The 288,358-nt window shown below is 36.7% G+C and overlaps 8 protein-coding genes across 16 annotated transcripts; 1 reads left to right on the top strand and 7 right to left on the bottom strand.

The window, feature by feature from the left end:
- Positions 1 to 25,281: 25,281 nt before the first annotated feature.
- On the bottom strand, positions 25,282 to 28,997 carry LOC145791483 (receptor-like protein EIX1). Of its 4 annotated transcripts, none has more exons than XM_082871839.1 (3): positions 25,709 to 28,997; positions 25,558 to 25,603; positions 25,282 to 25,434 (listed from the first exon to the last, which is right to left on the bottom strand). In XM_082871839.1, the coding sequence occupies exon 1, from the start codon at positions 28,921 to 28,923 to the stop codon at positions 25,777 to 25,779; it is 3,147 nt and encodes a 1,048-aa protein (XP_082727965.1). In that variant the 5' UTR covers positions 28,924 to 28,997; the 3' UTR covers positions 25,282 to 25,434; positions 25,558 to 25,603; positions 25,709 to 25,776. The 4 variants fall into 4 exon arrangements, with proteins under 4 accessions (XP_082727965.1, XP_082727972.1, XP_082727963.1 ...); XM_082871846.1 differs by having other exon boundaries at positions 25,282 to 25,450; XM_082871837.1 differs by having other exon boundaries at positions 25,553 to 25,603.
- A 13,536-nt stretch (positions 28,998 to 42,533) lies between these two features.
- LOC145823217 (receptor-like protein EIX2) lies at positions 42,534 to 234,902 on the bottom strand. Of its 4 annotated transcripts, none has more exons than XR_014365487.1 (3): positions 231,992 to 234,902; positions 231,760 to 231,811; positions 42,534 to 42,720 (listed from the first exon to the last, which is right to left on the bottom strand). XR_014365487.1 is itself a non-coding variant. In XM_082922774.1 (2 exons), the coding sequence occupies exon 1, from the start codon at positions 234,872 to 234,874 to the stop codon at positions 231,995 to 231,997; it is 2,880 nt and encodes a 959-aa protein (XP_082778900.1). In that variant the 5' UTR covers positions 234,875 to 234,902; the 3' UTR covers positions 231,602 to 231,811; positions 231,992 to 231,994. The 4 variants fall into 4 exon arrangements, 1 of the variants encoding a protein (XP_082778900.1); XR_014365489.1 differs by lacking the exon at positions 42,534 to 42,720 and adding an exon at positions 231,147 to 231,339; XR_014365490.1 differs by lacking the exon at positions 42,534 to 42,720 and adding an exon at positions 231,346 to 231,588.
- Positions 54,654 to 57,274, bottom strand: LOC145801448 (receptor-like protein EIX2). The gene is made up of 4 exons (XM_082893105.1): positions 56,473 to 57,274; positions 56,316 to 56,388; positions 54,945 to 56,027; positions 54,654 to 54,750 (listed from the first exon to the last, which is right to left on the bottom strand). Exons 1-4 carry the CDS (start codon positions 57,272 to 57,274, stop codon positions 54,654 to 54,656), a joined length of 2,055 nt encoding a protein of 684 aa, XP_082749231.1.
- Positions 76,736 to 77,731, bottom strand: LOC145802450 (uncharacterized). The gene has a single exon (XM_082895292.1). The coding sequence runs from the start codon at positions 77,729 to 77,731 to the stop codon at positions 76,736 to 76,738; it is 996 nt and encodes a 331-aa protein (XP_082751418.1).
- LOC114271200 (uncharacterized) lies at positions 78,941 to 89,405 on the bottom strand. The gene is made up of 2 exons (XM_082895778.1): positions 89,117 to 89,405; positions 78,941 to 85,436 (listed from the first exon to the last, which is right to left on the bottom strand). The coding sequence occupies exon 2, from the start codon at positions 79,778 to 79,780 to the stop codon at positions 78,941 to 78,943; it is 840 nt and encodes a 279-aa protein (XP_082751904.1). The 5' UTR covers positions 79,781 to 85,436; positions 89,117 to 89,405.
- On the top strand, positions 202,131 to 206,809 carry LOC114300150 (uncharacterized). Its single transcript, XM_082896809.1, has 13 exons — positions 202,131 to 202,992; positions 203,086 to 203,814; positions 203,918 to 204,061; positions 204,153 to 205,031; positions 205,119 to 205,175; positions 205,287 to 205,369; positions 205,446 to 205,545; positions 205,645 to 205,740; positions 205,815 to 205,916; positions 206,034 to 206,171; positions 206,255 to 206,364; positions 206,465 to 206,531; positions 206,639 to 206,809. Exons 1-13 carry the CDS (start codon positions 202,804 to 202,806, stop codon positions 206,807 to 206,809), a joined length of 2,865 nt encoding a protein of 954 aa, XP_082752935.1. The 5' UTR covers positions 202,131 to 202,803.
- LOC145789531 (uncharacterized) lies at positions 215,963 to 225,233 on the bottom strand. The gene is made up of 7 exons (XM_082866286.1): positions 225,039 to 225,233; positions 220,805 to 220,883; positions 218,762 to 218,861; positions 218,093 to 218,171; positions 216,947 to 217,064; positions 216,548 to 216,846; positions 215,963 to 216,242 (listed from the first exon to the last, which is right to left on the bottom strand). The coding sequence occupies exons 5-7, from the start codon at positions 216,985 to 216,987 to the stop codon at positions 216,220 to 216,222; spliced, it is 363 nt and encodes a 120-aa protein (XP_082722412.1). The 5' UTR covers positions 216,988 to 217,064; positions 218,093 to 218,171; positions 218,762 to 218,861; positions 220,805 to 220,883; positions 225,039 to 225,233; the 3' UTR covers positions 215,963 to 216,219.
- A 6,480-nt stretch (positions 234,903 to 241,382) lies between the features above and the next one.
- On the bottom strand, positions 241,383 to 250,725 carry LOC114264540 (receptor-like protein EIX2). Of its 3 annotated transcripts, none has more exons than XR_014365493.1 (4): positions 250,297 to 250,725; positions 242,319 to 246,950; positions 242,063 to 242,114; positions 241,383 to 241,628 (listed from the first exon to the last, which is right to left on the bottom strand). XR_014365493.1 is itself a non-coding variant. In XM_082922799.1 (3 exons), the coding sequence occupies exon 2, from the start codon at positions 245,271 to 245,273 to the stop codon at positions 242,322 to 242,324; it is 2,952 nt and encodes a 983-aa protein (XP_082778925.1). In that variant the 5' UTR covers positions 245,274 to 246,950; positions 250,297 to 250,725; the 3' UTR covers positions 241,895 to 242,114; positions 242,319 to 242,321. The 3 variants fall into 3 exon arrangements, 1 of the variants encoding a protein (XP_082778925.1); XR_014365502.1 differs by lacking the exon at positions 241,383 to 241,628 and adding an exon at positions 241,635 to 241,874; XM_082922799.1 differs by lacking the exon at positions 241,383 to 241,628 and having other exon boundaries at positions 241,895 to 242,114.
- Between the last annotated feature and the right edge of the window lie 37,633 nt (positions 250,726 to 288,358).

The raw sequence follows: 288,358 nt of genomic DNA on the forward strand, positions 1-288,358 counted from the left end.
ACTGGGGTCGTAGGGGATGGCCAATGTATGGATTAGGTTTAGATTTTGAAGTGGGGGAACTTGATTGTGTACCGGGAGAGGGTTTGTAGTTACATTTGGTTTTTGGGGTGGTGCGACCACCTTGTTGTCAATGTGATCTTGAATCTCATGACGCAGTAAGAAGCATTGGTCGGTATCATGACCGTGCTGCTGGTGAAACGCACAGTATTTTGCTGGGTTGTGTTTGGGTAGAAGAGGATTAGGTAATGGGCAAGGCTCTAATTGCTTGAGATAGGGTCATGTAGAGTTGGGTAAAGGTCCTCTGGGATCGTGCAGAGTCTGCTGAAGTTTGTGGAGCTGTATTGGCAATGGGATTGGCAATCTTGGTTGTGGTGGTAACAACGCTCACATCTGACGGCCTCGCAGTTGTGCTACCACTGGTGGTAGTATTGGAATTGCGTACGAAAGGCCGTTTTACCTGCTCTTTTTCATCTATAATCAGCCCTTCTTTCATGGCATCTTCGATCTGAACCCCTATCTCATGGAGCTCAGTGAATGTGAATAGAGGTAGGACAATCATTTTCTGCAACAACTTCCCGTGCAGATTGCGGACTACCATCCTTATCTGATCTTTCTCGAAAGGCTTTATGGTCATCATTGAAGGTTTAGCCCTCTACCTTGTCACAAATTCTAAAAAGCCTTCTTTCGGCTCCTGGCGCATTGCCTCGTTATCACGAGTTGTGACCTTGATTTGTGTGTTATACGAGTACTGAGCACTAAAGGCCTCAACCATTTCCTCCCAATTCTGCTTAACAAAATCTTCCAACTTCGCATACCAAATGGTTACTATACCAGACATGGTATGGCTAAAGAGAGACAGCGTCTGTAATCTGGTCAGGCCCATCAGTCGCTGAATGTTTGAAAACAGCCGTCGATGAACCATGGGATCTCCAAAGCTGTTAAATTGATCAATGTGCGGCATTTTGAACTGATCTGGAAATGTCGCAGCAGAATCAGTATACTCGTCTTCTATGTTAGGGATGGAATTAACACCTTGTGCTCTCTTGAATAGCTTCTCCAACTTGTTGGCCTTAAGCATAGTTGGGTCAACCTCAAACTCAAATGGAGGTTCAGTTTGATACACAGGTGTTTTGGAGGCTTGTGCTACGATCAGCTCTGCCGGATTGCCCTAATTTTCTTGGACATTAGTAGTATGAGCAGTGACTCCAGGTGCTGGAATACTTGTAGGAGGTGCATCGGATGTAGAAGCCGTTGACGACTGTGGTTGTTGTTGTTGCAACCTATTTATTACCTCAACCTGACGGGTTGTGACCTCGGCCTGACAAGCAGCATCTTACTGTAGGGTTTCAACTATTTACTGAAGATGATGTATTAATTCCTTCATACTGACTGGGGGATACTGTGTCATCGAAATAGGTGAGTAATCTCATGCTACACTAGAAGTAGAAAACTGTCCCTGAGCCTGACTGGATACATGTGAATTAAGAGGTGACTGCTGTAAAAACTAGACCGGTGAACTCTACCTGACTCTTCTCCGCCTTGTAACCAGTGGGAGTGAAGTAAACATGGGCTATCCCCGAACAAGATCTCCAGCTTTGCAAAGCCTTCTAACTCGGGTCCAGAGCACTTGGCGGATATTCGAACATTCTGAAGCTATGGTGTTAAACTACCTAGCAAAAAGAAAGTAGTAATCGGAAACCGCATAGCACCTCAGCTAATGATGTTACCAACACAAATGCAATCAAAGTTGTAGGACTGCACTCAACAATGAATTCTACCTCCGACAACGGATACCAAACTTGCAACTGATACGCACATTCCTATATAGTTTCAATGTAAAGCACATACCAGTTAAGTAAGAGCCAAAACACCCCTATGAGGGGGTAAGGTTACTCTGTCCTAGTTTCATCAGGAACTAAGGTTCACTATTCAAACAAAGCAGTTTCATGTAATCCTGCATTTTAGGTGAGCATCTTATCCTAGCTTAGAACGGTCTCTATGGCTTTTCGATATGTAATTAGGCCGAATGATCAAAAAAGGGTACCTCGGCAAGACTACCTAATAGACCTCTCACACCTAACACCGAGAAATGAAAGGAGGATCAAACGGTACATCGGTAGTCCAGATCTAAGGGTTGTGTTCCCATCATGGCAAAGCTTGTGTCAAGTCATCCTTTTGGCAAGCTTTTCAGGCAAGCCTCTGACAAGCCGTTCAGGAATAGCAGATGGCAAACACAATGACTTAGGCGCACCAATGCAAATGCAATGCAAACAAATATATAAGTGTAGATAAACTTTCACATTATGAAGTTCAGGTCAAGTTCTCTATTTCCCCAGCAGAGTCGCCAAAAACTGTAGCTCGACTTTTCGTTCTCCCATTCGGAAGACGAATAAGCCCTACAGTTCATACTCTACCTGTGGTTCTGAATCTAATCTAACAAGTGCAATGTGAAATAGATAAACACCAAAGAGTCCAAATCCGGCAAATCTTTTAGAAAATCGATTTTGAATCAAAATGCCAAAAATGGACTATTTTGCCAAATATAGAGTCGCCACCTAAATATTTTTTGGGAAATTTAAGAAACCCATGACTCTGGCCAAAGGCCATGTGTCCGTCATCACCAAGATTGTCTCGGCTTTAGAACTTAGGTACGAGAGGGAAAGGTCATGAATTGAGCACCCCTACTGGCCTGATCAAAGATCGGCCTCTACTAATCATGATATGAATTTTATTTACATTATATGCTCTTGTTCCGATTTATTAGGCTAGCATTACTACGTGATGCACACACACACAAGTATAGACTAAATTACAAGAATTAGAACATTTAATTTCATGTTCGTGTTGAAAATTGTTTCAAATTTGTACCACTTGAAAGAGTGATCACATATAAACATCACTCAAATTATTTCAATTCAAGCAATTAGCCTTCATCCACAGGTATTCAAGCAGTTTATCAATTAAGCATTTAGCCTCATGGCAAGCATGCCAAACATGGCAATAATCACACTCATGCAATTATGCTAAAACAAATAAAAGCTCACCTAGTACTCAAAGCCAAAAGAGAAATGAGTTAGGAAAATGCATGATTCCAAACTATGCGGTATGACTAATGCAACACATGCGATATGCAATTACTAGGCTCGACTACTAATAATGGCATATGAATCAATTTGATAGCATGCGGTCTAAGCACGTATTCAAAGAAGTGTTTAACTAACAATGCCATTTGGAATGATGAACCGAGGCCCGATGTATGCAATACAAATGGATGCAAACATGAAGAATGATAAACAAAACATGATGCCCTAAACTAACCAGCGTAATTAGTTAAATAAAAGGGAGAAAGACGTGGGGTTGGAAGGTATACACATTATTACAACATTGTGCCCTCACGCAGGAGGGTCCGAATAAACTAACTAGCTAACTAATTACCTAGCTATTACAACAACAAATGAATAATTTAGCTAAGCTACTTAACTAATTATTACAAACTGCATGAACTAACTACTTAACTAATCTAGCTAATTAAAATAATTACAACACGGGACGAATTAGCTATTCTAACTAATTAATTACTCTAACTAATTAATTATAAAGCCACTATTTTGAGCACAACACTAATATATTCACAACACAAATCCCGAGGATCGATGGAGGGCTCATGCATGAATGCGGTTTCCACTCAAAAAAGCCATTGCTCCTGCTGTTGAATGCCTCTGTTACACAGTAGAACATTTGCACTAATTTCCACCTTTAGACCAACTCTATTCTGCTTCAAAAGTACACTGCTAGATTTTTCACTAGTGGCCAGTAGAGGGCCTGCCGATCACCGATGATTAGGCTTTCCTGCAGCAACAGAGAGCAAACAGAGCAGAGACAGTGTAATCTCAAAAGTTTGTTTGCACAATTTACCCCTCATCATTTGAACAGCTCAAAGGAGTAGTAAGTTTGATTCACAAACCACCAATGAATGCAATTTCATTGCATGATGGCTTATGAATCAAGTGTACAAATTCAATGAATGCAATAAAACAAGACTCTCAAAACCACCTCCCTATCATGAAAGATCAAGAGAAGTAGTTGACAATGAATCTTGAACCGTTTTCATCACTAATGAGTATGAAACGACTTAAGATTCAAGGGTTGAATTAACATCTGATTGAACCCAAACCAAATTATTATCTTTCTCTTTTTATTCACCAACTTTATTACTTCATTTTAATTACCTCTCAATTCTTTAATCAATAAAGTCCACAAGTGAGTTTAAGTCCTCTAATGGAAAGAGGGCTCAAACCAAGTGTTGTTTTGGGCATGAAAGAGACACCATACCGTTGATAATGAACCCCTAAAGAGATTAAACCATTAAGCATGACATCTGAATCTCATGCTTAAACAAACAAATAATTTGAAACCACTTTCAAAGTAAAGAAAAAGCCAAGAAAGGAGGGAGGTTGCAGAGGTGATTAAGGTGAGAACAAGAAAAACACTAAATAAATGCAATCAACTTAAATAAGGTGATGTCTAAGGCCTAAAACACCAAACTCATGAGGACAATTGCACTACAAGCATGCAATATAAGGCTCAAATGTAAAAAACACTTAAAAACAGTCCTAAAATATGCTAGAATTAAGACAAAAATAGCTAGAATAATAAGCTAAAACATGAATCATGCTAGGCTAGTAAGCAAAACACAAGGAGGGGAGGTTGACCCCTCCAATTTTGGACTTCAAACCATGATTTTAGCCACTGAAATAACTCTGAAAATCAGTGTTCAAAAGCTCAAAAAAAATATAGTATAAAGGTGGGAAACACAAACGTAAAGGCCTTGAAAGCAAAGTGTAAAGAAGGGTGAACCATCCTGCAACCTTTATTGGCCTTAAAACCCAAGTTTTAGCCAAAAAATATAGAGTTTTTACAGCCCAAAAACAGTTAGAAAATAGTAAGAAAAAGAGTAAACACAACAAGTAAAGAGGCAAAGCTTTATACCTCTTGAAGAGGAGATCACTCTCAAGCAATAAAACAAGGCAAACACACCCTCAAGAGCTCAAACAAAGCTCGAAGATACCTCAGCTCAAAGATGGAGAGGTTTGGTTAAGAGTGTATAGGCAAAGGTGAAGAAATTTACAAGAGAGAGAGAAAAAAAAAATTTGCTCTAAAATTTTTCTAACCTCTAAAGCAAGAGGGAGGTCCACTATATATAGAAAAACATGAACCTCCCTAAAAAACATCCAACCATACACATGGGAGCAGATGCAAGCATCTGTGCAAACAACTGGCACAACTGTCACAAAATATCTACAAAACACATTGGTGGCCGGCAGCCCATAGAAGTGGCCGACAGGCCACCAGAGGTTACAGGCTCTAAAATCCAAGGTTTTTGTCCAAAAACAAGGCAATAGGGGTGCAAGGTTTGGAGGGCTCAAAGCTGTAGCATTTCGTTGAGGACTGCGAGCACTTGGCAAGCATATAGACTCATCATCGAGTATGCAAGCGATGACATCCAAGTTGTAAGGGCGGTAAAAAATAGGCTGTCTACAGTGGTCTGGAAGATGACTTCAGGAAAAGAGTTGACTCTGAACGATGTCCTATTCATACCGAACATTCGTAAGAACGTTACCTTAGGGTCACTCTTAAGTAAGCATGGCTTCTGCATGATATTTGTGGTTGATGTGTTTAAGCTCAATGTTGGGAAATGGTATATGTCGGGCGGTATGTTTAAGCTCAATGTAATGACTCTTGTCCCGAAAATTAATGAGAAAGCTTATTCTTTTGCTTATATGCTTGAGTCTCTTAATTTATGGCATGGTAGACTGGGTCATGTAAATTTTGACTCTTTGCGTAGATTAATCAAATTAGATCATATACCATCTTTCAAGATTAATCCAAATCACAAGTGCGAAACTTATGTAGAAGCAAAATTGACAAGGACTTCGTTTCATTCTATTGAAAGAAGTCTTGAGCCTTTGGATTTAGTGCATAGTGATGTGCGTAACTTGAAATTCGTAAAATTACGTGGTGGCAACAAGTACTTCATCACTTTTGTAATGGTGATAATTAAATTTTCCTTATGCATTTTTTTTTTTTTTTTGCAAACAGTCAATGATAAATTTATCACTGAATGTGTCTCTGATTCTTGTGTTGGTTTGTAATGGTGATTGGTTGATTTTCCTTCTGTAATTTTTTTACAAACAAACAGTGATAAATTTATCATTGAATCTGATTTTTGATTCTTTGTCTTGATCTGTGAATGTGAAAAATAATGAGAACTATTTTCTGGTAATGGCTTCTCGTCTCTCTCCTTCATTCTCTTCATTATTTTTCTTCTCATTTTATTTTGTTGCCACTAGATCTGAGGAGGAGATGGTGGTAGTAGTGACATACTTGAGATGAAAAATGGATAAAAAAAAATATTGTCAGAGGTCGGAGGATAGTGGCAACAGTGGAGGTTGCCAAAGGTGATCATTAGATGTTGCCAAAGGTTATCGCCAGCGATCAAAGATGATTGACAATGGCTAAAAAGGGCGATGGTGGATCATCGCAGTGACATGTGCACAAAATAGAGAAGTCAAACATGTGGGTTATCAGGGATAAAATGAGAAGGTGAGCTCAATTATTTTGGAACATAATCTCATGGGTATTAAGTCTGGTCCAAAAGACCGGCCCGTAACTTCCCCAATTTCTTCTACCCCACGATGTGGGCTGTCCTTGCTATTAATAATTAGCTAGGCCTGAAAGTTTTTATTTTATTTTATTTACTGACATATGATATTATATAATTTTTAAAAAGATTTTGTTAACGTGTATTTTATGGGCACATGTTAAGAAAGTGTAACAAGAATGTACAATTTTTAAATACATGTAATAAAGAAAATACAATCTTTTTAAATTTCTTCATATGCATATGGAAACATGTTAACAAGACTTTTTTTTTATAAAAAAAAAAAAGTTTCAAAATTTAAAGTCACAGGCAGCAATGTGAAATCAGTGGCTCAACAATATGTTTGACATATCAACGTTTCAATATAGTAATTAATACGATTGTAATTTTACTTCCCAAATGTACTGGTTTATGGCAATATACAAATTAATAAGTTCTATTTAAAAAAAAAAAATTATTTACATGACTTATTTCTATTACATTATGTTTAGGTTTACAGATGAGGAAGGAAGTTGATAATCATTAATAGTTGAGAACTCTTGAAGTAACTTACCCAATTAATTTTAGTTACGAGGCATTGTGGCCTTTTGTTATCTTTACAGCAATACTAGGTATCATAAAAAACTTTTTATAAAAATAATCATGAAAGTTTTGTGATCTTTGAATTACACTTAGAATAAGCACTACACACTAATCAAGGTAATTCAAGGATCATAAATCTTTCATGATCCCTAACTTTTCTCTTATCTTTATTATCAATTAATTTGGTTTTGGTTATGAAATATTGGTGTCAACTAATTAATTAATTTATTTTCAGATCAAGGGTAATGAAAAAATTATTGAACAATCAAATAATAAATAAAAAACAGTATTTCAACTTGGAAACTCTACGCAGAGAAACTGAAAAGGCGAAATCATAGAAGATTAAATAATTGAAGAGACAATGTAAAACACATTTAAGAGTGATATTTAACCAATTGAAGTTTACTTTATTATATAATGCACGTATATTGACTTTACAGCAGCTCAATGCGAGCAATGCTACTTACACAAAATTTGTACACAAAAATATTTAGAATATTGATGTATGGTTCAAAATTTGTACATATATTTTTTTTGCACATATATATATATATATATATATATATATATATTTTCAATTTTTATCAATTTGAAAGTTGATGTTTTAAAATTTTAAAAATTAAAATAAATATCAAATCATTATTTAACCATGTGGGCTGTCCTTGCTATTAATAATAAGCTGGGCCAGAAAGGTTTTATTTTATTTTATTTACTAATATATGATATTATATAATTTAAAAAGATTTTGGTAACGTTTATTTTGAGGATACTTGTTAAAAAAGTGTAATAAGAATGTACATTTTTAAAAGGGACATTTACACACAAGTCATATTTTATAAACGTATACCCCATTAAATCCTAATTAAAATTTTTGGACTTTTAAGTCCCATTTCCGTTTAAACAATGATTGTTCATCATTTATGATTATCCATAAAGGAACATAATGATTTGATATATATTTTGATTTTCAAAACTTTAAAACATTAACTTTCAAATTGAAAAAAATTTAAATAAAAAAAAATTAGCTTTCATAATTTTTTTTAAAAAATTGAAAAAATTGAATTATTTTTTTGTGCAAAACTGAAAATTTTGTATCTATAAAAGAACATGATGATGGAACATTGATGTGCAAAATTGAAAAAAAAAATAAAATGAAAAAGTGATAATATTCTCAGTTTTAAAATTGAAAAAAACTGATAATGTTCTCAGTTTTATTAGATAGTTGAATGAAACCAATAAGTAGAAAAGCAAAAAACATTTAATCTCATACTCTGTTTTTTTCATCAATTAGTTAACCAATTATCTGAAACATTAATATGCAAAATTAATAATGTTCTTAATTTTAAAAATTGAAAAAAAAAATTGATAATATTCTCAGTTTTACTAAATAGGACTTATTGGTCCAAAAAATCTTAAATATGACCTGAGCTACCATAACATTTGTAAATAGGACTTTTAGATAATTAACTCTTTTTAAAATACATGTAATAAAGAAAGTACAATGTTTTTAAATTTCTCCATATGCCATATGGAAACAATGTTAACAAGACCCTTTTTCTTTTTCTTTTTCTTTTTTTTTTTTTTTTTTTTTTTTTTTTTTAAAGTTTCAAAATATAAAGTCATAGGTAGCAATGTGAAATCAGTGGCTCAACAATATGTTTGACATGGCAAAGTTTCAATATAGTAATTAATACGATTGTAATTTTACTTCCCAACTGTACTGGTTTGTGGCAATATATCCAAATTAATAAGTTCTATTTTAAAAAAAATAAAATTTATTTACATGACTTGTTTCTATTACATTATGTATAGGTTTACTGATGAAGGAGGAAGGTGATATTCATTAATGGCTGAGGGCTCTTGAAGTAACTTACCCAATTAATTTTAGTTACGAGGCATTGTGGCCTTTTGTTATCTTTTATTATGAATTAATTTGGTTTTGGTTATGAATTATTGGTGTTAGTGAAATATTGGTGTTAGTGAAATATTGGTGTCAACTAATTAATTTACTTATTTTCAGATCAAGGGTAATGAAAAAATTATTGAACAATCAAATAATAAATAAAAAAACAGTATTTCAACTTGGAAACTCTATGCAGAGCAACTGAAAAGGGGAAATCATAAAGATTGAAAATTGAAGCGACAACGTAAAACACATTTAAGAGTGATATTTAACCAATTGAAGTTTACTTTACGATATAATGTACATATATTGACTTTACAGCAGCTGTGGTAAGGTGGTCGTGGGTGGGTAATTGAAAGAGAGATGATGATAGCACAGTATTTTTGTAAGCAAATTTTCATTATTGTCTCCCAAGCCTGAGAAAACAAAATGGAAAAGATGGATTTGAAAAATACAAACATGAAGCTTCATTCCACAGTAAAGTGTTGGCAAATTATGAAACGAACAAAGCAATGGATAAAGTAACTAACCTGAAAGCCAAATGTCCTGCTTTTGCAAAATAACTTCCCTGCAAGGATCACAGGCCAACCACTTTGGAAATCCATTAATAGGAAAATCACAAGGAAATGGATGAAAACGGTGTTTTCCTGAGACTCAATCAGCTGCATTATGCTGTGTTTGGTTAGGGATTTGAGGAGAGATTTAGAAAGATAAATGAAAATGTAGAGAAAATGTGAATAAAATATATCTACATTCCATCTAATTTTACATATTTTTTCACTTTCCGTTTCCACTTCCAAATCTCATCCTAAATTTCCATCCAAACACAGCGTAAAAGATGGGGAAAAAAAATGTATATCAGGTTTAAGACCAGGTTTAAGCCTAGAAAAGGGACGTATGACACCACTGCCCAAGGAGAGTACTTATCTATGCTTCCAAATATGTCACTCACTCCTCTATCTGCCAAAAAAATCTTCTTCCAAACTGCCCTGCAGGAGGAGGTGTCTCACCAACCTCAGGAAATTTAAGAGCAGATGATTGCAAACTCAGATAGATTGATTTTAAAATACGTGTAAGCGTATCTCAACTTCTCAGGTAGTACAATAATATCAACGGAATTATTTGGAGAATTGAAAATTCATAAATAGCATGTGTAAAAAATGAAAAAATTAATTTTAAATTATCGAGCAATCCACACCCTCGATCCAGTTCGGCTTTCATCGGAATCGTTTGGATGTCGCTGTCTTCAATCATCTCCATCTCAAGAAGTGGGTGTCGTTTGGGGAAGGGTTTGAGAAGAAGAGGAGGGCTAATTCTGTAGAGTAGGGTCTATGTTAAAAATTAATTTTAATTTTCGATATATTTGAAATCTATCTATATATATTATTATTATTATTATTATTATTATTATATATACATAAGAAAAATGATCTTTCTATTGACAAGACTTGTGAAAGCTCTAAACCCTCAAACTAAATTTTATGATTTTTTTATTTTTAAATAATAAAAAACATTCTATTAATTATACTCTTATTTAATCACAACAATAAAACTCTAATTATTCTATAAATTATGATTTTTAAAAGGAAAGTATACTCAACTATTTCAAAATTTAAATTTGTGTGCTACTATATATAGAAGCAATTCATTAAAATCTAATTATTTTTTATTTTTAAAAAAGTCTATTGGTTAACTCTAATTTAACCATAACAATTAAACTATAATTATTCCATAACTTACGACTTCTAAAAAGAAAGTATGCTCGATTATTTTAAAATTTAAATTTGTGTGTCACTAATATGGAAGCAATTCACTAAAATCTAATTATAATCATAAAAAAAGAACTCTAATTATTCCATAATTTGTAATTTTTAAATATATATATTTTTCTATTTTAAGATTTAAAATTATGTGTCATTAAATATGATAAACAATTCAACATAATTTAAAATTTATAAAAAAATAAAAAAAAACCTTTCAAATGGTCACGTTATCTATGCTGTAACTAATATAGAAATCTTTCTTTTTCAAAATTTATAATAATGCTCATTTCAAAATTCAATATAATAAGCTTTTAAAATTACATGTTTTTATTTATTTCCAAACTCACCTACTAAGTTTCCTGATTAATTTTTATTTATTATTAAAAAATTAAAAACAAAATCTATTGGGTAACACTTTCTCAACAATAAAAATAAAACTATCTAATGATTTATGAAATTTAAAAGGAAAGTATCCTAACCCATTTCAAAATTCAAAAGTGTGCCATATAACTATTAAAAAAAAATCTAATTTTCTTATAATTTATGACTTTTAAAAAGGAAAAAAACTAAATCAATCATAAAAATTTTAAATTGTGTATCACAAATTATGAGAAGCAATTCGCATCTCTCATAAATCTTCTCTCTTGCACTTATTGGATTCAAGTCAAATTAGAGTTGATATTCATCAAGTGTTGTAACGGTTAGTGAGGGAGCAATTGTGAAAAATTCAATTGATAAATTTTTTCATTGTATGTTTATGCCTTTTTATAAAGATCAATTTCTAATCTTTAGCCTCCTACATCCTTGTTTCTATTATGCATCTAACAATTATGTTAATTTCTAAAATTTATTGCATGCTTATTTAATCTAAGTGTATTTTATAAAATAAATCTCCAAACCCATTGACTTACCTATCAGTAAAAGCTAGAGCTTTAGCTATTGAGTGAATCCTCGAATTGTCTTTGGGAGAAACAAATGACCCATATTCCTTGATCTTTTGTTGTGAGATCTTGAAGTACGCTATGTGGGCGTATTCGGCATGATGAGTGCTATCTTTTGTAAATGGTCAACTAAGTAGTTTAGACCTTAACCTTGCTCATTAGACTGTGGATAGGATGTTTTACTAGTAGTGTATATATTTGCTTTTTGTAAGATTCAATGCATTTATTGGGCACATCTTGAATGAACGCAAATTGGTCACCAAAATATATTTAGAGAGGTAATTGCGCAAGAGGTAGTGATCTTGAACCACTTCATGTGAAGTGCACATGGCGGATTTTGTTGTATATGCTTATCGTAAGAGGTGCTAATAGGGCTTATGTTTAGAATCTAGAATTGCGCAGACTGTGGTTGTATTTTTTTCAATTGATCACTTATTTCTTTATGAGATCATGGGATATTGACACTATTATGGTTTGTGTCATAATGATTAGATGATGATATCAGCAGGAAATATTGGCTCACTTACATGAGCAATCGCCCTTGGCGCTTAGGAGCGAGCAAGGATGAGACTAGTGGTTTATTTTATTTGGAGCCAAGAGAGGCTTAAATTATCCATTATGTGTGTCGCCTTGGTTGCAACCAAGACAAGGTCATGTTAAAGACCAAGCATGGATGTTAGTACCCACTTTCCATGTGCCTGTTATGATTAGCCAGATGCGAGATCTCATTTGGCGCCTGAAAAGCGAGAAAATAGAGAATTCGGATTAGGCAATAAAAAGCGACTAGACTAAGATCTGTACGGTGTATCGAAGTATGATGTCACTCTTTGGAAGAGTTACTCCATCGTAACATGTATTCATACTATATGTGCTTGGCGACCGAATAATGAGGTGAGAGAATGGATCTCTGTTTCCTCACTGTGTGAGCCTTATGTGTCATTATTTATATGACTTTTACTTATGTACCCTTTTGTGACCTTTGACTATGTCATAAGGTAAAGGGTTGATGTTCTACTACTTTGGTATGTTGCCTGCAGTCATGTATGATTCGGCCTTAAGGGACATCACTGGGAAAACGGTTAATCCCAAACTAAATGACATGATGGCAAAGGGAAGATCATCTAGTATTACACTATTGTTGTATATTCACTGCCGATAACTCACATCGCTCTGTATGAGAGACGGGTGTTATATATTGCAAGAATTGAGAGGGTCAAACTTGCACTTTTAAGGGATTAAAGATGTTTTTTAGATTGGTGTAATTAGATGGGTCTGGGGTTTATGAGACACTATTTTTATTTATGTTGGCTCTTTTTTTTTGAGTTTCTAGTGTAAAGCTCTCACATGCAGGTGTTCTCAGTGGTCGCATAGTCCATTAGTCAGTATGATTGCGTTTATTAGGTAGATTGAGATACAAAATGCGCGGTGTCATGCTAGCGCATGTTCGAGTGGGAGATGTTGGAAATTGGGTCACGTTGAGAACCCTGACCCAATTGGGTCGCCCAGGATGGCATGACCAAATTAAGAGAGATTCAAATATAATAATAGATTATATTTCAAGATATGAGATAATCTTGATATGGATAATTGTCAATATATTAGATAATAATTATTAATTAGATATTATTGATATGGGATAGATATTATCTGGGATAATACGTCTATTCTATGTATATAAACAAACCTTGAGTTTTGCATTTCATACAACAACAATGATACGTTCTCTTTTCCTATAAACCATTCTGTCTTTGTACTGTGAATAGTGTGAGTAGTTCTCTAGTAATTCTACTCCACTACTGGGAATTATTCGAAGACATCAATGGAGACACATAATTCACCCACATGATCCATGGATTCGGTTTGAGCGTGAAAGGTATGCCCGAATCCAAATAAATTTTTATAAAAAGATAAAAGGATAAATTATACCTATGGTTTTTGCAATTTGCTATTTGTGTGAATTTGGTCTATATAATTTTAATTATATCAATTTTATTTTTTAATTTTTTATATTGTGTTCAGTTAATTTAATTTATAATTTCGACTAAGAACCTAGACAAAAATACAAGAAAAACCAATTCATTCAAAAGGAATAAACCATTTTCAAATAAGATGTCTACCCCTCAATCAATATTTTGCACATTAATTTCAGTTTACAGGGGTAATTTGTCTTTAAAAAAAATTATTTACACTTACCACCCATACACTTTCATTATAATCTCACTTTAGTCCCTTCATTTTTAATTATGGACAGTTAACCATTTACACTTTAAGTCAAATTATAATATCACCTTTCTAGCCACCATTGTTAACAAGACTAACATAACTCCTCATGTAGGCAAAGCGCAACATTTTTTTCTTCATCTCGTTAACACCCCTATACTTTCATCAAAGTTTCACTTTAATCATCACACTTTTACTAAAATTTCGCTTTGGTCTTGTTACTTCTAATTTTCGCTAATCTCATTAATTGTAGATAGACGAAAGAGTGACATTATAACTTGAATTAAATTGTAGGAGTTGATTGTCAAAATTGAAAGTAAAGGGATCACAATGAGATTACAGTAAAAGTACTCAATCTAAGTGTAATTAACCCCTAAAAAAAATCATGCATTTTCTTTTCTTGAAAGTAAATCAGTTTCTTCACAATAGACAACTCCAAAAGAAGCCATCTTCCATATAGCAAACAAAGACATCATATATAACAAAAAGAAAATTCCGTTCACATATCGTAGGAAATCTCGGTATACATTATTTATATCATTTAGATATAAACTTGTGCATAAAAATCAAATATTTGAATATAAACTTATGAACAAAAATGAGTTGTTCAATAGACATTTCATTCAACTGTTTAGATCCGAGCAACTATTTTTTGTTCACAAGTGAAAAATCTAGAAATCCTCTAGATATTGATTTGTGATAATGTATCAATTTTAAGCAGTAAATAACAATCCCAATTAAACAATCAAGACAAATCAACACAACGATTTAACGTGGAAAAATCACAATTTGAGCGCCTCCAATTATGATAAAAAAACAACAAGCAAAACCCACAAAACAATCCACTAAGAAGATATAAAAGAATTATACAAGTATACTCTCAATTACCTAGCGAATCCACGGCCGAATCGAATCGACCCCTATGTGCCTCTTCCAGCCCCATCTTCACCTCGGAATTGTCTTGCTTAACGTTGAATCAACAACACCGATGTCGAATCACGACGATGAGCCATTCCAGAATCCAACAAAACTTCAGGCCCAAATTCTATAGAATCCACTAAAAAACAACACTCTCTTTTATATTGAACAAAACAAACAATCCTTTGATGTATACTTTTCAAACCAAATTTAAACTCAAACAAACATCAAAGAAACTAGCAAAGAAGCTCCAGCTATAAACCCTAATATCCAAGAAGAAGATTTGGAAGCCGTATCCTAAAATCTGACTGAAACACATATTTATAACAAACAAGGCCGCGATCTCCGCTTAAGAGCAGGAATGGCTGCTCGAGCACAGAAAAGTTCGCTCGAGCATAAAATCCCAACGCTCAGTACTTTGCAGGCAAGTGAAACTTTTGAAACCAAAGATTCTCTGCTTGAGCGCAGAAATGGCCGCTCGAGCAGACAAGCAACTTCGATCCCCGACATAGTCAGCGAAGTGGTAAACATGATAGAATTAACATCACAAACTTCTCTGCAAGGCACAATTCAGGTTGGATTCGCATCTAAAACTCATAGCCTCATTGAAATAAAAGATCGAATACAATTACAATTGAAAGGAGTTTTGTCAAATGGGATTGCCAAGAATAAAAACATAACAATAAGTTTATTTGAATATTTAACTTTTTTTCAAAAATATATATCCGAACAACATAAATGTGACAACTAGCCGCAGGATTGATAGATAGTTTACAAAAGAAGATTGCAATCATTGCAAACATAGAATCCATAATAATTACACATCAAATATTTATCAAGTTAATATTAAAATCCTTACAAAATACATAGATTGCCTAAGGAACAAGAAGTGCTAACAGCTCGTCTTCAATCTTCTGTCTGTGAACTCACAACTAGCGCCTCTGTTGTATCAACATCCTTGCAAAAATAAAGCTAAACAATGTGATTTTCACTTTCGGCAATAGTTTTGTACAACCATAAAAATTGATCATAGAACCGGACATTGAATAGACATGATTATACAATAGAAGTTACCATACAGCTGGTCTTCAGACCAAAGAGCCAAAGCTAGCTCCACAATATGACATGCACAAGTATTATAATCAGGAAAAAAAAAAAGACCTAGGAAAAACCAAGAACTTAAGCAAGAAATTAACAAAATTAAAAATAAAATAAAAAATCTTACTGATTATCTATAAAGCCTCCTTTGTAGTCTAGTAATATTCAATGCAGTAGTCGCACACAACCAGTTTTTTATGTGGTCCAAGAACTTGAAATAGGCATATCCTGATGGACTGTTTAAAAGTGTAGTGCCAAGAACTGTCCAAAATCCAAGGATGAAACCAAGTCCCATGCTAACATAAAACCCGAAGGTAATGAACCCATCCTCTTCTTGAATATTCTTTTTGTCTTTGTCGCGCGCAATATTCACATTTGTTTATTCTCCTGGGCACTTATTTTGAAATGGAAGCCCACAAAAGTTTAGGATTTCCCAAAAATACAGAGGCATTAAAGCTTTGTAATTGAGTGCTTGTTGGGATTTTGCCAACCACCGTCATATCCTATGTTCTGGCAGATGACCTACTCCACGGCCTCCATGAAGAAGTGAAGGTTACGTGGTAGAGGAAGGGGCGACGGTGGTTCCGTCGGAGATGTTTTGATCGGTGTGGTGAAGACGAGAGGGAGAGAGAGAGAGAGAATAGATAATTTGAAATTTTAACAGTTGATAAAAAATTTGAAATTTCAACAGATAAAAAAATTTAAACTGATAGAAATTTTGACAGATAAAAAATTTGAACAGATATAAAATTTTAACAAACAAAAATAATTTGAACAGATAGAAAATAATTTTAACATATAATCAAAAAAAAAGTCCAATACATAAAAAAAAGTTAAAGGATAAAATTGAAAATACAATATTCTTAAAAATTTCTCACTAAATTATTTCACAAATCATAGACCTTTCATCAATAAAAAATATCACTTGGACCTAATGTTTTATATCTTCCTGTTGGCACTAAAAAATTATATTCTCTGTCGATTGATCATCACAAATGCAGAAAAGTGATCCAATGGAAGCTGGAGGTGAAAACACGAGTTTGTTGAGAAGTATGATTCCTAGAATGCAGAACAAATGATGGCAGTGAAGCAGGCAAGTGGAAGAGGAAGTTTTTCTCTGTAGATTCATTTGATAATGCACTGAAGCGAAGCCAAACGTGGCCCAGGTGTCAAGGCATGAGGTAAAACATGCAGGTGAGGCAGAATACGTGACCCATTTGCAAAGAAAAGGACTGCTGCAGCAGAGGATCAGTTACCAGCAGTTGCAGAAGATTATGGGCAGTTATGCAAAGGAGTGGAGGTAATTGGCTTCGTGGTGAGACACATGGCATCAAAGAAATGGAAAAGCTAGCAGTATAAAGGCTGGAGATTGGAAGAAAGAAAAGGACCCTGACAACACAAAAAACAAAACTAGGAGTAATTTAACTTAGTTAGCAATAATTGTAACGCCCCGAAAATATTCCAACATGAACTACCCACATCAAATAATACTTACCAAAACATAGCAATAAACCTTCCATCTTTACATAGTCAATATGAGAGTTTATACAAAAGTTCACATGCGATTACACATTCAAATGATAAAAAAAATCACATGAATCCATAGCATGTGAAGCATCTAGTCTCAAAATAAATAAAGTGCCCTTAAGGGCATACTGTAGATGCGTCCTTGGGCTTTATGCTACAGTTCGAACTCAAATGTCACGGTTCTGAATCTAATCCCGCAAAGTGCAATGCGAGACCGATAAATCACCAAAGAGTCCAAATCCGGCAAATCGTTTTGGAAAACTGATTTTTGTAAAGAAGTGCCAAACATGAACTGCTTTGCCAGATACAGAGTCGCCACCTAAATATTTATTTTTGGGAGAATTTAGGAAACCCTGACTTGTTGCCTAAGGCCACGTGTCCGTCATCACCAAAGTTGCCTCTGCTTGGGAACTTGGGTACGATTGGGGAAGGTCATCTATGAGCGCCCCCGCTCGCCCGATCCAAAGATCGGCCTGTACTAAGCATGATATCTTATTTTTGAAAACACATGCGTTCTTATTCTGGTTAATTAGCTAATCTTTCTACGTGATGCGCACAGCACACAAGTATAGACTAGATCGCCTAATTTGGAACAAAGTATCGCATATCCGTTTGTTTGGAAATGGTTTGAGATTTGCTACTCGCAAGTAGGCTAAAATACGGATTTCAATGAATTGTTCCAATTCAAGCAATCCAACATTCACCCACAGGCATTCAGGCAGTTATATCACATAAGCAATTAGCCTCATGGCACTCATGCTGTCATGTTAAAACTCACACTCATGCAAGATGCTAAAGCATAAACACTCACAGTGTACGCCGAGCCAAAACAAGAAACTAGTCAGAAATCATGCATGATCCTAGTTCACGTTAAAATGGCTACTGCATCGCATACAAAGTGCAACTAGAATAGGCTCAGCTAATCTAAAATGGCATATGAGATGTGACAATTCGATACATGTATTCAACTTGGAATTGAAATATGATGCAGTTAGTATGATGCGCCGAACCCGGTGCATGCAATACAGATGAATGATGCAAACATGCATAGCATAAGGATGCTAAATAAAATATGCCTTAAAACTAACCATCTTAAACGGTTAAGTAAAAGGGAGAAAGAAATGAGGATTGGAAGACATGCATCACACACACGCATGCTTATTACATAATTGCGCCCTCTCGACGGAGAGACCAAAAGAATAATACAAATCAACTAATTAACTAACTCACAAGCTAATTAATTAATTACACAACCAAATCGAAATAAATAACTATTCTAAGTTATTAAAACACTGAAATGGCCTCGAGACGAGGGATGAATGCATGCTCGGACGGCTTCGCTCGGAAATCCATCGCCATGCTTCATGTTGCCTTTGTTTGCACTGCTTTGTACCTCTGAAAATTGTGCCAACTTCTGTGACACTTCTGAACCACCTTGTGGGCATGCTGTGAGGCCATTGGCCAAAATATGAGGCCATCAGCCAAAGTAAACTAGTCATCGACCACTAATAAGGCTCTCAACCAAATGTTTGTTGCCAATCGGCACTGAACATGGTTAATCGACCATCTCTTCTTGCAGAATACTGTGTTGCTGCAGCAGAGGACAAACAGAGCATGGCAATACATTTGCAAGACAATGTCTGCACAACCACACCCATTATCATGTTTAAAGACTCAAAGGTGTGTGGTTCTCGACTCTCGGACCACTAATCACGTATTTCAATGCATGATGCCCAAAGGAGCCAAGTGTGTAATTCAATATCAAATGAAATGCACAAAACACATAAGGGGCCCCAACCTCTATCATGCTTGATCAAGAGGCAAGGGATGCACATACAATGCTATGCAACCTAAGCATGCAAGAAACTCAAGCATGATGCAAATCCAATGCAACATGAGCATGTTAATGATAAGGCCATACAAGGCTAATGGTGACAAGCATGCCAAATGCAATGTAACCTAAACAAGTATGCAAGATGCAACATGAACATTCAAGCATGCAAGGCAGCAAAGGTGGACAAGTATGCAACAACATACAAAATGAGACAAGCATGTGACAACATGATAAAGGGATAAGCATGCAACAAGCATGCAACATACTAGCATGCAACAACATGCAAGGTACTAAATATGCAACAAGCATGCGACAACATGCAAGGCAAGCATGCAACAACATGCAAATGATAGACTTAAACCAAAATGGACAGCTCCCAAATAGACCCAAATCAGTGGCCAAAGTGCTAAAACAAAGGCATGAAATACACATACAAACATGTATGCTAATTGGCTTAAAGACTAAGGCATAAAAGGGCAACTCTTAAGCACACTTAAAAGAGACAAAGCATGCAAGTATGACAATACTACAAACTCTTAAATGATGCTAGGAATGATGCCAAATCACACAAACAAGCCAAGCAAGGCATACAAGAAAGCCTAAAACTTAAGGCTAGCCAAGGAGCTCAAACCAAGGCCATGCAAGGCAAGCCTCAAAGGGCCAAGGGCACTCAAAACAGTCCCAAGGCAGGTCAAAGTGAGTCTAAAACATGCAAGGAATGAGGCCAAAACATGCTAGAACACAACACCAAAAACATGAGGCATGCAAAGCTACAAAAGAGGTGTTACACTACACCTATCCAAACCAAACATGGCATGACTTAAGCAACTAAAATTAGAGTTATGGCATGTTAGAATGAGCCCAAAAACCCACTTAGATGGCATCCAAATGACCTAAGCATGGAAGCATACACAATGATCCAATCATGAGGCATAAAACACAAACTCTTTAAAGCATTAAAGGAGTGATAAGTGCAAGTATATGAGCATACTATATGGACTGAAATAACATAACAAGTGATGCCAAATCATTGAAGTGGTCCAAGTAAGGCATGCTAGTGACTTGGGCACTTAAAGCTAGCAAGCTAGAATGCATGGTGGCTATACAAAGCATGGCGTACATGGTTAAAACAACTCAAATCAGAGCTTTAGCATGTTAAAAAAAAGCTAAAAGTTTCATAGAGTTGAGCCAAAATCATGCTAGAATGACATGTTACAACATGATGTATATTAAGGCAAATGAGGGGATTGCAAGACAAGTATATGGAGCATCCAAGAAGCCATTAAACCAACTTTAGACAGAGGTAAAATATGGCAAAATAACACCAAATACTTGCTGAAATGGAGCTAAAACAAGCTAAGCATACAAGCTACCAACATAAGCCATTTATACAAGCATTCAAGACAACAAGGAGAGGGGATGGCTCTCTCCTATTTGAGACCTTAAAACACCATCCCCACCACTGAAATCCGGGGATTTCAGTGGTGAGAAGGCCAAAACAAGGTGATCTCAAAGCTTAAAAATAAAGCACAAGAACAAGGCCAAACAAGGCCTAAGAGGGGGTAAACAACCCCAAACACAAAAATGACCTTAAACAAAGGTCTTAAGCACTAAAAATCAAAACTTTTATCAGTTATAATCTAAGCTTAAAACAATAAGCAAGAAGAGCTAAAAGCTTAAGCAAGAATGGGGTATCTAAAGCAAGGAACTCACCATTGTAGAACCTCTTCAAGAACAAAGCTCCGGCAAGTTTTCTCTGATCAAAATCAGTCCAAGAACACCAAAACCAACTCCCTAGTACCTCAGCAACAAAGAGAAGGTGTATTGCTAGGTGTTGTGTGTTAAACTAAGACAATACTATACTTTTGAAGCACAAAAATGGAGAAACAAAGCAAGATAAATACAAGGCTATCTCTATCCTTTAAAGGTGTTTTTTCTGAACCCCTGAGGAGGGAGGGGGAGCTCCCTCTTTATAGAAGTTCAATTTCCAAAGCTTCTAAGAGAAGCTAAGCAAAGGGCAAATCCCTCCATACACGTGTATGGAGGGGGTCAATTGTGCATGCCAACTGTGCCAGCTGGCATAAAATATCTACATAAAGCAAATGAACAGGGTTCGGCCAAAAAATATGGCCGATCGACCAACACAAGGGCCGATCGACTAAAAAGAGTACCGATCGGCCAACACTTTTGGCCGATGGCAAGAAAACAAGGCCGATGGCTTCAAGCCTTGGCCGATGGGTTGAGGGGATAGCAAACGAGCCACCCTCTTCCCTCAAAAGCAAAAACACAAGTGCTTGGTCCACAACCAAGCACAAAACAGACAAGTTGAGAGATCTTGAGGCAAGGTGCGCGGCCGAGACCTCTGGGAACTCAAAACGAACACGAGCATGAATGATCATCGAGTGTTCAAACGATGACGTCCAAGTCTTGAGAACGGTCAAAAATGGGATGTCTACACTTACATCTTCCAAGGCATAAGCCTGGTTACACAAAATGGTTTCTGCAACCCATACACATTAGCCCTTGGCTCAAATGAATATCACAAAATAAAAGAGTTATGTACTCTTCTCAAAATATCCACGCCCTCAGTTCTGCGGGATCACCACATCTTTACCTGCACCAAATCCCATATGGGTAAGCACAAGCCCAGTAGAGAATTCTTACAAAGTATATACAGTTATGTATACTCTTTAAAACAATGCAATTGTTAATGCCATGCCATGCATCCTTATAAGAAAGTCCATTTCATACACATTTAAAAGTTTCTATTTTTCCAACAATCATCTACAATCTTCAACATTTTCCCCAAAATTTCCAATCATTAATCAATAGGGGTGGTAAATACGACACTGGTAATCCCTAGGCTGGTGTCTGCAAGTAGACTCTACGAGTACTACCAAACTGTCATTTTTACCGGTATTAACCGGAAGATTCGACACCTATCTGCGCGATTTCCTGGTCTTTCACCAAGGACACTCAGGCCAACATATCAAATTCAACTACACCCCCTATCCGGACTTACCACGTATTTACCCCATTCACATTTCCATAATTCTCATTATAATATGATCTTTCTCAAAATAAATGTCCTTCCAAAACATGTCAAGGTGCACAATAATAATAACTCAATTGAAATATGATGCAATAATTACTATTCTCAAAATATCTCTACAACAATATCAATCAATCCATTTCTCATTTCTTCCCTTCAAGTCATTTCACAAAATGCCCATGTGCCCACCATTTCTCACAACAACAATTTACCTTTCAAGGCAAACCATGTTCTCAACACAATTCTAAGATCTTACGAAGTTTCATATACATGATACAAAGTCATTCATCACTTCCAACAACATACATTTTCAACATTTTTAACAACTTTGCAATAATATCATCTCACCCATCATCATAATACAAAATAGTAAAGAGTTTCACAAATATTTCCATGTGTTTTCAAATCCCCCAATTTCTAGGGTTTTTCCTCAAGATAATCACTTCCCCTTTTTGTTTGTGGAAACCCTCATTAAAACATTTGTCATAGATCAACAAGATGAATCCCTCAAGATAAATTACATTTTTTAAGTTTAGAACAAAGCCTTCTTTTGAAGGAAATCTCTACATTTTGAAAACCACAAGATTGAATTTTTTTTTTAAATCTAATAGAAACTTTTAAAACATCATCAAATAGCAAAACTATATATATAACTCAAGAATAACCCTACCTCAATCTTGATGAAGAAGAAGAAGGGAAACCCTAATTTGAAGATGAGAGGAAGCTTGATTTCCACTATCCAAATGAAGCTCTTGCCCTAAATCTCCAAGATTAAGAGAGTTGATGATGTTCTAAACTCAAGGATGTCAAGAATCAAAGAGTCTTTAATGCTAGGGGATGATTTCTAGAGAGAAGGGGGAGTTAACATAACTTTTAGAGTGAGAGAGAGGTGTAGGAAATGAAATAAATTCGGCCCTAGGGTGTAAGAAAAACAGAGCCCCGAACTGTCTAGATTGCCGCACGTGCGGCACCCTTCCCCGCACGTGCGGAGCGCCCTTCCCGCACGTACAGCCCTCACCCCCGCACGTGCGGTGCCCCATCCGCACCTTAGCCCGCACCTGCCTTTTAGGCAGTGTTCAACTCACTCAAGTCCCCCACTCCCGCACGTGCGGCCCTGGCCCAGAAAATTCTGTTTTGCTCTCGGCACCCCGGACCCGACTCTGCACTTCCGGGAACAAGAAACTTCAACAACGACACACACACACAAGAACGAGAGTTTTAAATTTTGAAATAACTTCCAGACGTTTCAAACCCAACGGAAACATAAAAGGACGAAGCTAAAGGGAAAGGAAAAAGAGAAGAAAGGAAACCGGCCATTACAGTAATCTTTGTACTTAGGAGTATTTCTGTCAGTAGTTTAGCTTCTGTGGCTAAGTTTCCTTCTGTCGATTGTAGTGTACTTGGAATTTGTAATTTAATTCCTGCAATTAAGTGGCAAGTTTACTCATTTCTTCAATCAAATTTAGTTTATTTCCATTTGTTTCTTCGCATTACAACCTCCAAAGAAGTCCTTGAATCTATAAGGCATAGGACATTCAAACTGTAATTGCTTGATTTGTTGCTGTTTGTAAAATTCTGGGTTTTCTGTCGAATCCCCTCTGTCGATTTGGCCCTAAACCAGATTTTTGCTAACACTTCCTTATATTAGATTTATCATCAATTAACTCAAAATTAAACCTATGGTTTTTGTAATTAGCTATTTGTGTGAATTTGGTCTATATAATTTTAATTATATCAATTTTAATTTTTTATATTGTGTTCAGTTAATTCAATTGATAATATCGGCTAACAACTTAGAAAAAAATCCAAAAAAAACAATTCATTCAAAAGTAATAAACTATTTTCAATTAAGATGTCAATCCCTCCATCAATATTTTGCACATTAATTTCAGTCTAATTTTTAAAAGTGACACTAAAGATAAATTACAAGGATTCCAGGGGTAATTTGTCTTTTTATTTTTTATTTTTTTTATTTACACTTAGCACCCATACACTTTCACTATAATCTCACTTTATTCTTTTCATTTTTAATGGTGAATAGTCATCCATTTATACTTTTAAGTCCAATTATAATATTATCCTTCCAGCCACCACCATTAACAAGACTAACATAACTCGTCATGTGGGCAAAGCACAACATTTTTTTTTCATCTCGTCAGCACCCCTACACTTTCATCAAAAATTCACTTTAATTGTCACACTTTCACTAAAATTTCACTTTGGTCTTTTTTACTTCTAATTTTCGCTAATCTCATTAATTGTAAATGGATGAATAACTTGACTTAAATTGTAGGAGTTGATTGTCACAATTGAAAATAAAGGAATCACAATGAGATTACAGTGAAAGTATGTAAGTGCTAAGGGTAATTAACCCCTTCAAAAAAAATCATGCATTTTCTTTTCTTGAAAGTAAATCAGTTTCCTCACAATAGACAACTCCAAAAGAAGCCATCTTTCATATAGCAAACTAGGCCATCATATATAACAAAAAGAAAATTCTGTTCGCACATCGTAGAAAATCTCTGTACACATATTTGTATCATTCGGATATAAACTTGTCAATAAAAATCAAATATTTGGATATGAACTTATGAACAAAAATGAATTGTTCAATAGACATTTCATTCGACCGTTTAGATTCGAACAACTGTTTTTTGTTCACAAGTATATCCACATATTTAACTTTTATTCGAAAATATATATCCAAACGACATAAATGTGACAACTAGCCACAGGACTGATAGATAGTTTACGAAAGAAGATCGGAATCCTTGCAAACATAGAATCCATAATAATTACACATCAAATATTTATAAAGTTAATATTACAATCCTTACAAAATACATAGATTGCCTAAGGAACAACAAGTGCGTACAGCTCGTCTTCAATCTTCTGTCTGTGAACTCACAGATAGCGCCTCTGTTGTATCAACATCCTTGCAAAAAATAAAACTAAACAATGTGATTATCACTTTCGGCAATAGTTTTGTACAACCATAAAAATTGATCACAGAACCGAACATTGAATAGACATGATTATACAATAGAAGTTACCATACAGCTGGTCTTCAGACCAAAGAGCCAAAGCTAGCTCCACAACATGACCTGCACAAGTATTATAATTAGGGGGAAAAAAAAAGAAAAAAGAAAAAAAGGACGTAGGAAAAACCAAGAAATTAACAAAATTAAAAATAAAAGAAAATGTCTTACTGATTATCTATAAAGCCTCCTTTGTAGTCTAGCCATATTCAATGCAGTAGTCACACACAACCAATTTTTTATGTGGTCCAAGAACACCAATTTTTTATGTGGTCCAAGAACTTGAAATAGGCATGTCTTGAAGGACTGTTTAAAAGCATAGTGCCAAGAACTGTCCAAAATCCAAGGATGAAACCAAGTCCCATGCTAACATAAAACCCGAAGGTAATGAACCCATCCTCTTCTTGAATATTCTTTCCGTCTTTGCCGGGCGCAATATTCACATTTGTTTCTTCTCCTGGGCACTTATTTTGAAGCGGAAGCCCACAAAGTTTAGGATTTCCCAAAAACACAGAGGAATTAAAGCTTTGCAATTGAGTGCTTGTTGGAATTTTGCCAGCCAAGTCATTATTTGACAAGTTTAACAAGCTCAGATAATTTAAGAGCGCAAGGCTGGTAGGAATCTTGCCTGATAGCTTATTTGCAGACAAGTCGAGAGATTCCAACATTTTCATCCGACCAATCTCTGGGATGATTTTTCCTGTCAAATAATTTCTTGAAAGATTCAAGGAAATCAGCCCTGAAAGACTTGCAATTTGATCAGGAATTCTTCCGGTTAATTCATTGCTAGAAAGATCAATGATTTTGAGCAGTCCAAGAATGTTCCTGTACTCAAATAATTGTCCTTTCCATTGCACCAATGCATTATCAACAAAGTCGCCACCATCAGTAAACAAACCAGCATGTGCCGTATAGCTGAAATTAATGGTTGCACCGGAACTATTACTTTGAACCAAAGCAGTAAAATTGTTGAAGCAGTGAGGTATATTTCCTGACAGATCATTTTGAGAGAGGTCCAAGATTATAATATGGTTAAGATGACATATATGTTGAGGTATGCTTCCATTGAACTCATTGGATCTTAGACTAACAACAATTAAATTTGTTAGATGTGTCCCTATCCATGCTGGCAGTTTTCCTGTGAATCTATTTACACCCAGATCAATAATTCTCAACTCTGTGCAACTCTTTAATGACGAAGGCAACTCCCCAGAGAGATTATTGTTGCGTAAGTGCAGAGTCTGAATTTGACTCAGGGAGCCAATTGAGTTAGGAATTGCCCCGGACAAATTATTATATGCCAAACTCAAAATGGATAGTGCTTCAAATTTTCCCAAACAGTCCGGTAGCTCCCCTGCTAGTTGGTTGTTTGAGAGGTCAAGATAGTTGAGTTCCACACCAGATATTGAACATAAGAAAGAAAGTGAGCCCAAGAACTTATTTTTGGAGAGATTCAAATATGTTGCATTAGGAGGAACTAGTGATATTGGACCCGTAAAACCATTAGAACTTAAATCTATACCCGGATTGTCATGAAACTTCAAAGATAGATCAGGTAGCAAGCCAGAGATACTGTTGTGTGAGAGATTTAGAAAATTTAATCCTGGGGATACATCCCAAAACCAACTGGGAACAATGTCCGAAATTCCAACATTAGAGATGTCAAGTACAGATAATTTATTTTGAGTTCGAAGCCATTTTGGAAAATGAGGCCCCAGCGTGCAAGACGACAACTGTAAACCCTGAAGTTGAAAAGGAGGAACCCAATCGGAATTGAAGTAAAAAATTAACTCATTCAAAGAGAAATCCAAACGAAGCAGGCTGGAGAGATTAGAAAAGTGAGCTTCAGAGACTTTGCCCTTTAACGAATTGAAAGAGGCATCGACAAACCAAAGCTTGGAAAGTTGTCCAATACCTTCGTGTATGGTACCATTCAACCGATTGTTTCGAAGACGTAAAATTTCCAATGACGGAAACACGGAAAGGTCAGGCAGTGACCCAGTTATTTGGTTTCCAGACAAGTCTAGAGAAACAAGACTAGGAAGTTGTTGTCCAAAAGTTTGTGGTAAGGACCCATTCAATTGATTGTATTCAAGGTATAATTCCCTTAAAAGAGAAAATTTTGTGAAATCAGGCAAAGGTCCACAAAGTCGATTGTCAAATATTTCCAAAAACTGTAATGACTTTTCTGCCCCAGATAACTTTTGCAAAAACTCATGAATCTCTTCTGTTAAATTGTTCAAAGACAACTCTAAGAATCGTAAATGCCTTAAATCCGTAAAGGAATTGGGAAGGCCACCTTCAAGTTGATTTCTAAGAAGATTGAGATCCGTGAGGGAAGTCATGCCTCCAAAAGCATCAGGAATCAAACCTGTCAAATTGTTATTAGAAAGATCCAAGGATTGTAAGCCACTTAAATTTGCGAAGGATTTTGGAAGGCTGCCTACAAGTTGATTGTCAGTAATCTTGAGGTATTTGAGGGAAATCATGCTTCCAAAAGCATCGGGAATTGGACCTTTTAACTCGTTAGATTGAAGGTGAACTTCAACTAGGCTGCTACTAAAGTTGAACAACCAAGTGTAGATTGAAGTAGACAAAACATTCCCAGAGAGATCAATGATAGAAAGGGACAGAGAAGAATTGAAAGAAACTGATGGGTGAGTGATGTAGGAAAGTCTACAGTAAGCTAAGTTCAACACTTTAAGGAGAGGGAGATTATTGATAGATTGAAACCAGTCGACTGCTAGACTGAGGTCAATATCAGTAAGATCTAGGTGACTCAGTAAAGAAAGATGAGAAAGCCACTCAAGATTTTCTACATTCAAATTAGAATAGCTAAGATCAAGATACTGCAAGCTAGAAAGGTTCCTGAACTGATGAGGAATTGGACCAGAAAAGTATAGAGCTGCAAGACTGAGGTATCTTAATCCAATGAGGGAACCAATGAACTCTGGGATGTGGTCATCTACAAATTGATTTCCACTGAGGTCCAAATACTTCAAATGATGCAATTCAAGCAATGAAGGACTAATCTTACCGTTCAGTACCTGATAAGAAGTGTACGATACATGAAGATCAAGCTTGGTGACATGACCTGTGTCGTTGTTGCATCCCACTCCTCTCCATTTGCAACAATCTTTTTTATCTTCTTCACTCCCCCAAGATGAGAGAAGACCATAATCATCTATAAGAGCATTTTTAAACTTCAGTAGAGTTTGTCTCTCCCTCTCTATGCAATTGATTCTAGCATCTTCTTCAACTCTTGAAGAGAGTCCAAGAAGAGCAGGTTTCGAGTATGGCAAATGCACAAAAACAAGCACATGGAGAAGTTGAAATTTTTTTCCCATGACCATTTTCATGACCATGATGAAGAAAATTAGGATCATGATGAAGTAGCAAAAACAACAAAGCAATGAGGATTTGCTTGCAGTTATTTTTTTTTAGTTCTATTAGCCAATGGAATGACCACTATTTATATATCTCATTTGCAATATTGACCCATAAGTCAATGATTGCCGCAATTAGCACTAATTTTGTTCAAAATTTTTCTTTAATTTTCGTTGTCTTCCTAACAAGCTAAAATATTGAAACCTTCAAAGAAAACAAAAATAAAAACCAAATTAAAAGTTGAGACAGGTAGGTTCAAAGTAGTTGGTGATATTGGTGGCATTTTAAATTTCCTCTACCCCACCATGTGGGCTGTCCTTGCTTTTAATAATAAGCTGGGCTGGAAAGTTTTTATTTTATTTTATTTACTGATATATGATATTATATAATTTTTAAAAAGATTTTATTAACGTGTATTTTGTGGACACATGTTAAGAAAGTGTAATAAGAATGTACATTTTTAAAATACATGTAAAATCTTTTTAAATTTCTTCATATGTCATATGGAAAAAAATGTTAACAAGACCCTTTTTTTTTTTTTCTTTTTTTTTTTTTTTTTAAAAAAAGTTACAAAATATAAAGTCACAGGTAGCAATGTGATGTGAAATCAGTGGCTCAACAATATGTTTGACATATCAACGTTTCAATATAGTAATTAATACGATTGTAATTTTACTTTCCAACTGTACTGGTTTATGGCAATATACAAATTAATAAGTTCTATTTAATTTTTTTTTTATTTTCTTTTATTTACATGACTTATTTCTGTTACATTATGTATAGGTTTACAGATGCGGGTGGAAGTTGGTATTCATTAATAGTTGAGGACTCTTGAAGTAACTTACCCAATTAATTTTAGTTATGAGGCATTGTGGCCTTTTGTTATCTTTATTATGAATTAATTTGGTTTTTGAAAGAGAAATTGAGAGAGTTAAGAGAGTAATATTGAAAGAGAATTCTGTTATGTTAACTCTATATCAGAAACAAAATAGAGACTCCATAATATAGGAGCTCGGATACAAAACATCATGATGATGTCATTTAATAAAATAAGAAAAAGGACGCCGAAAGATGGTAGGCGACCGAAAGCAACCGAAAGCTATCTTTCTATATTATATACATGCTATAAGTGGTAACATATTATATTAACAACTATCTATACATACTATCATATATAGTATTTAACAATTATATTCATATACTATCATATATAGTATTATGTGCATATGTTAACAGCCCCCCCTCAAACTCAAGGAGGACAAACATCAACCAACTTGAGTTTGGAGACAAGTTCAACGAAGCGACCAGGAAAATGGGCTTTGGTGAAGATATCAGCAGGTTGATCAGCAGAGGAGATTGGATGGAGATGGACAGTACCATGAGTGACGTGTTTGACGAATAAAATGACAGTCAATCTCAATGTGTTTGGTGCGATCATGAAAAACATCATTGTGAGCAATTTGAAGAGCACTTTGATTGTCACAAAAGAGGGCAGTAGCACCAGAGGGGGAAACACCCATGTCAGTAAGAAGCCAACGAAGCCAGAGAAGTTCCTGAGTAGTATCAGCAAGAGCACGATATTCAGCCTCGGTACTGGAGCGAGCAGTAAGAGATTGTTTCTTGCTGCGCCAAGAAATAAGAGAATCACCCAAGAAAAAGCAGAACCCGGTAGTAGAGCGCCGATCAGTAGGATCCCCAGCCCAATCAGCATCGGAAAAGGCACGAAGCTGGAGAGAGGAGTTGGCGGAATAATGAAGTCCATGAAACAAGGTACCTTTGAGATAACGAAGGATACGAACTAATGCGGCATAATGAGGGGTACGAGGAGCTGACATAAACTGGCTGACAATATGAACGGCATAGGCAATATCAGGACGAGTAACAGTGAGATAGACAAGGCTGCCAACCAGCTGACGATATAGGGTAGCATCAGAGAGAAGAGTGCCATCAAGAGGTGTAAGACGACTCTGAGACTCCAGGGGAGTGGAGGCAGTCTTGCAATCCGTAAGACCAGCGCGGGTGAGAAGATCAGAGGTATACTTAGCCTGAGAGAGAAAAGACCCCGTGGAATCATGGAAGATTTCAAGACCCAAGAAATAGCTGAGAGGACCAAGATCTTTCATCTCGAAATGATGGCTAAGAAACTGTTTAAGGCATACAATACCATCAAGATCGTCACCGGTGATAATCATATCATCCACATAAAGGAGAAGCAAGGTGGTCCCTTAAGCAGTTTTGCGGATAAAAAGAGCAGTATCATAAGAACTGGGGGTGAAACCACAGTCATGAATAGTGGAGCTGAACTTGGCAAACCAAGCGAGCGGAGCTTGTTTGAGACCATATAGAGCACGCTGAAGTTTGCAAACTTTATGAGGGGGATAAGTAGACCCAGGGGGAGGTTGCATGTAGACCTCCGCAAGAAGAACACCATTAAGGAAAGCATTTTTCACGTCCATTTGATAAAGATCCCAGTGTCGGGAGGTAGCAACCGCAATCAGGCTACGAACAGAGGTGAGACGAGCAACAGGAGCAAACGTCTCTTCATAGTCAATACCATATTCTTGGTTGAAGCCTTTTGCAACAAGGCGGGCTTTGTAGCGCTCAATAGATCCATCAGAACAAGTTTTGATTTTGTAGACCCATTTGCAACCAATGGCAGTCTTGCTAGGAGGAAGATCAACAATGTCCCAAGTGTGAGTTTTGTCTAAAGCCTGCAATTCATCAGTCATAGCTTGCTGCCAAAGAGGATTAGAGCGAGCCTCACGATAGGAGGTCGGTTCATAAGTGGAAAAAGCAGTAGAACCAACAATAAAGTCACGAAGACGAGTAGAAGGTTGGGTTACCCGATGTGGTCGAGTAGAGGCAGGAGGAGCCAGAGGGAGAGACTTACCAGGAGGGGAGGATCCCGAGGAAGCAAGAGCAGGACCATCAGAGTGAGCAGGGGCATGGGACAGACCAGAAGGCAAGGCAGTCTCGAGAGAGGCCGGCAGGGGCGGTGGAGTAAGCCCATCAGAGAACTCGGGAGAGGCTGGCAAGGGCGAGGGAGTAAGGTCATCAGAGAACAGATCCGTGGAAGGGTCAGTAAAAAACAGAGAGGGTAAGGGAACGGACAAACGGAAGAGAGAGAGAGAGAGGAAAACATTTTGTGTTCCCAAAAGACTACATGACGAGAGATACGGAGGCGCTGGGAGAGAGGATCCCAACAACGATACCCCTTGTGTTCAATACCATACCCTAAGAAGCAACAAAGGTGAGAACATGGTTCAAGTTTGGTACGTTCATGAGGTTGGAGAAGAACAAAACAGGCAGATCCAAAGACCCTAAGGTTGGTGTAAGGGGGACGGGTGCCATGCAGACGCTCATAAGGAGTGTGATTATTAATGACAGGTGTAGGGATACAATTGATAGTGTAAGCAGCAGTGAGAGCTGCCTCGCCCCAAAAATGTTCCGGACAAGAGGAAGACAGAAGAAGAGCTCGAGTAGTGTCAAGAATATATCGATGTTTCCGTTCAGCACGTCCATTTTGTTGAGACGTACCGGGACAGGAACGATGAGGTTGAGTACCATGACTCTGAAGAAAGGAAAGAAAGTCAAAATCTTTATATTCCATGGCATTGTCGGAGCGAAAAAGCTTAATAGTTTTAGAAAATTGAGTTTTAACCATTGTAGCAAAATTGTAATAAAGTTGTTTGAGCTCAGAGCGATTTTTCATAAGAAATAACCAGGTAAAACGGGAAAAATCATCTATAAAAACAACAAAATAGCGTGCGCCTCCCATAGTAGGAGTAAGAGAAGGTCCCCAAATATCAGAATGAATGAGATCAAATGGTGCAAGAGAAACAGAGTCACTTTTATTAAACGACAAAGCAGGTTGTTTGGCAAGTTGACAGGACACACAATCTAAAACATCAGAACTTACATGACCTAAATGACCACTGGAAATTAGAGATTTTAAATGACCAACAGAAAGATGGCCTAAACGACAATGCCAAAGCTGAAAAAGAGATAAAGGAGGAGCAGTGGTAGTAGTGGTAGGAGCTGTGATCTGAGAGGAATCTGGAACATGAAGATAGATGAGTTCGTAGAGACGTCCATGCTTACGGCCTATCCCAAGAGTTTGCCCCGTCCAAGGGTCCTGCACCAAACAACCAGTACGGGAAAAGGTAACAGTTAGACCATGCTCACATAATTGACTAATGGAAATAAGATTTAAAGTAAGAGCAAGCATAAGATAGACATGGGATAAAGATAAGTGAGAGGTTGAAACAGAACCAACATGACTTACAGACAGAAGAGACCCATCAGCAGTATGGATAGAAGGAACATGAGGAGGAGAAGAGAGATGAGTAAAAATAGTAGGGTCAAAGGTCATGTGATTACAACAAGCGGAGTCAAAGTACCAAGAAGTGTTACCTGCGGTGACAGATAAAGCAGTAGATGGAGGAGTATCGGAATTCTGCCAAAAATGTTGAAACATGGCTGCGACATCAGTTTGAGAGAAGACTGGAGTGGAAGGGTCTATAGGGACAGAGGAAGGTAAATCCTCTGAGGCAGCAGCAGCAGTGCATTGAGCAGGTATTGGTTTAAACGGAGTCCCAGAACGGTGAGAGTGGCTGCGAGAAAAATTCCCGGTGGAAAGACCATTGCGAGAGGCACGGGCGGGATTGCGGAAGCAATCTTGCTGGAGATGACCAGGGCCAGTCTTGTTGCAAAACCGACAAAGACGAACTGGACAATTAACCAGAAGATGAGTCGATGGAAGATGGCGGTTGTGACAGTAATTGCAGGCATTGGACCTCTGTGGTGAAGGTGAGGAAGGAGAACTTCGAATCTGGGGAGTGGCAAGAACAGAGTCCACAAGGTGCGGATGGAGAGTACCAAATCTAGTTTCCTCGGACAATAGTTCTGAAATTGCTTGCTCAAGAGTGGGTAAAGGAGTTCGATGAAGGAGAGATGCGCGTACTGGCTCAAATCGAGGAGTGAGAGCCATGAGAAACTGAACCAAGCGCTGTTGGTCACGGTAAGTAGTAAACAAGGTAGCATCCTTAGTACAGTCCCATGGAGGTTCAGAAAGAGCGAGCTGATCCCAAGCATAATACATTTGGGAGAGAAAATCATTAATGGTTTGAGTGGTTTCTTGGCGCATACCGTGAAAATGACTCAGAAGCTGATATTGGTGAGCAAGGCCAGTAGTCTGATAGTGTTCTTGTAAAAAATCCCAGATGGCTTTGGCAGGAGAGGAAGCAGAGTCAAGTTGGAACCGACCAAACTGAAGGCTGATAGATGTAATAGAAGTATTGCGAAACCAAGTGATGATCTGATAGTTTTTACTATCCCAATCTTCCAGTCGGTCCATATATTTGGCAGCGGAGTCCGTGGCAGCGGAATCTGTGGTCCCTGGAACAGGTTTGCACACATCCCCAGTAATGATGCGCCAAAGTTTCTTTCCTTTGAGAAAGCCAGACATAGCTTGTGCCCATAGGACATAATTAGTCCCGTTAAGAATAGCGGAAATAGGGTGGGTAGTGGAGTCTAGGCGATCCATGAGAGAAAAATAGCACAAATGAGGTAGAATCTGAAAAAACTGAGGTTACCAGTGAATTCAGAAGGTCGAAATTAGTCAGAAAAGGAGTGAACTGACCAAAAATATGACCAGAAAGGCAGAAAATGGATTAGTCAACGAAGCTGGTCAAACAGGATGATGCAGGGCTGACGTCACAGGCGCGGCGCAGGTTAGCAGGCGAGAGACACACGGCGCACGGAAGCAGCTAGGGCTGACGTCGGCTGACGTCAAAAACATGCGGCTCACGTTAGCAGATGGTGCCGGGGCGCACAATAGCACCGGACAGTGTAGGAAGCGCGTAGAGCGCGTCTGAACCGAGTGAGCGCGTGGCCGAATGTTCTGGCGGCGCGTGGAGGCGCGTGCGGCCGTAGATGATGATGAATTTGGTGGCGTTGGCTTCGTCGTGAAGAAACGAAAGTGGTGGTATGGTCCAATCTGTGTATTAGGTAAGGACGAGGTACGCAGCAATCTGTCAGGAACAAAATATGTGATGCAGAGACTTAGGAAAAACACCTGTGCTCTGATACCATGAAAGAGAAATTGAGAGAGTTGAGAGAGTAATATTGAAAGAGAATTCTGTTATATTAACTCTATATCAGAAACAAAATAGAGACTCCATAATATAGGAGCTCGGATACAAAACATCATGATGATGTAATTTAATAAAATAAGAAAAAGGACGCCGAAAGATGGTGGGCGACCGAAAGCAACCGAAAGCTATCTTTCTATATTATATACATGCTATAAGTGGTAACATATTATATTAACAACTATCTATACATACTATCATATATAGTATTTAACAATTATATTCATATACTATCATATATAGTATTATGTGCATATGTTAACAGTTTTAGTGATGAAATATTGGTGTTAGTGAAATATTGGTGTCAAATAATTAATTAATTTATTTTCAGATCAAGGGTAATGAAAAAATTATTGAACAATCAAATAATAAATAAAAAACAGTATTTCAACTTGGAAACTCTACGCAGAGAAACTGAAAAGGGGAAATCATAGAAGATTAAATAATTGAAGAGACAATGCAAAACACATTTAAGAGTGATATTTAACCAATTGAAGTTTTCTTTACTATATAATGTACATATATTGACTTTACAGCAGCTCGATGCGAGCAATGCTTACTTACACAAAACTTGTACATATATTTTTTTTGCTCATAATTTTTTTTTCTTTTTTTTAATTTTTGTCAATTTGAAAGTTGATGTTTTAAAGTTTTGAAAATCAAAATAAATATCAAATCATTATTTAACCATGTGGGCTGTCCTTGCTATTAATAATAAGCTGGGCCGAAAAGTTTTTATTTTATTTACTGATATATGATATTATATAATTTAAAAAATTTTTGTTAACGTGTATTTTGAGGATACATGTTAAGAAAGTGTAATAAGAATGTGCATTTTTAAAAAGAACATTTCTACACAAGTCCTACTTTATGAACTTATACTTCATTAAATCCTAACTAAAATTTTTTGGACAGTCTCATTAAATTTTTAATAGTTGAAATTGCCTTTTAAAACAATGATTGGTCTTCATTTATGATTATCCATAAAGGAACATAATGATTTGATATTTTTTTTGATTTTCAAAACTTTAAAACATTAACTTTCAAATTGACAAAAAAATTTAAAAAAAATGTGCAAAAAAAAGAAAAGAAAAGAAAACTAAAATGAAAAAACTGAATTATTTTTTTGTGCAAAACTGAAAATTTTATATCTATAAAGGAGCATGATGATGGAACATTGATGTGCAAACTTTAAAAAAAAAATTTAATGAAAAACTGATAATATTCTCAGTTTTAAAATTGAAAAAAACTGATAATATTCTTGGTTTTATTAGATAGTTGAATCAAACCAATAAGTAGAAAGACAAAAAAATATTTAATTTCATACTCTGTTTTTTTCATCAATTAGTGAAACAATTATCTGAAACATTACTATGCAAAATTGATAATGTTCTTAATTTGAAAAATTGGAAAGAAAAAAAATTGTTAATATTCTCAGTTTTACTAAATAGAACTTATTGGTTCAAAAAATCTTAAATATGACCTGAGCAACCATAACATTTATAAATAAGATTTTTAGATAATTAACTCTTTTTAAAATACATGTAATAAAGAAAGTACAATCTTTTTAAATTTCTTCATATGCCATATGGAAACATGTTAACAAGACCCTTTTTTAAAAAAAAAAAACAAAACAAAACAAAAAGTTTCAAAATATAAAGTCATAGGTAGCAATGTGAAATCAGTGGCTCAATAATATGTTTGACATAGCAAAGTTTCAATACAGTAATTAATATGATTGTAATTTTACTTCCCAACTGTACTGGTTTATGGCAATATATCCAAATTAATAAGTACTATTTTAAAAAAAATAAAATTTATTTACATGACTTATTTCTATTACATTATGTATAGGTTTACTGATGAGGGAGGAAGGTGATATTCATTAATAGTTGAGGACCTTAAAGTAACTTAACCCAATTAATTTTAGTTACGAGGCATTGTGGCCTTTTGTTATGAAATATTGGTGTTAGTGAATTATTGGTGTCAACTAATCAATTAATTTATTTTCAGATCAAGGGTAATGAAAAAATTATTGAACAGTCAAATAATAAATAAATAAAAACAGTATTTCAACCTGGAAACTCTACGCAGAGCAACTGCAAAGGGGAAATCATAAAAGATTAAATAATTGAAAAGACAATGTAAAACACATTTAAGAGTGATATTTAACCAATTGAAGTTTACTTTACTATATAATGTACATATATTGACTTTACAGCAGCCGTGGTGAGGTGGTCGTGGGTGGGTAATTGAAAGAGCAACAATGATTCATCCCATTAAAAACATCACCACTAATAGCACTAATGCATTAAAAAAGTAAAAAAAAAAAAAAAAACACAACTCCAAGACCAAAACATCACATCATTAATGACGGGACCCACTGCCACCTAATTAGTGGGAGCACTAATTAGTGCTCCCAAGCATTTTTCTTGAAAGAGAGATGATGAGAGCACAGTATTTTTGTAAGCAAATTTTCATTATTGTCTCCCAAGCCTGAGAAAACAAAATGGAAAAGATGGGTTTGAAAAAAACAAACATGAAGCTTCATTCCTGAGTAAAGTGTTCGCAGCGTGTTTGGTAACGTTTACGTTTTTAGTTTATATTTATAAAAAATTTATAAACTGATTTTTGTTTATTTTTTATTTATTTTTAGAAAAACATAAACTATAAACGCGTTTGGTAATTGACAAAATGTTTAAAAAATTTTAAAAATATAAAAAAGAGTGAGAAATGGCAAGTGGTGGCAAGTTGCAGCAGAAAACGGTGGTGGAAAGTGATGACGGTGGGTGGTGGGTAGCTGGTGGTGGCGGGTGGGTGGTGGTAGTGGGTGGGTGACAGCGGCAGGTGGTGGGTGGTAGCGAGTGGGTGGTGGTGGCGGGTGGTGGTAGTGGTGGCAAGTAGGTAGCGGATGACGGGTGGTGGGTGGGTGACGGTGGCGGGTGGTGGGTGGTAGCGAGTGGGTGGTGGGTGGTGTTGGCAGGTGGGTAGTGGATGGCAGGTGGTGGTCGGTGGTGGCGGGTAGGTGGGTGACTGTGCCTGGTGGTAGGTGGTAGCGAGTGGGTGGTGGTGGGTGGTGGGTGCTGGTGGCAGGTGGGTGGCAGGTGCTGGTGACGGGTGGGTGGCAGATGGCTAGTGGTGGCGGGTGGTGGTGACGCGTGGGTGGCAGATGGCTAGTGGTGGCGGGTGGTGGTGACGGGTGGGTGGCAGATGGCTAGTGGTGGCAAGTGGGTGGTGAGTGGTGGTGGCAAGTAGGTGGCAGGTGGTGGTGGTGGGCGGTGGTGGGTGGTGGCGGGTGGATAGCAGGTAGGTGGTGGGTGGTGGTGGTGGTGGCAAGGGGTGGTAGGTGGGTGGTGGCCGGTGGTGGGTGGTGGTGGCAGGTGGGTGGTGAGTGGTGGTGGGGGGTAGGGGGTGGTGGCGAGTGGGTGGCAGGTAGGTGGTGGCCGGTGGGTGGGTGGCGGGTGGTGGTGGCAGGTGAGTGGTGAGTGGTGGTGGGAGGTGGGTGGTGGTGGCGGAAAATGGTGGTGGAAAATGGTGGCGGGTGGTGACTAGTGTTGGGTGGTAAAAAAAAAAAAAATTGAAAACTCAAAATGGAAACACATTTTTTGTGTTTTCATATTTTGGTCAAATTTATAAATTGAGATTACTGATTTATAAATAAAAATTTTTACCAAACAAGTTTTTATTTGAGTTTTTAAAATTTTTATAAATATAAACAAAAAACTGAAAACGTAAGTATTACCAAACGGCATGTACAAAGCAATGGATAAAGTAACTAACCTGGAAGCCACATGCCCTGCTTTTGCAGAATAACTTCCCTGCAAGGATCACAGGCCAACCACTTTGGAAATCCATTAATAGGAAAATCACAAGGAAATGGATGAAAACGGTGTTTTCCTGAGACTAAATCAGCTGCATTATGCTGTGTTTGGTTTTGGATATTTGAGGAGAAATTTAGAAAGAGAAATAAAAAATATAAGAAAAATGTGAATAAAATATACCTACATCTTATCTAATTTTACACATTTTTTCCTTTCCGTTTCCAAATCTGACCCTAAATTACCATCCAAACACAGCGTAAAAGATGGGAAAAAAAATGTATATCAGGTTTAAGACCAGGTTTAAGCCTAGAAAAAGGATATATGACAACACTGCCCAAGGAGAGTATTTATCTCTTATCTATGCTTCCAAATATGTCACTCACTCCTCTATCTGCCAAAAAAATCTTCTTCCAAACTTCCCTGCAGGAGGACGTATCTCATCAACCTCAGAAAATTTAAGAGCAGATGATTGCAAACTCAGATAGATTGATTTTAAAATACATGTAAGCGTATCTCAACTTCTCAGGTAGTACAATAATTCCAAGGAATTATTTCGAGAATTGAAAATTCATAAATAGCATGTGTAAAAGATGAAAAAATTAATTTTAAATTATCGAGCAATCCACACCCTCGATCTAGTTCGGCTTTCATCTGAATCGTTTGGATGTCGCTGTCTTCAATCATCTCCATCTTCAACTCGCTGGGGGAAGTGGGTGTCGTTTGGGGAAGGGTTTGAGAAGAAGAGGAGGGCTAATTCTGTCGAGTAGGGTCCATGGTAAAAATTAATTTTAATTTTGGATAAATTTGAAATAACAAATAAGAGAAAGACCCCTGTTGAAGAAAAAATTCTCCATTACACTCCCTATATGGAAATAAACGGATGGTTGAATTTGATGTAATATTGAAAATGTAAAGTTTAAGATGAAACAATTCAAAATTCAAAATTCAGTTTGTAATAAGTTAAATTTTACCCTTTATTAAAATATGAATTGGACTTTCTAAAAATACGTTATCAAATAATTATCCACCCACATAAAATACAAGGTAACAAAAAAAAAAATAATAATTAGTAAAACGTCTCTCCAACTTTGTGTAATAATAGAGATCCAAGAAAAAAAAATTTTTTGGACAAATTTCACTTTATTCCCTGTGATTTGGGCCGCGTGAGGTTGCTCATACTAAGCTAGATTGTTCATGCTAGTGCTTTTCCTGGACGACCCTTCCGTAAGAGCATCCACAATGGAGTAGCTAAAAAATGGTGTGTTATATGACGAAAAATGATTAAAGTGGGACCCAAAAATGTGTGTTAAGGTGTTAAGAATTTGTTAATTTTAGAAAGTAAATGGTGGTGTAATGAATTTGTTAAGGTGTGTATTAAGAATATATATATATATATATATAAACAATAAATAAAATAAATAATAATTGAAAAGTGCAGTGGGTGTCCACCCCACTGCATCAATGCCTCTCTCTCTTTCTCTTCTCTCTTTTCTCTCTCTCTTCTTGGCTGGCCAAACACTTGGCTAACTGTGGCTAGCCATTTAGTGGCTGGCACACTTAACAGCTCCATTGCAGCGCAAAACAATATTTTTAGTTTTTCAAAAATTACAATCAGACACTAACAAACCCACTAACAGTTCCATTGTGGATGCCCTAAGCCTCTCAACTCATATATGAAGGACAGAGAGAGAATGAAAGACAGAGATAAAGAAAATTATTTTGTGTTTTGAAAAATGAAGAAGAAAGTCTACTTTGTTTACAGTGTGTATATATATATATATATATATAAAAATTATTGCATCTATATAAATATAGATGTATGTATCTGTAAAATATAATTATATGAAAATAAGTTTAAAAGATTATGTATTTTCTTTTCTGTTTTTTATAGATCTAATAGTTTTTTCACTTTTTTTTTTTTTTAAGTTTTACATATCTGGATATTGATGATGAAGATGAGGGCATTTTAGTCATTTAATTATGAGAAAAAAATCATCTTTCTAGGTCCATTTGGATATTAAGCGTGTGTTATGCACGGACTATTATGTCAGATAGAAATGCTAACTGTGCACTTCAATCCGGTAACCACAGGGAGTTATGTGGTGATTTTCAAATGTCAGGGGTAAACTGCATGCGGCCCAAACCACAAGGAAGTAAAGTGAAGTTTGCCCTATTTTTTTAGTTAAGGTCCCTCAATGAAATTTTTTTGTGAAAATTGAAAATTTTCTATGTCAGGGCCAAAAATTTTCTAAGTGGAGCCGAAATTTCTCTGAATCGGACACAAATTTCTGAGTCAAATTTTCTCTGTGAAAATATTGAGAGACCCCGACTACTATGAAAAATATTATATGTCTTTTATCTTAAAAAATCTTAATATCAAGAACGTTAAAAAAAATTACCTGTTGTGTTTGGTTCAAGAATTTGAAAAGATCTTTGAAAAAAGAAAGGAAAAATGTTAGTGAAATGTGAATATAAGATACTTACATTTCACCTAATTTTACATCTATTTTCTTTTTACCTTTCCAAATCATTCTCCAAATCCATGAATCAAACACAGCCCCAATACATTTGAAAAACTAGTTCATATAGTAAAAAAGACACTGAAAAGTCATATAAAAATGTCAAATTTATTTTCATTCTTTCTCTACTTTTGTAAATTTGTTTTGTAAAAAACTAAAAAATATTCTTAAATACTTTATGTGGGTGTTGATTTTTGAAATCACAACCAAACAGGGAACTTAGATTAAGCTACTACTTGCCAACAAGAAAATGAGAAAACCATAGTGGCTCGTCCACCCAGGGGCATCCCGACAATCAAGTCAGTCAATGTTATCTTTCAAAAGTATCAAACAAGCACTTAACTCACAAAATAAAAGCATATTTTAGACCTACGGGGTGTCTTAGTTTTATAGTCAGTGGTGCCCTCGTCCCTTAGAAGTCTCATTTCATAGAACTCAAGTACAACACTTATCTCGGACTCTTACGCAGATATGGATAAACTCCTCAAGAACCTTATTCCTATCCGAACTAAGTGCTTCCTCTCATTTAAGACTCTTGTCCTCTATCTAAATATCTCAAATTCCGATATTAGCACACTACATCTCGACAATACCGTTATCACCTCGACAATCTAGCCTATTCACGTGGTACCTCGGCCAACACCTCGGTGACACCTCGACCACGTGGCACGGCCCTCAAAATACATCCCCACACTTCAATTTTTTTTCACCTTATATTTTAGTTAAAAAGTTAAAAATTTATTAAAAAATTCAATTCCCAAACCAAACTTAGACAGCTCCCACAGAAGCCATTTTTTTATATAGCAAACAAGTCACCCGCAAATAATCATGCTCGATAATTTATAAAATTAACTGGATAATTACAAACATTTTATTGCTATCCTTCCAAACACACAATGGATAGCAAAAACAAATACACAATCCTTCCAAACATACAATCCACAATATAATTACACGTGAAAAAAAAAATATTTATCAAGTTATTTCATCGTTTCAAGCAATACATAGAGGGCCTAGTAACAGTTGGTGTCACGCCCCAAGCTCCGTGACAACGCCGCACACTCATTTAAGTGAGCATGCAAGGCTAAGAGTCCAACACATAACCAACATTGTAAAATACTCAAATTAAATCCTTAAATATCATAATGCTAAAAACCATACAAATAGATAATTCTTATCATATGAAATTGTCCACCAAGTCCACTAATAAAAGAAATAATAATAATAATCCAAGTACTTAAATCATAGTCCTATTCTCGGCACTCCCACAAGTAAAAACCCCGCGCAGCTCTACTCCTCAGAATCTGAAAAATAAAATAAGGGTAAGCTAGACAGCCCAGTAAATAACCAACCATCACTGTTAGCTGGATCAAGTATACAAAAAAAATAGTAGATAACCAATAAATATATTTTTTTTCTACCATTCAATAAATGAACAATTATTTTGTAAGATGTTTCGTAGCTGAAAATAAACAGTGTAGCAATACATTTTAATTGAAAAGACAATGAAGTAATTCAATGAAATTTCGTTGTTCAAAATTGATGGTTCGATATTCAAATGGTTCAATGATGCAATTCACAAAACCCAAGTCTTGGTGACTACGGTCACTTAGCCCGTGACAAGGCCCAGAACCACACGTAGGCCGGTGGTAAAGCCCCAAAAGAAACTAGTTTCTGTGCCAATAAATAACCCCCATTGGCTAGGGTCCAAATCATAGTCAGACTAGAGTGATGCTCAGAATTCAAACAATACACAACTTTTAAATAAAAATATTCGATATTTTCAGAATAAACATTTGGTACAATTTTCAGAATAGTTTCACCAAATATTCGAATAATTTTCGTAATAATATTCGATGTTATTTTATACTTGACCCATATTTTATTTTAAGAGAACATAAAGGTTGTAAATAAATATTTATGATTTTAAACGATTTGATACGAATGAAAATGAACCAACAGTGATAGAGGGTTACTCACCTTCAAACAGCTAAAATAATATTTTCCAAGCTAATCTCAATTTACCAAGATCCACCTCAATCTCACAAACCTAATAAAATATTACACCGCATAAACAATTATTATGTGCATCCATTCATCTCTTCTTGTAACAACAATAAAATAAATTAACCCAATTGCCTATTGAGAACTCCCCCAATTTAGCATCAAAACAAAGCCATCACGGTTTCGGAAATTCTCAACCCATATTATTCTATTGTTGTTTATATACACGTAACAATTTGTAATTTGCTTGTAGTCAATCGTGTATCCCACAAATACACCACCATTAAACTTAACCCATCACATATCAATCTCAAAATATGAACCACCCAAATGGGATGCAAAATACACTCTAAAATTGAGCAAAATTGAGACCCCCAACATAGACTACATCAATATATCTATTTAATCATATATGCCCATAAAATCATCTATTGATATATTAACACTAAAATCATAGATAGGAATACAATAAAATAAATCTTACCTAAGTGATGAATAAAGCAAAACCACCACTCTTATGAATCCTCCCTCTTCCTTGGTTTGGGTTTCTTTTCTTTAACCTTCAACTCTTCCAAACCCTTTCTGCAGCACAAGTCTCTCTTCTCTTTTTCTTTTCTTTTATCTTTTACCTTCTCAAACCCTAGCTGCCTATGGCACAATTCATAGCCTCTGTTTTGTTTGTTTTCCAAGACTTAAAGCCACAATAGGTGGGCTTATTAACCTAATTTCTCAAAGTTACAAAATTACCCATCTAAGTAATAGGAAATATAATGCCATCTCATAACTAATTCTTTGATATTAATAAATGACTCATATAAGTTAATTTAATTACTAATCTATCCAATAAAATAATAATATTTAAAACTTGGGTTTTACAGTTGGTGCTGGTAACTCCGCTTCGTATGCTCCCAAATCCCGCATTTGTCTCTCTCAGGTGTAGCCCAACTTCCTTGGAAAACATAGGAAAAATAGGGGGGGGGGGGGGGGGAAACAATGTGATTATCAGTTAAATTAAAATCAACTAAATATTGGCCAGCCATCAATATAGTTTAAACACAGGGATCAATTCAATGTCTTTGCATAAATAGGGCACAACTTTAGTGCTTTTGTTAGGTTTGCAATGGCAGAGCACATCATCACTAAACAGAAAAAGATCAGAAGTTGAAGCTAATTTTTGGACCGTTTTATATATCAATGACAACTAAACATATAGTGGATGTCAAGCCATTGCTTGGTTAAAAATTAGGGTGGCAGTAGAAGGTACCGTATAGATAGATATTGAGACCAATAAGCTGAAGATTGCTTGCAACATAGACCAGCACATGCGTATTATAATTAGTAAATAGACCTAAGAAAAACCACAAGCTCAAGCAACTAGCAAGTGTGTGCTTAAATCAGCTTATGTAGGATTTGAAAAAAATAAATAAACAAATAAATAATGTCTAGCATGTTAGCAATGATCAAGTCCTTTGCAATCTAGCCATAGTCAGTGCAATTGTCACATAAAACCAATTCTTTATGCAGTCCAAGAACTCAAAATAAGCATGTCCAGATGGTTTGATAAATTAAAGGCACATAGTCGAAGTAAACCTTTACAAATGGAGCCCATTTCTCAACATATAATGCATGATCATAGCCTCCAAGGACTGCAAAGAGAATGGCCTAGAAAATTTTAGAGAAGCTAGTAGCATTTATCTAAGAAAACAGTTAATAAAGGTGAATTTGTTTTCCCACATTAATTGCAACATATTAGATTGAAGCTAAAGGGAAGCTCTGTGAAACAGCACAAAAGCATGTTGCGAATCTTGGGCACACCAGGGGACACTCACAAGCAAAAACACAAGACTTTTAACGTGGTTCGGCAAACCGGCCTACGTCCACGGGAGCGATGTTGTTATATATTAACAAATGGAGGAGATTACACACTCTCAACTCACTGTCTCTCTATATAACACACTCTCTCACACTCTTTGATACACAAACAGAATATAGCTCTCACTAGCTCTCTCTGTTTTGTGCCTCTCTCTCAGCAGTGTGTTTCTCTCTTGCTTGCTATGTTTGCCGTGTATTCAACTCACCATCACCATTCCATTTTATACACCAAAACAGAAGGTGGAGGAGGCCTCATGGGTGTGTTGGCTGCCAGCCCAATATTCTCCTTTGAGCTGCTGTCCAGTTGAAAGCTTTGTCCCACCATGTGAAGACTTCACATGGCCAACTCCATGCTTTCTCCTTTGTTGTTGGCGCATGGCAAGCCTCATGGCTGCCAACTCAAGCCTCATGGTTTGCCAACTCATGCCAACCTCTTTTGCCTTCCTTTTACCATGTGGGTTGGCCACCCTTCCATGTGGCTGCCAACTCAATTTGGGTTGATCTCCTACAAATCAACCATAATTTATGAAACATGATGGTGAAGCAACATATGCAATGGCAATTTTTTAACAAACACAAGTACTGACTAGGTAAGAAAACATTTTAAAGATTTGATGATGACCCCCGGTGCAGACTGTGATGGGTTTTGAAGACTAGCTTGTTATGAAGCATATGTTGATGGTCATCACTTAATATTTTCTATATGAACATAGTTGCATTGACTAAATCCCTTAAAATGTTTATGTATGAGCTAAAGAGGACTTCCCCAATACTAAAAAATATTAATGCTTAAAGATTTAGATGGTGTACTCATAAAAAGAAAAAAAATTCAGAAGGTGACAAATTTGATTAATGAAAGCAATTGCATGGTATACGGCTCATTGGAAAAAATATACTAATTATTATGATTCACTGGTTCAAGTAATTTATCGTAATGAACATCTTACCATTTACTGCAGAAGAGATATTCTCTTCACTCTTAGCAACAGCGTTTCCAAGCCCGTCATAAGCAAGCCTCCTGCTCTTTATCATTAGAGGATAGCCAAATAGTTCGCTAGCTCTCTTCGCACTTTCAAAATCATATATCTGTCTATGCCATATTTTTAATATTACTATACAAAAAAGAAAAAGAAAAAAAGGGGATATCCTAAAACTAACATTTTCAATGACAAAGAAAAGTGTGAATTGGTAACTAAATCCTTGTGCCAAATTCTTAGAAGTTGTGGCTAACCTGCATAAAATCAGGAAGTGGAATGCCATGACGCGAAAAATCAACTTTCTGGAGAAATTTATCCTGAAAAAGGTAAAATATAGTCCAAAAATACAAATTTCATCACAAAAACAGAGTTGATAATTGTTTGAATAAAAAAAAATCAAACTACCTCTCTGTCTGTTTCATTACAAGAAAATATGAAAATGAAATATCTTAATAAAGATAATTGTATTTAACTTAGATTAATTTATCACTACCAAAATTCTCAAAACAAAATATCTATGAATTACCAAATTAGTAGATCAAAAAGTCCACATAGTTAGCAAAAAGGGGTAAAAAACTTACAAACAAATAAGAGTAACTTCAAGAATAGATTCAAAAGATTAACCAAAAACTACTAAAAAAAAAAAAAAAAAAAGAGAGAAGGCAATTGTCCACAAAAGCAAAATTAAATTCCGCACAAAGGTATCCAAATTCGACGCAGACTGTATAATTCGGATAGTAGAGGCTTTGGGTTGACAATCCACCCCTTGTTGTTCTAACTTTCCTAATGTCGCCACATCAACATGCTCAATTTCAACAGTCAACACTCCACACCTACCCACCAAAAAAATTAGGGGGTGTTGATTGATTTTTGCCATGATTTGAGGGTGTTGTTGATTTTTGGTGATAGGTTTTTTGGGATTTTAAGTCGTGGGCTGTGAGGCTTGCGTTGGTGTTGGTGGTGGGATTAGGGGGTGAGGTTGTGTAACGGTGTTGGGGCTTGGGCAGTTATGGTGCTGATAGGGCTTGGGATTGGTTGGTGCTGTGGTTTGGGCTAGTAGTAATGGTGTTTTTGAGGATGCGGCGGTGCTGCTTTTGTAGCCAGGTGAAAGTAGAGAAAGTGAAGAAGATAAGCGTAATAGGGTACGATCAAATGTTTACAGCAAGATCTCGTCAATTTTTGGCGTTCTACACTAAAATTAAATAAATAGATGGCGGTAAAAATGTAAAAATACATTTTCAATTAACAAAGTCTGTCAAATGTGATTGACAAGGGAGGTCATTGTGATTTTAGAAACCTAGAGGGAGGTCTTTGTAATTGTCAAAGACCTTAGGGAAGGTTAGTGTAATTTACCCAAAGTTTTTTTAGCATTTGCCAAAAAAAAAAAATTTCGAAACAATTGTATCATAAAAAAAGTAAAAAAATCAAAAATCCTAATAAATGACTTCTAGATAGGACTAGAATTAGAAATTAGAATGGAAATACCAGACAAATAGATCTTTGGACCAATGAGCTGAAGGTAGCTTCCAACATAGACCCTACACATGAATTACGAAATCAAGAGATACATCTTATGTAAGATTTGATGAAAAAAAAAAAAAAAGAGAGAAGGAATGATCATGACACAAAAAAGTAACAAAATAAAAAAAATAAAAAACTTACCGATACCACTAATGCCTCCTTTGCAGTCTAGCCATATTCAATGCAATTGTCACTTAAAAAAAATGCAGTTGTCACATAAAATCAATTCTTTATGCAATCCAGGAACTTGAAATAAGCATGTCTGATGGATTGTTAAAAATCATAATGCCCCAAAACTGCCCAAAATCCAAAGGTAAAACCAAGCCCCATGCTAACATAAAATCCAAGGATAATAAACTTGTCCTCGTTGTCTTCTTCTTCAATCCTTTTGTCTTTGCCATGAGATTCCACAATTATTTCATCTCCCCGACACTTATTAGGAAGTGGAAGCTCACATAATTCAAGATTCCCAAAATACAGAGGCATCAAAACTTTGCAATTGAGTGCTTGATGGGATTTTTCTCGACAATTTGTTATTTGACAAATTCAACACACAGACAAATTTAAATCAACAAGACTGGTAGGAATCTTGCTTAGAAAACTCATTTGCAGACAAGTCAAGAGATTCTTGAAAGTAGAAAAAATTCCTCTAAACAGAAGTCTCACACAGAAGTTATATTTTCATACAACAGGCAGTTCATGAGTAAATAAGCATGCCCATTAATTTACAAAATTAACTGGACTTGTAATAAACCAAACATTTGATAGCAAAAATAGATTGCAATGCTTCCAAACACACAATCCACAATATAATTACACATGAAAATAAATATTTATGAAGTTATTTTATCATTTCAAGAAATACATGTTGTTCCAACCCACATGCATGAAAAACATGGGAAGGCAACTAACCAAGTCAAGCTTGGCAGCCACTAACCATAGCAAGGGTCAAGAATGGAGGCTACCCAAGTCAAGAATGAAGGCTCTCCCACCTACTCCTTTTGTGTATAAATAGAGACGGGAGGGAGAGGATGAGTGATATCAGAAATTGGAGAGTAAGAGCTGTGAGTTGAGTGAGTTTCATCTCCTCCTCTGTATTTTGTATTTTGCTCCATTTTAGTGAAAATTCTCATTTCTGTCCGTGGATGTAGGCATTGGGCCGAACCACGTAAATATTGTGTTCTCTGTGTGTGTGTGATATTTTTCTGGGTGTGTGTTTGATCCTAACAAAGTGGTATCAGAGCCAAGTTGTACGTTTTTCGGAAAAACAGAGTATTGTTTCGAAACTGCCCAGAAATCGTATTGCTCGAAATCCGATTTTGAGCATACCAGGAGCAAGGACTCGACGAGAGGAGTCCAGAAATATAAAACAGACACCAAACGGAGGCCGCACGCGCTCCCACGCGCCCCTGGAAGGTGGCGCGTGAATCCCACTCTCATCACGCGCCGTTCAGGCACCCGGCGCGTGATCCCACTCTCAGACACGCGCTCCACGCGCGGTTCAAGGAGGAAGACGACTGAGGAACCAGCGCGTGCCTTACACGCGCCATCAGCACGCGCGCCCCAAGCCGAGCCGGAGCCGAGTTGACCAAGCCGCTGATCAAGCCGCTGACTGAGCCGCTGACGTCAGCAGAACCGGAGGAATAATCTGGTGCTTCGCAGGCGCACCAGATTCTGCCGATCTGAACCATTCAATCTGTTTTGGCTTGATCTAAGCCATTTGAGATCCGATTTGGGTGATCCAATAGTGGTTTCCAACTATTTGGAGTATTCCGGACACATCCGTACGGTCAGATTTTGCAAATAAGTTTTGAAAAATTTGAAGTTTTTATTTTGGCAATCCGAAGTGCTTTTCCGGCTAATTTGACCAGTCCGGACTCCACAGCAAAACTTATTTTTCAGCCAACGATCATTATTGTATGATGGAGGAATCAACGTCGACTTCAGGTTCTATGATAAAGTTAAATGCTTCCAATTATGCCATTTGGAAGCCTAGAATGGAAGATGTCTTGTATTGCCGAGATTTGTTTGACCCCATTGAGCTTAATGGAGTTAAACCACCAACGGAAAAAGACGAAGACTGGAAGCGGAAGAACCGAAAGACCATTGGCCAGATCAGACAATGGATTGATCACAGTGTCTTCCACCATGTCGCCCAGGAGACTGATGCCTATGCTCTCTGGATAAAGTTAGAAGGCATGTACCAGTCGAAGACTGCTCGGAACAAAGCCCTCCTGATGAGGAGACTTGTGAATTTGAAGTTGAAAGGCGGTATCTCTGTTGCTGAACATACCAGTGAGTTTCAAAATTTGGTGAACCAACTAACAACTGTCAAAATGGAGTTAGATGATGAAATGCAGGCCCTATTGCTGCTCAGTTCTTTGCCAGACAGTTGGGAGACATTGGTGGTGTCTCTCAGCAACTCTGCCCCAGAAGGGAAACTGACCATGAGCATGGTTACAGATGCCTTATTTAGTGAAGAGGCAAGAAAGAAAGAAATGGGTGGAGATCAATCCCATGCCCTCGTCACAGAAAATAAAAGCAGAGGCAGGGGCAGGGGAAGAAGCAAAAGTAGAGGACGCAGCAGAGGAAGATCTCAAGACAGAGGGAAATTCAAAGAAGGAACGAGCCGGCCAAGGTTCAAATGTTACCATTGTGGCCAGGAGGGTCACATAAAGAAGTATTGCTATGCCTTGAAGGGAGAACAACAACAAGGCAATAGACAGCCAAAGACCGAAGATGGGACCACTGCAGTTTCTGTCTCAGAGGATATTGCATTATTCTCTGTTGAAGAAGAAGAATGCCTCCATATGTCAGACAACGACACCAAGTGGGTGGTAGATACAGCAGCTTCCTACCACGCTACATCCCAGAAGGAGTTCTTCAGTACGTACCAAGCTGGAGATTTTGGTACAGTGAAAATGGGTAACTCCAGTTTTTCAACAATTGTGGGAATTGGTGATGTTCATATCCAAACCAAAGTTGGGTGCACGATGGTGTTGAAAGATGTCAGGCATGTTCCCGATTTACGCCTGAATCTTATTTCAGGGATAGCCTTAGATCGACAAGGCTATGAGAACTACTTTGGCAAAGGCATATGGAAGTTGAAAAAGGGATCTCTCGTGGTAGCCAAAGGACAGGCAATTGGCACACTATACAAGACTCATGTGAAGGTGAATTCAAATAGTCTCAACGCAGCAGAAGATGAGACGTCACCAAATTTGTGGCACAAAAGGCTGGGTCACATGAGTGAGAAAGGGTTACAGATTTTGGCAAAGAAGTCACTTATTCCCTTTGCCAAAGATGCAAAATTAAATCCTTGTGACAACTGCTTGTTTGGGAAGCATCATAGAGTAGCTTTCCATTCATCATCCCGAAGACAATCAGAGTTGTTGAGCAGAGTATACTCTGATGTTTGCGGTCCCATTGAAGTGGAATCTTTGGGTGGTAGAAAATACTTTCTGACATTCATTGATGATGCATCACGGAAGGTATGGGTTTATGTCTTAAAGACCAAAGCTGAGGTGTTCCAGCATTTTCAGACATTCCATGCTATGGTGGAAAAGGAGACTGAAAAGAAGCTGAAATGTCTCCGAACAGACAATGGAGGCGAGTACACGTCAAAGGAATTTAAAGCCTACTGTGCTACTCACGGCATCCGGCATGAGAAGACTGTTCCTGGAACCCCACAACACAATGGTATAGCCGAGAGAATGAACCGAACCATTGTGGAGAAGGTCAGATGTATGCTCAAAATGGCAAAGCTACCAAAGCCATTTTGGGGAGAAGCTGTTCGTGTTGCTTGCTATTTGATCAACAGATCGCCATCAGTTCCACTGAATTTTCAGATTCCAGAAGAAGTATGGTCTGGAAGGGAGATCTTTTACTCTCACTTGAGAGTGTTTGGGTGCAAAGCATTTGCACATGTATCCAAGGAGCACAGACAGAAGCTGGATGACAAAGCCACTCCATGCATCTTTATTGGCTATGGAGATGAAGAATTTGGATACAGATTGTGGGATCCGAAACACAAAAAGGTCATTCGAAGCCGAGATGTGGTGTTTCAAGAAGGCCAGACCTTTGAAGACTTTGGGCAACCAGCCAAACCCAAAGTTGATGATGTTTCAGAAATTATTCCAAACCCTGCACCATCACAGCATGCCACTGATGAAGAAGAGTTACCGCAGCATGCAGTCAATAATGTAGAGTTGCAGGATGGATTTCTAGAAGAAGAAGATCCAGAAGTAGAGGGTGTTGAGCAGGGGGAGCCACAACCCCCTCTACCAGAGACTGTTGGTCCACAGTTACGAAGATCAACAAGAGAATTTAAGCCGTCAACCAAATACCCTGCTTCTGAGTATATTTTGCTTACCGATGAGGGGGAGCCAGAAAGTTTTCAAGAAGCTCAAAATCATAAGGAGAAGAATAGCTGGCAGCAAGCTATGCAAGAAGAGATGCAATCCTTGCAGAAGAATCAGACTTATGATTTGGTGAAACTTCCCCAGGGTCGAAAAGCATTGCAGAGCAAATGGGTGTTCAAGTTGAAGAAAGATGGCAGCGGAAAGCTAGTCAAGTATAAGGCTCGATTGGTTGTCAAAGGTTTTGGGCAGAAGAAAGGCATTGATTTTGATGAAATCTTCTCGCCAGTTGTGAAAATGACATCCATTCGAGTAGTTTTGGGACTAGCAGCTAGTTTGAATTTGGAACTTGAACAAATGGATGTGAAGACAGCATTTCTCCATGGTGATCTGAAGGAAGAAATTTACATGGAGCAGCCAGAAGGTTTTGAAGTCAAAGGGAAAGAAAACTTAGTCTGCAGATTGAAGAAGAGTCTCTACGGCCTCAAACAAGCGCCGAGACAGTGGTACAAGAAGTTTGACTCATTCATGGTAGGTCATGAGTACAAGAGAACTGTTGCAGACCAGTGTGTTTATGTCAGGACATTTCCCGGTGGAAACTTTATCATACTTCTGCTCTATGTTGATGATATGTTGATCGTTGGACAAGATGCCACAACAATCAGATCACTGAAGAAGGAGTTATTACAGTCCTTTGACATGAAGGACCTAGGCCCTGCACAGCAAATTTTGGGCATGAATATTGTGCGTGACAGGAAAGCCAAGAAGTTGTGGCTGTCACAGGAGAAGTACGTTGAACGAGTGATTGAGAAGTTCAACATGAAAGATGCCAAGCCAGTCAGTACTCCGCTGGCTAATCATTTTAAGCTGAGCAAGAATTCTTGTCCCTCATCTACGAAGGAAAGACAAGAGATGGAGGCGATTCCCTACTCATCCGCTGTAGGGAGTTTGATGTATGCAATGGTGTCCACCCGACCAGATATTGCTCATGCGGTTGGAGTTGTAAGCAGATTCCTTTCCAATCCAGGAAAAGAGCATTGGGAAGCAGTCAAGTGGATTCTGAGGTACCTCAAGGGTACAGCAAAAATGTGTTTGTGCTTTAGAGATGCTAAACCAGTCTTGGAAGGCTATACTGATTCAGATATGGCAGGCGATCTTGATGGTAGGAAATCTACATCAGGATTGCTGTTCACTTTCGCAGGGGGAGCTGTGTCTTGGCAGTCCAAGCTGCAAAAGTGTGTTGCTTTATCCACAACTGAGGCAGAGTATATTGCCGCAGCGGAAGCCGGGAAAGAAATGTTGTGGTTGAAACGGTTTCTCCAAGAATTGGGATTAAAGCAAGAAAAGTTCACGGTACATTGTGATAGTCAGAGTGCCATAGACCTGAGCAAGAATTCAATGTACCATTCTCGCACAAAGCACATTGATGTTCGGTATCATTGGATACGCGAAGTGATGGACAAGCAGTTATTGGAACTGACCAAGATCCACACAGATAAGAATCCAGCTGACATGCTTACAAAGGTGGTCTCGAGAGACAAACTCGAAATTTGCAGAGACATTGCCGGGATGGACTTCAAGTGAGAAGTCAGTCATGCATATGGGTATGGAGGGGGAGAATTGTTGTTCCAACCCACATGCATGAAAAACATGGGAAGGCAACTAACCAAGTCAAGCTTGGCAGCCACCAACCATAGCAAGGGTCAAGAATGGAGGCTACCCAAGTCAAGAATGAAGGCTCTCCCACCTACTCCTTTTGTGTATAAATAGAGACGGGAGGGAGAGGATGAGTGATATCAGAAATTGGAGAGTAAGAGCTGTGAGTTGAGTGAGTTTCATCTCCTCCTCTGTATTTTGTATTTTGCTCCATTTTAGTGAAAATTCTCATTTCTGTCCGTGGATGTAGGCATTGGGCCGAACCACGTAAATATTGTGTTCTCTGTGTGTGTGTGATATTTTTCTGGGTGTGTGTTTGATCCTAACAATACATAGAGGGCCTAGTAACAGTTGGTGCTGATAGCTCCGAACTCGATGCTCGTGTCTCTCTCAACTGTAGCCCAGCTTCCTTGGAAAACATAGCCAAAAAAAAAAAAAAAATGGAAAGAACAAAATAAAAACAACAACAATGTGATTATCAGTTCAATTAAAGTCAACTGACTTTCGCTAATTTAATAATAATAAAAAAAAAAAAAAAGAAAAAAACACTAAATATTGGGCAGCCATCAATATAGTTTGTAAATAGAGGATTAATTCAGTACATCGCATAAATATGGCACAACTTTAGTGTTTTTGTTTATGTTTGCAAGGGCAGAGCACATCATCATCACTGCTATTACAAGATTAGTTTTACAAAATTATAGTACAAGTGAATGACTTCTGTAAGAAAAGGAAAAAAAATGTACGGAGGAATAGAATTTGGATACAATTAAACAGAGACGGATCAGAAGGTAAAGCTAATTTTTGGATCATTTTATTTATCAATGACAAGTAAACAGATAGTGGATGTCAAGCAATTGCCTGGTTAAAAATTAGGGTGGCAATAGAAATTACCATATAGATAGATCTTGGCAGCAGTGAGCTGAAGATAGCTTTCAAACTAGACCTGCACATGTGGAGGACAATTAGAAAATAGACCTAAGTAAAACCACAAACTCAAGCAAATAGCAAGTGTACTGTGCTTAAATCAGCTTATATAGGATTTCAAATAAAATAAAATAAAAATGTTGAACTTGTTAGCAATGATCAAGACACAAAAAGAGAAGAGAAGTAACAAAACTAAAAAAAGATACCGTTTACCTTTGAAGCCTCCTTCCCAATCTAGCCATACTCAGTGCAATTGTCACATAAAACCAATTCTTTATGCAGTCCAAGAACTTGAAATAAGCATGTCTAGATTGTTTGTCAAAAATCATAGTGCCAAAAACTGTCCAAAATCCAAAGGTGAAACCCAGCCCCATACTAACATAAAATCCAGTGGTAATAAACTTGTCATCGTCTTCTTGAATCCTTTTGTCTTTGCCACGAACAAGAACTGGAGGTTCTACAACTATTTCTTCTCCTGGACACTTTGGAACTGGAAGCCCACAAAGTTCAGGGTTTCCTGAATATCCAGAGGGATCAAAGCTTTGCAATTGAGTGCTTATTGGAATTTTTCCTGACAACCTATTATTTGACAAATTTAACACACTGAGAAAATTCAGATCAGCAAGGCCGGTAGGAATCACGCCAGAAAGCTCATTTGCAGACAAGTCAAGAGATTCCAACATTTTCATCTGACCAACTTCTTGGATAATATTTCCTGTCAAATTGTTTCTTGATAGGTTCAACGAAACCAACCCTGCAAGACTCCCAACTTGTTTAGGAATTTTCCCAGCTAAGTTATTGCCGGAAAGATCAATGCTTTTTACTAGTCCCAAAGCATTTCTGTATTCCGACTCTTGTCCTTTCCACAACGCCAATGCATCCTCAATATAGTTGTTAATTACAATAACACGGCCAACAAATGTCGAATAATCAAAAGAAATGGTTGCACTAGAACTCTTACTTTCCACCAAGGCAGTAAAATTGTGAAAACAGTGTGGTATGTTTCCTGATAAACGATTATGGGAGAAGTCCAAAATTTGACTTTGTTTAAGGTGACATATATGTCGAGGTATGCTTCCCTTGAACTCATTGAATCGTAGACTAAGAACAATTAACCTTGTTATGTGTGCCCCTATCCATGCTGGTATTTTCCCTGTGAGTTTGTTTCTGCCCGGATCAATCATTATTAAATTTTTGCATCTCTTTAATGAAGAAGGAATTTCCCCAAAGAAATTGTTGTTGCGCAAGCGCAAAGTTTGAAGCTGGCCTAGGGAACCCATTGAGCTCGGAATTTTCCTGTACAAATTATTGTGTGCCAAATTAATGATGGATAGTGCTTTGAGGTGCACCCAACAGCTCGGAAGTTCTCCTGATAGTGAGTTATTTTAGAGGTCAAGATAGGCGAGCTCTGTACCCCTAATTGCACATTAGAAAGAAAGTGAACCCGATTATTTTTGGAGAGATTCAAATGTGTAACATTAGGAGCAACTAGTGGTATTGGACCCGAAAAATTATTTGAACTTAAATCTATATGAGGATAACCAGGATAACCATGATACTTCAATGATAGATCAGGCAACAAACCTTTGATCAGATTGTCGGAGAGAAGTAAAAATCTCACCTGGGGATAGATCCCAAAACCAACTAGGAACATTATCTGAAATTCCATTACTTGAGATATCAAGCGAAATAAAGTTCTTTCGCGCATGAAGCCATTTTGGAAAATGAGGCCCTAACTTACAAGATGATAAATCTATGAAATCAAGTTGGAAAGGAGGAACCCAGTCAGAACTGAAATTAAAAGTTAATAATGTGTTTGAAGAAAATGACAAATCCTTCAGACTGGACATATTAGAAAAGTGAGTTTCAGAGAGTATGACTTTTAATGAATTGAAAGAGACATCAAAAGACTCAAGCTTGGAAAGTTGTCCAATATTTCTGTGTATTGTACCATTCAATTGATTGTCTCTAAGATCTAATTCCGTCAATGATGGAAACATTGAAAGGTCAGGCAGTGACCCTGTAATTTGGTTTGCATACAACTGAAGAGAAACAAAACTAGGAAGTTGTCTAAAAGTTTCTGGAATGGACCCACTCAATTGATTAAGGTTAGCAGATAATTTTATTAAGGAAGAAAATCTCGTAAAATCAGGCAATGGACCACTGAGTTGATTGTAATCCACATCCAAAACCTGTAATGAGTCCTTTGCCCCATACAACTTTTGAAGGAACTGATAAAGTTCTTCAGTTAAATTGTTTCTAGCCTGATGTAAAGATTGCAAACGACTTAAATTTGCAAAGGATTTTGGAAGAGCACCTTCAAGAATATTGGAACTAAGACTGAGATTTGTTAGGGAAATCATGCCTCCAAAAGAATCAGGAATCGGACCTTTTAATTTGTTATAATGAAGGCCTATATCAGTAAGGCTACTGCTAAAGTTGAACAACCAACTGTATATTGAAGAAGATAGATAATTAACAGATAGATCAAGTATAGAAAGAGACACAGAAGAATTAAAAGGAAGTGAGGAATGAATAGTCATAGCAGGAAGTGTACAAGTAGATAACCTTAACTCTTTTAGGAGAGCGAGATTATTGATAGATTGGACTCAGCCGATTGCTTTACTGAGATCAACACCAAGATTATTGATAGATTGGACTCAGTCGATTGCTTGACTGAGATCAACACCACTAAGGTCCAAGTGACTTAATAAAGAAAGATGAGAAGCCACTCAAGATTTTCACACTTAAGACCACTATTGTAGCTAAGATCAAGATACCGCAAATTAGAAAGGTTCCTCAACTTTGTGATGTCGTCATGAAATTCATTTTCTGAGAGGCCCAAATACTTCAAATGTTGCAATTCAAGCAATGAAGGACTAATCTTACCTCTCAGTGTCTGATAAGGAGGATCAAGAGAATAATTGAGAAATACATGGAGATCGAGCATGGTGACATGACCAGTGTGGTTGTTGCACCCAACTCCTCTCCATTTGCAACAATCTTTTTTATCTTCTTCGCTCCCCCAAGAAGAGAGAAGACCATAATCATCAATAAGAGCATCTTTAAACTTGAGGAGAGCTTATCTCTCCCTCTCTATGCATTTGGTTTTAGCATCTTCTTCAACTCTTGAGGAGAGCAGGTTTCATGCATAGTAAAAGCACAACAACGACAAACACATGGAGAAATTGATGAAAATTTTCAACCATCACCATTTTCATGAACATGGTCATGATGATGCAGCAAAAATTAATATCAAGATGAAGTAGCAAATACACCAAGAAATAAGGATTTGCAATTTTTGGTTTTCTGAGTTTTATTAGCCATGGAATGGCCACCTTTTATATTGTAGTTGCACCACAAGTTTTCCAAAATGTTTGTAGTAAAATACTTGGCAGTCACGGCGGTTGCCAATAATTGTCAACTCATTAAAGGCTTTTTTATAGTTAAATCGATAGTAGAGTATTTATAAATATGAGAAGTATCATATTAAACAGATTACTAGCCTAACAATAGCTAAAAAGTCAATCATTACCAAACCCAACAACCAAAGTCAAACCCAACAACCATTATTATTTACGGAAAATTATTAGGTACTTCAGAATATCATGTGTCCAATGCTTCTTCACCAATTATCATTCACCATGTCTCTTCATGTTTCTTAATCACCTAATACAAAATCATAATATCCCACATTCTCGGAATACCCAATAAATCACCCATTATTTACATACAATCCCATAATGAAAAAGAAATAAACAATACAAATATCAAAATTTTCTCCATTAAAGTTGAACTCACAACACATCAAAAAATTATGCTACACAATCACTAGTCCAAAGGGGCTGATTAATTCAAGGCTTAGTTGCTTGACCAAGCTTGTCATATATTTAGGGGTGTGCGCGGTGTGGGTCAGTACGGTTTAGGAGAAAAATAGAGACCGTACGGCGAGTGGTGGATTGATAAAAGTGTCATTAGAAATTACCATTTTTCTTACAAAAAATCGGCGGTTCGGTTGACAAATAATGGCGGATTTGCCTTGGTGGTTTGGGCGGCGGTTTATAAAAAATATAATTCAAATTACATAACTTTAATCAAAAAGTAAAAAAAAAAAAATCTAATTTATAAATTAACTGAAATAGTCAAAATTAAAATATTCATCTAATATAACATTAAACATTAACAAACTAGTAAACTAAAAATCCAACAATCCAAACAAATTATACAATAACAATTTAACAAGGCAATAAATACTAAAAAAAATAATATCATCCAACATCCAACATAGTTCTAAAAAAAGTTCTCAAAAGTTAGTCTAATCATTAAAGTCCACAAACAATCCAAAAGTTTAAAAGTTAATCTACTCATCAAACTCCACAATAACTTCAATCCTTCACAATTGCTTTAACCAAACTTCAAAAACTTCATTAATCTGTGGACATCAGCAAAGAAAACATAAATAAATAACAAAAAAGCTGTCATCAAAATCATTTTTTTTTAAAAAAAAAAAAAACACCAATACAACAAAATAATATTTAAAAATAAGAATTAAGTCTAACCTCAAGAACTTTAAAACCAAACTAACTTGGAGATAAATTAGTCCTCAACAATAGTTGCTTCTTAGATGGTGCAAAAAATTCTGAAAAATAAAAAATATTTTTAATGTTATTCAAAATTACATAACAGCTAAAATAAGATAAAATTAGGAATATCTTTCAAAATAATTGTTATTTTCATAAAGGTGCAAGTTGATTGGTGTAAGTAAAAAATTATGGCATGGCATACAATTCTCACTTGCATTCACTTGGAAAAAAAAAAACTAATAATAAGATTAAATAATTTTCTTTAACTAAAAGTGGCAAATTAAAGGACAAGGTACAACTACCTTAATGACTGAATTTTTCAGCAAATGAATTTAGACTATTTATGAATAATCAAAAAGAGATTAAAGAGTAACTTCTAAAAAAATAAGAATGGTTTGTAATAATGTTTTCAAACATATTTCTTTTGCCATTTTGCAGATGTCCTTAAACCATGTGAACAATTCATTTTGATACTGCCAAACATTCCCCAACTATCTGCATAGAAGATACGTATGTATCTATATGCTATATGTGTTAGCTCCATCCACTACTCACATGGTAAGGAGCTCACCATCCACATGGTATGGGTGGCACCATGTGGTAAAGGAAGTTGGTGGGGTAATACCAACTCACCAAAGGTAGATGGTGAGGATAGCACAACCAAGCCCACTCATGGCTGTCACTTCACCTACTCTTCTTCTCTTGGTTATAAAATTGAGATGAGTGAGGAGGGGTTGTATAGACATATGGGAGTGACACACTGAGCTGAGAATACACAGAGGAGAGTATAATCTGTGAGTGAGAGAGTTCTATAGAGTTGTGAGGTGTGAGTTCTGTAATCTCCCTTCGGGATAATTCTATAGTGGATATCTCTCCGTGGATGTAGGCAATTGCCAAACCACGTAAATATTCTAGTGTTATTGTGTGGAATTGATTTCTGGTGTCCCATAGTCCTAAAAAGTGGTATCAGAGCCGAATCAGTTGAGTTTCGAAACAAAAACAAAGTGTTTTTCGAAACTGCCCAGAAATCAAATTGCTTGAAATCAGGTTTTGGGCACACCAGGAGCAAGAACTCCAAGAGAGGAGTCCAGAACTGCAAAGAAGAACCCCAGAAGAGCTTGCATGCGCTTTTACGTGCTCCCCAAAGCGTGCGCGTGAATCCCACTCTCTGCACACGTCCCACGCGCCGTGAAGAGGAGCCGACGTGTAATTTCACTCTCTCCCACGCGCCACATGCACTGCTCAAGGAAGAAGACGAGTGCGTGCGCGTGTTGTGATGTCACACGCCACGTCACTATCCACGTGGCTGCCACGTCAGTACCATATCACCGCCACATGGCTGTTACGTCACGACACGTCAGTCAGGGTTGACTGTTGACGGAGCCAAAGCCGAGCTGCTAGAGCTGTTGACTGAGCCTCCAAGCCAAGCCGAAGCCGAGCTTCCAAGCCCAGCGGAGCTGCTTTGACCACGCTGCTGACGCGTTGACTAAGCTGCTTGACCGAGCCGTTGACTGGAGGAAGTATTCGGTGCTTCCCAGGCGCACCTGATTGATTAGATCTGAACCGTCGAAACATTTTTGGCCTGATCTGAGCCATTCTGAGTCCGTTTTTGACAATTCAATAGTGGTTTTCAACTATTTGGAGTATTTCAAACATATCCGTACGGTCAATTTTTTCATTTAGAGTTTTCTGTAAAAGGAAAGAATACGATGGAGGATTCCACATCAACTTCAGAATCTATGTTCAAGTTGACTCCTTCCAATTATGCAACTTGGAAGTCACGGATGTAAGACATGCTGTTTTTAAAAGACTTGTTTGACCCTATTTTTATAAAGGGAGTAAAACCTGAAGGAGTGAAAGATGATGACTAGATAAAGAGGAACCGCAAGACTATTAGTTGTATCAGACAATGGATAGACCACGGTGTGTACCATCATGTCGCCGAGGAGACAGATGCCTATTCTCTATGGACAATGTTAGATGACATGTACCAGTCAAAGACCACTCAGAACAAAGCCTTGGTGATGAGAAGGCTTGTCAATTTGAAGTTAAAGAATGGAATGTCTGTCGCCGAGCACACCAGTGAATTCAAAAATTTGGTGAATCAACTTGCAACCGTCAAGATGTGCTTAGACGATGAAATGCAAGCCGTACTACTGCTTAGTTCTTTACCGAACAGCTGGGAGACGTTGGTGGTCTCTCTCAGCAACTCTGCACCAGAAGGGAAGCTGACCATGAGCATGGTTACAGACGCCATCTACAATGAAGAGACAAGAAGGAAAGACATGGGAAGTAATCAGTTCCATGCTCTTATCACAGAAGATAAAGGCAGAGAAAGAGGTAAAGGAAGAGATAGAGGAAGAAGCAAGAGTAGAGGCAGCTGGAACAACAGGAGTAAATCCAGAGACAACAAAGGTCGTGGTAACTCCAGCTTCACTTGCTTTCACTGTGGCCAAGAGGGTCACATAAAGAGAAACTGCCCAAGCCGGAAAGAGAAAGGCCAAAACAATAAGTCAAAAGGAGATAAGAACACAACAGCCACAACAACTGATGAAATACTTCTTGCAGTTGGTGAAGATAAGGATTGGCTTCACGTGGCTGACCACAGCTACACAGAATGGGTGATAGACACAGCTGCATCCTATCACACCACTTCCCACAGAGAACTCTTCAGCTCGTACAATGCTGGAGATTTTGGCACTGTTTGAATGGGAAATTCTAGCTATTCGAAGATTGTGGGTATTGGCGACATTAGCATTCAGACTAATGTCGAAAACAAGTTGGTTCTCAAAGATGTGAGGCATGTTCCAGATTTGCGCCTTAATCTTATTTCTGGAAGCGCCCTGGACCGATAGGGCTATACAAGTACATTCGGAAATGGCCGTTAAAAGCTGACAGGAGAAGCTTTGACAATCGCCAGATGAGAGATGTCTTCAACACTGTATAAGACTCAAACGAAGATCTGTTTGGAAAGTCTTAATGCAGCAGAAGACAAGGAGTCACCGGACTTATGACACAGAAGACTGGCTCACATGAGTGAGAAGGGATTGCATCTGTTGGCAAAACAATCCAGGATACCCTTATTCAAAAGAAGTGCCTTGAAGCCGTGTGATCATTGCCTTTATGGCAAGCAACATCGAGTATCATTCAGTTCAACGAGCAAGAGGAAAACAGAAGTGCTCAATATGGTATACTCGGATGCTTGTGGCCCAATTGACGTGGAGTCACATGGCGGCCGCAAGTATTTTCTGACTTTCATTGATGATGCATCAAGGAAGTTGTGGGTGTATTTCCTGAAGACAAAGGATGAGGTATTTCAGCACTTTCAGGAGTTCCATGCAATGGTGGAAAGAGAGACCGGGAAGAAGTTGAAGTGTCTTTGCACAGACAATAGAGGCGAGTACACTTCCAATGCTTTTGCAGCATACTGTGCCAGCAGAGGTATCCGGCATGAGACAACAGTTCCCGGCACCCCACAACACAATGGTGTGGCAGAAAGAATGAACCGCATTATTATGGAAAGAGTCAGATGTATGCTCAAAATGGCAAAGTTGCCAAAGTCATTCTGGGCTAAAGCTGCCCCGTCCAGCCTGTTATCTCATCAACAGGTCGCCTTCAGTCCCGTTGAATTTTGCGATACTTGAGGAAGTCTGGTCCAGAAGAAAGGTATCATATTCTCACTTGAGAGTCTTCGGGTGTAAGGCCTTTGCACACGTCTCCAAGGAAAACAGACAGAAGCTTGATAACAAATCCACTCCATGCATATTTGTGGGCTATTCAGATGCAGCATTTGGGTATAAGGTGTGGGACACAATGAACAATAAGATGTTCAGAAGCAGAGATGTTGTGTTCCAGCAAAACCAGACAGTAGCAGATTTGAGGAATCTAAAAAGTTTAGAGATGTCATCACTCCAGACTTGTTTCCATCTCCTGAGCCATCACAAAATGCTAGATGTGATGATGTACAACAAGAAGTGTCAGAGTTGCAGGATCCTATGCCAGAAATTGAGGATCAGGAGGAAAGAGATGAAAACCCTGATGAAGAGGGTGTTGAGCAGGGGAAGCAACCCCCTCAAACAGAGGCAGCTGGGCCTCAGTTGCGAAGATCTGGAAAAGTTGTCGTGCCATCAACCAAATATCCCGCTTCTCAGTATATTCTGATTACTGATGAGGAGGAGCCCTAGAGTTTTTCGAAAGCCAAGAGTCATACAGAGAAAGACTGTTGGATGCAAGCCATGAAGGAGGAGATGAGTTCTTTGTAGAAGAACCACATTTATGAGCTTGTTCCACTTCCAAGAGACAGGAGAGCCTTGAAGAACAAAAGGGTGTATAAGTTGAAGAAAGATGGAAATGGTAAACTATTTTAGCATAAAGCTCGTTTGGTGGTCAAAGGCTTTGGACAGAAGAAAGGAATTGATTTTGATGAGATCTTCTCCCCAGTTGTGAAGATGACTTCCATTCGAGTAGCTCTGGGATTAGCAGCTCGCTTGAATCTGGAAGTAGAACAAATTGATGTCAAGACTGCCTTTCTCCATGGTGATTTGGAGGAAGAGATCTACATAGAGCAACCAGAAGGATTTGAAGTTAAAGGAAAATAGAATCTAGTCTGCAAACTGAAAAAGAGTCTCTACAGCCTAAAACAGGCACCGAGACAATGGTACAAGAAGTTTGATTCATTTATGGTGGATCATGAGTACACAAGAACGGTGGCAGACCAGTGTGTATATTTTCGAAGGTTTTCGGATGGAAACTTCATTATCCTACTGTTGTATGTCGATGATATGCTGATCATCGGACAGGATACTACTATGATTAACAAGTTGAAAAATGACTTGTCGTAGTATTTTGACATGAAGAATTTAGGCCCAGCACAACAAATTTTGGGCATAAAGATTGTTCGTGATAGGAAAGCCAAGAAGATATGGCTGTCACAGGAGAAATATGTTGAACAGGTAATTGAAAGGTTCAACATGAAAAATGCCAAGCTAGTCAGCACACCACTGGCTAACCATTTCAATGTGTCAAAGCATTCGTGTCCCACTACCAGCTTTGCAAGGAAAGAAATGGAGACAATCCCTTATTCTTCCGCAGTAGGAAGTTTGATGTATGCAATGGTGTGTACCCGGACAGATATAGCTCACGCAGTTGGCATTGTGAGCAGATTCCTCGCCAATCTAGGAAAGGAGCATTGGGAGGTGGTCAAATGGATTCTTCGGTAGTTGAAGGGAACTTCAAAGATGTGTTTATGTTTCGGGGGAGCTAAACCAATTTTGGAGGGTTTTACAGATGTCGATATGGCAGGTGATCTTGATGATAGAAAGTCGACATTAGGATTTCTATTCACTTTTACAGGGGGAGCTGTTTCATGGCAGTCCAAACTACAAAAGTGTGTTGCTTTATCTACAGCAGGAAGAATACAAGATACATTATGATAGTCAAAGTGCAATTGATCTAAGCAAGAATTGCATGTACCACTCACGTACAGAACACATTGATGTCCGGTATCATTGGATACGAGAAGTGATGGAAAAGCAGCTGATAAAGCTAGTGAAGATTCACACAGAAAAGAATCCTTCTAACATGATAACCAAGGGTGTCACCAAAGACAAGCTCGAAGTTTGCAAGAATCTGACCGGGATGGACTTCAAGTGAGAAGTCAGTTGTCTATGTGGGCGTGGAGGGGGAGAATTGTTAGCTCCATCCACTACCCACATGGTAAAGAGCCCACCATCCACATGGTATGGGTGGCACCATGTGGTAAAGGAAGCTGGTGGGGCAATACCAACTCACCAAAGGTAGATGATGAGGGTGGCACAACCAAGCCCACTCATGGCTGTCACTTCACCTACTCCTCTTCTCTTGGTTATAAATTGATATGAGTGAGGAGGGGTTGTATAGACATATAGGAGTGACACACTGAGCTGAGAATACACAGAGGAGAGTATAATCTGTGAGTGAGAGTTCTATAGAGTTGTGAGGTGTGAGTTTTGTAATCTCCCTCCGGGATAATTCTATAGTGGATATCTCTCCGTAGACGTAGGCAATTGCCGAACCACGTAAATATTCTAGTGTTATTGTGTGGAATTGATTTCTGGTGTCCCATAGTCCTAACAATATTTCATTCGGTGTGAATTTTGTCACAATTTTTAACATGCTCCTAACAATTGATGACTTTGAAACTGTCTTGTGAAAAAATTAAACTAATTCAGATTATTAAATCTCTAGAAACAGGAGCATCACATGTACATCAGCCGCTAGTATGGGCTTATGCGTGCTTAATTTGTGTGATAGGATTAAACAAGAAAAGAAATAGTGAGATGTCAGAAAAAAAGGAGTCGCATAGGCTCCGGAGTCCCTAGCCCCGGACTAAGACATTGCACGCTGAGGGGCGATGGAGAATCGAATCCCAATAAAAGCATTTTTGGGCCGATCCCTAACCACTTAACCCACCCCTCAGGGGCAACAAGAAAACAAATTGATCCCCAAAAATTAAATCCTCAGAGACTGGGACAATGAATCCTAAGGAAGGTAATTTCACAATTTTGCCTCCAATAGATGATTCCCGACTATGTTATCCTAACCCCTACTCTCCAAGTAGGTGGGATATAAGCCCGGCTCTGGATTACTTATCCTAGTAACCATTTGTGTAAACAAACAAGGGATAAGACCTGTGTTTTCCTATCCCGACCCGTTATCCACAGTTCTTTCTTGTTGGGGTTTTGGCTAATCTGACTTCTTTATGTTGGATTTTTCTCGACTCTTTTGTAAAACTACTCTATGTTCTTGGTAAATAGCACTTTGGTTCACGCAAATTATTTTTTTTTCATGGTTCTATTTCATTATAAATTTTAAAATTGAAAATTCTCAAACTCAAGAAAGTTAACTTGAATGATAAGATCCCATGTAAACAACCACAAGGTCTTAAATTTGAGCCTTTTTCCCCTGATATGTGAAGCTAGCTGGCGATCGTACATATTTGAGATTTACCCCAGTCTCACTGAAGGTAGGGTCAGGGATTCCTCATTAACAATACAATAATGCTGCACTTATCATATTTTTAAACTATATTATACTTCTAATTTTATTTGTCAATATAATATTGGTGTCATGGATTCACCACTCATGTATATCTCCAATGCAATATTGACAACTAGACAAATATATCAGATGGAATGATAACATGATAGAAATAGTTAATTATTGTAACATTACTTTTCAACAACCACAAAAGAATGAAAGGTAGAAAATTCTGAAAACCCATGCCAATTTCCTATGCAACTATATGCCAATATGACTAACTTTCACCAAACCGAACTGGTCTATTGGAAAATTCTGTAATCAATGAAATGACTATGAGAGGGAATCTATGGCTATAATGCAAGTCAAGGTTATACTTGGCTATATAACGCAACCTTGTTTCATCATCAATCACATTCAGTCCAAATTTTACTCTGAAATGTATTCAATTGGTAATGGTAAGAAAATGACTTTTGGGAGTTTTGTGGAAATTCTATCAAAACGAGTGGCGTGAATGGAGTAGTATTTTATGTAATAGATATATTACGGTAGTGTACCCATTAAACAAGATAAAGAGTCGAGAATATGATGTTGATGTGCATAATGCATTGATGACATAACAACAATAGTCCTCTCAGCTAAGAAAAGTAAACATTCAATGTGATACGGTGATTACACGTTGTTATCAACACATGATATCATCTTAGGAATTTGGTAAAATCCATGGTTATGGTTAGGAATTTTGGTAAGTTGTGTTGTGCATTTGCTTAAGCTATAAAAAAATTAAATAAATAAATAAAAAGATAAATTATACCTATGTTTTTTGCAATTAGCTATTTGTGTGAATTTGGTCCATATAAATTTAATTTTATTGATTTTGTCTGTTAATTTTGGGGAAATTACATACCAGTGAGTGCAAGTCACATTTGCACCCCATAACCTTTCACTTGCACCCATCACAAAACCACTTGCACCTTGCACATTTTTGTAATTTTTTTGTCTGTTCCATTGTGTTGAAATTTCCCCTTTAATTTTTCATATTGGATCAAATTAATCTAATTAATCAAATCCGTTAAGAAATTAGAAAAAAAAATGATTCATTCAAAATGAATAAACCATTTTCAAGTAGGATGCCAACCCCTCAATCACTATTTTTCACATTAACTTCAATCTAATTTTTTGAGGGACATCATTAATTAGATTAAATCGACACAATATGAAAAATTTAAAAATAAAATTGATGCAATTAGAATTAAAGTGATAAAAGAGATAAATTACAAAGATTACGAGTGTAAATTGTCTTTAAAAAAGAGTGTTGCTATTAGCACCCTATGAATTAATTTGGACCCCTCAATTTTTAGCTTCTTTTTTTTTATTACAATAATAACCTCAAATAAAATTACTAAAAAGGAAATCATTAACTTTAGGACACTCCATCTCACAATTAAACCCATACACACTACATCATGAATTAGGGTTTATGAAAGCATCCACCTTCATCACCACCCCATCCATCTTTCCCAATTCTCACATTTAAAACTTACCCACCCTCAAAACTTTGAAAACTCTTTGATGGCAATATGGCGGCAATATTCCGGTGATAACGGTAGTAACAATTTGATTACCTATACTTCTCCGGCAATCATAATGAGAGAGTTTTTTTAGCAACCACAACTCCATAAGACAAGAAGAGTACAAAAGTTCAGAGGAAGTTCATAGCTTTGATGGTGTTTTTAGCTCAGAGGAAATTGGCCTTGTAAGAGTAAGTTTCTTAAAAAAAAAATGACAAAAATAATAAAATTTGTTCGTCATTTTTTCGGAATTGAACTCCTGAACATATGACTGAAATTTGGAAACACAGGCCGGAACATTTATTATTTGTTTGAGAACCAGTAACCGAACATTTATTATTTGTTTGGGAACCGGTAATCGAACATTAATCATCGAAGAAAAGGATAAGGAGAGAGAGAGAGAGAGGGAGAGAGAGAGAGTAAAGACAGTAATCACACTTTCTCTTCTTCTTCTTTGTGGGTTTTGTTAGGGTTTATGGAAGAGATATTTTTTTGGGGTGTGGCGGGTATGCATTCAATTGAATGGGTGGAATGTTTTCACAAGAATAATTTTGGTATTATTTGGAGGGGAGAAAAGAAATTTTAAGGGTTTCAAAATTTATAAGTGGAGGTCCAAAGAAATGGGAGGGTCCAAAATAATAAATGAGGTGCTAATAGCACCACTCTTAAAAATAGGTTAATTACACTTAACATCCTTGCACTTTAATTGTAATCTCGCTTTAGTCCCTTCCCTCTTAATTGTGGTAGTTAATCCTCACATTTTAAATCAAGTTGCAATACTACTCTTTTGTTCATCCACTGTTAGTAAGGCTAACAGAACTTGTCATGTGAGCAAAACGCAACATTTTTTTTTCGTCTTATTACCACCCCTATACTTTCATCAAAATTTTACTTTAGTGCTTACACTTTCTTTAAAATATCACTTTGGTTCTTTCACTTTTAATTTTTATTAACCTCATTAATGGTAGATAGACGAAAAAGTGACATTGCTATTTGATTTAAAATGTAACGAGTTAATTATCATAATTGAAAATGAATGGACCACAATGAAATTACAATGAAAGTTAAGTGTAATTAACTCAAATATTCTCATGCATTTTATTTCCTTGAATGTAAATCAATTTCCTCACAATCCAAAAGAAGCTATCTTCCAAATAGCAAACAAACACTTCATATATAACAAAAGAAAATTTCTATTTGCACATGATAGGAAATCACAATATACACTATTTGTTTCATTTGGATATAAGCTTTCAAACAGAAGTCAAACTTCATATATAAACTTATGAACAAAAATGAATTGTTCAATATACATTCCGTTCAATTGTTTATATCAGAACAACTGTTTTTTGTTCATAAGTTTGTCTGAATATTTCTTTTGTTCGGAAATTTATATCTGAACAACATAAATGCCACAACTAGCCACTGTACAGATAGATAGTTCCCTAAAGGAGACTGCAATCCTAACAAACATAGAATCCATAACAATTACACATCCAATATTTATCAAGTTAATATTATAATCCTTCAAAAATACAAAGATTGCCCAAGGAACAAGTGCTAAAAGCTTGACTTCAATCTTCAGTCTGTGAACTTCCTCACGTCTCTGTTGTATCAACTTCTTGCACAAGGGGGAAAAAAAAAAACAATGTGATGATCACTTTCAGCAGTAGTTTTGTACAACTACAAAAAATTGATTACAGAATCAGACATTGAATACACATGAATAGACAATAGAAGTTACTGTACAGATGGTCTTCAGACCAATGAGCAAAGGCTAGCTCCACAACATCACCTGCACAAGTATTATAATCAGAAAAAAAAAAAAAAAAAAAGCAAAAAAAAAACCTAGAAAAAACCGAGTACTAAAGCAAGAATGTAACAGAATTAGAAATTGGAAAAAAAAACTTACTGGTTATCTATAAAGCCACCTTTATAGTCTAGCCATAATATTCAATGTAGTTGTCACATAGAACAAATTTTTTATGTGGTCCAAGAACTTGAAATAGGCATACCTTGATGGACTGTTTAAAAGCATAGTGCCAAGAACGGTCCAAAATCCAAGGATGAAATCAAGTCCCATGCTAAGAGAAAACCTTAAGGTAAAACAAATTTCATGCATTTTCTTCAATTAATTTCTTGAAAGTAAAACAAATTCCTCTGGTGCGTTTGGTAACAGGCTAATATAACCAAACACTCAAAAATCCATGAAAATAAATATTTATGAAGTTCACTAGACTCATAATAAAACAAACATTTTATAGCAAAAACAGATTGCAATCCTTCCAAACACACAATCCACAATATATATAATTACACATAAATAAATATTTATGAAGTAATTTCATCGTTTCAAGAAAACAAATAGAGGGCCTAGTAACAGTTGGTGCTAATAGCTCCGCTCTGTATGCTCCGAACTCACTGCTCGTTTCTCTCTCAGGTCTAGCCCAGCTTCCTTGGAAAACATAGCAAAAAAATGGAAAAAAAAAAAAATGTGATTATCAGATAAATTAAAGCCAACTAAATATTGGCCAACCATCAATATAGTTTATAAACAGGGGATTAATTCAGTATCATTGCATAATATGACACAACTTTAGTGCTTTTGTTAGGTTTGCAATGGCAGAGAACATCATCATCACTGTTATTACAAGATTAGTTTTGCAAAATTATAGTGAAAAGGGGAAAAAAAAATTGTGCGATCATTTTATTTAACAGTGACAACTAAACAGTTGGTGGATGTCAAGCCATTACTTAGTAAAAATTAGGGTGGTTAGTTACCATATAGCTTGCAACATAGACCTGCAAAAGTGTTTTATAGTTAACTTAGAACAAATAAACCCAAGAAAAACCACAAAGCTCGAGCAAATAGTAAGTGTGTGCTCAAATCAGCTTATGTAGGATTTGAAAAAAAATTAATAACAATAAGAAAAGTCTAACTTGTTAGCAATGATCAAGACACAAAAGATACGAGAAGTAAGAAAATTGAAAAAAAGATACTTATCGCTTACCTCTGAAGCCTCCTTTGCAATCTAGCCATACTCAGTGCAGTTGTCACATAAAACCAATTATTTATGCTGTCCAAGAACTTGAAATAAGTGTGGTTTGTTAAATATCATTGTGCCCAAAACTGTCCAAAATCCATATGTCAAACCCAGGCCCATTGTTGTGCAAGTGCAAAGTTTCAAGTTCACATAGAGAACCAATTGAGCTTGGAATTTCCCCATACAAATTATTGTATGCCAAACTAATGATGTATAGTGAAATTAAAGTGTTCCCAACAATTGGGAAGCTCTCCTGAAACTAAGTTGTTTGAGAGGTCAAGATAGGTGAGCTCCATACCTGTACTTGCACATAAGAAATAAATTGAACCCGAGAACTTATTTTTGGAGAGATTCAAAAGTGTTACATTAGGATGAACTAGTGGTATGGACCCATAAAATGATTCGAACTTAAATCTATACTAGGTCAATCATGAAACTTCAATGATAGATCAGGCAGCAAGCCATTGATCAGATTGTTAGAAAGATTTAAATAAATTCAACCTGGGGATAGATCCCAAAACCAACTAGGAACATCTGAAATTCCATTACTTGAAAGTATCAAGCTTAGAAATCTTATTTTGTGTTTGAAGCCATTTTGGAAAATGAGACCCCAACTTACAAGAGGACAACATTATAACAAGAAGTTGGAAAGGAGGAACCCAATCAGAAAAGAAGTTACAAGTTAATGAGTTTGAAGAAAACAACAAATACTTCAGACTGGAGAGATTAGAAAAGTGAGTAGAGAGTATGCCTTTTAATGAATTGAAATAGATAACGAAATACTCAAGCATGGAAAGTTTTCCAATATTTCTGTGCATGGTCCCATTCAGTTAATTGTCTCCAAGGTCTAACTCCAACAATAATGGAAACATTGAAAGGTCAGGCAGTGACCCTGTAATTTGGTTTCCATACAACTGAAGAGAAACAAGACTTGGAAGTTGTCCAAAAGTCTCTGGGATGAACCCAGTCAATTGATTAAAGCCAACAGACAATCTCTCAGGGAAGAAAATCATGTAAAATCAAGAAATGGACCACTAAGTCGATTGTCATCCACATACAAAACCTGTAATGAGTCCTCTGCCCTAGACAACTTTTGAAAGAACTTACGAAGTTCTTCAGTTAAATTGTTTCTGGATAGATGTAAAGACCATAAATGACTTGCAAAGGATTTTGGAAGGCCACCTTCAAGATGATTGTAACTGAGATTCAGATTTGTGAGGGAAATCATATCTCCAAAAGAATCAGGAATCAGACCTCTTAAATGGTTATTAAAAAGGTTTACATCAATAAGGCTACTACGAAAGTTGAACAACTAACTGTATATTGAAGAAGATAGATCAAATATAGAAAGGGACGCAGAAGTATTAAAAGGAAGTGAGGGATGAGTAACCATATCAGAAAGTTAAACTAAACTTTACTCCTTAGGAGAGGGAGATCATTGATAGATTGAACCCTGCTTTACTGAAGTTAACAGAACTAAGGTCTATGAAGCACGGAAAGGCAGCGTACACGTGTCCGACATGGACACATGGTGGACACGTGTCGGACACTCTACAAGAGGTGTCCCCTTTTTTTTTGTTTTTTTATTTTTAATTTTGTCAGTCGGACACGTCTTGGACACGCAAGGACACGCAAGGAAAAATAAACTTGAGAAATAGAGAGTAGGTGATCGAAGAAGCCCTAACCAGTTGGAGAAAAGAGAGAGAAAGAGATCGAAGGAGAGGTGGATCGAAGGCAATGGAGCTGTTGACCGTGGTGAATCGGAGGTCGATTGAACAGATTGATCGAAGGCTCTTCTAAGGTATTCTTCTTCTTGTCTTCGTGTTTGCTCGTCTTCTCTTCGATTTTTCTTCTCTCTTCTTCTCTTCGATTCCGCTTCTCTCTTCTTCTCTTTTTGTTACTTCGTTTTCTTTTCTGATTTCGTTTCTCTCTACTCTTGGTTCTTTTCCCTTTTCTTTTCTTTTCTTCTCTCTCTCTCTCTCTCTCTCTCTCTCTCTCTCTCTCTCTCTCTCTCTCTTCTGAGTAGCCCTTTTTTTTGTTTTTTCTATATTTTGGGTATCCCTTGTTTGCTGAACTTAAAATGCATAGAACAAATTAGTTTTATTTTATTTGAAGAAAAAAATTCAAATTTTTTTAAAATATATTTTTTTTTTTGATAAATAACCGAACTTTATTAAAAAGCATTAAGATGATGCAAATAATACAAATAAGGAAGCCAAAGAGGCGACACAAACAAACGAACTAACAAATCAAATCTTCCACAAATTCAACAAAAGCCAAAACATCCGGATCAACCGATCTAGTCACCCAATCATACAAAATCGTAAGAAGGCGCCGTTCTAACCAAAGGACTGAATGAGACAACCCCTGAAAGATGCGCCTATTTCGCTCCAACCAAACCAACCAAAGAATACAATGCGAAGCAAGCATCCACGCCTTCCGACGTCTCCTACCAACACGACCCCCTACCCAACTATGCAGAACTGCTTGAACCGACGCTGGCTGCACCCAAGCCAAACCAAAAGTCGCAACAACTAACATCCAAAGGCGAGAAGACACGGGACAATGAATGAACAAATGGTCCACTGACTCCGCAGCACCACAACACAAACAACACCAATTAACCAATACGTGGCCACGACGAATTAAATTATCTAAGGTCAAAACACGGCCCAACATAGCTGTCCACACAAAAAAGGCCACCTTAGATGGCGTACCCGGGACCCAGACACACTTTCAAGGGAAAGCAACCTCCTCCACATGAGCAAGCACATGATCAAGGTTCTGAAAAGCGGTTGCGGTCGCCGTAACGGTGGCGGTGGCGCGATTGCGGTTGCAGGGTGTAAAGGCCGTAGCGTAACGGTTGCGGTAACCGGAACTGTGAATTTTTTTATTTTTTGCACAATTTAAAAAAAACTTACCGATACGCACATTTTTTTTTCCATGATCATATTTATTGGGTTTTAAAATAAATATTGAACAATTTTTATAAATTTTTAAGTTTGATCCAATATATTTCATATTTTTAAATCACTATAAACTGAGTTTTTTACATTTTATTTTAATAATTAATGACTTTACATTATACAAAAAATCAATCACTAACTATTATATATAAGATAAACAATGACAGAAGTAAGAGAATAAATAAAAGCCTAAATATATATATATATATATATATATGTATTAATCAAGCCAAATAGATAATGACCACACTTATTATTATTATTATTATTATTATTATTATTATTATTATTATTATTATTATCAAACAATATATAAATAGACACACACAAACAAAATGGTTGAGTGATAGCAGCTGAATAGAATAGCATAGGTTTTACAATTTCAACAAATCAATAACATATTCTTCATCTTCCCTATTCTCTTTCTCTATATCTTGTTCCTCCATCTTCCATGTTCTCTCTCTATCTCTCTTCTCCCATTTTACACCTTTTTTTGTTTTTTTGTGTTTTTTCAAAAGAAACAATTCGGAACCGTTACGTAACGGTGTGTAACAAGCCGTTACGGCCGTTACGGCACCATTACGACACCGTTACGACCGCTATAGCAGCCGTTACGGCCGATACACCTATGAATCTCAATCACATTGCAAAAGCGGCTATAACGGGTGGCGGTAACTAGCACAACCGTTACATAACGGCGTTACGTAACGGTTGCGGCCGCTTTTTAAAACCTTGCACATGATAAAAAGAAGAAACGGAAAAAATCGCCTTAGCCCCAGGACAGTCCCAAACCAAAGAGTCCTGTCCGTCCTCACCCACTCGCAACTCATATAAAAAAGCCAACAACTCCACCAGCTGACCTTGCTCCCAATCCTGAACATCACGACGCAGGCCGACATTCCAAAAAGTCGAACCCCGTTGGCCAGACCACACAGCACCCACCAACATCTCAGCATCCATGGCAATTCCAAAAATCAAAGGGAACCGCTCTTCTAAAGTAAGATCACCACACCACCGATCGCGCCAAAATCGAACCTTGAGCTTCACCCGCTTCCAAAACTCCTCCCACCCTAACTAGATCCCCTTTCATAGGCCAAAACCATGAGAATGCCCTACCCGCCCCGAACACCACCCGCCTTGCCCCACACCAAACTTTGCAACCACTACCCTTTGCCAGAAGCGGTCATGCTCTACCACAAACCGCCACAACCATTTACCCAACAAGGCTATATTGAATAAGACCAGCCTGCGAATCCCCAAACCCCCCTGAACCTTGGGACGACAAATCCGATCCCAGGCCACCAAAGGATAATGGGAACCCTCCCCCCCCGAACCCCACAAGAAATCCCTCTGCAATTTCTCTATCCGCTTGGCTACTGACACCGGGATCACATGGACAGACATAAAATATGTCGGGATGGAAGATAGAACACTCTTAATCAATGTAAGTCTCCCTCCTTTTGACAAATATTGCCGCTTCTAACCTGCCAACCGCCGCTGCACACGGTCCACCACCCTATCCCACACCCCTGTGGCCATAAAAGACGCCCCCAAAGGTAATCCCAAATACGTAACTGGCAAAGTGGCCACCTTACACCCGAGAATAGCTGCCAGTACCGAAATCGTAGCCACCTCCCCCACTGGGATCAGCTCGGACTTTGCTAAGTTCACCCGAAGCCCTGAAACGGCCTCAAAACACAATAACACACATCTTAAATACCCAATTTGATCCACATCCGCATCAAAAAAAATAAGAGCATCATCGGCATAGAACAAATGAGAAACCGACAAATTAGCAGGATCCTTTCCCACCGCAAATCCCCACAACCGACCTCCCTGCACCGCTCTAGATAACAGCCGCCCCAATGCTTCCATCACCAGAATAAACAATAAAGGAGATAAAGGGTCTCCTTGCCGGAGCCCCCTATAAGTAGGAAAGAATCCCGCTGGAGACCCATTCACAAGAACTGACATCCGCACAGTAGAAATACAGAATTGGATCCAATGCCTCCACCGAACCCCAAAACCGAGCCTGTCCAACATATATAGTAAAAACTTCCAATTAACATTATCATAAGCCTTCTCAATATCAAGTTTGCAAATAAGGCCCGCCTACCCTTGACGGATTCGAGAATCCACACATTCATTTGCCACTAAAATTGCATCCAGAATTTGCCGGCCGCCCACAATAGCATTCTGAGACTCCGAAACCACCCCTTCCAACACACCTCGTAACCTATTAGCCAATACTTTTGCCAAAAGCTTATACATACTACCCAACAGACTGATTGGACGAAAGTCTCGAATATCCTCCGCCCCACCCTTCTTTGGGATTAAAGCAATAAATGTGGCATTAAGACTACGCTCAAACTCACCAGTCTGATGAAACTGCTCAAACATTGCCATCACATCAGCTTTCACCACCCCCCAGCAATGCTGAAAAAATGCTAAGGTAAAACCATCGGGACCTGGCGCCTTATCCCCAGGCATACTACGCAAAGCCTCCAACACCTCCTCTTCTGAGAACGGGCTCTCCAACCGACAACTAACCGTGTCTGAAATTACATCGAAAGAAACACCATCCAGGCTTGGTCTCCATACCTCCCCCTCATCCCGAAACAGGTGCTCATAGAAGCCCACAATTCCGGCCCTAACCGCATCTGAAGAAGACAGCTCCATATCATCTACACGCATACGACTTATCTGATTCACCCTCCGATGGGCATTCGCCACTCGATGAAAAAACTTTGTATTACGATCCCCATCTTTTAACCACAAGCATCTAGATTTTTGCCGAAAACTAATCTCCTCCATACGGGCAATCTAGCCAAACTCCTTACGAACCTCAACACGACGACGAAGATCAGCCGCAGACAAAATCCCCTCAAATTCTTTGACGTCCAATTCCTGCAACACCGCGAACACAGCAGCCTTCTGAGCCTCCAAGCGACCAAACACTTCCCTATTCCACCTCTTCAAATCGGACTTAAGAAGTTTCAATTTCTGTGCCAGACGACAACTAGGCAAACCTGAGAGCACATAACTATCCCACCAGCCCTTAACCCGCTCTAGAAAACCCTCAGACAACAACCACATGTTCTCAAACCGAAACGGCGATGGCCCACTTCGGATACCCCCACTATCCAATAAAACTGGCCAATGATTTGAAACTGGATGCTGCAAACGTGTTTGGATCACGTTTGGAAAATGCTCCTCCCAATTCCTTGTGACCAAAAATCTATCAAGCCGAGACATCACCCCACCTCCAGACCATGTAAATGCACCACCCTGCGTAGGAAAATCCACTAACTCCGCCTCATCAATGAATGACGAGAACATCCACGTAGAAGCCGTTACCGAAGTTGGCCCCCTCTTCTCCTTCAAACTCCGGACCACATTGAAGTCACCACCGACACACCATGGAACCCCCCACCGAAAGGCAATGTAGTGAAGCTCCTCCCAAAAACCAATCCGCTCGCCTCCATGAACCGGTCCATAAACACCTGTGAATGCCCAACGGAAGTCATCCTCAATACAACGAAAAAGGCAAGAAATGGAATAAGCCCCCACCTCATCCTCCTCCTTTACTAGAACCCTCCTGTCCCAACAAAGAAGAACTCCCCCAGCCACCCCTTGGGCAGGTAAAAACGTCCAATCCACAAAACGACCTCCCCATAACTCTCGAACCATCTCGACCCCCAAACTCTCCATCTTGGTTTCTTGTAGACAAACCACATCCGCACGCGCAGTTTTTAACAAAGATTTGACCATCACCCGTTTTTCCCTATCATTTAAACCACGCACATTCCAAGATAACATTTTTAACCGCATTGTAACATCAATGGAGTACCACGACCCTTCCTAGCAACCCGGCCATCTCCACCTTCACTCCGATCATAATTGATAGAACACTCCAATCTTCTTAATTCCCTAACACTCCTCTCATTGTGTTTCAAAGGCGTCACCACCTTGCAATTTGGGGCACTCTCCCTCCAGGAGCCCTCAATAGCAGAAAATAAAGCAAAAGCCTCATGCTCATGACCCTCAAAAGACAACCCCAAGAAATGACTAACCTCATTAATGCGAGAAAGAACCCACCTTGATACCTCCGCCGAGCTCGGAATAACATCCTCGTGAAAATCCAATACTGGACTAGCAAAGCCCTCCTCAACCACAACATCCGCAACATCTACCGCAGCATCCACCACCTCGGGCTGGACCACCAACGCTAGCCTATCTACTTGCGTGGACCAACAACCTGCATCACCATTTCCGTCGGGCTCACAATCTGCCCCACAACTCAGTTCCTGCAAACATGGTTCAACCCCCACAAGTATAGAAAAATTATTCGGGGAAACTGCAACAGAAGACCCAATCGAGTGGGAAGAACCACCGAAATCCTCCGCGGCATTCTTCTCCTGAGGTAGCCCAGATTCCGACGACGCGGTCACGGCAGTAAGGGGTCCCCATCCTTCCATGCATCCATCTGTTTCAAGAATAATGGAGCATTGTGCTGGAGGAATTGATAGATCAGGCAACTTTTGGATCTTGGCCTTGATCTTATGGATCAGTTCCCAATCTTGGGCATTCAATCTCCTTTCTCCATTTGGGCTGACCTTTGAGTATAATGGGCTTAGCATGCGGCCCAAATCCTTAATGTATTGCCTTGCATAATTGAGGAGGCCCAACCAAGAACGTAGGCCTTTAGTTTCCTTAAGCGTCTCTTCTGGAAATTGGGCCACTTTGGTCACAATATGTGGCTGCAATTTTATCTTCCCTTCCCCAATTGTTGACCCAAGAAAATCCATTTGGGCTAGAAGTGTCATTAGAACATATAAATGGTTCTGATAATACTCTTGCTGATGCATTATCCAGGCTAGTCTATTCACTGTTTTCTATTACAGAATGGCCAACAGAGGTTGCCTACACCAGAAACTGATACTGATGCTGAATCATCCTATCCTCCTCAACCACAGTCAAGAAAGCAAAAGGACAAAAAGAAGATGCCACTCTGTAAAACCTGCTATCCTATGAGTGAATATGAAGGATTTGATGCTGTTCACTTCGACTGAGTTCTGGAATATTCGGAGAAACCACCACCGGAGATCCAGAGTCATTGAAAATCGCCACGGAAGCCGTCACCTGAGGTCGCCCAGACTCCGGCGAAGCGTCAAAGGCAGTATCGGCCCGGCAAAGCCCCAATCCGTCACGAAGGGAGGCACAAACCCGAGTAAGGGTTGGATTGTTTTGACCCGGGTTGGGTAGAACCAAATCTAACACCACTGGGCCTAAACCATTCCCAGAGGCCTTGAAAGTAACCTCTCCACCAGCTAGGCCCATATCTGGAGGGTGATTGACCTGAGCCCACCTCTGCTGGCCCAAAGAAACATCAACAGAATTATGGGCCTCAGAAAGACACAATTGTGGACCTGGTAAAACCCCTAAAGAGCCCACGACTGAGCTAGCTTGGGTAGTAAGACAAACCCACACCTCTTTACCCTGAAGATTAGTGGGTCGCCCAGATCGCCCAAATCGCTGCTTATACTCGTTGACCCCCACAATCTTGGCGTAGCCCCGATTTGTCCGCCGTAGATCTCGTCGTTCCAATCCAAAATCCAAACCACCCTCCTTGCCGCCGGGCGGCGCCACAGGCACAACCAACGGCCGGACCTCCACCCAAATTGGTAAGGAAAATGACCACGATCTCCACCGGAGCAAGACAGTCTGCGGCATCTTCTCCAAACCCCTCACACACAAACGAAGAGAACCAAAATCCGCCGATGACTCGTCCGCCTCCAAAAAGCCACCACACTGGTCACCAAGGACTCGATAAACCGCCTCCCCACGAAGATGCAACGGTAAGCCCATCACACGAATCCACTATCTTGGTCCTGGTAGTGAGTCCATCCCCGAAGCACAGAGGGCCAATGGTGTCCACCAGTCCAACAACAAGTCTCGGCCATCAAGAGTCCATCGCCGACGCAACACAATTTTTGCCTCGCGTCTGGAAGAGAAGACAAACAGAAAGGCCTGATCACCAAGGGGACGCACCTCCACCTGCCCCGACGCCGTCCACCAACGACTGACCCATTCTGGCATAGCTGCAAAACTCAAGCCTTTGCCCCGCACGCCTCTCAGATGGCCCACCAATGCCTTATCCAGAAGTTTAAACTATTCCCCTTCCAGTGCTGAATGTACAGCCTGACCCACTGCCGCCAGACCACGATGTGCCACTGCCATAGGTGTAGAAGTAGATAGCTCCATCCGCTGCGCACCAACAGGGCGCTTAGCCCAACCATCACCTAATCCGAACCCTTCAATCACCAAAGCCAAATCCCCCCACCCATCTCCAAAGGCAGACACCGGAAAGAACAGCTGAGTCCTCCGTTTCCCCTCTGTCACCACTATCTGGATAGATGACCCACCCTCCTCACCCCGAACCCAAACTGCAACACTACGGCTGCTGCCACTAAGGCGTCCCATAAATCGAAGGGCCCCAGGATCCAATGAAGCCTTCCGCAATTTTGCCACCAGCCAACATACTTCAAATCCAACAAGCAAGACCGCCCGTCAAAGCCCCTAACCCCGTTCCACAATCGACAAACTCCGGCGCCCAATCGCATCCACTACCGCCTCCCCCAGTTCAAAAGACCGACCGCCGAGAAAAAGGATTCGCCGGCGTGGCCCTACTTTTGATGTCACCGGTAACATTAAAATGTCCTATAAACTCGGAGCATTTTTTTCTATTGCTATTATTAAAATGTCCTATTAAAATCTTTTGGGTGCTGTGTTTATTAATTATCTTCTAATGATTTTTTTAAAATTTTAAACATATAATAAATAAATAAAATTATATATATTGAACATGTCTCCAACGTGTCGTGTCTTCCGTTTTTTGAAAATTTGCATGTCCACATGTCCGTGTCGTGTCCCATGCTCGTGCATCATAGACTAAGGTGCAAGTGACTTAATAAAGAAAGATGAGAAAGCCACTCAAGATTTTTCCACACTTTAAATCATAATTGTAGCCAAGATTAAGATACTGCAAGTTAGAAAGGTTGCTCAACTTCGTGATGTGGTCATGAAAATTATTTCCACTGAGGTCCAAATACTTAAAATGTTGCAATTCAAGCAATGAAGTGCTAATCTTACCACGCAGTGGATGATAAGGAGCACTAATAGATGAATGAAGATTGAGCATGGTGACATGACCAGTGTGATAGTTGCACCCAACTCCTTGTTACTCTAAATCAATCTTACAGAATAATGATATTGAATAGAATAGATTCTGAAAATAGGTTTTATACAGTTTCAAAATATATATATATATATATATATCAAAATTCTAAAGAAGAAGATGAAAAAAATAGCCTATGTGATTTGAAGATGCACGTCAAAGGCGCTGTCCTAAAGTCATTATGCGCTCCCTCCGTGCAGGTTCTAACGATCACAAACGACTCCAAGATACAACTCAAGAATTCACAGGAATCTGACACAATGCACAGTTGCACCAGATGGATTTGCCAAGTCTGTATCAGTTGCCCAGAAATATAGAAAATATATCAAAGAAAAAGATGAGAAAGCAATCAGAATACGTTGTTTATTTCCTGAGTATCCTTTTTAAACAGACTCTTTGTTGTCTATTGGGAACAGACACACCCATTCATTTTGAAATCAAATACTTGTTTAAAAATGCAAACACATATGACTGTTAAAAGAAAACATAAATAAATAAATACAAAATAATAATAATAAAATATAAATAAATAAATAAAAACAAACAATTAAAGTTTTGAAGCTTTTAGGAAATCTCTAACGATCCCCCACAAGGTTCAAAACTTTGTAAAATCGTTAAATAACTGCAAAACCAATAATGATAATATGGGCAACACTAAAACCATACAATGGGTGTAGGCGTTTTTCAAACTTGAACCTCACTTAGTGCTAACAGTTTCATTATGAAAGAATCTTAGTAAATCAGGTCTTGAACTAAATCTTTTTTACTAGAATTCAACATGTCACACATATGGTATGATACATAACTTTGGGGTGGGTTAGCACTATTAGTAGCCATGTGCTCAATCTTGATTCTCATTAGAGTTTTAGAGAATAGCCCTATTCCCACGGTCGCGGCTTCACGACGCTCTCACTTAGGTGAATCCTCCAAAGATAAAAGTGCCGGATGTCTATCTTGTGAGAGTGAGCCCGCCTCGGATTCATTTAGAGTAAATACTCTTCCTTAACCATCACATTTACATCAACACAGATATCTTAGGGATGAGCAGGAGAAGATAAATAATAAATTAATAAAAGTCTCCTTATTAAAGTGTTGGAACATGAGTCACACTATAAGGACTGTTCCTACCCATTGAACTTCCTTCATGGGATCTCCAATCACAAAAGTCGGGTTACTTCCTTCGTTGACTCCCTATGGGCTTAGACCCATCTCCCTCGATAAATCTAAGACTACACTCTTAGATAAACCTTTTGTTAACTGATCAGCAATATTCTTTTCAGATTTCACAAAATTCAAAGATACAACATTTTTATTCACCAAACTTTTAATAGATTTATACCTCACTTGCATATGCCTATTCATCTTTTTATTAGTATGTGCTTGTCGCACAAGTTTTGTTACAGCTCTATTGTCACAATGTATGGAAATAGCAGGTTTAGGATTTTTCACAAGTGAAATATCAAGGAGTAAATTTTTAATCCACTCAGCTTCAGTACACGTAGTATCTAAGGCTATAAGTTCTTATTCTGTTATACTTCTAGAGATAATGGTTTGTTTTTTAGAACCCCAAGATATTGCTGCTCCACCTAACATAAACATATACCCAGTAGTAGACTTAACATCTAAGTTATCTATTGTCCAATTAGCATCGCTATAACCTTCTACCACATTAGGATTTTTCACAAGTGAAATATCAAGGAGTAAATTTTTAATCCACTCAGCTTCAGTACACGTAGTATCTAAGGCTATAAGTTTTGATTCGGTTGTACTTCTAGAGATAATGGTTTGTTTTTTAGAACTCCAAGATATTGCTGCTCCACCTAACATAAATATATACCCAGTAGTAGACTTAACATCTAAGTTATGTATTGTCCAATTAGCATCGCTATAACCTCCTACCACATTAGGAAAACCACTAAAGCAAAGTGAATAATCTAGAGTTCCTCTTAGATATTTAAAAACTCTTTCCACAGCAATCCAATGATCTTTACTAGGATTATGAGTATGTCTACTTAATCTCCCAACAGCATAGGCAATATCAGGTCTAGTCTTATTAGCAATATAGAGAAGTGATCCAATAATTCGAGAATATCTAAGTTGAGATATAGGTACACCATTATTTTTCTTCAAATTCAAGCTAGGATCAAAAGGAGTTGAAACAGGTTTGAGATTATAATAATCAAACTTTTTAAACATCTTCTCTAGGATTCCAGATTGATTTAATGTAATACCTTTGGTTGTTTTCTCTAATTTCATACCCAAAATTATATAAGCTTCTCCTAAATCTTTCATATCAACTTTTGAAGATAAATAAAATTTCACATTTTTAATTATCTCTAAATTTGTTTGAAATAATAAGATATCATCAACATATAAACACAAAATAATACATTCTCCATTATCTTCTTTATAGTATACACATCTATCATGTTCATTGATCTTAAAACCAAATTTTAGAATTACCTTATCAAACTTTTCATGCCATTATTTAGGAGCTTGCTTAAGTCTATACAAAGATTTAACCAACTTGCAAACTTCATGTTCTTGTCCTTTAACCACAAAACCTTCAGGTTGCTCCATATAAATTTTTTCATCTAAATCTCCATTCAAAAAAGCAGTTTTAATAATGAATTTCTAAATTATAAATGGATGCTAGAGCAATTAAGATTCTAATGGTTACAATCCTAGAAACAGGTGAATAGGTATCGAAATAATCTGTTCCTTTCTTTTGGGTAAATCCCCTGGCTATTAATCTTGCCTTATATTTATCTATACTTCCATCAGGTTTTAATTTCTTTCAAAATACCCATTTGCAACCGATAGCTTTACTCCCAGGAGGTAGATTAGATAACTCCCACGTATTATTTTGAAGTATAGATTCAATCTCACTATTAATGGCTTCCTTCCAAAACGGTGCATCTAAAGACGACATAGCTTCTATAAAAGTATTTGGTTGTCCTTCAGTTAAAAACGTATAAAAATCATCTCAAAAGTTTTTCTCTATTCTAGTTCTCTTACTCCTAGGTTCTATGTCTAGATGTTCAGAATCATCTCTCAAAGGAATAACACTAGCACTATTACAACATGATTTGAGATCCTATTTTTATATGGAAAAATATCCTGAAAATATGTAGCTTCACGAGATTCAATTATTGTATTATTAGTAATTTCACTAATTTCATAATTTATTATTAGCACTACTATTTTGAGCACATCCTAAGAAAACGGTATCAACAGTTTTGGATCCTATTTTCTTATGTTTAAGTTCTGGAATTGCTACTTTTGCTAAACACCCCCACACTTTCAACATTTTAAGATTAGGTACTCATTTTTTCCAGATTTCATTAGGTGTTTTATCATTATCATTCACAATTACTCTATTTAATATAACACAAGCGGTGAGTATCGCTTCCCCCCACAAGTTCTCCGGTAAACCATAACTAATAAGTATTGCATTTATTATATCTATTAGAGTTCTATTTTTCTTTTCAGCTATCCCATTAGATTGTGGAGAGTAAGGTGGGGTTACTTCATGAATAATTCCATGTTCTACACAAAAAGTACTAAGGGTACCTACATTATATTCACTTCCTCTATCAGATCTAAGTTTCTTAATCTTTCTTTCTAATTGATTTTCTACTTCAGCTTTGTAAATTTTAAATTTACTAAACACTTCATCTTGGGTTTTAATTAAATATAAGTAACAAAACTTAAAACAATCATTTATAAAGATTACAAAATATTTATTTCCTGCTGTAGTTGGTGGTCTATTAAAATCACAAACATCACTATGTATAAGGTCTAAGAGTTGTGAATTTCTTTCTACAGATTTATAAGATTCCTTAGGTTGTTTTTCTTGCACACGTGTTTCACATTTGCATTTGACATCAATAAGTGATTCAGGAACTAATTCTAAATCCATCATTTTTCTAATTTTCTTTAAATTCACACGTCCAAGTCTTCTTTGCCATAAATCACAAACTTCAATATTCAAATATTATGAGAAATAGTATTAACTTCAAAAGATACATTTAATTTAAATAAACCACCACATACAAAACCTTTTCCAATAAAAACATATTACAATTTTATTTGATTCCATTACAATTTCGTAACTTAACTCTACTAAACACGATCCACTAATAAGATTTCTTCTAACTTCAGGAACATATCGCACATCTCTCAAAGTTAGATCTTTCCAGAAGTCATCTTCAAATTTATATCTCCAATGCCAAGTATCGGTGCAACTGATCGATTCCCCAAGGTTATACTTCCTCCACTTGATTTCTGAAAAGTTTTAAAATAACCACAATCAAAACACACATGTATATTAGCTCCAGAATCTAACCACCAATCTTGATATTTAAAAGTAGAAATAATTTCAAGATTATACCTAAAAGATGGTCCGGCAATTTCTTCTTTCTCCAAAATCATATTCACTTGAGCATTATGACCTCGATTTCTTTGCTTATTGTTGAACCTTGGTTTATACTCATCAGTCTTCTTAAAAAAACAATCCTTAGCATAGTGATTTGCTCTCCCACACACATAGCACAATCTTTTGCTACTCCCTTGTCCCTTAAAATTATTGGCATTGGCTTGGTAGTTGTTGTTATGGTGTTTGCCATTTTGAGCTCTAGATCTAAACTTAAGGTCATTCTTGAAAATTTTACCTTTAGGTCGAAAGTTATTCCTATTGTTGGAACTATTCTTATTCCCATTCTCCACCAAATTTACCTTAGGAGTTCTCTTTTCCAATTTCTAGATTTGATCTATGCTTCTCTTCCACCCTAAGTATATTGATTAGTTGAGTTAACGACAAATCTGCTTGTTTGTGCCTAAGATGCTTAGCAAAATCATTCCAAGATGGAGGTAATTTATCGATAAGGCAAGACACTTTAAACTCCTCACTAAAAGTTGTCCCTTTCTTTTCTACTTTTCTAAGTAGTTCTTGAAACGCATATATTTGGTCTCCTACAAGTATCTCATCTTTCATTTTATACCCATTAAAATTAGAGATAGTGAACCTATCAATACCAGCATCTACAATTCCATATTCAGCCTCTAAGGTTTTCCATAGTTCTTTTGCAGTTGAGGTGATTGACTAATACACATCATACAAATGGTTAAACAAAACACTAAGGATTTTGTTATAACAATGAAATTCAATTTGTTCGGGTGACAACCAAGATCCAACAAAATCCGGATCTTCTAATAATTTGTTTGTTTTTGCCATCTTTCAAAATTGTTACCATTAAAATTTTTCAGGTTTCACACTAACAGTTTCTTCTAAATTAGCCATAAAAATAAATTCGTTAAGGTATAAGAGAGCAAACAATTATAAAACCTATAAGAGAAAACAATCAAACAATCACAAATGTTATTAAATTTGTAATTGACAATTAATTGCCAACAATTTAAGGATAGATAAAATGTGGCAATTTTTATACAAATCAAATCTGAACACAATAATTTATAACATGAACAATGCTAATTAAATATCATGAATCTGAACAAAATAATTTATCATGTGAAAATTTTGATTTTACTCAACAACTTTCCTAAGAATAATTGATAATAAAAAAAAAAAACTACACAGAATCAACAAATTCTACAACTTCCCTAAATTAATATATATATATATATAAGTCAATGTATCAAACGCAGTTACACTATTTCCGAAAATAATTGAATAGAATTAATACTGCATGCAAATCAATGTAATCGACTTCTATACTAAAAAAATAAATAAATAAATAAAAATCAGTTCAGTGTTTATCGAATTACGTGAAACAAAAAAAAAGACAAAAAAATCCAGGTTTTGCTTCTTTTTAAGTGTTGTTCAAGACCAACAAATTAAATTGTAAAACATAAATAACGAAAAGATTAAATATTATACAGAACTAACGACTTTAGATTGTTGTAGGAATTGAATAATAATTACTCCAAATCAATCTTACAGAATAATGATATTAAATAGAATAGATTATGAAAATAGGTCTTATGCAGTTTCAAAAATTAATTATATATATATATCAAAATACTGAAGAAGAAGATGAAGAAAATAGCCTGTATGATTCGGAGAGGCACATCAAAGACGCAATCCTAAAGTCGTTATGCGCTCCCTCCGTGCAGGTTCTAACGATCACAAAAAAATCTTCTTCCAAACTGCCCTGCAGGAGGACGTATCTGACCAACCTTGGGAAAATTAAGAGCAGATGATTGCAAACACAGATAGATTAATTTTATTTTTCTTCAATTTCCAAATCAATAGCTGCAGGCCATAACCTACCACCAAACAAGTCCATCAACAACCCCAACAACTCTGCCTCCTTGGAGGGTTTATCTAAGCAGGAAACCCTTTAATCCTATTACTAAAATCAAATCTCAAGTAGAGATACTTGGTAGTGGGGAAGCTGGAAGTAGAGTTTCTGGACAGAACCAAAAGTTGTGTTTCACCATCCATTGTCAATTGACACAAGTTGGGAACACTTTTGAAGTAGGGTTCAGTCAAGAATGAATGATGACTTCCAAACAAGTGAAAGTAATATGAATTGAAAATAACCAGGACCTGCATGAAATTTGTCTTAATATCTCCTTCAAATGTGTGCCTTAGGTCACTTTTTTTCTCCCTCTCCCCTACCCCCCTTATTTACCTTCTCTTTCCTTCTCTTCTCTATTCTACCGCTGTTGTTATCCTCTCTCTAACCTCTTTTCTAGCGTCTCTCTATTCTCTGTTCTCTCTCTCTCTCTCTCTCTCTCTCTCTCTCTCTCTCTCTCTACTTTGGCTCATCTTGTCATATGCTCTCTTTTCAATAATCTTACAATAAGAATATTAATTTTCCTATTTGGGAACACAGATTGCAAAGGAGAAACCAAGTTCATTCTTAAATAGGAGAAACCTGAACTTTGATATCCACTTTGGTTTGCAAACATCTACTTCCAAATTAATTCCTAGGTTCAGCTTTGGTCATATCGTAAAGCATGGCTAATAAAGTTTAAATGAGGGAGCCTATAGACTAGTATAAAATTAATCTTAAGCATATCTCAACTTCTCAGGTAGTACAATAATTCAAAGGAATTACTTCAAGAATTGAAAGTTTATGACATCAGTGCCAAATGGTACAAAGTTAGGAAACTCTAAGAATCACCGTAATCTTGGTAGAATGGTACAAAAGTAAATAACAACTGTATGTATCTTGTTAGGAGTTCAATGGGATATGTCATTCAATGCTTCAGTTTAATAAATAGTAGACTATAATGACTAAGGAAACCCTGGATAATAGCTCCCATGTGTGTAATGTGGTGCATTTGGAGAGAGCAGAACTGTCAGAATTTCGAGGATGTTAAAACTGAAATCAATTTTGATGCACATGGTTCATTTATGGCTATTTGGGCAAGTTTGATGAATCCTCTTTTGCTCTCATTGATTTTGTTGGTGATATAAACAAGAAAAATAATTTTTCACAAAAACATAAAAATGGAGAGGTAACAGAAAGTGGTAGAGAAAAGAAGGGTAAGATTCAATTTCTCGTCTGAGTTGATCCCACTCAAAATCAAACACCCATTTTTTTCTTAAAAAAATCTACTCTTCTAGTATATAACTTAGATTCAAACACCCATAATCTATCTCTAGAACTTTATCATGGTGACGGTAGTGGCGGTACTAGTATGGTGATGGCGATACACCTTCATTTTAACATGTTTTTAAGAGGTGTGTGGAATTTTAAATGATAGGAATTATGTTAATCAAACAAACTTAATAATTTATTTCAAGTATTGGATTAAGTTATTAAACATCACATATCATATTATGAATTCATCTAAATATTTAAATTATTAAAGAGAGGAAAATCTTTACTATTATTTATATATTATCATGACACTATTTGCACATGATGAGGCTCAAGCTAAAATAGTGCAACAATTATAATAATTCAAAGAGGACATGAAAAAATTATCATTACCGAATTAGTGATGAGATTCCAAGCCACCACCGGCTCTTCCCGTTTCTCCGACTAAAAACACCACCAGCGCCGCCGCGGAGAGGGCATCGACGACGACGGCGGCAATCAATCAATCAATACAGCCTCCGGCGTCGCAAAACTCCGTGATTTGCCATCGTCAATCCGCACCCTCGATCTAGTTCGGCTTTTATCTGAATCGTTTGGATCTCGCCGTCTTCAATCATCTCCATCTTCAACTCGCTGGGGGGAGGGGTTGCCGTTTGGGAAAGAAGGGTTTGTGAAGAAGAGGGTGGTTAATTCTGTAGAGTAGGGTCCATGGTAACACATTTAAGGAAAATTTACCCATAAGTCCCAGTTTCTGAAAAGTTGAACCATTTAGTCCTAAAAATTTTCTTATGCTCCATTTAGTCCCATTTGCACATCAATTTAATGTTTGAAACATTAATATGATGTTCGAAATCTAATGTTCGAAACATTAATTTGATGTTTGAAACATTGTAATGGGACCTTTCAATGTATAAAAAAACTTTTAGGACTAAACAGTGTATAAGTTATTAATTTGGGATTTATTGGTGCATCCCCCAAAAATTAATTTAAAAACAAAAAAAAACTAAATTTATTCTCTCATATTTATTTAAAATATAAATTATTCATATATTTTTAAAAATTACATTTCGCCTCTTAAAATTTTTAATTTATAATAAATGGTATTTTTTATTAATAAATTATTAAATTAATTAATAATTTTTAATTATGTTAAAAATTTATTTTAATAAATAATTCAAGTAATTTTATTATTGTATAAGAGAATTGTTAAGAATTTTATTCTTTAATAATTTATATTTAAAAAAAATTTAAAAGGTGTATTTATAATTTACTTATGTTTTATTTTTATTTTTTCAAAGACTCTTGTTGAACAAAAAAATTTCCATTACACTAGATGAAAATAAAAGGATGGTTGAAATTGATTATCAAAATGTAAAGTTTAATATGAACAATTAAAAATTAAAAATTTAATTTGTAATGATAGTTAAACATTAAAAAAAAATTGTAAATTTTTTAATATATTTTATTTTAATTTTACCCTTTATTAAAGGAAAAATTGGTCTAGGGTCCCTCTCTTACTTTTCAAAATGGAAAAAATTCACAAAATTATTTTTTGATGTCTAAAGTCCCTCTCATCTATCACAGAGAAATTCAGCCCTCGTCCTTTTGTCTACTCTCACGCGCACACACAGACATGTACATACATACATACAGAGGTGGTGAGTAAGCTTGATTTGAGTAGAGAGAAAGTCGAAGGTGATCGATTGCGTCGGAATAGTCGCTCTTGTCACAGTCCGACACCGGAGGCTAGGGCTTGGAACGGGACGTGTCTACGGCCTCGCAACCAGATCAACCATGCTTGGTTCCGCCACGAACCGCCTTGTCCTCCGTCGTCTTCCTCAGCCTCTGTGGCCCGATGTCAAGGCAGACAATGTCAATGTCGTTCCCGTTAGAAACATCTTCACCAGAACCCAATCTCAGACCATTGGAGTCTGGCAGTGAGGTTGCTGATTTGTCACGGCCACATAAGCAACAACATAGTCATTATACTCCATCACCAGAACCTGGAACAAAACAATTACTTTTTTCATAGCTAGCCTCTCTCATCTCTTTTTTTTCCTTGTCTTTTGTTCATCAATATCAGTTCCAGATAAATTCAAAATTTCTCTGGAGATAAATTCAGAGCAGAATTTCTCTGTTGATTGGTGTGAAATGGCAAGAGTAAATGGAAATTTGAAACATTAGTACAGCCACTTACAATAGTAGCAACAATGGTGGAGGATCAAACCCACGGCAGAGAAATTTAAATTTCTCTGGAGTTCATGAATTTGTGATTGAATTGATTGAAGAACTATTAATTTGTTTGTGCGGGAAATTGTGATTGAATCAGCAGCAGTAGAACCAAAGATAAATTGATCAAATCAGAGTTCTATAGTTCCAAAGAAAATTCAGAATTTCTCTGAGTTCAACCCAGAAAAAATTCAAATTTCTCTGTTTAGTAGCTTTTCACCTTGCAAATTTGCAATGATTATGTGGGTGATAAAGTTCCTAATAGACAAAGCAGTTCCTCTGACTTGGGACTTGGTAGACATTCTCGTCATCTCCTAACTATGCAAAACTGTGTGCACACGTGTGTGCATGATACATAGAAGGAAGTCGGTACCGTGCCTATTTAGTACTTGTTGCCTTAGTACATCAGTTGGCCTTCGCTTCAAAAATGTTCTTGTGTGTGCTTTTATTCTGGGCTTATGCATGATCTGTTGGTGGTACAGAAGCAGCCAAATGTGTTTGTTTATCCATGCAGTTAATCAATGCCTGCAACAAAAAAAAAAAAAAAAATCATTTTTTTGGCCCAAAAAGAAGGGAAGTGATCATTTAAGTGTTGATTGAGTTGTGTATTGAACTTTCAACTTTCGCAAGTGTCCTATCCTTGGAAGGAACCAAGGAGTTTTTTCAAATATGATTAGACAAAGTGCTACTAATAATGAATTTTGTAGTGATTAATATTCTATGGAGCTTTGGATGGACCTGAAGCCCATTGCTTGTTGCAAAGGTGAAAACTTGGGGCTGTCAACATAAAAGCGTGGCTTCAGAATTTAGGGAACAATATCTGATATGGGCCTTTAAGAAACTTGCTACTTTGTAATTATGGAAGTGGTAACTAATGATTAGGAGATTTGATATGAATCTGCCAGTCATTTCTTTTTTATTATTATTTTTCTTTGTTAACCTGTAAACTGCATTGAATGATCTTATATATCGAATGAATATACCATTTGTTGTATATTGAAAACTGGTAGGTTATGAGTATTTTGTTTCAGTTAAGTAATTGGGATCAATTAAGTATTTTGTTTCGTTTGAAGTTGAAACCAGAGAAATTCTCTGGTTTTTTAACTGAATTTTCTCTGGGTTAAAACCAGAGAAATTCTCTGGTTTTTGAACTAAATTTTCTCTGGGTTGGTCTAGAATTTCTCTGGACCAATTTTCTCTGTGACGTGAATTTTCTCTGGACCAATTTTCTCTGGAACTGAAATTTCTCTGGATTGATGTTGAGGGACCTTAGACATCATGAAAATATTTGATGTCCTTTATACTATAAAATCATAACATCAGGGACCTTAAAAAAAATACCCCTTTATTAAAATATGAATTGAACTTTAAAAAAATACATTATCAAAGGATTATCCACCCACATAAAATACAAGTAAAAAAGTTAAATAAACAAATTTCAATCATTTTCTTTAGATTAATTTCGTGAAAGTAAAACAGATTCATCTAGTGCGTTTGGAAAACTGGTTAATATAGTCAAAAAGACACTAAAAAGTCACATAGTCTAGTCAAAAATTTATTTTCATTATTTCTCTACTTTTTGTAGATTTGTTTTGTAAAAAACTAAAAAATATTCTTAACCACTTTAATTTTTTTTCACTTCATATTTTAATTAAAAAGTCAAAAAGTTATTTAAAAATTCAATTTCCAAACTAAGACAGCTCCAACATAATCTATTTTTTCATATAGCAAACAGGTCACCATAAATAATCATGATCAACAATTTATAAAATTAAATAGATAATTACAAACACTTGATTGAAATCCTTCCAAACATACAATTGACAATATAATTACAAATGAAAACAAATATTTATGTAGTTATTTCAACATTTGAAGAATACATAGAGAACAGTTGGTGCTGATAGCTTCGCTTCGTATACTCTGAACTTGCTGCTTGTGTCTCTCTCAGGTGTAGCATAACTTCCTGGGAAAACATAGCAAAAAATGGAAACAACAAAAAAATAAAACAATTTGATTATCAGTTAAATTAAAGCCAACTAAATATTGGTCGGCAATCAATATAGTTTATAAACAGGGGATTAATTCAGTATCATTGCATAAATACGGCACAACTATAGTGTTTTTGTTAGGTTTGCAAGGGCAGAGAACATCATCATCACTGTTATTACAAGATTACTTTTGCAAAATTATAGGAGTAAATGACTTTTGGTGGAAAAGGAAAAAAAAATGTATATAGGAATAGAAGTTGAATAATTAAATAGAAACAGATCAGAAGTTAAAGCTAATTTTTGGACCATTTTATATATTAATGACAACTAAACATACAGTGGATGTCAAGCCATTGCTTGGCTAAAAATTAGGGTGGCATTAGAAGTTACCATATAGATAGATCTTGAGACCAATGAGCTGAAGATAGCAACATATACCTGCACATGTGTATTATAATTAGAAAATATACCTAAGAAAAACTGCAAGCTCAAGCAAATAGCAAGTGTGTGCTTAAATCAGCTCATGTAGGATTTGTAAAAAATAAAGAAACAAACAAATAATGTCTAACTTGTTAGCAATGATCAAGACACAAAAATATAAGAGAAGTAACAAAATTGAAAAAAAATACTTACCATTTACCTCTGAAGCCTCCTTTGCAATCTAGCTATACCCAATGCAGTTGTCACATAAAACCAACCCTTTATGCGGTCCAAGAACTCGAAATAAGCGTATCTAGATTGTTTGTTAAAAATTATAGTGCCAAAAACTGTCCAAAATCCAAAAGTGAAACCCAGCCCCATACTAACATAAAATCCAGTCGTAATAAACTTGTCATCATCTTCTTGAATCCTTTTGTCTTTGCCATGAACAAGAACAGGTTCCACAACTATTTCTTGTCCTGGACACTTATTTGGAAGTGGAATTCCACAAAGTTCAAGGTTTCCCGAGTATACAGAGGGATCAAAGCTTTGCAATTGAGTGCTTATTGGGATTTTTCCCGCCAGCCTGTTATGTGACAAATTCAACACATTGAGAAAATTTAGATCAGCGAGGCTGGTAGGAATCGCGCCAGAAAAGCTCATTTGCAGACAAGTCAAGAGATTCCAACATTTTCATCTGACCAACTTCTTGGATGATATTTCCTGTCAAATTGTTTCTTGATAGGTTCAAAGAAACCAACCTCGCAAGACTCCCAACTTGTTTAGAAATTTTCCCAACAAGTTCATTGGTAGAAAGGTCAATGGTTTTTAGTAGTCCCAAAGTACTTCCGTATTCCGACTCCTGCCCTTTCCACAGCACCAATGCATTCTCAATATAGGTGCCACCTTGATAGTGAGAATCATAAATTGTCAAATAAAAAGAAAAAATGGTTGCACTAGAACTCTTGCTTTCCACCAAGGTAGTAAAATTGTGAAAACAGTGTGGTATGTTTCCTGACAAACGATTATGGGAGAAGTCTAAAACTTGAATTTGGTTAAGGTGACATATATGTCGAGGTATGCTTCCTGAGCATGAGATGGATTTTCTTTAAAAGGTGCATGGCACGGTGTTAACATATGCATTGTTATTGAGAGTATGCATAACTGTATATACTTTGTTAGAAATTCTCTACTAGCCTTTATGCTCACCCCTATGGGATTTGGTACAAGTAAAGATGTGGTGATCCCGCCAAACTGAGGGCGTGGACATGTTTGACGAAGAGTAGATAGCTCTTTTATTTTGTTACAAGTTTTGTAAAGCCAAGGGCTAATGTGTATGGGTCCGAGAGACCATTTTGTGTAACCGGGCTATTGCCTTGGAAGATGTAAGCCTACAGGCACTTTATTTAGTTATGTACATGTTGCATTTAATTTGAGTTGCGAATGAGAGAACCATTATTCATTCTTGTACTCGATATACAGAGTTTCCGCATATTATCTCTGAAATTTAATAAACTTAATGGATTTGGTAATGGATTCTGGGAAATAAAAAGTGGGGCATGACAAACATAAAGGGGGCAAAGTGTAATTTACCCTTTAAAAAAAATTCCTTTTTATTTTTTAGCTTGATTTTGGATGAAAATCCTGAACTCTTAGGGGTGATTTGTTGCTATCAAAAGCATTTTGAGAGTGGAGAAGGGAAACACTGAAATTGTTTTTCAGTTTTATTTACAGTACTATACTTGGGTCTTGTTGAAATTATCAACAGTGTGATGAAAACTCAGGCTTTTTTTGACATGATGATGCTTCGATTTGAGCAAGACATAAAAGTAGGATTCAGGGAGTACATGTGGTCTGATGGAACTCGTTCCTACTTTTTTTGTTTGGATGCTGTAAGGGATCTCTTTGTGGATGCGAGATTCACTGAGGTACTAATGCTGCAACTTTTATTTGTTCTGTTAGTTCGTTCTTAAGATAGTTCAATTATCGAAATGGGACTCAAAGTGAGCCCCATAAGCCCAAACATAGTGGTTAAGTACATATTTGAATTTAAGAGAAACCCAACCCTTTTGGAAAAACCAAAAAAGTATGACAAAATTCAAACCAACACGACACTTTTATATAATAGTATAGATATTTACATATCGTTTACGATTATAGTTGGGGGATGTCTGGGAGTATCCAAATGAATTGTTCACATGGTCTAAGGACATTGGCTAAATGGCAAAAGAAATGTGTTTCAAAGCATTCTTATTCAGAGTCACTATGGTAGTTGTACCTTGTCCATTAATTTACCACTTTTACTTAAATAAAATTATTATTTAAAAAAAAATGCTATATGTATCACTTTTTTTTGTCACTGTTTCACCATCTACGCGGATACTCATAATTTGTTCTTTTTTTGAAGCAATAATTAAGGCAAATAATATAGTGCCATAGAAGGGTGAATAAAAAAGGGTGATATATAGCAATTGTCTTCTTTTTTCCTTTTTTTACAAGAAAATCTTTAATGAAAATAATTGTACTTTTATACAGTAAACTTTAACTTGCACTAAGCACACATATCTACTTGCACCTTTATAGAAGTTACAAATATTTTGAGTTATTCCTTTTTCTTTTTCTTTTTTAATTCCTTTTTTTTCCCACATAATCGCCACAATTCTACTAACGAAAGGAAAAATGAAGTACACAGACCGAAGGATTTCAATGTAGAAGTATATGACAGTTTGTTCAAGACACCCCAGCATTGAATTAGTGACACAATTATATTCGTTGACTCTCAATTATAAAAGGTGGTCATTCCATGCTTGAGAGAACTAAAAAAAAAACCCAATAATTTCAAATCCTCATTGGTGGTTGTATTTGCTACCTCATCTTGATATTAATTTTTGCTGCATCATCATGAACATGTTCATGAAAATGGTGCTCGGCAAAAAATTTCATCAACTTCTCCATGTGTTTGCTATTGTCGTCTTGCTTTTACTATACATGAAACCTACTCTTGGACTCTCCTCTAGATTTGAAGAAGACACTAATCTAAGAAAAGACAAGCTCTCCTCAAGTTTAAAGAAGCCCTTATCGATGATTATGGTCGTCTCTCATCTTGGGAGAGTGAAGAAGACAAAAGAGATTGTTGCAAATGGAGAGGAGTTTGGTGCAACAGCCACACTGGTCATGTCACCATGCTTGATCTTCATTTATTGAATGATGCTCCTTATCCACTAAGTGGTAAGATTAGTCCTTCATTGTTTGAATTGCAACATTTGAAGTATTTGGACCTCAATGGAAATAATTTTCATGACGACATCACAAAGTTGAGGAGCCTTTCTAAGTTGCAGTATCTTGATCTTGGCTACAATTATGATCTGAAGTGTGAAAATCTTGAGTGGCTTTCCCATCTTTCTTTATTAAGTCACTTGGACCTTAGTTGTGTTAACCTCAGTTAAGTAGTCGACTGAGTTCAATCTATCAATAATCTCCCTCTCCTACAAGAGGTAAGGTTATTTGCTTGTATACTTCCTGATATCACTACTCATCTCTCACTTTCTTTTAATTCTTCTATGTCTCTTTCTATGCTTGATCTGTCTTATAATGATATATCTTCTTCCATATATGGTTGGTTGTTCAACTTTAGTAGTAGCCTTGCTGATGTAGACATTTCTAGTAACCAGTTAAAAGGTCTGATTCCTGACTCTTTTGGAGGCATGATTTCCCTCACAAATCTTTGTCTCAATTTCAATCATCTTGAAGGTGACCTTCCCAAATCTTTTGCAAATGTCAGTCATATTTGTGTTCTTTTGATTTGTCTGAAAACATCTTAACTGAAGAACTTCATAAGTTCCTTCAAAAGTTGTCTGGGGTAGAGGACTCATTACAGGTTTTGCGTTTGGATTACAATTGACTTAGTGGTCCATTGCCTGATTTACAAGATTTTCTTCCTTAAGAGAATTGTCTGTTGTCGTTAATCAATTGAATGGGTCCATCCCAGAAACTTTTGCACGACTTCTTAGTCTTGTTTTTCTCGCGTTGTATAGAAACAAAATTACAGGGTCACTACCTGACCTTTCAATGTTTCCATCATTGACATATTTAGGATTTGAAGACAATTGAATGGGACTGTGCAAAAAAGTATTGGACAACTTTTTGAGCTTAAGTATTTGGATCTCTTTCAATTCATTAAAAGGCACAGTCTCTGAAACTCATTTCTCTAATCTTTACAGTCTTAAGTATTTGTCTTTTTTTTCAGTTCTGACTGGATTCCTCCTTTCCAACTTGATGTTATAATTTTGGCCCCGTTTGGTAGAGCTGTGGGAAAATGATTATAGGATACAGCTTAACAGATTATAACTTATAACTGTAAACATAAGCTGTTAACTTGTTTGGTGCAGCTGTGGGATTATGGATTTAAGTAGCAGAGTTGTGTTTGATTGTAAAATAGCTTTTTCTGTATAATTGACCTTTTTGCCCTTATATGATATAAAAATGATAATTTTGTCATTTTTTTCAATTTTAATTTAAAAAAATTATTTCATTAATAAAAGTTAATATAATTAGTATTAAATAGTATCAACCAATATAAAAATTGATAATAATAACTAGTATCAATTGATATTAAAATTAGTCTGAATTAATACTAAAATTATTAATTAGTATCAATTGAGATTAATAATTAATTTTTATTAGAATCAAATAATATTAATAATCAACAATTGTTATTAATTAGTATCAATTAATTGGTAAATCAATATCAATTAGGAATATTTACCAATAAATCCTACTTTACAAACTGTTATACCAAATAGTCCCACTTTTATTCTATTATACCAAATAGTCCTGCTGGTGTGTTGATTTGGTCCTTTTTGTTTTTTTATTTTTTATTTTTGTTTCACTCTGTGGACGAGAGTGCCCTTTCATTGATTTACAAACTGTCATTTTTGGTTCACTGATTTGGTCCCACTTTCATTCCGGTGTGGTACACCCTCAGAGATTCGCGCGTGTGTGTGTGTATTAGTGTGTGTGTGTGTGTGAGTGTGTGTTGAAGCCATCTGTGTGTCTGCGTGCATCAGTGTGCTTGAGAGGGCTTGACCATGTGTTTGTCTCAATGAATTCGAAGACGTTGAGAATCTCAGATTGATCCCCAAATGCGACCATGTGTTTCACCCCGAATGCATCGATGCTTGGCTCAATTCTCATGTGACTTGTCCGGTTTGCCGAGCCGATCTCGTTCCTCAACCCGGTGAGACTCTGCAAATTCCAGATTTCAATCTTCAGATCGATGTTCCGGAGGAAACCCAGAACCCCCAAAACCCAACCGATGAAGTTTCGATCCGGGTCGTTGAAGATCCGGAAGAAGACTATCTTCCTCCTCCTCCTAAGGCGCTGGACCGGACCTAGAACCAGAGCTTTACCAGAACCGTCCTCCGAGATCTGGGTCGGTCCGGTCCAGACTATTCGAGAGGTTCCCCAGGTCGCATTCGATGGTGTTCCATCTGTGTGTCTGCGTGTATCAGTGTCTTCCATCTGTGTGTGTGCGTGTATCAGTGTGTTCGATTTGTCCGATCTGGAATCACATGTGTGTTCGCTGGTGTTCGATGTGTTTTATCTGTGTGTCTGCGTGTATCAGTGTGTTCGATGTGTTGAAGCCATCGTCATCGCCATCGCCCTCGGATGATGATGTGTTCGATGATGTTCGATGTGTTCGATATGGAATCACATGTGTTCGATCTGCTGCTGTGTGTGTTAATGGCGTCTTGTGTCTGCTACAGAGAGGAGCTATGTGTGTGGCTGGGTCTCTATGTGAGAGAGAGAGAGAATGCTGAGAGTGAGAGAATGCCCAGCCCAAATAAAAACCCCTTATAGCGGTTTGCCATTGTGTGACGCCATGGCAGTGTATCACATGCAACACACCACACATCCATTTTACTAATTGCGCACGTGAGCCACACACGCGCATCACCCAATCTTGAAGCCCCCAGCCGCATCAAATATAGGATACATAAGGGTAATTACGTCCCTCACAATTAAATGGGACTAAACGGTTTAATAGAATAAAAATGGGACCAATTGGTTCATGTAACAAGCCCGCGGGGGACCTCGCTACAGCTTGGACTCGATTTGTAGTCACGGTTCTAAATCTGAACCAAAGAGTCCAAATCCGGCAAATCGTTTTGAGAAAACAGATTTTTGAAAGAAGTGCCAAACATGGACTACTTTGCCAGATACAGAGTCGCCACCTAAATATTTTATAATGGGAAATTTAGGAAACCCTGACTCGGTGCCAAAGGCCACGTGTCCGTCATCACCAAAGTTGCCTCGGCTCGGGAACTTGGGTACGATTGGGGAAGGTCACTTCGTGAGCACCCCTGCTCGCCCGATCAAAGATCGGCCTCTACTAACCGTGATATCTATTTTTGAAAACTTTGTGTGTTCTTATTCCGGTTATTAGCCTAGGTTACTATGTGATGCACACAGCATATAAGTATAGACTAGGTCGCCCGAATTGGAACAAAACATTTCATATTTGTTTATTTGAAAATGGTTTGATGGTGCTACCCGCAAGTAGGCTAAGACGTGGATGTGCCACCCTCGGGTGGGCTTAGGAAAACATGATTTTGCCACTATCTAGTGGGCTTAAAACACACATTTGATGAATTATTCCAATTCAAATAACCCAACCTTCACCCACAGGCACTTAGGCAGTTATATCACATAAGCAATTTAGCCTCATGGTAAGCATGCTATTCATGGCAGTCACTCACACGCATGCAAGGATGCTAAAGCATAAAACTCACCAAGTACTCCAAGCCAAAAAAGAGACTACATTAGAAATCATGCATGACCCTAAGTATACAGAAATGCCTAATGCAACACATGCAAAAATGCAAACTATAGTAGCCTCGGCTATTCTAAACATGGCATATGGAATGCTACAGCTAACACGTATTCAACTTTGAAATTGAAATACAATGCAGTTAGTATGATGCGCCGAGCCCGATGCATGCAAAACAGATGAATGAATGCAAACATGCTATCATACTGTATGCTAATTGAAACATGCCCTAGTCTAACCATCGTAAGCTGGTAAATAAAAGGGAAGAAAGACGTGGGGTTGGAAGACATACATCACACTCACGCACACTTATTACAATTATGCCCTCGCGCAGAGGGTTCAAATAAATATACAGTCCCAAATAAAAGAATATTACAGTCCAAATATTATACAATTTCCTAATTAATTAACAAATTAACTAAGAAAATAAATAAAAACTGGCATGCAAGCCAGGGACTGCCTTGCTTCTGATGGATGATGCATGTTAGGCTGCTTTGCGCAGAAATCCACCGGGATGCCCCAATTAGCCTCTGTTTAGCAGTTATTCTTGGAAAGCGTGCCAGACTCCGAAAAGTTGCTGATTCTTTATTTTGCTGCAACAGAGAGCAGGAAAGGGGCATGGCAATGTATTTTCACAGATATATGCATGCCTCGATCCTCGTGCCACCAATCACGCATATCGAGGCATGATGGCCGAGGAGTCGAAATGTGCAACTCAATATAGAATGAATGCACGTATAAACACAACAAGAACCTAACTCCATCATGGGTAATTCGGAGTGTCGGTGACTGGGGAATTGAGACACATTCCGTCACTCGGAGTACGAAATGCACCTCGTTTCCCGTGCCTGGGCTAACTCCTATTCCGAACACGATGCAATATGCATGACATGCATGAAATGCAACTAAGATACAATCCTAACATACACAATGCTATGAAAATGAGACGCCCCGAAATGCGTGCACACGAGCACGCAAACCGAGGAAATACATGAATGCGATCTAAGGTACAACCTAGTATGCACTATACTGTGAAAATGAGATGTCTCGAAATGCGTGCACACACGAGCACGCAAACCGAGGAAATGCATGAATGCGATCTAAGATACAACCTAGTATGCACTATACTGTGAAAATGAGATGCCTCGAAATGCGTGCACACGAGCACGCAAACCGAGGAAATGCATGAATACGATCTAAGATACAACCTAGTATGCACTATACTGTGAAAATGAGATGCCTCGAAATGCGTGTACACACGAGCACGCAAACCGAGGAAGTGCATGAATGCGCTCTAAGATACAACCTAGTATGCACTATACTGTGAAAATGAGATGCCTCGAAATGCATGCACACGAGCACGCAAACCGAGGAAATGCATGAATACGATCTAAGATACAACCTAGTATGCACTATACTGTGAAAATGAGATGCCTCGAAATGCGTGCATACGAGCACGCAAACCGAGGCAATGCATGAATACGATCTAAGATACAACCTAGTATGCACTATACTGTGAAAATGAGATGCCTCGAAATGCGTGCACACGAGCACGCAAACCGAGGCAATGGCATACGCAATGCAATATGGCTAAAATGGCATATAGAATGCAATATGGACTTATACTAACATGAGAGAGCCTTAGCCATACTCACATAAGAGGCCGATGGATGAAAATGAAGTGCCTCGAAATGCGTGCACACGGGCACACAAACCGAGGCAATGGTATATGCAATGCAATGGCATGGAAATGGCATGGAAAATGCAACATGGACTTATACTAACATGAGAGAGCCTCAGCCGCACTCACGTAAGAGGCCGATGGATGAAAATGAAGTGCCTTGAAATGCGTGCACACGGGCACGCAAACCGAGGCAATGGTATATGCAATGCAATGGCAAAAATGGCATATAGAATGCAAACATGCTAATGGAATTTCAGCACTGAAATGTGGGGGAAAACAGCCCCGAAATGAGGCGAAAACACACCCGATGCATGGAATCTCTCCCGAAATGCAAAATTAGGCACATAAAATGAACTACAGCTATACAAAGCATGCATAATTGGTACATGAGATGAAAAGACAGAAGCAAGTCAGCCTCAAAATAAGAATTTTTACAGTACAAATCATGGCCAAACAGCAAGCAAAGATAGGGCAACAATGGCATGCAAAAATGGCCCTAAACATGAGATTATGAAGCAACTCATAGCTGCTAACTCCAAATAGGTTAGGACTCTTCAACAACATTGAAGAGGGGCCAAAAATAAGCCACTTTACAGAACTGTAAAAACCCTAAAAACAATCATAGATATGGCTAAGCTCTTATGCAAGAAAATGGGCCAAAAGGTGGCCAAAGAGGCAAGTGGTATATGCACAGCCCAAACTGAAAAATTCCCTTCTACAACATTGAAGAGGGACCAAAAATATGCACATTTACAGAACTGTAAAAACCCCAAAACAGTATACAAACATGCTAAAAATGCAATGCAAAATGAGGCTCAAAAGTGGCTTATAACACAAAGTATACAAAATATTCATCAAACAGCTAAAGGATCTTAATAAAACATGTTAAGAAGGTCAAAATAAGAGTTTTTATAGCTCTTTAAAACGCCCAAAAATGGAAGCATAATGGGCTGCCAAGACATGCAAGAAAAGGGGACCAAGGAGGGATATTGAAGCAAGTGCAATATGGGGGGCTCAAACAGGGTTGAGCCCTTAATGAAATAAGAAAATGAGCTCAAAAAAATGACCTTTTCAGTTTTGGTCGGAGCTCAAATATACAAGAAAGAGAGGCTAAGAAATGTTGCAAAAATGAACTAGAAAAGAGGGAAAATGGACTCACCCTTGAAGATCAATGCTTTTGTTGCTTCTTGGACCAAATTTGTTGCCTCTTAGCTGCTGGAATTCTTCCCCTTGCTGTTGGAATGGAGTGGTGGTGGTAGAGCTTGGTGGTGATGAAGAAAATGAGGTGTAGCTTTGGAGTTTTCAAGGAAAATGAGAGAGATGGAGTGAGATAAGTGTATCAAGGCTTGAAGCAATTTTTTTCTAACCCCTAAATGTGGTATCACCTGCTGGTTATATGGACAAAAAAGGGGGAGTAAAGGAGGGGCAAAGGTGGGGGAAAATTAGGCAAGTTTTCCCCCACAAAATATCCCCCGGATTGAGATATTTTCTGGGGGAAACAGCTATACAGCTGTAAAGCATGAATTGAGAGGATCATAGCCGGCCCCTTTTTGGAGCTCCAGGTGGCCGGCCGGCCACCTCCCCTAGCTGGCCGGCTAGGGGTCAAAACGGTCAAGTTGAAATAGTGGCCGGCCACCACTTTTTAAGGTCCTCCCATGTGTGTACATCACAGATATGTGGTTCAAAGTTCAAGAAAAAGGGCCCAGGTTGTTCAACATTAGCCCGGAATGAGGGGTTCAAAAGGGTCAGGAAACATTACTGGCCGGCCACCAACTTTTAGGATCCTCCCAAGTGTGTACATCACAGATATGTGGTTCAAAGTTCAAGAAAGTGGCCCCAAGGTGTTCAACATTAGCCCGGAAATGTGAAAAACGGGTGTCGGAGGGTGTCGCAGGATATATAACTGGTTGCTGCAACAATTACTGGCCTCCCACCCTTCAGTGACCTTCCCGATGATAAAACAGAGGTACCTGCCAAAAATGAACGAAAACCGTTGCAAAACGAATGTTCGGGGGCCAAAACGCGCAGTTCGGGGTCCCGAAAATAGGTCGTTAAGCACCGAAAGTGGCATTCGGCCACGAAGTGGGTTTCTCAGACCTCAGTGTCCCTCAAAAGGGAGTAAAAAGGAAGTATGCCAGAAATCAGAACAAACGGAGATGGTTAGGTGGTCCCGAACCGAGACACACGGCCAACGGTCCCGAAAAATCGGAAACCAGACTCCGAAATGGGCAAAGTGGCCTACGACCACAAAATGTAGCCTACGGATATTGAGAGATGGTCTACGGGACCTATCCCTTCCCTCAGGAAAAGAAACCGAGAAAACCGAGTCTGGTTCGCAAACCGAGGCAAGGCACAGAAGAGGGTTCGGAAGTCCAGAGACAGGGCTCGCAGCCGCGACTCTGAGACTTCTGAACAAGCACAACATGCAATATCACCAAGTGCTCAACTGGCGACGTCTGAGTCTTAAGGTCGGTCAAAAATGGGGTGTCTACAGTTCATAAGTTCAAATTTTGGGATTTATTGGTAAATTTCCCTATCAATTAATACTAAAATTATTAATTAGTATCAATTAATATTAATAATTAATTTTTATTAGTATCAAATAGTATTAATAATCAACAATTGTTATTAATTAGTATCAATTAATAATTAATTCATTACAAAAATATACAATATTAATTTATGAATAATTAATACCAATTAATATTGATTTTTTAATTAATATTGATTTTTTTTCTTTTTCTTCAAAAATATACAATTTTTTATTTTTTAATTAATATTAATATTGATTTTTTGCCTTGTTTTTAATTTTTTTTTCTAGGGTTTCATCGCCGCTGGCGAACAACTGCCGGTGGCTAGGGTTTCAATGCAAATCACGATCGCGATTGCGACAACAACGGCCACAAACAACGTAGATCGACAGAGAGAGGGAGAGAGAGGGATGGCAGTGGGTTTCAGATCGCAATCGCGATCGCAAAGAGAGAGAGAGCGAGCGATGGAGCAGATCGTGATTAGGTTTCAGATCGCAATGGTGGTGGTGACCGGAGGTGACGATGGAGCTCTGGTTCGTTAATGCGATGGCGGTGGTTCTCCGATCGCGACGCTAGGGTTTCAGATCGCGACGTTAGGGTTTTAGGCCGCACGAACCACAGAGAGAGAGAGAGAGAGAGAGAGAGAGATCAAAGAGAGAGAGAGAGAGAGACAGAACCAGAACGTCGCTGGAAATCGCCTCTCTGGTTTTTTAGAGAGAGGAAAATGAGTGTGTTTTGGTTTATATACATGGCACACTTGTAATAACTTGAAATTGTGAGGGGCATTTAAGTCATTTTGCCCCCTCAAATGGGAGCTTCCCGCTTAAGCTGTTTTGAGAAGCACCTCCTCCCCCACTCAAGCAAAAAGCTCAATTTTCACTTATAAAAAGCTATAATCTACCCCCATAAGCTACACTAAACACTCCAAAATCACTTATTTTAAGTAATGAAAGATAGTGAGACCTTTGATGAATTTTATGCGAAGTTGAGTGACATTGTAAATTCCAGCTTCAATTTAGGTGAAAAAATACCAGAATCCAAGATTGTAGAAAAAAATTTGAGGTCCTTGCCCGATCGGTTCCAACCAAAAGTTACGGCTATTGAGGAGGCTCAAGATGTTGATAACCTCAAGCTAAATCATTTAGTTGGAAATCTCCAAACTTATGAGGCACATAGGAATTTCAAAAAGAAATAAAAAGATATTGCTTTTAGTAGTGCTCATAGAGCTGGAGAGGATTCTGATGAGGATTGTGAGATAGATTCCAAGATTACAGATGCTTTTGTAAAACAATTTAAAAATTCTTTTCTGAAAAAGAATCCTAATCTTTTAGAATCTACTCGTACTCATAAATCCAAAGGCAAAGATAAACTCAAAATTAATTCTATAGCCAAGAAGGAGAAAGGAAAGATACAAGGGAACTCTAAAAGAGTCCAATGCTATGAATGCCAAGGATTTGGCCACTTTGCTCAAGAATGCCCTACTCTTTTGAGGAAGAAGAAAGCCCTCGCTATTACTTGGGATGATGAATCAGAATCTGATAAAGATGAGAGTGACAACGAAGATCAAGGCAAAGAGGGACATAAACAATTCCTTGCTTTCATGGCGGCTTCCGAAACTGAAGGACAAATAGAGTATCTGAAGAGGCCAGCTGAGAATATCGTAGATGATGAATTTTCAGGGAGTGATGATGAATCCTCAGGTAGTGATGATGAAGAGTTTCAACAAGCTTATAAAAAATTGTATAAGGAATCTCTTAATTTATCCAAATTGAATGACAAACTCACTATGAAACTCAAAGCATGTGAAACTGAGAATGTCAAACTAAAGGAGGAGATTTCTGAGGCTAGGATTGATGCCATCAAAATATCTAATGATCGACAAGTCCGTTGTACAAAACTCTTGACTTGTGAGACAAAGAGGAATGAGCTACAACAAATCTATCCAATGTATGAAGAAAAGATTGAAACTCTTGAGATGTCTCAAGGTGCCTTAGAAGAGCTAATCATCAAGAAAGAGGAAGAGCTCAAGTGTGCCATGGCAACTGTCACACCCCAAATCCGGGCATGACTGGCCGTGGCCCACAGGGACTCAGCCCAAGGCACATGTAAGCCTAAACATGAAGCCAAAATCACGAAGAATAAATGTGATGATAGTCCATAAATAAATAAATCAAAACCCAATCCAATGACAAGTCGCAAGTATAAATGGTAAAACCAACCATAACCAACTTCCAAAAATATATACTAAATGGAACACAAATCGCCCACAAAATAAAATAATTCTAAATAAAAATCCAACCGCAATGTATGCACAAAACTCGACACAACAAGCTAAAAAAAAAAAAATGAATGTCCTAGAGGCCCATGCAATTGAGTTCCCACTACGCCATGAGTCCACTCTAAGTCCTTCTAACACCTGGAAATGATAAATAACTAAGTCAGCTGATAGCTCAGTGAGTAGTAACATGGATAGTAAATACAGTTTTGAAAACATGGCTTAATTCCAAAATAAGACATATATCACAGAAACTAGATTGGCATACAGTTTGGTAAAGACAATCTGTTTCAAAAAGAAGGTTCCACAGTTTAACAGTTAAAATACTCACGTCTATCAAGAACATGATAAATGACATTTTTCACTTAAAACAGATTACAACATGAACACCAATAATTTTCTGGGTACCAAGAAATAACGAGTAACATGCCACACAATTCTCAAGGCTATAAGCCCCGTTGGATCCAATACCGAACTAAGAGTCATCCTCAGGGTGGCAACCCAGGCCTTTTCTCTAAGGCGATTTGATTGAAGGTCACCTAGCTTAACCTAGGTCTTTTTCTTACAATCGTTAAGCACTAGAGTCATCACAGCCGAACCCGGATCTATACCTTAGTGGCCAAAGTCACCACACACAGTGGAATAATTTCTCTAGACTAAAATATACAAATGGTCCCAATAATCAATACACATCAGTTTCGCAAAACATGGTAGTTCACCATTATAAACATGAGACCAAAACAATAGTTTACAGTATGCCAAGTTCACACATGTTTCATAAATAATTTGATTCCATTGATAATATAATAATTTATCAAAACAGTTTAGTCCTGAAACAACAATTTAATTTTCCAATAGTTCAGGGTAGGGGAACATTTATAAAAATATGTAGCATGAAACTACTCACCTGAAAATGAAATAATATAATCCTCGAATAGAGTATGAAAGTCCAACTAGTGCCCAGAACCAAGTATGAAGACTACACGTCACTACTAATTTAAAAATACTAAAGAAAATAATAAACTAAATACCCCACACTAAAGCGCACTAACACAGCTCAACACCACTCACCGTTACTCTTAAATAATACCTAAATTCATGTTCTTTAAGGTCTAAATTTACCCAAGACATGGGTTCCGATCGAAACTTAACTAAAAGTAACTTTAAGATAAAACAGAATTTTAAATAAGTTTTCCCAATCTATTCGCTAACTTTGAAAATTACAAAACCTACTCCACACTGTTCGAAAAATTCTAAAACCCTCCAGATTTCAAATAATATATCCTAAGTTTCAAACCCAATTGGTTTTATTTGATTTTCTTATCAAAATAATTATCTACAATTAATTATATCTAAACAGGTTGTTTTCTGCAGCACTTTAAAGAAATTAATGGTTCTCTTAGTATACATGAGAAATCAATGCAAGGCCAAAAATTTAAGAAACTAGACTTGTAACCGGTTCTAATGACGCTGATTTGATAATTTTTGGATTTGTACCCAAAGAGAACGACACTTCCGAACTTACTGTTTTAAACCAGTTTTCTGGACAGATTTGAACGCAGCAGTTGATATAGATTTTGACTCCCAAACATTATGAGAAAATTCAGATATGCAATTAAATATGTAATTAATCTATTGTAAAAATTTTAGATTAAAATTCATCCGTTTGATATGATTTCTTGATTTTTAAAGTTCGTGATTATGTACAGAATTCTAAAGATGAAGCACGAGTTCTGCTCCTTAATTTGCTTTAACATTTCCTTAAAATGAAAATATATACACAGCATCAGAGTTCCATCCACAACATCCACTTGTACTTGCTTGTAAAAGAAATCAACTACAGCTGAAACCTCCCATCACCAACCACTAATTTTTCACACCACCATCCATCATCCTCACAAGACAATGATCTCAGAAATTAAATGAATACACCATAGCCTTACCTAAAAGAAACAATAGCATACGTGAATATATATAAAGCACTTACTTGCTCCTTCCTTCAATCTCCTTCAGAAGCAACCCTTCTCTCTCTCTCTCTCTCTCTCTCTCTTCCTCCTCATGGCTGCTGTTATATTGGTGGTGAACAAATAAGAGAGTAGGGTTTGTGTTTATTTTATTTTATACTAGTGGTGGGCACACATAGGTCAAATAAATAGGTAAATAGACAAACTATATATATAAGTTATATGCAACTCAAATGGTAAGAGTCTTATTTATAATCCTTGTGGTCAAGAGCTCAAGTCACACCTTATATTCTATTTTTTTTTTAATAATAAATCTTGCCTCTAAATTAAAGACTTTCACCATAATTTATTTTAGGTTTAAAATTAATTAAAAGATCATTCAATAATAATTATTTTGCACTTTAGGATTCACCATTAAAATATTTGAGATTGTAATATTATTATTATTTAATTATTTACTTAATTTTTTATATTCGTGTTCTCACAGCAACCATTGGTCTTTGGAACAAAGGATCAAAGACTTTGGACAATATCATTGGGTCTTAACAAATTTGTTCTGACAAGAGTGGCATTGGCTTTGGTGGTAACAAAGAGCAAAAACAGAGTGCATCCACATCTCATGATACAAGAACTCAAGGGCAAGGGGAGCTCAAGATTCAATGAGAGGAAAGAATTTTCAATCTTCTTAGAATTGGTAAGGTCAAAGAAAGGAAGGTACACCCTATGCACCCTGTTTTTATTTGTCATCATTGTGGTATGCATGGTCATATTCATCCTTATTGTTATGAGTTACATGGGAGAGTGTCTCATAGAGATGGAAGAAATTCCAACATTTCGTGGGATAAGAGACACTTCATTGGTCGTAATGAGGTTAAGGGTCATAATAGACCTTTCTATTTTGATGTGCTTGGGACCAAACATGGAGTGAGTTTGCATTTGCCTAGACCTAGGAATAGAAAGTTGGAAACCACGTCAAGACGGGTTTCCAGTGAAAGAGAAGGGAACCACAATGTTAAGATACCACCCAAGAACCGCAATTCTCACAACTTTGTTCATACTAAAGCGGTTTGGGTGAGAAAACTTGACTTGTGTTAATTTGTTTATTCGTTTTAGTTTTTGGGTTTCTGTGTGTTTTTTTTTTCTTTTTGAGTCATTTAATGAGTGCCTGTTTGTTTTCTATCTTGCTTTGTTTAAAAATAAAAAATAAAATAAAAATAAAAAATCCAAAAGATTTTCTTAGTATGGTTTTGCAAGCTTGAAATTTTTGAGTAGTCCTTGGTGCATATTGGAATTGATGAGAATTTCCATTACATGTTAATATGTGTGTGCTTTCTGTGGTCATTACTCATTCTGGAGTGTGTGTTCTTTGATTAGTATGTCTCATTCTGTGCACATTCTTGGATTAGCAAATATCGGAGTCTTCCGCCTTAGTGATCATTTTTCTCTATGGACTTCTAGCATTGCATCTTTTGCTTTTCTAGAGGAATTGACCTATACAAACATATCTTGGGTGATGTTGAGTCTCTTAACCATCTTCCGTTTTTTTTTTTGTGCATCTCCACGACTTTACCCTTAGTTCTTTGTAGTTAATGCATGAGGAAAAGGCTACCTTAGAGTCACCAACTAGGCTATCCTTTTTATATCCATGCTTCTCTGGTTCGGTTTCCATACTCTTGAGCGTGTCAACCGCCAATGAGTGCGCAAAAAAAAAAAAAAAAAAATTTGTGCAAAAGAAAGTAAAGAAAAAAATGTGCAAAAGAAAGAAAAGGAAAAAATGTGCAAAAGAAAAAAAAAGGATTCATTGATTGAGGGGAAGCCTCCGCTTTTACTCACCAAATATCCCTTGATTCTTAGTAGTTTGACTTTCTTTTGTTGTGCTTCGATTCTCTTGCCAGAGGTCCAGCTTTCAAATCACTACTAGGACTTGAATCTTGTGTTTGTCGAACTCCAAGAGTCACACACATACTTTTATCATGGGATCTATGCTTTTCACAAAATGCATCGCTTTTTTTCATGAGGAATTTTGAAGTAATTATGCTTCTTGGATAATCTAGTGTGTTTTAAGGTACAAATCTGAAATTCCTTGCTTGCTTTACCATATTTTGTTTTTGTCTTTTTTTTTTCTTGTTCACTGTTTTTAGTGTTTTGTGGTTGCTTTCAGTGAGGGGGAGTTTGGTTTATGATTGCTAGAGTTTGTTAGCATTAACACTTTAATTGGTTTGGTAAGGGCATTTGGCATTAGTTGGTTTACCTATTGTTATGCTTTGCTTCTTTATTGTTTCCTTCTTGCATGCTTCTGATATTTTCATCATCATCTCATTGCTTGTGTGTTTAATGTTCTTGCTTTCGTTGTTTGAGCTTTCTTTGTCAATTCATGAAAAAAAGGGAGAGAAATGTCGTGTCTTAGGATTTCATGTATTCATGCCATGGGTCGGTCGGGTGCATGTGTCTTAGTTTTTATGTTTTCATGCTACTTGCTCTTAAAATCTCCAAGTCACATCTATTCATGTTTTCCATCTCATGCTTCAAGCTAATCTTGTCATATGTCTATTGTTTTTTCATATACTCTTGTCGCACTAATAGTTGTTTTAGAGATTGTGGCATTAATAGTTGTTTTGCAGATCTTAACCTTCAGAAAGAAGTTTGCTTTTGTTGGCTGTAATGGGTTGGGGTGATTAGGATTTTATTTGTTAGGTATGTTTTGTCACGGCATTGCTAAAGGAGAGATTGTTAGGTTTTATTCTTGGCAATCCCGTTTGACAAAACTCCTTTTAGTTGTACTTGTATTCGCACTTTTATTTCAATGAGGCTATGAGTTTTTAGATGCGAATCCAACCCGAATTGTGCCTTGCAGAGAAGTTTGTGGTGCTAATTCTTTCATGATTGCCACTTCGCTGACTATGACGGGGATCAAGTTGCCTGGTCAACTTGCGGGGGTCCAAGGGGCCCCTTGGCAAGTCCAGGCAGCGCCACGACAGGGTTGCATTTTTCCGCTCAAGCGGAAATTCCTGCGCTCGAGCGTTGGTCCGCTCGAGCGGTCATTCTGGTGCTCGAGTGGAGATCACGGAATAGATTGCTATAAATATGTGATTCAATCAGATTTTAGGATTACGCTTCCAGATCTTTTTCTTGGATATTAAGGTTTGTATCCAGGGCTATTTTGTTAGTTTTCTTTGATGTTTAATTGAGTACTCAACTCATAGTTTAAGAAGTATACATCAAAGGATTGTTTATTTACTCTACACAAAAGAGAGAGTTGTTCTTCGGTGGATTCTAGAGAATTCGAGCTTGAAACTTTGGTGGATTCTGGAGTGGCTCATCGTCGTGATTCGACATTGGCGTTGTGGATTCAACGTTGTGCAAGACAATTCCAAGGTGAAGACGGGGCTGGAAGGGCACATAGGGATTGGTTCAATTTAGGCGTGGATTCGCTAGGTAATTGAGAGTATACCTATATAATTTCTTTATGTCTTTTTAGTGGATTGTTTTATGGCTTTGGCTCGTGGTTTTTTTATCACAATTGGAGGCGCTCCAATTGTGAGTTTTCCATGTTAAAATCGTTGTGTCGATTTGTCTTGATTGTTTGATTGGGATTGCTTTTACTGGTTTAAATTGATACATAATTACAAATCAATATCTAGGGGATTTCTAGATTTTTCAAACATGTAGGAAAGCAGAAAAAAAATTAGCTGAGTTCCTGGTAATAGCACACAAAATTATAATATGTACAATACAAAGAAATGGATAAAGTAACTAACTTGAAAGGCAAATGTCCTGCTTTTGCATAATAACTTCCCTGCAAGGATCATATGCTAACCATTTCAGAAATCCACTAATAGAACAATCACAAGGGAATGGATGAAAACTGTGTTTTTCTGAGACTAAATCAGCTGCATCTATCACTTCTAATGTATATCAGGTTCAAGGCCAGAAACCTAAGGATATTGGATTAATCTTTGCAAATTCACATGCTACTGAAGATTGCAAATATTTATTTTAATAAGAAAGTTTTTAAGGACCAAAAGAAAGAGATTCAAATGATCAACCCCACCGCCTAGAAAAGGGACACATGACAAAAAATCTTCTTCTAAACTGCCCAGCAAGAGGACGTATCTCACCAACCTCGGGAAATTTAAGAGCAGATGATTGCAAAAACAGATAGATTAATTTTCTTTTTCTTCAATTTCCAAATCAATAGCTGCAGGCCATAACCTACCACCAAACAAGAAAGCCTGATATGGGAACACCTCCCTTAACTTTATCAACAACCTCAACAACTCTTCCTCCTAGGATGGTTTATGTAAGCTGTAGACGTCCCCGAACGTCTCGGGAGGGAAATCCCCCCCGTTTTGTTCATTATGGGCTCACTACAGTTTAGGACTCAAATGTCACGGTCCTATATCTAATCTCGCAGAGTGCAATGCAAGACCGATGAATCATCAAAGAGTCCAAATTCGGCAAATCGTTTTTGAAAACAGATTTTTTTAAAAGACGTGCCAAACATGAACTGCTTTGCCAGATACAGAGTTGCCACCTAAATATTTTATTTTGAGGAATTTAGGAAAATATTTAGGAATTTAGGAAACCCCGACTCGTTTGCCTAAGGCCACGTGCCTGTTATCACCAAAGTTGCCTCAGCTCGGGAACTTGGGTACGATTGGGGAAGGTCACTTCGTGAGCACCCCCGCTCGCCCGATCAAAGATCGGCCTCTACTAATCATGATATCAAGTTTTGAAAATATTATGTGCTCTAATTCCGGTTATTAGCCTAGATTTACTAAGTGATGCGCACAACATACAAAAATAGACCGGATCGCCTAAATTGGAACAAAACATCTCATGTTTGTTTCGAAAATGGTTTGCTACTCGCAAGTAGGCTAAAATGCAGGTTTTGCCACCCTCGGGTGGGCTTTGAAAACATGGTTTTGCCATTATCTAGTGGGCTTAAAACTCACAGTCAATGCATTATTCTAATTCAGATAATCCAACCTTCACTCACAGGCACTCAGGCAGATATATCACATAAGTAATTAGCCTCATGGTAAGCATGCTATCATGACAGTCACTCACACACATGCAAAGATGCTGAAACATAAATACTTACCGAGTACTCCAAGCCAAAGAAAGAAGCTAATTAGAAAACATGCATGGATCCTAACTATGCTGAGATGCCTAATGCAACGCATGCAAAAAAAATGCAACTATAATAGGCTTGGCTATTCTAAGAATGGCATATGAGATGTTACAACTAACACGTATTCAACTTGGAATTGAAATACGATGCAGTTAGTATGATGCACCGAGCCCGGTGCATGCAAGATAGATGAATGGATGCAAACATGCGAGCATAAGTGTGCTAATTGAAACATGCCCTAATCTAACCATCATAAGTTGGTAAATAAAAGGGAGAAAGAAGTGGCGTTGGAAGACATACATCACACTCACGCACACTTATTACAACATTGCCCTCGCTTGGAGGGTCCGAATAGATAATACAGTCCGAATAAATAATTACAATCCGAATGAATGATTAAATATTACAAAACCCTAATTAATTAACAAATTAACTAGGAAAGCAAATAAACTAGCATGCAAATTCATGGACCGCCTCAGCTCTGTTCCAAATGATGAAAGATGCATGCTCGAGTTGCCTTGCGCAGAAATCCATTGCGATGCCCTGATTCGCCTCTGTTTGCAATTAATCCCGGAATGTTGCGCAAGGCTTTAGAAAGTTGCTGATTTCTGATTTGCTGCAACAGAGAGCAAGAAAGGGGCATGGCAAAGTATTTTCACATATGTATGCACACCTCGATCCTTGTGCCACCAATCACGCATCTCGATGCACAATGGTTGAGGAGTCGAATTGCACGACTCGATGTGAAATGAATGCACATATAAACACAACAAGGCCTAGACTCCATCATGGTTAATCCGGAGTGTCGGCGACCGGGAATTGAGACACGTTCCGTCACTTAGAGTACGAAACGTCCCTCGTTTCCTGTGTTCGGGCTAACTCCTATCCCAAACACAATGCAAATGAGAATGAGAGGGCATACACAATGCGACTAATATGTAACTTAGCATACGCAATGCTATGGACTAAAATGGCATACACGATGCACGTGATGTAACAGGGCATACATAATGCTCTAACATGCAACCTAACATACGCAATGCTATGGACTAAAATGGCATACACAATGTACGATGGACTTACACCAACATGAGTGGACCTCAGCCACACTCACATCAGTGGCCATATGATGGAAATGAGACAACCGAAACACATGCAAACATGCACGATGCAAGAGATTGATCCTAAGGCATCAAATACCATTCTACTAAAGCATGGAAAAGGATGCAATATGGCATACAAACACACAAATTCTAACTCTGAAGCATGATGTAAAATGGTCCCGAAACATGCAAACATGGCACACAATGCAAGCTAGGGGGCCCGGGTGCCGAAACTAGTGAAGTGCGTTACTCTAGAGGTACCCAAAACAATGCACTAATGGCAAAATCAACCCCAAACAGACCCTAGATAGGTCTGAAACAGTGGGGAAATGGCCTAAAATGATGGTTCGGAATGCAGTGAAATGAAGCTTATTCAATGGTTGGTAAATGAGGCATACAAGCCCGACTCTCAAACGCATTTAAAGGGTATAAAGCATGACAATATGGCATTCAAACAAGCTCTGAAATATGATGTATAATGGGTCCAAAACATGAACACACCTCAGTATATGCATGTAATGGACCCCGAAACTCAAAGCTAAGCAAGTGTATTGAACCACAAGCATGCAAAACAAACACCATTCGACCATGAGACCCAAAAAAAGAGCTAGGGCAGTCCAAAATATGCACAAAATCAGTTTAAGGCATGGCCAGAATGTGCTAGAATCAAGGGTCAACAAAGCATGCAAAGAAAGCTAGTGAACCATGATTTACATTATAGCTATATGAAGCACATGAGGGCACACCAAACCAGCTAAAAAAAGAAGTATGCCATGCCAAAATATGCCTAAATAACCACTGAAACTCAGTCAATGCATGTTAGAATGAGGTGCTCCTTTGAGAGGCCAATAAGAGGGTTGTTCAACACATGTATGATGGACACGCAAGATGGAAAAATGGCCTCTGGACAGAGGTTATGAGGGTCCTAAAACCCACCAAAAAGACCCTGAAATTAGTCTAGGAAGCATGCAAATGAAAGCCCCTTTGAAAGGCCTTGGATGGGATTGCTCTACACATGCAAAATAGACACTTCATATGGCAAAATGGGCTCCAGACAGAGCCAAGGCAGACCTTAAAACTCACCAAATGGGGCCTGAAATGTGACTTCACAACATGCAAGTAGGAGCCCCTTTGGAAGGCCAAAAGGGCCAACAAACAAGACAAGGAGAGATGGGGTCACCCCCCTCTGATTTTGGCTCTCAAAAAAATGTGCTAGCCACTGAAAATCCACAAACAAGATTTCAGTGGCTAGAAGGCCAAACAAAGCATGAAACAAAGGCCTAGATGCAAGGCTCAAAACAAGATGCAAACAAGCATACAAGGGGGTAGATGAACCCTAACAGAAAGATGCCCTTAATTAAACTTTAAGAGGGGATCAAAATAAGACTCTTTTCAGTTTATGACAAATCTCGAAAATGCTTGCAAGCAAGGCTAAGATAGGAAGCAAAATAAGCCTACAAAGAGGGATGGAGCATACAAGGAGGTAGATGACCTCAAACAGAAAAGTGTCCTTAATAAAACTTCAAGAGGAGCTCAAAATAAGACACTTTTCAGTTTAATATGAAACCCAAAAATGCTTTCAAATAAGGCTAAAGAATGAAGCAAAACAATGCCAAAATGGGGGAAATAGAGACTTACCCTTGTAGAGAAGACCTCCAGCAACTTCTGGACCAAGATGGTGAGCCTTCAACCTCTACAAATCAATTCCAAGATGCTTGGATGGATGGTGGAGGTGTTATGCTAAGGGTTGGTGTGCAAATGGCCAAGAATGATGGAGTTTAGAGCTTGGGATGGAGAGATATGGAGAATTGTATGCAAAGTGTCTTAACCAAATTCTTCAATCCTTGCAAATGGAGAGGAAAGCCTCTTGTTAGGTTTTTATTCTTGGCAACCCTGTTTGACAAAACTCCTTTCAGATGTATTTATTTTCGCACTTTTTATTTCAGTGAGGCTATGAGTTTATTAGATGCGAATCCAAACCCGAATCGAACCATGCAGAGAAGTTTGTGATGTTAATGCTTTCAAGATTGCCACTTCGCTGATTATTACAGGGGTCGAGCTGCCCGGTCAGCTCGCTGCCGAAGAAAAATGCAAAATTGCATTCAAAATTGCATGTCCGTCGTTGCTCGCTCGAGCCAAGGAATTCTCGCTCGAGCTAGGGCTTGCTCGCTCGAGCCAAGGAATGCACGCTCGAGCCAAGGATTGTGTCCATACAAAAACCTGAAAGTGTGTATTCCTCGCTCGAGCCAAGGATCCGTCGCTCGAGCCAAGGCACTAGTAGAAATCATGAAAAATACACTGCTCGCTCGAGCCAGAAAAGCTTCGCTCGAGCGAACCTCAGAATCCGGATTTCTCAAGAAGTTTGTTTTCTTCCCAATCTTGGATTACTTTTGGTTCTCTATAAATACTTGGTTTTCTCCCAAAACTAAGTGATTGATTGAAGTCCTCCAGATCTTCTTTTTGGTTCTTAAAGTTTATATCTGGGGATATTTTGTTTGTTTTCTTTGATGTTTTTATTGAGTCTTCAACTCATGATTTAAAGAGAGTACATCAAAGGTTTGTTTGTTATACACAAAAGAGAGAGTTATTCTTCAGTTGTAGATTCTGAAGAATTCGAGCCTGAAGCTTTGGTGGAATCCGGAGTGGCTCATCAGAAAGACAATTCCGTGGTGAAGATGGGGTTGGAAGAGGCACATAGAGGTTGGTTCAATTAGGCGTTGTGGATTCGCTAGGTAATTGAGAGTATACCTGTGTAATTCCTTTAATTCTTCTTAGTGGATTGTCTTGTGGCTGTTGCCCGTGGTTTTTTTGATCACAGTTGGAGGTGTCCAATTGTGGTTTTTTCCACGTTAAATCGTTGTGTCTCTTTGTCTTGATTGTTTGATTGGGATTGTTATATTCTGCTTAAAATTGATACATAATCACAAATCAACATCTAGGGGATTTCTAGATTTTTCACCTCTCTTATAGAGGACAAAGGGCCAAGGCTTCTTGGAGAAGTCTCAAGTAAAGGGTGCAAGCTTCTAAAAGAAGCTAACCAAAAGGGTCAAGCTTCTCCTAGAAGCTAAGAAAAAAAGGCCAAAGCTTCCTTAAGAAGACAAGTAAGAGGGTCAAAATCTCGGAGGATGGGTCAAATGCTACACAGCTGGCACAGCTGTGTTGCACTCATAAAGGCCAAAAAGTAGAAGGTAGGCTGACCAGTTCAAGTGGTCGGCCGACCACTTACCCTGGTCGGCCGACTAGGGTTCAAAAGGGTCAATGTGAAATGCTGGTCGGCCATACCAGAAACGTGGCCTCCCAGATGAGTACAACACAGCTGTATGGTGGGAGACCAAAAATTGTGGCTCAGGAGAGAGAAAAACCAGCTTTCTAGCAAGGTTCAAAAGGGTCAAGAAGAAAAGCTGGTCGGCCTACCCATATTGGTGGCCTCCCAGATGAATACAACACAATGGTGGTATGGGAGACCAGAAATTATGGCCCAAAAGTGAGGAAAACTAGCTTTCTGTCAAGAAAATCGGCTGGAGGAGAGAGAAAATAGTCTCCAAAAGAATTGCTGGTCTCCCACTATAGTAGCACCTTCCAAACAATGAAAATAGGGTCCATACCAAAAATTAACCCTAACCGATGCAAAACGAGGGTTCGGGGGCCAAAACACGCGGGCCGGGGCCCCGAAAACAAGTTGTTAGGCACTGGAGGTGGCGCGCGACCACGAAGGTGACCTTTCAGGCCACAGTGTCCCTCAAAAGAGAGGAAACAAGGTGTGTGCCAAAAATCGGAGTAAACGGAGGTAGTTAAGCGGTCCCGAACCGATGCACACAGCTGATGGCTCTAAAAAACGAAAACTGGTCTCCAAGCGGGAAAAATGGCCTACGACCACGAAACGTAGCCTACGGCCACTGAGAGATGGTCTACGAGACCTCTCCCTCCCTTTGGGAAGAGAAAACAGAGAAAACAAGACCTGGTTCACAAACCGAGGCAAAGCACAAAAGAGTCCCGAAGTCTGGAGGCAAGGCTCGCAGCCGAGACTCTGAAACCTCAGAACGAGCACAATATGCATCATCACCGAGCGCTCAATCGATGACGTTTGAGTCTTGAGGTCGGTCAAAAATGGGGTGTCTACATAAGCCGAAAACCGTTTACTGTAATCCTATTACTCAAATCAAATCTCAAGTAGAGATACTTGGTAGTGGGGAAGCCGGAAGTAGACTTTGTGGACAGAACCAAAAGTTGTGTTTCACCATCCTTTGTCAATCGACACAAGTTGGGAACACTTCTGAAGTAGAGTTTAGTCAAGAATGAATGATGACTTCCAAACAAGTGAAAGTAATATGAATTGAAAATAACCAATACCTGCATGAAATTTGTCTTAATATCTTATTCAAATGTGTGCCTCTTTGGTCATTTTTTCTCTCTTTCCCGCCACCTCTTATTTACCTTTTTTTCCCTTATCTTCTCTATTATAACGCTGTTGTTCTCCTCTCTCCCTCTAACCCCTTTTCTAGCCTTTCTCTGTTCTCTCTTTTCTAGAATGTTTCCTAACCTATCTACTGGCTCTCTCTCTCTCTCTCATGGTACTGATCTCCTCTCATTTCTTTACTTTGGCTCATCTTGCCATATGCTCTCTTTTCAATAATCTTACAATATTAATTTTCTTATTTGGGAAACTTAGAACAGATTGGAAAGGACAAACTGAGTTTATTCCAATAGGAGAAACCTGAACTTTGATATCCTCTTTGGTTTGCAAACATCTAATTCCAAATTAATTCCTAGGTTCAGCTTTGGCCATATCATAAACCATGGCTAATAAAGTTGAAATGAGGGAGCCTGTGGACTAGTACAACACTGATATTACTTCAATAATTGAAAATTCATAACATCAGTGTCAAATGGTACTGTTAGGTTTTTATTCTTGGCAATCCCGTTTGAACAAAACTCCTTTCAGTTGTACTTATTTTCGTACTTTTTTATTTCAGTGAGGCTATGAGTGTTTAGATGCGAATCCAACCCGAATTGTGCCTTGCAGAGAAGTTTGTGATGTTAATGTGTAGACGTCCCCGAACGTCCCGGGAGGAAAACAGATTTTTGTAAAGAAATGCCAAACATGGACTGCTTTGCCAGATACAAAGTTGCCACCTAAATATTTTATTTTGGGGAAATTTAGGAAACCCTGACTCGTTTGCCTAAGGCCACGTGTCCGTCATCACCAAAGTTGCCTCGGCTTGGGAACTTGGGTACGATTAGGGAAGGTCAGCTATGAGCACCCCCTCTCGCCTGATTCGAAGATCGGCCTTTACTAACCATGATATCTATTTTTGAAAACATTATGCATTCTTAATCCGATTAATTAACTAATCTTACTATGTGATGCGCACAACACAAAAGTATAGACTAGATCGCCTAATTTGGAACAAAGCATCGCATATCCGTTTGTTTGGAAATCGGTTTGAAATTTGCTACTCGCAAGTAGGCTAAAACATGGATTTCGACGAGTTGTTCCAACTCAAACAATCCAACCTTCACCCATAGGCAATCAGGCAGTTATAACACATAAACACATAGCCTCATGGTAAGTATGCTATCATGGCAGTCACTCACACACTTGGCAAGGATGCTAAAGCGTAAATGCTTACCTAGTACTCCAAGCCAAAATAGAATGCATAATCCTAGTTCATGTTAAGATGGCTAATGCAACACATGCAAAATGCAACTAGAAATAGGCTCGGCTATTCTAAGATGTCGTGTGAATTACAACTTGATACATGTATTGAAATTGGAATTGAAATACAATGCAGTTAGCATGATGCGCCGAGCCCGGTGCATGCAAGACAAATGAATGGATGCAAATATGCGAGCATAAGTATGCTAATTGAAACATGCCCTAATCTAACCATCGTAAACTAGTAAATAAAAGGGAGAAAGACGTGGGGTTGGAAGACATGCACATAGGCATGCACACTTATTACACAATTGCCCTCACTCGGAGGGTCCGAATAATAATACAAACTGAATAAATAATTAACTACCCTAGCTAATTAAATATTACAAAACCCTTAACTAATTAACAAATTAATTAAGCTACTAAAGCAGTAAAACAGCCTCAGGAAGAGGGACGAATGCATGCTCGGATTGGGTTCGCTCGGAAACCCAATGCCATGCCACTGTTGCCTCTGTTTACACTGTTATGCGCCTCTGAGACTTGCACAAATCCCAAGGTTGCTTCTAAACCACCCCTTGATCAGAATGGGATGCCACCGGTCAAGATAAAAAGCCACCGGCCATAGAAACATGGTCATCGACCAAAAGTGGAGCCATCGGCTGGATTTTGGTAGCCGGCCGGCACTAAAGATGGCCAACCGGCCATATGTTCCTGCAGGACGGCGATAGAGGACAGACAGAGCATGGCAATGCATTTTCAAAGCAAATGTGTGCACAACCACTCTCCCTATCATGTCATGAATTCAAGGGAGTATGGTTCTCGACCCTCAGGCCACCAATCACGCATTTCAATGCGTGATGGCCAAAGAGGCCAAGTGTGCAATTTCAATGTCAAATGAAATGCACATAAACACATAAGGCACCCAATCTCTATCATGGTTGATCAAGAGGGATAGGATGCAAGCATGCAAGAAAAACTAATGCAACATGATCATGTTAAGGTAACAAGCATACCAAATGCAATGCAACCTAGACAAGCATGCAACATGGACATTCGAGCATGCAAGGCAAACATGTGACAACATATAAAGGGACAAGATATGCAATCATTCAAGCATGCCAAATGCAATTAAACATGCAACATGTTAATGAGCCAAGTATGTAACAACATGTAAGGCAAACATGTAACAACATGCAAGGAATGGTCTTACACCAAGATGGATAGCTCTCAAATAGGCCCAAATCAGCGGCCAAAATGATGCGACAAAGGCATGAAAACACACACACAAGCATGCATACACAAGGGCCTAAACATGGAGCATAAGACATCAACTTTTCAAAGCATTGAAAGGATGGAAAATGCAAGCATACAAGAATGAAACATGGACTGAAATATGATCTCCAATGATGCCAAATCACGAGAATAAGCCAAGTAAAGCATGCTAGTGACCCATACACCCAAAGCTAGCAAGCTAAAATGCATGATGGCTATACAAATCATGGCAAACATGATCAAAGCAACCAAAACCAGACCTCAAGCATGGCAAAACAAAGCTAAAATCTTCATGAGGTTAAGCCAAAACATGTAAGCATGGTGGTCTAAACACGAGGTGAATGTTAAGGCAAATGAGAGGATTTGCAAAGCAAGTACATGAAGGATGTAAGAGCCAACTAAACCAGTAAAAGTCAGAGCTATAACATGCCAAATAAAGCCCCAAAACCCACTGAAACATGGTCAACACATGTTAGAATGAGGTGCTCCTTTGGAAGGCCATGCAAGGGGTTGTTCTACACATGCAAGAAGGAGATCTAACATGGAAAAACCAACTCTGGAAAGGGGTTATGCAGGCCCTAAAACTCACTGAAAAAGGCCTGAAACATGCTCAAGAAGTGTGCAAATATAGGCCCCTTTGGAAGGCCAAATATGCTAGTAAACAAGACAACAAAGAAGAGGATCACCCCTCTCCTTCTTAGGACCTCAAAACACCATCCCCACCACTGGGTGAGAGGGCCAACACAAGGTGGTCCCGAAACTCACAAAAAAGGCACAAAAATGAGGCCAAACAAGGCCTAAGAGGGGGTAAACAACCCCAAACACAAAAGTGATCCTAAACAAACTTCAAAAGCATGCAAAAATAGAACTTTTATCAGTTATAAGTTAAACTCAAAACAGCATGCAAGATAGGCTAAAAGTCTATGTAAAAATGGGGAATAAAGAGGGTGTTTCTCACCCTTGATGCACAGTTGCGAAACTAGCAGGTTCTTGGACCAAAAACTAGTCCCTTAGCCTCTGAAAATGGCCTCCAAGATGCTTAGGTTGATGATGGAGGTGTTAGGCTAAGAGTTGGTGTGCAAAGGGGCCAAGAACTAAGCAATTTGGAGTTCAAAATAGAGAGATATAGAGAGATGTATATTGTTTGCCTTAGCAAAAATTTTTGGAACCCTTGCAATGGAAGAGGAGCTCTTCTTTTATAGAGGAAGAAAGGTCCAAGCTTCTCTTAGAAGCTAAAGCAAAAGGGCCAAGCTTCTTGAGGAAGCTAGAGCAAAGGGGTCAAGCTTCCTCAAGAAGCTAAGCAAAGGGGCCAAGCTTCCTTAAGAAGCTAAGCAAAGGGTTCAAGCTTCTCTAAGAAGCCAAAACAAAATGGTCAAGCTTCTTGGAGAAGCTAGAGCAAAAGGGTCAATGCTTCTTGGAGAAGCTAAAACAAAGGTTCCAAAGGTTCAAACTTCCTCAAGAAGCTAAAACCAAGGGTTCAAAAGGTTCAAGCTTCCTCAATAAGCTAAAACTAAGGGTTCAAAAGGTTCAAACTTCCCCAAGAAGCTAAAACAAGGGTTCAAAAGGTTCAAACCTCCTCAAGAAAAGGTCTCGGCCAGAAAAAGTGGCCGATTGATCAAAACAATGGCCGGCCGACCAAAAACATTACCGACCGGCCAACACCTTTGGCCGGTAGCAAGAAAACAGGGCCGGTGGCCTCAAGCCATGGCCGGTGATGTGTGGGGATGGCCAACAAGCCATTCCCTGCCCTCAGAGGCAAAAACCCAAGTGCTTGGTCCACAACCAAGCACAAAACAGATAAGTTAAGAGATCTTGAGGCAAGGCGCGTAACCGAGACCCCCGAGAACTCAAAACGAACACGAGTATGGATGATCATCGAGTGTTCAAACAATGACGTCCAAGTTTTGAGGACGGTCCAAAATGGGGTGTCTATATAATGCTTTCAAGATTGCCACTTCGCTGATTATGACGGGGATCAAGCTGCCTGGTCAGCTCGCGGGGGTCGAGGGGACAGTGCCCCTTGGCGGGTTCGGGGCAGTACCCAGGCGGGGTCGAGGGGCAGCGCCCCTAAAGGAAAAAACAAAATTGCTTTCGAAGTTGCCTGTCCGCCCTTGCTCGCTCTAGCGAAGGAGTTCTCGCTCGAGCGAAGGCTGCGTCTGGCAAAAAACCTAAGAAGGATAAATGTACGCTGGAGCAAAGGTTGTATGGCTCGAGCGAAGCCACTTATGGAAAAACACGCGAGATTAGTTCCTCACTCGAGCGCGAGAGTCTTCGCTCGAGTGAGCTTCGCAGTCCCAAATTTCTATAAGTACGTGTTTCTGTCAGATTTTAGGATTACTGCTCCAGATCTTCTTTTTGGATATTAAGGTTTATATCTGGGGATATTTTGCTAGTTTTCTTTGATGTTTAATTGAGTATTCAACTCATGGGTTAAGAAGCATACATCAAAGGTTCGTTTGTTCATTCTATACAAAAGAGAGAGTTGTTCTTCGGTGGATTCTGAAGAATTTGAGCCAGAAGCTTTGGTGGATTCTGGAGTGGCTCATCGTCAAGACAATTTCGAGGTGAAGATGCGGTTGGAAGAGACACATAGGGGTTGGTTCAATTTGGGCGTGAATTCGTTAGGTAATTGAGAGTATACCTGTGTAATTCCTTTATGTTTTTTTAGTAGATTGTTTTGTGGCTTTTGCCCGTGATTTTTTTTATCACAATTGGAGGTGTCCAATTGTGGTTTTTTCATGTAAAATCGTTGTGTCGATTTGTCTTGATTGTTTGATTGGGATTGTTGTTTACTACTTAAATTGATACATAATCACAAATCAACATCTAGGGGATTTCTAGATTTTTCAATGTGTATCAGAGCGGGTCACTCTTTTGTTTTTTAAAACTTTTGAGCGAGATATTGTTTGATTTGTGATAATGGATTCAATTCGTGAGGGAAATTCTATGGTTCGACCACCCCTACTTGACGAATCCAATTATTCGTTTTGGAAAGCTCGGATGAGATCGTTTTTAAAATCTATTGATGAAAAAGTTTGGCAATTTGTCATGTATGGGTGGACTGAACCAACGATTACCGTTGATGGAGTAACTTTTCCCAAACCAATCGATAAATGGGACACAATTGATTACCAAAATAGTAGCTGAAATAGTAAAGCTATCAATTCTCTCTTTTGCGCTGTCACACCTGAAGAATTTAGTCGAATTCGCAATTGTGAAGTCGCAAAAGAGGCTTGGGATATTTTACAAACTATTCATGAGGGCACTCCTTCGGTTAAACGCTCAAAACTTCGAAGGCTCACGTCTAGTTTTGAAAACCTTTCAATGAAAGATAGTGAGACCTTTGATGAATTTTATGCGAAGTTGAGTGACATTGTAAATTCCAGCTTCAATTTAGGTGAAAAAATACCAGAATCCAAGATTGTAGAAAAAAATTTGTGGTCCTTGCCCGATCGGTTCCAACCAAAAGTTACGGCTATTGAGGAGGCTCAAGATGTTGACAACCTCAAGCTAGATCATTTGGTTGGAAATCTCCAAACTTATGAGGCACATAGGAATTTCAAAAGGAAATAAAAAGATATTGCTTTTAGTAGTGCTCATAGAGCTGGAGAGGATTCTGATGAGGATTGTGAGATAGATTCCAAGATTACAGATGCTTTTGTAAAACAATTTAAAAAATCTTTTCTGAAAAAGAATCCTAATCTTTTGGAATCTACTCGTACTCATAAATCCAAAGGCAAAGATAAACTCAAAATTAATTCTATAGCCAAGAAGGAGAAAGGAAAGATACAAGGGAACTCTGAAAGAGTCTAATGTTATGAATGCGAAGGATTTGGTCACTTTGCTCAAGAATGCCCCACTCGTTTGAGGAAGAAGAAAGCCCTCGCTATCACTTGGGATGATGAATCAGAATCTGATAAAGATGAAATTGACAATAAAGATCAAGGTGAAGAGGGACATAAACAATTCCTTGCTTTCATGGCGGCTTCTGAAACTGATGGACGAACAGAGTATCCGAAAAGGCCGGTTGAGAATGCCACTGATGATGAATCCTCGGGAAATGATGATCAAGAGCTTAAGCAAACTTATGAAAAGTTGTAAAAGGAATCTCTTAACTTATCCAAATTTAATGACAAACTCACTATGAAACTCAAAGCATGTGAAAGTGTGAATGTCAAACTAAAGGAGAAGATTTCCAAGGCTAGGATTGATGCCATCAAGATAACTAATGATCGACAAGCTCTTTATGCAAAACTCTTGACTTGTGAGACAGAAAGGAATGAGCTACAGCAAATCTATGCAATGTATGAAGAAAAGATTAAATCTCTCGAGATGTCTCAAGTTGCCTTGGAAGAACTAATGATCAAGAAAGAGGAAGAGCTCAAGTGTGCTATGGCTACCATTGGTCTTTGGAACAAAGGATCAAAGACTTTGGAGGATATCATTGGGTCTCAACAAATGTGTTGTGACAAGAGTGGCATTGGCTTTGGTCATAACAAAGAGCAAAAACAGAGTGCATCTACATCTCATGATACAAGAACTTAAGGAAAAGGAGAACAAAAAATTCAACATAAGGATGGACTTCTCAAACTTCCTAAAGTTGGTAAGGTAAAAGAAAAGAAGGTACACCCTGTTTTTATTTGTCATCACTGTGGTATGCATGGTCATATTCGCCCTTATTGTTATAAGTTGCATGGGAGAGTGTCTCATAGAGATGGAAGAAATTCTAACATCTCGTGGGGTAGGAGACACTTCATTGGTAGTAATGAGGTTAAAGGTCATATTAGACCTCGTTATTTTGATCAGCTTGAGACCAAACTTGGAGCGAGTTTGTATTTGCCTAGACCTAGAAATAGGAAGTTGGAAACCAAGTCGAGACGGGTTCCCATTGAAAGCGAAGGGAACCACAACGTCAAGACACCATTTAAGAATAGCAATTCTCACAACTTTGTTAATACTAAAGCGGTTTGCGTGCGAAAACTGGACTTGTGTTAATTTGTATATTCTTTTTAGTTTTTAGGTTTCTGTGTGTTTTTTTTTTCTTTTTGAGTCATTTAATGTGTGCATGTTCGTTTTCTGTCATGCTTTGTTTAGAAAAAGAAAAAAAAATTAATAAAAAAAAAAACAAAAAGATTTTTTTAGTATGGTTTTGCAAGTTTAAAACTTTTGAGTGGTCCTTGGTGCATATTGGAATTGATAAGAATATCCATTACATGTTAATATGTGTGTGTTTTCTGTGATCAGTACTCATTTTGGAGTGTGTGTTTTTTTGATTAGTATGTCTCATTCTGTACACACTCTTGGATTAGCAAATATCGGAGTCTTCCGCCTTAGTGATTATTTTTTTTTTATGGACTTCTGGAATTGTATCTTTTGCTTTTCTAGAGGAATTGACCTATACTAGCATATCATGGGTGATGTTGAGTCTCTTAAACCACTTTCCATCCTTTTGCATCTCCACGGCTTTCCCCTCTATTCTTTGTAGTCCAGGCATGAGGAAAAGGCTACCTCAGAGTCACCAACCAGGCCATCTTTATTATATCCATACTTCTCTAGTTCGGTTTCCATACTCTTGAGCGTGTCAGCTGCCAATGAGTGTGCAAAAGAAAGAAAAAAATGTGCAAAAGAAAGGAAAAAAAAAAAAGATGTGCAAAAGAAAGAAAAGAAAAAAATGTGAAAAAAAAGGAACAAATAGAGGATTCATTGATTGAGGGGGAGTCTCTGCTATTACTCAACAAATACCCCTTGATTCTTAGTGGTTTGACTTTCCTTAGTTGTGCTTAGATTCTCTTGTCGGAGGTCCAGCTTTCATATCACTACTAGGATTTGAATCTAGTGTTTGTCGAACTCCAAGAGTCACACACACACTTTTATCATGGGATCTATGCTTTTCACATAATGCATCACTTTTTTTTTTATGAGAAATCTTCTAGAGGCTGTGCACATTGTGTTTTCAAGTAATTATGGTTCTTGGATAATCTTGTGTGTTCTAAGGTACAAATCTGACATTTCTTGCTTGCTCCACCATATTATTTTTGTCGGTTTCTTCTTGTTCATTGTTTTCTGTACAGTGTTTGTGGTTGCTTTGAGTGAAAGGGAGATTGGCTTTAGTTGGTTTGCATGATTCTATGCACTGCTTCTTTATTATTTCCTTCTTGCATGCTCCTGATATTTACATAATCTTATCATTGCTTGTGTGGTTTCTGATCTTGCTTTAGTTGATTGAGCTTCCTTTGTCAATTCGTGACAAAAAGGGGGAGTAATGTTGTCTGGTACATGTGTATTAGGATTTTATTACCATGTGTCGGGTGCATGTGTCTTAGTTTTTAGGTTTTCATGCTACATGTTCTTAAAATCTCCAAGTCGCATCTATTCATGTTTTCCATCTCATGCTTCAAATGCTTCAAGATAATCTAGCCATATGTTTATTTCTTTTTCATATACTCTTGTGGGACTAATAGTTGTTTTGGAGATTGTGGCACTAATAGCTGTTTTGCAGATCTTAACGTTGAGAAAGAAGTTTGTGTGAAGTTCGTGTTTGTTGGCTGTAATGGGTTGGGGTAATTAGGATTTTATTTGTTAGGTGTGTTTTGTCACGGCATTGCCAAAGGGAGAGATTGTTAGGTTTTTATTCTTGGCAATCCCGTTTGAACAAAACTCCTTTCAGTTGTACTTATTTTTGCACTTTTTATTTCAGTGAGGCTATGAGTGTTTAGATGCGAATCCAACCCGAATTATGCCTTGTAGAGAAGTTTGTGATGTTAATACTTTCAAGATTACCACTTCGCTAATTATGATGGGGATCGAGCTACTCGGTCAGCTCGCGGGGGTCGAGGGGGCAGCACCCATTGGCGGATTCGGGGTAGCGCCCAAGCGGGGTCGAGGGGTAGCGCCCCCGAAGCAAAATGCAAAATTGCTTTCGAAGTTGCCTGTCCGCCCTTGCTCACTCTAGCGAAGGAGTTCTCGCTCGAGCGAAGGCTGCGTCTGGAAAAAAACCTGAGAATGATGAATGTACGCTCAAGCAAAGGTTGTATGGCTCCAGCGAAGCCACTTATGGAAAAACACGCGAGATTAGTTCCTCGCTCGAGCGAGAGAGTCTTCGCTCGAGCGAGCTTCGCAGACCCAGATTTCTATAAGTACGTGTTTCTGTCAGATTTTAGGATTACTGCTCCAGATCTTCTTTTTGGATATTAAGGTTTATATCTGGGGATATTTTGCTAGTTTTCTTTGATGTTTAATTGAGTATTCAACTCTTGGGTTAAGAAGCATATAGCAAAGGTTTGTTTGTTCATTCTATACAAAAGAGAAAGTTGTTTTTCGGTGGATTCTGAAGAATTTGAGCTTAAAGCTTTGGTGGATTCTGGAGTGGCTCATCGTCAAGACAATTCCGAGGTGAAGACGTGGTTGGAAGAGACACATAGGGGTTGGTTCAATTTGGGCGTGGATTCGCTAGGTAACTGAGAGTATACCTGTGTAATTCCTTTATGTTTTTTTAGTGGATTGTTTTATGACTTTTGCCTGTGGTTTTTTTTTATCACAATTGGAGGTGTCCAATTGTCGTTTTTTCACGTAAAATCGTTGCGTCGATTTGTCTTGATTGTTTGATTGGGATTGTTGTTTATTGCTTAAAATTAATGCATAGTCACAAATCAACATCTAAGGGATTTCTAGATTTTTCAGGTACAAATTTGTAACATCAGTGCCAGATGGTACAAAGTTAGGAAACTCTAAGAAATCATGGTAATATTGGTAGAATATGGAACAGCCATTACCACATCCCACCTACAAAACCTTAGAATATTCATCACAAGAATAGTTCGGGAAATTCCCTCAACAAACATCACCTCTCGTGCATCCGATAATCAAATTCCAGTATTAGACATGCAAAATCTTCAAACAAAGTTACAAAAGTAAATGAAACTGGAAGACATGTTTCATTATAATTCAAAAATACCATTAACAACTGTATGTATCTTGTTTGGAGTTCAATGGGTTATGTCAATCAGATTGAATGCTTCAGTTTAATAAGTAGTGGACTATAGTGACTAAGGAAACCCTGGATAATAGCTCTCATATGTGTAATGTGGTGCATTTGGAGGGAGCAGAACTGTCAGAATTTCGAGGATGTCGAAACTGAAATCAATTTTGATGCACAAGTTTGATGAATCCTCTTTGCTCTCATTGATGACGTAAAAAAGATCAACCCCAAAGCCTAGAAAAGGGTAACTGAGGAAATTCTATCAAAACAATTATACAAGATACAAAGTCAAGAATATGATTTCTATCTGGGCAATGCATTGGTGACGTGATAATATTTTGATATTTTCCTCACAGCTAATAGATGTGTATTTTTTATTTTTGCTTGACAAAAAACTAGTATTTTATTATTAATAATAAAACATTACAAAATATGGAGGAAAGAACATTATAAGGGAGTGTTAATCCCCAAAATAAGAGAGAGGCTCCATTCTTCTCATACAATTTCTGATTGATGAAATTTATAAAATACTAGTTTAAAATACTTCTGCAACCAACTCATCTTTAAATTTTCGCTAAAAGTGACCTTCTGCAACCAACTCATCTTTAAAGATGATTCCATTCATTTTTTTTTTTTTCCAAAGAGTCCATAAATTTGCCCAACAAAAAAAAAAAACAAATCTGTTTAGTTGAGATTTCAAATTTTGTTTTCTAAATATAAAAATTTTGAAACTAGTTTAATAAAAATAAACACACAAAAAAGATTAAGCTGAGAGAACTAATTTTGCGTTTGAAGCCATTTTGGAAAATGTGGCCTCAACTTACAAGATGACAAATTTACAACAAGTTGGAAAGGAGAAATCTAATCAGAATTGAAGTTAAAAGTTAATTCGGTTGAAAAAAAGCCCAACTATTTCAGATCAGAGAGATTAGAGAAGTGGCTTTCAAAGATTGTGGCTTTCAAAGATTATGTCTTTTAATGAATTGAAAGAGGCATCAAGATACTTAAGTTCTATTATGTCCACGGTTCCATTCAATTGATTGCCTATAAGTTCTAAATGGGCCAACGATGGAAACATCAGTAGGTTAGGTAGTGACCTTGTAATTTGATTTCCATATAATAGCAGATAAACATGACTAGGAAGTTGTCCAAAAGTTTATTGGGAAGGATCCACTCAATTGATTCATGTTTATAAAATCAGGCAATGGACCAATAAGTCGATTGTTAATGAGTGCTTTGCCCCAGACAACTTTTGAAGAAACTCGTGACATTTAAATTGTTCAAGGATAGTTCTAAAGTTTGTAAATGACTTAAATTAGCAAAGGATTTTGGAAGGCCACCATCAACTTGATTGTCACTGAGACAGATTCCCAAGGGAAAGCATATTTTCAAAAGAATCAGGAATTGAACCTATTAACTAGTTTTTGGAAAGGTTTAGGTCAATAAGGCTACTACTAAAGTTAAACAACCAACCAACTGTATATTGAAAAAGATAGATCGTTATAAGAGTAAAAAAAATCCATAAAGAGAGAGAAAAAAAAAATTATAAGGAAGTGAGGGATGAGTGATATTTGGCAGTCAACAGCCACGCAAACTTGACTCTTTTAGGACAGGGAGATTATTGATAGATTGAACCCAGTTGACTGTGGACTACATTGAAATACAAGTTAAAGTTGAGGGATTATTTATTGTAATTAGAAGATGAACAACCAAAGTAAAATTCATGTGATTGAAGGTTTAAAAGTGGCAAGACACAACATCTAGCATGAATATGACATAAATGAAAACGAAATTTTTAATGAAGTCCGAGTTAATGAATACTCGGGAAGAAAGGCCTATACACATAGTTTCTATCAAGTCATCCAACTCCTGACTAAGCATAAAATTAAATGAAACGGATCCTAAACACACGGCTTGTTTTTTTAGCCACTCAGAATATGGAAGTCAAAGTCAATGCTTCAGATTTTTATATAAATTAACTACAAAATACCATAAAATATATAAGGGATAATTTTGCGTATGCATAAAAAATAAAGTAATGTAAAGAGATGGCATACATGATGTGAATAGAAGACATTTATGAGAAGGAAGAAGAGATCCAAGTCAAATGCCTCTTGTTTTATCTACTCATATCAAGCATGACTAATATATGATAGTACTTTAACAACCAATATAATGTCCAAGTTGTTGACTAAACCAATATAATGATTTCAATCAAGAAAATTTAGGCCTCGTTTGGAAACAGGCTTTTTAGTACTTTTTTGACTTTTTGACTAAAATATGATATATAAAAAAACTAGTATGTTTAGGATAACTTTTTAATTTTTATGAAAAGATATGCAAAAAGTAGAGAGAAAATGAAATCTTTGACTTTTTGGTATATGTTGTTGGTTTTTTGGTTTTTTAGTGACTTTTTGACTTTTAGGTTAAAAATGATGTTGCCAAACGAGGCCTTAGAATCAAATAAACCAATATGTAACACCTGTATATTCATATGATGTTCACCACATGTATATTCAAAGACTTAAATTTTGAAAAATACCTTGCTTATATGTGACACAGCTCAGACAAGGATAAACCATCACAAGGCTATGAAGCATCATACTAGCATTTTTCCTCTTCTCCTGTTCCTTATCTCTGATCTGAAAAGCATTATTGGTTGCCATGACAATGAAAGAGCTGCTCTCTTAAGTTTCAAGTCCTGCCTTGGAGACATTTTCTCTTAAATTGTTGTTAAAATTTATAATTAGTGACATTTTTGCTAAAAATTAATAATTAGTGACTTTTTGATGAAAAACGGCATTAATTATCATAGAACCTATTAGACAATAAGACCATCTATTAGGACATATACGTAAATCTCATTTTTATTTTAACAAAAATCTGTCACGTGGCATAAGGAGAAGATTTGAAGGTTTTGGACTTGCTAAAAATCTGCCATGTGGCATGAGGAGAAGATTTAGAGGTTTGGACACTAAGTCCAGTGTTCACACATATAATAGTATAGAATATAGAATAGAATAGATAAATAGATAAGGACACCAAACAAAACTTCATAGCTTAAGATTTGGAGGTTTGGATACCAAGTCTAGTGTTCACATATATAATAGTACTAAGTAAATGTGCACATGTGATGCATATGAGTAAATAATTATAAAATCCTTTTATATGAACATATCTGGTGACAATTTTTTTGTCAACTTTTGATCATGTCTTCAAATTCAATTGCTTTACAATATTGTCATATCTGCCATATTAATTGTTTGTCACACTTTATTAGAGAGAGACCATTTTAGCAACAAAAATTGAAATAATTATCAATAAAATTTATTTTGTATTGACAATTATCATTGAGTCCTATCAAAGTAGGGGTGAGCATGCTTCGGTTTGGTTCAGATTGGGATAAAATTAGGATCAATCTGTTGTCAACGGTTCTACAAAAATTAGAACCAAACCAATCCATTTAAATTATAGAACGAAACCGAACCAATTCATTTAAACATGGTTCGAATAGATTTGGAACCACATTTTTATATAATATGTTCACAAAATTACATAACATTTAAAAAAAATCCCATCAAACAATATCGTTCCACCATTAACTCAAACATGCCCATCGGTGTGCCATTAATTTAAACAAACATAATATCTAGTAAGAAACATATTGTTTAATATGTAGCAAGCATAAGAGGGTGCGTATGCTAGGTATATGATTTAAGTTACATATATGGTCCGGTTTGGTTCCAATCTGGAACCGTAGAGTTAAATTCGGAGCCAATCTGCGAAAATTGGTTTCCAAAATTTCCAAACCAAGACCGAGCCATGGATTAAAAAAAACCAAATCAAACCTACCAGATTAGACTGGACTAGTTCAGTTTGAGGATTTTTCGATTTCCTTACTGAGCCCTATATTAAATTATATGGATAACTAAATCATATTTTCTATAAATCGTTCATAAAGTAATTCAATTTTCCATAATAATTCCTTCTTTTTTTTTTTAATTTAAATTTTACTCTTCTCTTTAAAAAATACATTGAGAAAATATATGAATATTCATCACAATATTATTTTTCATTACTCTATTGATGGAATTTTACTAAAATTTTTGGATTGTTATGAATTGTTACCAAAAAATTTAAAAAAAAAACAATTTTTTTTTTAAAAACTTAATTTTAAATAAAATAAAATGATGAATTTTATGCTATAGTTTTTTTGATCCAATTGTGATATATGATTTTGGTTAATATAATATTCATAATAAGTACAATTAAAAATATAATTATATGAAAATTAAGATTATTTATGAAATTGTTATTCATATTTGTTACCCAAAAGGCAATCCAAGAGGGGGTTGAATTGGATTTCTATAAATAAAAATTAATAATACCCCAATAAAATTAACAACTAGTATAGCAAATGATTAATTGATAATAGGTAGATTTAGTAAATGAAAAATAGTTAATTTGATTAAGCACGGTAATGAAATTAATCAGTGAAGTAGCTAATCACAAATAGTATAACAGATAAATTGAAGCTTAAGACAAAGTAACTAACAGATTATGATTTTGATAGATTAGCAATGAATTTAGCTATCACAGTAAATAAAGAGATTTGATGATTTAGCACAAAATAGCAAATACTATGACAGGTATAGCAATGACAGAAATCAACACATTGAGTATATCAGATAGCTATAGCAGTAGAGAAAATTAAAAAGATTAGGGAAGAGGAAGCAAATAAATTTATATTATAATGGTTTAGTTTCAACCAAGCCTACATCCACTCCTCAAGCTTCACTTGAGATTTTCCACTAGCTTCTAACTTCACAGGGGTGCTAGCAACCTCTTCACAAATAGAGCAATCATCCACAGACTTTCCAAGTCCAAAACTTTGCAAACCTTAGGTGATTCACAATCACTCTCATGGAATCAAGAACCTGAATGTACTACACTCTTACAAATTTGAAATGAATTGATTTTGCTTTCATAGAAAGCTTAAAGTAACACTCACTCACAAAATGACACAAGAATGAATAGCTCAGAGTGTTTATCAGAAAAACCTCACACGGGTAAATAGGCTTAAAGCTATAAGGCTCAGTGTATGATTTCTGAGAGAAAAATGAAAACTAGATGAAGAACTCTTCAAAAAATCAGAGAGATGAGATTGATGAAATATGGGAAAATATTTTCTAGCTTGTGTTGTTGTTGTGTATCTCTTTATGTCAGTGTCTATCGTTTCTTTATTTCCCAGGCCTCTATATATAATAGAGGTGAGTGCTCTGTTTATGCTCTGACAGTTCCCATTCTCTTTTTCCCGTTGAAGAGATGGGTTGAGATGATATATAATTGCTTGCTAAGATATTCCCTAACATCCATGTGTGTTTTGCCCATTGAACGATGGGTGAAATATATCTAATTCAACTTATAGCAACTGTCTGATATTTTGAACATTTTCACATAGAGGATGTCCACTCGGATGCCCCAAGTGAAATTTTGTTCTTGAGGCACAATAATAGTAAGGACAACTTAGGTAAATTTGATTCAAAATCTGATAAAATAATTTTTCTTGGTTATTCTTTGACTAGTAAAGCGTATCGTGTTTTTAATAAAAGAACTCTTATTATTGAAGAATCTATACATGTGGCATTTGATGAAAACAACATTTCTTCTCCAAAGCAAGTTGTTAGTGATGATTTTGTAGAATTGGAAACAAATGTGGAAGATTCAAGCATCTATAAAGAAAAGGACCAATCATGTGAAGCGAAAAAGAAAATGAACAACCTATTCTCTATCCTCAAGTAGAAGGTGGAAACAATGATGTTTGCCACGGGAATGGAAGTTTGTTCATAATCACCCTAAAGGTTTAATCCTAGGTGATCCCACCAAAGGTGCTGCCACTCGCTCTTCATTTACAAATATTTGTGGTAACTTGGTTTTTTTCTCATAGATTGAGCCTACGAATTTTCAAGAAGCCGAATTCGATGAATATTGGATGATGGCTATGCATGAAGAGCTCAACCATTTTGAGAGAAACAAAATTTGGAACCTTGTGCCAAGACCTAAAGATCACTCCATTATTGGCACACAATGGATCTTTAGAAACAAGCTTGATGAATCCGGCACCATTGTTAGAAATGAAGCTAGACTTGTAGCCTAGGAAGCACGGGTGTGGGTACGAGTACGGTACAGGTATGAGTGCGGGTACACCGATACGGCAAAATCCCAAAAAAGTATGATACGGGTACGACTGCGGTACGCCGATATTTTTTTAATTTTTTTTATAATTATGGTTAAAGGATCCAACCTACAAATTAAAATTAATATCAAAATTTTGTATTACCACTTCCTAATTCCACCTTTTTGACTAATTTTGTAACATAGCCCCAAAGAGGAGCATTTTCATCTCCAGATTGATCAATGGAAGGAGTAGAAGAAGCACTTGCAGATGAACCTAAACTGCTTGATGAACTCATTTTCCTATAATTTAAAAGCATTAAGCATTAAAAATAATATTTGTGAAATCTCACTTTGACATGTTATGCACTGTGAATCTGTGATCATAATTTATTTTAAAAATCGTTCTTTTTGCTCATCAAATATTTAAATAACAATTTGGACAGATCTAATATATTGCATATATTGAATAAAATATATATTTCAGTGACAAGTATGACAAGAACAAGGACACTACAACACCTTTCAATCTGATTCCCATATTGACCTACAAAGTATCTCTCAATTTTAGTTCATGAAAGACAATGAAACAATAACCAATCATATCCACCCACAACATCAAGCATTGCAAGGAAATTAACCAATGTGGAAACAGACAGATAACTTAACTCAAAACCAATGGTTATGCATCACAAATTAATGCTCTATTTTTCAGTTACAAAACCCCCATCCCTCCCCCTCAAAATAAACTGCTACGAAAGAGAATTTAAGGTGTCAAGGGATTTTAATTTGTCATCAAGCTTTACAACCAATATCATATTGCATATATATATATGACATATATCAAAAAAAAAAAAAAAAAGGACAGATCTTAGTTCAAAAATTTGGACAGATTTTAGTTAAAGAATCTGGACATAGATCAGAAAAAAAAGAAAAAGAAAGAGAGTTCAAGAAAAATGAAGAAGAAGATGAAAGATCAAAGAAAGAGAAAACCGAAGAGAAGAGAATAATCGATCGTTTGCAGCGAAGAAACAACACAAAAATCTAGAAAAAAAATGAAAGAAAGAGGATAAAGAATCGAAGAAGAAAAGGGGAAAGAATTGAAGATGAACTTACCTTTTCAATCGCACCTTCAAAGGAGAGAATCAATCAGCAGCACCTTCGATTAAACCTTTCAATCGCACCTTCGAAGTGTTCTTCAGACTCTCTTGGGAGTATTTCTGGAAGGAGATGATCGAATAGACATGGAACCCTAGCACCTTCAAAGTTCTTCAGTCTTGGAGTATTTCGGAATGAGATATGGAAAGAACTGAGATGATCGAAAGATAGAGAGAATAAAGAACCCTAATTTTATTTGCAATTCTGATACGGAGCCCGAAATTGCCTAGGTCGAATTTGCCACGAATCCAAAACAACGTCGTTTTGGAATTTTTTTTTTCCCCTCCTTTCTTTCTCGCTGTTGAAGATGAAGATGAAGATCAAGAAAAAGCAACTGCAGAAAGAAGAAGAAGAAGAAGAAGAAGAAAAGAGAAGGGAGCAGTTCATCAACATCATCATCATCATCACAATTTTTATTTTTTTTCCCCTCATCTTCAGATTTAGATCCAGTAGAAAAAAAAAAAAAAAAAATCAACATCTTCATCAACACATCATCATCAACATCTTCATCAACACAGCCCCAAAATTTTTTCCCCCCCTTCATTGTCAGCTCCAGATCAAAAAAAAAAAAGGAAGTAGAGTGGTGAGTGGCAATCGGTGATACCCACCGGCGATCACCGCCATCACCATCGAAGCCATCACCGTCTCCATCTTTTCCCCTTCTTCTCTCTTCCTCTTCTCTTCTCTTCTCTTCTCTCTCCTCTCTCTCTCTCTCTCTCCTCTCTTCCTTTGTATTCAAATGCAACAAAAGAAAGAAAGAAAAAGAAGGAAAGAAAGAAAAGAAAAGGAAAAAAAAAAAGGAATCCCAAAATGACGTCGTTTTGGATTTCGAGCCAAATTCGAGCCGGTCAATTTCGGGCTTCTAAGCATTATTCTTTTATTTGGTTTCATGTTTTATTTATGAATAATCCTTGTAGCTCAAAATTTGGTGGCTTGAAATTGGGTCGAAACCCAAAACGACGTGGTTTTGGGTTTTGGGTTTTTTTTTTTTTTTTTTTTTTTCTCTTCTTCCCTATTTTTCTCTCTAAAACATACAGCAGAAGAAGGAGAGAAGGAATGCAAAATTGTTTTGGTGGGAAGGAACGTGAAATTGTTTTCGTATTTGTTTTCTCTCTTGATTGTTTGAATTGTTAGTTTTTGATTGAATAAACTTGTAATTTCAACTTCTGTGTTTGTTCTTTCTCACAAATTCACCACTCATTCCAATAAACAACACAACTTCATCACTCATTCTAGTAAACAACAAAAAAAATATCAACAACAATGTTCATCAATGCACACCCAAATAGTGGAAATTCAACGGAAACTCCAAAACCCCTAAACTATCAAACCCCAACACATCAAAAACCCTATCAAACTCAACCCAAATAACTCAGATCTAAACTCTCCTCTTTACTTTCTAAATAACTCTGTCGTCCAGAGACTTACTTTCACCGGTGTCGTTGTTGTCTTTGTCGATTTCGAAGGTCTCACCATGGATTCGAAGCTTAAGGGTTTCGTATACACACATAGATCTATGTATACACAGATCTTCCCTTCATATTCTCTCTTCCCCCTCCCTCTTCTCTCTTTCTTATCTCCCCCTCCCTCTTCTCCTTCTTCTTCTTCTTCTTCTTCTGACTATTTCAAAGAGGAAAACAAGGGGAAGAGAAGGGAAAAAAAAAAAACCAACTACCCAAAACGATGATGCGTGTAGATCTCTCTCTCTCTCTCTCTCTCTGTTCTGTTTGTTGTTGTTGTTGATGATGATGATATGTTGTTGATGATGATGTCCTATTCTCTCCTCCTCCTCCTCCTTCTTCTTCTTCTTCTTCTTTTTCTGTTGTAGAGAGAAAAGGAAAAAAAAAAAACCCTGCCCAAAACGACTTCTTTTTCCTCATCTTCTTTTTCTGTTGCAGAGAGAAAAGGAAGGAAAAAAAAAACCTATCCAAAATGACGTCGTTTTGGGCAGTCGGGCCACTCGAGCCAAATGGAATTCGAGCTACAAAACGGGACTGTTTATTTATTACAAAAGAACTCCAAATTTTTATAATTCTTTAAAATAGACACAAAAAATTGTTCTCCGGTACCTTTTAATTTATAAAAAATCTCATTTTTTACCCCGGAGTACCCAAAACCATACCCATGGCGTACCCATTAGTATACTGACCGTATAAAACGTACCCGATGCATTTTTGGTGTACTCGATATACGTGCAGCCGTACGGATACGCGTGCCTGCACCCGGGAATTTCTCGGTATTTGCACAGAAACATTTTTGGAGTACCCGTGCTTCATAGCTTATAGCACAAGGGTATAATCAAGAAGGTATTGATTTCGATGAAACGTTTGCTCCAGTTTCTAGATAAGAAGCCATTCGCATATTACTTGCATTTGTATGTTTTAGAGATTTCAAACTTTATCAAATGGATGTAAAAAGTGCATTTTTAAAAAGCTCTTGGTTTTGAAAATCATGCTTTTCCAAATCATGTGTTTAAACTTTCAAAAGCTTTATATGGTTTGAAACATGCACCTCGTGCATGGTATGAATACTCGAGCAAATTTTTGATTGAAAATGGTTTTATTAGAGGAAAGATTGACATAATGCTTTTTGTTAAAACCAAAAATGATGATATACTTGTTGTGCAAATATAAGTGGATGATATTAATTTGGTGCTACTAATGAAACTTTGTGTAAGGATTTTGCTAAGTGTATGCAAGGTGAGTTTGAGATGAGCATGATAGGGAGCTAAATTATTTCCTTGGGTTTCAAATCAAACAAAGTAAGGAAGGAATTCATATCAACCAAGCTAAATTCATAAAGGAGCTACTCAAAAAGTTTGATATGGATGATTCAAAAGTAGCCGGAACACCTATAAGCACATCAATTAGGTTAGACAATGATGAAAAGGGTAAGTCCATTGATCAAACAAAATATCGAGGTATGATCAGCCCACTTCTCTACTCAACCGCAAGTAGACCCGATATTATGTTTAGTGTTTGCATGTGTACTAGATATCAATCAAATCATAAAGAATCACACCTTAGTGCTGTTAAAAGAATTTTTTGATATCTTGTTTGCACTCAGAATTTGGGATTATTTTATTCTAAAGGTGTAGCATTTGATTTGATTAGTTACTCAGATGTCAACTTTGCCGGGTGCAAACTTGATATAAAAAGTACTAGCGGTACTTGTCACTTTCTTGGTAACTCGTTAGTATCTTGGTTTAACAAAAAACAAAATTCTATTGCTTTATCAACGGCCAAAGCTGAATATATAGCTTCCGGAAGTTGTTGTGCTCAAGCACTATGGATGAAACAACAATTGGAGGACTTTGATTTGCATTATGATCATATCTCTATTAAATGTGATAATACTAGTGTCATTAACTTAAGCAAAAATCCGGTTTAACACTCACGAACAAAACATATTGAAATTCGGTACCACTTTTTAAGAGATCATGTTCAAAAAGGAGATATTGTTCTTGAGTTTGTAAACATCTACAATCAATTGACAGATATTTTCACAAAACCTCTAAGCGAGGATCGCTTTAATTTTATTCGTAGCGAACCTGGAATGTCGAATTCAACTTAAAGATTTTGTTGTGAATGTGAAACTTGAATTTTTACTTAAAATGAGGTATGTGTACTATGGAAACATTCATATGGAAACATTCATATTAATTGAATGCCATCAAAAACTCTCAAAGATTTCCTTAATCATTTTTGCTATACATACATTCTAATGCTTTGACTAAGGCTTAAATGTGCACCTTCAATTCTTTCACTCATCTAACCTTTTTATTGCACATGGATCTTAAAACTTAATTTCCAAGGCTTATTGCATTACTTGAATGATACTTATATTGACACATTCATACATATCTCCTTGAGCCATAATGATGTTGTTTCTCAAATGCTTAAGCTTACCAAAATGGATTTATGCTCTTGATTGACAACCTTGTTGGACTTTGCACTGTTATGTTTTTATCATCTCTTATAGCCTTGAGTTTGGTAATTTGGGTTCTCATGCTTAAAAGTACCTCATATATATATATTTCATGACATTTTCTATTGAGGCATACAAATATATTGCATAAATTTCATATCTTTATGCTCTTGCTAGAAATTGATTGTTGAATCATGCTCAAAATGCTTCACATATCCTTGCTAACAATCTGTTATATCTATCTTTGTTGCTTGGAAATAGATTGTTTCCTTAAGATAGCATAATTATTATTATTATTATTATTATTTTTTTACAATGGATGAACTTATTGATTCAAAACTCTTGCCCTATATTTTTACAACAGAATGTGTGATCCATTCTTAATCAATTGAGTTCATTTATTTCATTCTCACACTTACTGTTATATCCCTTTGGCTAACCTTCGAAATTCTTCCAAAACTTGTTCTGTAACTTCCTCATCTATATTATACTAAGCTTGCAAATGTTTGGTATCTTCTTGGGATCCTCTTATACAAATAGCTAATGGCATTCATAAGCACTTCAACCTACATTGTGAAAGCCCTCATTTATGTGTTTTTGATTGTGTCACAAGGGGAGAAATTGTGATGTTTTGTTTTGGAAAGATGTTTTGGAATGATGTTATGTTTTGCATTGGTGATGATTTGCCTAAATGTTTTGCCTAAGTATTTATGTCTGCCTTAGGAAAGTCATAACATCAGATGAACTTTTCATTCTAAAAAGCTACTATGTTTTGGTATCTTAGCATGTTTTCCTCTTTTATCATCATGTCTTGCTTATATTGATACATACTGCGACTGTCCTAACATGCTTATATATCTAGAATAAGCAATCATGCAGAGAGAGCATGACTTATGGGGGAGCTTTTCTTTCTCCCAAACAAATCAAAACATCATGGTGTGCCATCATCAAAAAGGGGATTGTTAGACATATTGTATTTTGATGATGTTTTAACTTACTGTTTTGATTTATCTTAAAATGATTAATTATGTAAAATCATTTTAAAAGCATGACTAATTGATTTATTCATCTCAATTCCTCTTTTTATTCAAGTTGTTTGAAGATCAAAATGAAATTCAATCTTTACTGATAAAAGTTCCTTGAATCATCTTAGATAAATTGATTATTTGATTTCATGTTAATTGTTGTTTGAATCAAAATTAATCTATGTCAATGCTCTAATTTTGTTGTCAAAACTAAGCTTAAACAGATGTTGAATTAAGCTCAAAACAGCAGAAGAGCAACAGTAGCCCAGCCCACAAGGGGTTGGACATCCCAGCAGATGACCAGCCATGGCATTTTGGCCTAGTTTCATTTCAGTTTAGTTTTGCTTCACTCTGACTGTCAAACCAGTAGTATGCTCAACAACCGCGGTAGTTAACCTTCACAATTGGGACTTCACGGGACATCCGGGCAGACGTCCCTCAAGAACAAAATTTCACTTGGGACATTCAGGTGGACGTCCTCTCTGTGAAAATGTTCAAAATATCAGACAATTGCTGTAAGCTAAATTAGATAAATTTCACCAATCATTCAACGGGCAAAACACACATGGATGTCAGGAATATCTAAGCAATCAATTATATATCATCTCAACCCATCATCATCCAATCTCTTCAATGGGAAGAAGAGAATGGACACTGCCAGTGCATAAACAGAGCACTCATCTCTATTTTATATAAAGACCTGGGAAATAAAGAAACGACAGACACTGATAGAAAGATACACAGCAACAACACAAGTTAGAAAATATTTTTCCATCTTTCATCAATCTCATCTCTCTGATTTTTTGAAGAGTTTTTCATCTAGTTTTCATTTTTCTCTCAGAAATCATATATTGAGCCTTATAGCTTTAAACCTATTTACTTGTGTAAGGTTTTTCTGATAAACACTTTGAGCTATTCATTCTTGTATCATTCTATGAGTAAGTGTTACTTCAAGCTTTTTGTGAAAGCAAAATCAAAATCAATTTATCCAAGATGATTTAAGGAACTTTTATCAAGAAAGATTGAAGCCTTATTTGTCATAATCTAAAAAAACTAAAAAGTCAAAAAATCACTATCCTATTTAAGTCACATCATCTTATTTAAGTTACATCACCTCTTTATCACATTACTTCAAATCCAACACATACTCAACTCATATTTCATAAAAAGTCAAAAAGTGCACTTATTTAGATCATCCCAAACCACCCCTGAATTTTATTTTGATCTTCAAACAACTTGAATAAAGAGAGGAATTGAGATGAATAAATCAATTAGTCATGTTTTCAAAACGATTTTACATAATTAATCATTTTAAGATAAATCAAAACAATAAGTTAAAACATCATCAAAATATGTCTAACAATATTAAATGAGAAATGTAAGATCGGATTAAATTCGGGAAAATTAGTGAAACATTCCTCTTCAACTTTGTGTAGTAGGAGATATCTAAGATTTCTTTTTTATTAGCTAAGATCCCTCAATAAAATTTTGCTGTGATCATATCAGAAAAATTTTGAAATTTCTCTATGATCTATGAAATCGAAGAAATTTCTCTGTGAAAATTGAAATTTCTCTATGTCGGGGCCAAAATTTCTCTGAGTCAGACAAAATTTCTCTGAGTTGGGCGAAATTTCTCTGAGTTGAATTTTTTTTTTGTGAAAATGTCGAAAGACCTCAACTACTATAAAAAATGTTGTATGTCTTTTATCCTATAAAATCTTATTATTAGGGACCTTAAAAAAATTCCCCTTAAAATTCACCATTATGGATAATTAATTTTAGGAACATTTTATAAAAATTGGACCTAGTTGTTTTTTTATTTTTTTTGGGTGAATAATTGGACTTAGTTGTTCAAAATGAAACTTGTTAATGTTGAGAGCAAATGGGTGTTATTGCTAATTTTTCCAAAAAAGGTCATCATCGTTAGTTAGATACATTGTGGTTAGTTTGCTGCATCAGAAGTTTGGTGTAAATTTCTTGATTCAGTTTTCAAAAATTGTATTAGACTTCTTACTTTTTTGGGGGGAGGGTGGTGTTAAGTTAATGTTTTCCTTCATATTTTAGTCAATTTTAATTTTAATTTTTTTAAATAAATACATCTAATATAAATATAAATATATAGATACACTTAGAAATGTAAATATATGTGAACAAATCTGGATAAAAAATTAAGGCAAAAAAATTAAAAAATAATAAAAATTATGCACATTTTTTTGGGGGTCATTTGTTTGTTTGTTTGTTTGTTTTTTTTTTTCATGCTTTCACATATACTTTACATTTGAGGTTCATCTAAAAAAAAAAAAACTCAAATATAAAAAAAAAATGATTAAAATAATTTTTTTTAATACATCACAAAAAAAGTTAACAAAGAACGTCTTTTAAAAGCTACACAAAAAAAAAGTTAGAAAACATCTTTTAAAACTAAACCAAACTTCAACTTAATTTTTTACATGTTTGTGAGACTTATCTGATCAAAACATTTCAAAGTTCAACACAAATTAACATTTTTTCAGTGGTTCATTTTATGGCAGCACAAACCATCAGCAACTTGCATCTTTGCCATTGATGAGAGCAAAATCTCTTTGAATTCTCTTTACCTATTATATTTTTTGCCTTAGACTTTATGGTATTAGATTGAAAATTGGGAGTTCGATATTTTTCACATTTCATCGATTGCGATACAAAGATTTCTATTGTGAAATCAAAGCATATATAGAAAGAAAAAAAAAAGAGAGGGAAAAAATATTCTAAACTTGAATTGTGAGAGAAATAAACAAAAAAAAAAAAAAAATTCATAAACATAGATAGTAGGGCATGAGAAAGAAGAGTTTCGAAAAATTGTTTAGTCTGTTTCAAATGGCTAGGAGAAGAAATTAACAAAGAACTAATATTATAGCTATTCTATTTCATTGAGAGATGATCATTTATTGTCTTTTTTTTTTTTTTAAGCAATGTAAAACATTGTATCTTCAGTATCTTTGTGGTAATTTATTTATAGATTCTAAGGCATCCTTTGGCCAATCAGTGACTGTACGAGAAAGAAATAAACCTTCTCGTATAATCCTATTGATCAAGTCTGCGCTCCTCCAAACGTCGTCGCTTTATTCCTTGAAAACACAGACGTGAGCTAGCCGGCGGGTGTGTGTCGGAAACCCCTCCGATGCCTAAGTCAGAAAAATAGACAAAGACAAGAAGCTCTGTGTATCAAAGTTGTGTGTTACCTCTCCAAAGGTGATATTTGTGAGCTTTTATAGGTTTCATGTGGCATAATCCAAGTAGGACTTTTACTTCTCCATGCAGAGTCCTCCTAGGATTCATACTCCTGAAGGATAATGCTTATCCTTCAACACCCCCCTCACTGCTTAAACCAAGTTAGATGGTTTACCATGGCCGGACTACCATACAACCGAAATAACATTGCCATGCTAGACTAACTGGAGTGACCGATCTAACTGTTAGTTCGGCTCTTTACTTCCTCACTTCTACCTCGGCTTTGTAGGCCAAGACCGAGCTATCCGTAGAAGAGTTGGACCGAGCTAACCAAGAACAAAAGTCCCGAAGAGGATCCGTATACCTCGGTTAAAAATTACGACCGGGCCAACCAATTTGGCCGTGGCGACCGAGATAACAACAAGGCCTTCTTGGACCGAGCTAATGAAAAAAGCCATTTCACTCCGCCTTTCTTACTACGGCCCAAAGCGGCCCATTACCCAATCTGAGCCCAATTTATTCATATAAATTACCCTCTCAATTGCCCCTTAATTCCATCTGCGCAGCATGACGGGATTACCTTGTCTTCCAGCTGAGCTAAAAAATAAAATTTTAATCTTACTACCGAGCTAAGCCTTTAAGCTTTTCCAGCCGAGCTAAAACTCTTTTATCCTTTTTAGCCGAGCTAGGCTCACACCGGTCTGTACCTGTCCGGTTCAAACGTCTCTTCAATCACAGCAACTGAATCACTTCTAATCCCAAGGACACATGGCATACTCTTATTGGCTGAAGGTAGCTGTCACGCCGTCATCGTACCTCGTGTTTTTTGAACAGTCCTGCCCAAATTTTGGGCCTCGCATCAAAACAAACTCTTTTTGTTTCTCTTTTTGAATCATTACATCTTCCTATTCACCTCTTCTCTCTCTCTTTCTCGCATTCCTTCTTGTAACTAAGGAGCTCATGTTCTTCACTGCCATTGCTTCATCATCAGTGCTTCTACCCCTTCATCTGGTAAGTCACTCAAATCCATCTTTCTTGCTTTTGTTGTTTTCGTATTTGCTTTATACAATCCACTGTATTCTGTTTTGTGTGTTTTTGTAAAACACACTCTTTCTTCCTACTTGATTTGTATGTTTCTGAAAAAACTTAGCAATAGAACATTCGATTACATGCAATACCCTGTAGAACACTGGTTTTTGATCCAAAATCATAATGCAACCGGACTAGGATACTGTTTATGCCATGTGTAAGTCTAGCCAGACCATTCAACCGAACCAACACTTCTACCAGTAGTTTTAACAAGCCAAAAAACCATCTTTTGATTTATCTTAGCCGAGATAACAAACCGAACTAAGTCTGCAATTAGTGTGTTTGAAGGCCTTAATTCCAACCGAACTATCTTGGGGCTAAACCAACACTCTTAGTTCAGACCGAACTAAGAAAGCTGCCCCTAGAATTTCAACCGATCTAACAAATCACTCGCCCCAATCGAGCTACCAAGCACCTTGCTGAAACCGAGATAGGATCTGCAACATTTCACAAAGCCGAAGTTGGACTTAACTTGTTTTTACTTTGTAGCACGGTCTACAGATCTGTGCTTAACACTTCTGTTTTTTCACTTTGCAGACTTAGGTTGCCCAGGCACTCCTTTTGATCGCTCAACCGAGCTACACAGCAACATTTTTCGACCGAGCTAGCACCAAGCATTATTTATACATAACTTAGGAGTAAATGGGTAAATATAGGTTTTTAGTAGAAACACCAGGTGGCATGGCCGAATTCCGAAGGGATTATAACATCCCTGACGATGTCCACCTAACCTTAGCCAAAAAAGATGTTATACCTTGGGGAAACCAGGGCTTTGTACCCTTTACTCTTTTATCAATAATAGAAACTGGACTAAGATTTCCAGTCTAACCCTTAATTTGTGAATTCCTTAGGCAAACGAGAATATGCCCAACCCAGCTTTCCATCAACTCATACCGCATAATAATGGGCATAGCCGAGCTAAACCGCTGTGCTGGCATTAACCTCGGCTTAGCCGAACTGTTCCATCAATACTCCATAGGGTCAAAAGAAGATGGCTGGGTTTACTATCTTAGAATACGCCGCCGCCGAGAAAAAATAATAAAAGACACACCGGACAAAGACTTGAATGATGATGACTTTTTCTGAGTGTCTGGCAATTTTGAAGACCAGCAAGCCCAGATCCCTGGCTGAAGTATAAACTGGAATAAAGGAGAACCTGGTATAATTACTTCGGTTTGTTGGCATGCTTTGTTTTATTTCGGTTACCTGCTCCTGAACCGAACTAACAGTTTGTCTTCTTTATGCAGATTCAGCCCATCTTCAATCCTTGTACAGTTACCCTAACCTGAACACTATCCGCGCCGCACTTCATTTTCCAGAAAGAAGTTGGGCCAAACTTCTAAATTTTGAACCGACATACAGATACAGCGGCCGCCGAAAAGCCAGAGTAACTGACTTTTTGTTGAAGGACGCCCCCGAACCGGACCCAACCTTGCCACAAATTATACTAATCCCACTGACTGCTGAAGAAGAGATGTCCAAAAGGAACAGAGTCAGGGCTCTCTTGACCGAGACAAACAGGGTCGAGGTACCACCTCCAAACCAAACACAAGAAACAGTAGTGGCCCTTCCATCTCAACAACCTTCTTCATCACGCCGAACTAAGTGCCCCCGTACTACCCAGACCGAACAACGCTTAATTGATGAAGACGAAACCACTCTGCCACCAAGCCCACCACCGAGCTCGCAACCGGAACATGCCGACCGAGCCAGCTCTTCCAAGTGGGCACCCAAACTGACTTTCTAGAACCGTGATATTCAGGACACTGATTCAGTTGTCGCTGAAAAAGACCATCTGATGGCTTTCAACCTTCCCAAGAGTGTGTGCCTCCCAGCTGACATGGAGCACCACAAGAACTTGACCAAGCTAAAGGCCATCCGCTTGGCCACGAAATCCATGATCCTGGTAAGTTATTCTTCTTGTCTCTCTAAATATCACCAACTTTCTGTTCGGTTTTGACATTAGTTTCTTTTTCAGGCCTTGCAAAAGGGCCAAATTGCGCATAAAAAGGTGTTGGAGCTCAGGAGCACAGCAAGGCAAGCCATGGCAGAGGTTGAAGCAAAAATAACTGAACTGAAGGAGTCCTACCAGAAATCGGGCGAGCTAGAGACCGAGGTAGCTCGTCTGACTGGACTAGTTACCTCGACCGATGCAGACAAACAGAAGGCCCTAGCTGTGATGAAGGACAAGTACCTTCGTGAGCTAGTCAAGCTCGAAGGTAAGAAGGACGCCGAGATAATGGAGCTGAAGAAGAAGGCAGAAGACGCCGAGCTCCGGGGTTTCAAGGAGGGCGAAGCCCTTTATATCAAACAATGTGAAGCAGCAAAGGATTTGTTCTTCAAGTGCGGCTGGAGAGGTGCAGTGGAGCAGCTCGGTTACGGGCCTGAAACCGAAATCTACAATGCTCCTCAGTATTTCATTCCGGCCTCACTGGCGGAGTATGCTGCCGACCTTCAGAAGCAATTTCTTGAAGAAGGTGGAGATGAAGGCTCTTCTTCTGAAGACGACTCCCAGCCCGGTCGTCAGCCTGCTCCTCCAATTCTAGCGATCTCCAATCCCCCAGCGCCTGATGCTATAGTCGTGTCTCTAGCTGAGTCGAACCCAGAGGAGCTTGTTTCAACCGAGCCCAACCGAGTTTTGGCTACGACCGAACTTCCTGCTGAGACCGGACTCAGAGTTGAGCTGGATGCTGATCTAGACGATCTTTTTAATTGATTTTGTATCTTTTTTTTTTTTTTGCTCTTGTAACCAGGCTGTGGCCCCTCCTTTGTACTTGTTTTGAATTTGATCAATGAAAATCATCTTTTCTTCTCAACACTTATTCTGATTTGATCTGTATGCTTGTACCTGTAATGACTTTTCAATGACTTCTATTGCTCCAACTGTTATCTTGGTTTACTTTCCTGTTTGAGCATGCTTTCTAATTGCAACTTGAAACATACTATTTTTCGGCCGAGATATTTTATTTCGGTCTTAGCTGTGCAGTCTGACTGACCTTACTAGCCAACCAATCTTTTGCCGATATACTTACTTCGGCTGAAGAGTACCAAGAGTGGTTTAATTCAGTCATCCTCTAAGTTGGTTTTGTCCAGCCAACCACTCTTTAGCCGATGTCCTTACTTCGGCTAAAGAGTACTAGGAGTTGGTTTAATCCAACCAACCACTCTTTAGCCGATGTCCTTTTCTTCGGCTAAAGAGTACAAGAGTTGGTTTTGTCCAGCCAACTACTCTTTAGCCGATGTCCTTTCTTCGGCTAAAGAGTACTAGGAGTTGGTTTAATCCAGCCAACCACTCTTTAGCCGATGTCCTTTTCTTCGGCTAAAGAGTACAAGAGTTGGTTTAGTCCAGCTAACCACTCTTTAGCCGATGTCCTTACTTTGGCTAAAGAGTATTAAGAGTTGGTTTAATCCAGCCAACCACTCTTTAGCCGATGTCTTTACTTCAGCTAAAGAGTACTAAGAGTTGGTTTAATCCAGCCAACCATTCTTTAGCCGATGTCCTTACTTCGGCTAAAGAGTACTAAGAGTTGGTTTAATCCAGCCAACCACTCTTTAGCCGATGTCTTTACTTCGGCTAAAGAGTACTAAGAGTTGGTTTAATCCAGCCAACCATTCTTTAGCCGATGTCCTTACTTCGGCTAAAGAGTACTAAGAGTTGGTTTAATCCAGCCAACCACTCTTTAGCCGATGTCCTTACTTTGGCTAAAAGAGTACTAAGAGTTGGTTTAATCTAGCCAACCTCTAAATTGGTTATTCCTGCCAAGTTAGAATAAAATGTTTGGTTATTCCGACCAAACGTCCTGCAGCCTGGATCCTTATCCTAGGCTTAGGAGGGGTGTTGGTTTTTCCAGCCAATCCTATAGATTGGTTTTTCCAGCCAACCTAGAGTAAAATGTTTGGTTATTCCGACCAAACATCCTACATCCTGCAGCCTGGATCCTTATCCTGAGCTTAGGAGGGGTGTTGGTTTTTCCAGCCAACCTAGAGTAAAATGTTTGGTTATTCCGACCAAACGTCCTGTAGCCTGGATCCTTATCCTGGGCTTAAGAGGGGTGTTGGTTTTTCCAGCCAACCTGTAGATTGGTTTTTCCAGCCAACCTAGGGTATAGTGTTTGGTTATTCCGACCAAACGTCCTGCAGCCTGGATCCTTATCCTGGGCTTAGGAGGGGTGTTGGTTTTTCTAGCCAACCTATAGATTGGTTTTTCCAGCCAACCTTGCTTTTGATGTCCCTAACTTACTAATACAATCTCTTACAAAAAACAACTATGCTGAAAAGAATTGACTTTGTTTTATTGAGAGAAAGGAAAATTACACATACTCGTAAAAAAAGCTAAAAATAAAATAGTTTGAGGTTGGCAGTGTTCCATGGCCTTGGAATGGCTTTGCCGTCCTCATCTTCCAGGTGGTATGCCCCTTTGCCAACTAATCCGACCACTTTGTAAGGTCCTTTCCAATTAAGCCCTAACTTGCCATCTCCTGGTACTAAGGTGTTTCCCATCACTTTGCGCAGCACCCAATCTTCGATCTTGAATTGCCTTGGATGCACTATTTTGTTGTATTTCCTGGATAACTCTTGTTGATATGAGGCAATGTGGACTAGTGCTCTTTCTCTTCTTTCTTCGGCGAGGTCGAACTCCAATGCTATGGCTTCTCCATTTAAGTCTGGATCAAAATTTTTGCTTCTAATTGTGAGGAGGCCAACTTCCAGTGGGATTACTGCTTCCATGCCGTAGGCTAAGGAGAATGGTGTTTCTCCTGTTGATCGTCGAGGTGTGGTATGGTAAGCCCATAAAACATGAGGAAGTTCCTCCGCCCACTTGCATTTTGCTTTCTCTAACCTTTTCTTCAGTCCATCCAAGACAACGTTGTTTGATGCTTCTGCTTGGTCATTTGCTTGAGGATATGCTGGTGTAGAATTGTAGAATTCTATCTTGTATTCTTCACAAAAGCCTCTAAAGATTTTGCCATCAAACTGGGTGCCGTTGTCTGATATTAGGGCTTTAGGTATGCCGAATCGAGTAATGATATTCTGCCAGATGAACTTCTTCACATCTTTTTCTTTAATTGATGCCAATGCTTCTGCTTCCACCCACTTTGTGAAGTAGTTTGTTGCTGCGAGAAAGAACTTTCTGTTTCCGGGTGCTGTTGGAAGTGGTCCTACTATGTCCAAGCCCCACATTGCAAAGGGCCATGGGCTGGTCAATGGTAGGAGTTCTCTGGCCGGCTGATGTATTTGATGTATGAACTTCTGACATTTCTCACACTTCTTCACATACTTCTCTGAGTCAGCTTGCATGTATGGCCACCAGTATCCTTGCGAAATGGCTCTGTAAGCTAACGATCTTCCCCCTTGGTGGCTTCCGCACACCCTTTCGTGTATTTCGAACAAAAATGCTTCTACTTTGCTGGGGTGGACACACTTCAGATAAGGTCCTGAGAATGACTTTGTGTATAACGCCATGGATGGGGAGAGCCAAAATCGCTGTGACTTTGCTCGAATTTTGTTGGCTTCTTTCTTGTCTTCTGGTAAGATGCCGTCTTTTAAGAACAGTATAATGGGATCCATCCATGAGGGGCCTAATTCGGCGCAACATACCTCTTCTACTTTGGGGTCTTCAATGCTTGGTCTCGGTAGGTAGTCAATTAGTAGTGGGTAAGGGATGGATGTATTTGCCATTGACGCAAAGCCTGCTAGTTTGTCTGCTCTGCTGTTTTCCTCCCTGCCAATCTGTTCTATCCTTACTACTTCAAATTTCTTGATCTCTGTTCTGACCAATTCTTGGCACTTGGCCATCCTGTTATCCTTTGCTTCATAGGCCCCAGAATTTTGGTTTACCACCAGCTGTGAGTCGCTGTAGACCATTAATTCGGTGGCCTTCACGTAGAATGCTGATTTGAGTCCTGCAAGAAGTGCTTCATACTCCGCTTCGTTGTTTGATGCTGGGAAGCCAAGGTTGATTGCTTGCTCCACAACCAGGCCGTCTGGTGAGATGAGGACTATGCCAAGTCTTGCACCATGCTGGTTGGATGCTCCGTCCACAAAGAGCTTCCACATCTCACCAATGAACAACTTCCAGCAAGTGGAGGGGTCAGATAATGTCGTGGGGTCAAGAATGTTGCTAGTGTTCTCTTCAAGGTCCATGCTTGTTGTTTGCCCCTCGCTATCTGATTGTACCAAGTCTTTATTTGTTGGTGAGTCTTGGCTCGGGGTAGCTTGGTTTGCTTCCTTCTTGCTGTCTTTATTCTGGTCTGCCTTGGGGTCTGACTGAATATCCTGCACCAGGGGTTGCGCTATTCCGGAGTCAACTTCTATTCCTGGTTTGGTTGTATCAGTCAGGCCGACTGGGCAGATATGATGACTTCCTGGGGTGAATTCTGCGACAAAGTCTGCCAAAGCTTGGGCCTTTATCGCGGTTCTACGTTGGAACTTGATGTCGAATTGTCCCAACTCAATTGCCCATTTCAAGATTCGCCCAGAAAAGTTTGCCCTCTCAAACAAAGCTTTTAATGGGAAAGCTGTGAGGACGACTATAGTGTGGGCGTGAAAGTAGTGTGATAACTTTCTTGAGGCCATCATCAAGGCCAATGCCAGTCTTGCTGACATAATAGATGGGCAGATGTTGAATTCCTTCCGCACGGACCAACACTGCGCTAATTGCGTGCTGAGAGACTGCCAGGTACAGGAAGAGTTCTTCTCCAGGTATTGGGGTGACCAGTAATGGTGGAGAGGACATGTATTCTTTCAAGCTTTCCAGAGCGCGGTCGCATTCTTCGTCCCATTCGAACTTGGCTTTTAATGCTTGAAAGAATGGTCGTAGTCTGTCTGACGACCGGCTAATGAATCGGTTGAGTGCAGCTGCCATGCCAGTGAGATGCTGCACTTCTTTTACTGAGTTAGGCCTTTCTAGATTCTGAATAGCTTTGATCTGGAAGGGGTCTGCCTCAGTACCCCGGTTGGTCACTAGGAAGCCTAGGAATTTGCCAGATCCTACACCGAATGCGCACTTGGATGCATTAAGGCACAACTTGTGCTTCTTTAGAATCTGGAACATCTCACCTAGGTCTCTTAGATGGTCATTCTCATCCTTGCTCTTGACCACCATGTCATCGATGTAAGCCTCCATTGTTCTGCCTAGCAACGGCTCAAACATCTTCGTGACCATTCTCTGGAATGTTGCCCCTGCATTTTTTAGGCTAAAGGGCATGACCTTATAGTAATACAGTCCTCTTGGAGTGGTAAAGGACGTGACCTCTTGGTCTGGTTCGTACATGGCAATCTGATGGTAGCCTCTGTACGAATCCAGAAAGCTAAGTCAGTTGTGCCCTGCCGTCAGGTCTACCAATTGATCTATCCGTGGTAAGGGGAAGCTGTCCTTTGGGCATGCTTTGTTGACTGTCTTATAGTCGACGCAGACACGCCATTTGCCATTCTTCTTTGGTACCACGACTGTGTTGGAAATCCATCTGGGGTAGTGCACCTCTCTGATAGCTCCTGCCTCTAGTAGATTTCCCACCTCTTCTGCCACTATCTCGGCGTGGTGGAGTGCCGATCTGCGAGTGCACTGAATGATTGGTCTGGCAGATGGGTGGACATTGAGTTGGTGACAGATGAAGTTTGGATCAATGCCTGGAATGTCGTAGGGTGTCCAGGCGAACACTTCGATGTTAGAGGTCAAGAATTCCAAGACCTCCAATCTCTCAGTGCTGGACAACGACGAACAGAGCAAAAAGAACTTATCCGGGTTCTTTTCATCTATTCTTACCTCTACCAAATCTTCCACCGCTTTTTGATCAGCTGCTTTGCCGACATCTGTGAACAGTTCATTACTCTCAGGTTCTTCCATCGAATGAGCATATCCCTTGGCAGCGCGGCTGCCATTAGCCGTGACAAAACATTGCTTGGACATAATCTGGTCTCCAAAGACCTCTTCAATTGCTCCAGTTCCGTTGGGGAACCGCATTACTTGATGGTAGGATGATGCTACTGATTTCATGGCATGGAGCCATGTTCTTCCCAAAATTATGTTGTAAGTGGAAGGGACTTTCAATACCCAAAATTCCACTTGTTTTGTCACGCTTCCTGCCCTGACTGGCAGGATAATTTTGCCGACTGGCCATTCTGGCATTGAGTTGAATCCGATCAAGGGGGATACAGCCGGTGCCAAGTCTTTGTCCTCCAATTTCAGTTGTTTGAAGGTGTCGTAATACATTATCTCACACGAGCTACCTTGGTCTATCAGAATTTGTTTGACGTCATAATCCTTGATGCGGAGGGTGATAACCAGTGCATCGTTGTGAGGGCAATATATTCTTTCCAAGTTCTTGTCTGAAAAAGACATGACGTTCGTGGCCTCTGTTCTCCCCTTTTTGATGGCAGGTTGGGCACTTAGTACCTCTCTTAAGTGCTCAGCCTTCTTGATCGATCCTCTGAACTCGCATACACGCTCAGGTTCGAATACCCCACGCATCACATTGATCACACCTTGAGGTGGGGCGTCAATTGGCATTCCATTGAGGTTATTGTGGTCCTGGGGGGCTAGTTGCGTCCCTCCTTCAATGTATTTATCCAGGTGACTGGCTGCCACTAACTCCTTCAGATGCTGCCTCAATGGCATGCAATTTTCAGTGCGGTGCCCCTTTTCTTTGTGAAAGGTGCATCGCGATCTTTCGTCATAGTCTTTCTGTGCTTCCCCTAGCTTAGTTGGCCATCTGACGAAAGGCTCATCGTGTATTTCACTCAGAATCCGATAGATCAGCTTTTTGAATACCGTGGTTATGGCAGTACGGATTCTCAACCATCTTTTATCCTGGTCTTCTTCGTTGTCCCGCCTGCCTCGTCCGTTTTTGTTTGGACGTTCTACCGCGTTGATCTTTGCTGTGGTCTTTTTATCTGGTATTGTGGTCGTGCCAGATTTTGTTTTGGCACGGCGCCATCCTCTTCCACCCTAATGTGCTGATGCACTCTTTCCATCAAGGCCTCCATGGTGAGGGGCGGTGTCATGGTGATTGAGTCCCTTAGTTTGTTTTTGACTGGAAGACCTCTTTTGTACTGTGCAATGACGAGATTGGTGGGGCAGTTCCCAATCTGGTTGAATGTCTCCCAGTAGCGACTATTGTAGGATCTTAGTGTCTCATTTTCACCCATGTCGATGGAGAGTAACTGGTCAATCTCCACTGGGGTTTTGGTGTTCGTTTTGAACCTCGTGACGAACGCCTTCGCCAATTGTGCCCAGGAGGCTATGCTGCCTTCTGGAAGTTTTTCGAACCAAGTTAAACCTAGATCTCCAAGGCTTGATAGGAAAAGGATGCACATCAAAGCCTCGTTTTGTCGATATACCGCCATAACTTGGCGGAAGTGGCTTAGGTGTATGTAAGGGTCCGTCTTTCCCTCGTACGTGGTGAATTTGGGTTGAAGGAAACCTGAAGGAAGGGGCGCGTTTTCAATTGCCGGAACGAACGGCGAAGTCTGCAGCCTTGCTAATGCTTTGTCCGTTGGTTCGTAGGTAGGGCGTGGTAACAGTATTCCGACCTCGACGCTTCCTTGCGTCCGAGGAGCCAACCTCTGAAGGGCAGATACCCTGCAAGGGTCGCGCGCCCTAGTATCCTCCTTCCTTCATGCCTTTTCTTCCAACATGCTCCGCAAATCAGACGATCTTGGCAACTCCGTCTGCCTGAATGATGTCTGGTGCGAGCGCGAGGGTCGATAGGTACTTCCCTCTGTGCAAGACCTCAATGATCTCATTCTCTTAGACCTGGAGAAACGAGTTCTGGAGGTTCTGGATTGAGTATTGCCTGTCCTGAGGCTTCTACTCTCTGCTTGTGATGGTGTGGAATGCCTTCCACAGTCTTCTGAGCGGCGAGGGGGCGTCTTGCTTTTGCGCCCCTCTCCTGTCGCCACTCCTTTTCCCTTCATCTGGCGCTTCAAGGCCTCCATATCCGCTGCCATCTTCCTTATTAATTCATCTTGCTCCTTCACGCGGTCCTCCAGAACTTGAGGATCAATCCTCCTCCTTTGTCTGTTAGGACTTCGTGAACGAGAGTGACGGGGGCTGTTAGTCCGCCTCCTCCCCCTTGTATCCCTCTTGGGATTTTGTCTCTGTGGTTCGAAGTCCGCCATGGGAGGGATAGAAGGTAGGCCTTCGCGTCTTGCACCCCTCTCTGGTGTTTGTCCGTCGATGGCAGACTGCGGCAAATCTTCGTTGTGCGTTATTGCTTCTAAAGAGGAAAAGCTTGATCAAGAGGTTTTATTCTGTGTCTTTTTCCCACAGACGACGCCAATTGTACGGGAAAGAAATAAACCTTCTCGTATGATCCTGTTGATCAAGTCTGCGCTCCTCCAAACGTCGTCGCTTTATTCCCTGAAAACACAAACGTGAGCTAGCCGGCGGGTGTGTGCCGGAAACCCCTCCGATGCCTAAGTCAGAAAAATAGACAAAGACAAGAAGCTCTGTGTATCAAAGTTGTGTGTTACCTCTCCAAAGGTGATATTTGTGAGCTTTTATAGGTTTCATGTGGCATAATCCAAGTAGGACTTTTACTTCTCCATGCAGAGTCCTCCTAGGATTCATACTCCTGAAGGATAATGCTTATCCTTCAACACCCCCCTCACTGCTTAAACCAAGTGAGATGGTTTTACCATGGCCGGACTACCATACAATCGAAATAACATTGCCATGCTAGACTAACTGGAGTGACCGATCTAACTGTTAGTTCGGCTCTTTACTTCCTCACTTCTACCTCGGCTTTGCACGCCAAGACCAAGCTATCCGTAGAAGAGTTGGACCGAGCTAACCAAGAACAAAAGTCCCGAAGAGAATCCGTATACCTCAGTTAAAGATTACGACCGGGCCAACCAATTTGGCCGTGGCGACCAAGATAACAACAAGGCCTTTTTGGACCGAGCTAATGAAAAAAGCCATTTCACTCCGCCTTTCTTACTACGGCCCAAAGCGGCCCATTACCCAATCTCGGCCCAATTTATTCATATAAATTACCCTCTCAGTGACAACTCTTTGTATGTTTAGAAAAGATACAACTCTTGTAAGAATTGTGACAGTTGGTGTTTAAATTTGAATCAAATTCTAAAATCACAAAATACCTTCCTGTGTGAGAAGTCCTACGTGAGAAGTGTTTCTCACCATACCAATGAGGAATGATATAATTTATAAGGTAAAATGGTGCAAGTGGCGTGTCTCTTCAAACTGCAGTGGTATAATGCACTTTGAGTTGCAATTCATGTGTAAATATGCCATCAAATGAGGGCTAGTTTTGGAATAAAAAGTGTTAAAAATACTTTAAGCCTTCGCCCTTTTTATATAGTAGTAGACCAATAGTAGATAGATAAGGACACCAAACAAAACTTCATAGCTTAAGTCCCTGATGTAGTATGTTCTTTTTTTAAGACAAGAGTACCCTTACCTAAAAACATGCCCATTACTTAGATTTCAAAACTAAAAAATTCAAAAACTTCTGATTTAGATTTCCGTATTTTATAAAATTTATATATTTTGTAATCCTCTTGACCAGATCTATCAAACAACATTCATGATCAATATTAAATTCAAGAAAAAAAAAAACGAAATTTTCACCGAGTAAAGCCACTAAAATTTCTCTAACTATAGTTAGTGAAATTTCACTATTTTCAATTTAGATTTAGAAATTGTAAAATGATGGCTAATTATATATATTATTTTTTTTAAAATGTACCTCTTATCAAATCTAACAATATTCAATTCAAAGTAGTTAAATTGAAAATTTTACTGAGTTTGCTATCATCAGATAGTGAAATTTCACTATCATTTTTGTGTCAGTAAAATTTCACTGTATTTTTATTGTTTGAACACACAGTTTAACCTAAAATTTTTAAAATTGAAGGATAAATTTCATAAGTGAAGCTTAATTTTTTCAAAATTGAAAACAATTTCAAGTCAATTATTGAAATTTTCTTAAGAGAATAAATTTCTTTGAGTCAATGCAGAGAAATTTCTTTGAGTTAACATATAGAAATTAATCTGTCTTAATTCAGAGAAATTATATACTTCAATAGAAACCACATTATAAATTACAATATTGCATATTAAAAATAATTAATGTATTAATGCTTAAGCAGTGTTTAGCTAACTGCAGTGAATGTAAATAATCGTTTTTTAACCTTCTTATAAAATAAGCATTCTTTCATAATAATGAATAATGATTTCACTTTTATTACATTTATTTATTTATTTTTTAGTAAACCAAACGTGAGAATGGATCATTTGATTGAAATGATCATTTAATTTCACTTCATTCTAATGAACCAAACATAGCATTATAGACATTATCAAGAAATACTGATTTCTTTAAACTATTCAGCAAATTAGAGCTCCATTTAATTCCTATTTGTTCAGTTTTTTATTATTCATAAACCTAATAAACTTTTAAAAAAATGGATAAACTCTTCTCAACTAAACCAAATACCAAATAAATGTGGATTCACACCCTGATTTTCTTTTATTTTTACAGTAATTCTCCGCAATGAAAATAAAGACTCACAATAATAAAGGCACTGATAGATTCATTCGTCCACTGGATCTATTGAACAAATGTATGGAAAGTATCAATGGCTTGCATTATTGCATATGCTACATTCTATAAGATGATCCACGTCTTCCATATTGATTTATTGAACTCAGAATTCATCTTTGACAAGGAACATCAAAACTATTGGAAAATGGCTTTTGTATAGCCTTATTTTTTGCTAACTCTGAGCATTAATTAAGGTGGGACCCAAGTTTGTGAAAAGGGTGAGGTTATGGGTGAAGAGGGCTAGACCCATTGGACCCAAAATTAAAACCACACATAGCTGTCGTCCTTCCATCCAAGCAGGCTAGACCTAGGTGCGAGGTTGCACTTGTCCAGCCTAATACTTATCTTTTTAGGCCAAAAACTTTTGAACTTTATTTATTTATTTTGATTTTTGGTTTCAAAATCAAAATAAATTGCTCCATAATTTTTTTTCACCCAAACAAGTCCCTTACAGGTCCATACCATCCGAACTGGTTCAAAAGGTTCAAATAGGTTTCTACCTGTTGCATTCCAACCGAATCTGTCCGAACAGTTGCCTATCTGTTGGCACCTGTTCGGAACAGCCACCTTTCTATCTATATAAAGCATGCTTCCAACAATTCATTTAATTCAATTTTTCCCTCAGATTTTCGTCATTCTTTTCCTATTCTTCCTGTGCTCTTGCATTAGTTTCTGTATTTATTTTTAGGAAGAAAAAGAGAGAGTTTACAACAGAGTTTTGGTTCGCCAGACTTAAATTTGTAGTGCTACAAATTTAAGTGTTAGTCGTTGCATCCTGGAAAGTAGACGCCGGTAAAACTCGAAGCACCGGAGCGAGGGCGAAATCTACTTTAAGGAGATTGTGTCCAACACAAGCCTCAACATTATTTCCTGTAAGCATTTAATTCGGAAAATAATTTATATAATTATTTTTTGAATTATTTTATTTTATTGTTTATTTATTTTATACTTTTAATTTACACACATACACCTTTGTGGGTGCTAACAATCTTAAAGTAGACTTCTATTTTTCTTTATTTCTGTGATAGATAGACAAATGTTTTGTTTCGGGAAATTAAATAGTAGTAATATACTGTTTATCATTGGAATTTTGTTACAAAATATTTTTTCTGTATATTTTGTGTGTATTTTCTTGTGTATCAATTTGTGATTGGTACAATTTTTATTTTGTCAAAAGTATGACAACTAAAATTAACAGTACTGAGATTGTTATTACTCAAACCCCCACACCCATTGTGCCAGTGATGACTCCGGCAATACCGGTAAATCATGGGGAGAAGCCAAAAAAATTCAATGGTAATGATTTTAAAAGATGGAAACAAAAGATGATGTTTTATCTTACCACATTGAATGTGGCTCGCTTCACTCATGAAAAGGCATTGGCACTGAACGAGGGAGAAATTGATCGACAAGTGGTTGCCGCAGTCGATACATGGAAAACATGGTGATTTTCTATGTCGAAATTATATCCTTAATGGGTTGGACAATACACTGTACAATGTGTATAGTGTGAAAAGCACAACTAAAGAACTGTGGGAATCTCTGGATCATAAGTATAAGACAGAGGACGCCGGAACAAAGAAATTTGTTGTCGGCCGTTTTTTGGATTTTAAAATGATGGATTCCAAAACGGTTATTAGCCAAGTTTAAGATCTCCAATTAATTCTCCATGACATACATGCGGAAGGGATGGTTCTCAGTAAATCTTTCCAAGTAGCGGCAATCATTGAAAAATTGCCACCATCTTGGAAAGAATTCAAGAATTATCTGAAGTATAAGCGCAAGGAGATGTAATTGGAGGAATTGATAGTGCGGCTCCGAATTGAGAAGGACAACCGAGGTTCCGACAAGAAGTCAGGAAACCATGTCATGCAGGCTAAAGCAAATGTTGTGGAACATGAACATGGGTCATAGTTCAACAACAAGAAGCGGAAGCATGATGGCAATGATCCCAAACAAGGATCCACTAGTAAGATCAACAAATGGATCAACAACGGGTTCAACAAGAGGTTCAAAGGCAAGTGTTTTGTGTGCGGCAAAGATGGGCATCGCGCTAAGGATTGTCACGTTCGCAAGGGCGGAGGGAGTTCAAGCAAAAAGCCAGCACAAGCCAACATAGTCGAGGATTTTTATCTTTCCGATGGAGTGGCAAACATCAATCTTGCTGCAGTAGTCTCTGAAGCAAATTTGGTGGGCAATCCCAAGGAATGGTGGGTGGATACTGGAACAATCCGCTATATCTGTGTAGATAAGAAGTTGTTCACAACCTATAAAGTGGTGGAAAGTGGAGAACAACTTTTTATGGGAAACTCCTCCACTTCAACTGTAGAAGGACAAGGAAAGATTGTACTGAAAATGACCTCGGGAAAAGAACTCACGCTTAATAATGTACTCCATGTGCCAGAGATTCGTAAGAATTCGATTTCTAGGTCATTGTTGATCAAGAATGGGTTTAAATTAGTCTTTGAATTTGATAAAGTTGTACTCTCCAAGAGTGGAATGTATGTGGAGCGAGGTTACATGAGTGATGGGCTTTTTAAGCTCAATGTAAATATTGTTGTACCTAATTTGGCTTTTAATAATAAGAACACATCTTCTGTTTATATTGCTGAGTCTTTCTTATGGCATGGTAGGACATGTTAATTTTAATTCTTTGCGTAGACTTGTTGCTTTAGAATGATTACCTAACTTAGAATTTGATCCTAATCATAAATGTGAGATTTGTATTGAGGCAAAACTCACTAAGGCATCATTTAATAAAGTTGAAAGAAGTACTAAACCTCTAAGTTTAATTCACACATATATTTGTGATTTAAAATTTATTCAAACTAGAGGAGGTAAGAAGTACTTTATTACTTTTATTGATGATTGCACTCGATATTGCTATGTTTACTTATTGAGAAGTAAAGATGAAGCCGTAGAAGCTTTTAGGCAATATAAACTTGAAGTTGAAAATCAACTTGGCAAAACTATTAAGATAGTGAGGAGTGACAGAGGTGGTGAGTATGATGCATCATTTGAAAATTTTTGTTCTGAATATGGTATTATTCGCCAAACCACTGCACCCTATTCTTCTTAGTCAAATGGTGTTGCTGAGAGAAAGAATCAAACTCTTAAAGAGATGTTGAATGCCATGTTGATTAGTTCAGGGTTACCTCAGAACTAGTGAGGGGAGGCGATTTTTTCTGCTAACTTTATCCTTAACAGGGTACCCCACAATAAACTCAATCAAACACCTTATGAATTATGGAAAGGTCGTCGACCTATCTATAATTACCTCAAAGTGTAGGGGTGTTTGGCCAAAGTGGCAGTCCCTAGTCCCAAAACAACTAAGATAGGACCAAAGATCGTTGATTGTGTGTTTATTGGATATGCTAATAATAGTAGTGCATATAGATTTTTAGTTCATAGATCTAAAAATCCAAATATGCATGTAAACACTTTTATTGAGTTAAGAAATGCATCGTTTTTTGAGCACATTTTTCCTAGCAAGGAAATTAAAGAGTAAAGTTCAAATAAAAGAACTTTCGATACTGCTAAGGGTAGTAGTGAATACCAAAATGATAATGAAGTAGATGAACCTAGACGTAGCAAGAGGGCTAGGATCTCTAAATCATTTAGTCCAGATTTTTTGACATTCCTGTTAGAAAATGAGCCTCAAAACTTCAAAGAAGCAATGTCAAGTCCTGAAACTCCATTCTGGAGAGAGGCTGTGAATAGTGAAATTGAGTCAATTCTACAAAATCATACTTGGGAACTGGTAGATCTTCCACCAGGATGTAAACCTCTTGGATATAAGTGGATATTCAAGAGAAAAATGAAAGCAAATGGTTCAATAGATAAATACAAGGGTAGGCTTGTTGTTAAGGGATACAAACAGAAGGAAGGCCTTGATTATTTTGACACTTGTTCACCAGTGACAAGCATAACATCTATTCATATGTTGATTGCGATTGCGGTTTTGTATAATCTAGAAATACATCAAATGGATGTTAAAACAACTTTTTTGAATGGCGAGTTAAATGAGGAAATTTATATGGAACAACCGGAAGGGTTTCAAGTTCTTGGTCAAGAGAAAAAGGTTTGTAAACTTGTCAAATCCCTTTATGATTTAAAATAATTTCCGAAACAATGGGATGAAAAATTTGATCATGCTATGCTTTCGGATGGTTTTAAGATAAACGAATGTGACGAATGCGTCTATGTTAAAAGCACAGACAAAGGCTATGTCATAGTTTGTTTTTATGTGGATGACATGCTCATTATTGGAAGCGATAATGACATGATCAAATCCACAAAGAAAATGTTGAACAAAAAGTTTGACATGAAAGATCTAGGAGTAGCAGATGTAATTCTAGGAATAAAAATTACTAGAACATCTGAAGGATATGCTTTATCTCAGTCTCATTATGTTGAGAAGATTCTGGAGAAATTTGGAAAGCATGACAACCGTCTTGCTAAAACACCTGTTGACATTAGTCTTCACTTGTCAAAAAATACAGGTGTAGGCATATCACAATTAGAGTACTCTCGAATAATCGAAAGCTTGATGTACTTAATGAATTGCTCTAGGCCAGATTTCGCCTATGCTGTAAGCAAATCTAGGGTCCGATTATTGGAAAGCGATAATTAGGGTACTTAGGTATCTAAGACATACCTAGAATTATGGCTTACATTATATCAAATATCCAGCAGTACTCGAGGGGTACAACGATGCAAATTGGATGTCGGATACTAAAGACTCAAAATCCAATAGTGGATATGTCTTTACCCTTGGAGGTGCTGCAGTCTCTTGGAAATCTTCCAAGCAGACATGCATAGCTAGGTCGATAATGGAATATGAGTTTATCGCATTAGATAAAACAGGAGAAGAAGCAGAATGACTTCGTAATTTCTTAGAAGACATTCCAATGTGGCCTAAACCTATGCCAGCTATATGCATTTATTGTGATAGTGAAACAGCAATAGGACGGGCACAAAATCATATGTATAACGGTAAGTCGCGACACATCCGTCGAAGACATAATACCGTTAGGCATTTGCTCTCACATGGAATAATTTCCATAGAATATGCAAAGTCAAAGGAGAATATTGCAGATCCATTGACTAAAGGGCTAGCCAAAGAGCAAGTGTACTATTTATCAAGGAGAATGGGATTAAAACCTATTATTTAAAAGTCGCCATAATGGCAACCCAGCCTAGTTGACTGGAGATCCCAAGATCTAGGTTCAAAGGGACAACCAAATTATGGATGACTTCACGTATCACTAAGGAAGTTTACTCCTACTCATTTCTATGATAAAAAGAGTGATACCTGCAGAGTTAGTAGGATAAGCTTTGCTTTTAATGATTCTTATAGCTTGGACATCCAAGTGGGGTATAGCAAGATACTCTTAATAAGAAATCACCTATATGAGTGTAAACTGGGCCGGTTTTGTGAGAATTGAGAAGGCTAAATTCTCTAGAGCACTCATGAATTACCAAGCGTTGTTCAGGGCCAAAATGAACACAACCGTAAGAACCAAACTGTGTCTGTGGATACACTATGTGTAGTCTATTGTCTTGGCTTACACAAACAGCTGAACAGTTCAAGGCATCACGTCCACTGGTTAGCTAGTAAGTCTGATAGGCTTTTACTAGAGGAGGTTCAAAGCCAAAAGCTACCTATCTCGATGTGGTATATCTTCTAAATGTACTCTTTCTATGCCTGCATCTTGCTGCATGTCCGTTATCATGAATTCCATTCATGTGGGGGATTGTTGGAAAATGGCTTTTGTATAGCCTTATTTTTTGCTAACTTTGAGCATTAATTAAGGTGGGACCCAAGCATTATTTTTAACGTTTCTAATGGGGTTCATGTTTAATGTTGCGTAGTGAATAAATTCATGTATTTGGTGGCTCAAAACTATTTTCAGATGAATGAGAATTCAACTCGCATTTTTGGGTTCGTGGAAATGTATTTTGGTGGGTTTACTGCACATTTGTGAAATGTGCTTGTCCTACATTGGAAAGGCTTGAGAAATTGTTTGGGTTTATAAACCTTAGCATTGGATACTTGGGATGGGCCCCAAGGGATATCCAAGTTTGTGGAAGGGTAAGGTTATGAGTGAAGTGGGTTAGATCCATTGGACCCAAAATTAAAACCACACGCGCGCGCCACTGCCGTCCGTCCGTCCGGTTGGTCGGGCGGGCTTGGGCGCGGGTGTGAGGTTGGGTTGGGCTTGTTCGGCCCAATTCTTATATTTTTGGGCTAAAAACTTTTGAACTTTATTTATTTATTTTGATTTTTGGTTTCAAAAATCAAAATAAATTGGTCTAGAATTTTTTTTCACCCAAACAAGTCCCTTACAGGTTCATACCACCCGAACTGGTTCAAAAGGTTCAAACAGGTTTCTACCTATTGCGTTCCAACCGAATCTGTCCAAACAGATTATCTATATGTCTGAACAGTTGCCTATCTGTTGGCACCTGTTCGGAACAGCCACCTTTCTATCTATATAAAGCATGCTTCTAGCAATTCATTTCATTCAATTTTCCCTCAAATTTTTGTCTTTCTTTTACTATTCTTCCTGTGCTCTTGCATCAGTTTCTGCATTTATTTTTAGGAAGAAAAAGAGAGAGTTTACAACAGAGTTTTGGTTCGCCAGACTTAAATTTATAGTGCTGTAAATTTAAGTGTTAGTCGTTGCATCCTGAGAAGTAGATGCCGCTAAAACTTGAAGCACCGAAGCGAGGGCGAAATCTACTTTAAGGAGATTATGTCCAACACAAGCCTCGACGTTATTTTCTGTAAGCATTTACTTCGGAAAATAATTTATATAATTATTTTCTGAATTATTTTATTTTATTGTTTATTTATTTTATACTTTTAATTTACACACATACACCTTTGTGGGTACTAGCAAAAACTAATCGCATAAGGGTAATTGGGCATAAAAACTAAAATAGCATGAAAAGAGGAGTTAGACTTTCAAGATTTAAAAACCTACGGACCTTAACTATCATGCAAACTTTCGGTGTCCTAAACCTCTAATAGAAACATATAGAGGGATGTATACTTAATTTTCTTTTAAAAGATTTGCTTAAAATAGTAAAAAAATTTAATAAAAAAAATATAAAGAATAAAAAACTCAATTTTTAAAGAAGATAAATAAACCACACAAAGTGAATCTGTTTCCACATTGGTCTTGCCTTTGCTGCTCCCCTATTTGTCCCACCCTTGATATGATATAGTGCAGGAGTGAGGCTATACAAACCTATCTCGTTGTTATCCCTAGCATGAATATAAACAATATAAATATTTTAAATATAATAAAATATTTTATTTTCATCAATCATTATATATATTATTAAAATTAGTATTTTTTTCATACTTGGGTGTCACATCAGTATATATTTCTTAATTAAATATAGAGTTCTACACAAACTTAAACATAATTTAAATTATATTAACTTTACGTATTTTATATGAACTCTATTTGACAAATATTTTTTTTCTATATATTTTTTATTGTAAATTGGGATAATCCACAAACCCAATATCAATTTTGCGTTTCACGTTTTTTTTTCTTATTTCTTTCAAGGGTATTAGAATTTTTTTTTAATGCTAAATTGTCTCTTTTTTTTCCATGCATTATTTAATACCCAATACCAATTCTATATTATGAATTTATTTTTTAAATTTTATAGTGATTCAGTATATGAAATTATACTTCATTTCATACATTATTTTATATAATCATAACTCACAGGAGAAAAAACCTGTACAATAATGATACTCTCAAGAAACCTCTAAAGTTTAGATTTATTGTTTGAGTTACTTTTTCAATTGTTGAATAGTAAGTTCTTATATGTTGTGATATTATATTACAGATGATTAATCACTTCACACATTAAGATGTATCTATGGTTTGGATGTTCTCATTATTTTTTCCTTTTGGGTTTAGATGTTGTTATGTGATTCTTTCTTAATTAGTCGTTGTTGAATTTATTTTATATAGTTGAAATTTTAATTTAATTAAGATTGTTTATTTTATAATCTTATAATTTAATATATATATATATATATATATCATATAAAATCATTATATGATAATCTAGTTATAACATATTTATATTTAATTTTTTAAATAAATTTTATATAATTTCTATTTCTACATATTTTTATTTTCCAAATGAATATAAAAGAAAAGAAAATAGTTAGAATTACTTTTCATTTTACGTTACTATTTTTTTTTCTAATTTAATTATTATTTTTAATATCAAAATGAGTATTTATTTTACTATTTTATAATTTAATATATATCATACAAAATTATTATATGATAATTACACTTTTATAATACACAAATAATTATTATATGATAATTACACTTTTATCAAAATACACAAATAATTTAACTAAAATTAATATAAGTATTCAAGTAACAATTTTATAGAATGATGGCGCTAGTATGATCAAAATAAATAATTAAAATCATACTTTAATTTTAATTTTAAATTAAAATTAAAATTAATCTTTTATAACACACATTGTACCATCAAATATTTTTAGAAAAAAAATAGTACGTGCATTGCACGGTTCAACTACTAGTATATATATATAAGTAGTGTTTTTCCCTTACTTAAGTGACACATTCTAAAGGTTTACTTTTTTCTAAAAATCCACATCATCGTGCCTTTTCTATTTACACATAAAGCTTTACACAAATTCAATTTCAATTATAATAACAAATTTTATACGGATTTTATTTGAGAAATACTTTTTTTTTATCGCGAATTTTTTTTTCCTTATCAGATTTCTTTTATATAGTTGATATTTTAATTTAATTATTATGATATTTTTTAAAAAATTATCTCGATATACAAATAAATAAATAAATAAGACAAAAATGTGCTTAATTATGTGTATCTCACAGATCAAATTAATTTTCTTTTATTTTTTTTATTTTTTGTCCATCTTATTGATGTCTTAATATTAATTTATATTTATTTTTTTATTTAACATAAAATTATTTATCACAAAACATTTATATTTAATTTAAATTTTATATACCTGTATACAATATGTATGAATAATTCAAAAGAAAAAAAAATCAATATTCTACATATTAATTTAGGGTGAAACGCCAATAAATTCCAAAATCTGAACGGATGCACCACTTAGTCCTGCTTGTTTTCTATTGAACCGAAAAATCCTGAAGTGTATAAAATGGCACAATTTTTTCCTTCCCCATGCGCATGTTTATTTTGTAATTGGAGGGAGTGTGGGGTTTGGGCAGTGTTAAAATTACTTTTCTAGACATAGAGCGCACTATAGGGTTTTATAGTTTTCGCACGTTTTTGATCGAATCTTTGAACATGTGTAAGGAAACATTGGTTATCAACATTTCCACATTAGAATATTGTTATGTTGGTGGATTGAAACCCTAAATGTGGGGTTTGGATTTTCGAAGAGAGTTAGAAAGAATTCCACATTTCTGTTTTGGGAGGAACTCTAATCTGATCAACATCGACACGACCCACATCAATTAGGAACACATTAGACTGTGACCGGCGAGGCTTATTTCCTCTTTTCTGGTGAAACGATTAACATTGACGGATGTCAATGTTGATTGTATCATACACCGATGATTCTTGCATTTCCGGATTTGACCAGAATGACAATGAAACTCGTAGGTGTATAGTTTATGTGACTAGAATTGTTGGCGTATTTTGGAAATTTTAATTGTGTATTTTGTGTTTTGGATGTTGGGTTTGTGTGTTGATGTTGTAATCACTCATTTGTGTAATGTATTTAGCAATGTGAGTTTAGGGCAGTTGTCCTATTTTTACACTCCAATAGATAGTGTAAATGTAGTTGGTATGGTGAAATTGGTGAGTAGTATTGTCAATTTCCGTCAAGGTGGTCATGTTGATTGAATGCTAATAGGTTGGGTTGCGATGAATATGTTAATGTATTGGGGTGTAATCATAGAGAATGCAATATTTGGGTGATTTATGTTCTGTGGGTTCGCTATATAGTTTGGCGGGATGCCTATTCATAATGTTGCTATGATGTAAATGTGATAAATTAGACCCTTCACATTTGTTTGTACGTCATTTGTAGCATTTTATGGAAAAATGGTAGATGTTTTGAGGAAGTGCGAAGGTGTGTAGTGTTTGTTACTGTAATTGTTAGGTTTTATTCTTGGCAACCCCATTTGACAAAACTCCTTTCAGTTGTATTTGTTTTCGTACCTTTTATTTCAGTGAGGCTATGAGTTGATTAGATGCGAATTCCAACCCGAATCGTGCCTTTGTCAATTTCCATGGATCAAAACCGAGGTTGTAACAGGGTCTAGTTTTCTAGATTTTCCAATTTTGGTCGTCCCGCTCGAGCGGGGAAAGTGACGCTCGAGCGGAGATTGCAAGCTCACAGCATCTCTGTTTCGCCTAAAAAAGTACTAGATGGTGTGATTCGACGCTCGAGCGTGGAAACTGCTGCTCGAGCGTGAAGCCTGTATGAATCACTAAATTTTGAAGCCTCTGCTCGAGCGGGAAGTCCCACGCTCGAGCGGACCGCGCGAACACAGATTCTTGGATTTCTATAAGGAATTGGTTTTCTTCCAAAACTAGGATTACTTTGGATTTCTATAAGTAGTTGGTTTTTCTCCCAAAACTTGGACAAGTCCTCCAGATCTTTCTTTTGGATTCTAAGGTTTATATCTAGGGATATTTTTGCTAGTTTTCTTTGATGTTTTAATTGAGTATTCAACTTATGGTTTAAAGAGTATACATCAAAGGATTATTTGTTTGTTCTACACAAAAAAGAGAGTTGTTCTTCGGTGGATTCTGAAGAATTCGAGCCTGAAGCTTTGGTGGATTCCGGAGTGGCTCATCGTCAAGACAATTCTAAGGTGAAGACGGGGTTGGAAGAGACACATAAAGGTTGGTTCAATTCAGGCGTGGATTTGCTAGGTAATTGAGAGTATACCTGTGTAATTCCTTTATATCTTCTTAGTGGATTGTTTTGTGGCTGTTGCCCGTGGTTTTTTTATCACAATTAGAGGTGTCCAATTGTGGTTTTTTCACGTAAAATCGTTGTGTCGATTTGTCTTGATTGTTTGATTGGGATTGTTATATATTGCTTAAAACTGATACATAATCACAAATCAACATCTAGGGGATTTCTAGATTTTTCAACCTTGAAAGGCTTGTCCCACATTGAAACTTGAAAAGAACTTATGTATGTACATAAGTTCTATGTAGCAACACTTGGGTTGGGCCCTAAGTTTGTAGAAGGGAGGAGTTATGGAAAAAGTAAACCTTAGCTCAAACCACCACACGCGCGCGCTGCCGCCGTCCGTCCATCCAGCCGAGTCGAGCCGGGTGCTGGTTATGGGTTGGGTCGGTTCTAATATTAATTTTTTAGACAAAATTTATTTGAATTTTTTCCAAAATTTCTTGTGGGAAAAATTTTGTAATTTGAATTTGAATTCAAAAATTTTGTCCATAAATTGTGCCTCTTTCAAATCAATTCCACAACAATTTAAAACAGTCCAAACAAGCCTTGAATCTGTTGCACCCGGACAGATTCAATTTTGAAGACTGCCCAGACAGTTTCAGCAGTTTCTGTAACTATAGTAGTTAATCTGTTCAACACTGGTTGCATCTGTTCATTTCAAAAATTAAATCTGTGCAGGTGTGTTTCATACCTATTCGGACCTATTCAATCTGTCACCAATTGCTTATAAATTCATATTCATTTCCAGTATTTGGGAGACCTAAAATAGTCTGAAAATCATCCAGAAAAAATCTATTCTCTTCTATTTCTTGCTCTGTTTGCATAAAATTCTTCATATCAATTTTTAGGAAAATTAAAGAGAGTATAGAACACAAGGTTTTGTTCGCTGTACAGGTTGTTTGGAATTCTACTACAATTTGTGAAGATCATTGTATCATGGGAGATAGATGTCACTTAACTGTAAGCACCGCAGTGGGACAAATCTCTCTTAAGGGCAGAGTGTCACACACTCGACTTGATCTTTTTATTTTTCATTCGGTTCGATAAAATAAATTCGGTAAATTATTTATTTTATTTGTTTGATTTAGTTTCAATTTATTTATTGTACACACAAGTTTCTATGTACAATACAATGTTGTGCGCAATTACGATGTTTAGAATATGTTGTCTCTTGCTAAGTCTTTCAAACTCGATCAAATTGATGTTTTGGTTTAGAAACAAAATGTAAGCGATGGTGTCAATCGCAACGGCGGTGTTTGAGAAACCCACAGTCACGCCTAATGATTTCCTCATAGCACCACCTGCTGTCAAGCGCCTGCCAAGGAGACTGAAATGGAAGAGGGTTCCATCAAGGGGTGAGGTTGTGCAAGGAACCGATTAAGCCATAGCGTGTTCTAAGCATTGACGTTATTTTTTTTATATTTTTTTTTCCTGGGTCGTGTTTTCGGGGTGTCCGCTAAAGTTACATGTCCTTTTTTAAGTTTCAGATTTTGTTGAACGTGTTGACGTTGCAATAGCGCAAGTCAAATTATCTTGCATGTCCATTTGGTTTGTTTTATAGACTACGATAATGATATCGAGTCATTTCGGGTGTTTATTGTTGTTACTTTTAATTTTGCACATGTGTCTATTACAATAATATCGTACGATGGTCAATGTTAATGTTTTTTTTTTTTTTTTTTTAAAAAAATGCGTGCTTTTACAGCCCTCATTTTTCGAAACATCTTGTCATTGTTATGTTGGGATAACAGGATATGGGTCTGACTCTCATTATTTACGATGGACGTAAGTTGTGATTTGTGTTTGTGACTACTGTGCAATATATCATTTTATTATGTCTTCCTTGTACTCAATGTATGGATATGTCTTCCTCGTACTCAATGTATGGGTGTTTATGGTGTTTTCTCCCATTGTTCCCTTTAGTTTTTGTGTTTCCACCCTCTTTGTTCGGATTATATATTGTGTGTACTGTAATCAAACTTGCCAAACGCTTGTCAATTACCATGAGTGGGAAAAAAACTCACATTCAGTGCATAACATAATTCACACAAACATTGCCAAACATGATGCATAACATTTTGTATGCTATTTCCATGATGTGTTATTTGGCGTCGCACATTGGCATAGTGTTTGGGTATCTGTTCAATATTTCATATGCAATATGCTTGTTTGTTATGGTGTACAATTAATATGAACACACGACAAACATTCCATCGTTAATTACAACGCAATCAGTAACAACAACCTATGCAGCCAAACGTAATAGACAACATAAAATTGTGGAATTTTGTACTGTGCTAATTGTGCACCATACAGTATATGATTGTCATCTTCACTTTGGACGGATGTCATTGGTTTAAAGGATGTTTTGAAAAGTCAAGAATTTCATTCAAACATACACACGAATTATGCACTCAAATTGGGTGTTCATCAAGATGTGGGTAACAATTTGGACACAAATACTGTCATTCGTATGCCAACAATACTAAATCCTATGATAGGTTCAACGATAAATAATCAAAAATGTTTCATGGTGATGCTGGCCATGTTTGAATGGTACATAAGCCTCAATGTGTCGATGTGGGGCATTTTTTTCATGGGTGATGTTGTTTTTTTGCACTAGAACGACAACTTTGCTTACTTCTTAACAGCCAACCAGGTCGATGTCCATTCTTTCATACTTGAACCTTGCGTTCGTGCCATGGGAACTTTTTAGAGAGTCTGATGTCAAGCATTACCTGCCATGTAAAAAAACTATGTCCATTAGATTTTTCCGCATACCGTGTTGCAAAATCATGATCAGCAATTACGAGACAAGAATGATAATTGTCATAACAGGTTAAAAGCAAATATATGGATATCGCATGATCAACAAGTGGTGTCCCAATGTATGAAACAACAACAATGAGTCAAACATTGCTACGGTTGATAATATGGCGAATCCCGACGGTGGGGGGGGGAATGACAGCCAACGTTTTTAAATAGCCAATTCAAAAAAACATAAATGGGGGTGACAAATACGTGATCAGTGCATTGGGTTGAAATAAGACACACCACACATTGACGCCATTTTTTGTATTGACTGGTGATGAATCAAAAACCAACATCAGGCCCCGATGTTTCCCTGCGAACTTCAAACCTCAATCACGCAACTCTCTTATTTTGGGAATTAATGTTCCCGCTAACATTCGCACTAATTGCCTTAATGCCTTCAACACTTTGTGGACACAATATGCATAACACCAGCAGTTAACAATGACATGACAGTCCCACACTAGCTTGACAACCCAATACACAATACCTAAATGACAATAAAACCGAACGCTGTCACCAATTTCACAAACACACTTAAAGGCAAACGACTTCAACTTCGACCAACATATGGACAGCCGTCACTTTTATGTAACACCATTGTGCAAGCCATGTGAAGCATAACAAAATCAATTGACCTATCATTAAACTTGCGACTGAATAGCTATTATGTTCCTACACAACCGATTGTATTGATGTGCCGTTAATGTTTTACTTCAGACCAATGATCATGAAACATTACAAAGTCTGTTGGATTGCTATCCCCGTTACACTACCCCACCAATGCAACCCATCATATATAATACGAACATGGGACATTATGCCCAAAATTCAAAGTGCGAATGAATGAGGTACAACAGTGACCATAATAATGACACAATAACCCAAACTCCCAAACCTCAAAAATCATATACAAAACTTTTAAAAACCATCAACGATTACCGAAAAATCTAGAAATCCCCTAGATTTTGATTTGTGATTATGTATCAATTTTAAGCAATATATAACAATCCCAATCAAACAATCAAGACAAATCGACACAACGATTTTACGTGGAAAAACCACAATTGGACACCTCCAATTGTGATAAAAAACCACGGGCAACAGCCACAAAACAATCCACTAAGAAGATAAAAAGGAATTACACAGGTATACTCTCAATTACCTAGCAAATCCACGCCTGAATTGAACCAACCTTTATGTGTCTCTTCCAACCCCGTCTTCACCTTAGAATTGTCTTGACGATGAGCCACTCCGGAATCCACCAAAGCTTCAGGCTCGAATTCTTCAGAATCCACCGAAGAACAACTCTCTTTTTTGTGTAGAACAAACAAATAATCCTTTGATGTATACTCTTTAAACCATAAGTTGAATACTCAATTAAAACATCAAAGAAAACTAGCAAAAATATCCCTAGATATAAACCTTAGAATCCAAAAGAAAGATCTGGAGGACTTGTCCAAGTTTTGGGAGAAAAACCAACTACTTATAGAAATCCAAAGTAATCCTAGTTTTGGAAGAAAACCAATTCCTTATAGAAATCCAAGAATCTGTGTTCGTGCGGTCCGCTCGAGCGTGGGACTTCCCGCTCGAGCGAAGGCTTCAAAATTGTGTGATTCATATAGGCTTCACGCTCGAGCGGCAGTTTCCACGCTCGAGCGTCGAATCACACCATCCAGTACTTTTTCAGGCGAAGCAAAGATGCTGTGAGCTTGCAATCCCCGCTCGAGCGTCACTTTCCCCACTCGAGCGGGACGACCAAAATTGGAAAATCTGGAAAGCTAGATCTTGTTAGAACCTCGGTTTTGATCCATGGAAATTGACAAAGGCACGATTCGGGTTGGATTCGCATCTAATAAACTCATAGCCTCACTAAAATAAAAGGTGCGAAAACAAATACAACTGAAAGGAGTTTTGTCAAACGGGGTTGCCAAGAATAAAACCCAACAATCTCCCTCTTTGGCAATGCCGTGACAAAACACACCTAACAAATAAAATCCTAAACACCCTAACCCATTACAGCCAACAAAACCCAACTTCTTTCTCAAGGTTTTGATCTGCAAAACAGTTATTAGTGGCACAATCTCCAAAACAACTATTAGTCCCACAAGAGTATATGAAAAAGCAATAGACATATGACACGATTATCTTGAAACATGAGATGGAAAACATGAATAGAGGAAAACTAAGACTCATGAAAAACAACTCTCAATCAACAAAAACAAGATCATAAACCAACCCAAGTCAACATGAACCAAACTCCCCCTCACTAAAAGCAACCACAAACACTGAAAAACAGTGAACAAGAAGAAAACAACAAAAATAATATGGTGGAGCAAGCAAGAAATTTCAGATTAGTACCTTAAAACACACAAGACTATCCAAGAAGCACAATTACTAGTAAACACAATGTGCACAGTCTGTAGAAGACTCCTCATGAAAGAAAGTGATGCATTATGTGAAAAGCATAGATCCCATGATAAAAGTGTGTGTGCGACTCTAGGAGTTCGACAAACACTAGATTCAATCCTAGTAGTGATCTGAAAGTTGGACCTCTGGCAAGAGAATTTAAGCACAACTAAGGAAAGTCAAACCACTAGGAATCAAGGGGTATTTGGTGAGTAAAGGCGGAGGCTCCCCCTCAATCAATGAATCTTTTTTTTTTTTTTTTTTTCTTTCTTTTGCACATTTTTTCTTACTTTTGCATATTTTTTCTTCTTCTCTTTCTTTTTCTTTTTCTTTTTCTTTTTGCACACTCATTGGCGGCTGACACCCTCAAGAGTATGGAAACCGAACCAGAGAAGCATGGATATAATAAGGATGGCCTGGTCGGTGACTCTGAGGTAGCCTTTTCCTCATGGCTGGACTACAAAGAATAGAGGGGAAAGCCATGGAGATGCAAAAAGATGGTAGGTGGTTAAGAGACTCAACATCACCCATGATATGCTAATATAGGTCAATTCCTCTATAAACGCAAAAGATCAATGACAGAAGTCCATTGAGAAAAAAAATCACTAAGGCGGAAGACTCCAAAATTTGCTAATCCAAGAATGTGTACAGAATGAGACATACTAATCAAAAAACACGCACTCCAAAATGAGTAATGACCACAGAAAGCACACATATATTAACATGTAATGGATATTCTCATCAATTTCAATATGCATCAAGGACCACTCAAAAATTTCAAGCTTGCAAAACCATACTAAGAAAATCTTTTTGGGTTTTTTTTATTTTTATTTTTTTCTTAACCAAAGCAAGACAAAAAATGAACAAGCACACATTTTTTTTTTTCATTAAAAACAACACACAAAAACCCAAAAACTAAAACAAATAAACAAATTAACACAAGTCACGTTTTCTCACCCAAACCGTTTTAGTATAAACAAAGTTGTGAGCATTGCGGTTCTTGGATGGTGTCTTGACGTTGTGGTTCCCCTTGCTTTCAATGGGATCCCGTCTCGACTTGGTTTCCAACATCCTATTTTTAAGTCTAGGCAAATACACTCTATGCAGCTTACAACAATAAGGGCGAATATGACCATACGTACCACAATGTTGACAAATAAAAACAGGGTGTACCTTCTTTTCTTTTACCTTACCAACTCTAGGAAGTTTAAGAAGTCCATCCTTATGTTGAATTTTTTGTTCTCCCTTTCCTCGAGTTCTTGTATCATTAGATGTTGATGCACTTTGTTTTTGCTCTTTCTTACCACCAAAGCCAATGCCACTCTTGTCTGAACAAATTTGTTGAGACCCAATAATATTGTCCAAAGCCTTTGATCCTCTGTTCCAAAGACCAATGGTAGCCATAGCACACTTGAGTTCTTCCTCTTTCTTGATCATAAGTTTTTCCAAAGCAACTTGAGACATCTCGAGAGTTTCAATTTTTTCTTCATATGTTGCAAAGATTTGTTGTAGCTCGTTCCTCTCTGTCTCACAAGTCAAGAGTTTTGTACAAAGAGCTTGTCGATCATTAGCTATCTTGATGGCATCAATCCTAGCCTCGGAAATCTCCTCCTTTAGTTTGATATTCTCACTTTCACATGTTTTGAGTTTCATAGTGAGTTTGTCCTTCTGTAACGCCCTCAAAATAATAACATAAAACCCATTAATATAGACATGCATTGATTTACAAAAGTTCCACATTCTTTTATTCATCAGAGTTCCATAATCAAAAGTATTACATGTTAACAATAAAAGCAAATGCCTTAGAGGCTTACAGCTTTCCAAGTTAACACTTGGTTACAACAAAAGAGTACTAACTCGTTTACACATTAAGCCCTTGGCTTGAATTTACATGTAATACATCAAAAAGAAATAAGACAACAAAAGTCCGCCTGCCTCTAGCCTCCCAAGCTACGTCCTTGGAGGTGGCATGCTACCTGTACTTGAAAATGATATTCCCATATAGGGTGAGCCACAGCCCAGCAGAAATATACTAAACCAAATATGATATAGCGATCTCAGGTTTACCCTTGTTGTACAGTGATCCGGACATGTGTCCGTGGATGTTGGTTGTTGTTTATTATCATGTTTGCATCCTTTGTACCTTGTATAGTGAGTTATGGGATGTGTTGGGCAGGTTTGTTACAGGTTGGTTGTGTTTGGGAGCCTAGTGTTGCTGCCCAGATTTTTGGTCCTTCGCTCGAGCGAGGAGTTTGTCGCTCGAGCGAGAGTAGTGTTGCCCCGGTTCTGGACCTGAGAGTTGTAGTTTCTGGCTCGAGCGAGATTTTCGTGGCTCGAGCGGTCTGGGTTTTTCTTCGCTCGATCGAGAACTTCTTGGCTCGAGCGAGAGTTTTCTGTGTCTGGTCGCTCGAGCGACCAATCCTTCGCTCGAGCGAGAGTGTTTTATATCAGCGGACAGCAGCGTCTAAAACATCACTTTTTCAGTCCTTTTCTTTGATTAAACCCTAAATCCGACACCCTCTCTCTCTAAACTTACACTCTCTCTAAGATTTGATCTCCCTAGGGTGTGAATCTAGCCTAGGGCCTTTGTTAAAAAGATAGAGGGAGTTGAGAGCTTCGACTTAATCTGAAAAAGTTTGGATTTGGAGCAAGTTGATCTTGGAGTCTTCATCTCCTTTTGGGCTAAAACTTCAAGGTAGGGATATCCTACTCCTCTCTATGGGTTTTGTCTTTAAATTTTGGTATTTTGAGATGTTGGGCTTGGTTTGGTAATTTTGTGAAAGTTTGGGGCTTTTGTGTAATTTTACAAAAGTTGGGGTTTTATTCATAATAAACCTAGATGCATGTTTGGCATAGAAAAATAGAATGATTGTTGAATCATTGATGAAAATGGGACCTAAGGGTTGAAATGGTAATTATGGAAAATGGCCTAATTACATTGTTTAATTAATTGGGATAATTAATTGGTGAGAAATGAGGAAATGAAATGTTGATTGAATATCCATTTGTGCATTTATTTTCTGTTTTAGAAATAACTGCTTTGGGCTATCGGTGGAGGATAGTCGAGATTGTTGTAGACAATGCATGATGATTAGGTAAACGGAAACTAATCAATGGAATGTGTCATGGAACTTGACGGTTGATAGAATACATTAATTGTGTGTATTGTGTGATTGTATATAGAACCAATGTGTTTATATACGTTATGTGTAGAGGAGGAGATAGGGGATGTACTCCGCGGTTTAGGGGAAGATAGGGGATGTACCTCTAAACCGGATAGGTATTGGGAGGAGATAGGGGATGAACTCCGTAGACAGAGCTCATATGCTTGTCTAGAGAAGTGAAGATAGAGCTCATATGCTTATCTTTGTGAAGTGAAGTGTGGATACAGCTTGTATGCTTATCTGTGGATATTGTTGATATACATATCTGTTGAGAATGTGGATATAGCTTTTATGCTTATCTGAATGTGAGATATAGTTTTTATACATATCTGTGGAAATGATGATAGAGCTAGCATGCTTATCTGTTGAAAAAGGGAAAATGAAAAGTAATTGGGACTTGTAAGTCATTGACATAAATATGTAATTTATGTGATTGTATCAGTGTTGACCAACTATCAATTGCTAATGTTTTAGTCATTGTCCATGGTTGGTTTAGTGTATTTCTACTGGGCTGTGGCTCACCCTATATGGGAATATCATTTTCAGGTACAGGAAGCATGCCACCTCCAAGGACATAGCTGGGAGGCTAGTGGCGGGCATAGTTTTGTCGTTTTACTTTTGATGTATTACATGTAATTTCAAGCCAAGGGCTTAATGTGTAAACGAGTTAGAACTCTTTGTTGTAACCAAGTGTTAACTTGGAAAGCTGTAAGCCCGTAGGGCATTTTGTTATGAGGTTAACATGTAATACTTATGTCTTGGAATTCTAATGAATGAAAGGAATGCGGTTAGTTTATATGTAAATGCATGTCTTATCTGATGGGTTTAATGTTATTATTTTGAGGGCGTTACAACTTGGTATCAGAGCGTACCGGGTTCGAATACTTTGGGTACGTGGGAAGTGATTAGGATCACAATGGGTTTGTCTCGCTTGATAGAGACTTAGATGTGGTATCATATGCTATGTGCTTAAGTGATAACATGCTTATGTGACTATGTGGGTATGGGATTTAATTTCTAGGATGTTGATTGGATCCTTGAGTTTCTGGGAGTCTTGTTGGAAAGGCACTTGATCAATGCTATTTCTAACCGGAACTCTAGTAACGCCTTGGGACTATCTTTATCCGGAAATGAAATTCGTAAGTGCTTATGTGTTTATGTGCTTATGTGGAGTGAATTACACTTGTCCATGCATTAGGACGTGAGTGTTTACTTTCGGCACACCTATGAATGTGCTAACGTTCTGTGTTACCTTTATTAGGATGTCAGGACGAGGAAGAGGTGCTAGGCGTGGTAGACCTGCGAGGCAGGAAGTACCGTTACAGGGTGAGATTCCGGCAATGCAGGAGGGAGTTGGTCAGGCCAATGTGGCCGAGCCAGTGGGTCAGCAGGCTATGGGTGCCTTGGCCAGAGAGATAGCAGGAGCTTTAGGTATTCTTAGAGTTGGGAATCAGGCAGCTGAGACAGGGCCTTCCTTCTTGAAGAGGGAGTTCTTCCGGTGTAATCCGGACGAGTTTATCGGGGATCCTAAAGAACCGCTTAAGGCAGATGAATGGCTCGAACAGACAATGAAGACGTTTGAGATGCTTGGCATCGAGGACGGAGCACTGAAAGTGACCTTGGCATCCTTTCAACTGAAGGGAGATGCGGGTCAATGGTGGAAGTACGAGAAAGCTCGTGTTGGTGGTACTTGGGAGGCGTTTATAAATGCTTTTCAGGAGAGGTTTTTGTCTGCAGTAGCAAGGGAGAAGCTGAGAGATCAGTTTAGTTGGCTTAATCAGCAGGGCTTGTCAGTGGCCGAGTTTGAGGCTACTTTTACCAGTCTGTCTAGGTTTGCACCTGAACTGGTGGCGTCTGAGGAACGCCGTTGCTATGAGTTTGAGCGGAAGTTGAGGCGGGGCCTCAAGTTGAGAGTTGGTGGGTCTTATATTCGAGACTATAGACACCTAGTGGATGCTGCAGCTCATATGGAGCTTATGATGCAGGAGGAGGATGAGGGTCAGAGAGGCTCCAAGAGGAGCCAAGATAGTCAGAGTGATGGCAGGAGACAGAAGGGTAATAACCCTCAGCAGTCTCAGGGTGCAGTCTCTAGATCGACCTTTCCAGTGCCGAGTGTAGGCTCGGGGAGAGGCAGTCAGGGGGAATTCACTTGTTACAAGTGTGGCCAGATGGGTCACAAGGTTTCAGTTTGCCCGCAGAAGGGTGGGGGTCAGAAAGCTGCTTCTTCTTCAGCTAGACCGCAGAGTCAGAGTTTGGGCAGGGGGCAGCTCTTGACTTGTTATCAGTGTGGACAATCTGGGCACATGAAGAGGTTTTGCCCACAGTTGAGTGCCACTTCGGGAGCGTCTGGTTCTAGGCAGACGCAGGGTTTTCAGCCAGCTCAGTCTGTGCAGGCCTCGAGGGCCAATCCGGGAGCTTCGTCATCCCAGTCTGTGCAACAGTCTTTTGCTCCGAGAGGTGAGCAGGTAGACCAGGGGCCTACGGGGCGCGTGTATGCTGTTACCGCGCAGGATTTAGTACCAGCTCCATCAGTAGTGAGAGGTACTTTTCTGTTTTGCAACTCAGTTGCTAGTGTGTTGATAGACACGGGTGCATCTCATTCTTTTGTATCTGCTGCATTTGCATCTGTTTTGGAATTGGAGTTAGCACAGTTAGCATCTCCTATTTGTGTGGTATCGCCTTTGGGTGGTGAGTTGATCCTGAAACAGGGTGTTAGAGGATGTGATATAGAGGTCGCCGATTATAGGCTTCCTTTTCCGTTTGTTGTCATGCCCATGAAGGGTTTTGATGTTATTTTGGGTATGGACTGGTTATCGTCATACCGGGCTGTTATTGATTGCTACCGCCAGAGGGTTACATTGTGTACCTTGAGCGGGGAGTGGTTCCATTTCTTGGGAGACCGGGTTGGTAGTGTTTTGCCACCGGGGTATGATTCGCGAGGGCGAAGTGAGCTTAGTAGTCTACTTGCTAGCTTTGAGAGTGGTGAGAGTGGTGAGACCCAGCATGTATTGCCGAGGGTGGTTTGTGAGTATCCGGATGTTTTTCCCGAAGATCTTGTTAGTTTGCCACCTCACCGAGAGATAGAGTTCTCTATTGATTTAGTGCCTGGTACGGCGCCGATTTCTATGGCACCTTACCGTTTTGCTCCAGCAGAGTTGGTTGAGTTGAAAGTTCAGCTTCAGGAATTGCTCGATAAGGGCTTTGTTCGCCCTAGTGTTTCACCGTGGGGAGCACCGGCCCTCTTTGTTAAAAAGAAAGATGGTGCCTTGAGATTGTGTATAGACTACCGGAAGTTGAATCGGGCTACGGTTAAGAATAAGTATCCTATGCCCCGTATAGATGATTTGTTTGACCAGTTGAAGGGTTCCCGTTGTTTCTCTAAGATAGACTTGAGATCGGGTTACCATCAGTTGAGGGTCAGGGAGGAAGATATTCCTAAGACGGCATTCCGTACGCGGTATGGCCATTACGAGTTTCTGGTGATGCCATTCGGGCTTACCAATGCACCGGCAGTCTTTATGGACTTGATGAACCGGATTTTCCGGGAATTCTTAGACCGATTTGTGGTCGTCTTCGTGGACGACATTCTTATCTATTCGCCTTCTGAGGAGGAGCACGAGGCACACTTGAGAGTGGTGCTTGAGTTACTTAGAGCCCATAGACTGTATGCCAAGTTTGGGAAGTGTGAGTTCTGGCTGGGGGAAGTCAAATTCTTAGGCCATGTGGTATCCGGGGAAGGGGTGTCTGTTGATACATCCAAGGTTGAGGCAGTGCAAGATTGGGCACAGCCTAAGAGTGTATTTGAGATCCGCAGTTTTCTGGGATTAGCTGGGTATTACCGTCGGTTTGTGAAAGATTTCTCCAGGTTAGCGTCACCGTTGACTAGACTGACTCGGAAAGGAGTCAAGTTTGTGTGGAGTGAGACTTGTGAAAAGTCGTTTCAAGAACTGAAAGTTAGATTGACCACCGCTCCGGTGTTGATTATTCCGGAGAGAGGGTTGGGTTATGCGGTTTATTGTGATGCCTCACGAGAGGGTTTGGGTTGTGTGTTGATGCAAGAGGGGAAAGTGGTAGCTTATGGCTCACGTCAGTTGAAAATACACGAGAAGAATTACCCCACACACGACCTAGAGTTAGCAGCTGTGATCTTTGCCTTGAAAATCTGGAGGCACTACCTTTATGGTGAGAGGTTCGAGGTATTCACGGATCATAAGAGTTTGAAGTATCTGTTTACACAGAGAGACTTGAATTTGAGGCAGAGGAGATGGATGGAGTTCATCGAGGATTATGATTTTGAGTTGCATTATCATCCGGGAAAGGCCAATGTTGTGGCCGATGCCCTTAGTAGGAAAACCATTAGTGATGTAGCTTGTATAGCCATCCGGGAATGGGAGATGTTGGGAGCACTTGGCGAGTTTGATTTGCTACTGGGCGAATCTGTTGAGGCTGCGGCCTTGTTTTCTGTTGTTGCGCAGCCTACACTTGTGATTAGAGTGTTAGAGGCACAGAGAGGTGACCTTGAGGTAGAATCCCTCCGAGAGAAGATCTCCAGTGGGAAAGTTGAGAAGGGTTTGACGGTGTATCCCGACCTGAGTGTGAGATACCGAGACCGTTTGTTTGTACCGGAGGCATGCCGAGAGGAAGTACTCCGAGAGTTTCACCATTCGCGCCTTGCGGTGCATCCGGGAGGTACTAAGATGTATCAAGATTTGGGTCGCCAGTTTTGGTGGCGGGGTATGAAGAGAGATGTGGCTGTTTTCGTATCGAAATGCCTTACTTGCCAGCAAGTGAAGGCCGAGCATCAGAGGCCAGCGGGTTTGTTGCAACCCTTGCCTATTGCCGAGTGGAAGTGGGAGCATGTCACTATGGACTTCGTTGTAGGTCTTCCGAGGACTCAACGGGGTAGTGATGCTATTTGGGTGGTTGTAGACCGGTTGACTAAGTCAGCGCACTTTATTCCTATGCGCGTGAGAGATTCGGTAGATCATCTTGCCGACTTGTATATTCGGGACGTAGTGAGATTGCACGGGGTCCCAGTGACGATTGTCTCAGATAGAGATCCTCGTTTTACTGCTAGGTTGTGGCAGAGTTTGCAGAGTGCACTGGGCACTAAGTTGACCTTTAGTACGGCTTATCATCCTCAGACTGACGGGCAGTCCGAGCGTACTATTCAGATCCTCGAGGATATGCTTCGGGGTTGTGTCCTGGACTTCAGTGGGACGTGGGAGAGGCACTTGCCATTGGTAGAGTTTGCCTACAACAACAGTTTTCAGTCTAGCATCGGTATGGCACCGTTTGAGGCCTTGTATGGCCGACCGTGTAGGTCTCCAGTTTGTTGGGCCGAGGTGGGTGATGCACCTTTGTTGGGTCCGGAGTTGGTTAGGGAGACGACGGAGAAAGTTGAGCTTATCCGTAGGAGGCTTGTTACAGCCCAGAGTCGACAAAAGAGTTATGCCGACCGTAGCCTTTGGCGTTTGAGGTAGGTGATCATGTCTTTCTGAAGATATCACCTAGGCGAGGCCTGATGAGGTTTGGGAAGAGTGGGAAGTTATCCCCTCGGTTTATTGGTCCTTTTGAGATCCTTGAGAGGATTGGTGAGGTTGCTTATCGGTTAGCCTTACCGCCGCAGTTGTCCGGAGTGCATGACGTGTTTCATATGAGTATGCTTCGGAAGTATGAGCCAGATCCATCACATGTGCTGGATTGGAGCGATTTAGAGGTAGATGAGGATGCCTCGTATGAGGAGAGACCGGTTCGGGTCTTGGATAGGCGGGATCAGGTCCTGCGTGGCAAGACCATTCCTTTGGTGAAAGTCTTGTGGAAACATCACGGAGTGGAGGAAGCCACTTGGGAACGTGAGTTGGAAGTCCGAGAGAAATATCCGGACTTGTTTATTGATATGTAATCCTATATTTAAATTTTACATTTTGTTGAACTTAAGAACTTGGATATATGTCTTAAGTTGTGAAACATTGAAAATGTTTTGGTTATTGGAAGTATGTTTTGGAACTTGCCTCTTATGGAAGTTGAAAGTGACATTATATGCGTTAAATATATTGTTGAAATTGGAAGGATAGTGCATAATGTTGATGCATGTTGATAATACATATGTTGTTTACATATTGTGATATGTCTCTTGTTAAAGGGATGGGATGACCGGTAATGGGTCGAATTGTTGAATGTTAAATTGTAACATTGTCTAAAATGGAGGAAAACCTGTTTTTGAAAACTTGTGCTTAATTTCGGGGGCGAAATTCTTTAAGGGGGGGAGGTTATAGCGATCTCAGGTTTACCCTTGTTGTACAGTGATCCGGACATGTGTCCGTGGATGTTGGTTGTTGTTTATTATCATGTTTGCATCCTTTGTACCTTGTATAGTGAGTTATGGGATGTGTTGGGCAGGTTTGTTACAGGTTGGTTGTGTTTGGGAGCCTAGTGTTGCTGCCCAGATTTTTGGTCCTTCGCTCGAGCGAGGAGTTTGTCGCTCGAGCGAGAGTAGTGTTGCCCCGGTTCTGGACCTGAGAGTTGTAGTTTCTGGCTCGAGCGAGATTTTCGTGGCTCGAGCGGTCTGGGTTTTTCTTCGCTCGATCGAGAACTTCTTGGCTCGAGCGAGAGTTTTCTGTGTCTGGTCGCTCGAGCGACCAATCCTTCGCTCGAGCGAGAGTGTTTTATATCAGCGGACAGCAGCGTCTAAAACATCACTTTTTCAGTCCTTTTCTTTGATTAAACCCTAAATCCGACACCCTCTCTCTCTAAACTTACACTCTCTCTAAGATTTGATCTCCCTAGGGTGTGAATCTAGCCTAGGGCCTTTGTTAAAAAGATAGAGGGAGTTGAGAGCTTCGACTTAATCTGAAAAAGTTTGGATTTGGAGCAAGTTGATCTTGGAGTCTTCATCTCCTTTTGGGCTAAAACTTCAAGGTAGGGATATCCTACTCCTCTCTATGGGTTTTGTCTTTAAATTTTGGTATTTTGAGATGTTGGGCTTGGTTTGGTAATTTTGTGAAAGTTTGGGGCTTTTGTGTAATTTTACAAAAGTTGGGGTTTTATTCATAATAAACCTAGATGCATGTTTGGCATAGAAAAATAGAATGATTGTTGAATCATTGATGAAAATGGGACCTAAGGGTTGAAATGGTAATTATGGAAAATGGCCTAATTACATTGTTTAATTAATTGGGATAATTAATTGGTGAGAAATGAGGAAATGAAATGTTGATTGAATATCCATTTGTGCATTTATTTTCTGTTTTAGAAATAACTGCTTTGGGCTATCGGTGGAGGATAGTCGAGATTGTTGTAGACAATGCATGATGATTAGGTAAACGGAAACTAATCAATGGAATGTGTCATGGAACTTGACGGTTGATAGAATACATTAATTGTGTGTATTGTGTGATTGTATATAGAACCAATGTGTTTATATACGTTATGTGTAGAGGAGGAGATAGGGGATGTACTCCGCGGTTTAGGGGAAGATAGGGGATGTACCTCTAAACCGGATAGGTATTGGGAGGAGATAGGGGATGAACTCCGTAGACAGAGCTCATATGCTTGTCTAGAGAAGTGAAGATAGAGCTCATATGCTTATCTTTGTGAAGTGAAGTGTGGATACAGCTTGTATGCTTATCTGTGGATATTGTTGATATACATATCTGTTGAGAATGTGGATATAGCTTTTATGCTTATCTGAATGTGAGATATAGTTTTTATACATATCTGTGGAAATGATGATAGAGCTAGCATGCTTATCTATTGAAAAAGGGAAAATGAAAAGTAATTGGGACTTGTAAGTCATTGACATAAATATGTAATTTATGTGATTGTATCAGTGTTGACCAACTATCAATTGCTAATGTTTTAGTCATTGTCCATGGTTGGTTTAGTGTATTTCTACTGGGCTGTGGCTCACCCTATATGGGAATATCATTTTCAGGTACAGGAAGCATGCCACCTCCAAGGACATAGCTGGGAGGCTAGTGGCGGGCATAGTTTTGTCGTTTTACTTTTGATGTATTACATGTAATTTCAAGCCAAGGGCTTAATGTGTAAACGAGTTAGAACTCTTTGTTGTAACCAAGTGTTAACTTGGAAAGCTGTAAGCCCGTAGGGCATTTTGTTATGAGGTTAACATGTAATACTTATGTCTTGGAATTCTAATGAATGAAAGGAATGCGGTTAGTTTATATGTAAATGCATGTCTTATCTGATGGGTTTAATGTTATTATTTTGAGGGCGTTACATATGAACAATGACTAAAAGATTAGCAGTTGATAGATGGCTAACACAGATACTTTCCCTTATCACACTTTACGGTTTCATGACATACAAGTCCATATTACAGTCCATTTTCCAATTCCTTTCAATTCTCAATTTACAACCATGGCTCAGAACCTGGCCAAACAACTCATATGAGACAGTAACTCATATCAAACACTTCCCATTTCATAACAGATAAGCATACTAGCTATATCACACAACAACAGATAAGCATACAAGCTATATCATCACTTCCACAGATATGCATATGAGCACTATCACACTTCCAATGACAAGCATATGAGCTCTGTCAACACATTAATAGATAAGCATATGAGCTCTATCTATGGAGTCCATCCCCTATCTCCTCCCAACACATCCGGTTTAGAGGTCCATCCCCTATCTTCCCCTAAACCGTGGAGTACATCCCCTATCTCCTCCAACACAACAGAATGCATATAAACAACAATTATACACATCATCACACAATACATAAATTTAATGTATTCTTTCAATCGTTATCTCAATGACACATTCCAGTGATTAGTTTCAGTTTGCCTAATCATCATGCATTGTCTACAACAATCACGACTATCCTCCACCGATAGCCCAAAGCAGTTATTTCTATACAGAAAATAAATGCAACAATGGATATATAATCAACATTCTAACTAGGTGAGTGATAATTAATCCAACTACACCCTTTTTATCCCATGACTTCCCAAATCAATTCCTCATTTCTCATAATTAATTATGCAAATTAATTAACCAATGTAATTAGGGCATTCTCCATAATTTACATTACAACCCTTAGGTTCCATTTTCATTAATGTCTTAACATTAATTTCACATTTTCCATGCCAAACATGCATCTAGGTTTTATATAGCTAAAACCCCAACTCTTATAAATTTACACAAAAGCCCCCAAACTTTCACAAAATTACCAAACCAACCCCAACATCTCAAAATACTAAAATTTAAAGATAAAGCTCATAAAGAGGAGTAGGATGTCCCTACCTCGAAGTTAGAGCTCGGATGGAGAAGAGACCCAAAACCAACGTGCTCCAAAGACCGAGATTTTCAGATCAAAACGACGCCCTCGACGATCAACACAACTTTTACAAAGGCCGAAGAGAAGGAGGACACTCTAACTAGATCAAACCCTAGAGAGAAGGGAGTATCTAGAGAGAGAGGCTCTCAAAAATGGTTTTTAGAAAAAGTAGGAGAGAGAAAGAAAAGCAAAAAGTGATTTGAAATCACCCAGCGGATAACTCATATACGTATGACCCGCTTGAGCAGGGAACACAACGCTCGAGCGCCAAGAACAAAAATCTGGACACGCTCGAGCGCAATAAGGCTCGCTCGAGCGCAGTAAGGCTCGCTCGAGCGCCAAGACACAGGAATAAAGTACATCCGCTCGAGTGAGAAAACCAGTCCGCTCGAGCGCAAATCTCCCTCTCCCAGAACTCTCACCAAGACAGTACTACCCGCTCGAGCGCCAACAATCCCGCTCGAGCGCAACCCGCTCGAGCGCAGAAAAACCCGCTCGAGTGTAGAAAACACCTCTGCAGAAGTTTTGCAGAGACACGAAATACTGGGAGTGTGCAATCTCCGCTCGAGCGCCAGAACACCCGTTCGAGCGCTAAACTAGAAACCAAACTCCGCAAAAGCGCAGAATGACCCGCTCGAGCGTAACACCAAAAACCTGGGCAACAAGGATAGAGACCAAGGCTTAACCCACCTGTCCAACACAGGCCCAAAACATCCTAAAACTCAATCAAGTGGAATTAAAGGACACAACAAGATAGACACCACTACCAACTTCACGGAACCGAGTCCGGAATACAATAGAACAGTAAAGGGATAACCGGGATCGCTATACCTTCAATTTGGATAACTTAAGAGATTCCTTATACAACTTTTCATAAGCTTGCTCAAGCTCTTCATCATCACTTCCTGAGGATTCATCATCAGTGGCATTCTCAACCGGGCTCTTCAGATACTCTGTTCGTCCTTCATTTCAGAAGCCACCATGAAAGCAATGAATTATTTATGTCCCTCTTCACCTTGATCTTCATTGTCACTTTCATCTTTATCAGATTCTGATTCATCATCCCAAGTGATAGCGAAGGCTTTCTTCTTCCTCAACCGAGTGGGGCATTCTTAAGCAAAGTGGCCAAATCCTTGGCATTCATAGCATTAGAGTCTTTCAGAGTTCCTTTGTATCTTTCCTTTCTCCTTCTTGGCTATAGGATTAATTTTGAGTTTATCTTTGCCTTTAAATTTATGAGTATGAGTAGATTCCAAAAGTTTAGGATTTTTTTTCAGAAAAGATTTTTTAAATTGTTTAACAAAAGCAGCCGTAATCTTGGAATCTATCTCACAATCCTCATCAGAATCCTCTCCAACTCTATGAGCATTACTAAACGCAATATCTTTTTGTTTCATTTTGAAATTCCTATGTGCCTCATAAGTTTGGAGATTTCCAACCAACTGATCTAGCTTGAGGTTGTCAATATCTTGAGCCTCCTTAATAGCCGTAACTTTTGGTTGGAACCGATCGGGCAAGGATCTCAAAATTTTCCCCACAACTTTGGATTCTGGTATTTTTTCACCTAAATTGAAGCTGGAATTTACAATGTCACTCAACTTTGCATAAAATTTATCAAAGGTCGCACTATCTTTTTTGAAAGGTTTTCGAAACTAGACGTGAGCCTTTGAAGTTTTGACCGTTTAACAGAAGAAGTGCCCTCATGAATAGTTTGTAAGATATCCCAAGCCTCTTTTGCGACTTCACAATTACAAATTCGACTAAACTCTTTAGGTGTGACAGCGCAAAAGAGATAATTGATAGCTTTACTATTCCAACTACTATTTTGGTAATCAATTATGTCCCACTTTTCAATTGGTTTGGGGAAAGTTACTCCATCAACGGTAATTGTTGGTTCGGTCCACCCATTCATGACAGATTGCCAAACTTTTTCATCTATTGATTTTAAAAACAATCTCATCTGAGCTTTCGAAAAACAATAATTGGATCCGTCAAGTAGGGGTGGTCGAACCATAGAATTTCCCTCACGAATTGAGTCCATTATCAAAAATCAAACAAGATCTCGCTCTAATAGATTTGTAAAACAAAAAAAATAGAGCGACCTGCTTTGATACCAATTGAAAAATCTAGAAATCCCCTAGATGTTGATTTGTGATTATGTATCAATTTTAAGCAATATATAACAATCCCAATCAAACAATCAAGACAAATCGACACAACGATTTTACGTGGAAAAACCACAATTGGACACCTCCAATTGTGATAAAAAACCACGGGCAACAGCCATAAAACAATCCACTAAGAAGATAAAAAGGAATTACACAGGTATACTCTCAATTACCTAGCGAATCCACGCCTGAATTGAACCAACCTCTATGTGTCTCTTCCAACCCCGTCTTCACCTCGGAATTGTCTTGACGATGAGCCATTCCGGAATCCACCAAAGCTTCAGGCTCGAATTCTTCAGAATCCACCGAAGAACAACTCTCTCTTTTGTGTAGAACAAAACAAATAATCCTTTGATGTATACTCTTTAAACCATGAGTTGAATACTCAATTAAAACATCAAAGAAAACTAGCAAAAATATCCCTAGATATAAACCTTAGAATCCAAAAAGAAGATCTGGAGGATTTGTCCAAGTTTTGGGAGAAAAACCAACAACTTGTAGAAATCCAAAGTAATCTTAGTTTTGGAAGAAAACCAATTCCTTATAGAAATCCAAGAATCTGTGTTCGCGCTGTCCACTCGAGCGTGGGACTTCCCGCTCGAGTGGAGGCTTCAAAATTGTGTGATTCATATAGGCTTCACGCTCGAGCGGCAGTTTCCATGCTCGAGCGTCGAATCACACCATCCAGTACTTTTTCAGGCGAAGCAAAGATGCTGTGAGCTTGTAATCCCCGCTCGAGCGGGACGACCAAAATTGGAAAATCTGGAAAACTAGATCCTGTTACAACCTCGGTTTTGATCCATGGAAATTGACAAAGGCACGATTCGGGTTGGATTCGCATCTAATAAACTCATAGCCTCATTGAAATAAAAGGTGCGAAAAAAATACAACTGAAAGGAGTTTTGTTAAACGGGGTTGCCAAGAATAAAACCTAACAAAGGTGTAGCACTCTGTGCTTCCTATTATATTGGAACTATATTTGACACTTTGATTACCTTGATTGAGAACCTTCTTAGTTGTTATTTGAACCTTAGTTAAGGTGTTACCATAGTGGTTGGGTGAGATTGAATCAGAAACTTCAAATTTGAATAAATGTTATTGAGTAGTTTTTACTCTTTCATCATTTTCTCTCTCCATACTTTGAATCTTGATGTGAGGCTAGAACCATTGGAAATCTTACTTCCGGGGCTTCAATTTGGGCACAAGAAAGACCTAAAACGGAGTCCGAACGAGAGAGTTATACTTGTTTGAATTTTGAGTTTCTATGCTGGAAGCATGCTCGCTCGAGCGAGCTTTTCTTCGCTCGAGGCTCGAGCGAAGAGTGCATTTTTCAGAGAATCTGTGAGCTTCTTTTGTATGCTCGAGCCAAGCTTCCTTCGCTTGAGCGACCAAGTCACTAACAGACATTATAAAGTGGCTTTTTGGCCCAAAAATTGTATTTTTCTCCCTCTCTTCTCCTTCTATCTTCCAAACCTGAAAACCTAACCTTCCAAACTCTTGATTTCTCTTCTATTTACCCAAGATTCACCCCAAATCCTTCAAGATGGTTGAAGAGCAAGCATAGATCAAGACTTTTACCGATTGTTTTGCGATTTCATTGGAGTTTCAAGGTGGGTCTTCATCTTTAGCTTCAAATCTCGAGCTTCGAATCTTGAGGTAGGGATTTCTTTGCTCCTTTATAATACCTCATCTATAGATAGATATGTGGTAGATTTTATTGCATAAAAATCATATCCATTATGGATTTATTTGAAAATCATGAAAGGGGATCTAGGGTTTGTCATTTGGGGATGAGATTGTTAAATTGATTGTTGTTTGGGTTAATTGGGGAGTAATCTAGCATGTTTATGTTGAAAGAAGAAAAAATCCTAATTTAATGTTTTGACTTGGTGAATTAAAAAGGGGTAAAGTTGAATAATGTATGTAAATTGTTATTATGGTTTGTGTAAATGGGTTAATAGTTAAAAGGGAGAATTAACTATAACTTTGGAATTATTTTGGATTGATTATATTAAGTTGAGTTAGGTTGTGACTTTGATAGCCATGGATTTAATTTTGTGAAATAAAAAGAATGGATTGGGATAAAGGGTGGAGCATGTTAACTTGGAAAATGAGATAATTGAATTTTAAAAAGGAAGAAGGAAATCATATGTGAATTTCAGAAATTAGCATGAGGTTGGATTATGAATATTTATTTTACTATTGTTGATGTTGGATTTAAAATCTCATGAGAGTCGAATCATTATAATACGTGTGTTGAAATACATACATTTAGAGGTTTTGTCATTGGTCATCGGTGGATGATGACATTATTGCGTTGAATAGTTTATGTGTATGCATTACACTTGTTGGTTGTACTTTGTCATGTTGTGATGATTGGTATATTGCGCTTAGAATGAGAGGTACCATTACCTTCCAGCTAGCGCTTGGAGAATTGGCTGCGCTTAGAATGAGAGGTACCAGAACCTTCCAGCTAGCGCTTCGAAAACTTGACAGAGGTACCATTACCTTCCAGCCGGTGTCTGGTAAATTAGCATTTCATTGTGGAAAGGTGTATCCTTGGCTTACCGTGCTTAAGACAGATAGAGCAGAATTTATTTATCATTATTGTCTCAGTGTATCAGGGTATATCATGGGTTATGATGGTTATCATTCTGGAAGGTCGTATTGCCTCAATTGTTGAAGTAGATAGTTATTGATTGCTTGTTGTTTTCCTTTTGTATTAAAGACATACTTATATAGTTATGAATGTGTTGGAAACAGACGTAAGTATTGTGTTGAGATTGTAAAAAATGTGAAAGACTTTGAATACTTGTGAAAATGTTTTAAAAAGGCAAATCAGGTATAAGTCTGGAAAGTGAGAGAAAATGTAATGGACTTGGTGAAATTATTTTTCTTCAGAAATTTGTTATAGTCATATGAATATTGGAAAAAGGTAACAAGAAGAAAGAAAAGTGAATTACTTATGTTATTGAATGAAATGAATGATTTTGAGAAAAGTTCTTATATACGTATATTTATGTATAAACCATCACATTATTTATACAATATGAGACTAAGCATTCATGATCATAGCTATCTGTAAGTTGTTATTGTTTAGGATCATGTTGAGATCCCTACTAGACTTTATGTTCATCCCATGTTGCTAATCATTTTTCAGGTGAACATCGAGAAGTGTTCCAAGGTCAGGGATCTTCTTTACCTGTTTGCCACGGGGCCTTTTGTTTGTGGGCAATTTATTTAATTATAACTCTTGTTGCATTAATATTGTATTCGGATGAGAGAATCTTTATTTATGTGTTCTTATAAATATAAAGAGTTTCCATATGTTATCTCTGAAATTGAATCTATAATATTGGTTTGATAATGGAATCCGAGTAATAAAAAGGCGGGGCGTTACACAAGGAAACCGACATTTAACTTCTTAAATGTTCAATTCCATGAACCCGAAAACGACGTCAAGTTCTTATTCACTCATAAATGGTTTTGACGAACCATCTTCACCGTGTGACTTGCCACGCGGCAAGGAACACGTCACCTCTTTAGACCAACCCCAAAAGACGAGTGGACCTCACTCAATTTTGTGCTCAAAGTTGGCCCAAAATAAGCCTATAAAAACCAATTTTCCAACACCTTGAACTTATTATGTCCGAGTATAGCGAACAATAACACCACTATATCGGAGGCCAACCCATCAAACTTCCCACATATCCCATTAATCAACTCTGTGAATGTCAGCACTTGATGAAGACGAACGATAGCGTTCATTAGGCCGTATGTACACAACAACAAAATACCGACCTCCATGCTTGCAATTAAAAAAACACTAAAAAACCCAAATTGGCACGTTGCCAGAAACCTCTCTGTCCTCCGACCGAAATAAACACACACACACACACACACACACAAGTTACCCATGACACCAAACACATATACACAAAACAAATCAGAATAACAAACACACACACACACACACCTACCTTGAGGGGGGAAAAAATCAGAATACCGTCGGCACCGAAACCCACAACACCGCGATAGAATTCTCAGACTAGCAAAATCAAATTCACAGCCCAATAAATCCACATCAACAATCTAACCAATCCCTCCGTAAATCACTAAATCAAATATATTACCAACGGAAATGTAAAAATATGTTACCACAAATGAACAAAAACCACATCAGCCTAGAATCTACTCAATCTCATAAAAAGGATAAATATGTAAACTCTAACAATATCAAATCAAATAAAAAGATCCCTACCCAACTAAATAGGACCAAACAATTCATAAGAAAAAATACAGGACCAAATGGAACAACATTCCCTAATTTGGGATTTATTGGTAATTTTCCCTTTAAGGTATGTATTTTCTTCTTAATCCAATCACAAAATATTTATATTTAATCTTTTAAATTTTTTTTTGTGTAGTTTATTTATACATAATTTTATTTTCATAATAAAAATAAAAATAAAAATAAATAATTAGAATCACTTTTAATTTTGTATTACTAATTCTCTTTTTAATTTAACTATTATTTTTAATATCAAAATGAGTGTTTATTTTATTATCTTATAATTTAATATATATCATATAAAATCATTATATGATAATTATTATATATAAGTATTCAAGTAATGCTTTTATAGAACGATAAGACTAAAATTATTAAAATAAATAATAAAAATAAAAATTTTATTTTTAAATTAAAATTAAAATTATTCTTTTATAACACATATCATAGTATAAAATATCATTACATTAATTAAAATTAAGTCTTGTGATTTTTTTTTTTGTCAAACATCACATTTCTAGAAGTGTTTTATATACACGTGTAGCGTCCAATTTGATATTGATTGATTAAACGAATGGAACTTAATTTTTTTTTTTTTTGTTAAGTTTTAGAAGATAAATAGACAAGTGTCAAATGATAAATAGTGTGGAGTATTATTAAAGATTAATGATTCATCGAAAATGATTGTGTATATTTAAGACACTCATTGATATTTCTTAAATAATTCTTAAATAAAAAATTTGACTTGATAGTATTACTAATAATGCACCTTCATGAGCTCTCTCACAAAAGATACGCAAAAATAATTGGGCTAGAATAAAAATTTTGTAGTTATTATGATGTGTTATATAATTATTCAGAATCCTTTTGAGAATTGAAATTATTAAGATTAGATTTTGTGTCTGATTCCTTTTGAGGACACTGTTTATGATTTGAATTTATAATTTTTTCTACATTAATGTCAATAACTCTTTCAATTTTACTGATATAAGCATAAATCTTACCTTTGAGTGAACTAATCTTAAGCACTTTTTTTGTGTAATAAAATACTTAAATATTGTCATATAAAAATATTATAATAGATCATAATCAAACACCTTTTGAAATATAATTAAAGACCCTATACATCACTTTAGACATAACCAAAAACATAAGAAATTAGTAAAGGTATTTTCGATTAACAACTAAAATAATACACCATTAGTTATATACCAAGTCATAATTTGTATATTATAGAATTTTCATTGTTTTTATTTTTTTTTTTCAGAAAAAAATATTTTGATACAAGTGAATTTCATGATTTTTGATAAATTTGATTAACACAAATGAGAATTTGATTTCAGGTTGAGAATATACCATTTTTTTAAACTTTAAAAGAAACTGTTCTTATGAGCCTATTTTACATAGGATTGCACATAGTGACAATAATTTTCATCAATCATTAGCACATCTGTTTGTATTTGACTTTCAATTATTAAATTTTTTTACACATAAAGTATTAAAACTCAAAATTAATTTTTTATTTTAAAAATAAATTCTCGTGCATCGCACGGGGTTATCTACTATAGTTCAATATAATTTAGGAGAAATATATATATATATATATATAAAGGTGAGAGGTAAAAAAAAATAATTGTAAACCAACTTGAAAGTACAAAATAACTTGTTAACATTAACAATGTGTTAAATTGAATAAAAAGATACTTACCATTCTATCTCTGAAGCCTCCTTTGCACCGTCTCGTCCTCAATGCAGTTGTCACATAAAATTATTATTTTTATTTATTAAGAAATAAAAAAATTGGAGCTTAAATTAATAAAATTAAAAATTTAGAGTTTGTTTTGTTACAAGATTGAAATCCTAAATAACAAATAAGATAATGACACCTTTGAAGAATTTTTTTGGGGGGAAATTGCACTTCAGTGCAAGTTTCCAAATTTTTTTTTACAAATAGATGAATAAGTTTATCAATTTTAATAATTAAACTTTCAAGTTTTTCCATGAATTTGTAAATATTTTGTAGAAATATCACTTATTTGCAATTTTTCCAAAAAAGTTCTCCATTGCACCCTCTAGACGGAAGTAAATGGGCAAATCATTAAAAATCCATGTTCCCAACCAAAAATAAAAATGCATGGATTAAGATGAAACAATTAAAATTTTAAGATTTAATTTTTGACAAGACAGTGAAATTTTTCCCTAATATATTTTATTTCAATTTTAGCATTTATTAAAATATGAATTGGGGGTGATGCTATGGTACATTTTGGTGTACCATACATTTAGTTATGAACTTATATGATTTTATATCATAACCTATACCATATTAGTCATAACTATCACCATATTAACTCATAACTTAGTTATATTTAATTATTTATTTGTACCATATTACTTCATAACCAGGTCATAACTAAGTTATTAAATAATTTTTCTCTTAAGTTAGGCAACCGGTGTAACAGGTTACCAAACCCAACAGATCAAAGTCAGAAGCCCAACAGTCCCAAAGCCAGTTCTCTGGCTCTTGCTCTTGCTCTTCTCTTCTCCTCCCTCCTCTCTTCCACCATAGCTGGAGCTTCAGCCATTGCTGAAGACCACCAGCCCCGTTGGCGTCGGGACCACCACTCTCTCAGTCGTGTACCAGGTTACCAAACCCAACAGAGCAAAGTCAGAAGTCCAACAGTCCCGAAGCCAGTTGGCCTCCCTCTCTGGGTCGTGCTCTTGCTCTTGCTCTTCTCTTCTCCTCCCTCCTCTCTTCCACCATAGCTGGAGCTTCAGCCATTGCCGAAGACCACCAGCCCCGTTGGCGTCGGGACCACCACTCTCTCAGTCGTGTACCAGGTTACCAAACCCAACAGAGCAAAGTCAGAAGTCCAACAGTCCCGAAGCCAGTTGGCCTCCCTCTCTGGGTCGTGCTCTTGCTCTTGCTCTTCTCTTCTCCTCCCTCCTCTCTTCCACCATAGCTGGAGCTTCAGCCATTGCCGAAGACCACCAGCCCCGTTGGCGTCGGGACCACCACTCTCTCAGTGTAACATCTGTCTTCCTTGCTCTGTTTTTGTGTTATTGAGTTATATGGTTTGAGTTATGCAGATTTTATTATGGTGTGCAGATTTTATTTTTGAGTTATTATGGTGTGTGCAGATTTGAGTTATGATGGATACATTTTTAGAAGTGTTTAAGAAGTGTTAGTCCCCATTACATGTCTGATATGAACATGGCTTCCCTCCATGTCCATGCTACTTAGTTTGATTGAATTAAATTTACAACCCTCATACCCCTATGGTCCTGGTAATGACCTTAAACTGCCCATCATAGTTTGTCTAGTAAAGATCTTCAAAGGTACAGAAAGATTATGCTATTGCACTAACTTTTTCATAACATGTTTTAATGCAAAGAGAAAATCTTTTCAGTAATTTGACAGGTTCTAGCGAAAATCGAACCAAAACCAATTGTGTGATTGGATTGATGTGAGGATGGAGAAGAAATTGAAAATAAAATGAGAATCTAACAATGTGATCTATTATATTGGTTTTGGTGAGGACTCCCAAAGGCTAAAAGTACATGCACATAGTGATTAGTGGCAGTATGTGGGCATGCATATGTGGTTAGATTTCCATTTTGCTCTATTGGCACGTGCCATCACCAACTAATGATACAATTACATATGGATAGTAAACCCCACTTTTAAGATATTACATCTTTCATACTAATTTAGTAACCGCAACATATACACGGTGCTCTAGACGGTAACATGTCATCGGATGGTGATACTAAGTGTTTATCACCGTTGCATTGAATATGTTTCCTCTCTCTCACAATATCCACACAATAGCCATTAAAGTAACACTAAAAATGATGCATCATTATCACAGTTCAGCAATGTACTGTTTCAAAATGTACCCATCTGGTTACACTCTAATTCGAATTGTGACTTGTCTCTATGTTTGACAGAAATTGTGAAGAGTATAGAAATCTAGGTAAAAGTAGTTATCTCTAAACAATCAAAAATCACCAACGATTATGTTTCACAAATAGTTCGCTGCAAATAATTAACCATGTTTGAGTCTTAAAATGAAAGTAATCACTACACACGTTGGCGTCGGGACCACCACTCTCTCAGTGTAACATCTGTCTTCCTTGCTCTGTTTTTGTGTTTTTGAGTTATATGGTTTGAGTTATGCAGATTTTATTATGGTGTGCAGATTTTAGTGTGTGCAGATTTTATTTTTGAGTTATTATGGTGTGTGCAGATTTGAGTTATGATGGTTTGTGCAGATTTTATTGGATCTTGAATGCTTATTGAGTTATACGGTTTGCAAATTTTATGGTGTTTTATGGGTTGGGGTTTTCAATTTTCCTTTCTTTTGTATTTTCCTCTGCTTTCTCGTTAGCCACACACACACACAGAAGATGTGCGTGAGTGTGTTGAAATCAAAGGTATGATGGAAGAGTCTGACAATAAATAAATTAATTAATTAAAAAATATTATTGTCAATTTTAAAATTTCGACAATATTGAAGTTTTTTTGGCAGTCATGGCAAATCTTTTGTGCATGCTTTAGTTATCTCTTTGGGGTCTTTGTGCATTTTGGACTATTTTTGGATTTTGAATTTGTGAAGCAATTTGTTGAGAGAAAATAATAAGGAAGAGATTTTTGTGAAAAAATTCATTCTCTATTTCATTCACAAATCCCTTTTTTTTTCTTTTTTTTTTGTGAAGATTTTTTTTTTTCTTTTCATTTACAAATCTTTGCACAAATCCTTTTATTTCTTGCAAATTCATGGTATGTTTATGTATGCCTCATATATACTTACATTTACATCACTGTTGCTTTCTTGTTGGTGCAACCCAATTGAATTTGTTGTAGAATCTGCAATGGTTTGTAATTAATGTCCATGAAAAACAAATCATAACATTTTAATATATAATAATAACATACATTTTCGTTCTAATTTTAAAAACGTTACTAATGCATGATGGATAGACACTCGCATGTTTGTGGCTCCCATTTTGTGTGAGATCCATAAACATGTGAGTATTTGTATATCATTATGTGATTTATTTTATATCAGTAGTATTTTTTAGTCCTTAATCTTTTGAATAATTTCGTAAAAATCTCAAAACACAAGAATCTTGAAAATTGTTGTGTAGTGAAAAAATAAAAAAGTGAAATGCCAATTAAATATAAGTTTTAAATTTCTTTTCTCTTTTCTATTCTCTTCTCAAATCTTTTCAAAATTTAAAATTCAAACACAACTTAAAAAAAATTAAATTCGCAACAAATGATAGAGAAGGCAGAGAAACAAGGACCTATTTGGGTTGTGGTTGGGAGAGAGCAATTAATGCTTCCTTTCTAATCAGTGGGACAGTCACAGACATCATTCTCAACCAAACATGCACCTCCATGGAAACAGAAAATGTCACCACATGGTGCCCCTGCAAGCTCACAGTGCTCTCCACTATGCCCTGTTTGGCACTGGCATTTATAACTCTCACCCTGAACTATCTCCTCGCAAGTCCCTCCATTTCCACACCAAAATGAGTTAGTCCCATCACACATTGTCATTTCCTCATCACAAAACCTCCCCCTGTTAATCAAAACAATAGAACACAAGAAGTTCCATGATGTTTCAATTCCATGAATCTAATCAACTAAAAAACAATGAGCATCAAGTATAGAGACAAAATTCTTTCTTTAAAAAAAAAACTAATAAAATACAGTACTGACAACACTACATTTATTTTGGATAGAGTCACATTCTATCAAAATAAATGCAATATTAATACTGATAGTATGACATTTATTTTGAAAGGAGTCACACTCTATTAGAATGAATGTGATATAGGCCGCATTTTTTCAATATACTTTTGTATGACAAATTTATGTTTATAACATTATTAATTATATATCATACCAAAAAAGTGCTTGTTGAAGAATTTCAAGATTTTCTTATATTGGTGTTTGGTACATTAATGATTCAAGTTGGTATGAAAACTTCCATTGAAAATCATATGGTTATAAATTGAGAAATAGTTTCAAAAATTGCACAAAATATAGTGTTGGCAGCACTGCATTCATTCTAGATGAAATTATACTAGAATAAACGTAATGTCGGCAATACTACATGTTGTACATTTTTCTATGAAAAAATTGTGTTCGTAGCATTACTTGTTTCTTTTTCTTCTTCTTCCATTTATTTATTTATTTTTTTAAATCTTGCTAAAGAATTTCAATATTTTCTTATAATGGTGTCTAGCACAAGAATGATTTAAGTGTTGTATGAAAACTTCCATTGAAAACCATATATATATATATCTATATATGAGTTTGAATGAATCAGGCAAGTTAGATTTACCCTTGGAAAGGTCGATCACCATCTAAAATGGTGGAAGGGTCTGGAAGATTGCAAATACAGTAGCCAGTGCTGTTGCATGATCCAGTTTTGCATCTGTCGTCATCACACGGTAGAGCAGCAGCAGCTTTCACAATATTGGTTGATCCAAGAAACAGAGATAGTATAATTAGATACACAACTCCCATGCCAATTGACATTTCAAGAATATGAGAGAGAGAGAGAGAGAGAGAGAGAGAGAGAGAGAGAGAGAGAGAGAGAGATTGTGATTGCTTCATCTCATTTTTTGAGATTTGTGTGTAATGAATGTGATAGTCTTTGGATTTAAGCAAGGTGTCAAGAGATAGAGGAAATGGGATTTTTATTTTTTTATTTTTTGGAACCTTACCAAGTAGTAAATCTTATATACCGGTAATTACCTACAAATTACACGTATCAATTAAGACGGATAGAACGCCAAAAGAAGTCAAACTTTAAATGTTTCAATTTTCCAGTTCGTCCTAAGATAAGCCTTTTATTATTTAGTAATACTACATGTTTATTATATTTATAAATATCAAAATGTTGTCTATATTCATTCTATGCAAGGACTCACAATACGGCAATTCAATCTCAACCCTTCCTTTATAATCCGAGCAACTCTCTTACAACAATTTCTGAGATAGGAAAATCACCTATGTTTCAATGCAGAAACTGAGGCTGAGCTTCTAAGTACATGCACTTTGTTTCTTTTCTTTTCTTTTCTTTTACTTGAATTCAAACATAAAATAAGCTAAACTTCTTCTTGAATTTTTTAACTTCTGCACAGACCAATCTATAGATATATGGAAAAGTATTATTAACTTCTTCTTGAATTTTTTTTTTCCTCTCTCAGCTTTTGCCTTCATCAGAGCTCCCGTGGATCACTCTGACCACTCTTACCGTTGTTCACTCCGGCTGCGACATCACTTCGGCTGCTCGACATCCTGCTCGGTTAGTTTAGAAAATATTCAACACACTACTATACTTCTATAATTAGTTCTCTATACTGGTATAAGACAGTATATAATCCTTGAAGCTAAGCTTCTATATAATTCTTGAAGCATATTGATATTAACTACCCCTGTTTGGCTCCCATTTTTTTCTTCGGTTTTTAATTTTAGTAAATTTTATATGCAAACATATATATAGGTTGCTAATATAACAGGTATGGATCCAAATTCATTAAATCTACATTTCAAGCTCCTACTGTATCATCCCAAATAGATAGATAAAAGATGTATATCTGGAGGGATTGTAAGCACTTTGTACAAACTTCATTTCCTTCCACCATCAATCTACTTAGTGACAAGTAACAAAGGGTGTAATAGAGATTACATTTTCCCCTCCCCTTATCAGACTACATTTTCATGTCGTAAATACACTAGGAAATTGGCATTTCAAAAAAATCAAAATCAGTTCTCAATTCAATTTCCAATAAAACTGCAGAAAATTGGGTATCTTATATGATTTCACAATTCTTATTTTTCTTTTCAATCATCTTCTTAACAACAAACAAATCATTTTTTGTATTGTAAAACAAAATGGTAAATGAAGGACCAACCTCAAAATGAACCAACCAATTGTTAATTCCTGCTCCAAACCCCTTATCAAGATGGTAAGCCGGGGGAGACCCATCCAAACAAACTGCACAATATCAGAATCCCAACAAATTGCTTTCCTAAACATTTATAATTTTCAAGTGCTTTATGTGGTTCAAGCCATCCCCAAACCCATGCAGAGAATAAAAAAAAAAATTAGCAAGATAAAATATGGGAAAGTGAACCACAACATAGCTAAAACCAAAGCAAGTAAAACCAGTTAATAAAGATATTCAACCTTCTGACTGTATACCTAAAGTGAGACTTGAAGGAGCAAAGGAGCTATACATAACCATGACATCGTTTTTTATTTTTTTTCTACAATAGTCCCAAAAATAAAATAAAAAACAATGTCGTTTTTATTATCAATTCGTATGGTGCCAAAATATTTGGCTCCTTTTTGCGACAAAAAAATTTCCTTACCAAATTACAAATTTTGTCCAAAAAAATTAACTTCTTTAATCTATTTTTTATGCTAATGTGACCTAAGCTACTGGGGTATCATTTTTTGTTTATGATTAGAATTTTTTTTAGTGTCTTTCCTTTTTACATTGGAAACATAGTCTTTGTTAACTACATTATTATAAAACAAATCCATTCATGTGTGCATGTCGTGCATTTGATGAATGTACTATAACCTTTAAGATTTTTGTTTGTTTGTTTTTTTTCCTAATCAAAGATATTATGAGTTTATTTTTCTTGTCTTTCTTTACAAGGAATTCTGATTGAAGCCTAATGGATAAGCCGACTGATCCTCCAAAGCGCCCGATCACTCCATTCATTTTCTTTTGGTATTTCGTTAATATCTATTTGTATGTAGTTATATATTTTCCATTATACGAATTCTTATATTCATTTTCATATGTTTATAGCCAAGAACAATCAATGGAGTTAAAAAAAACCCAAATGAAAGTAGACGTGAAGGTAAGTGCAACGTATTCTTGTTGTTTGTAGTATTCCTTTTGTACTTGTAAGCTTGTATGTAATTGTTCATATGATTTTATGCATGTAATGTAGGATATTGGGGACAAATGGAATCAACTTCCTGAAGAAGAAAAAAATAAGTATATACAAATGGGAAAGCTGCAATCTGAACAATATGCCCAATTAAAAACTGTGGTCCAACAAAAGCCTCCAAAAGTAAAAATTCAAACCCGAATTGAGCTTACATCAATTTGTAAGATTATTAGAAGGTTGGACAAAGCACAACAACAAGCAGTGAGTGATATGGGGTTTCATGGCATCCTAAGCCTTAGGTGCACGCACATAGATCATGACTTGTGTCATTGGTTAGTTCAGAACTTTGATCCTTCAACTCATTCATTGAATGTCCACGGTCTTCGAATGCTTCTCACCGTAGAAGATGTTCATGAGTTGATGGGATTACCTTCCAATGGTCTACCTGTGAAGTTAACAGAGTCCGTAGATGAAATTACAAACCTATGTGATGAAATTGCGATGAAGAATAAATTTGTTCCGCTCACATCTTTGAAATCTTATCTGCTTGAAACAAAAGATGCTGGAACTGAATTTAAAAGGAAATTTGTCTTATACATCATTGGAGCCCTCTTGTGCCCCACCACAAAGGCAGGCGTACACCAATCATTCATTAAAATGGTTAAAAATGTTGAGTCCATCAGTCAATTCAATTGGGCAAAGCACACCCTTGATTTTCTTGTCGACCGCATTGCCATTGCCAAGGTCAAAGAGCGGTCTGCTATGTGCGGCTGTTTGCTTCTTCTAATGGTACTTCCCCTTGATGTGTAATTATTTCATCTATTATTTTTTATTGTATATTGTCTAACACACATTAAAATGACTTCTTTTTTTGATTTTTTTTCCCATGTAGTTATTTTACTTGGAACAATTTGCTCGCAAAAGGGAGTTGGTGGCTACTTCCAACTCCATTCCTCGCTTATCCTATTGGGGCAATTCAGAAATTAAGCAGGGTTTGAATCAAATTAAAGCTTTGGGAGGATATTTAAATGTTGAGGTAAATATTTACAACACATGACTTTTTATAATTATAGCTCAATTTACATTACACCTGTGACATTAACAAGTTATTGTATATCTGTGAATAGGTGGCTTTGCCTAACATTGGTGAAAAGTCCAATGCAGTAACTCTTAGCCAGGGAAGAATTGACAAGAATGATGACTCCCGATTGGCTAAAGTTGAGAAACAAGTCATTGAAATTCATGCCCTTTTGGTCCAAGGCCACAAGGACACAAGGCAAGATGAGGATGACAAACGTCTAACCAAAGTGGAGAATCAAGTTGAAAAAATTCTTGAGTTGTTAGAAAAACACATGCCAGTTGATGGAGAACAAGTTAAAACACCACCAACCAAACTACTTGCGGAGCAGCGACTGGTCAAAATGGAGAACCAAGTTGGTCAAATTCTTGAGTTGTTAGAACGATGCATTCCAGTTGATGGTGGAAATGTTAAAACACCACCAAGCAAACTACATGAGGAGCATCGAATTGACATTGAAATGGTTGGTCTCGATGATAGTGGTATCGAAAAGGTTGCAGCCAATTCCCCGAAGTTTGTAGATGAGGATGAGATAAGGAATATGAATGACAAAAAACCAATGGAAACTTTGCATTTGAGAAAAACAAAACCAATCCTCACACCACCAAATGCAAAGGCAGTTGCAAAGAAACGAGCCAAATTAGTTGGTGGGAAAGCATTAAATAATGAACAACTTTCTATTCCACAAAAGGGGAGATTGCGCGCAAAAAAGAGCGATACAAAGGCAGTCGAAATGAATGCTGTAACAATGTCATCATCATGTAGTGTTGTTCGTGGTCCTCAGACTCGAGGGACCCAGAATTGCAAAGCCAGTCAGTGGTTGCGTACACCTTTTGTGAAATTTGATGTAAAGAAGAAAAGACCACAGTTGAAGCCATCGTCAACTGACAACAACATTGACAATAATATTCATGACAATCTCGATGAAGTAAACTAAATGATTGTGTCTCAAAACATATTTGATATATGTGTAACAAATAGTGCTTGTTTCTTACTTTTCTTTTACTTGTATCAGCTATTTGATAATTTACTTGATCAACTTGGGGGTAATGTTGTTCCTGAAATCCCAAAGGTTTGGAACTAACTATTATAGTATTTTTTGTATATGTGGTTATTTTGCGCTAACATACACTAACCAAGCTTGATTTGTTTTATGCACTATTCTTCTCAATACCTTTACAAGTCATCCGTGCCTTTGCCAGACCCATTAAATGACTATGACAGTCTCGTTCTACGATATGCATTTGATGAATCTCTTTCAGAAGGGTACAATTTGACTACCTTTAACTTGTTATGTATGAAGTACTATACCTTTTAACTCACATAGTTATCCATGTGCTAGGGAATATCTTGTACGAATGAAACTGCACTACGTGGAAGTACAATCTGCCACACGGAAGGAATTGTGGTCCTTGAAACCATATCAGTGGATATCCTCGTGTGTAAGACTTTTCTCCTTCTCCTATTTTATTTGCTACCATTCCATCATCCAAGTCACTTTACTTTGCCTATTCATAAATTTCATATATTTTGCACTGCAGATTATAAATCTCATTGTTGTGAAATTGACAAATAAACAAAGGAAAAAGTTTCCAAATAAGGATCACAAGGTTTGGTACTTTCCGACCCATGTATCGGTAAGTATTAGCCATACCTAAAGACTTTTTTTATTTAGGCACAAGTTATTTATATGTTAAAATTGAATATGCAGCAAAAGATTTTGTGTCAACCTTCTGATGACACAATGAAAGATATAGTAGAAGATTATTTTGGAATTTACAGATATACTGGCCCCCTTCATGCTTGTGAGGAGGTAACATGATAAAATACTACTATTACCCAATTTCCAAATTTACCATGCACAATAACATTTGATCCATGTTATGTATTTATTTATTTTTTGCATGTACATTCGACGTTATATTTTTAGATTTACATGCCCTTCAACCATAGAGAAAACCACTGGTTGTGCTTGAATGTAAACATGGAAAAACGGGTTGCCTATCTATTCGACTCCAGCAGATGTATTGGCACCGATGAGGATCGAAAAAATCAAGCTACATTATTGGTAATAGAATAACCATTATGATACCCCACTTGTATCCACTTTTTTGTTTCTTGATCATGTACCTTACTACCTACCACCAACAGGTACAATCATTGCATAAGCTGCTTCAATATGCGCATGGAGAAGATTACGTTCAAGATGTTAGTTCGTTTGCATTTCAATGGTTGGAAGACATGCCACGCCAAGACAACAAGTAATACACTACATTATCGTTCTTGATTTTTAAATAAGCATTAATGTTATAATCTCTAAGTTCGTTGACTCTATTGTTACAACTACACTCATTCCTATAGCTATGATTGTGGTCTTTTCGTCATCAAATATATGCAAGGGAAACCTTTGCCTTCAGGTGTAATCAAGGTACTTACATTTATACCCAACTGTCCACTTATCAGTATCTTATGTTTTATGAAGACTAATTTTATAATGTGTGATGTTTTTACGTACTCACTACTTTTGGCATGTAGTTTGACTATTTGCATAGGGCTCGCTTGTTACTTGATCTTGTGATATACAAGCATAATTCAGCTCCTATTGTTGGTGATATCGCACAATATAAAGCTGGTGATGCTCTATTCTTTTTTATTTTTCATAAGTTCGTACAATCAATGACGTTATCGCATTTCTTAAACTCGTGAACTTTGAGTTTATAACTCAACCTTTGTTATAAAATTATATTCTCAAGTGTGCTACCTTGTGCAGAACTCAGAGGTAGGGGTGAATTGAAATGGAAGTAGAGGCTATACGACTTTTGTGATCCTGAAAGAAGGAAAGATAGTGGATAAGGTTGTGGGAGCGAACAAAGACGACTTTGATTTTAATTGATGTATTTAAAATTTGAACATGAATTGTTTCTATTCTTGGGTATGCAATGCATTTTTTTTTTTAATTTTTAATTTGAACATGAATTTTTCAAGCTTTAGTTTATTTATTAATTTAATATACATCAATTATTAGTTCTTAATAATCGTTTATGACAGGTATAAATATCTATCGCTATATTTAAATGTCAAGCTTAGCACAATTAAAAAGAAAAGAAAAGGCTATGGCAGCGTTTTTTAAACGTCCCTATATCCCAGCCCCAACGGTTGGATTTTTAAAATGTATAAATATCTATGACGGCGTTTCAAAAGCGTCGCTAAATATCATAGTGACGTCATAGTACCGTTAGGGTAAGACATTGGGCGGCGTTTATTTTTCATGATTTCAAAAATAAAACTAATCATTTTTACTATTATGCAAAAACAGTTTTGAAAATTTCAAATAACAACATTAAAGTTTCTTATAAAAAGTATACTTCAAAAAAAAAAAAAAATGTTGTTCGTTTTCGTTTTTTCTATTTTCAAGAATACAAAACATTAAAATAAAACAATACCAAAGTGTTTTAGCTTGTGTCTATTCATTTTTCTCTAGGAACCATGCAAGAAAAATAATGTTTTGAAAAATTCCTATGCATTCTGTCACGACCCCAAACCGCCCCTAGTAGTTTGGTGCCGTGATGGCCAGTAATCCGTAATTACCGAAGGCCAACTTACAAAATTCACACACAATCAGAGTATTTATATAGGGGGCTCACAAATGCGGAAGCAATAATTCAAGATACAAGTGGTCCATAAGAGCAGTGCATAAGTCAAATGAAATGGCATACATCTTTACATAGCTTTACAACTTGAATACATGAAGAAATGAAGTACAAAATACATATCACATCTTAACGAAAGGGCTTCTCAGCCGACATGTTCAAATACAAAAGCTTCAAGATTGCCGACGTCCTCACTGCCGACATAACATGCATACAAAACACACATCTCGGCGTAGCCGACTTCTAACTTGTTACCTACATATATACATAGGGAGGGTGAGCTTGGATACTCAGTGAATGATATAAGTAATAAAGGGGTAAATGAATGATTTCCAAGGTCCTTGTCAAAACAATACATATATCATAGCTTGTTCAAAACATGGGATGAATCAAGTTCATCAATCAAATCTTGGTCTTTCAAATCTTGCTTGGGATGTTAATAACATCTACATAATACATGGGGTGATGACATTTCGGACAAGACAAGGGAATAATCGACCCGGAATCGATTAGACAAATCCACCCGTTCATAGACCGTCGGTGGGGCCATCCGTTCATAGACCGTCGATGACAGAGATCTCTCAAACATGGTGCTACATGGGCTTAGAGTCCCCTAGCATGGGAGGACTTTCCAAGAATGTCATCAAAACAAAGCTTATACTTGATACACAAAATAGAGATAATCATTCATGCTTGATCAAATACTTTTCTAAAACGAAGCAAAGCTTTGTCAAAACTTTATAACATAACTTTATTAAAAATACCACTCACCTAGTTCTTGGGACGTCGGGATCAAGGCAAAGGTCCAAGTCCTACAAACACATGGCAAAGTCTATTGAACGCACTCTTAAAAACAAGCTTCACATGAATGCAAATGATCTAGGGGAAACATGCTGAAAACACCTAGGGAAAACATGCTGGAAACATCTAGGGAAAACATGCTGAAAATACCTAGGGAAAACATGCTGGAAACACCTAGGGAAAACATGCTGGAAACACCTAGGGAAAACATGCTGGAAACACCTAGGGAAAACATGCTGGAAACATCTAGGGAAAACATGCTGAAAATACCTAGGGAAAACATGCTGAAAACACCTAGGGAAAAACATGCTGGAAACACCTAGGGAAAACATGCTGAAAATACCTAGGGAAAACATGCTGGAAACACCTAGGGAAAACATGCTGGGTACCAACCAGGTCCTGGAATGGATGCACAGAGATGATCTAGGCTAAAACGACCTAGCTGGGTGAACTCAAGAGGTCTTGGCCGAGGTCCCACACCTCTTGGCCGAGGTGTGGTTACCTAGGCTTCAGTATGCAGCTGTCTGCCGAGGTGTTACAAGGTGCCGGCATGGGTGTACCATGGTCGGCCTAGGTGTGCAGTGGTTAGCCTAGGTGTGCATGCAAGATAAACTAATGTGCAAGTGATCATGCAAGGTAGGCCAAGGTGAGATACGATGCTTGGCCTAGGTGTGTGATCTAGGCAAGAGTGGTGTCGGTGATCACACCTAGGGAAATGAAGCCTGGAAATCTGGGTTTCCTCCTTGAAGAACATGAAGAACATGAGCATGAAGAACATGAATGCTAAAATCATAACTTGTTATTACAAGATCTGGGATTTCATGACATGAGTTCGAAAACATGGACCTGGGTACCCATACTTTGAAAATCATGCAAGAACAAACACAAAAACATGGATCTAGGCATGAGCTTTCGGATCAAAACATGACTTTTCTTGAAGAACACATGAAAACCATTTTCTCTTTCTAAAACCAAACTTCAAAGCAATGCATGGCTTACAAATCATATTCAATCATGCAATGCAATATCATAAACATATAGAACAACAAGAGCGGATCAAGAATCTAACCTTAGAACACGGATCTAACGGTTCGATCTCAAAGAATCAAGCTTGGAAATCCACTCTCTCTCAAGAACTCTTCTCCCTCTTCTAGAGCTTCTCTCTCTACTCTTCAAAACAAGATACAACAAATGAGGGGTTTCTCTCTCTGCCGGCTAACTTAACTCTCAGCTCGGACACGTGGCAACGGTTGGTTGGTTCTCTTCAAAAAGGTGATAGATTGACAAGACAAGGCCCTGACAAGGTGTATCTAGCAAGCTACTCGGAATGGCACTCCGGCAAGTATTGACATCGGCTAACCACAAGACTTCGGCAACTAGGGTGACAATGACCTTAGCTAGGAAGGACAACACTTGACTAAGCTGTGCCACACCTCGGCCTAGATGTGCCACACCTCGGTCTAGGTCATTCCAGTCCCAGAACAAGGTCACTAGGTGCAAGGATTAAGGATCTCGGACGCCTAGGTGATAACATCTCGGCCAATATGCCTAGGTGACGGTGGAGGTCAACCAAAGGGGTTCCAAGATGGTCCAAGGTGTAAGAGGTTCAAAGGTGTGACCTAGGCTTAACATGACCTCGGCTTGGCATGACCTAGGCTTAACATGACCTAGGCTTGGCATGACCTAGGCTTAGCATGACCTAGGCTTAACATGACCTAGGCTTGGCATGACCTAGGCTTGGCATGACCTAGGCTTGACATGACCTAGGCTTGGCATGACCTAGGCTTGGCATGACCTAGGCTTGACATAACCTAGGCTTGACATGACCTAGGCTTGACATGACCTAGGCTTGGCATGACCTAGGCTTAACATGACCTAGGCTTGACATGACCTAGGCTTGACATGACCTAGGCTTAACATGACCTAGGCTTAACATAGCAAGGAAGGAACAAAGCATGCATACAACACTTAGGGAAAACATGATAGCATCAAGACAAGACAAGAACCTTTACCTAGGCAAAACAAGTCCAAGTCTACAAATGCAAGCTTAACAAGACAAAATCATGCAAATGTACATGAACATGACTAAGACATGAATGTGGGTTATTACAGTCTACCCTCCTTAAAGAAGTTTGGTCCCCAAACTTAACTTACCTTGTCCCCAAAATAATTCCGAAAGTCGGATTCTCATCTCTTCTTATCATCTCTAGCCTTTACCTTGGGACAATCCTTAATATGATGACCCATCTCACCGCATTCAAAACATGCTCCAGATGTCCGATGACAAACTCCAAAATGTCGCCTCCCGCAACTTGTACATATCGGCCTGGTGCCACCTTCCTGGTTCGTATTGTTGGAACTGTCCACATTTGTCTTCTTCTTGGCATCATGCTGGTCTTGGCGATTGTCATAGGTCTGCCTCTTTTTCTGATTCTCCCCTAAACTCTGACTTCTGTTCAAGTTGGCTTCTGCAAGGATGGCTTTATCTAACACTCCAGCATACGTCGGCATGTTAAGCAAATTAACCCGGTCTTGAATTGGCCCTCGAAGTCCACTCTCAAACTTGCGAGCTTTCCTGTATTCGTTGTCGACCATATGAGGTGCATACCTTGCCAACTCGGTGAAAGCACGATCATACTCCGCCACTGTTTTGCTACCCTGGGTCAACATCTGAAATTCTGTGGTTTTGCGATCTCGGACACTGAGCGGGAAATGCTTGTCATAGAACAGCTCCAAAAATCTGGCCCAAGTCAAGTCTGGGTTACCTTCTCGGATCATCATCCACCATCTTCGAGCGTCCTCTTCCAAAGTGAATGCTGCTAATGACACTTTCTGAGTGTCGGTGCTAGGAAAAACCTCGAACAACTTCTCCATCTCAAGAATCCATGCTTCTGCCTTCATCGGCTCTATACCTCCATGGAACTTTGGCGGTTTCATCTTCTTAAATTCTCTGATCAGGGTCAATGTGTCATCTCCATACAAAGCTGGCTGCGGAGGCACTTGTGGTACTGGCGGTGGTGGAACTACATGTCGGCCATCTGTCTGCTCGGCCTGGGTGGAGGTAGTACCGGTGTTCTGCTGCCTTGCCTGCCTTAATTCATCGGCCAAACTTTCAACCAATCTTTCCAATCTGTTTATTCTGTCCTCGGATTGATCTCGGCTAACTGGGGGTCTCCCTCTTCTCATGATGCTGGGGGTATGTAGGATGTGACTCTTAGAATAAAATGAACAGATGAACGTGTGTGCAAGTGAACATGATCATGCCGATGTAACAAAATGCTCATGCCGAGATAATGCACACCTTGTCAAGTAGCAAGCAACATGATGCAATCTTAACATTCTTCTAAGGGACATCCTATGCTCTTTAGGACTCAAAGTGTGTGAATAACGTACTATAAGGAACGCGTGCTCTGATACCATTCTGTCACGACCCCAAACCGCCCCTAGTAGTTTGGTGCCGTGATGGCCAGTAATCCGTAATTACCGAAGGCCAACTTACAAAATTCACACACAATCAGAGTATTTATATAGGGGGCTCACAAATGCGGAAGCAATAATTCAAGATACAAGTGGTCCATAAGAGCAGTGCATAAGTCAAATGAAATGGCATACATCTTTACATAGCTTTACAACTTGAATACATGAAGAAATGAAGTACAAAATACATATCACATCTTAACGAAAGGGCTTCTCAGCCGACATGTTCAAATACAAAAGCTTCAAGATTGCCGACGTCCTCACTGCCGACATAACATGCATACAAAACACACATCTCGGCGTAGCCGACTTCTAACTTGTTACCTACATATATACATAGGGAGGGTGAGCTTGGATACTCAGTGAATGATATAAGTAATAAAGGGGTAAATGAATGATTTCCAAGGTCCTTGTCAAAACAATACATATATCATAGCTTGTTCAAAACATGGGATGAATCAAGTTCATCAATCAAATCTTGGTCTTTCAAATCTTGCTTGGGATGTTAATAACATCTACATAATACATGGGGTGATGACATTTCGGACAAGACAAGGGAATAATCGACCCGGAATCGATTAGACAAATCCACCCGTTCATAGACCGTCGGTGGGGCCATCCGTTCATAGACCGTCGATGACAGAGATCTCTCAAACATGGTGCTACATGGGCTTAGAGTCCCCTAGCATGGGAGGACTTTCCAAGAATGTCATCAAAACAAAGCTTATACTTGATACACAAAATAGAGATAATCATTCATGCTTGATCAAATACTTTTCTAAAACGAAGCAAAGCTTTGTCAAAACTTTATAACATAACTTTATTAAAAATACCACTCACCTAGTTCTTGGGACGTCGGGATCAAGGCAAAGGTCCAAGTCCTACAAACACATGGCAAAGTCTATTGAACGCACTCTTAAAAACAAGCTTCACATGAATGCAAATGATCTAGGGGAAACATGCTGAAAACACCTAGGGAAAACATGCTGGAAACATCTAGGGAAAACATGCTGAAAATACCTAGGGAAAACATGCTGGAAACACCTAGGGAAAACATGCTGGAAACACCTAGGGAAAACATGCTGGAAACACCTAGGGAAAACATGCTGGAAACATCTAGGGAAAACATGCTGAAAATACCTAGGGAAAACATGCTGAAAACACCTAGGGAAAAACATGCTGGAAACACCTAGGGAAAACATGCTGAAAATACCTAGGGAAAACATGCTGGAAACACCTAGGGAAAACATGCTGGGTACCAACCAGGTCCTGGAATGGATGCACAGAGATGATCTAGGCTAAAACGACCTAGCTGGGTGAACTCAAGAGGTCTTGGCCGAGGTCCCACACCTCTTGGCCGAGGTGTGGTTACCTAGGCTTCAGTATGCAGCTGTCTGCCGAGGTGTTACAAGGTGCCGGCATGGGTGTACCATGGTCGGCCTAGGTGTGCAGTGGTTAGCCTAGGTGTGCATGCAAGATAAACTAATGTGCAAGTGATCATGCAAGGTAGGCCAAGGTGAGATACGATGCTTGGCCTAGGTGTGTGATCTAGGCAAGAGTGGTGTCGGTGATCACACCTAGGGAAATGAAGCCTGGAAATCTGGGTTTCCTCCTTGAAGAACATGAAGAACATGAGCATGAAGAACATGAATGCTAAAATCATAACTTGTTATTACAAGATCTGGGATTTCATGACATGAGTTCGAAAACATGGACCTGGGTACCCATACTTTGAAAATCATGCAAGAACAAACACAAAAACATGGATCTAGGCATGAGCTTTCGGATCAAAACATGACTTTTCTTGAAGAACACATGAAAACCATTTTCTCTTTCTAAAACCAAACTTCAAAGCAATGCATGGCTTACAAATCATATTCAATCATGCAATGCAATATCATAAACATATAGAACAACAAGAGCGGATCAAGAATCTAACCTTAGAACACGGATCTAACGGTTCGATCTCAAAGAATCAAGCTTGGAAATCCACTCTCTCTCAAGAACTCTTCTCCCTCTTCTAGAGCTTCTCTCTCTACTCTTCAAAACAAGATACAACAAATGAGGGGTTTCTCTCTCTGCCGGCTAACTTAACTCTCAGCTCGGACACGTGGCAACGGTTGGTTGGTTCTCTTCAAAAAGGTGATAGATTGACAAGACAAGGCCCTGACAAGGTGTATCTAGCAAGCTACTCGGAATGGCACTCCGGCAAGTATTGACATCGGCTAACCACAAGACTTCGGCAACTAGGGTGACAATGACCTTAGCTAGGAAGGACAACACTTGACTAAGCTGTGCCACACCTCGGCCTAGATGTGCCACACCTCGGTCTAGGTCATTCCAGTCCCAGAACAAGGTCACTAGGTGCAAGGATTAAGGATCTCGGACGCCTAGGTGATAACATCTCGGCCAATATGCCTAGGTGACGGTGGAGGTCAACCAAAGGGGTTCCAAGATGGTCCAAGGTGTAAGAGGTTCAAAGGTGTGACCTAGGCTTAACATGACCTCGGCTTGGCATGACCTAGGCTTAACATGACCTAGGCTTGGCATGACCTAGGCTTAGCATGACCTAGGCTTAACATGACCTAGGCTTGGCATGACCTAGGCTTGGCATGACCTAGGCTTGACATGACCTAGGCTTGGCATGACCTAGGCTTGGCATGACCTAGGCTTGACATAACCTAGGCTTGACATGACCTAGGCTTGACATGACCTAGGCTTGGCATGACCTAGGCTTAACATGACCTAGGCTTGACATGACCTAGGCTTGACATGACCTAGGCTTAACATGACCTAGGCTTAACATAGCAAGGAAGGAACAAAGCATGCATACAACACTTAGGGAAAACATGATAGCATCAAGACAAGACAAGAACCTTTACCTAGGCAAAACAAGTCCAAGTCTACAAATGCAAGCTTAACAAGACAAAATCATGCAAATGTACATGAACATGACTAAGACATGAATGTGGGTTATTACACATTCTTCCTTGAAACCCAACTAGGTTGCAAACGAACCGAATCAAAATTTTCAATGTTTAAGCTCGTTTATTAAGAATTAGTCGAACTCGAGCTTGAGCAAGTTTTAGTCGAGCTTCAAAAATCGAACTCAAGCTCAGCTCGTCAAATATTTGTTGAACTCGAGCTCGCTCAATTACATAAACGAGCCAAGTTCAAACTCGAACTTAAAAATGAATTAAATTTAAATTAATTTACTTATTAAAATTAAAAAAATACAAAATTATTATTAAAATATATAATAATACTTATATTAATAATAAATTTCAATTCGTTAGCAACCCTAAACCCAGCCCAACCAAACCCCAGTAAGAAATTTTTGCTTCTCATTTATTTTTTTTAAAATTAACTTTTTCCTTTCCTTAACAAATTCAAGAACCAAAAAAGATATCACAATTCAGGCTTCTCTAATTTTCCGTGGCTATATTATCTCAATCACTTCACAAAATAATTATATGTATCCCATACCTAAAATAAACGTAAAAGAGATAAAATATGGATAACAAAAACACATTTAAAAAATTCCCAGTCAAGAGTAAATTCAGATACTTCGCAAAATCTGCTGTCAAGAATGGCAGAGGCAGCTACTTCTATAAATTAGAACAATACAGTGTGTGATACCAAATGACAATTTGGTCATTTTCAAGAGAATATTTTATGGGAAAAAACGATCGAATAATGACCTTCAATTTTCTATATGCACTTGCTGTTGTGCATTTGCTTCGAAAATGAGCAAAAACACTAAACAAAATGGCTTTATAGCCTTTGCTAGTGCAACTGTGGTCTAAAATTTATATTAAAACCTTACACATATATACATCTTAAAGAATTCATCCATCAACGATATTAAAACCACACACATATATACATCTTGAAGTGTCTTTTGATGAACCTGGACGGAAGATCAACAATATTGAAAAGCAAGTTACTATTGCAAGGCAGTGTAGGATTTCTTACAACCTCATTTGGTGAATGATAATTCCTTACAAAATTCTTTCTTCAAGGAAAAAAGGAAGTGTGCATACAAAATATGAACTTCCATACAGCAAAACAAATATCCATCAACCATCATTTAAGAGTATTTATACAAAATACTAACAGATTTAAGTCCTCAAAAAAAAATTTAAAAAAAATCTTAGTTTAGCTTCCAATATCACCCGCTCGATCATATCAACTATTACCCACAGCAACACCTGCAGAAACAAATTATATTGTCGTTAAGGTTTGTTCACTTGAAATCTATGATTCAAATCATAACAAATTGAATTTTGATATATTGGTCATTACACACTCTTTTGTCATTTTCTGGTCGTAAATTATTTATTTCCATAATCAAGTTGTAAACATCATAATCAGTTATGACATCTAAATGTTCTAGCTAAAATCTATCTTGGCATATCAACAAATTAGAATTAAGCAGCCACACATAAAATTTGCAAAGCAAATGTAAACAAAATGAACATAATTTGAACTGAAAAGATGCCATAAAAGTAATTACCTAGAGACGTATCCGCATCAGTGAACGCTGAATTTTGGACAACTTGTGCATCGCAACTACGCAAGTCATTAACATCCTTGCTCAACTGCACTGGAGACGTATCCACATTAGTGACAAAAAGTCGTCTCTTCACAGGGTGAATCTTACATGGCCTCATATTATTCCTGGGACGCTTCGGTGTAAAAGGGGTGGGAGTACCAATTGGATCATAATCATCGTATTCCTCAAACAAATTTCTACCCACTTGTCCCGTTTTATGATTGTTTTGGGGGCAAGTTCTCCTCGTGTGGCCGACGACCCTACATTGTCAAGTAAATCACCAATCATTAAAGAGAACAAAAATGCCAAGACTACCTCACAACAAAAAAATTAAGACACAAAGCACAATATAATGTATACCTGCAACATTGGCATCGCCTTGGCTTTCGAGGTTTAGCCATGTAGGATCCCGCAGTATTCCCCTTCGTGTTCACTACTTTCGGATCCCCAACCCCAAATGGCGGTAGTGAACTTTTTCCTTCATCAACATTAGTGGATCACCATATATTTATGGATCACCATTCCAAGTAAATAAGAATCAAGAGAGTTCTTATAATTACAACACACATAAACATAGGGGCAAATTTTTTGATCACCATTCCAAGTAAATAACAAATTTTAAAATTCGCCAAAGTTATCAAAGCAAGTTATAACAATCAACTGTTCAGCTTGTGATGTATTTGCCCTAGAGTTCTTTCTTTTCAAACATGTACATTTCTCTGCTCCCTCAAAATTATGTTTATTTTTGTCGTGGGTGGGAAGCAAAAGTATCAATTCAGAATTTCCAGACATTTACATGTCATTCAACAAATTTGAGTTCAACCAAAAATGAATTCAATCTCTCTCTTGTGACATCATCTCCCTCTAAAAAAAAGACAGTACACTCGCAAGTATCCTACTATCAATTAAAATAAACAAACAAAATAAAAGCACACCTGCCAGTGCCCTACTATCAATTAAAATAAACAAATAAATAAAAAAGACAACACAAATAAATAAAATAGCACACCCGCCAGTGCCCTGCTATCAATTAAAATAAACAAATAAATAAAAAAAACACGGCACAAATAAATAAAATAGCACACCCGCCAGTGCCCTGCTATCAATTAAAAGAAACAAATAAATAAAAAAAGACAGCATAAATAAATAAAGTAGCACACCCGCCAGTGCCCTGCTATCAATTAAAATAAACAAATAAATAAAAAATACAGCACAAATAAATAAAATAGCACACCCGCCAGTGCCCTGCTATCAATTAAAATAAACAAATAAATAAAAAAGACAGCACAAATAAATAAAATAGCACACCCGCCAGTGCCCTGCTATCAATTAAAATAAACAAATAAATAAAAAAGACAGCACAAATAAATAAAATAGCACACCCGCCAGTGCCCTGCTATCAATTAAAATAAACAAATAAATAAAAAAAGACAGCATAAATAAATAAAATAGCACACCCGCCAGTGCCCTGCTATTAATTAAAAGCAAATAAATTAAAAAACACACCTGCTAATGCAACCGCTAGAGACGAAGGGATGGAGGAGGTATAGCTTTACTTCTACGTTAAGATGGAGAAATTGAGGACCTATAACAAACAAAAACAGAACATTGAAATAGAGTTAGTAAAAAAGACAATACGTAACGAAATTAAAATTTTACAAATTTTTGACGGATTGGCTGATTGGCGGATGGATGCGATCGGTTTGGCGGTTTAAAATTTTACAAATTTTTGACATAATTTAACATGTACACTTTCAAAAAAAATTACTAAATTAATGTGCACTTAATTCCTCAACCACCACCTATGTGCAATGCATACATGAACACTGCAGCTAGGTTGTTTATGTGTGCATGAGCAGGGCTCAACTATTGTAAGTTACATGTTAAATTGAGAGTAACCTGCTCATGCTCATTTGTAATAACCTAAGAAAAGAGACAAATTCAAAAGAACCTAAGAAAATCATATAAAATAGGTGAGCAAAGGAGCACCTGGAAACAACACCTTACAAAAAAATAAAAATAAATAAAAAGGTAGAAACAACTGTATGCAGTTCTAAGAAATAAAAAATCAGCTGAAACTGTGAAGCTTCTAGCTGCACATTCCCTACCAATTAATCTGACACACAACACTAGCAGCACAAAAGTAAACATTACTTCAACTCTAAAGCCACAAACCTTAACTAGATGCATTCACATTTCTCTGATTTGTGCATTTGAGGAATGTTAAAAGCCAACCCGGCTGCACAGCATCACCGGAGGAAACAAACAGAGCTATCTGCATCACAGAGCAAAAACCAAAACCAATTAAAGCCTGAGCTAATGTCATAACGTGTAATGCAAAGTTGATTGCTCCAGCCCATTATACCAATCTGATGCACACACTTTCGAGACTAATAGCAAAAGAATTGCATGTTAAACTGCACAAGGTTGTCGAACAGTGGTGGAGATGTTTTCATCACTCTCACTTTGCTTTAAACACCTCAAGCTCACATTATTGACTTCAAGGGAAATTAACAAATACTCATTTTTAAACTATGCAAAGCACATTAATATGCACATGAGTATGTTTAAAAAAGCTATCAATATTGGACCAAGAGCCAACAATAAGTAAAAAGGTAATACAATACTGAGATGCTGTGCTGCCATGAACACACAATACACAGATTGGTTTGCTGCTGAAGCAGAATCAACAACTTGACATATGATAGCCTCAATACACGTAAGATTTCAAATCACTGACTGAAATCATTACTGGAAAAAAAAAATATCCCAAATGATTTACCAATAATAAACAATGAATTTGGTCAAGCTTAGTTATACTTTTGTGACTTAACCAAAACAAATACTACATTATAAATTTAATCAGAAAGTGGAAAAAAATAGAGGACAAAGTTGAAAAACAAGCAAGTTAAAAAAAAACCAATCACAAGACACCAATGAGGAGGTCCCTTATTAGAGGTAATAGGAATTATTTTTAATTGTTTGGATAAGAGGAGAAAATTTAAAAAGATTTCAATGGAAAATTGATGAAAGGATTGGAGTAGTTAATATCAAATCAAACTTTTTACTCAAATTTGGAACCAAATTAGATGAAAAAATTGGTGAAGGGCTGAAAATGATCTTAAGCAAACACTAATCTAAGAGCTAAATGGGTCTCAAGATAAGTAAAACAGAGTCCAAGTACAAACATTTGCATAACCAGATCACTTCAATATTACGCTACTATATATATAACATCACAAAAATAATTAAAACCTTTAATCAAAAAAAAAAATCTTTCAATAGATGAAATGAGAAGATTACCTTGGTTTACAAAACGTGAAATGAAATAAAAAGGAGGCAACACAGGGGGGGAAAAGGAGGAAAATAAGAGGGCGGGCAGGTCGGGTGAACAGATAGAATTGGCGGATTATCCGTGACCCGACCCGAACCCGAGAAAATGAAAAAAAATAGACCCGCATCCGTCCACCACAGGTCACGCATCCACCCAAAGCTCGTCGGGTCGGGTCCGTGTGGCGGGTCAGGCCATCCGCTGCACACCCCTAATGGTTTCAACATTATAGAAAGCAAAGCACATTCACCCCTAATGGTGTCAGCTCTGTTTGATGAATCTAAAACTACCAAACTACTTCAAGTCGGCTTGAGAAAAACTCATTTGATATCGACTCGAAAATTTAACGAACCAAAGTTGAAGAAATTTTGCCCTAGAGTTCTTTCTTTTCAAACATGTACATTTCTCTAGTCCCACAAAATTATGTTTATTTTTGTCGTGGGTGGGAAGCAAAAGTATCAGTTCAGAATTTCCCTGCTATCAATTAAAATAAACAAACAAATAAAAAAAGACAACACAAATAAATAAAATAGCACACTCGCCAGTGCCCTGCTATCAATTAAAATAAACAAATAAATAAAAAAAGACAGCACAAATAAATAAAATAGCACACCCGCCAGTGCCCTGCTATCAATTAAAATAAACAAATAAATAAAAAAAGACAGCACAAATAAATAACGTAGCACACCCACCAGTGCCCTGCTATCAATTAAAAGAAACAAATAAATAAAAAAAGACAACACAAATAAATAAAATAGCACACCCGCCAGTGCCCTGCTATCAATTAAAATAAACAAATAAATAAAAAAAGACAGCACAAATAAATAAAATAGCACACCCGCCAGTGCCCTGCTATTAATTAAAAGCAAATAAATTAAAAAACACACCTGCTAATGCAACCGCTAGAGACGAAGAGATGGAGGAGGTATAGCTTTACTTCTACGTTAAGATGGAGAAATTGAGGACCTATAACAAACAAAAACAGAACATTGAAATAGAGTTAGTAAAGAAGACAATACGTAAAGAAATTAATGATTGTGGGGAGAAAAGAAAGAATATATGTACGAAAAAATATTATTTTGCACATCTTTTGACATTAACAAACTGCATAAACAATAACAAAGATGAAAGTCTACTACCTTTGTTCAAAGTCTCAATAACCATTACATAAATAAACACTTAAACAAATGTACCACAACCAACCGTTTGACCACTTCAACAAAAAATTAAATAAAAATATATACAAAAAAAAAAATTAAATAAACAAATGTTCTTATAATTACATTCAACACACATTTTCCCTTTCCCTTTCCATTTCCAAATCCCTAGCTAAATCTATGATCCAAACATAACATTAAGGAAATATGATGGTTTCAACGTTATAGAAAGCAAAGCACATTCATATAATTTTCTTCTTCTTTTGTGTAGGACCTACTAAAAAAGCATAAAGTGGTTGGCCATTGGCTCAAAAATGGTTTGAGTTTATATATAATACAATACTAAAAATTATATATATATTTTACGAATGTATGTTGGTTGTACCCGTATCCTAATTTTTAGGTCTTTTCTCTATTTTTCATTTCTTAGTTTAGAAGAAAATCTATTTCACTAAGACAAACAATTCATGAAGAAAAAATTGTTAAAAGAATGACAAAACTTTTTAAATGGTGAGTTTCACCTTTTTGTGTCACATCGTAAAAGGATGCTTGTGATTGGAACATTGCATTGAAGAGAAAATTAAGGAGAAAACCAAAAAGAATGAGATTGCTAAAGGTAATACATCAACCAAAAAAAAAAAAAAAGAAGGAAAAAAACAGAAAAGAAAAGAGAAAAAAGAGTCCAGTCATATATTGAGATATGACAATGATCTCAAAACCATTTTCCAAGACCTCCTAAGAAGCTTCATGGTGCTCCACCAAAATGGCCAACCACCCATATTGATTGTTAGCATTGATATCGTAACATAGTCGAAAATGCATACTTTCCAACATTAATGAGTATAGGCACAATAGTCATGATGTTGTGCACAATCATTCAACATACCCTATACCAATCAACCTAACATGGCATTATATTTTGCCTGCACACATCAATGGCATATAACAGTTCTTGTAGGACAAATATCAGATAAATGAAAATCGAAAAAATAATTACATACTAATAGAGTATAGATATGTATTCGGTGCAAATGAAAATTAAATTTTGAAATTTGCAATTACTTTATCTATTTCTTATTTATCTGATAGTCTCTCATTCTTGTAAGAGACATAAGGGATCTAGACCCTAAAATGAGGTTGCCTTTTCATGAAAAGCATTGGATTCCATTTTAAAGACCAAATCAGAGTCATCAATTCCCCTTTTCTATCTTTGCCTGTTCCTATCAAATGCCTGACAAAAGCTGTCCTGTAGAATTCACCATCCTAGAAAAGACTTTTGTTTATCTGAAATTTTGTTAGAAATTAACCTAAACTGATATTACTATTGAAAAAGGTACCCTACATTACTTGCCATTCAATGGAAAGAACAACAAAAATTAACGTTGAATCCTAACTTCCCAATAGATTGACCTTCCAACTTGGAGCTAATTTGAATAACAATGTGGTCCCAAATTCCAAAATAATGAACAATACCACATTTTCTATGCCCCATTTTATTGATCTATTAACTAATGGGTCACTATCCCAAACATTGCTAACTCTTTCACCAAAGCTAGAAACCATCCAACCAAGGCCGGTCCTGAGGCAAGGAGGGCAAGGCCGCCTCGGGCTCTGGAATTCTATCTAAAAAATAGGGACCCCAAATAATTTTAGCCCTTATGTTATGTTTGGTTCATTGCAATGAAGTGGATGAAATAATCATTCCACATAATGTCCATTCTCACGTTTGGTTCACTAAAAAAATTATAAAAAATATATTACAAATAAAATCATCTCTTATTATTATGAGAGAATAATCATTGTATAGAGAGAGGCTAAGGAATAACTATTCCTTTCTATTTAATTTCATTCCAGTGAACCAATCATTACGCTGTAGTATTAGTAGTATAAAAATAAAGTTTTACAGAAAAAATTTAAAAAACATTGAAGTGGTAAAAGTACTAGATGGATGTTTACGAAATGTATGGACTGTTAATAAATAACTATACGAGTTATATTGCCTCTAGATAAATAAATTTTATGCTGAAGTTGATCAATTTTACATTCAATTGCCTATGTCAAATTTTTTTTGAATAAATTAATAATGTTACCCATCGAGTCCAAAATCTATCTCAAAAATTATGATTTATGTGTATCTTAAGAACTATGATTTATGTCAACTATAAAAGTCATATGGAAATTACTCACAAAATACAATATTATAATTATTATGAAAAACAAATTATAATAGATTCACTCACTAATATAATATTTTCAAATTGGATTTATCACTTAATACTTTAAGTGATTTCTGTGTATGGAATGGTTAAAAAACTAGTAATTTTCGTGTTTATATATGCTAGCAAATTTGTGTAGGTAAATATATATATATATATATATTGGGATGACTTTGCAGACAACCAACCTTTTCTTGTTGGTGATAGAGAGAGCTTACTAGACTAGACTAGACTAGACTAGACTAATCACATTTTGTTTTGTTTAGAACAGTCACTAAAATATCTTGAGTACATATTATTTAATATCCACTAATTGATGACAAAACATGGAAGTCTCTTATAAATTGGTAGATCCATGAACATTTGATCTTATGCACACAAACATAGATGCACCGTACACCTCATGTAAGAGCTATAGATCACAAAATGTTAGAGAACCTTCTCATTAACAAGAAAACGCCAAAAAAAAATGAAAAAATGTTTGAAATCAGTCTCCTTGAATCAACTACAGCCATTATATGCAGAAAGCAAAAGGTAAATAATAATAATTGGGCCTGTGAATAGAAGTAAGAACACAAGTAAAATGATGATAGCCGAATCAATAAAACAAGCAACCTGTTTCGAGATAAACATAACAAAGCAGAACGAGAAATGTCTCAAAAAGAAGATAATATGTAAAGAAAATATGTATTGAACATTTTTTACATCTCAAAAAGAAGATAATCACATATGACAGTGCCAGATTAATGACATAGGTGAGCTCACAAATTGCCCAACATATTTATTACTTCGATTCTTGTATAGTTCTCTACAATTCCCTCAAAAACCAAAACAAATAGATAATTCTAACCAATCCCAAAAGAGAACATGCTAAAAATTTAAAGAAGGTCGAGATTATGAACACTACACCGAAGGTCCAACAAATTTATGGCCTGGATTATGGAGGCCTAACCATTTAGATGAACTATCTTAAATGGGTTTGGTTCTTAGTCAAATCAGGGTTGAGAAGGCAGAATTTAAACAATCAATCCAACAGAAAAGAGTCATAGACAACTCAAAATGCAAGGTGAGGGGGGAAGAAAGAAAAGAAAGGAAAAGTAGCCCTAAACTAAAAGGTATATATCTCATGGACCTATTTTAGCAATCTCTCAACTGATTATAGCACAAACACTTCTTTTGTTTAACAAATTATTTGAATTAATAGTAATCTATGTTCCTAGTAAGGTGCCTCAAATCATGATTCTTCAGAGTTGGGTTGCAGAACAAAAGTCCAATAAGCAAATAGGGTATGTTGAATGGATTGTTAGAAATCTGTTGCAGAACAAAAGTCCAATAAGCAAATGTCCAAAATCAAGCCACCACAAGAGTAATTGTTAGAAAAATAAACAGATTTCAATAAGCAAATAAAAAATTAGTCTCATATCAGTTACATGGTTACAAAATTCAATTACCAACACATCAGATTTCACACAAGCCAAATTTCAAGTGTATATATATATATGGAATCAACACAACTAACAAACATAAAAAACCTAAACCTATTCAAATCATATTTTCCTAATTTTATAAAACCCAGTGAGTTCACGTGAAAGGGGCAGTTTCGAAGAAGGGGATTTCGGTCTAGGGTTTCATAGAATGGAGATGGAGAAAGGGACAGAAACAAGTAGCAGAGCGAGAAAGAGAGACATACATTGAGGCATGTAGCTTGCTAAAACGAGGAGGAAAAGAAAAAGGCAGAATAAACTCACTCTTCGGTGCTTGGCGAGAAGGAGCTCCGGCGAGATCCTATACAGATCTTTGTCAACAGCTTTGGGAGCTTTTCTCCGTGGTAGATGATGCGGCGGCGCAGGTCTCGGCCGTGGCAAGGGCAGAGAGAGAGAGAGAGAGAGAGAGAGAGAGTAATTTTTGAAGACGTTTGGGATGAAGAAAGGGTCTGAGGGAGAGGAGGGAATTTTGATTTTCACTGGAAATTTGGATGTTTGTTCAAATTTTTGGCCGAAATTATTTGGGGGAATTATGTAATAATCATAATAAAAAAAATTAAAATAATTAGAGTCTTATAATAAAATAAATTATTAATTTATAATTTTATCAATTTATACTCAATTTTTTTTTATTTATTTTTAATATAAATTCTTATATATTTTTATTAAGTAAAATTAATAAAAAAAATATTTTACTCATCAATTACAAAATGTATAATCACACTATAAATTGGCATAAACATAATAGACAAAATTTCAGAAACTATAAGGTAGTGTTTGGTAATATTTACGTTTTTAGTTTATGTTTACAAAAATTTTTTAAATTGGTTTCTGTTTATTTTTAGAAAAACATAAATTACAAACGCGTTTGGTTTGAACATATGTTTACAAAATTTTAAAAATATAAACTAAAAAATATATTTGTTCAGGCCTAAAATATTTATATTTATTTTTATTATTTATAACAATGGGATCACACACATTATAATTGAAAAAAGTTAATTAAAAAAATAATTGAAAAAAAAATTAATTGGGAAAAAAATAATTAATTGAAAAAATAATTGAAAAAAAAATTATTTGAAAAAAAAAAGTTAATTGAAAAAAAAAATTAATTGAAAAATAATAATTAAAAAAATATTTATTTGAAAAAAAAAATTATTTCAAAAAAAATCATTTGAAAAATTAATTGAAAATAAATTAATTGAAAAAAAAAATTGAAAACTGAAAACGTAAACTCATTTTTTTAGTTTACGTTTTTTCTTCAAATTTTTAAACTAAGACAATCATTTAGGTTGTGTTTGTTAACGTTTACGTTTTCAGTTTATGTTTACAAAAATTTTATAAACTGGTTTTTATTTATTTTTAGAAAAACATAAACTACAAACGTGTTTGGTAATTGACAAAATGTTTAAAAAATTTTAAAAATATAAAAAAGAGTGAGAAATGGCAAGTGGTGGCAAGTGGCAGCGGAAGACGGTGGTGGGAAGTGGTGACGGTGGATGGGTGGGTGACGGTGGCGGGTGATGGGTGGTAGCGAGTGGGTGGTAGTGGTGGTAGTAGCAGGTGGTGGTAGGTGGGTGGCGGATGGTGGGTGGTAGCGGGTGGGTGATGGTAGCGGGTGGTGGGCAGTAGCAGGTGGGTGATAGTGGTAGTGGTGGTGGTGGTGGTGTGGGTGGTGGGTGGTGGCAAGTGGATGGCGGGTGATGGTGGGTGGTGATGGTGGGTGGGTGGGTGACGGTGGCGGGTGGTGGGTGGTAGCGAGTGGGTGGTGGTGGTGGTGGCAAGTGGGTGGCGGATAGCGGGTAGGTGGCGGGTGGTGGTGGTGGTGGGTGGGTGGGTGACGGTGGCGGGTGGTAGGTGGTAGCGAGTGGTGGTGGTGGTGGATGGTGGGTAGTTGTGGCAGGTGGGTGGCAGGTGGGTGGTGGTGGGGGGTGGTAATGGGTGGTGGTAGCGGGTGGGTGGGTGGTAGGTGGCTGGTAGTGGTGGGTAGTTGGTGGTGTCAGGTGGTGGATGGTGGTGGCAGGTAAGTAATGAGTGGTGGTGGCAAGTAGGTGGTGGTGGTGGTGGTGAGTGGGTGACAGGTCGGTGGTGGCTGGTGGGTGATGGTAGCGGGTGGTGGGTGGTGGTGGCAGGTGGTGGTAGGGGGTGGGTGGTGGTGGCGGAAGACGGTAGTGGAAAATGGTGGCGGGTGGTGGGTAATGGGCTCTACAAACCTAAAAGGAAATGAAAAAAAATGGGGAAAGACGGGGGAAATTGAGGTTTTTAGGTTTAGATTTTCGGAATATTTTTAATATTCTTAATATTTAATTTTTTAAATATTTTAATTTTTTAATTTTTTAAATATTTTTAATATTTTTAATGTTTATACATGCTTAAAAAATTAATTGACAAAAAAATTAATTGACAGAAAATAATTGACATAAAAGTTGTTTGAAAAAAAAAATGATTTGAAAAAAAAAATATTCAAAAAAATTACTTAAAAACAATTAATTGAAAAAAAAAACATTTTTTTATTTGAGTATTTTAAAAATAGTTTGGTTATGACTGTTGATCAAAAATACGGATATCGAGTTATGAGTTATGTATTTGATTATCAATTATATATTGAATTAAGTTTTGAAAACTATTTTAAAAACTCATCACCAAACAAATTTTTTTATTTCACATGTCACATCAAACTTTCAAAACTCAATTCCACATACAATTCAAAACTCAATTCAACACTCTATTAAAAAATCATAATCAAACAAATTTTTTGTAGTAGAGGAAAGGGAGCGACAATAGTGGTGAAAGTGATGGATAAGAGGTGGTGGTGGTGGTGGTGGTGATGGCGAAGGAGATTAGTGATGAAGTTGTGGTAGTGGTATGGGAGATGGGAGATGGAGTGGCGGCGGTGGATGAGAGGTAATAGTAGTAGTAGTAGTAGTGGTGGTAGTGGAGTGGTAGCAATGGTAGTAGTCATGGTAGTCGTAGAGGTGAAGTGGCGACAGTGGAAGTAGTGGTGGTGGTGGAATGGCGTTTGCAGTAGTGGTGAAGGTGGTAGAGGAGATGGGTGGTGAGAGAGAGATGAATGAGAGACAGATAAAGGAGAGAGAGAGAGAGAGAAAGAGAGACAGAGTGATGAGCGAGAGAGAGACAAAGTGGTCGCTAAAAGTGCATTTTCTTGTAGTGGATCGATAAATCGAGAGGGAGCTCAGTAAATAGAGAAGACGGGAGGGAGAGAGTGAGCAACGCAAACATAGTGGTAGAAGAGAGAGGGAGAAAAAGAGAAAGAGAAAGAAATAGAGATAGAGATAGAGAGTGAGAGACAGAAAAGAGACAGAGAGAAGAGAGATACACGAGAGAGACAAAGAGAGATAGAGAGAAGAGAGATGAACGAGAGAGACAATGAGAAAGATAGAGAGACAGAGAGAAAGATAGAGAGATGAGCGAGAGAGACAGAGAAAGATGAGAGAGATTAAGAGAAGAGAGATGGGCAAGAGAGATAAAGAGAAGAGAGATGAACGAAAGAGACAGAAAGAGAAGAAATGAGAGAAGAAATAGATGAGTGAGAGACACAGAGAGAGAGAGAGACAAATAGACAGACAAATATAGAGAGAAGAGTGATGAGTAAGAGAGAGAGAGAGAGAAAGAGAAGAGAGAGATGGAGATGAAAAAATGGATGAAAAGGTATAGACAAAGAGAGAGATAGAGAGAGAGAGAGAGAGAAAAGAGCGAAAAGAGATAAACGAGAGAAAAACAGAGAGAGATAAGTGAGAGAGGTAAAGAGAAGAGAGATGAGAGAGATAAAGAAAAGAAAGTGCCGTCTCAAAAAGTCACATTTTTTGGCGACAGCAAGTTATGCCGTCTCAAAAAGTCACATTTTTTGCTTGAGACGGCAAGTTGTGCCGTCGCAAAAAAGTTCCGTCTCATAAGCCCACTTTTCTTGTAGTGAATCGTAGATAAAAATTTTCAACACATTTTTTATTAAAATTTAGTCAAATTATTTATATGTATGTCTGTGTATATAAATATTTTAAAATGTATATTGTTTGTATATTACCCTTTTTATTGTATTTAGTAAGTAAATCTAAAATAGAGATATGTGGTTAGTGGTTTTGAGTTGGTTATGATCAAAGTTAGGGGTTATTGGTGAAAATGATGTTAGTTATAAGATGTGGTTATGAGATATGTGATGGTGGTTACGATCAAAATGGTATGGTTACGAGCCAAAAGGTATTGGTTATGAGATGTGGTTATGAGATATGTGATTAGTGGTTATGAGTAAAGTGGTGTGGTTATGAGCCAAAGAATGTTGGTTATGAGATATGTGATTAGTGGTTATGAGTAAAGTGGTGTGGTTATGAGTCAAAGAATGTTGGTTATGAGGTATGTGATTAGTGGTTATAAGTAAAGTGGTGTGGTTATGAGCCAAAGAATGTTGGTTATGAGATATGTGATTAGTGGTTATGAGTAAAGTGGTGTGGTTATGAGTCAAAGAATGTTGGTTATGAGATATGTGATTAGTGGTTATAAGTAAAGTGATGTGGTTATGAGCCAAAGAATGTTGGTTATGAGATATGTGATTAGTGATTATAAGTAAAGTGGTATGGTTATGAGCCAAAGAGTATTGATTATGAGATATATGACTAATGGTTATGAGATATGTGATGTTAATTATGATCAAAGTGGTATGACTATGAGCCAAAGGGTGTTATGAGATATGTGATTAGTAGTTATGATATATGTGATGTTAGTTATGAGCCAAAGAGTGTTGGTTATGAGATATGTGGGTAATGGTTATGAGATATATGATTGTTGATTATGAGATATGTGATTTTGGTTATGAGCAAAGTGATGTAGTTATGAGTCAAAAGGGTGTTTGGTTATGAGATATGTGGTTATTAGTTATAAGATATGTGATATTGGTTATGATCAAAGTGATGTGGTTATGAGCAAAAGGGTGTTGATTATGAGATATGTAATGTTGGTTATGAGTCAAAGGGGGATTGGTTATGAGATATGTGATTAGTGGTTATGAGTAAAGTGGTGTGGTTATGAGTCAAAGAATGTTGGTTATGAGGTATGTGATTAGTGGTTATAAGTAAAGTGGTGTGGCCAAAGAATGTTGGTTATGAGATATGTGATTAGTGGTTATGAGTAAAGTGGTGTGGTTATGAGCCAAAGAATGTTGATTATGAGTATGTGATTAGTGGTTATGAGTAAAGTGGTGTGGTTATGAGTCAAAGAATGTTGGTTATGAGATATGTGATTAGTGGTTATAAGTAAAGTGATGTGGTTATGAGCCAAAGAATGTTGGTTATGAGATATGTGATTAGTGATTATAAGTAAAGTGGTATGGTTATGAGCCAAAGAGTATTGATTATGAGATATATGACTAATGGTTATGAGATATGTGATGTTAATTATGATCAAAGTGGTGTGACTATGAGCCAAAGGGTGTTATGAGATATGTGATTAGTAGTTATGATATATGTGATGTTAGTTATGAGCCAAAGAGTGTTGGTTATGAGATATGTGGGTAATGGTTATGAGATATATGATTGTTGATTATGAGATATGTGATTTTGGTTATGAGCAAAGTGATGTAGTTATGAGTCAAAAGGGTGTTTGGTTATGAGATATGTGGTTATTAGTTATAAGATATGTGATATTGGTTATGATCAAAGTGATGTGGTTATGAGCAAAAGGGTGTTGATTATGAGATATGTAATGTTGGTTATGAGTCAAAGGGGGATTGGTTATAAGATGTGGTTATGAGCTATATGAGTAGTAGTTATGAGATATGTGATTAATAGTTATGAGATATGTGATAGTGGTTATGATCAGAGTGTTGTGATTATGAGCTAAAGGATATTGGTTATGAGATGTAGTTATGAGATATGTGATTGTAGTTATGAAATATATGATATTGGTTATCAACAAAATGGTGCTGGTTATGAGATATGGTTATGAGATAAGTGATGAGAGCTCATAACTAAGTTATGATTAATTTGATTATAGTTATGAACAAATATGATTTTAGCTCATAACTATAAAAAGTGACCTGCTTACCAGGTCACTTTTAATGATGTGGCTCAATCTGAGCCATTGATTTTCGATGTACCATACATTTTTTAAACAAAATGTACTATAGACTTACCCATGAATTGGACTTTCCAATAACAAATTATCGAGGCATATCCACCCACAGAAAATAAAATATAAAAAAAATCAAATAAACGAATTTCATGTATTTTCCTTTTTAATTAATTTCTTGAAAGTAGAATAAATTCCTCCAAATAGAAGCTATATTTTCATACAACAAGCAGGTCATGAGTATATAGTCATGCTCAATAATTTACAAAATTAACTAGACTGGTAATAAAACAAACATTTCATAGCAAAAAACATTTTGCAATCCATCCGAACACACAATCCACAATACAATTACACATGAAAATAAATATTTATGAAGTTATTTCATCATTTCAACAAATACATAGAGGGCCTAGTAACAGTTGGTGCTGATAGCTCCGTATGCTCTAAACTCGCTGCTCGTGTCTCTTAGGCGTGGCCTAACTTCCTGGAAAACATAGCAAAAAAATGGAAACAAAAAACAAAAAATAAAAAAACGACAATGTGATTATCAGTTATATTAAAGCCAACTAAATATTGACTAGCCATCAATATAGTTTATAAACAGAGGATTAATTCAGTATCATTGAATAAATATGGCACAACTTTAATGCTTTTGTTAGGTTTGCAATGGCAGAGCACATCATCATCACTGTTATTACAAGATTTACAAAATTATTGTTGGAGTGAATGACTTCTGCAAGAAAAGAAAAAATGTATATAGGAATAGAAGTTGGATATAATCAAACAGAAAAGGATCAGAAGGTAAAGCTAATTTTTGGATCATTTTATTTATCAGTGACAACTAAACATATAGTGGATGTCAAGCCATTGCTTGGTCAAAAATTAGGGTGGCAATAGAAGTTACCATATAGATAGATCTTGAGACCAATGAGCTGAAGATTGCTTGCAACATAGACCTGCACACGTGTATTATAATTATAAAATAGACCTAAGAAAACCCACAAAACTCAAGCAAATAGCAAGTGTGTGCTTAAATCAGCTTATGCAGGATTTGAAGAAAAAAAAAAATGTCTAACTTGTTAGCAAAGATCAAGACACAAAAAGATAAGACAACAAAATTGAAAAAAAATACTTACCGTTTACCTCTGAAGCCTCCTTTGCAGTCTAGCCATACCCAGTGCACTTGTAACATAAAACCAATTCTTTATCCGGTCCAAGAACTCGAAATAGGCATGTCTAGATGGTTTGTTAAAAATCATAGTGCCAAAAACTGTCCAAAATCCAAGGGTGAAACCTAGCCCCATACTAATGTAAAATCCAGTGGTAATAAACTTGTCATCATCTTCTTGAACAAGAACTGGAGTTTCCACAACTATTTCTTCTCCTGGACATTTATTTGGAAGTGGAAGCCCACAAAGTTTAGGGTTTCCTGAGTACACAGAGGAATCAAAGCTTTGCAATTGAGTGCTTATTGGGATTTTTCCTGACAACCTGTTATTTGATAAATTCAACACACTGAGAAAATTTGGGTCAGCGAGACTGGTAGGAATTGCGCCAGAAAGCTCATTTGTAGACAAGTCAAGAGAATCCAACAATTTCATATGACCAACTTCTTGGATGATATTTCCTGTTAAACTGTTTCGTGATAGGTTCAAAGAAACCAACCCTACAAGACTCCCAACTTGTTTAGGAATTTTCCCAGCAAGTTTATTGCTAGAAAGATCAATGCTTTTTAGTAGTCCCAAAGTAGTTCTGTATTCCGATTCTTGTCCTTTCCACAGCACCAAAGCATTGTCAATATAGCTGCCACCTTGATAACCTTTGCCAAGAAATGCCAGATAATAAAAAGAAAGGGTTGCACTAGAACTCTTACTTTCCACCATGGCTGTAAAATTGTCAAAACAGTTTGGTATGTTTCCTGATAAACGATTTTGGGAGAAGTCCAAAATTTGAATTTGGTTAAGATGACATATATGTCGAGGGATGCTTCCCTCAAACTCATTGGATCGTAGACTCAGAACAATTAAACTTGTTAGGTGTGCCCCTATCCATACTGGTACTTTTCCTGTGAATCTATTTCCTCCCAGATCAATCATCGTTAACTTTGTGCATCTCTTTAGTGAAGAAGGAACTTCCCCAGAGAAATTGTTGTTACGCAAGTGCAAAGTTTGAATCTGGCCTAGGGAACCCATTGAGCTCGGAATTTTTCCATACAAATTATTGTATGCCAAATTAATGATGGATAGTGCTTTGAGGTGCACCCAACTGCTTGGAAGCTCTCCTGATAGTAAGTTATTTGAGAGGTCAAGATAGGTGAGCTCCATACCCGTATTTGCACATAAGAAAGAAAGTGAACCTGAGAACTTATTTTTGGAGAGATTCAGAAGTGTTACATTAGGAGGAACTAGTGGTATTGGACCCATGAAGTGATTCGAACTTAAATCTATAGTAGGATAGCCACGATACTTCAATGAGAGATCAGGTAACAAGCCTTTGATCAGATTGTTAGAGAGATTTAAAGAAATCAAACCTGGGGATAGATCCCATAACCAATTAGGAACAACATCTGAAATTCCATTACTTGAGATATCAAGCTCAGAGAGGTTATTTTTCGTTTGAAGCCATTTTGGAAAATGAGGCCCCAGCTTACAAGATGACAACATTATAGTATCGAGTTGGAAAGGAGGAACCCAATCAGAACTGAAGTTAAAAGAGACTATGCCTTTTAACGAATTGGAAGCGACACTGAAAAACTCAAGCTTGGAAAGTTTTCCAATATTTCTGTGCATGGTCCCATTCAATTGATTGTGTCCAAGCTCTAACTCTGTCAATGATGGAAACATTGAAAGGTCAGGTAGTGACCCTATAATTTGGTTTCCATATAACCGAAGATAAACAAGACTACGAAGTTGTCCAAAAGTTTCTGGGATGGACCCACTTAATTGATTATAGCCAACAGACAATTCTCTTAAGGAAGAAAATCTTGTAAAATCAGGCAATGGACCACTAAGTCGATTGTCATCCACCAGCAAAGCCTGCAGTGAGTCCTCTACCCCAGACAACTTTTGAAGGAACTGATGAAATTCTTCAGTTAAATTGTTTCCAGACAGATGTAAAGATTGCAAACGAGTTAAATTTGCAAAGGATTTTGGAAGGGCACCTTCAAGATGACTGTAACCAAGACTGATATTTGTGAGGGAAATCATGCCTCCAAAAGAATCAGGAATCGGACCTTTTAACTGGTTACCAAAAAGGTCTACATCGATAAGGCTACTACTAAAGTTGAACAACCAACTGTATATTGAAGAAGAGAGATAATTGCCAGATAGATCAAGTACAGAAAGAGACATGGAAAAATTAAAAGGAAGCGAGGGATGAGTGATGTCAGGAAGTCTACAATCCCTTAAACTTAACTCTTTTAGGAGAGGGAGATTATTGATAGATTGAATCCAGTCGACCGCTTTACTGAGGTTAACAGAACTAAGGTCCAAGTGACTTAATAAAGAAAGATGAGAAAGCAGCTCAAGATTTTCACACTTAAGATTAGAATTGTAGCCAAGATTAAGATACTGTAAGTTAGAAAGGTTGCTTAACTTTGTGATGTGGCTATGAAAATTGTTTCCACTGAGGTCCAAATACTTCAAATGTTGCAATTCAAGCAATGAAGTACTAATCTTACCATGCAGTGGATGATAAGAAGCATCGAACGATAAATGAAGATCGAGCATGGTGACATGACCAGTGTGGTTGTTGCACCCAACTCCATTCCATTCGCAACAATCTTTTTTATCTTCTTCACTCCCCCAAGATGAGAGACGACCATAATCATCGATAAGAGCATCTTTAAACTTGAGCAGAGCTTGTCTTTCCCTCTCTATGCACTTGGTTTTAGCATCTTCTTCAACTCTTGAGGAGAGTCCACGAGCAGGCTTCATGCATAGTAAAAGTGAAACAACGACAAACACATGGAGAAATTGATGAAAATTTTCAACCATCACCGTTTTCATGAACATGTTCATGATAAGATGACGCAGCAAAAATTAATACCAAAATGAAGTAGCAAATACACCAAGAAATGAGGATTTGCAATTTTTGGTTTTCTGATTTTTATTTGCCATGGAATGACCACCTTTTATATTGTAGTTGCACCAATAATTGTCAACTCATTCAAGACTCTTTTTTTAAATTTTTTTTTTTTTTTTTTTTTTTTTTTTTAAATCGGTTGGAAAGTACTTACAAAAAAGAGAACTATTCTATCAACCACATCACTAGCCTAACAATAGTTAAAAAGTCAATCATCACCAAACCGAACAATTAATCACCAATCACCATACTCAAAACTCAACAACCATCATTATTTACATATGATACAACCCATAATGAAAAAGAAATAAACAACACAAATATCATGCTCTTATCCATAAAAGTTAAACCACAATGACATATCACAAAATACTATACAACCACTAAGTTAAAGGGTCGAGTGGTTAATTCAAGATTTGGTTGCTTGAACACGCTTGTCATATATTGCTACTTTGAAATCCCACTTTGTTTAGTAGAATTTTGGTGATTTTGTGAAAAAATAATGTATGAGAAAGAAATTTAGGAGCATCTTTCAAAATAATTTTAATTTTCATAGAGGTGTAAGTGGATCAGTATAAGTAAAAATTATGACATAGCATACAACTCCCACTAGCATCCACTAGGAAATAATAATAATAATAATAATAATTATAATAATAATAATAATAATAAGAAGAGAAAATAATTTTCTGTAACTAAAAGTGGCAAATTAAAGGGGACAAGGTACAACTACCTTAGTGACTCTGAATTTTCAGCAATTAAATTTAGACTATTTTTGAATAATCAAAAAAATATTAAAAAACAACTTAAAAATAAATAAGAATGGTTTGTAAGAATGTTTTCAAACACATTTCTTTTGCCATTTTAACCATGTTCTTAGACCATGTGAACAATTCATTTGGATACTCCGAAATATTCCCCAACTATGTGCGTAGAAGATATGTATGTCATTTGGTGTGAATTTCATCAAACGTATATTTTCAAAATTGTTTTACAATTGATGACTTCAAAATTGTCTTACGAAAAAATTAAACTGATTCAGATATTTAAATCTCAAAAAACATAAATAAATTTTATTCATCTTTTTTATTTATAAATTATATATTTTTTATAGGAGCATTACGTGTGCACCAGTCGCTAGTATGGGCATTGTGTTTGTTCAATTTATGTGATAGGATTAAACAAAAAAACAAATTAATCTCCCAAAAATTAAATCCTGAGAGGCTGAATATGTTATCCTAACCCCTACCCTTATCCTAGTGACCATTTGGGTAAACAAACAAGGGATAAGGCGCAAGTTTTCCTATCTTGACCCGTTATCCACAGTTCTCTCTTTTTGGGTTTAATTTGCCTAATCTAACTTCTTTATGTTGGATTTCTCTCAATTCTTTTGTAAAATTACTCTCTATTCTTGGTAAATAACACTTTGGTTCACATAATATTTTTTTCTTGGTTCTGTTTCATAGTAAATTTTAAAATTGAAATTTCTCAAACGAAAGTCAACTTGAATAATAAGATCCCATGTAAATAACCAAGACCTCTTAAATTCGAGTCTTTTTCACTTGATATGTGAAGCTAGCCCTGACCGTACATATCCAGGATTTACCCTGGTCTCATAGAAGGTAAGGTCATGGATTCCTTATTAACAACACAATAAGATTACATTTATTAATTTTTTATATCATATTATACGTATCTTTATTATCTTGTCAATATAATAAGTTCCACCACTAACGTATATCTCCCATGTAATACTAACAATTAGATTAACATATCAGATGATACAATAATGTGGTCGAAATAGATAATTATTCTAACATTACTTTTAAAAAAAGGTCGAAAAATCTCAATGCCCAATTTCACAAAGCACAATTGGTTTGTTGGAAAAAAATTTAGTCTTAATGAAATGACAGATATTAGAGGGCATCTATGGCTATAATGCAAGTCAAGGTCATACTTGAGTAACCAGGGGTGGTGGGCCTAGTGGGTGACAATTGGGGCCTGCAGGTTTGCTCCTTCTCAAGTCTCACGTTCGAATCTCTTATTCAGCAAACGCATACCTTGGGGCAATAGACCACAGGGTATAAGTCCTGTTTCGAAAGGTTTCTTTGGCCTGTAGGAACTTAGTCTGGTTGTCATACTTGACTGTAATGCAACCTTGTCTCATCACCAATCACATTCCAATAATGCTAGGTATCATGAAAAACCTTTTATGAAAATAATTATGAGAACTTTGTGACCTTTGAATTACACTTAGAATAAAGCACCACACACTGATCAAGGTAATCCAAGGATCATAAATTTTTCATGATCATTTTCATGAAAAAATTTTCATGATCCCTAACTTTTCCCATCACATTCAGTCCAAATTATACTTTGAAATGTATTTAATTGGTTAATGGTAAGAAATTGACTTTTGAAAATTTTGTGAAAATTCTATCAAAGCGAGTGGCGTGATTACAGGCCGGTCTGACTGCGTGAGGGTCTAAGGCGACTTTAAAAAAGAAGGCCCTTCTAAAAAAAAAAAAAAAAAAAAAAAAACTTTTTTAGATTTTTTAGCTTGTACCAACACAAAATTTATTTACATATATAAATACTAAAATTAGTAATTTCTTACATGTTCTATGCACGAAAATTATTTACAATATTAGGTTATTTGAAAATATTGTATTAGTGAATAATTTGATTATAATTTATTTTTTACAATAATTATAATATTGCATTTTCTCAACAATTTTATTTAATTTTTATAATTCACATAATCATAGTTAGTGAGGTAGACATAAATCATAATTAATGAAATAGATTTTGGATATTTTTTATGGATAACATTATTAACCTTCAAATTGACTATGGTGTGTTTAGGGTTGTGAATGAATAAGACTCTTTATAAACAAGTTCGAACTTGGCTCAATAAGGGTTCATTTGAACTCGATTCTTTTTTTTTTTTTTTTTTTTACGTTCGAGCTCGATTTTGAATTTGTTAAAATCTTAATAAATAAATCCAAATATACTAAACTCGGCTCATTAGCGGACTCATTTAACATTTATTATTTATATATTAAATAATAAAAATATGTATAAAAAATAAAATAAATATGTTATTTAAATATTTAAGAAATGTAAATGTAAATAATAGCTAACTATATATAATACATTTATATAATAGTAGTGGTAGATATAATTATTTTAGTAAAATATTTACTTTTCTGTTAGTATGTTTATATATATTGTATATATAATTATATAATCAAAGTTTCAATTGTAATTTTAGTCTCATAAGCAAATATGAATTTATAATTTTTTGGACTCATTAAGAATCACGAACAGGCTCGAGCTCGAGTCAAGCCTAAGCCAACTCAGCTAGAGCTTGGCTCGTTAAATTTTTATTGAACTCAAGCTCGAACTCGTACTTGTTAGAATCTTAATAAACAAGCCTAAACATACTTAAACCCGGCTCGGCTCGGCTCGGCTCTTTTGCAGCTCTAGGTGTGTTTGATAAAATTGAAAATTAAAAATTAAATAATTTTTTTAATCAAAATAATTATTTGGTATTTATTGAAATTTAAGTAGGAGTTGTATTGGTGATGATATGGTGAGATAGTTGTGACAATAATGGTAAAGGGGGCGGTGGTGATTTTATTTTTGTTTTTATCACCAAAAAAAAAAAAAAGTAATATTTTATTAAAAAATAAAATATTAAAAGATAAAAAGGAAAACATGAAAATGCATCAATTACAAATAAGCACCTAACCTATTCTAAATAGGATGAGTAAAAGATGCAGTCCAAAAAAAAAAAAAAGCTAGTTAGCCTCTGTTTGGCAAGTTAGTTTTCAGGCTTTTTTGGCTATTTTAGCCACAAAAAACAAAATAGGCTATTTTAGCCATAACAAACAAAACATCACATCCAACCTATAATCATTACATTCTTCTCTCACAAAAAAAGTCAAAAAAGCCAAAAAGCCAAAAAGCCCTTCCCAAACCAAGCTTTTTAGCCCAGGCTAAAATAGCCAAAAAAACCAAAAAGCCAAAAAGCCAACCTACTTCCCAAACCAAGCCTAGTAAGAAACCAACCAACGAAATCAAAACTCCTAATATAATCTAAACTCAGGATTATTTTGGGTATGACTTATAAGTTATAAGTTAATTTTTAATATCCATATTTTTCTTAAAAAATCTATCTCTTCTCTAGTATATAATCTAAACTCACACACCCATAATCTATCTCTAATAATTTATCATGATGACGGTGGTGGTCATACTAGGTGATGGCGACGCAACTTAATTTTAACATGTTTTTATGAGATGTTTAAAATTTTAAATAATATGAATTATTTTAATCAAACAAACTTGTTTATTTCAAATATTGAATTAAGTTATTAAACATCACATATCAATTCATCTCAATATTTAAATTATTAAAGAGAAGAAGTTCTTTATTATTTCATCTCCATTCTCAACTCGTTTTTGGGGAAGGGTTTTAGAAGAAGAGGAGCGTCAACTCTGTAGAGTAGGGTTGACGGTAAAAATTAATTTTTATTTGAGTAAATTTCGCTTTACCTTCTTTAAGTTTGACTCTTTTTTTTTTTTTTGGTTATTTTGTTATTTTCTAATTTTAACTTTTAATTTATTTATTTTTTTCATTTTGGCTTTTTCAAATCTTCTTTCAAAAGTTAAATTAGGGGTGAGCGTCGCGTGGTGTTGGTCGTGTTCATGTCATGTCATCTCAGATTTCGTGTCAGAATTATCTTGATACTAACACAACTCGTTTATTATTTCATATTATCGTGTCGTATTATTTTCGATTCGTGTCGTATTAATATGTTATGTCAAATTTTTTTACTATTAACTAAAAATATCAAATGTATGAAAAAAATTGAAACTTTATTCAAAAGTTAAATTTAATGAAATTAAGCTCTATTAAATGAAATTATTTATAAAAAAAAATTAATTTTAAATTAATTTAATGTTCTTAATTTATAAAAATTATATTTTATTATTAAATTTTTTACTAGATTTACTCAAATAATAGACAAAAAATACATTAAGTTCAATTAAAAGCAAAAACAATACCTATATTAAACTTAAAATCATATTTTTCGTACTTTCTAATAAATTGGATATAATTACATAAGAGATTAAAAAATGTTATGATACTCTTTAGTGGAAATGATATTAAAATGTGTAACTTATTCTTCATTTTACGGGTTATCCGTGTCAGTTTTGTGTTATACAAATTTGACATTAATCTGATCTGTTTAATATTAGTGTTATCGGATTGTGTCATATATCATAAAATAGTCAACCCTAACTCTGTAACTTCGTGTACAGTTCGAGTCGTATTATTATTTCATGTTGCAAATCTTTACCCCTAAGTTAACTTGTATAAAAAAGACAAAAAAAATACACAATAACAGCCACATCATACAAAAATATTTTATTCTATACTAACTTTTTCATATCTAAAATTAGATAGAAAATGATACATTAATAATTACACGATACAAAAGTATTTATTATATATAACTCATTCCCTTAAACACAAATTTAGATTTTAAAATAATAATATATTTTTATATCATGTGACTGATAACATGATATTTTCTATCTAATTTTAAATAAAAATTAATTTTAAAAAAAACTTGAAGCACAGAAAGTCAAATTAAGAAGAAAAAAAAATGAAAGCCAAAGAAAAATGGTCAAACAGTAAAATATAATTTATCCTTTTCTTATTTTATATAAATTTGAAATAACCAACGGAAATAATTGAATGGAGAGATTGATACAATATTGAAATTTAAAATTTAAGATGAAATATTTAAAAATTTTAAATTTAATTTGTTACAAGAGTTATTACTAAAATTTTTCTTAGTATATTTTATTTTAATCTTACACTACCAAAATATGAAACGGACTTTCCAAAACACGTTATGAAAGGCATATCCACCCACATAAAGTAGAAGTAGAAAACAAATTCAAATAAACAAATTTTATGCATCTTTTAATTAAATTCTTGAAAGCAGAACAAATTTCTTGAGTTTGTTTGGAAAACTAGTTAATATAGTTAAAAAGTCGCTGAAAAAAATCAAAAAATCATACGAGAAAATCAAAAACTCATTTTTTTTCCCTTTTCACATAGTTATTATCTAAAAAGTTAAACAATCAATCCCAAACACTTTAGTTTTTTTTTACCTTATATTTTAATTATGTTGGCTTTTTAATTAAAATAGCCAAAAAAAAAAAACCAAAACACCCAATCACATCACTCTCTCTAATTTTTTACATTTTTTTCTGTAAAAATGTAAAAAGTCAATTAAAATAGCCACTTCCCCTATGAGCTCCAAAAAGCCAAAAAAACTATTAAAAAAAATTCAATTCCCAAACGAACCCTAGACAGAGCCCACCGAAACAATTTTTCCTGGTAGCAAACAAGTCACCAGTATATAATCATAATCATACTCAATAATTTATAAAATTAACTAGAAAATTACAAACATTTGATTGCCATCCTTCCAAACACATTTGATAGCAAAAACAAACACAAAACATACAATCCACAATATAATTACAAGTGAAAATAAATATTAATGAAGTTATTTCATCATTTCAACAAAAACATAGAGAAACAGTTGTGCTGATAGCTCCACCTCGTATACTCCAAACTCACTGCTCGTGTCGCTCAGGTGTATCCTAAAACATGGCAAAATAATGGAAACAACAAAAAAATAAAACAATTTGATTATCAGTTAAATTAAAGCCAACTAAATATCGGCCGGCCATCAATTTAGTTTATAAACAGGAGATTAATTCAGTATCATTGCATAAAAATGGCACAACTTTAATGCTTTTGTTAGGTTTGCAAAGGCAGAGAACATCATCATAACTGTTATTATTACAAGATTAGTTTTGCAAAATTATAGTAGGAGTGAATGACTTCTGCAAGAAAAGGGGGGGGGGGGGGGGGGGAAATGTATATAGGAATAGAAGTTGAATAATTAAACAGAAAAAGATCAGAAGTTAAAGCTAATTTTTGGATCATTTTTATTTATGAAAGACAACTAAACATATATTGGATGTCAAGCCATTGATTGGTAAAAAATTAAGGTGGCAATAATAGAAGTTACCATATAGATAGATCTTGGGAGCAATAAGCTGAAGATAGCTTGCAACATAGACCTGCACATGTGTACTATAATTAGAAAATAGACCTAAGAAAAACCACAAGCTCAAGCAAATAGCAAGTGTGTGCATAAATCAGCTTATGTAAGATTTGAAAGAATAAATAAATAAAAATGTCCAACTTGTTAATGTCCAACTTGTTAGCAATGATCAAGACACAGAGAGATAATTGAAGTAGCAAAATTGAAAAAAGTAACTTACCGTTTACCTCTGAAGCCTTCTTTGCAATCTAGCCATACGTAGTGCAGTTGTCACATAAAACCAATTCTTTATGCGGTCCAAGAACTTGAAATAAGCATGTCTAGATGGTTTGTTAAAAATCATAGTGCCAAAAACTGTCCAAAATCCAAGGGTGAAACCCAGCCCCATACTAATGTAAAATCCAGTGGTAATAAAGTTGTCGTCATCTTCTTGAACAATAACTAGAGGTTCCACAACTATTTCTTCTCCAGGAGACTTATTCAGAAGTGGAAGCCCACAAAGTTCAGGGTTCCCAGAATATACAGAGGGATCAAAACTTTGCAATTGAGTGCTTATTGGGATTATCCCCGACAACCTGTTATTTGACAAATTCAACACACTGAGAAAATTTAGATCAGCGAGGCCGGCAGGAATCAAGCCAGAAAGCTCATTTGCAGACAAGTCAAGAGATTCCAACATTTTCATCCAACCAACTTCTTGGATGATATTTCCTGTCAAATTATTTCTTGATAGGGCCAACGAAACCAACCCTGCAAGACTCCCAACTTGTTTAGGAATTTTCCCAACAAGTTCATTGCTAGAAAGATCAATGCATTTTAGTAGTCCCAAAGTATTTCCGTATTCTGACTCTTTTCCTTTCCACAGCACCAATGCATTCTCAATATAGGTGCCACTTTGAGCATAAGAGCCATAAAATTTCATATAATAAAAAGAAATGGTTGCACTAGAACTCTTACTTTCCACCAAGGCAGTAAAATTGTGAAAACAGTGTGGTATGTTTCCTGATAAACGATTATGGGAGAAGTCCAAAACTTGAATTTGGTTAAGGTGACATATATGTCGAGGTATGCTTCCATTGAACTCATTGAATCGTAGACTAAGAACAATTAAACTTGTTAGATGTGTTCCTATCCATGCTGGTATTTTTCCTGTGAGTTTATTTTCTCCCAGATCAAACATTCTTAACTTTGTGCATCTTTTTAATGAAGAAGGAACTCCCCCCGAGAAATTGTTGCTGCGCAAGTTCAGAGTATCAATTTCTCCTAAGGAACCCATTGATCTCGGAATTTTCCCGTAAAAATTATTGTATGCCAAATTAACGATCGATAGAGATGTAAGGTGCACCCAACAGCTTGGAAGCTCTCCTGATAGTGAGTTATTTGAGAGGTCAAGATAGGTGAGCTCCATACCCGTAATTGCACATAAGAAAGAGAGTGAACCCGATAACTTATTTTTGGAGAGATCCAAAAGTGTTACATTAGGAGGAGCTAGTGGCATTGGACCCATAAAATGATTCAAACTTAAATCTATACTAAGATAACCATGATACTTCAATGATAAATCAGGCAACAAGCCTTTGATCAGATTGTTAGACAAGTTTAAATAAATTAAACCTGGGGAAAGATCCCAGAACCAACTAGGAACAACATCTGAAATTTCAGCACTTGAGATATCAAGGTGGGAGAAGTTAACTTGCGTTTGAAGCCATTTTGGAAAATGAGGCCCCAACTTACAAGAGGACAACCGTATAACATCAAGTTGGAAAGGAGGAACCCAGTCAGAACAGAAATTAAAAGTTAGCAATGTGTTTGAAGAAAATAACAAAAACTTCAGACTGGACATATTAGAAAAGTGAGTTTCAGAGAGTATGACTTTTAATGAATTGAAAGAGACATCAAAATGCTCAAGCTTGGAAAGTTGTCCAATATTTCTGTGTATAGTACCATTCAACTGATTGTCTCCAAGTCCTAAATCCGTCAATGATGGAAACATTGAAAGGTCAGGCACTGACCCTATAATTTGGTTTCCATACAACTGAAGAGAAACAAGACTAGAAAGTTGCCCAAAAGTTTCTGGGATGGACCCACTCAATTGATTAGAGCCAACAGACAATTCTATTAAGGAAGAAAATCTTGTAAAATCAGGCAATGGACCACTAAGTCGATTGTCAAACACATACAAAACCTGTAATGAGTCCTCTGCCGCAGACAACTTTTGAAGGAACTGATGAAGTTCTTCAGTTAAATTGTTTCCAGCCAGATGTAAAGATTGCAAACCACTTAAATTTGCAAAGGATTTTGGAAGGGCACATTCAAGATGATTGTAACCAAGACCAAGATTTGTGAGGGAAATCATGCCTCCAAAAGAATCAGGAATCGGACCTGTTAACTGGTTACCAAAAAGGTCTACATAAACAAGGCTACTACTAAAGTTGAACAACCAACTGTATATTGAAGAAGATAGATCATTATACGATAGCTCAAGTATAGAAAGAGACAGAGAAGAATTAAAAGGATATGAGGGATGAGTAGTGAGAGCAGGAAGTGTACAATCAAATAACCTTAACTCTTTTAGGAGAGGGAGATTATTGATAGATTGAACCCAGTCGACTGCTTTACTGAGGTTAACATAACTAAGGTCCAAGTGACTTAATAAAGAAAGATGAGAAAGCCACTCAAGATTTTCACACTTTAGATCAAAATTGTAGCCAAGATAAAGATACTGCAACTTAGAAAAGTTCCCCAACTTTGTGATGTCGTCATAAAAATTATTTCCATTGAGGTCCAAATACTTCAAATGTTGCAATGCAAGCAATGAAGTGCTAATCTTACCTTGCAGTGGATGATAAGAAGGATCATCCGATAAATGAAGATCGAGCATTGTGACATGACCAGTGCGGTTGTTGCACCAAACTCCTCTCCATTTGCAACAATCTCTTTTATCTTCTTCACTCCCCCAAGATGAGAGACAACCGTAATCATCTACAAGAGCTTCTTTAAACTTGAGGAGAGCTTGTCTTTCCTTATCTATGCACCTGGTTTTAGCATCTTCTTCAACTCTAGAGGAGAGTCCAACAGCAGGCTTCGTGTATAGTAAAAGCGTGACGATAATAATAAACACATGGAGAAATTGATGAAATTTTTTGCTGAGCACCATTTTCATGAACATGTTCATGATGATGCAGCAAAAATTAATATCAAGATGAGGTAGCAAATACAACCACCAATGAGGATTTGCAATTATTGGAATTTTTTTAGTTCTCTTAAGCAAGGAATGACCACCTTTTATAATTGAGAGTCAACGAATATAATTGTCACTAATTCAATGCGGGGTTGTCTTGAACAAGCGGTCAGAGCAACTCCAATGCTCTTAGGCAAAATGCCTATTAAAAGTACAAAAAAATGTACTCTCTTTATTTTGCCTAACTAGTTTAGCTAATGTGCACTCCAACAATACTCTTTATTTTAGTTAATCAATCAAATTAACTTAATTAATTTTTAAAAGAAAAATACTATAAACATAAATAAAAAATATAAATTTTTTATGACATGCTACATATGCACCTAGTATTGACGTGGTTGTTGATGTGACATTTGTAATTATTTATTTTAAAAAAAATATGTTATTAAATTATTTTTTACAATAATATTTTTATACGAAACAGAAACAAAGAGAAAGAGAGCCATACATGTGATCAATGAAGTGGAGCAGAGAAGCAACGAAGAAGAGATGGGGATCTGAATAGTTGCGGGAAGACCTTTTGCCTAACAATGAATGCTAGCTACTTGTGGAGAGCCTAAATGAAAATTGGCAAAATGCCTCTTGTGATGCAGAGCCCGTTGAAGGAACATAAAAACAACCTCACTAGCAAAAATGGCTAATACAACCCTTTTGCCTCCTCACTTAGAGTTGCTCTCATATACTTCAACTTTGTAATCCTTCAGTTTGTGTACTTTGTTTTTCCTTTCATTAGTAGAATTGTGCCGATTATGTAAAAAAGAAAATAATAATAATAATAATAATAATAATAATAATAATAATAATAATAATAATAATAATAATAATAATTAGGAATAACTCAAAATATTTGTAACTTTTATAAAGTTGCAAGTAGATCTAAGTTTAGTGCAAGTGAAAGTTATGGTTAAAAGTACAATTATTTTAAATTATTTTCATTAAAAAAAGAATAGAAAAGGAAAAAGAAAAAGAAGACAATTGCTATATATCACCTGTTTTTATTCACCCTTTTATGCCACTATATTATTTGCCTTTATTATTTCCTTAATTATTGTTTCTAAAAAAAAGAACAAATTATGAGTATCCACGGTAAATAGTGAAACAAATGACAAAAAACAAGTGATACATAGCATTTTTTTTTTAAATAATAATTTTCTTTAACTAAAAGTGGCAAATTAATGGACAAGGTACAACTACCTTGGTCACTCTGAATAAGAATGGTTTGTAAGAATGCTTTGAAGCACATTTCTTTTGCCATTTTGCCCATGTCCTTAGACCATGCAAACAATTCATTTGGATACTCCCACACAATTCATTTGGACCATGTGTCCTTGGACTATATGCGTAAAAGATATGTATATATCTATACTATCATATAGAAGTGTCGTGTTGGTTTGGATTTTGTCACTCTTTTTTGGTTTTTCCAAAAGGGTTGGGCTTCTCTTAAATACAAATCTGAATTTAACCATTATGTTTGAGCACGTGGGGCTTACCATGGGAGTCGTTTCGATAATTGAGCTGTTCATTTTAACAAAACCCTCCATGTATATCATCTATGAGAAGAAATTAGGTCGATCTGATAATCGTAGTCTTTTCATTTTGTCGTGTTTGTCTCTGAAAAAAATAAACGACAAGTGTGTTTTTGAAATAGACAATCTATTTTTCATGACAAATGCAATAAAATGAAAAGATTACGATTATCAAATCGATCTAATTTTTTTGGTAAACTAAATTGAAACACCTTTTATACCTTGGGACCGAAATGACATAATTTAAACATTAAGGACCAAACTAAAACATTTTTATACATTGAGGACCAAAATAACATAGAATTCATACTTCAAGGACTGAATATATAATTAATCCTTATAAAATGTTAAATAATAAGAGAATGGCTTTGTTGAAATTTATTGAAAATTCTGTTGGTGTGATTATGGGGTCATGGAGCCTTCAATTATAAACAATCAAGGTCATGGATGATTATTTATAATGATATTCTAAAGAGCCCTTTTGTAATGATGTCACCTTATAAAATTGTCAAAAAGTGCTCCATAGTACATGAAAAAAATATATACATAAAAAATGAACTTTTGACTATCGGGTCATAAAAATGTATTTTTAACTTTGATGAACCAATATTATTAAAACACTTGCTAATAAAACCCGACAAAGAAGGCATGAAAATTTATGACCAACTAAATAATATTGACCAACCATAATTTTCATGGCCAACTAAATAATACTGACCAACCATTGTTATTATTTTACAAAGAGGAGATTATTCAATATCATTGAATAAAGTGACATCTTTATATTTTATAAAGGAAGGAACAAGTTTGTGGACCGCGATGTGGGGTTTTCATGACACACTTGTGATTTGAATTTTGAATCATTTAATTATATATGATTTTTGAAGAAGATTATCTATTAAAAAAGATTAACATTGATCAGATAACTATAGACATATGATCAAATAATTGACAGTCTTTTTTTAAAGATAAATATGACCTGATCATGTGATTAGAGTTATTTAATTTTTATTTTTTATATGGATAATCTATCCAAAGTCCTTACAAAATGATGATTTGAATCACCAAAATAAATGTTGTAACGGAGCTTACAGACCTTACAAGGTCCAATTACCTGATTCAGTTGAGAGCTTCCCAAAATCATGCCCCATTTATAAAATATTGAATTAGAAAATGACTTAGTGGAAAATCACAAAATTTCCTTGGCGTGATTATTGGGTCATGTAACCTTCAAATTGACTAGGGTGTGTTTGATAAAATTAAAATTTGAAATTTGAAAATTAAAAATTAAATAAATTTTTTAATCAAAATAATTGTTTGGTATTTATTGAAATTTAAGTAGGGATTGTGTTGGTGATGATATGGTGAGATAGTTGTGACGATAATGGTAAAGGGTGGTAGAGTTTTTTATTTTTTATTTTTTTTATTTATAAGAAAAAAGGTAATGTTTTATTAAAAAATAAAATATTACAAAGAAAAAAGGAAAACATGAAAAACTATCAAGTACAAAGCACATAGTCTATTCTAAATGGGGAAAAAAATTCAATATCACAGTGATACTAATGACATGATATCTCCATCCAATAGGAAAATATGCAGCAAAAGAGTTAGTTAGCGAAGAAACCAATTAACAAAAACAAAACTCCTAATACAACATAAACTCAAACACATATTTTTCATAAAAAATCTATCTCTAGTACTTTATCGTGTGGTGGTGGTAGTGGTGAAGTGATGGCGATACACCAATGTTAACATGTTTATAGAAAATTCCTAAAGTGCCACGTGTCCGTACTCTATAATCATTCATCATGTCCCTTCATGTTTCTCAATCATCCAACACAATACCTCATCTACCCATCTTCTCCACCAATCACAATACAAGGAGTACCGCATGTCCATACTTCGAGACTATTGAATAATCACCCTATTTTTAAGGGGTATTTAAAATTTTAAATTGTTAATCAAACAAACTTAATTTAATTTAAGTTATTAGACATCACATATCAATTCATCTAAATATTTAAATTATTAAAGGGAGGAAGTTCTTTACTATTATTTATATATTATCATGATAGGACTGCAAATGAACCGAGCTCGTCTCGTTAAGGGCTCAGCCCGGTAAGCTAGAGCTCGAATAAGCTTGGCTCGTTTATCTTTATTTAAATTATATAATAAATATATTTTTTATATATTAAATAATATATATAATCTATGAAGTATGGGTACTTCGAAAAACATACCATACCCGTAACAGGTACTTACCGGCGTATGGTACTTCTGCATATGTATCATGTACACGAAACACATATCCAAATTTTTTCTTCTAAATTTTTGGTGTACCCAGACGTATCTACTATATACTCAAGCCGTACCGTAACTCAGTTGAAACAATATTTTCTTCTACTACGGAGATAAAACTCATTTCACTAGACTTCTTTTTTATTTTTAGTTTTATACCTACCATGTTTTTAAAATTAACATATAGTTTGTAAGTTATTTAATATATTGACATTTAATTTTGATTTATACATTTACTTTTGGCATTAAATGTTAATTGTAGGTTGAATCTTAACGAATTAAACCTTTTAATTAATTTTTGCATTACTCTAAATTAAAAATAAATATTTTTTTACAAGTGTACCAAGCCGCAATTTTACCGTATCGACGTACTCGTATCATACTAGTACTAGTTCCCGTACCCGTGCTTCATAAACCAAACCAAACCAAACCAAGCCTTAAGTCCCATCAAATGGGGTCAGCTACATGAATCCTTTTTCTCTACGCGGCCCTATCAAAGGCCATTTCATTAGTCAAATTAAGTAGATTCATATTTCCATTTAAAACGCTAGTCAACGTTAATCTAGGCCTACCCCGTCCCTTAACACTTCCATCTACCGTTACAGCATCGCATCTCTTCACTACTACCTCTGTTGGTCTCCGTTGAATATGACCAAACCATCTCAAACGATTCTCTCACAACTTATCTTCTATCGATGCTACTCCTACCCATTCTCGAATACACTCATTCCTAATCCTGTCTTGTCTAGTCTTACCACACATCCACCTTAGCATCCTCATCTCAGCCACACTCATCTTATCTACATGTTGTTTCTTGGCTGCCCAACACTCCGTCTCATACAACATAGTTGGTCTAATAGCCGTTCTATAAAACTTACCTTTTAGTATATAATATTATTTATATAAATAATATTTAAAAAAAATTATCGAACCGAGCCGAGCTCAAACGTAGTTAGCAATCGAGCCGAACTCGACCTCAAGCACGATAAGCAAATGAACCGAGCTTGAGCTCAACAAAGCTTGGCTCAGTCGTTTTGAGCCTTCATGACACTACTTGCACATGAGGAGGCTCCAGCTAAAATTGTGCAACAATTATAATTATTGAAAGAGGACAGGAAAATATTTATAATTACCGAATTAGTGATGAGATTCCAATCCATTGCCGTCTCACCCCCACCGCCTCTTTCCGTTTCTCCGACTAAAAACACCACCAGCGCCGCCAGCGGAAATCCAACAGAGAAGAGAAATCCCATCGTCAATCCAGCCTCCATCGTCGCAAAGCTCCTTCGATCCAACAGAGAGATTCTCCATCAGTAATCCACACCCTCCCTCCAGTCCGGCTTTCATCTGGATCGTTTGGATCTCGCCGTCGTCAACTCGATCTCCACCCGAAACCAGTTGTTCCCCCCGCCGCCGCCGGTAACGACTACACAGAGAAAGTCGCCGCCATGTGCTGCGTCCGGAGATAGGGGTCGGTTCTGGAGATGGATGTCGTCTGTTTGGGGAAGGGTTTGAGAAGAAGAGTAGGGTCTACTGTGTAGAGTAGAGTCTATGCTAAAAATTAATTTATATTTGGATAAATTACGGATATAAGTTTATTAAAAATATCAATTGTCTTCTCTTAAAATTTTTATATTTCATAATAAATGGTTTTTTTAAGTAATAAATTATCAAGTTAATTAATAGTTTTTGATGATATTATAAATATATTTTAATTAATAAATCAAGTAATTTAATTACTATATAGGAGAATAGTTAAAAATTTTATTTTTTCAATTACTTTTGTTAAATAAAAAATTTTAATAAGTAAATATTTATAATTTTTCAAATTTTAAAAAATAATTCGTATTTTAAATCAGTCTCAAAAAATATATTTGTAATTTACTCTTTTATTTTATATAAATAATTTTTTGGGTGCTTAGGTCATAAATCCAAATATGAATTTCTTTTGGCCGAAGGTTCACGTTCGAACACGTTTTTTGTGAAAAGACCAAACTACCCCCATATATATATATATATATATACATAATATAGCTACAGTAAAGACTCTTATTTTCAAACCCTAATTACAGCCCTCTCTAACTCTTCCCTCTACTCTCTCTCTCACTTTCTCTTTCCCACACTATTCGTCTCAACTCGCTGCCCAATTCGATTCCAATTGTTAGGGACGATGGCGAAGCAATTTTGTTGTTGCGGTCGTTTCACTATCGTCAGGCTGCCTAGGCCGCGTTGGCTTCTTCGCTGCCTCCTCCTCTTCCTCCTCATCTTCCTCTCTCTCTCTTCGCAGCTCTTCTAAACCTTTACCATTCATTCCTTCATCGGTTGTTAGGGTTTCAAACTTCACATTCTCAGAGTGATCGAACGCCGTGAAGAAGACTCCATCGACACCAAACCCACCTCTGCCGATCTCATTACTACCGCTGTCAAGTTCATCTCTGCCACCGTCTGGTTCATCTCCGACCACTCGTCCTTCCATTCTTTCCTCAATATCAAGTTCTTAGGCTCAAATATGTCAGTGAGGAATCCAAAGTAAGTATCACCTTTCATCACTTTAGTGTATAAAAGTGAACGATATGACTCACGACAATGGCGAGCCCAAATCCCACCATGCTCATCTTTCTCCGATCAGATTTGTGTTTTTTTTTTTTAACAAATCAGAGGATACTGAGTTCAGATCTAAGGATTTGTGTTTTTTTTACAAACATTTTACTTGAGTTCGAATTTAAGTTCGATCTACCTGAGTAATGATTTGTGGAGTGGGATCAATTTTTGTACATTTTATAAACATTTTTTTTAAGGCATTAACTGTTGTTGTTGTTGTTGTAGTATATCTATATATATATATATATATATCACACACACACACACACACACACACACACATTCTCTTCTCTTCTTTTCTTTGTTTCTTCTTTCTTTTTTATTATTATTTATTACTGTTTGTCTAGTGTTAGAGCATATGATTGAAGGATGAATACAACCTCTGTGTGTGTGAATGTATGTATCTTTGTATATCTGTTATTGCATTCAAGATTGGATAATATATGTCGCGACCTAAACCCACCCCATAGGTTTAGTGTCATAACCGGCCAGTAATCCGTAGATTACCGAAGGCTTCTTAAAAAGAAAACAAATTATTAGGGGCTAGTGAAAGTAAATAATAAATATACAATGTCCATTGAACTGTGTAGAGTTACATGAGACACAAGAATTTTAAACTTATATATATATATATATATATATATGTCACAATCCAAACCCACCCCCATAGGTTTAGTATCGTAATCGGCCAGTAATCCGTAAATTACCGAAGGCCTCTTAAACAGAAAACAATTATTAGGGGCTAGCGGAAGCAAATAATAAATATACAATATTCATTGAGTTGTGCAGACTTACATGAGACAGAAGAATTTTAAACTTTTATATATTTATACACATATATATCACATCATCATATATACCGACTAGACAAAAAGGGACTTAGCCCTAAATATAAAATAAACGAAACTTAAACTTTAATCACATGGCTTTGACCATTTGACATATCCGAAACCTCCACGGGAGGCACATAGGTTGGTTGACAGGACAGAGTCCAGGCAGAAGTTCTAGGCTTGGTCATGCGCCTAATCACCTACATACATAAATAATATAGTGAGCCAGAGCCCAATGAATAATCTCAATGTAAGGAGGTTAAATAAATGAGATCCATAACTTAAACGAAACAATATAACGTTTTTGACATAATTAAATAATACTTCGGAAACATATAATAACTAATATGGATTATCAAATCTTTCCACAATTCGTAGTACCCAATTGTCTTATCAAAACTTGTCGGAATACAACACAGAACGTTCACGGCGGAACGAAACATTCGGAACGCCCTCATTGGGCGGCTTTATGCAAAACGTCCACATAGAACAACTTCATGCAAAACGCCCATATAGGACGACATTATACAAAACGTCCTTATTGGACGACTTATGCAAAATGTCCACTTGGGATGACTTGGTACAAAACGTCCATATAGGACGCGTTTATGTGAAACGCCCACTTCGGCGACTTTATTTAAAACGCTATAACGGGCAAATATCATATAGATCGATACAATTGAAATCATGCGAAACGATCAATACAATCAAAATCATGCGAACGATCATAAAAGATTGGCGTCATATATTATATCACAATAAGTCAATAACTTATACTAACCGTACATGATGAGTTGAATACTATGCGGAAGTCATTGGGGATCAAAAGACATTTCCCAAGCTGTTATCATAGTTATCGTTTCAAAAGGAACTCAATCCTTCTTAAACAAATTCCATTTTTGAAAAGCTTATCATATCTTACTCATTCATTCCTAACAAAACCTCATTTTCGATGACATATCGTATTGTACACGTTTTAGATTTTCAAAGTATAACTTAACGGTTTTAAGGTTCTTGTTCACAAATGTATCGTATCAACATTTCATAACGAAACATAGGTGGCCCAAATTGTGATGACCGGGTGCGTAAATCATCCTACTTTCTTTTGTGCATGTTGGGTTCAACACTTTTTGAAATCTATCTGAAAAATCTAGAAATCCCCTAGATGTTGATTTGTGATTATGTATCAATTTTAAGCAGAATATAACAATCCCAATCAAACAATCAAGACAAAGAGACACAACGATTTTACGTGGAAAAAACCACAATTGGACACCTCCAACTGTGATCAAAAAACCACGGGCAACAGCCACAAAACAATCCACTAAGAAGATTTAAAGGAATTACACAGGTATACTCTCAATTACCTAGCGAATCCACGCCTAATTGAACCAACCTCTATGTGCCTCTTCCAACCCGTCTTCACCTCGGAATTGTCTTTACGATGAGCCACTCCGAAATCCACCAAAGCTTCAGGCTCGAATTCTTCAGAATCCACCGAAGAACAACTCTCTCTCTTTTGTAGAACTTGTAGAACAAACCAAACCTTTGATGTATACTCTTTAAAACATGAGTTGAATACTCAATCAAAACATCAAAGAAAACTCACAAAGTATCCCCAGATATAAACCCTAGAACCCAAAAAGAAGATCTGGTGTAGTAATCCTAAAATCTGACCCAACACGCAAATTTATAGAATCTGTCCCGCGATCTCCGCTCGAGCGCCCAACAGCCTGCTCGAGCGTCTTCAGCAAAATATGCGCGAAATATAACAGTGGTCCGCTCGAGCGCTAGAGAACCCGCTCGAGCGCGAAATCACACGTCTCAGTACTTTTGCAGGCGACCAAAACTGCTGGAACCAGGGATTCTCCGCTCGAGCGCGGGTATGTCCGCTCGAGCGGACAGACAACTTGTAATGCATTTTTGCATTTTGCTTCGGGGGCGCTGCCCCTCAACCCCGCCGTGGCGCTGCCCCGGACCCGCCAAGGGGCGCTGCCCCCTGGACCCCCGCGAGCTGACCGGGCAGCTCGATCCCCGTCATAATCAGTGAAGTCGCAATCTTGAAAGCTTTATCATCACAAACTTCTCTGAAAAGTCTTGATTCGGGTTGGATTCACCTCTAAACTCTCATAGTCTCACTGAAATAAAAGTGTGAAAATAAATACAACTGAAAGGAGTTTTGTCAAATGGGGTTGCCAAGAATAAAACCTAACACTATCTCTCGATTTTTTGTCTCTTTTAATTTCAATTCTGAATTCCACTTGTTTTGGGAGGCTTGAAGTTGAATTCGGGGGGTTTCACACTTAGGCTGAAATTTTTCTGGGCTGAGGGCTTAGCCGCACGTGCGGAAATCTGGGATGGTTTCTAGGCTGCACATTGCATTATATGCAGGTGCAAAGGCAAGTGCAGAGGAGGAGTGCCGCACGTGCGGGACGGACTTGACTCCGGAAACCCTATTTTTTCTCCCTCTTTTGTGCTATGTATATCACTTTTAGGACATTTCTCTTTCACTCTAAATATCATTTTGCTCCTCCTTCTCTCTAAAAACTCTGACAAAACACAAAGAACCCTTGATTTCTTGCAATCCATTGAGTTTTGATCCATCATTTTTCACAAGTCTTGGAAAGCAAAGCAAGAACTTCACTTTGTATGGTGGAGATCAAATTTCTTCAACTTTTGATTCTAGGGTTTCATGAAATCTCTTCATCAAGCTTGAGGTAGGGACTTCTTCGAGTTATATATACATGTTTTGCAAGTTTGATGTGGGTCTTGGGGTTTTCCTTGGGAATATTATGAGGGTTTGATTTTGGCTCAAGAATGTAGGAATTTTCAAAAATGGGTTTTAAAATCTCAAATCTTTCTAAGTTAATCTCTTGAGGGTTGAATCATCTTGGGCAAGGAAATGATGTCTTTTTTGTTTTCTTTCAAGTGTTTGGGGTGTATGTGTGTTGTTGTAAAGATGAAACCTAGAAATTTGGGGTTTTCCTAAAATGAAAGAAGATGAGGGTACATGGTTGATATTATATATATATACATTGTTGTGTGCCATGATAAGTAAAGAAAATGGAGAATTTTGTATTTTTATACAAATGCATATATATTGATGATGGGTTTCTTAACATATGAGAATTGTTGAGATTGGAAGTTGTTGTCCAAATATTGCCATAGTTTTGAAATGATTAAAATGATGGAAGTATACGAATTGTGGGCATATTGTTATATATTGTTAAGTGGTAGCAAACTTTTGGCTATTGGTTGGAATGGCATCGAAAAGAGAAAACGGAAATTTTGATCTTTATGGAACATTTGTTGGAATTATGTTGAAAGTGGAGGAACATGAGGTAGTATAGATAATTGTTGCATTGGCTCTTCTAAAACCTTGCATGTCATGAACACTGAATTGGGATTTGAAATTTTCATTAAGAATGAAATATTTTGAAATGAAATCATGGAAATGTTTATGGGGTAAATACATTGGTAAGTCCGAATAGGAGGTGTAGATGGAATTGATAAGTTGGCCTGAGTGTCCGGGGTGAAAGACCGAAACCTCGTGCGGAGGGGGTACCATTTCCCTTCCAGTTAACAACCGGCAAAGTGGGGTTTGGTAGTGCTAGTCATGCCTACTTGCAGACATCAACCTAGGGATTACCTAAGTCGTATTTACCGCCCCATTGAATAAAATTGTAAATTTCTGAATTGTTGAGACTTCAAGCTTTTGTTGAACATGATGTTCTAAAAAAAAAATGTAAATGAGATCCTCTTTAATTAGCATTGCATGGCATTTGCATTTTATATTGGAAATCTTGCATAACTGTATATACTTTGTTAAGGATTCTCTACTGGGCTTTATGTTCACCCCTATAGGATTCTGGTGTAGGAAAAGATGTGGTGATCCCGCCGAGTTGAGGGCGCGGATATATTATGTGGAGAGTAAATGACTCTTATTTTGTTGTAAATTCATTTTGCTAGCCAAGGGCTATAAATGTTGGGTTCGTGAAACCATTTTTGTGTAACTGGGCTTAAGCCTTGGAATATGTAGCCCTTAAGGGCATTTTCTTTATTTTTGGGAATTGATGTTCTACATGCTATAGATTCATGTATTTTATACCATTGAATGTATAATTCACACATGGGACTTATTGTACAAACCTTATTGATTAATGATGTAAAAGTTGGAGAAATGCTATTATTCTTTAATGGATGTTGGTTGATGTACCTAATTTATGTTGGATTATTTTGGCGTGTTACACAAATTATCAGATAATCTAGTCATTCTCAAAGTAATTCAGATATGAAAATATCTTTACAAAGAAATTACTCCTAGTGCTTGGCCGGATGATACTCCTCGTGCAAGCGACCTACACAAACACATAACATATACGCATTGAAACACAATATTACTTCCTTGATCAAGCTTGACTTCTCTTGTCTTTTGTCTAAATAATTCGAAGGTCTATGTAGACACCCCATTTTTGACCGTCCTCAAGACTTGGACGCCATCGTTTGAATACCCGATGATTGTGTTCGCTCATGTTCATTTTGAGTCCCTGAAGGTCTCGGCTGAGCGCCTTGCTTTGGAGCCTCTAATCTTGTTTGTTTTGTGCTTGGTTGTGGGCCAAGAGCTTGTTACTTCACTTCTGGAGGAGAGGGTGACCTGTTGGCCATCCCCCTAGCCTACCGGCCATGACTTGTGCCTGCCGGCTACCAGTGGTGGCCGGTCGGCTATGTTGATGGCCGGTCGGCTACATTGATGGCCGATCAGCCATTAATGATGGCCGACGGCCATTTTTCTCCTTTTTGAGATATTTATTTACCAGTTGTGCCAGCTGTTGTTCACTAATGCTCATCTCCATACGCATGTATGGTGGGATGAATGCAAGCCTTTGGCTTGGTTTTCTATATAAGGGGGGTCTCTCCCCCATTTTGAGAGGTTACACAATTTGGAGCAAATTTTTCCCTCTCTCTCTAGAATTCTCTCTCTCTCTCTCTCTCTCTCTCTCTCTCTCTCTCTTCTTATTTTGTGCTTGAAAGTGAGAATTCTCTACACTTTTGCACTAAGACCTTAACCAAACATCTTCATCTTGGAGCTAAGGTTCTTTGAGGCTTGGTTTGAGCTCATAAGGTTGGTTTAAGCTCAGAATTGTGGCTGTTTAGTGCTGTGCTTCAAAGGTATAAGGTTTACCTCATTTAAGCTTTCTTTTAGTTGCTTGCTTTGCCATCTTTTTACATTGTTTTGACCTGGTTTTTCAAACATAAAAAACTCTATTTTTTTAAGGTTTTAAAATGGTGGTTTAAGTCTTGGTGAGTTAGGGGGTTGTCTCCCCCTTTTTGCTCTTTGGCTTGTGAAGCCTTTTGTGCCATTTCTTACCACCTTTAAATCAAACTTTTTGGGCCTTTAAACCACTGAAATTCAGAGTTATTTCAGTGGTAAAAAGTATGTTTTGAAGTCCAAAAATACAGGGGTTAGCCTCCCCTCCTTGTGTCTCTCTTGCATGCCTAGTTAGCTTCACATATTAGCTTGATTTTGTAGCTTGTGTTAGCTTAGTTCAAGCATGTTTTAGGCTCTGTTTTTACTTGTTTCAACTCAGTTTTGGGTTGGTTGGAGCACTTGTTGCTTGCTTTTTGTACTTGTAATGCAATTGTGCTTACTAGTCTAGCATGCCTAATGGTTTGGCCTATTTTTGTAGCTTGTGTTAACTTAACTTCAACATGTTTTTGCTACTGTTTTGGCATGCTTTAACTCTGTTTTGGGCTGGTTAAGTCCTTCGAGGCTTGTATTGCATGGCTATAGTGTAATGGTCTTCAATAGCTCATTGTTTTGAGGCTTTAAGCATGAAGTGTTTGAGTGGCTTGCATGTTATAGCATCATTTTACATATGATTTCAGTGTATATAGCTCTATCACACTCTCACTTATTTCACTCTTTCATTGCTTTTAAGAGTTGTGTCTTGAGTCTTGTTTGCGAGCTAACACATGAGCATGTTTTTCTAGCCTTTTGTGCCTCAATCTGAGCATGTTTTACCCACTGTTTTGGCATGTTTTAACTCTGTCCAAAGCTGGTTTGGTTAGTTGAGCTTTGTGTTGCATGCTTATAGTGTTGTGATATTCACTAGTTTGATGCTTTTGGCTTTTAAACATGTTGTGTGTGAGTTTCTTGCATGATTTAGTGTCATTTTGCATGCCATATCAGCATTGAAATGTCTACAACCTCCCTCTATTCTTCACTTTTTACTTTGCTTTGAAAGTGGCCTTGAGCCCCTTGTTGGCTTGAGTGTGGAATTAAGGCTCTCACGCCTAATGGTTTTAATCCTCCCTTGAGGGTTTCTACTAACCAACAGCATGAGGCCTCTTTCATGCTCAAGGTACTTGTGGCTTAGGCCCTCTTTCCAATTAGAGGACCCTCACTTTGGACTTAACTGGTTAAAGGACTAATTGGTAATGTAAAATGTGTAAACAAATGAACCAAGTAAAACTTGAGCAAGATAAGCATGTTGTGTTGCATTGCATGTGTTTGGATCGGATGTTAATCCAAACACAAGAAATGTGGAACGTTTCATACTCAAAGTGATGAAACGTGTCATGTTTCTTGGTCACCGTCACCCTTGATCATGCATAATAGGGTTGTGGTCCTTCGAGTCTTATTTGTGCATTCATTAAGCTTGTACAAGCTTGGTTTTCTAGCCATCATGCATTGAAAATGCTTGGTTGATGGCTTGAGAGCCAAGAGCTACACTCCTTTGAGCTTGAGAAATGATAAGGAGTGTAGCAGTACACACATTCCTTGAAAATGCTTTGTTTTGCCTCTGTTGCAGCAAAAACAGAAGTCTGGAAAAAGGGGTGGCCGACCGGCCACTTGAAGTAGTCGACCGGCCAGTTAAGGTGGCCGACGGCCACTTTTTGTGGCCGACCGGCCACCAATGAAGTTTTGTGCAAGTGTTCTTGTGCTAGGGCAGAAGTATTTTGGGAATTGGTGCAATTTTCCAACATCAAATGAGTGCAAACAGAGGCATCCGATGGCGAGGCAAGAGCATTTTCAAGAGGAAGCAACCGAGCATGCATGCATCCCTCGTCCCTCGAGGCTGTTTAAATTGCTTTACTAGTTAGTTAGCGTAGCTAATCATTCAATTCGTTTTGTAATATTTTAAATTAGCTTAGCATAGCTAGTTATTCAATTGTGTTGTAATAATTAGTTAACTAGAATAGTTAATTAGTTTTGTGTTGTAATAATTAGCTTAGCTTAGATTAGCTTAGCTTATTCATTTGGACCCTCATTCGTGAAGGCGTAATGTTATAATAAGTGTGCGTGCGAGTGTGCATGTCTTCCAACCCCACGTCTTTCTCCCTTTTATTTAACCGCTTTCGATGGTTAGTTTAGGGACACGTTTTGATTAGCATACCTTATGCTTGCATGCTTATATCATTTATTTGTCTTGCATGCACCGAGGCTCGGCGCATCATTCAAACTGCATTGTAATTTCAATACTAATTTGAATACGTGTTTCAAAGCATGATATCAAAGTGTTGCAAATGCCATATTAGTAGCCGAGCCTATTAATTGCATTATTGCATGTGTTGCATCAGGCATTTTGTATAGTTAGGATCATGCATATTTCTAATTAGCTTTTGTTTTGGCTTGGAGTACACTGTAAGTTTTCTGCTTTAGCATACTTGCATGAGTGTGAGTGATGCCATGTTTAGCATGCTTGCCATGAGGCCATGTGCTTAAATGATTAACTGCATGAATGCCTGTGGATGAAGGCTTTGTTGCTTGAATTGGAACAAATTCAACGAATGTGAGTTTAAACCCACTTTGCGAAGTGGAAAATCATGTTTTAAGCCCATCTGAGGTGGCAAATCTGCGTTTTAGCCCACTTGAGGGTGGCAAATTCAAACCATTTTCGAAAGCAAATGTGAGTTGAATTGTTCCAAGTTTTGCGACTAGTCTATACTTACTTGTGTGCATCACATAGTAAAGTTAGTTAATAATCAGAATAAGAACACATGAGGTTTATGAAATAACATATCATGATAGTAGAGGCCAATCTTTGATTGGGCGAGCGGGGGTGCTTATTTCAGGACCTTCCCCTCTCGTACCCAAGTTCCCGAGCTTAGGCAACTTTGGTGATGACGAACACGTAGCCTTTGGCACGAGTCAGTGTTTCCTAAATTTCTCAAAAATAAAATATTTAGGTGGCAACTCTGTAATCTGGTAAAGCAGTCCAGTTTTGGCATTATTTGATTCAAAATCAATTTTCCAAAATGATTTGCCAGATTGGACTCTTTGGTGTTTATCAGTCTCACATTGCACTTTGTGATATTAGATTTAGAACCGTGACAGGAGTCCGAACTGTAGGACCAATTCGAGCTCTTCGAAAGGGGGCGCGAAAAAGTCAAGCTACAGTCTACTACGCTTATTCTTTCTTTAGTCAAATGAATCATGTTCTCATTTCACATATTCTTTCATTACTAAATCATTCTTTTCTGAATAAACTAATTTCTTACTTGGCTTCTTAATCAATTACTACTAAGTTAATGACTTATTCTTTAATCAACTAATTTATGTTGATTGTTAGCTTATAAATCTTCATTGAGTCATAAATCATGTCTAAAATGCTTTGGAAGGAGATGAGATGAAAAGATAAACAAAGTGTGATTTTTCAAAACATGCTGAAATTAGCCTAGCTGCTCGAGTGGGCTGTTCTATTTGTAAAAATACTAGAAGCTCAAAATGTTTGCTCGAGCAACCAACTGGTCGCTCGAGCGGTCTGTAAATTTTTTGAGTTCCAAAGCTGAAGATTTACCTTCCAAATTTCATTTCAAAACTTAGATTCATGCATATTTAAACATGTAATGTCTTTAAAAAAATGAACACATGACTAATTTCCAAATCTTAATGCAAAACCCTCCTTAATTTGTCAAGATTAAAGCTATAACTTCCTGAATATAGTGATTCAGAACTTTTTTTTCAAAGTTATTTATATACTCCATTGCGTGAATTAAATCTTCAATAAATCTTTGTTGCATATAATTTATGGAGCTTGGTTTAACCATAACTTTCAAAATCAAACCCAAAATAATTAATTTCTAATTAAACTTCAAAAACTTGGTCTTAGCTCCAATTCTTCATTTTCTTGCCAATTTTCCTAGCAAACATTGAATATATGTAATTCAAAAAACAATCTAATTTAATGTATTCCAAAATTTGTTTAAATTAAATAAAACTCATAAATTACATTACATGTATGGATTAATAATCAAAATCAAAACCCATATTTTCATGAACTCATGGTTTCCAAAACTTTTCTTCAAAATCAAATGTATAATAAACTTGCATGTCTCAAATCCTTTCAAAACTCATGGTGCATGCAAATATACATCTCACATATTTATCAAGGTTCACAAACCCAAGCTCAATTTGAAGAATTCCTACAATTATTTCCATATTTATTCATTAATTCTTCCAAATTACATGCATGTAAAAATGAGACTCAACTTCATGCAAGATATTCAAAATCAAACAAAAAATAATCAATTTCCATGTTTATTTCCATAACCATGAACCTAGCTTTATTTTCTTATTCAAACCCATTTCCTTACAAATTCCATGAAATTGATTCCACAACTTCCTTAATTTCAACTAGTATATGAAGTTTGTACATGAATTAAGCATAAATCTCTTACCTTAAGCTTCAATTTCAGATATAATGTGTTGATTTCCTCTACTTCTTCTTGTTCTTCCTTCAATTTTCCAAGTCTTGAGTTTTTCACTTCTCTCTCTATAACTCTCTCTTTCTCTCTCTCGCGGTCCTCCTCTTTCTCACTGGTTTTTTTCCAACAAATGACTTAATTGAATGAGGTTTACTTCTCTTCTTTACACTACACCACGTGTGCACACATGCATACATACACAGAATTCTCAGCACACCCAGAATTTCTCTGCACACCTACACCCAAATACACCTTCAATTCTAGACCATTCTGCAATTCAATTTATGATTAAGATTAATTTAATTAAGCAACACTTAATCTTAATAGCTCTTGATTAACACATAATTAAATTAATCATAACTAATCACCAGTCCCACATAATTTAATTTATCTAATTTGACTTCCATTAGGAGCCACTTAATTATATTTAAATTTATCATTCTGAATTAGATTTTTAATCAAACTCCCAGAATGCTCCAAATATTAAATTAAACTTATTTCCATCCTCAATTTTGGTTTCTTAAATCATTAAGGCTTCCAATTCCAGATTAAACTTCAAAATCTTCGTCAATAAATTACATGTTCAATTGAACACCTCATAAATAAATTTAATTCATAATAATCTGAATTCCCAATTCTTGTAACTTAATGAACTCCAATCCAGACCCAATTAATCAAATCTCAATTTTTCTAAACTGAATCAAATATTTAATTAAACTCCCATATGGTCTGATACTCGAAATTAAAATAATTCAATTCACCGATTATATTCTCTTGAGCCATTTAGGCTTCAATTTCTAATTCCAATATAAATTCTCGACAGAAATATATACGAATTAGTCTCCATAATTTTCATAAATCTAAAATTAAATCAGAATAATAGGCAATTAAAATTTAACTCTCCTGAATTAATTAAATGCTAATTATTTTAAGCAGTGGTGTCGTCACAGTATATCTGTGTAAATAAGATGGAAAATTTCAACAAATCATGAACATTTGATTTTTTATTTTTATTTTTTGGTTCTTTGGGTTTGAACAAAGATTTGAACAGATAAGATATGTTTGGTTTGACAGAGAGAAAGAGAGAGAAGGAAAGAAATAGAGATAGAGAGAAAGAAAGAAAGTAGGTTTAACAGATAGATATAGAAATTGATTAGACATGTCAAAAAAATTGAACAAATAAGGTTTTGTTTGACTTGGTATTGCAACATATAGGGTTGGGTTGGCTCAACAGATAGGGTTTGATTTTCCTTGTATTTCAACAAATAGAACAAATATTTAAAAAAAAATTGAACAGATAGAATTTTGACAAATAGTTTATAAGGAAAACTAATTGAATAGATAATAAAATTTTGGATAGATATTTGAACATATAAGGGAAAAAATTGAATACATAGGCAAAAAAATTGGATATATATAATTTTGTTTGGACAAATATTTAATCCTTATAAAGAAAAATCAAAACCTTGGGGTAGATATATCAGAAGAAAAAAAAATCTAATAGCTTCACAGAAAATAAAAAGCCTCCTTATCCAAAAGGAAAATCTCCTGAAAATGCAAATGCTGACTTTGTAGAGAAAAATGACATTTCGCAAACAAATGTCCTAACAAACAAAGAAAACATGTTAAACAAATATTATTTTCTGAAGAAAAATATGAACTAGTATGGGGATACGAAATAGAATCTGACAATGAAGTAGAAGAACTCATGTAACGCCCCAAAAATATACATACTATCGAAATAATAACATTAATACTAATTATAAAGATTCATAAGAGATGTCAGAAATATCCCCAACATATTCAATTACATAGTCTCAATGTTTATACAAAAATAATCTCACATGCGATTATATATTCAATGAATCTTAGTACATGAATCTATAGCATGTAAAATCTTTCAATCATAATAAGTAAATTCCCTCAAGGGCTTACAAGTCCCAAGGCTTAAGCCCGGTTACACAAAATGGTCTCTCGGACCCATACATGAATAGCCCTTGGCTTGCCAAAAATTTACAATCACAACAAAAGAGCCTTGTGCTCTCAAACAAACTTCCACGCCCTAGTTTGGCAGGTTCACTACATCTTTTCCTGCATTAAAATCCCATAGGGGTGAGCATAAAACCCAGTGGAGAATCCTTAACAAAGTATATACATTTATGCAAGATTTTCTGATATTAAATACAAATGCCATACAATGCCAATTAAAAGAGAATTTCATTCACATGTTTTTAATAAGTCACCAAGTTTAACAATAGTTTTGAAATCTCAACAATTTCGAAATCTTGCAATTTTATTTAATGGGGTGGTAAATATGACTCAGGTAATCCCTAGGTTGGTGTCTGCAAGTAGGCTCGACTAGCACTATCAAAAACCCCATTTTACCGGTTGCTAACCGGAAAGGAAGTGGTACATCCTCCGCACTTGTTTTCGGTCTTTCACTCCGGACACTCAGGCCATCTTAATCAATTTCATCTACACCTCCTATCCAGACTTACCAACGTATTTACCCCAAAACATTTCGATAATTCCCATTTCAAATGTATTCTTTTCCCAATGTGAGCTTTTCCATGACTCAAATTTAAAATGTATAATTATCATTTGAAAGAATATGTAATGCAATAATTAACAATGCTTCATAAAAAAAATTCTCATCTTCAAACATCTCAACAACAACACAAGTTAACCAAAATTCCCTTTTTTCCTCCCTTCAACATTAATTCACAAAATGCCACACGTTTAATCAAATCTAATAACGCATGGCAACCGTTCCAATTCACCATTCTCATAATTCATGGAACTCAACAATGTGCCAATTCATAACTACATGTGTATAACCATTTAACAATAATTTTCAAGTATAATCTCCAAAACCTCCATACATCAAGAAATTATCATATTTGCAACAATAATATAAAATTCTCACTCACTCTTTTATTTAATTCAAGAAAAATCCATCAATCCCCACATTTTTTTTTCCAAAACCCCCAATTTCTAGGTTTTTCACAAAAATTACAACATTTCCTCAACCCTTTACAATACCTCACTAAATACCTCAATCTCAACCCATATGGTTCACCATTTCAAGAAAATCTTTAAAAAGAACAAAAGATGGATTTCTTCTACAAGACCATCAAATTCTTGAGCCAAAAACCCATTTTCGAAATCAACAAAGGAGAGCTCTCAAAATCAATCAAAAACTTGCAAAAACATATATATAACTCTAAGTAATTCCCTACCTCAAGTTTTGAAGGAGAAAAGAGATGAAACCCTAGAAATTGATGGTGCCAAAATCCAATCTCCATCGTACACAATGTAGCTCTTGAGGAGCTCTTCAACTTTGACGAAGGAACTTGGGTGATGATGCAATGGATCTAAGGAGATCAAGAGTTTGAAGAGTTTAGGTGTATGGAATGTAGAGAGAAGGGAGAGGAAATAAATTTTAGAAAGAGAGAGAGAGATGGGCTAAAAGTGATACACACACAGCCCTAAAGAGAAAAAAAAAATAGAGATTTCAGACTGCCCAGCATCCCGCACATGCGGCACGTGCCCCCCACGTGCGGAGCCTGCTTCCCGCATGTGCGGCACTGATCCCCGCACGTATAGCCTCCAATCCGCACTTCGCCCCGCACCTGCATATAATGCAGTTTGCAAGGCTAAAAATGTCACACCTCCTCGCACGTGGGGCCCTGGTCTTCCAGTCTAGAATTTTCTTAGCTCAATTCTAGGCACTTCGGACCTGACCTCGCACTCTCCGATACCAGAGAAATTCAACACCGAGGCAAACATGAACAAAATTTTGAGAAGGATTCCCGTACACAACAAACCCAAGCGATTAATAAGATTCCAAGTCAAACTGACATCCCAACATAACCAACCCAAGGTTAAACGAGGAAAAGAAAAAGGAACGTGTACTGCACCCGGTCATCACAACTCATGTCAGAATTTGAATCAGAATCTGAATATAGTTCTAATGAAAACGATGAACAAAGCTTAGTGGAATTCTTAACTGGAACTATTTTTATGATTAAAATATATTAAGATGATGAGATTGAAATGATCCTTCCTGAAAAAAGAGAATGTGAATCATTTGAAATTGACGAATCAGAATTTTCTGTAAACCATTGGAAAATGTTGAAAATTCCAATTAAGAAAATTTATGAAAACTCAATCTTCAAACTTTGAAGTAAACTAAATGTAGAAATCTTTGAAGAAAAAACTTTAGTTGTAATACAAAAGAAACATCTGTACATATATCATTGTTTGATATGAATAAGATCAAACAATATTGTAATTAAAAATATAATTACATTGAATTAGGACTTATACAAGTTAGCATATGTCCTTTATTTTCAGGTGGAAAAGACATTCCTGTGTTAACCTGTGTCATGGATAATAGATGTCATAGCTTTGAAAATTCCTTAATTGGAGAATTCGAAGTAATTTGTATAATGGATCAATTTGGTTCACTATCAAACCAAATTGTTTTTTGGCATTGGAAGATCCTAATCTTAATCAAGCATTAGGATTAAAAATAAAGACTCAAGCTATGCAAGACCTTGATGCAAGAAGCAAAAATGTTGCTATTAGTTACAGGCTTATGTATAGAGTAGTTAATGCAGTTAATCCTTTTAGAAAACTTGTACCTGAAGTAGAGCTATTTGAAAAAATGAGTGCTCAGACTCGAAAATTTCAATCCAAAAAGGTTAATGTAAAACAATTATCATGACCTAAGAAATGGGTTCTTGGAGAAACTCTAAATCAAAAAAATCTCAAAAATTTAACAATTTGACAAAACAAAGGTGTTATTTATCTAGATGAACGTGGTCGAAAATTAATTCCTTTTACAAGATCTAATTCTACAAGTAGCCTAGAAAGAACAAAAAATAAAGATCAAGCTATCACAAAAAAATCTAGTGTATAAGAATCTTGTGTACAAGAAAGTGCAGATGAAGAAATAATAGGACACAAAACAATAAGTATCCCTATTACCAATAGATTTTCATCAAAGATCTCCATCGAAGAACACCAAAACATCAAAATGGTTTGCCTCGATAATCTTTCCATCACTTTAAATACGAAATTAATGAAATGAGGATTATCTAGATAGGAACTCCAAAAAGGAGTAGAAGAAATAATCCAAAAAGATAAATGAAGATATGAGTAAAAAATCTCATGAAATTTTTGGAAAAACTGTTGAAGTTAGTCCTATAAATTCATATGTTGAATTATTGTTTAATTTTCCAAGCTATCATTCTTACAAAATTGATGCATTAGTTGATACTGATGCTTCATATAGTTTGGCAAAACCTAGAGTATTACCTCCAAACAAATGGGTTTTAGCTAAAAATGCAGTTATATTAAAATTGGCAAATGGTCAATCGGTAATTGCGGAACATGAAAGTTATCATATTCCTGTTATTCTTAATCAATTTTTTTTTTATAATGGAACAAAATAATTCAATTTTCATTTTTAGATAGAGATTTCTTGGTTAGCAATTCATTTTTTAAATAGAAGAAAATAGACCTTTTTCAAGATCAATCATATATTGCTCTTAAAATGCATGAAATTGCATTGCTAAAATATGCATCTCAAAAATATAAATTTGGTTTAAAACTTGTTAAACTTATAGAACCAAATTAATTAACACAAATTGAACCTCTCTACACAGCCTAGCATTGAGCTTAAAACAATTGATGATGATCAAGAAAAAATTTCACAACAATTATTTGAAGATGAAATTAGCAATGAAAATAACATTATAATTGATACTGAATATGAAAATGATAGTGAAGAAAAAGATGAATAATGGATCACTGATATCACAGATAATTATCAAGGCAAACAAGGAAAATAAGGAAAAGATACTCTAAGTTTAGATACTATTAAGAAAATGCTAGAAAATAATTTTATTGATAACTCACTAAAATTATGGGAAAAAGACAAGCCTTGGACAAAAATAGTGCTTGAAGATCCAAACTATGTAGTAAATGTAAAACCCATTAGACATAGTCTTGAAATGATTAAGAAATTTGAAAAACAAATTCCTGACTTATTAAAACAAGGGTTAATACGACCAAGTAAAAGTCTTCATTCCAGTCCGGCATTTATGGTAATGAATCATGCAGAAAAATTAAGAGGAAAAGCTCGTATGTAATAGATTATAGAACTTTAAACGAAAAGACCATAAAAGATGGTTATAAATTACCTAACAAAGACATTTTAATTAACAAAATTCAATTCGTCATTTTTTTTCTAAATTTGATTTAAAAAATGGTTATTGGCAAACTTGAATGGAAGAAAATTATATTCCTCTAACTACTTTTAGTGCTCCGCAAGGACATTATGAGAGGTTGGTTTTACCATTTGTCTTAAAATAAGCTCCACCTCTATTCCAAAGAAGAATGGATAATATTTTTCAAAAACATGGAGAATATTATATGATATATGTCGATAATATTTTAGTTTTCTCTAAAACTAGAGAGGAACATCGAAATCATCTCAAAATAATATTATGAATTTGAACAGAAATTATTTCAAAATAATCACAGAAAATCATCGAAATCATCTTTATTTTGTAAAATCACAAGTACAAAAGAAGTGAACAGGTGTAGTGAACAGGTGATTTTTCTGTGATTTTAAAACTAAAATATTGTCGACATATATCATAAAGATGATTTCGAAATCACCTCTTACAGAAATTATTTTTTGTGACTTTACAAAATAATATTCTGGTTGGAAAACAAATAGTAGTAATATAATATTTGACATATAGTAGTAATATACTGTTTATTTTCTTTGACAACTAGTAGTAATATACTGGTGTTATTAACAATTTAGAATATTTATTTGTGGAATTTTGTTAGAAATTAATTATGGTTTTCAGAAATAATTTCTGAGTGTTCATTAATTAAAATTTTGTTTCAGTATTTTAATTATTGAAGTGTTACAAAAATTTAATTTTCTGTGTGGAATTAATTTAGCTAAATAAAATTTTATTTTATTTTCAAATTAATTGGAAACAAAAGTTACAATTCTTGTTTCTTTTATTTTACAGAATTTATAATTCTGTGGTTTTGGTTTATATTTTCTGTGAAGTATAAAATTCTAATTCTAATTTTGTTTTATAATTTAGAGTTCATGGCTACTGAAACTGGTCAAAATAATGCCCAAACAAGTACTAGTGTGGTGGCTGTAATTGCTCCAACCCCTCCTGTTGTGACTGTGCCAATCAATCACGGTGAGAAGCCAGAGAAGTTCTCAGGAACTAATTTTAAAAGACGGCAACATAAAATGTTGTTCTATCTTACAACTCTGAACCTGACTCGTTTTCTCCGTGAGGATGCTCTTATTCTGAAAGAGGATGAAACTGACCGGCAAGTGGTTGCCATGATCGATGCTTGGAAACATGCTGATTTCCTTTGCCGGAACTACATCTTGAACGGACTTGACAACACATTATACAACGTCTGCAGTCCTATCAAGACAGCAAAGGAACTTTGGGAGTCTTTGGAGAAAAAGTACAAAACAGAAGATGCTGGCTCAAAGAAATTTGTGGTTGGCAAATTCCTGGACTTTGTGATGGTTGATTCTAAGACTGTGATCAGCCAAGTTCAAGATCTCCAACTCATTCTGCATGACATTCACGCAGAAGGCATGTCTCTCAGTGAATCTTTCCAAGTTGCTGCCTTAATTGAAAAATTACCACAAGGCTGGAAGGAATTCAAGAACTTCCTCAAACACAAGCGCAAAGAAATGTCTTTAGAGGAATTAATTGTGCATTTGAGGATTGAGGAGGACAACCGCAATTCAGAGAAGCAGGTTGGTAAGCATCCAATGGAGTCTAAGGCAAATGTAGTGGAGCATGCTCTAAAAGCAAATAAACGAAAGTTTTCAGGAGAAAGTTCCTCACAAGGCTCTAAAGGGGGGGGAGGGAAATAAAAGTACAAGTTTAATAGCAAATGATACATCTATGACAAAGAGGGACATCGGGCCAAAGATTGCCGTAGCAAAGGCAAAAGCAAAAGAAGAACAAGCAAGAAGCCTGCTCAAGCCCACATGACCGAAGTAGACAAAATTTCCAATGGTGTTGATGACATAAATCTTTCTGCAGTTGTTTCCGAGACAAACCTTGTTAGAAATTCTAAAGAATGGTGGGTGGACACTGGTGTTACTCGCCATATCTATGCTGACAAAAAGATGTTCACATCTTATTTAGTGGTGGATAATGGTGAGACTTCTAAAGTTGAAAGACAAGGAAAGATTATTCTGAAGATGACATTTGGAAAGGAACTCACTCTTAACAATGTGCTGCATGTACCAGACATTCGCAAGAATCTTGTTTCCAGATCATTGTTGAGTAAAAATGGGTTTAGGTTGGTTTTTGAAAGTGACAAGTTTGTACTTGCCAAAAACGGGATGTATGTAGGGAAATGTTACATGTCTGATGGCCTTTTCAAAATGAATGTAATGACCGTTGTACCCTCAGTTATTAATAAAAATACATCTTCTTCTTACTTGCTTGAGTCTTTAAATTTATGGCATGGTAGACTAGGACATGTTAATTATGGATCTTTACGTAGATTAATTAATATGAAATGTTTACCAAAAATGGACATTGATTTAAATCATAAATGTGAAATTTGCATTGAGGCAAAATTATCCAAAACTCATTTTCATTCAATTGAAAGAAGTACAAAACCACTTGAATTAATTCATAGTGACATTTGTGATTTTAAATCAATTCAAACCAGAGGTGGTAAAAAATATTTTATCACTTTCATAGATGACTATACTAGATATAGTTATGTTTATTTAATTCGAACCAAGGATGAACCTTTGGAAACTTTCATTCAATATAAGAATGAAGTTGAAAATCAACTTGGTAAAAAAATTAAGAAACTTAGAAGTGATAGATGTGGTGAATATGAATCACCTTTTGGTGAATTTTGTAAAGAACATGGAATAATTCATCAAACCACCGCTCCTTACTCACCTCAACAAAATGGAATTGCTGAAAGGAAAAATAAGACTTTAAAAGAAATGATAAATGCCATGTTAATAAGTTCTGGATTACCTCAGAACTTGTGGGGGGAAGCAATATTTTCTACTAATTATATACTTAATAAAGTACCCTGAAAGAAAGTGAATCAAACACCTTATGAAATGTGGCATAGGAGAGTACCATCCTACAAATACTTAAAAGTTTGGGGGTGTTTGGCTAAAGTGGCTATTCCTAATCCTAAAAAGACTAAGATAGGTCCTAAAACAGTTGATTGCATTTTCATTGGTTATGCCAAGAATAGTAGTGCATATTGGTTTTTGATTTATAAATAAGAACATACTGAAATGCATGTAAATACTATTATTGAGTCTCAGAATGCATCATTCTTTGAACATGTATTTCCAAATAAGTCTGGGCAAGAGACTAGTACTAACAAAAGATTCATGATGCTATTACTAGTAATGATCAAGAACAAGAGCAAGAGAAAGATCAAATTGATAAAAATGAACCTAGGCGTAGTAAAAGAACTACAACCTCAAAATCTTTTGGTTCAGATTTTCTAACATTTTTGTTAGAAAATGAACCTCTAACTTTTAAAGAAGCTATGTCCAGTCCTGAAGGTCCTTTATGAAAAAAAGCTGTCACTAGTAAAGTTGAATCCATCTTGCAAAATCACACTTGGGAATTAGTGGACTTACCACCTGGTTGTAAACCTCTTGGGTACAAGTGGATTTTCAAAAGAAAAATGAAAGTGGATGGATCAATTGACAAATACAAGGCAAGACTTGTGGTCAAAGGATTTAGACAAAAGGACGGTCTTGATTACTTTGACACATACTCACCAGTTACTAGAATAACATCCATTAGAATGCTAATTGCTATTGCATCGTTGTACAATCTAGAAATTCATCAAATGGATATGAAAACCACTTTTTTAAATGGTGAGTTAGATAAAGAAATTTACATGGAACAACTAGAAGAATTTTCTGTTCCAGAAAAAGAAAAGAAAGTGTGTAAATTGGTTAAATCATTATATGGTTTAAAACAAACGCCAAAGCAATGGCATGAGAAATTTGACAAGGCAATTATGTCAAATGGATTTAAATTAATGAGTGCAACAAATGTGTTTATATTAAAAACACAGATAAATGTTATGTGATTGTATGTCTTTATGTAGATGATATGCTCATCATAGATAGTAATAATGACATGATTAAAACTACCAAGAAAATGTTGAAAAAACATTTTGACATGAAAAACATGGGCATTGCTGATGTAATTCTTGGTATGAAAATTACCAAAACATCAGAAGGATATGCTTTGTCACAATCTCATTACATTGAGAAAATACTTGACAAATTCAGCAAAGATGATGATCATCTTGCTAGAACACCTGTGGATGTTAATTTGTTTCTTTCTATGAATGTACAGGAAAGTATTTCTCAATTAGAGTATGTCCAAATTATTGGAAGCTTAATGTATTTGATGAATTGCACTCGCCCGGATATAGCTTATGCAGTAAGTAAATTAAGTAGATATACGAGTAACCCAGGAGTAGAACACTGGAAAGCAATTATAAGGGTTCTAAGATATCTCCGATTTACTAGTAACATTGGGCTAAATTATACTAGATATCCAGCAGTACTTGAAGGATATTGTGATACAAACTGGATATCGGATACTAAAGACTCAAAGTCCACCAGTGGGGCGGCTGTATCTTGGAAATCTTCCAAACAGAATTGCATTGCTAGGTCTACTATGGAATCAGAATTCATAGTTTTAGACAAAGCTGGGGAAGAAGCAGAATGGCTTTGCCACTTCCTTGAAGATATTCCAATATGGCCAAAACCGGTGCCTGTTATATGCATACATTGTGATAGTCAATCAGCAATAGGTAGAGTACAGAGTCATATGTACAACGGTAAGTCACGACACATTCGTCGTCGACATAACACCATGAGACAACTATTCTCTAATGGAATTATTTCCATTGAATAAGTCTAAAGACAACATAGCGGATCCACTGACCGAAGGGTTTGCAAGAGAGCTAGTTGAAAATTTATCAAGGGGAATGGGACTTAAGCCTATTAAATAAGAGTTACCACAGCGGCAACCTAACCTAGTTGACTGGAGATCCCAAGGTCTAGGTTCAAAGGGACAACCGAGTTGTGTATGACTTAGAAGGATCATTGGGGAGTCAAACTCCTACCTATTTCTAAGATGAAATAGTGATGTCTGCAGCATTTTAGGTTAAGTAATACTTTTAATGATTTTTATATCTAGGTATACCTAGTGGAGTATGGTAGGATACTCTTCATAAGAATCACTTATATGAGTGTGAACTGGGCCGATTCTATGAGATTTGTAAAGGGCTACAATTCTCTAGAGCACTCATGAAAGACTAGGTTGTTCAGGGCCAAAATGAACACAATAGTGAGAACTAAACTGTGTCTGGGGATATATTATGTGAGTTCTATTGTCTTGGTTTACACAAACGGCTGAACAGTTTAAGACATCATGTTCACTGGTTAGCTAGTAAATCCGATAGTGTCTTACAAAGAAAGGTTCAAAGCCAAAAGCTACCTATCCTTTGCAGAATATTTTCAATTTCTGTACTCTCTATAATTAGATCATGTTGTTGCATTTTCTCTCTATCAAAATCCATTCATGTGGGGGATTGTTGGAATTTTGGTTTTATAAGGCTTATTTTGGGCCAACTTTGAGCCCAAAATGAAGTGGGCCCCAAACGTCTTTTGGGGTGGATCCGAAGAGGTGATGTGTTCCTTGCCCCGTGGTAAGTCACACGGTGAAGACGGTTCGTTAAAACCATTTATGAGTGAATGGGAACTTGACGTCGTTTTCGGGTTTGTGGAATGGACAATTTAAAGAATTAAATGTGGGTTTCCTTGTTAGGCTTGTCCCACATTGAAACTTTAAGAGAACTTATGTGTGTATATAAGTTCTAAATGACAACACTTGGGTTGGGCCCTAAAGGGCACCCCAAGTTTGTAGAAGGGAAAAGTTATGAACAAATAGAACCTTGGCTCAAACCACCACACTCGCGCGCGCACGCCGCTGCCGTCTGTCTGTCCGACCGGCCAGCCAAGCCGAGTCGTGCTGGGAGCGGTTGTGGGTTATGGGTTGGGTCGGTTCTAATATTAATTTTTTGGAGAAAATTTATTTGAATTTTTTCCAAAATTCTTAATGAAATTGAATTCAAATTTTGTACCAAAATAGAATTTAATTTTCTATCCAAACTTTATCTGATTTTCAGTCCATTTTCTAGCAGTTCAACAGGTTCAAACTATCCAACAGATTGGGAAAAAACTGTCGAGCAGTTTCGAGCAGTTTTAAAACTGCCAAACAGTGTAGATCTGTTCAAAATAGTTTTAGATCTGTCCAGCACCTGTTCAAATTCAAAACTACACCTGTTCACTTCTTTTGTACTTGTTCGCCTCAGATTGCTTGCCTGTAAATACCAGCCCTACTCCAACAGATGACAGATCCGAAATTTGACTGAAAATTTCATTTTGATATCCTTTTTCCCTCCTTTGCATTAGTTATTCTTCATTCTAGTTTTAGAGCAATTAAAGAGAGTATAGAACACAAGGTTCTAGTTCGTCGGACAAATTTGTTTGGAGTGCTATTACAAATTTGTGAAGATCATTGTATCCTGGGAGATAGACGCCACTTAACCGTAAGCACCGTAGCGGGGCGAATCTGTCTTAAGGACAGAGTGTTACACACTCGACTTGGTCTTGAAATATTCATTCGGTTCGGTAAAAATAAATTCGGTACGTAATTTATTTTATTTGTTTGATTTATTTCAATTTATTTATTTTACACAGAAAATTGTTCCAATAAACCCATTAAGCAAAAAGCTTAGAAAATGAAATTGGAGTTAGAATCAAGAAAATGGTTAAAATGTATCTAATATCAAAAAGATAATAAAAAAATCTTCCTAAGTTGAGTCTACCTAATCAAGGGAATACATTAATCTTAGAAGCAAATGCTTCTGAGAATAATTAGGGAGCAGTATTAAAATCAATAGCTTTTAATAAATCTAAATAACAAATATGTGGATATTGGAGTGGTAGTGTCAAAGATGTTGAAACAAGATACCACATAAATGAAAAAAGAATTACTTGCTATAAAAAATGGTACAAAATCTTTTTATATTTTCTTAGTCTCTTAACATTTCATTATCAAAAAAGATAATAAGTGTTTTAAAGCTTTTTTTGAAAAAAAGATTTAAGAGATGTAAGTCAAAGCAGACTACACAGATGGCAACAATGGTTTCATTATTTTAGTGTTGATATTGAATATATTTCTTCTAAGAAAAATTTCACTGCGGATTCTCTAACCAGGGAATTAAGTTTTATGAGTTTTATGGTGCAGGAAATCACAACTTCAATGGATAAAGGCAAAAGACCCATGGTATTTTGCTGGAATTGCAACAAATCAGGTCAGAAAGCTGAAAATTATTAGTGGAAAGGATTCAAAAAATGTTGGGTAAATTATAAATACACCCCTTGAGATTTTCTTAAAGTACAGATTATCCCCTGTGAGTTGGAAAATTACAAATGCCCCCTTCTCAAAATTTTTTATTTAACAGAATTAACTAAAAAATATTAAATTCGTAATTGCTCTCCTATAGAATAATAAAATTACTTAAATTATTAATTGAAACATGTTTCTAACATCATTAAAAATTGCTAATTGACTTGATGATTTATTAATAAAATGAATGATTTGTTATGAAATTAAAAACCTCATGAGGTGAAATGTAATTTCCAAAACCACAAGGGGCGATTCATATTTTAATCAAACCTCAGGGGAAATATTTGTAATTTACCCAAAAATGTTTCAACTAACAAAACGTGTATGGCTGAAACTGCGGTAGTATAGAGAAGAAATCTGAATTTTAAACCAAAAAATTCAAAGGGATTCTTAAAAGGAGCATCATCGAAGGTGCGAAAGGGTAATGTAACCTCCGAACTCCCCGAACTCAAACACATAGATATAACAGAACTCCCTGCTATAATCGAAAAACTATTTTATAATCTTAGACTAGCACCAAAAAGTAGCAAGCTTTTCAAAGAATTTTGGTCTGCTGCACTCAACAATAAACTAAAAGATGTGCGTAGAATTATCAGCGCTCTTGCTGATATGTTGTGTTTCTAGAAAATGAATTTAACATCATTCGCAATGATGACAAAATGATAGAAGAAAGAGAATTTGTTTCTGTTTTGAAAGAATAGAAATGTTTTTTTTCAAAAGAGTTGGCTAAAAAAATTAAATAAATTGCCAAAAAATAGGATAAACATGAAGAAATACTTCATATTCCATCCTCAGTAGAATCCTTAAATTGAGATTATGGTTAGCCAAGTCTCAAGTTATCTGTGGATTACTAAAATTAATATATGCTAGGTTTTTATTCTTGGCAATCCCGTTTAACAAAACTCCTTTCAGTTGTATTTGTTTTCGCACTTTTTATTTCAGTGAGGCTATGAGTTTATTAGATACGAATCCAACCCGAATTGTGCCTTGCAAAGAAGTTTGTGATGTTAATGCTTTCAAGATTGCCACTTCGCTGATTATGACGGGGGTCGAGCTACCCGGTCAGCTCGCGGCCGAAGCAAATTGCAAAATTGCATTCAAAGTTGCATGTCCACCCATGTTCGCTCGAGCCAAGGAGTGCTCGCTCGAGCCAAGGTGTTCTCGCTCAAGCTAAGGATTGCGTCCATACAAAAACCTGAAAGAGTGGTGTGCTCGCTCGTGCCAAGGCACTAGTAGAAATCACGAAAGTTAAGGTTCTCGCTCGAGCGAGAGAAGCTTCGCTCGAGCGAGCTTCAAAATCCGAATTTCTATAGGAGTTGGTTTTCTTCCAAAACTAGGATTACTTTGGTTTTCTATAAATAGTTGGTTTTCTCCCAAGTCTAAAAGAAAGTCCTCCAGATCTTCTTTTTGGTTCTTAAGGTTTATATCTGGGGATATTTTGCTAGTTTTCTTTGATGTTTTATTGAGTATTCAACTCATGGTTTAAACAGAGTACATCAAAGGTTTTGTTTGTTTTACAAAAGAGAGAGTTGTTCTTCGGTAGATTCTGAAGAATTCGAGCCTAAAGTTTTGGTGGATTCCGGGGTGGCTCATCGTAAAGACAATTTCGAGGTGAAGACGGGTTGGAAGAGGCACATAGAGGTTGGTTCAATTCGAGCGTGGATTCGCTAGGTAATTGAGAGTATACCTGTGTAATTCTTTTATATCTTCTTAGTGGATTGTTTTGTGGTTGTTGCCCGTGGTTTTTTTTTTATCACAATTGGAGGTGTCCAATTGTGGTTTTTCCACGTAAAATCATTGTGTCGATTTGTCTTGATTGTTTGATTGGGATTGTTATATACTGCTTAAAATTGATACATAATCACAAATCAACATCTAGGGGATATCTAGATTTTTCAATATATACTAGATTTAACTTGGAATTGTTGATTTTGTAAAAATTGATAGATAAGATTTTTATCTTTTAAATGAATTTCTAGCAATAGTTAAATATGCTATTGCAATTATGGAAGCAAGCCCGATGCTTATTACGGCACAAATTGTGTCTACTCTGACTGAAAGAACTGAAATTCAGTTTTATCAACCATATCAGATCTGGTATCTATACCCAGTAACCAGTCAAAATCCTTTCTATCATGGTAAAAACAAAAGATCATGGAAGAGATATGATCCTACTATCAACAAAATTGATAAGCTCATGTTTTTTCATAATACATTAGAAACTCTTCTCCAACATTCAAAATTAGCAATCTTCTGTGATAGAAAGAGAGTTGTGGTAGTAAGAAGTGGAAAAGCTTTTATTGAATCATTTAAGCTAAGAAAAGATAAAGCAAAAAGGAAATACTTAAGATGCTTTAAGAAGAAATAATTGAAGCACCAGACATCTCTGTAGCTGTTTGGAAACTTTATAAAATTAAGAGAAGAGCCCAAATTCACTATGAATCAATGCAAGACATGGACCTCTGCATTTCTCAAAAATAGGCAGAAGTTCACATGACAAATCAAGTCAAAAAAGGCAAGAATCATTCAGAATAGTCACATGGAGAATAAAGTCAAAGAAGACTCACATGACAAAAGAAGCCAAGAAAGAAGAAGCCAAAAGAGAGCTCACATGATGGAAACCTTCGGTGATCGGGAACGGGGAGTGTAATCCCTGGCCCCACCCCGGCCTGTTGTCATTCCTAATTGTGTTTGTTCAATTTGTGTGATAGGATTAAACAAAAAAACAAATTAATCCCCCAAAAATTAAATCTTGATGAGAGGCGAGGACAATGAATCCTAAGGAAGGCGGTATATGATAATTCCTGAATATGTTATCCTAACCCCTACCCTTTTGCAATGAGTCCAGATCCTCTGCTTGCTCTCTCTCCTTGTCTCCCTACTTACAACGGTGGAGATGCACTCTAAGATGATCCAATGGTCCAGATTTGACTACATAAAAAAAGGTTAAATCTGGACTGTTGGATTATCTTAAGGTGCGCCTCTACCATTGCAAGTAGGGATACAAGGAGAGAGAGTAAGGAGAGGATCTTACTCTCTTGCAATAAGATTTAGAATTAGTGGCGTTTGAAAAACATTGCAAAAAGCTTGAAAACGTTGCTAAAAGTCAAGATGTTGTTTTTAATATTCGTCCCATACGGCCAACTGACTAATAACGGTTTGATTAATGGTGTTGCTCACGATGACCTACCGGATTTGGTGGGACATATCATTGGATTTGATTTGTTCCACATCTTTCTCACACCGTAAAAAGGCTAAATCTATAGTGCTAAAAAAATTAAGAAAACCAAAAATTAATTACGAAATTATAATTTTATTTTGGAGCATTTACACACAACTCTTAATTTATGAATTTATACTCCATTAAATCTTAACTAAGATTTTTTGAACTTTCAAGTCCCATTAAATTTTTAGTAGTCGGAATTATCCTTCAAATAATGATTGTTCATCATTTATGATTATCTATAAAGGAACATGATAATTTGACATTTATTTTGATTTTTAAAACTTTAAAACATCAACTTTTAAATTGAAAAAAAAAATTAAAAATTTATGTGCAAAAAAAAAAAAAAAAACACTAAGTTTTTTTTTGAGAAAATTGAAGAAAGTGAATTATTTTTTTTGTGCAAAACTGAAAATTTTATGTTTATAAAGGATCATGATGATAGAACATTGATGTGCAAAACTTTAAAAAAATAAAAATAAATAAAAGCTGATAATGTTCTTAGTTTTAAAACTGGAAAAATTAATAATCTTCTCGATTTTATTGGATAGTTGAATCAAAAGGGCAAAAACGTTTAATTTCATGCTCTGTTTTTTTTTTTCATTAGTTAGTGAAACAATTATCTGGAACACTACTATGCAAAATTAATAATGTTCTTAATTTTAAAAATTAGGGAAAACATATAATATTTTCAGTGTTACTAAATAGAACTTATTGGTTCAAAAAATCTTAAATAGGATCTGAGCTACCATAACATTTGTAAATAAGACTTTTAGGTAATTAACTTTTTTATTTTTTAATGTTTGTAAAGCTTATCATTAATTTGAAAATAATTTTTCAAACACCCACTTAAATGAAATTTTTCCAAAAAATTAAAACACATAATGTGTATAGATAGCCAATAAAACAAAATTTCAAATCCAAACTATAATCATTTTACTTTTTCTCTCACAACAATTATTTCCAAACCAAAAAAAAAAATTCCCAAATGAAATTAATTTAGCCAAGTTAAATTAATCAAAAAAACTAAAAAGTCAAACTAAATTAACTCTTCTCAAACGAAGGCAGAATACCAAGAAAAATAATGCGAAGTTCAAATGTAACTCTTCTATAGTGGGGTCATATTTATGCCGATTTGAAAATTGTTTTTTAGCAACTTTTTTTTTCCTTTTTTGTTTCTAACGAATTGTTAAAAAAAATCAAAATCAAAATCAAAACCAACTTTTAGATCATACTAGGACCACATTAAAATTAATTTTTTTTAATCCACTAAAAGCAAAAAAATAAATAAATAAAGCACTTGAAAGGCAAAATCTTTTCACTCAATTTTCTTTACAAAAATATAAAAAATCACTAAAGATAATTGTATTTTTTTTTTCAAAAAATTATCAATCTTAAAATAAATACGGACCATACATTATTTTTTGATATTTTTTTTTTATATCTACAGTCTTAATCCCTAGCAATACTGTTAAAATTTAAATAAAAAAAATAAAAATAAAAATAAAAAAATAAAAAAAATTCCATGTGCTCCGTCTTATTAAGAATATTATTATTCAAGACTAAAAATTAAATCTACTTTTCAAGTTCAATTGATATAATAATTAATTAAGATATTAAAAGTAACATTTTCTAATATCTTCTGTAATTATTAATCAGTCATATCACTCGGACATTATTAAATTTAAAAAGTAAATTTGTTTATCACTTTTCTTTTATTAATTATTGTTATGGAATGGAATTTGTTCATGATTCCCTTTTGTAAGTGAAGTGGGGCACTACAAGAAAAGTAGACTTAAGAGACGGAAGGAAATTTCTTAATGTGGTATGTATTACTATTGTCCCCATGTCATTTAGTATCTATTTGACGACAATAAGGAAATTTCTTAATGTGCTGAATCAGGATGTGTTGATTGCAATTGAATGGAAAATATATTCTTATGGGTAAGGTTTTTAAAACCACAGATCGTCTTTGCGATGTCCTTGGATGAGATGTTTGGTGGAGAGATATCTGTTTCCATGGTATTTCCTCTTTTTTTCGCTATTGTTATCTAAAAAAATGTGATATAGCCTTCTAAAGTTTGTAAGTGGTTTTGTTTCTTCAATTTAAATTTGCGTTTAAACTTGATCTGGACTCACTGATTGATGTTTAAGGCCATTTAAATTTGAAATTATCATTGCATTCATTAGAGACATTACAAATTGATCCCATCAAACGTGTTGTTGGGGGTTAAAAATCTTCCTTGCTTGTTCCTAGGTCTTTTATTTCATTTTTTTTAATTGTCATCTTATTTAAAGGTTGTATATTAACCTTTATTTGATGAATAAAGGGTTGTAGTTACAACATTAGAAAGAACTATGTTTTTAAGAAGTCCGTTTTGAGTAGTGTATAAAAATTTGATTCTTTCAAAAGAGCATTTGGAGCTTGCTTAACCACAAATTAACATAGTTATGGAACTCCACGAATAAAATACTTGTTGTATATAGGTCTAGAGGTTTACATTTTGTTGTGTAGCATATAGCTCAGTCGATATATCTACACCTTTATGTGTACAAACATAATATATGCGTATATGCCAATTAATTGAAGGATGATGAACTTTTGTATAGATACTAGAAGGCTGACATTTCTTTGAAGGTGTCATAACTTATTTCCATTGCTTAATTTTCACAGAAATGCATCTGTTCTCGTTGTTGATTGAGATGTTTAATTATCCATGTGGGATTTGATGACTAACAAAAAAAATGTTGTATTTGATGTTGTTGGGAGTTAGAGCCAGATTTTTATGTTTTTTTTTTTTGTATTTGATGCTATAGTATTTAAATTTTTATTTTTGTATTTGATTGAGATGTTTAATTATCCATGTGGGATTTGATGACTGACAAAAAAAATGTTGTATTTGATGCTATAGTAGTTAAATTTTTGTGTTTTTTTGTAATTAACATTAACACATAATTATATTGTCATTAATTATTTTTATTTTTATTTTTCAGATATTTCCCATGTAGGAGTGTGCTTCTTGTGGAATGCATGCCTGTGGAGAATGTGGCTAACATTTGTTTTTGTTATCTACGAAGAATGATGAGAAAAACATTTAATTTTGGTTTATGTTATTTGGAATTATGAACAAAATCATATATTTAAACATTATATATGTATTATGGAACATTATGTAGTGGGATAATTTTGTTGATGTGTAATTATGAATGGAAGAATATTTTATTAAGGAGAAATTGTTATTTTTATATAGGAATTTTTATATTATTATGCAATTATTATGGAGAAATTTTAATATTTTTAATAATTTTATCGCAGGATGTTTTTTTCTTTTTTGTGACGGCACTATACCGTCGCAAAAAAACAGAAAATTTTAATATTTTTATTGATTTTGTTACAGGTTTTACTTTTTGCAACAGCACTAAATTGTCACAAAAAATAGAAATTTTATTATTTAAAATAGAAATTTTATTATTTTTTTATTACTTTTTGCGACGGCAGTACACTGTCGCAAAAAATAGAAATTTTCATATTTTTAATGCTTTTTGCGACGGCACCACACCGTCGCAAAAACAGTGTTCTTGCCATTGCAAAAAAAAAGACTATTAGCGACGGCATTTTTTGCCCTCTCAAATAACATTTTTAGCGATGGTAAAATAGTGTCGTCGCAAAGAGTCAAGAAATTTCAAAACATTATTAGCGACTGCAAAGTGCCATCGCAAAAGGCAAAAATGCCGTTGCAAAACATTAGCGACAGCACTGTGTGCTATCAGTGCTGTCGCAAAAACTCTTTTGCAACGCTCCCAGTTGCGACCCCCCTCTTGCCGTCGCAAAAAGTCATTTGCCGTGGCAAAAATTTTTGTGTGACGACATTAGGAGTATTAGCGACGGCATTTTGTCGCAAAAAGCTGAAATTTTAGTAGTGGGGGGTTGAAATGAGTCTTCCTCATCAATGTAAAACCATTGGTGCGACTTGGAGTGCGTCTGCAATAGAGAATAGAATAGTCAAATTAATCGTTCGTAGCTTTTGCACCAACATCCTTTAAATATCTTTTCTTCCACTTGTCTTCGTGTTGTGCCCGTTATCTTTGGCATCAAAATTAAAAACAAGGATGATGAGGAAGGTTAAAATTTGTTTGTTTAGATTTATTGAATTGAATTAGTTTGTTTGGATTTATTCAATCTAAATTTGTGGGCTTTATTATTATTCTTTTTGAAGAATTTTTTTAGTTTAGGATAGTTGGTGGTGGCATGAGCGGTACACCGACGCGACAATGGTGGTGGTGGTGGTAGTGGTGATGATGGTTGTTCAGTTGATAGAGGAGAAGGGTGGTTTGGATGAGAGAGGAGAAAAGAATTGGTGAATTTGGATCTATAATTTGAAATTTGGGGTCAAAATGTAATTTTTTTTAAAAAACATTTTCCATTTAAATGTGACGATAAGGGACAAATTGATCACGATTTAAATAGGTGAGGGAGTAAATTGACAATATTAAAAGTTCGGATGTAAAATTAATTTGAGAGGTATAGTTTGGAAAGGAAAATGAAATTTCCTCAATCAAATAATACATCAAAACTTTTAAAACTAAAAATATTGAAATTCTTAAAATATTGTCCTACATTAGACTCTTCTCCTTTGAAAGAACTCGACCTCGAGTTCAAACCAGATATTTGCCATTTTCCATGTCAAATAAATAGATATTGGGAATACTTTATGTTAGGACCCTTTGTTGTCAAAATCCATGGATCAAAACCAAGGTTGTTACAGGTTTCAGTTTTCCAGTTTTTCAAATTTTGGTCTCCCCGCTCGAGCGGGGATTGGAAGCTCTCAGCATCTCTGCAGTCGCCTGAAAAAGTACTGGATGGTGTGATTTGATGCTCGAGCGTGGAAATTGCCGCTCGAGCGTGAAGCCTATATGAATCACACAATTTTGTAGCCTCCGCTCGAGCGGGAATTCCCACGCTCGAGCGGACCGCGCGATCCCAGATTCTATAAATTCGCTTGTTGAGTCTGTTTTAGGTTGACTTTTTCCTAGATCTTATTCAAGAGTCCTAGGGTTTTGTTTGAAGTTTTCTTCTGAAGTTTTGGTGAGTTTTCCTTGATGTTTTGAGAAGAGTTCTTCACTCATGATCTAAAATACATACATCAAGGAGTTGGTTACTTTAAATTCAAGAGAGAGTTCTCTTCGGTGGATTCCGAAGATTCACGCGTATAGTTTCAAAAGGCGTTTGATTTTATACGTAGTCGTTAATTCGACAAGTGAGGTTGTGGAATCAACTTCAGGATTGATCAGTTCCGAGACGAAGTCGTGGAGAAAGAGTTACAGAAGATTCGAAGACAAATTGACTGAGTTGGGTAATTTGTATGTTATCTTTGTAATCTTTCTTACTTCAGTAGTGGATTGATTAGTGGCGTTTCGCCCGTGGTTTTTTAATCACAGTTGGAGGTGTCCAATTGTGGTTTTTTTCCACGTAAAAATCGTTTGTGTCGATTTATTATTTTTTCTGAAAAACAAACAATGTAAATCACTTTCGTAAGTGCTTGTTGATTTAGATTGTGTGTTTTGGATTTTTGGGATTTGGAATATTTGAATCTTGATCTAATCACGAATCACTTAGGATTTTCACTTTAGTTTCTTGTTTCTCTTCCAAAAGTTATATGTAGAAAAATATACTTTCTGAAAGTTCTTCTCTGTATGCTTCAACTAGTTGACAATATCAATTAGAGAAGTATTAAAAATCAAATTAAATTTCTCTACACAAGAAAATCAACACAATTTATTTTATGTAGTATTTTGCACCATCTCATATTCAATTGATCCTTCAATTATCAACTTTGGAACGTCAAGTGTAGTATCAACCAATTAAGTTTCTCAATCAGATCTCCTTCTTCATCAATATTTTTATGATTTGTTTATAAAACTTTCTCCCCAATATTTAAATTATCAAGTGTTGATGCATTATCAACACTCAAACATGACTTTGTATATCACTATAGATAGTATTTGTTGGAAAAAATGAGTTTTTGGTGACTTTAATTAAATATTAAAATGGGTCTCAACCATCTATTGAGTTGGGTCCAAGTAGGTCTAGATACTTTGCAATGAGATCTTTACACCACAAAAAGAATAACCAAAAACCATTGAGAATTGAATGAGAAATTGCTTCATGAAGTTAGCTTCATGAAAGAGGTAGTGGAATTAGTGTGTATAATATGTTTGTAACTCATGTATTATTGCAGAGGTTAATGGCGCATTAGTGCCCATCCATAAAGGCAGGTTAATGGTGCATAAGTGATCAGCCATAAAGGCTGGAGGGTCCTTCTCTCTCCCCTGTACATGTATAAATTGAGACCCTTTTGTCTAGTCTCAACACAGAAAGTTTTGCTTCCATTTTACAAGTCAGTTTGCCAGAAAGTTCCAATAGTGAGAGAGAGTGCTGCCACGGTTTTTGTTCGCTAAGCTAGACAGAGAGTGCTTCTGCCGTAGCTGGTTTTTGACTGTCGTATCTTGGGAGACAGACGCCGGAATTTCTCAAGCACTCGACCCGTGAGGCGGCGAAAATCTGTTTTAAGGAAACTGCTACAGTGCAGGCTTCGGTTTGCTTTCTTTACCATTTTATTGTATTGTGTATTTCTGTTGTAATTTAGTTGTAATTCTCAGCATGTGTTCTTGGTATGTAATTTTAATTTATTCGTGAATCTATTTATTTAATTTCACATTTTGGACGACAAGCTTAAAACATATTTTATAAAATTGAACAAATAGATTCATCTAGTAATTTAGCATAACACAGATTATTTTATTTGGTTACTTTCTGTGCTTCATATAAAAAAACATATTTGCCCACTGAGTTTTTTTTTGTAAGACCATTGACCACTGTTTGCTATAAGAAAGGATAATTTGAATAGAAATATATATTTGAACCGGATCTTCCGGGAATTCTTAGATCGCTTTGTGGTCGTTTTTGTGGACGACATTCTTATCTATTCGCCTTCTGAGGGGGAGCATGAGGAACACTTGAGAGTGGTGCTTGAGTTGCTTAGAGCCCATAGGCTATATGCCAAGTTTGGGAAATGTGAGTTCTGGCTAGGTGAAGTCAAGTTCTTAGGCCATGTGGTGTCCGGGGAAGGGGTGTCTGTTGATACATCCAAGGTTGAGGCAGTGCAAGATTGGGCACAGCCTAAGAGTGTTTTTGAGATCCGTAATTTTCTGGGATTAGTAGGGTATTACCGCCGGTTTGTGAAAGATTTCTCCAGGCTAGCTTCGCCATTGACTAGGCTGACTCGGAAGGGAGTCAAGTTTGTGTGGAGTGAGACTTGTGAAAAGTCATTCCAGGAGTTGAAGGTTAGATTAACCACCGCTCCGGTCTTGATTATTCCGAAGAGAGGGTTGGGTTATGCAGTCTATTGTGATGCCTCACGAGAGGGTTTGGGTTGTGTGTTGATGCAAGAGGGGAAAGTGGTAGCTTATGGCTCACGTCAGTTGAAAATTCACGAGAAGAATTACTCTACACATGACCTAGAACTAGCAGCAGTGATTTTTGCCTTAAAGATTTGGAGGCACTACCTTTATGGTGAGAGGTTCGAGGTGTTCTCAGACCATAAGAGTTTGAAGTACCTGTTTACACAGAGGGACTTGAATTTGAGGCAGAGAAGGTGGATGGAGTTCATTAAGGACTACGACTTCGAGTTGCACTATCACTTGGGAAAGGCCAATGTTGTGGCCGATGCCCTTAGTAGAAAATCCATTAGTGATGTAGCTTGTATAGCCATCTGGGAGTGGGAGATGTTGGGGGCACTTGGTGAGTTTGATTTGCTTCTGGGCGAATCTGTTGAGACTGCGGCCTTGTTTTCTGTTGTTGCACAGCCTACACTTGTGAATCGAGTGTTAGAGGCACAGAGAGGTGACCTTGAGGTAGAATCCCTCCGAGAGAAGATCTCTAGTGGGAAGGTTGAGAAGGGTTTAACGATGTATCCCGACCTAAGTGTGAGATTCCGAGACCGTTTGTTTGTGCCGGAGTCATGCCGAGAGGAGGTACTCCGAGAGTTTCACCATTCACGTCTTGCGGTGCACCCAGGAGGCACTAAGATGTATCGTGATTTGGGTCGCCAGTTCTGGTGGCGGGGAATGAAGAGAGATGTGGCAGTTTTCGTATCTAAGTGCCTTACTTGTCAGCAAGTGAAGGTCGAGCATCAGAGGCCAGCGGGTTTGTTGCAACCCTTACCTATTGCCGAGTGGAAATGGGAGCATGTCACTATGGACTTCGTTGTAGGTCTTCCGAGGACTCAACGGGGTAGTGATGCTATTTGGGTGGTTGTAGACCGGTTGACGAAGTCGGCGCACTTTATCCCTATGCGCGTGAGAGATTCGATAGATCATCTCGCCGACTTGTATATTCGAGACATAGTGAGGTTGCACGGGGTCCCAGTGACGATCGTCTCAGATAGAGACCCTCGTTTTACTGCTAGGTTGTGGCAGAGTTTTCAGAGTGCCCTGGGCACTAAGTTGACCTTCAGTACGGCTTATCACCCTTAGACTGACGGGCAGTCCGAGCATACTATTTAGATCCTTGAGGATATGCTTCGGGATTGTGTCCTTGACTTTAGTGGGACGTGGGAAAGGCACTTGCCCTTGGTGGAGTTTGCCTACAACAACAGTTTTCAGTCTAGCATCGGTATGGCACCGTTTGAGGCCTTGTATGGCCGACCGTGTAGATCTCCAGTTTATTGGATCGAGGTGGGTGATGCACCTTTGTTGGGTCCGGAGTTGGTTAGGGAGACGACGAAGAAAGTTGAGCTTATCCGTAGGAGACTTGTTACAGCCCAGAGTCGCCAAAAGAGTTATGCCGACCGTAGGAGGAGGCCTTTGGCTTTTGAGATAGGTGACCATGTCTTTCTAAAGAAATCACCTAGGCGAGGTTTGATGAGGTTTGGGAAGAGTGGGAAGTTATCCCCTCGGTTTATCGGTCCCTCTGAGATCCTTGAGAGGATTGGGGAGGTTGCTTATCGTTTAGCTTTGTCACAGCAGTTGTCCGGAGTGCATGACGTATTTCATGTTAGTATGCATCGGAAGTACGAGCCGGATCCATCCCATGTGTTGGATTTGACCGATTTGGAGGTAGATGAGCGTGCCTCGTATGAGGATAGACCGGTTCGGGTCTTGGATAGGCGGGATCAAGTTTTGCGAGGCAAGACCATGCCCTTGGTAAAGGTTTTGTGGAAGCATCACGGAGTGGAGGAAGCCACTTGGGAACGTGAGTTGGAAGTCT

This window comes from Camellia sinensis, chromosome 1 (genome assembly GCF_055761805.1).
Source record: "Camellia sinensis isolate YWXY chromosome 1, ASM5576180v1, whole genome shotgun sequence".
NCBI lineage: Eukaryota > Viridiplantae > Streptophyta > Magnoliopsida > Ericales > Theaceae > Camellia > Camellia sinensis.

Coding starts and splice junctions, on each gene's coding strand:
- LOC114264540 (XM_082922799.1), bottom strand. CDS start 245,273: ATGAACATGTTCATGAAAATGGTGCTCAGCAAAAAATTTCATCAATTT.
- LOC145791483 (XM_082871839.1), bottom strand. CDS start 28,923: ATGATCCTAATTTTCTTCATCATGGTCATGAAAATGGTCATGGGAAAA.
- LOC114300150 (XM_082896809.1), top strand. CDS start 202,804: ATGGATAAGCCGACTGATCCTCCAAAGCGCCCGATCACTCCATTCATT. Junction 205,032..205,118: donor TTCATGACAATCTCGATGAA/GTAAACTAAATG, acceptor TACTTGTATCAG/CTATTTGATAATTTACTTGA. Junction 205,546..205,644: donor ATCAGTGGATATCCTCGTGT/GTAAGACTTTTC, acceptor TTTGCACTGCAG/ATTATAAATCTCATTGTTGT.
- LOC145802450 (XM_082895292.1), bottom strand. CDS start 77,731: ATGTTATCTTGGAATGTGCGTGGTTTAAATGATAGGGAAAAACGGGTG.
- LOC145801448 (XM_082893105.1), bottom strand. CDS start 57,274: ATGACTATTCATTCCTCACTTCCTTTTAATTCTTCTGTGTCTCTTTCT. Junction 56,028..56,315: donor CTCCGACAATCTGATCAAAG/GTTTGTTGCCTG, acceptor TAATTTGTACAG/GAAAATTCCGAGCTCAATGG. Junction 54,751..54,944: donor TTGGGAAGGAGGCTTCAAAG/GTAAACGGTATC, acceptor CCACATGTGCAG/GTCTAGTTTGAAAGCTATCT.
- LOC114271200 (XM_082895778.1), bottom strand. CDS start 79,780: ATGGGCTTACCGTTGCATCTTCGTGGGGAGGCGGTTTATCGAGTCCTT.
- LOC145823217 (XM_082922774.1), bottom strand. CDS start 234,874: ATGAACATGTTCATGAAAACGGTGATGGTTGAAAATTTTCATCAATTT.
- LOC145789531 (XM_082866286.1), bottom strand. CDS start 216,987: ATGGCTAAACCTCGAAAGCCAAGGCGATGCCAATGTTGCAG. Junction 216,847..216,946: donor AGGCGATGCCAATGTTGCAG/GTATACATTATA, acceptor TTGACAATGTAG/GGTCGTCGGCCACACGAGGA. Junction 216,243..216,547: donor TGATGCGGATACGTCTCTAG/GTAATTACTTTT, acceptor TTGTTTCTGCAG/GTGTTGCTGTGGGTAATAGT.